Here is a 288,358-nt window from a genome sequence, read left to right as displayed (position 1 = left end):
ATCGGGTATCAATCAAGTAATCTACCTTACCCACTCTTCTGATCACTCTTTATGTGCCACTGAATCGTGCTTTTAATGGCTCTCCCTGTAACGGTAACAACACTAATACTCATCCACTGGTTGAAAATCGCGGGCTTTTGCATTCTTGTCTGCCCATTTTTTCATATTGGCTTTGGATGCTTTAGAATTAGAATTAGAATTAGAATATTACAGCGCAGTACAGGCCCTTCGGCCCTCGATGTTGCGCCGATCATCTGACCTACACTATTCCATTTCCATCCATATGTCTATCCAATGACCACTTAAATGCCCTTAAAGTTGGCGAGTCTACTACTGTTGCAGGCAGGGCGTTCCACGCCCCTACTACTCTCTGCGTAAAGAAACTACCTCTGACATCTGTCCTATATCTTTCACCCCTCAACTTAAAGCTATGTCCCTTCGTGTTTGCCATCCTCATCCGAGGAAAAAGACTCTCACTATCCACCCTATCTAACCGTCTGATTATCTTGTATGTCTCTATTAAGTCACCTCTCCTCCTCCTTCTCTCTAACGAAAACAACCCCAAGTCCCTCAGCCTTTCCTCGTAAGACCTTCCTTCCATACCAGGCAACATCCTAGTAAATCTCCTCTGCACCCTTTCCAAAGCTTCCACATCCTTCCTATAATGCGGTGACCAGAACTGCACGCAATACTCAGGGTGCGGCCTCACCAGAGTTTTGTTCAGCTGCATCATGACCTCGTGGCTCCGAAACTCGATCCCCCTACTAATAAAAGCTAACACACCATATGCCTTCTTAACAGCCCTATTAACCTGGGTAGCAACTTTCAGGGATTTATGTACCTGGATACCAAGATCTCTCTGCTCATCTACACTACCAAGAATCTTCCCATTAGCCCAGTATTCTGCATTGCTGTTACTCCTTCCAAAGTGAATCACCTCACACTTCTCCGCATTAAACTCCATTTGCCATCTCTCAGCCCAGCTCTGCAGCCTATCTATGTCCCTCTGTACCCTACAACACCCTTCGACACTATCCACAACTCCACCGACCTTCGTGTCATCCGCAAATTTACTAACCCACCCTTCTACACCCTCATCCAGGTCGTTTATAAAAATGACAAACAGCAGTGGCCCCAAAACAGAACCTTGCGGTACACCACTAGTAACTAAACTCCAGGATGAACATTTGCCATCAACCACCACCCTCTGTCTTCTTTCAGCTAGCCAATTTCTGATCCAAAGCTCTAAATCACCTTCAACCCCATACTTCCGTATTTTCTGCAATAGCCTACCGTGGGGAACCTTATCAAACGCCTTACTGAAATCCATATACACCACATCCACGGCTTTACCCTCATCCACCTGTTTGGTCACCTTCTCGAAAAACTCAATAAGGTTTGTGAGGCACGACCTACCTTTCACAAAACCGTGCTGACTATCGCAAATGAACTTATTCTTTTCAAGATGATTATAAATCCTGTCTCTTATAACCTTTTCCAACATTTTACCCACAACCGAAGTAAGGCTCACAGGTCTATAATTACCAGGGCTGTCTCTACTCCCCTTCTTGAACAAGGGGACAACATTTGCTATCCTCCAGTCCTCCGGCACTACTCCTGTCGACAATGACGACAGAAAGATCAACAACAACGGCTCTGCAATCTCCTCCCTGGCTTCCCAGAGAATCCTAGGATAAATCCCATCTGGCCCAGGGGACTTATCTATTTTCACTCTTTCCAAAATTGCTAACACCTCCTCCTTGTGAATCTCAATCCCATCTAGCCTAGTAGGCTGTATCTCAGTAATCTCCTCGGCAACATTTTCTTTTTCTACTGTAAATACTGACGAAAAATATTCATTTAACGCTTCCCCTATCTCCTCTGATTCCGCACACAACTTCCCACTACTATCCTTGATTGGCCCTGTTCTAACTCTTATCATTCTTTTATTCCTGATATACCTATAGAAAGCCTTAGGGTTTTCTTTGATCCTATCCGCCAATGACTTCTCGTGTCCTCTCCTTGCTCTTCTTAGCCCTCCCTTTAGATCCTTCCTGGCTAGCTTGTAACTCTCAAGCGCCCTAACTGAGCCTTCACGTCTCATCCTAACATAAGCCGCCCTCTTCCTCTTGACAAGCGCTTCAACTTCTTGAGTAAACCACGGCTCCCTCACGCGACAACTTCCTCCCTGCCTGACAGGTACATACTTATCAAGGACACGCATTAGCTGCTCCTTGAATAAGCTCCACATTTCGTTTGTGCCCATCCCCTGCAGTTTCCTTCCCCATCCTACACATCCTAAATCTTGCCTAATCGCGTCATAATTTCCTTTCCCCCAGCTATAATTCTTGCCCTGCGGTATATACCTGTCCCTGCCCATCGCTAAGGTAAACCTAACCGAATTGTGATCACTATCGCCAAAGTGCTCACCTACATCTAAATCGAACACCTGGCCGGGTTCATTACCCAGTACCAAATCCAATGTGGCCTCGCCCCTGGTTGGCCTGTCCACATACTGTGTCAGAAAACCCTCCTGCACACACTGGACAAAAACAGACCCATCTAAAGTACTCGAACTATAGTATTTCCAGTCAATATTTGGAAAGTTAAAGTTCCCCATAACCACTACCCTGTTACTCTCGCTCCTGTCGAGAATCATCTTCGCTATCCTTTCCTCTACATCTCTGGAACTATTCGGAGGTCTATAGAAAACTCCCAACAGGGTGACCTCTCCTCTCCTGTTTCTAACCTCGGCCCATACTACCTCAGTAGACGAGTCCTCAAACATCCTTTCTGCCGCTGTAATACTTTCCTTGATTAACAATGCCACACCCCCCCCTCTTTTACCCTCTTCTCTGTTCTTACTGAAACATCTAAATCCCGGAACCTGCAACATCCATTCCTGCCCCTGCTCTACCCATGTCTCTGAAATGGCCACAACATCAGGATCCCAGGTACCAACCCATGTTGCAAGCTCACCCACCTTATTCCGGATGCTCCTGGCATTGAAGTAGACACACTTTAAACCAAGTTCTTGCTTGCCAGTGCCCTCTTGCGTCCCTGTAACCTTATCCCCTACCTCACTACTCTCAACAGCCTGTACACTGGAACTACAATTTAGGTTCCCATTCCCCTGCTGATTTAGTTTAAACCCCCCCGAAGAGCACTAACAAATCTCCCCCCCAGGATATTGGTACCCCTCTGGTTCAGGTGAAGACCATCCTGTTTGTAGAGGTCCCACCTACCCCAGAAAGAGCCCCAATTATCCAGGAAACCAAAACCCTCCCTCCTACACCATCCCTGCAGCCACGTGTTCAACTCTTCTCTCTCCCTATTCCTCTCTTCGCTAGCACGTGGCACAGGCAACAACCCAGAGATAACAACTCTGGTTGTTCTCGCTCTAAGCTTCCACCCTAGCTCCCTGAATTTCTGCCTTAAATCCCCATCTCTCTTCCTACCTATGTCGTTGGTGCCTATGTGGACCACGACTTGGGGGTGCTCCCCCTCCCCCTTAAGGATCCCAAAAACACGATCGGAGACATCACGTACCCTGGCACCTGGGAGGCAACACACCAACCGTGAGTCTCTCTCGTTCCCACAGAACCTCCTATCTGTTCCCCTAACTATGGAGTCCCCAATGACTAATGCTCTGCTCCTCTTCCCCTTTCCCTTCTGAGCAACAGGGACAGACTCTGTGCCAGAGACCTGCACCCCATTGCTTACCCCTGGTAAGTCGTACCCCCCAACAGTATCCAAAACGGTATACCTGTTGTTGAGGGAAACGGCCACAGGGGATCCCTGCACTGCCTGCTGGTTCCCTTTCCTTCCCCTGACGGTAACCCATCTACCTACTTCTTTTATCTGAGGTGTGACTGCCTCCCTATAACTCCTGTCAATAATCCCCTCCGCCTCCCGAATGATCCGAAGTTCATCCAGCTCCAGCTCCAGTTCCCTAACGCGGTCTGCGAGGAGCTGGAGTTGGGTGCACTTCCCGCAGATGCAGTCAGCAGGGACACTCTTGGCGACCCCTACCTCCCACATTCTGCAGGAGGAACATACAACTGCCTTTACCTCCATTCCCACTATTCTAGATTCCCAATAAATCTACTGAAAAACCAAACTAAAAAAAAAAGTCAAAACTTGTTCGCTTAGCAATCCGACGGACTGAACTTTTTAAATAAAAAGCTTACCTTATTAACACACCAGAGTCCTTTTTTTTTGGTTAGAGGAGGAGGGTGGGTGGGAGACACTACACGTGTAGTGTCTCGGGTACTGCCACTGCCCAAATAAATAGTTTTCCCTTACCCAGCAGTCCCCTGGTCCTCCGAAACAAAAGGGGATTAACTTGTAACTTTTTGAAATTGACCGCTCAGCTGAAAGTCCGCTCCGCACTTCGTTCTGTCAAAGCTGCTCCTCGCAAAAGACAAAGATTTTAAAACTGCCCAAATAAATAGTTTTCCCTTACCCAGCAGTCCCCTGGTCCTCCGAAACAAAAGGGGATTAACTTGTAACTTTTTGAAATTGACCGCTCAGCTGAAAGTCCGCTCCGCACTTCGTTCTGTCAAAGCTGCTCCTCGCAAAAGACAAAGATTTTAAAACTGCCCAAATAAATAGATTTCCCTTACCCAGCAGTCCCCTGGTCCTCCAGTGCTCCTGAGCTACATCGCAAGCTTATGTGAGCCTTTCCCGGAACACAGATACATATTCTAGTATGGAAGATTCATTCTTTTGATCCAAGAATCTGTCCTTTATAAGTTTTAGAGGATCTCTTCCTTCATGTCCATAAACCAATTCGAAAGGACTGAAGCCTGTAGACTCATTTGATGAGTCTCTGGGCAAATAAAAGAAAGTCTAGTCCTTTATCCCAGTCATCAGATATTCATAAGAATATGTTCTAATCATTGTTTTGAGAGTTTGGTGAAATCTCTCTAAAGCTCCCTGTGACTGTGGATGATATGCTAAAGATTTCAACTATCTAATCCCCAAATTGCCCATGACTTCTTGAAATATCTTTGACATGAAATTAGAACCTTGGTCTGATTGAACTTCAAGTGGTAACCCATATCTCGTAAAGAATTGGGTTAACTTTTCTACTGCTATTCTAGCAATAATTGTCCTCAAAGGAATGGCCTCTGGGAATCGAGTAGCCATATCCATGATAGTAAGTATGTATTGATGTCCCGCTTTTTTTCTGGCAAGCGTTCTACACAGTCTACTAATACCCTGCTAAATGGTTCCTCAATCACTGATATGGGGACTAGTGGTGCCGGTTTTATGGTTGGTTGTGGTTTTTCCATCATTTGACATATATGGCATGTCCTACAAAATTGTCTCACATCCTTTGTAAGACCTGGCAAGTAATAATGTTGACTTATTTGCTCTTCCGAATTCCCTGATGTCCTGCAAAAGGAATGACATGTGCTAGCCTTAATAATCTTTGGCGATATTTAGGTGGTACCACTATCTGTTCAACAACTGTCCAATCTTCGTCTGCAGGTCAATGAGGCGGTCTCCATTTCCTCCTCAAACCCCGTTAGCCATATAATAGCCCTTCTTTCACCTCAGCTTCTGTCAGAGCTGTCTGTGCCATTTGGTATAGCTCTGGATCAGCTTGCTGTGCTGCAATGATAGACGATCTGTTAAACATCTCATTTGGATGACCTAAATTCCCAAATAAGGCTTCAGATACTTGGCTATCTGTTTGTGGTGCCCTTTTGACCTCCGACAATGAATCCTGTTTAGCCATTGCTCGGGTGACTACACAGGTAGGAAATATTCATGGAACTTGTTCCTGTAATTGCTCTGTTTCCTTAATTTCACTTGGTTCCTCTGTCATTATAGGAGAAACTGATACTTTTGATCCAGCCAAATTATTTCCTAGGAGTAGATCAATTCCCTCTGCTAACAAAGTGGACAACTCCTACAGTTACTATCCTAGATAGTAACTAGGCATACTTTATATAAAGGTATGTGTATATACTCCCCACCAATTCCATTAATGAAAACTTTAGCGTTCAAGGTGCTCTCTGGTGGAAGAAAAAGTGTTTGGGTTGCTCCTGTGTCCCTCGTACAATGATAGGTTTTCCTGCCTCACTTACAGGATATGGAGTTACTTTCCTCTTTGACTAAAGTTCATTATAACTTTCAGGTATTTTATTCTTAACCTCCTTTTAGTTTTACTATCTGGTTTTACAACTGTTGTTAAACATATAGCCTGGTCTGCTATACTCTCAGTCAGAGTCTTTTCCTCTGCATTAGCTTTGCCTACCCCAACAGGTCATCTGGGTTAACCTCGCAATTTCCAGCATTGTGAACGAAGACGACCCATAACACTTCAGCTTGCAAACCTCACTTCTACCCTCAGCATCTTCCTTTCTGACCTGAGGAGCTGATCCTGGGGCATACCCAGCTGTTCCTTCTTTTCTCCAGCTACTTGCCTTCCTTTCACTCTCCCACTTTCTATCCTTCTTGGGGTTATGGGGGTGATGGACAAAAGGTTTTGGCTTATTCACAAGCTGAAAATCATTGGTAATTTTTGCTGCTTGCCTAGCTTTCAAAACTTTCAGGTTATCTACATGAGTTCTCACTACTGAAGGAATGGAGTTTTTAAATTCTTCTCAGAGAATCAAGTCTCAAATGTTCTCATATATGGTTTCTATCTTTAATGCTCATATCCAATGGTCAAAATTAATTTGCTTCACCCTCTCAAATTCTACATATGTCTGCCCAGCCAATCTCCGTAAGTTCCGAAACTTTTAACAGTAAACTTCAGGGACTAACTCATATGCAGTGAGAATCGCCTTTATTGCCATCTTATAATCTGCAGAAGCCTCTTCAAGAAGCATGGCATAAACTTTATGAGCTCTGCCTACCAACCTGCTGTGCATAAGCAGTGTCCAGCTTTCCTTCGGCCATTTCATCTGTTTTGCTATTTTCTCAAAAGATATGAAAAATGCCTCTATGTCCCTTTCCTCGAACTTAGGAACAGACTGTATAAATTTAAACAGCTTTTCGCTGGGTCCTGAGTTAAATTCAGATTATTCCTGACCTGAATTTTGCCTGTCTTCAGTATTAACCCTCTACACTCTTTACTACACCTGCAATTTAAAATTGGACTGGGAGGCCAGTGGGTAAGCATTTCATTTTAACTGCCTCTGCCTCCCTGTTTTTGTCCACAGAGTCACCTAGAAAAGTGCACAGAACAAGGCATAATATAAAAGTACATAAGAAAAGTTTCAGAGATTCAGTGAGATGAAGATAAGAATAGGAAGAAATTATAATGTTTTCATGTTTATTTTAATTTCTACACAATATGTAATTTGATTCATGATGATTTGAAAGAATAAAAATCTCCCAGTGATTACCATCAAATCACAGTATGTGCCTGGAAGTGTTGATTTAACTGTGCAACATGTGCACTGGTATTGTTTTGGCTTAAGATTTAAGGAGAATTGCATTGGGTTCGTTATGCCAGTCTCCTACTTGGAACTGCAGCAAGGTCAAGAGAAGAGAGATTTTATTCCAATGCACAATCAAGGTAAATAGCTCCATACGATTTATGATCTGCTATTTACCTTCAATGCATCAATGACAAATTAGTTGTGATACAGATGGGATTATAGTCAAGGCACCTATGTCGCCATTAACCTCTCTCTTTAGTTGATCAATTGAACCAAACAAACATCACCTTTTCTGCCACTTTCATGTTATCACCTTTGTTATATGCAGTACTTTATGTAATCTGATTGCAACAACTGTGATGTATGTCACGAGTGTAATGTAAATCTGTTCAATGTTCAAGGTTGACATTGTGTCCTTTGTTTTAAAGGGACATTACCTTCATGAAATAAACTATAGCCATCAGCCTTTTTATGGTTTGAGCAAGGAAAAGATCCAGAAATCTGGACTTAATTGTCATCCCAAAATAATGTGCAAGTGATGCAAAGGTGTGTTTTGACATTATTTACATAATTATATTGTAACCAAAATTCCTCAGGGAATGACCGCAACAGTTATGTTGAGATTGTTTTTTTTATTCGTTCATGTGATGTGGGCATCACTGGAAAGGCCAGCATTTGTTGCCCATCCCTAATTACCCTTGAGAAGAAGGTGGTGAGCCTTTTTCTTGAACCACTGCAGTCCATCTGGTGCAGGTACACCTGCAATGCTGTTAGGGAGGGAGTTCCAGGATTTTGATCCAGCAACAGTTAAGGAACAGCAATATAGTTGCAAGTCAGGATGGTGTGTGGCTTGGAGGGGAACTTGAAAATGGTGGTCGTCCCATGCGTCTACTGCCCTTGCCCTTCTAGGTGGAAGAGATCACTGGTTTGAAAGGTGCTTTCGAAGGAGGAGTGGTGGGTTGCTGCACCGCATCTTGTATATGGTATTGTGCCCACATTGCCTCCCAATGATGACTCTGCCAGAATTTACAAGGTCAATGGGAGGATACCTAATTAACCTGAGGCAGTTGGGGCCAATAAGGGTGCATGTCTGGCACCTGTCTGCTGCATGTGACCAGAAACTCTGGCACCACCCGCTATCTTGGGAGGTTGCCCAGCTTTCCCTCCCCCAACCAGAATATGTCCAGCTTAACACATGCATTTCAGGGGCATCCTCTCTTTTAAAAAAAGCTTCATTTTTTCAGTGTCTAGGTAGCTTGTCCTGCTCAAACCCAGGTGGTGGGCCAAAATCAGCCTATGTGGAGAATGGTTTACATCAACTCACAGGGTTTATCAGCTTCCACTGATAAACTGGGTCCTGACAGAATCAATGGCATGAGAATTCCTGACAAATGGAGCTGCTGCTCCTTGAATAACACCCAAACAACATTTGACTTCATTGATGGAAATGACCACCACATAGTCTTTGTAAAGACATAGTCCCTTCGCCTCCATGAGGACATCCTCCATTATGCTAAATGGGACAGACTAAGAACAAGATCTAGCAGCCCAAAACCAAACATCCATGGGGCACTGGGTCCTCTGCTCTGCCACAACCCAAAGCTAGAAGTACATCTTCAACTTCCCAAATTAGTTACTCATTTTGAGATAGCCAATGTAGTAGTGTCACATAACAATTCAGTGAACCTATATCCACCATCAGTTGAGTTGACACTGTTCCAAATCATTTCACATAGGAACCCTGCAGTCACTCAGTCTCAGTATGTTCTATAATGTTCTCACCCATTGCAACAACTAGCTCCTCCCACTCCATCCCAACCCCACCAAAGTAAATCATATTGAGCAAGCTTCATTAAAAGTACTTGGACTTGAATATCTGGAGAGATCCTTCTAATTGGCTGCTAATTGTTGAAATCAAATTATATAAAGCTTGGGTGAAAGAGCAGCAGAATTCCCAGAAAAACGGCAACAATACAGCACTGACACTATTTTTCCAGGGTTACTGTGGTTCTTCTACTAAAATTACAGTAAACAATCTGGAGAAACTCCAGGGAAATTGATTCCCCTATGTTGATCCTAATTGGTAGAACATGACCTTCCAAGAACAATGTGCTCATTTTTTAGTTTTATCCCCTTTTCTTCTGAAAGTGGCTAATTATGCTAGATATGTTTCACTGGAATAAATACCTCTTCAGTATTGCACCATAGTGAGTGCTGGCAGATTATTTCACCACTGGACCATCAGAGCTGAATCTAGACTGCACCTGGAAGGTCACTTGACAGCAATGAAAAGCATTTGTTTATTTTGTGGGAGAAACTGAGACAGCTCACCTATGGCTGCTGAGATTAAACAATGCAACACAGGCAATAAATGAAACCAGGAATCTTTCTGGGCTGTATGGCTCAGTGAATGTAAGATCAGTGAAAACCCTTGAGAAATAGTAAATATGGCCATTTTTAGTAACTTGCATCATTTCTTTGGTTCAGTATGGTTATGGCAGTAGATCATGAAAACCCCCACCAGAATTACAGGTGAGTGCATTTACCCTTTGAACCAACAGGATGGCCTTTTCAGCCTATCACTGACAATGAATTATTTGATGTAATAAAAGTGAGTCAATTATGGCAACAGCAGGGGGTTACACAAGATTTACTTAAGCAATCATCCCAGACAAATTTTGTATATTTTATGAAGAAAATGAATTAACACTCATCACAAAAACTTGGAATGTTTAATTAACAACATGCAAATTGAATACCAGTCTTTTTTTTATGTTTCAACTACTTAAACCTCTAATCCAATAATATTTTAGATACAACACTGGCAAAGAACTGTGTCTATTAAAAAGCAACAGCAAATCGTTAATTTCCTAATTCTATGCGTGGGGTAAGGGTAGACTTTAATGTATATTGCGCACAACTAATTTCACCATTCATTGCCAGATTTGGCTGGGCCACATCAAGCACTATTAGGTCCTGCTCTCCTCTACCAAAACTGCTCACTATTCCAAGATCATCCTGGAATGCAAAGGTTATTCCGAACTTCTTTTCTCTAATACCAACCATTTCCTTACACTCCTCTCCCCAATTTTAAGGAGCTCATTCAGATTCTTTATCACTAAGATTCAGACCATCCATTCAGCTGTCTCTACCGCATTCCTCCCATCTTGTTGCCTAAACTTCCTCCAAAGTTTCCCCTGTGCTACAACAATAACAGCAGCAACTTATATTTACTTAGTGCCTTTAATGTAATAAAATGTCTCAAGCCTGCTTTGCCATTCTACCATGGCTGATCTTCTACCTCAGCACCATTTTCCCGCACTATCCCCATATCCCTTCATATCTTTAATATCGAGAAATCTATTGATCTCTGCCTTGAACATACTCCTGACTGAGCCTCCACAGCCCTCTGGGGTAAAACATAATATGACGCTGAGCCACATAAGGAGATATTAGGTCAGATGACCAAAAGTTTGGTCAAAAATGTCGGTTTTAAAGAGTATCTTAAAGGAGGAAAGCAAGATAGACAGGTGGAGAGGTGTAGGGAGGGTATTCCAGAGCTTAAGGCCTAGGGAACTGAAGGTGGGGCCACCAATGGTGGAGTAATTAAAATCGGGGATGCACAAGAGGCCAGAATTAAAGGAGCACAGATATCTCAGAGGGTTGTGAGGCTGGAGCAGATTACAGAGATAGTGGGGGGCAAGACCATGGAGGGATTTGAAAACAAGGATGAGACTTTTAAAACTGAGGTATTACCAAACCAGAAGCCAATAGAGCACAAAGGGGTGATGGGTGACTAGGTGCGAGTTAGAATACTAGCGGCAGGGTTATAGATGTGTTCAAGTTTATGGAGGGGTCAATATGGAAGGCCGTCCTGGTGAGCATTGGAATAGTCAAGTCTAGGGCAGGTTACAAGATGGGCGATATTACAGAAATGGAAGTAGTCAGTATTGGTGATGGATCAGATATTGGGTCAGAAGCTGATCTCACAGTCAAACAGGATGGCAAGATTGTGAACATTGTGGTTCAGCCACAAACAGTGGCCAGGGAGAGTGATGCAGTTGGTGGTTAGGGAAGCCAGTTTGTGGTGGGGATTGAAGGTAATGGGCCCATTTTAACTTTGTGCAAGTGGCTGGGTGTTGAACTGGAAGTTAAAATCTCGCCCATTGGTTTTGGTGTTCCCAATATTTAGTTGGAGGAAATTTCTACTCACCCGGTACTGGATGTCAGAAAAGCAGTGTGACAAATCAGAGACAGTGGAGGGGATTGGGACAAATGTAAAATGGAATTGGACTGGAATGACTTGAAGTCACTTAACTCAGCTGAACGAAAGGAGATCTTTCTTATTTTCTGCTTTTTTCATAAATTTGGTGATTCGCTTAAAGGAGAAGGTTTGTTGAGCTCACCCAATAGCATAGTAGTTAAAGACAGTGGGCGAGAAATTGGGCTCTTCAGCGCAAGCCTTTTTTTGCACGATAAATGCCCTTAGAGCCCTAAAATGGCACTTGCAGCGTGCGTGTACCTTTGTGAGGTGACTTGTCCCGGACACTATATTGGTTAGCAAGCGCACAGTGAATATCTGTGTGAAGTATGCAGAGCAGGAAAATCATGACAGCAATCAGCATGCAATGCTGATTTGATGCCAGAATTTCCATGCTTGAAAGGATGGACTCCAAGCTCTGCGCAAAACCCTGTGTCATGTTGGTACTGGACTCCTCCATGCTCCTTGACATTGACCACAGGCTTTCTGATGCCATTTTGGAACTCAACACTCCAGATAATACTTTCTCTTAATCACGCACAGCTAAACATGTGTTGAGCAGCAGGAAGGATCCCCACCAGTGTTATATAAAGAGATCATCAACTACTTATGGGTTAGTTGCTGGTTGATTTCTTTTGGCTGTTGATAAAATTTTAAGTATTTGGTACCTTTTAGAGTTGTTTCAAGTCACAAAAGTTTACAGGGAGTGGCTTGGTAGGTTCTGAAGTATCTTTGTTAACTTCAGACTTCTGCACAAATCAGTCGATCCTAGACATGGATGCACCACGGGGCATTCCCCTTAGCATAATTCGGAGAATGAGAATGAGTAGAGGCCACACAGAGTAGGAAAAGCTGCTGAAAGAGGGAGCAGGAGATGGAAGAGAAGGGCCCTCAGCAGGAGGCCATATCCACCCAGAGTGTACAAGGAGCAATTCACTTACCTGAATCTCAATGAAGAACTGTGTATGAGACATCTGTGCCTCCACAAGGACATCCTCACTGAAATATGCCACTTGCTGCAGCCACAACTGCAAGCTCAGAACAGAGCAAACACCGCATTGCCAGTGTCTGTGAAGATGGTCGTGATGCAGAGGTGCACAGTTGTGCAGCAATCGGGAATGTGTTGCACAGGGGTCAAACAGGTCACGCACAATCAATGATCCCTTTAAGATGTGCTCATGTGTGGCCAGGTGGTAACCTTAAAGGGACCACGCAGTGCAACAAATGGACCACATACAGCAAAGGGAAATTAGGCGGAACATTGGTCATGATGCCTTCATTCTGCAACAGTCCACAGTGCTAACTGCAAGCCAAAATGTAGCTACTGGGGCCAAGTACTATCACTGACCACACGGCTGATGACTCGAGTGCACAATCCAAGCTCACATGCGCAGAATGCATATAATGAAAGCCATGTTGCCACATAAAATGTGATAGAGTGAACCACTGGCACACTGAAACAATGTATCCTTTTCCTGGGCCACTCTGGAGGGGCCCTGCTGTACCTGGCAGAGCGGGTGTCAAGATTCATGGTGGTCTGCTGCATGCTGCACAAGCTCACCATCATGAGTGGACAGCCCATCCACAAGCTACAGGGCGAGCAGCTGAGGAGCAGGAGCATGAACAGGAGGAGGAGGAGGAGTAGGAGGCAGAAGAAGAGGAAGAGGAGGAAGAGAAAAGGAGGATGCAACCTAGACATCCCCTTTCTGGCCAGGCTATCCATGAAGAACTCCTTCTCTCTGTCATTGACCATCACAACTAGGCCATAATGCAAAACTAAAGCCACAACAAAATAAACATTCCAAACCAAATTTATAAATGAAATGCCATATTGCATACAAAAGCCAACCAATCATGCTTACACATTCCCTTAGTGCCTGTTCTGCAGGTGCCCTTGTCTGTTCTAGCGCTCCGACACAGTGCTACACCAGTGGCTGCAGCATGGCCAGTGGAAAGTTGCTAACTTTCAGTGGGAGAGACTGAAGATGGCCTTGGTAGATAACTTCAAGCAGCTCTGGGCCTAGAAGGGCTGGCTATGGATTGCAGTATCTTGGCACGGGCAATAGAAGTCTGGGATGGCTGGCTGACAGGCAAAAGTAAGAGCACTGGTCATGCGGCAGGGGTGGGAGAAGAAATGTTGTCTTTCTGAGAGGTTCATGCTCCATGGAGCTACTGGCACTCCATCGGCTCCTTGAGTAATTGAAAGTTATTGGAAGAGTGCTGGTGTCAATGGAATTGTACGCAGCAAGAGTCAGCACCCTCAGGAGATTAGTGAAGAAGATTGCAAAACAATTACAAAGCCCATTCCTCATGTCAGTTGCAGTAATATCTTGGACATATCTGTCAAATCTAGGGAAATGTTAGGCTAGTTATTTATGGTCAGTAAGAGCAACACATTGAAAACTTATTTACATGCAAGGAAGCAAATTTATTTTAAAGAATGCATCAAAGTGGGTCACATTTTGAAAGCAAAGTGAATGATAGTTCCTGCTAAATGCTGACACTTGACTTGCCTGTTTGGCTACAGATACACATTCTGAATCAACGTTTAAATGCATACTTTCAAAAATTTGGACAGAATTAATCCATCATTAATTTTAGAACGTTCAGAAGTTTAAACTCATGAATATCTGCCTACAGATTTATTGCCAAGTTTATGATGTTCCCCTTGTTCTCTATGGGCTGCTTTACTGATGATGAATCTTGAATGTAAACCAAGCTTTTTGAATTATCTCCTTGACCCATGACACCATTCAGCAGAATAGTCAATTTGAAAAGAGAAGAGTACCATAATTTAGGGAATGAAAATCGAAGGTACTTTTAATATTTCAACATAGGTTTTATTAAAGAACCTACCAACTTTGAGAAGCTGTGTCCTGCTTTATGAAATGATAATTTGTAATAATCTGGAAGGTTGTATCTGTATAGACGATAGAATGTATTTAGTAGTCCTGTGCTCCGAGCAGGATTAACAGGATTGAGGATTGGAGAATCGGTGCCACAATGTTATAGCCCTGTCTGTGACCTTTGCTCTTGTAAAATGAGAAGCACTGCTGGGAGTACAGGATTGTGGAATTTACCCTTCATTTTCCATAGCATTAGACAAACTGGGTGAACTTCGGATCATTCAGGCAGCTGAGGGGGTGATAGAGAGCAGTTATAGGGAAGTAGTGACACCGAAGTTACAGGATAAAGGTAGCTGGGTGACCGTCAGGGGAGGGAAAGAAAATAGGCGCACAGTGCAGGGATCCCTTGTGGCCGTTCCCCTCAATAATAAGTATACCGTTTTGGATACGGTTGGGGGGGGGGACCTACCAGGGGAAAGCCACAGCGGCCAGGTCTCTGGCACTGAGCCTGGCTCTGTGGCTCAGAAGGGAAGGGGGGAGAATAGGAGAGCGATAGTGATAGGAGATTCAATGGTTAGAGGAACAGACAGGAGATTCTGTGGTCGCGAACGAGACTCCCGGATGGTATGTTGCCTCCCGGGTGCCAGGGTCAGGGATGTCTCGGATCGAGTCTACGGGATTCTTAAGGGGGAGGGGGAGCAGCCAGAAGACGTGGTACACATCGGTACCAATGACATAGCTAGGAAAAGGGATGAGGACCTGAAAAGCGAATATAGGGAGTTAGGTTGGAAGCTAAAAGGCAGGACGAGCAGGATAGTAATCTCAGGATTGATACCGGTGCCACGTGCTAGTGAGGCTAGAAACAGAGAGCGAGTGCAGCTGAACACGTGGCTACAGAGCTGGTGTAGGAGGGAGGGCTTCAGATATGTGGATCATTGGGATACCTTCTGGGGAAGGTGGTACCTGTACAAGAAGGATGGGTCGCATCTGAACTGGAGGGGCATCAATATCCTGGGCGGGAGGTTTGCTAGCGCTCTTCGGGAGGGTTTAAACTAGTTTGGCAGGGGGATGGGAACCGGAGCCACGGATCAGTGGATGGGGTAGCTGTTGAATAGGCAGATACCGAGTGCAGAGAGTCTGTGAGAAAGGTCAGACAGTTGACAGGGCAAAGTTGCAGCCAGTATGATGGGTTGAAGTGTGTCTATTTTAACGCAAGAAGTGTCAGGAATAAGGGTGATGAACTAAGAGCATGGATCAGTACTTGGAGCTACGATGTTGTGGCCATTACGGAGACTTGGATATCACAGGGGCAGGAATGGATGTTGGATGTTCCGGGGTTTAGATGTTTCAAAAGGAATAGGGAGGGAGGTAAAAGAGGTGGGGGAGTGGCATTGCTAATCAGGGATAGTATCACAGCTGCAGAAAGGGAGGTCGTCGAGGAGGGTTTGTCTACTGAGTCATTATGGGTGGAAGTCAGAAACAGGAAAGGAGCAGTCACTTTGTTGGGAGTTTTCTATAGACCCCCCAATAGCAACAGAGACACGGAGGAACAGATTGGGAGGCAGATTTTGGAAAGGTGCAGAAGTAACAGGGTTGTTGTCATGGGTGACTTCAAATTCCCTAATATTGATTGGAACCTCCTTAGCGTAAATAGTTTGGATGGAGCAGTTTTTGTCAGGTGTGTCCAGGAAGGTTTCCTGACTCAATATGTAGATAGGCTGACTAGAGGGGAGGCTATGTTGGATTTGGTGCTTGGCAACGAACCAGGCCAGGTGGCAGATCTCTCGGTGGGAGAGCATTTCGGTGATAGTGATCACAACTCCCTGACCTTTACGATAGTCATGGAGAGGGGCAGGAGCAGACGGGATGGGAAAATATTTAATTGGGGGAGGGGAAATTACAATGCTATTAGGCAGGAACTGGGGCGCTTAAATTGGGAACAGATGTTCTCAGGGAAATGCACGACAGAAATGTGGAGGTTGTTTAGGGAGCACTTGCTGCGACTTAGAATTAGAACATTACAGCGCAGTACAGGCCCTTCGGCCCTCGATGTTGCGCCGACCTGTGAAACCATCTGACCTACACTATTCCATTTTCATCCATATGTCTATCCAATGACCACTTAAATGCCCTTAAAGTTGGCGAATCTACTACTGCTGCAGGCAGGGCGTTCCACGCCCCTGCTACTCTCTGAGTAAAGAAACTACCTCTCACATCTGTCCTATATCTATCACCCCTCAACTTGAAGCTATGTCCCCTCGTGTTTGCCATCAACATCCGAGGAAAAAGACGCTCACTATCCACCCTATCTAACCCTCTGATTATCTTATATGTCTCTATTAAGTCACCTCTCCTCCTCCTTCGCTCCAACGTAAACAACCTCAAGTCCCTCAGCCTTTCCTCGTAAGACCTTCCCTCCATACCAGGCAACATCCTAGTAAATCTCCTCTGCACCCTTTCCATAGCTTCCACATCCTTCCTATAATGCGGTGACCAGAACTGCACGCAATACTCCAGGTGCGGTCTCACCAGAGTTTTGTACAGCTGCAGCATGACCTCGTGGCTCCGAAACTCGATCCGCCTACTAATAAAAGCTAACACACCATATGCCTTCTTAACAGCCCTATTAACTTGGGTAGCAACCTTCAGGGATTTATGCACCTGGACACCAAGATCTCTCTGTTCATCTACACTACCAAGAATCTTCCCATTAGCCCAGTACTCTGCATTCCTGTTACTCCTTCCAAAGTGAATCACCTCGCACTTTTCCGCATTAAACTCCATTTGCCATCTCTCAGCCCAGCTCTGCAGCCTATCTATGTCCCTCTGTACCCTACAACATCCTTCGGCACTATCCACAACTCCACCGACCTTAGTGTCATCTGCAAATATACTAACCCACCCTTCTACACCTTCTTCCAGGTCATTTACAAAAATGACAAACAGCAGTGGCCCCAAAACAGATCCTTGTGGTACACCACTAGTAACTAAACTCCAGGATGAACATTTGCCATCAACCACCACCCTCTGTCTTCTTTCAGCTAGCCAATTTCTGATCCAAAGCTCTAAATCACCTTCAACCCCATACTTCCATATTTTCTGCAATAGCCTACCGTGGGGAACCTTATCAAACGCCTTACTGAAATCCATATACACCACATCCACTGCTTTACCCTCATCCACCTGTTTGGTCACCTTCTCGAAAAACTCAATAAGGTTTGTGAGGCACGACCTACCTTTCACAAAACCGTGCTGACTATCTCTAATGAACTTATTCTTTTCAAGATGATTATAAATCCTGTCTCTTATAACCTTTTCCAACATTTTACCCACAACCGAAGTAAGGCTCACAGGTCTATAATTACCAGGGCTGTCTCTACTCCCCTTCTTGAACAAGGGGACAACATTTGCTATCCTCCAGTCTTCCGGCACTATTCCTGTCGACAATGACGACATAAAGATCAAGGACAAAGGCTCTGCAATCTCCTCCCTAGCTTCCCAGAGAATCCTAGGGTAAATCCCATCTGGCCCAGGGGACTTATCTATTTTCACACTTTCCAAAATTGATAACACCTCCTCCTTGTGAACCTCAATCCCATCTAGCCTAGTAGCCTGAATCTCAGTATTCTCCTCAACAACATTTTCTTTCTCTACTGTAAATACTGATGCAAAATATTCATTTAACACTTCTCCTATCTCCTCTGATTCCACACACAACTTCCCACTACTATCCTTGATTGGCCCTAATCTAATTCTAGTCATTCTTTTATTCCTGATATACCTATAGAAAGCCTTAGGGTTTTCGCTGATCCTATCCGCCAATGACTTCTCGTGTCCTCTCATTGCTCTTCTTAGCTCTCCCTTTAGATCCTTCCTGGCTAGCTTGTAACTCTCAAGCGCCCTAACTGAGCCTTCACGTCTCATCCTAACATAAGCCTTCTTCTTCCTCTTGACAAGCGCTTCAACTTCTTTAGTAAACCACGGCTCCCTCGCTCGACAACTTCCTCCCTGCCTCACAGGTACATACTTATCAAGGACACGCAGTAGCTGCTCCTTGAATAAGCTCCACATTTCGATTGTGCCCATCCCCTGCAGTTTCCTTCCCCATCCTACGCATCCTAAATCTTGCCTAATCGCATCATAATTTCCTTTCCCCCAGCTATAATTTTTGCCCTGCGGTATATACCTGTCCCTGCCCATCGCTAAGGTAAACCTAACCGAATTGTGATCACTATCACCAAAGTGCTCACCTACATCTAAATCTAACACCTGGCCGGGTTCATTTCCCAGTACCAAATCCAATGTGGCATCACCCCTGGTTGGCCTGTCTACATACTGTGTCAGAAAACCCTCCTGCACACATTGGACAAAAACTGACCCATCTAAAGTACTCAAACTATAGTATTTCCAGTCGATATTTGGAAAGTTGAAGTCCCCCATAACAACTACCCTGTTACTCTCGCCCCTGTCGAGAATCATCTTCGCTGTCCTTTCCTCTACATCTCTGGAACTATTTGGAGGTCTATAAAAGACTCCCAACAGGGTAACCTCACCTCTCCTGTTTCTAACCTCGGCCCATACTACCTCAGTAGACGAGTCCTCAAACGTCCTTTCTGTCGCTGTAATACTCTCCTTTATTAACAATGCCACAACCCCCCCTCTTTTACCATCTTCTCTGTTCTTACTGAAACATCTAAATCCCAGAACCTGCAACATCCATTCCTGCCCCTGCTCTACCCATGTCTCTGAAATGGCCACTACATCGAGATCCCAGGTACCAACCCATGCTGCAAGCTCACCCACCTTATTCCGGATGCTCCTGGCGTTGAAGTAGACACACGTTAAACCAGGTTCTTGCTTGCCAGTGCCCTCTTGCGTCCTTGTAACCATATCCCTGACCTCACTACTCTCAAAATCCTGTACAATGGCACTACAATTTAGGTTCCCATTCCCCTGCTGAATTAGTTTAAACCCCCCCGAAGAGCACTAGCAAATCTCCCCCCCAGGATATTGGTACCCCTCTGGTTCAGGTGAAGACCATCCTGTTTGTAGAGGTCCCACCTAGCCCAGTAAGAGCCCCAATTATCCAGGAAACCAAAACCCTCCCTCCTGCACCATCCCTGCAGCCACGTGTTCAACTCCTCTCTCTCCCTATTCCTTGCTTCGCTATCACGTGGCACGGGCAACAACCCAGAGATAACAACTCTGGTTGTTCTCGCTCTAAGCTTCCACCCTAGCTCCCTGAATTTCTGTCTTAAATCCCCATCTCTCTTCCTACCTATGTCGTTGGTGCCTATGTGGAGCACAACTTGGGGCTGCTCCCCCTCCCCCTTAAGGATCCCAAAAACACGATCCGAGACATAACGAACCCTGGCACCTGGGAGGCAACATACCAACCGTGAATCTCTCTCGTTCCCACAGAACCTCCTATCTGTTCCCCTAACTATGGAGTCCCCAATGACTAATGTCCTGCTCCTCTTCCCCCTTCCCTTCTGAGCAACAGGGACAGACTCTGTGCCAGATACCTGTACCCCATTGCTTACCCCTGGTAAGTCGTCCCCCGCAACAGTATCCAAAACGGTATACCTGTTGTTGAGGGAAACGGCCACAGGGGATCCCTGCACTGCCTGCTGGTTCCCTCTCCTTCCCCTGACGGTAACCCATCTACCTACTTCTTTTACCTGAGGTGTGACTACCTCCCCATAACTCCTCTCAATAACCTCCTCCGCCTCCCGAATGATCCGAAGTTCATCCAGCTCCAGCTCCAGTTCCCTAAAGTGGTTCTCGAGGAGCTGGAGTTGGGTGCACTTCCCGCAGATGCAGTCAGCAGGGACACTCTTGTCGACCCTTACCTCCCACATTCTGCAGGAGGAACATACAACTGCCTTAACCTCCATTCCCACTATTCTAAATTCCCAACAAATCTGCTGAAAAACCAAAAACAAAAAGTCAAAACTTGTTAGGTTAGCAATCCAACGGACAGAACTTCTTAAATAAAAAGCTTACCTTATCAACACACCAGAGTCCTTTTTTTTGGTTAGAGGAGGAGTACTGCTGGATAGGTTTGTCCCGATGAGGCAAGGAAGGGATGGTCGGGTGAAGGAACCTTGGCTGACAAGAGATGTAGAACAGCTAGTCAAGAGGAAGAAGGAAGCTTACTTAAGGTTGAGGAAGCAAGGATCAGACAGGGCTCTAGGGGGTTACAAGGTAGCCAGGAAGGAACTGAAGAATGGACTTAGGAGAGCTAGAAGGGGACATGAAAAAGTCTTGGCGGGTAAGATTAAGGAAAATCCCAAGGCGTTCTGCACTTATGTGAGGAACAAGAGGATGGCCAGAGTGAGGGTAGGGCCGATCAGGGATAGTGGAGGGAACTTGTGCCTGGAGTCGGAGGAGGTAGGGGAGGTCCTAAATGAATACTTTGCTTCAGTATTCACTAGTGAGAGGGACCTGGTCGTTTGTGAGGACAGCGTGAAACAGGCTGATATGCTCGAACAGGTTGATGTTAAGAGGGAGGATGTGCTGGAAATTTTGAAAGACATGAGGACAGATAAGTCCCCGGGGCCAGACGGGATATACCCAAGGATATTACGGGAAGCGAGGGAAGAGATTGCCGCGCATTTGGCGATGATCTTTGCATCCTCACTGTCCACTGGAGTAGTACCAGATGATTGGAGGGTGGCAAATGTTATTCCCTTGTTCAAGAAAGGGAATAGGGATAACCCTGGGAATTATAGACCAGTCAGTCTTACGTCGGTAGTGGGCAAATTATTGGAGAGGATTCTGAGAGACAGGATTTATGATTATTTGGAAAAGCATGGTTTGATTAGAGACAGTCAGCATGGCTTTGTGAGGGGCAGGTCATGCCTCACAAGACTTATTGAATTCTTTGAAGATGTGACAAAACACGTTGATGAAGGATGTGGTGTATATGGATTTTAGCAAGGCGTTTGATAAGGTTCCCCATGGTAGGCTCATTCAGAAAGTAAGGAGGCATGGGATACAGGGAAAGTTGGCTGTCTGGATACAGAATTGGCTGGCCCATAGAAGACAGAGGGTGGTAGTAGATGGAAAGTTTTCAGCCTGGAGCTCGGTGACCAGTGGTGTTCCACAGGGATCTGTTCTGGGACCTCTGCTCTTTGTGATTTTTATAAATGACTTGGATGAGGAAGTGGAAGGTTGGGTTAGCAAGTTTGCCGATGACACGAAGGTTGCTGGAGTTGTGGATAGTGTGGAAGGCTGTTGTTGGTTGCAAAGGGACATTGACAGGATGCAGAGCTGGGCTGAGAAGTGGCAGATGGAGTTCAACCTGGAAAAGTGTGAAGTGATTCATTTTGGAAGGTCAAATTTGAATGCAGAATACAGGCTTAAAGACAGGGTTCTTGGTAGTGTGGAGGAACACGGGGATCTTGGGGTCCATGTCCATAGATCGCTCAAAGTTGCCACCCAATTGATAGGGTTGTTAAGAAAGCGTATGGTGTGTTGGCTTTCATTAACAGGGGAATTGAGTTTAAGAGCCGTGAGTTTACGCTGCAGCTCTATAAAGCCCTGGTTAGACCACACTTGGAATATTGTGTTCAGTTCTGGTCGCCTCATTATAGGAAGGATGTGGAAGCTTTAGAGAGGGTGCAGAGGAGATTTACCAGGATGCTGCCTGGACTGGAGGGCATGTCTTACGAAGAAAGGTTGAGGGGGCTAGGGCTTTTCTCATTGGAGCGAAGAAGGATGCGAGGTGACTTGATAGAGGGGTACAAGATGATGAGAGGCATAGATAGAGTGGATAGCCAGAGACTTTTTCCCAGGGTGGAAAGGGCTATCACCAGGGGGCATAATTTTAAGGTGATTGGAGGAAGTTTTCGGGGAGATGTCAGAGGTAGGTTCTTTACACAGAGCGTGGTGGGTGCGTGGAATGCACTGCCGGCGGTGGTAGTAGAAGCAGATACATTAGGGACATTTAAGCGACTCTTGGATAGGTACATGGATGATAGTAGTATGAAGGGTATGTAGGTAGTTTGATCCTAGAGTAGGTTAAAGGTTCGGCACAACATTGTGGGCCAAAGGGCCTGTACTGTGCTGTACTGTTCTATGTTCTATGTTCTATGTAACTACACCTCAAATAGTTCCCGTTTATCAAAAGAAACATGTAAGTTAGTCTTCCTTCAAACTTTGACATAGTCTGAAAATGTTATACTGTAGGTTTTATAAAACGTATCTTCCCTTATCATAAGGAGTACATACAATTATCACTTCAATGTAGCCTCCTTTAACAAATACCCTGAAGGTTCTCCTATTAACATCTTAATGGTAATAATAAAAGCAAAATACTGTAGATGCTGGAAATCTGAAATAAATACAAGAAATGCTGGAAATACTCAGTCGGTCTGGCAGCACCTGTGGAGAGAGAAGCAGAGTTAACATTTCAGGTCAGTGACCCTTCGTCAGAATTGGCAAAGGTTAGAAATGTAATAGGTTTTAAGCAAATAAAGCGGGGATAGGGCAAGAGATAACAAAAGGCAAGTTGTTGATAGGACTGGTTCACAGAGAATAACTGACCAGAAGTTCATGGAGCAAAGGCAAACGGTAGGTTAATGGTGTGGTGAAAGATGAAGCGTTAGTGCAGAGAGGGTGTTAATGAACAGAAAAATGAACAGCCCTGGCCCAAAACACAAGGATTAAAAAAAACAGTGGGCAGGCACATGGTAAGAAAAATGAATGATGAAACACACTGAAATGAAATAAAAGAATAAGAAAGAAGAAAAAATAAACAAATAACTGAAAATAAAAAGTGGGGCTCATCATGCTCTGAAATTATTGAACTTAATGTTGAGTCCAGCAGGCTGTAGTGTGCCGAATCGGTAAATGAGATGCCGTTCTTCAAGCCTGCATTGATGTTCACTGGAATACTGCAGCAAGCCCAGGACAGATATGTGGGCATGAGAGGAGGGTGGTGTGTTGAAATGGCAAGCAACCAGAAGCTCGGGGTCATGCTTTCGGACTGAGCGGAGGTGTTCCGCAAAGCGGTCACCCAGTCTGCGTTTGGTCTCCCCGATGTAGAGGAGACCACGTTGTGAGCAGCGAATACAGTACACTAAATTGAAAGAAGTACAAATAAATTGCTGCTTCACCTGAAAGGTGTGTTTGCGGCCTTGGATAGTGAGGAGAGAGGAGATAAAAGTGCAGGTATTACACGTCCTGCGGTTGCATGGGAAGGTGCCGTGGGAAGGGGACGAGTTGTTGGGGGTAATGGAGGAGTGGACCAGGGTGTCACCTGCTGACAGGGGAGGGGAGGGGAAGATGCGTTGGGTAGTGGCATCAACCTGGAGGTGGCGGAAATGGCGAAGGATGATCCTTTGGATATGGAGGCTGGTGGGATGGAAAGTTAGGATAAGGGGAACCCTGTCACGGTTCTGGGAGAGAGGGGAAGAGGTGAGGGTAGAGGTGTAGGAAATGGGCCGGACATAGTTGAGGGCTCTGTCAACCACAGTGACACTCTGGTCCACTCCTCCATTACCCCCAACACCTCGTCCCCTTCCCATGGCATTATTCAGTTCAATAATTTCAGAGCATGACGGGCCACCCCAATTTTTATTTTCTGTCATTTTTTTTTCTTTTATTTCATTTCAGTTTGTTTCATCATTCATGTTCCTTACCATCGGCTGAATTTTACTGGCCCCTCGATGCTGTGGGTCGCGGCGCGGGGGCCGGTAAAATATTGCGGGGAGAGGCCCGCCTCAACCCACAACGTCAAGAAGGGCCTGCTGCATGTTACTGGCAGCAGCAGGACCTTGGTGCAGCCCTCATGCCGCATTGTGGCGGCACCACAACTAGCATACGGTAAGGAGTATTTACCTTTGCTGATTATGCAGTCTGCCGCCTCTCCACCGCCATTGCCGGATTTTTCGCTGAACAGGTGGCCGTTACGTGCCGTCCCGTTCACGATCTGAAAAGCCAGCTGGTCTCCAGAGGCAGAAGTTGTCTCCAGCAAAGATAAATTCTGTTATTCATGGGTCCCACTTTGCATTACGGAAGGGAGGAGGGAGGGGGATATTCAGGGGTCTAACACTGCATTCTGGAAGGGAGGAGGAAGGGGGGCTATGGAGGGGCCCAACTCTGCACTTCGGAAGGGAGGAGGGAGGGGGGGGATATGCAGGGGTCTAACTGCATTCCTGAAGGGAGGAGGGAAGGGAGGATATGGAGGGGACTAACTCTGCATTCTGGAAGGGAGGAGGTAGGGGGGATGTGCAGGGGTCTAAATCTGCATTCTGGGAGGGGGGGTTACACAGGGGTTGCACTCTGCATTCTGAAAGGGAGGGGGTCTTGGATTACTGGAGGGAAAGCTGTGCTGGCATGAAGGGAGGTGCCATGTACGATCCCTCCGTTAACAGTGTACGCTCTGTGTTTGTGAGGGGGCAATGGCACACTAGACACGCTGTGTGTCGGGAGGGTGCCAGAAAGAGTTCAGTTTAGTTTAGAGATACAGCACTGAAACAGGCCCTTCGGCCCAACGAGTCTGTGCCGACCATCAACCACCCATTTATACTAATCCTACACTAATCCCATATTCCTACCACATCCCCACCTGTCCCTATATTTCCCTACCACCTACCTATACTAGGGGCAATTTATAATGGCCAATTTACCTATCAACCTGCAAGTCTTTAGCATGTGGGAGGAAACCGGAGCACCCGGAGGAAACCCACGCAGACACAGGGAGAACTTGCAAACTCCACACAGGCAGTACCCAGAATTGAACCCGGGTCGCTGGAGCTGTGAGGCTGCGGTGCTAACCACTGCGCCACTGTGCCGCCCTGAAGAGCTGAAGCATTAAAGTTTTATGGATGGTGGGGGAAATCGATTCAGCTGGTAGGATCTTGATGTGATCATGCTGTGCCACTCTGAGTGTTGGCCACATAGTTGATCCAGGAAAGCAGCAGATGTACCCGTCAACACCAATCCATGCCCACCTTCGAATACATGTAGGGTTCAACTTTGTTTATCACATGGAAATAGGTATGGCTCATCCTACATTGTGTGATCCTCTGCACATGAGGATCCGTATGCGCCAGAGGCAATATCAACAGATAGGTGCGATCGACATAGAGGCCCCCGGTCGTGAGCAGCAGCCCCCAAGGGGAGCTCGCCATTACATTTGCCGTGCACCTACAGGCCCCACATGACGTGCCATCGGATGTCAGAGCACCAGTGTCAGAGGAGATTGTGCATATAGAGAGGGTGGCGACATGTCTCTGTGCTCTGCTCAAGGATGACCTGCAGCCCATGGGCTCCGGTGGACATCCCATGCCTTTGTTCCTCATAGTGGCAGCAGTTCTCAAGCCCGATGCCTCTGCAGCCTTTTAGGGGCCCAACAGAGGTCTTTGTGGGGTCATACAGTCAGCAGTGCACCGCTGCATCAGAGAGCCAGTGAGGATGTCCACTTCAGGACGGACTCTCACAGCCAGGCCCAGAGGAATATTGGTTCTGGCACCATTGCCGGAGAACCATAGGTTGTAATGTCCATACATTGTACTCATGTGGCCATCAGGCCTACTGCCAGGCTACCACCTGTAGACGTCACTATTAAAGGAGCCCTCTCAATCTCAGGCAGCTGCCATGAAAACTGGGTCTTGTGCCAGTCCCAGCTGCCACCGCTTCTCACTGAACTGGCTCAGATGGTTGGGTGGCTTCTTGGAGATAAGGGTTATCCTTTGCAGACATGGCTCTCGACACCGGTGGGAGACTGCACCACTGCTGCAGAGGACAGATACAACGCCAGCCACTGAGCTACATGAGCCACCATTGAGCAGGAGATCGGCATGCTGAAAGAGCGTCTCCAATGCCTGTATGAATAGGGTGATGCCCTGTACTGTGGGCCTGAAAGTCCAGCTCCTTTCTTTGCTGCTCTGCACAACCACGCACTCAATAGGGGCCAGGCCTAGTATGGTGAGGAGAAATGTCAACAGGATTCTTCCTCGGACTATGAGGATGCTGAGGACCTACAACATGAAAGACTCAAGGGAGGGCAGATGGCACCCAGGCTCTGTACGCAGGGCTAGCTGTCAGGTAGGGATGTACGGAAGTGGCTTATCAGACAAAGGCTGCCTGCTCCATAGGAACTGACATGAGCTCTGCAAGCCATACATCACCCTCGCTCAACTGCTGTGCACCAGTCCTCATCTGCAGCATCCCTGTGTAAACCATTAGAGGCTGCAGCTGACTGAGCCAATGTCCATGTCACTGCATCTGTGGAGACGCTCGTGTGTAATGGTGGCATGGCAATGATGTTATTGCATATGTTGGCTCTTCTGAAGGGCCAACGGTGCAAAGGGATGTGACATTGGTGCTACGTGCTGGCACACATCATTCCCACAGAGAAAAGGACACACATGTTGGTGAAGAACATTTAGTGAAAGAAGTATTTACATTGCTGTGACACCCATGCATTCCCATTTGTTTCAGTGTGTTCTCTGTAAACCTCTGTAATACCTTTTATGGTCTATTTAAGTCCTGGAATGTGCAAATTTAAGATTATTCACCCAGGTGCGGCATGCCTACAAGAAGGAATGTTACACTTGAGTGGAAGAAGAGGATCGCAACTTCACAGGAAACTGGGACACAGCAGGGTAAGTATGTGGCAGCAAAGCAGAAAGTGCTGGGGTAACTCAGCAGGTCAGGCAGCATCTGTGGGGAGAGAAACAGAGTTAACTTTCAGGTCTGTGAACTTGGACAAGTTAACTCTGCTTCTCTCTCCACAGATGCTGCCTGACTTGTGGGATTTCTGCAGAACTTTCTGCTTTGCTGCCAGATTGACAGCAGCCTCACTTCAGAGGTAGTTTCTTTACTCAGAGAGTAGTAGGGGCGTGGAACGCCCTGCCTGCAACAGTAGTAGACTCGCCAACTTTAAGGGCATTTAAGTGGTCATTGGATAGACATATGGATGAAAATGGAATAGTGTAGGTCAGATGGCTGTACTGCGCTGTAATGTTCTATGTTCTGTTATGTTCTTCAGCAGTCAGGTAAGTATTCTTTGACAGCTGTCAGGAAGCAGGTGCTGGTGTGCTTAAAATAGGGCCCCAGCACCTGCTGCACAACTGTGAAAGGGTTCCTCACTGCGCCGAATGTCCCGCCTCTCCCCACGTAAGGGGGGGGTGGGGGGGGGGGGGGGCGGCTCGGCACAGTGATGCTAATGAGCCTCTGTGCATAATATGACGGGGGCTCTGTGGCGACCACTAAATGCGGATACTGCGCTGATTTAAAAGGGCAACGCCGCACAGCACAGCGCCCGAATAAAATTCAGCCCCATGTGCCTGCCCACTGTTTTTTTCCATGTATGTGCTTTGGGCCAGAGCTGTTCATTTTTCTGTCCATTAACACTCTCTCTGCACTAACACTTTGTCTTTCACCACACCATTAACATACCATTTGCCTTTGCTCCATGACCTTCTGGTCATTTATTCTCTGTGACCCTGGCCTATCAACACCTTGCCTTTTGTTATCTCTTGCCCTATCCCTGCTTTATTTGCTTAAAACCTATTACATTTCTAACCTTTGCAGGTTCTGATGAAGGGCCACTGACCTGAAATGTTAACTCTGCTTCTCTCTCCACAGATGCTGCCAGGCCTACTGATCATTTTCAGCATTTCTTGTTTTTATTAACGGTGATAATGCTGTGTCAACTGACGTCATATTTTCCATGAATGAACTAGCAAATTTAATCAAATTGCAGAAATAGAGCTACCACGTACATTATATTAACAGTGATTCATCACTATACACTGTAAATGTCTTCTCTTAGTCATTACTGCAGCCTTTATAGTGCCAAAGAATTTATAGCTCAAGATAGCATTTTACGTCATTTACAATCTTGATAATGGTGTAATTTATTCAAATGACAAGAGACTGAGGAAACTGATGTGACAGGTCTGTAGCCTTATCCTAAATAGGCAAGGCGACCGGAATGAATCCTGATAGAAAATTTGAAAATACAATTCAAAGACATAAAATTATAATTGTAATATAGTTTCTGTTTCATTTATAGCATGATAAGAAATAAACAGAGTGAGATAGGAAGTTACAATCCACTATGAATGCATTAAGTTGAAATTTGGGGGCAGCACAACACAGTAATCCTGCTCCAAATGTCGAAGGTAAATTTTGCTTCAGTAATTACATTTCATTATCTTCTCCATACTGCTGCTGCTTCCACACATTTCAATCCTTTAACATTACTAGCCGATTTCCCATGTTGTTGCTTATGATAAATCAATTGATAAGCTGTTTTATAATGACCAGAGTTTTATATAAAGTAATAATGAATGTACTTCTCTGCTGCAAAGGTGGAGCTGGATGTTGTTTAAGCTAGCCTTCCCTTTATTTCTGTTGGTAAGCACAACCCAAGTCATTGCAAGTTTACTTCTTTTTTGGGAACTTTGTAGATTAGAATGTGATTAGCAGTTTCAAGTTGCTGTTAAGAAGTGCCCAACATTTTAGGATTCTTTTGCATCTGTAAAGTGTGATTCCTGAAGTGCTAATACTGTACATGATGGGGGTTGGGAGATAGGGGTGGGGGGTGGAGGGGTGCGCTGTGGGAATCAAGTCCACAAAGGTCCAGAATAAAATAGTGGCTTCTGATTGCCAATGGAGGAATATTTATGATTATCGGATCAGTTGCACAAATAACATTATAAAAGTGAAGATTATTGGCACAGGATAAAAGAGTAATTGATTGCACCTACGTGATTAGGGAGGTGAGTCTATTGGGGGCCAGCATGGTACACATGATTACATATGCGCAATAAGTGTTATTCCACAAATATCTCAGAGTAAAATAGCAGTTCATAGTTGGTAGCTAAAAATAACAGTAAATATAAAAATGAATACAAGATGGTCTATTTCATAACAATTGGGGTGTCAGACATTTAAACTGTTGAATGGGAAGTGCAATGGGAAAAGTGCACTGGAATGACAGGAAAGAAAGCTACTGTTCTTACCTGGTCCCACTCCAACATTGTTAATAAAAGGGCAACAAAAATGTAAAAAGCAGAGAAATGAAAAGGATAATAAAGCACGCTTGAAATAACAATAAATGGCCTAATATAAAACACCTGAAAACATCAAGAAGGGTTCCTACTCCCAGGCAGCATCCAATGATTACAGCTAGACAGTGCCCAGGTGAGGATGGCATCAGACTTGCTGTGAAACACTCCAAAGTCAAACATCCTGCCAATATTTATTCTACATGCTTGTGCAGGATAAATAACCACTTGTGAAATGTACTGGAGGGCCAACTCTAAGTATGAGTCTCTGCCTTCGTAGGAGATCATATCAGGGGAGGCAGCTGGGGGAAAGAAACAATTATTTTAAATTAAATAATGTGCAGCGCCAGATGTAATCAGCAATTGGTTTCACAACTGGTCTGTAAATTGCACAATTGTCCCTGCTTCTGTGTGCAAACATAACAAAATGGCTTACAAGACTCATAATCATGACAATAAAATCCCTTTAAATATATGATTTGTAATAAGCTGGAATCCTGATCTAGGGACTTTTCAAATCCTTACCAAATTAAATAAAGTTACAAGCAATTTTTTTGAAGGACAATAAATGCATCAGGAAAAGAACTGTAAAATTGTCCAGCTGTTCCTTAATCAATTTTCCAAATGTGTATTCCAGGTGCAGAGCCTTGCTCGCCTGAGAGAGGGAGGAGGGGTGGGGGAAAGGGTCATATTAGTGCACATGTTTCCTGTGATTTTCCATTCATTTATTTAAAAATCAGCATTGAAACTCGTATTTATGTAGCCCTTTTAGCATAGGGAAACATCCCAAGACGCTTCAGAGACATAATCAAAAAAAGAGATGCTGAACCAAAGCAGGAGATCTTAGGAGGGGTGATCAAAAGCCTGTCAAGGAGATGGGTTTTAAAGAGAACCTTAAAGGAGGAGAGGAGGGTAGAGAAGTAGAAAAGTTTAGGGAGGAAATTCCAAAACTTAAGGCCTAGAGCTGACAGGTGGACAAGAGACCAGGGTTGGAAAAACACTGAATTTTTGGAAGGCTGTAAAACTGGAGTTGTTTACAGCAATAAAGGAGGAATGAAATCATGAAAGCATTTAAACACAAGGATGAAAATTTTGAATTTAATGTATTGGGGGACGAGGAGCCAATGTAGTTCAGCGACCACAGTGGTCAAGGGTGAACTGGACTTGGTGTGAGATAGAATGCATGAAGCAGAATTTTAGATAAGCTAATGAGCCAATGTTTATGAAGGATGAAGGATAGAAGGCTGGCCAAGAGAATATCACAATACTATAAAAGCAAAATACTGCAGATGCTGGAAATCTGACACAAAAACAAAAAGTGCTGGAAAAACTCAGTAGGTCTGGCAGCATCTGTGGAGAGAGAAGCAAAGTTAACATTTCAGGTCTGTGACCTTTCAACAGAACTGGCAAAGGTTAGAAAAGAATTAGGTTTTAAGCAAGTGAAGGGGAGAGGATGGGGGAGAGAACAAAGGTGAAGGTGTTTGATAGGGCAGAGGCTGATTAAATAACAAAGCTGTCCTGGGACAAAGGCAAAGTGTGTGTTAATGCTTGTGGTGAGAGACAAAGCATTGGTCCAGAGAGAGTGTTAATAGCAGAATAATGAGCAGCTACATGACTATATGAAAAGCAAGCACATGGTTAAAAAATAAAATATTAAAAAAAGGCCAGTCATGCTCTGAAGTTATTGAACTCAATGTTCAGTTCGCAAGGCTGTAGAGTGCCTAATCAAAAGATCTGGAGCTGCTCCTCGAGCTTGCGTTGATGTTCACTGGAACACTGGAGCAGACCAAAGACAGAAATGATGGAACACCTCCGCTCAGTCCGAAAGCACTCCCCCCTGCTCTCATGCCAACATTTCTGTCTTTGGCTTGCTCCAGTGTTCAGCCTCAGACAGTGTCAGCAATGGGGATGGTGTTGGTGACAAGAGTACGGATATTGAGAAGGGAGTCAAAGTCATAGGCAAGAACAATTGTGCAATGCATAGATTGCATCTGGTGCTACATTTAATTGAAGGAAATTATAGCTCATCCAGGACTGGATGTCCGACAAGCAGTGTGGCAAAACAGAATCAGGGGAGCAGTTGAGCAAGATAGCAGAGAGGTAAAGCTCAATGTTGCCAGCACACACGTGGAAGCTGACCCCATGTCTGTGGATGATGTCATCAAAGGGCAGCATATACAAGAGGGAGCCAAGGATAAATCCTTGAGAGATCCTGAAGGTATCAGTGCAGGGTGGTGTGAAGCAAGCCATTGGTAGAGATACTCTGACTATGATTTGATAGGCAAGAGTTGAATCTAGCAAGGCAAAACCATCAACCAGGACAATGGAGGAGAGGCTTTGGAGGAGGATGGTGTGGTTGACAATGTCAAAAGCTGCAGAGAAGTTGAGGAAGACATAAAGGGATAATGTATTCCAATCACAGTCACAGAGGAGGTCATTCATATTTTAATTAGGGTCACCAGTGCCGTGGTGGGTGGAAACCTGATTGAAGGGATTCAAACATGGAATTGTGAGACAGATGGGCATGAATCTGAGAGGCACTTTTGCAAAGAAAGGGAAGTTGGAGGTGCAAGGATAATGGTGTTGAGGTTAGTAGGGGTTGATAGCAACAGTTTTGAAAGTGAGGGAACAGTACCTAAGGAGAGGAAACCATTGGCAATCTTACCTAGCATAAGGGCCAGAAAGAAAAGTTGCATGGTTAGTAGTTTGTGGAAATGGGGTCAAAGGAATAAGGTGAACTTAGAGAGGGCACAGGATAGATTGGAGAGGAATTATAGCCAGGCAATTGTTCATCAATAGCGCAAGGGAGGCTACACAAGGTTTGGCTTGATGGGCAAGGAGAAGGTAGGAAGCAGCAAAGGCAGCTGAAGTTTCTAACTTGGTAACAAAGAAGTCCATGAACCCTTCACACTAGTTCGAGGTGAGGGCTAAGAGAGAAGGGAAATGGGGCTTATGGTGATGGTTGGAAGTGGAGAATAGAAGCTATGGGTTTCCTTTGCACCCGAGAATGATCATAAAGTAATGGGTGGTTTGGGTAGAGCAGAGTGGTGCTCAGTAGCACATGTTGTGATGATGCATCAAAAAGGAAAAGATATTTATTTTCAGAATACTTGTTATTCACATGAGAAATCAGTGTCAAACTTTGTAGTCAAGCCCAATTTTATTTAAAGAGATCAAAAATAACATTTTTTTATCTAGACTAAGACTAGATGATGAATTTCCTTGGAGCTACTCCCACTTTGCCACCATAAGTTGACTGGAGGTGCAGCAGTAACCCTGGTGGCATTTAAAAGATTCCCATCATTTTTGTTTTGTTTCTTGCAACACTGACTTTGGGTGGGTGGTATGGCCATTCTGCCAACCTTTTACATGTTTCGGATAGACGTCAAAGATAATCCCACTCCCTCACCTCCCTCCTCTTGCCTCCCAGCTGGGAGGCAACCTTTAAACTGAGGCTTGACATCATCTAACCACTAGATTAATCTCATCTCTCCTCCCCCTCTTCTCAATTTTGATGTTAGATTGGCTTGACCTTTCACTTAGATTTCTCAGCAATACAAAAATCATTAGGACCTGCAGGATATGATGTACTATTCTCTTGTGAACTGACCTGATAAATCATGAGTAACAAAGAGCCAATTAATTTATGGTCAGAATGACAAATGAGACGTAGATGATATCCTTCAGCTCTTTATCATGTAATCTGTTCATATCTCACATAGCAATAAACTTCAAATACAATCTATTTTAATGCAGACTACTAAGTGGCTCCAGTGGAATTTCTGTGAAATATTTGTTATTCCTCACACTCCTGGCTGTTCTTCATTATATTGTCTTTGTGAAAAAAAAATCTAATGGAGAGGATATCAGTGTAGGTTAGGAATTGCCATTGTTATTGATCCACTTAAATCAGTAACTCCACTCCTCGATGATACAGAATATGGGAATAACATACAAAGGGCCAAAAATATATTTGCCTCCAGTCATGAGTGAACCTCTTCAACATTTCCATTCAATTCATGTGACGAGCTAACAATGTCAGCTGATGGGGTCCTTTGAGACAGCAGTAAACAGATTTAATTCATGATTTTACTGGAACTAATAGATGTTTAACTATTGCTGTTAGCACAGGCAACAACCACTTGCATTTATACAGTACCTTTAGCAACAACAACTTACATTTATATAGCATCTTAAATTAATAAAACATTCCATGGCATTTCACAGGAGCATTATAAAGCAAAATTCGACATTGAGCCACTTAAAGAGATATTAGAACAGATGACCAAAAACTTGGTTGTGGGATTGCTTAGCCCTGTCTGTCACACGCTGATTCTGCTGTTTGGCATGCAAGTCACCCTGTGTTATAGCTTCACCAGGCTGACACCTCTTTTTTAGGTATGCCTGGTGCTGCTCCTGGCATGCCCTCCTGCACTTTTCATTGAACCAGGGATGGTCGCCCAGCTTGATGGTAATGGTAGAGTGGGGCATATGCAGAGCCACAAGGTTACAGATTGTGGTTGAATACAATTCTGCTTCTGCTGATGGCCCACAGCGCCTCATGGATGACCAGTTTTGAATTGCTAGATCTATTCAAAATCTATCCCACACAACGCGATGGTGGGTATCCTCAATGTGAAGACAGGGCTTTGTCTCCACAAGGACTGTGTGGTGGTCACTCCTACCAATGCTGTCATGAACAGATGCATCTGATGAGAACGAGGTCAAGTATATTTTTCCCTTTTGTTGGTTCCCCCACAACCTGTTACAGACCCAGTCTAGCAGCTATGTCCTTTCGGACTCGGCCAGTAGTGCTGCTACCAAACCACTCTTGATGATGGACATTGAAATCCCCTACCCAGAATACATTCTGTGCCCTTGCTACCCTCAGTGCTTCTTCCAACTGATGTTCAACATGGAGATACACTGATTCATCAGCCAAGGGGGGCAGTAGGTTGTAATCAGCAGGAGGTTTCCTTGCCCATGTTTAACCTGATGCCATGAGACTTAATGAGGTCCAGAGTTCATGTTGAGGATACCCAGGGCAACTCCCTTTCAACTGTATATCACTGTGCTACCAACTCTGATGGGACAGGACATACCCAGGGATGGTGATGGTGGTGTCTGGGACATTGTCTGTGATTCCGTGAGTATGATTATGTCAGGCTGTTGCTTGACTAGTCTGTGGGACAGCTCTCCCAATTTTGGCACAAGCTCCCAGATGTTAGCAAGGAGGACTTTGCAGGGTCAACCGGGCTGGGTTTGCCGTTGTCGTTTTCAGTGTCTAGATCAGTAGGCCATCCAGTTTCACTCTTTTTCCTTAGACTTCATAGCTGGACCATTTCAGAGGGCATAGAGAGGGAGATAAAAAAGGAGGGGGTGTAGCATTATTAGTTAAAGAATCAATAACAGCTGTGAGGAGTGAATCATCAAATGAGGTCATATGGGTGGAGCTCAGAAATAAAAAAGGGGCAGCCACACTACTAGGAGTGTACTATAGACCCCCAAATAGTGAGAGGGAGATAGAAGAACAAATATGTAGGCAAATTTCTGAGTGCAAAAACTATAGGGCAATAATAGTTGGAGATTTCAAATACCCCAATATCAACTGGGATACAAACAACACAGAGGGGATAAAATTCTTGAACTACATTCAAGAGAACTTTTTTAGCCAGCACGTAACTAGCCCAACAAGAGGGGGTGCAATTCTAGATTTAGTCTTCAGGTATGAAGCTGGGCAAGTGGAGGAAGTAACAGTGGGTGACCATTTTGGAGATAGTGACCATAATACAGTAAGTTTTAGCATAATCATGGAAAAGGTCAAAGATAAAACAGGAGTAAAAGTTCTAAATTGGGGGAAGGCAAATTTTAAGAAACTGAGAGGTGATCTGGCGAAAGTGGACTGAATACAGCTACTTGAAGGAAAATCAGTGGCAAACCTGTGGAGGCATTCAAAAGAGAGATACTACAGGCACAGTGTAGGCATGTCCCCACAAAGATAAAGGGTGGTACTGCCAAACCTACAGCCCCCTGGTTGTCTAGAAGCTTACAGGGTAAGTTAAAGCAGATAAAGAAAGCTTATGATCACAAAAATCTTCATAATTTAGAAAGCCTAGAGGAGTATAGAAAGTGCAGGAGTGAAGTAAAAAAGGAAATTAGAAAAGCAAAGAGAGGACATGAAAAATTATTGGCAGGTAAAATCAAGGAAAACCCAAAGATGTTTTATCAGCACATTAAGAGCAAGAGGATAACTAAGGAAAGGGTAGGGCCCATCAGAGATGTACAGGGGAACTTATGCATGGATGCAGAAGATGTGGGGAGGGTTCTTAATAAGTGTTTTGTCTCTGTCTTCACAAAGGAGGGGGTGAATGTAGACATTGTAGTTAAAGAGGAGGAGTGTGAAATATTGGATACGATAAGCATAATGAGAGAGGAAGTCCAAGAGGGTCTGACAGCCTAGAAAGCGGATAAGTTGCCAGGATTGGATGGATTGCATCCCAGGTTGTTAAAGGAAGCCAGGGAGGAAATAGCAGATGCGCTGAGGATCATCTTCAAATCCTCATTAGATGCAGGAGAGGTACCAGACGATTGGAGGTCTGTGAACATTGTACCAATGTTTAAAAAGGGTGCGAGGGATAGACCAAATAATTATCGGCCAGTCAGTCTGACCTTGGTGGTGGTTAAATTGGTAGAATCTATTCTGAGGGACAGGATAAACTGCCACTTAGAAAGGCACGGATTAATCAGGGATAGTCAGCGTGGATTTGTTAAGGGAAGGTCATGACTTTCTAACTTAATTGAGTTTTTGGAGAAAGTGACAAGAAGGATTGATGAGGGTAGTGCAGTGGATGTGGTCTACATAGACTTTAGTAAGGCATTTGACAAGGTCCCACATGGCAGATTGGTCAGTAAAATGAAAGCCCATGGGATACAGGGGAAGGTGGCAGGGTGGGTCCAGAATTGGCTCAGGGACAGGAAACAAAGGGTAGTAGACGACGGATGGTTTTGTGAGTGGAAAGCTGTTTCCAGTGGCGTTCCACAGGGCTCAGTGTTGGGTCCCTTGCTGTTTATGGTATATATTAATGATTTGGACTTAAATATTACAGGCATAATTGGAAAATTTGCTGATGACACAAAAATTGGTCATGTAGTTAATAGTGAAGAGGATAGCCATAGACTCCAGAAAGATATCAATGGTTTGGTTGAGTGGGCAGAAAAGTGGCAAATGGAATTCAATCCAGAATGAGGGCGGCACAGTGGCGCAGTGGTTAGCACCGCAGCCTCACAGCTCCAGGGACCCGGGTTCAATTCTGGGTACTGCCTGTGCGGAGTTTGCAAGTTCTCCCTGTGACCGCGTGGGTTTTCGCCGGGTGCTCTGGTTTCCTCCCACAGCCAAAAACTTGCAGGTGATAGGTAAATTGGCCATTGTAAATTGCCCCTAGTGTAGGTAGGTGGTAGGGAATATGGGATTACTGTAGGGTTAGTATAAATGGGTGGTTCTTGGTCGGCACAGACTCGGTGGACCGAAGGGCCTGTTTCAGTGCTGTATCAATAAATAAATAAATAAAAGTGTGAGGTAATGCATTTGGGGAGGGCAAATAAAGCAAGGGAATACACAATAAATGGGAAGATATTGAGAGGGGTAGAAGTGAGAGACCTTGGAATGCATGTCCACAGGTCCCTGAAGGTGGCAGGACCGGTAGATAGAGTGGTGAAGAAGACATATGGAATGCTTTCCTTTATTGGCCGAGGTATAGAATTCAAAAGTAGGGGTGTAATGCTGGAACTGTATTAAATGCTGCTTAGGCCACAGTTGGAGTATTGCATACAGTTCTGGTCACCACATTACAGGAAGGACATAACTGCTCTGGAGAGAGTACAGAGAAGATTTACAAGAATGTTGCCCGGGCTCGAAAGTTGCAGCTATGAGGAAAGATTGGATAGGCTGGGGTTGTTTTCCTTCGAACAGAGGAGGCTGAGAGGTGACTTAATAGAGGTGTACAAAATTATGAGGGGCCTAGACAGAGTACACAGGAAGGACCTGTTTCCCATAGTGGAGAGGTCAATTACCATTGGGCACAGATTTAAGGTGATTGTTGGAAGGATTAGAGGGGACATGAGGAAAAACCTTTTCACCCAGAGGGTGGTGGGCGTCTGGAATTCACTGCCAGGATGGTGGTGGAGGCAGAAATCCTCAATTCTTTTAAAAGCTACCTGGACATGCACCTGAAGTGCTGTAACCGGCAAGGTGCTGGAAGGTGGGATTAGATTGGGCGGCTAGTTTTTCTTTTTGGCTGGCACCGACATGATAGGCTGAATGACCTCTTTCTATGCTATCATTTTTCTATGGTTCTATTTAAGTGTCAACCACATTGCTGTGGGTCTGGAGTCACATATAGGCCAGACCAGGTAAGGACGGCAGATTTCCTTCTCTAAAGGACATTTATGAACTCGATGGGTTATTACAACAATTGACAATGGCTTCATGGATTTATTAATTGAATTCAAATTTCACCATCTGCTATGATGGGATTTGAAGCCATGCCCCAGAAGATTAGCCTGGACCTCTGGGTTACTAGTCCAGTGACATTGCCACTACGCCACCTCCACCCCATGTGTAGAGGGGGTATCCATTTGTCTTCGAACAGCCACCATCTTGTTCTTCTTGGTGCCCCAAAAACGGCAGGAACAGCAGACTGTCTCAGGATGAAGGCATGTGGCTCTTGCCAGGATAACGGGCATTCACCAACATATGATTTGTGAATGGTCGCACACCAACTGCACATTGATGGAACGGTAGCCCTTGTGGCTCCTGAACATCTCCCCATTGACATGTGAGGCCTGCAGAGCTACATGCATGCACCTGATGCTTGCCTGCTCTATTCGGAATCCTGCTATCCTGGCAAAGCCACATGCCCACTCATCTTGATTCTCTCTGCTTAGAGACAAAATGATAAAAAAATGTTCACTACGTCATCTTCTCCCACCTGGAACAATCCTGAGGTGTAGAAAGTGAGGGCCTCGGTGGCCTTGACAGCCACTGGCAGGGCCATTCTCACTCTGGTGCAGGGCTGTAAGTCCACTTAAAGGCCGCGGCACATTTCAGTGACCACGACCTTGTTGAATCCGAGTCAGCTCAGGTATTGCTCTTGGCTGAAGTGGAGGTAGGAGAAATGCTCCCTGAAGACACATGGTGGGTAGGGCCTTTTTTGGAGACTCCTCCTCCTCCTCCTCCCTCTGCGCTAGGCTTCCCCTCTCTGTAGCCTTTTGTCCATTTCTCATTCATGTTACAGACCTAGAGACACTGCAACTACAGCCTCCACATCTCTTGCAGACTTTGTGTGGCCAGTGGCCAAAATCCGCTCCCGTCCCTGTACAGATGCACCAACTGACCACAACCAATCCAAAAAAAATCCACAGTACATCCGCAAGGTTTACCACAGCAGAAGTAACTCAAAAGCACCTCACCTGCAAGTTGGATGGCTGGCCCTTCAAACAGCACTTGTGGCAGCCTGATGCAACTGTGAGTGATTAGTGCAATTTCAAAGTTTGTGGGTGATATAAAACTTGGAAACATTGTGAACTGTGAGGAGGATAGTGTAGAACTGCAAAAGGACGGAGACTAGTTGGTAGAATGGGCAGATAGATGGCAGATAAAGTTCAATGCAGAGAAATGTGAAGTGATTCATTTTGGTAGGAAAAACATGGAGAGACATTATAAAATAAAGGGTACAATTCTAAAGGGGGTGCATGAGCAGAGAGACCTAGGAGTATATATGCAGAAGTCATTGAAGGTTGCAGGACAGGTTGAGAGAGCAGTTAATAAAGCATACATTATCGAGGATTTATTAATAGGGGCATAGAGTACAAGAACAAGGAAGTTATGTTGAACTTATATAAAACATTAGCTGGAGTATTGCGTCCAGTTCTGGGTGCCGCACTTTAAGAAAGATGTGAGGGCTTTGGAAAGAGTAAAGAAATGATTCAAGAGAATGGCTCCAGGGATGAGGAACTTCAGTTATGAAGATAGATTGGAGAAGTTAGGACAGTTTTCCTTAGAGAAGAGAAGGCTGAGAGGAAATTTGATAGAGGTATTCAAACTCATGAAAGGCCTGGACAGAGTAGATAAGGAGAAACTGTTCCCACTCGTGAAAGGATCAAGAATGAGAGGGAACAGGTTTAAAGTAATGGGTAAGAGAAGCAAAAGTGACATGAGGAAAAACTTCACGCAGCGAGTGATTACGGTCTGGAATGCACTGCCTGAGAGTGTGGTGGAGGCAGGTTCAATTGAAGCATTCAAAAGGGAATTAGACAGTTATATGAATAGGAAGAATGTGCAGGGTTACGGGGAGAAGGCAGGGGAATGGCATTAGGTGAATTGTTCTTTCGAGAGCTGGTGCAATGGGCCTCCTTCTGCGCTGTAACAATTCTGTGATTCTGTGATTCTGTGAGTGCATGCATACATGGGACCTACACAGTCCAAGTTTCCAAAGTGTCCGTCAAATCAGCCGGAACGACTGATCAACAACTCCTAACGCTTCCGGCACACACACGGCATACCAGCGTTAGTGCCCTTCCCAGCACAGGGTGTTACATGGGCTATGCCGGAAGCGCATCACACGCCATTTTCTTGCTTTGGTGCCGGGGGCTACAGAACCCAATTTTGCAGCCTTTAAGTTTTGTTTTGGTGTGGAGTGAGTCATTTCCTTGATAAAACATGAACATGAGCATGAACATGTAATAAAGTAATGAACTTGCATTCAGGAAATCAATCTGTGACTAAGAAAATATTCCCTCAAACCGGCCATGTACCATAGCAGATAATCAGCAGATTCAGGGCTGTAGAGACAGGCTGGAAAATGGATGTGCTGGAGTTGGCCTTTAACTCCTTGATCTTCAATGTGTGACCCCATTTTGCAAAGGACAATCAAAACAACCTTTTCTTTCATCCTGCAAATTGTTTTTCAACCTGATGATTGTCACATACCAGGCTCATTGCAGCATTTGACTGTCATAGCCTCCAATAATGAGAATAATTCCTGTGTCATAAAACTTCACTGCAGCAGCTGGTATGAACAACTGAAAGAGAGTGGCATTTTTCTCACAGTGTTTATTGCACATTGGTCACAAATAGTCATTTTTGACATTACTTTGACGCCTTAACGCGTGGAGCATTCGCAATAAAGTGGATCGCACAAATAGATGTAAATGGGTATGATATCATCAGGATTACGGAGACATGGCTGCAAGGTGACCAGGATGGGAAATGAACATCCAGGGATATTCAGTGTTTAGGAAGGACAGACAAAAAGGAAAAGGCGGTGGAGTTGCATTGCTGGTTAAAGAGGAAATTAACGCAATAGTGAGGAAAGATATTAGCTCTGATGATGTGGAATCTGTATGGGTAGAACTGATAAACACTAAGGGGCAAAAAACGTTAGTGGGGGTTGTATATAGACCCCCAAACTGTCGTGGTAATGTTGGGAATGGCATTAAACAGGAAATTAGAGATGCATGCTATAAAGGAACATCTGTAATTATGGGTGAGTTTAATCTGCATATAGATTGGGCAAATCAAATTAGTCACAATACCGTAGAGGAGGAATTCTTGGAGTGTATACGGGATGGTTTTCTGGACCAATACGTTGAGGAATCAACTAGAGAAGAGGCCATCCTAGACTGGGTATTGTGTAATGAGAGAGGAATAATTGACAATCTAGTGGTGCGAGACCCCTTGGGGATGAGTGACCATAATATGGTAGAATTCTTCATCAAGATTAGATTAGATTAGATTAGAGATACAGCACTGAAACAGGCCCTTCGGCCCACCGAGTCTGTGCCGAACATCAACCACCCATTTATACTAACCCTACGCTAATCCCATATTCCTACCAAACATCCCCACCTGTCCCAATATTTCCCTACCACCTACCTACACTAGTGACAATTTATAATGGCCAATTTACCTATCAACCTGCAAGTCTTTTGGCTTGTGGGAGGAAACCGGAGCACCCGGAGAAAACCCACGCAGACACAGGGAGAACTTGCAAACTCCACACAGGCAGTACCTGGAATCGAACCCGGGTGCCTGGAGCTGTGAGGCTGCGGTGCTAACCACTGCGCCACTGTGCCGCCCTAAAGATGGAAAGTGACGTAGTTGATTCTGAGACAAGGGTCCTGAATCTTAGTAAAGGAAACTATGAAGGTATGAGGTGCGAGTTGGCCATGATGGATTGGAAAATGTTACTTAAAGGGATGATGGTGGTTAGGCAATGGCAAACATTGAAAGTGCGCATGGATGAACTGCAACAATTGTTTATCCCTGCCTGGCGCAAAAGTAAAACAGGAAAGGTAGCCAAACCATGGCTTACAAGGGAAATTAGACATAGCATTAGATCCAAGGAAGAGGCATGTAAATTTGCCAGGAAAAACAACAGACCAGAGGATTGGGAGCAGTTTAGAATTCAGCAAAGGAGGACCAACGGATTGATTAAGAAGGGAAAAATAGAGTACGAGAGCAAGCTTGCGGGGAACATAAAAACTGTAAAAGTTTCTATAGGTATGTGAAGAGAAAAAGATTAGTGAAGACAAATGTAGGTGCCTTACAGTCAGAAACAGGGGAATTTATTATGGGGAACAAAGAAATGGCTGACCAACTAAATGCATACTTTGGTTCAGTCTTCACAAAGGAGGACACAAATATCATACCAGAAATGTTGGGGAACACAGGGCTTAGTGAGAGAGAGGAACTGAAATAAATCAGTATTAGTAGAGAAAAGATGTTGGGGAAATTGATGGGATTGAAGGCCGATAAATCCCCAGGGTCTGATGGTATGCATCCCAGAGTACTTAAGGAAGTGGCCCTAGAAACAGTGGATGCATTGGTGGTCATCTTCCAAGATTCTATAGATTCTGAAACAGTTCCTACAGATTGGAGGGTAGCTAATGTAACCCCACTATTTAAAAAGGGAGGTAAAGAGAAAGCAGAGAATTATACACCAGTCAGCCTGACGTCGGTAGTGGGGAAAATTCTAGAGTCCATTATCAAAGATTTTATAGCAGAGACTTAGAGAACAGTGGTAGAATCGGACAGAGTCAGCATGGATTTATGAAAGGGAAATCATGCTTGACAAATCTACTAGAATTCTTCGAGGATGTAACAAGTAGAGTTGATGAGGGGGAGCCAGTGGATGTGGTTTATTTGGACTTTCAGAAGGCTTTCAACAGAGTCCCACATAAGAGATTAGCATGTAAAATTAAAGCGCATGGGATTGGGGGCAGTGTATTGCGATGGATAGAAAATTGGTTGGCAGACAGGAAACAAAGAGTAGGTCTTTTTCCGAATGGCAGGCAGTGACTAGTGGGGTACTGCAGGGATCGGTGCTAGGACTCCAGCTATTCACAATATACATTAATGATCTAGATGAGGGAACTAAATGTAATATCTCCAAATTTGCAGATGACACAAAACTGGGTGGGAGGGTAAGTTGTGAGGAGGATGCAGAGAGGCTTCAGGGTGATTTGGACAGGTTGAGTGGGTGGGCTAATGCATGGCAGATGCAGTATAATGTGGGGTTATCCACTTTGGTAGCAAAAACAGGAAGGCAGATTATTATCTGAACAGCTACAAACTGAGAGAGGGGAATATGCAGCGAGACCTGGGTGTTCTGTACACCAGTCGCTGAAGGTAAGCATGCAGGTGAAACAGGCGATAAAACAGACAAATGGTATGTTGGCCTTCATAGCAAGAGGATTCGAGTACAGGAGCAGGGATGTCTTGCTGCAATTATACAGGGCCTTGGTGAGGCCACAACTGGAATATTGTGTGCAGTTTTGGTCTCCTTATCTGAGGAAGGATGTTCTTCCTATAGAGGGAGTGCAGCGAAGGTTTACCAGACTGATTCCTGGGATGGTGGGACTGACGTATGAGAAGAGATTGAGTCGGTAAGGATTATATTCGCTGGAGTTCAGAAGAGTGAGGGGGGATGTCACAGAAACCTATAAAATTCTAACAGGACTTGACAGGGTAGATGCAGGAAGGATGTTCTCGATGGTGGGGGAGTCCAGAACCAGGGGTCATAGTCTAAGGATACGGGGTAAATCTTTCAGGACTGAGATGAGGAGAAATTTCTTCACCCAGAGAGTAGTGAGCCTGTGGAATTCGCTACCACAGAAAGCAGTTGAGGCCAAAATATTGTACGTTTTCGAGAAGGAGTTAGATATAGCTCTTGGGTCTAAAGGGATCAAAAGGTATGGGCGAAAGCGGGAAGAGGCTACTGTGTTGGATGATCAGCCATGATCATAATGAATGGCGGAGCAGGCTCGAAGGGCCGAATGGCCTACTCCTGCTCCTATTTTCTATGTTTCGATGTTTGACTTTCAGCCACTTACTCCTAAGGAATAGGGATACATATGAGAGTCACTTTCAGAAGAATGCACTATAGCCTATATTTCACTGGGCCTAAAACTATTCAGTTGTCTATAATTTTATCTCTCTGTGGGGTAATTTTAACCTACAATTATATACAATGGACAATATTGGGTCGGACATCCAAAGCATAGTCTGCCCATCAGGCCAGGTATCTAACAGATCAATCATCCAGTCTGTCCTTTATGCAATGCACAATGCCCTTTAAACTCAGCAGGGTGCCTGCATTTAGCGGCTGCCACAGAGCCCCTGCGATATTCCGCACGGAGCTCATTAGCATCATGGCGCCGAGTTGTCCTCCCCGTATTACTTGGGGAGAGGCGGGACATTCGGCACAGTGAGGAACCCTTTCACAGTTGTGCAGCAGGTGCTGGGCCCTATTTTAAGCGCCTCAGCACCTGCTTCCTGACAGCTGTCAAAGAATACTTACCTGACTGCTGAAGAATGGGGCTGCTGTCAATCTGGCAGCAAAGCAGAAAGTGCTGCAGAAATCCAGTAGGTCAGGCAGCATCTGTGGAGGGAGAAGCAGAGTTAACTTGTCCATGTTCACAGACCTGAAAGTTAACTCTGCTTCTCTCTCCACAGATGCTGCCTGACCTGCTGAGTTACCCCAGCACTTTCCGCTTTGCTGCCACATACTTACCCTGCTGTGTCCCAGTTTCCTGTGAAGTTGCGATCCTCTTCTTCCACTCAAGTGTAACATTCATTCTTGTAGGCGAGCCACACCTGGGTGAATAATCTTAAATTTACACATTCCAGGACGTGAGACTTAAATATACAATAAAAGGTATTATAGAGGTTTACAGAGAACACACTGAGACAAATGGGAATGCATGGGTGTCACAGCAATGTAAATATGTCTTTCACTAAATGTTCTTCACCAACATGTGTGTCCTTTTCTCTGTGGGAATGATGTGTGCCAGCATGTAGCACCAATGCCACATCTCTTTGCACCGTTGGCCCTTCAGGAGAGCCAACGTATGCAATAACATCATTGCCATGCCACCATTACTCATGAGCGTCTCCACAGATGCAGTGACATGCTGCTGCCTCTAATGGTTTACACAGGGATGCTGCAGATGTGGACTGGTGCACAGCAGGTGAGCGAGGGTGATGTGTGGCTTGCAGAGCTCATGTCGGTTCCTATGGAGCAGATAGCCTTTGTCTGACAAGCCACTGCCGTACATCCCTACCCTCACTGCTAGCCCTGCGTGCAGAGCCTGGGTGTCATCTGCCCTCCCGTGTGTCTTTCATGTTGTAGGTCCTCAGCGTCTTCATTGTCCGAAGAGGAATCCTGTCGACATCACTCCTCATCATACCAGGCCTGGCCCCTATTGGGTGCATGGTTGTGCAGAGCACAGCGAACAGCAATGAAAGGAGCTGGCCTTTTCGGCCCATAGTACAGGGCATCACCCTATCCATACAGGCTTTGGAAGCTCTCTTTCAGCATGCCAATCTCCTGCTCAATGGTGGCTCATGTAGCTCAGTGGCTGGCGTTGTATCTCTTCGCTTCAGCAGTGGTGGGGTCTGTCACTGGTGTCAGGAGCCATGTCTGCAAGGGATAGCCCTTATCTCCAAAAAGCCACCCTTCCATCTGAGCCAGTTCAGTGAGCAGCAGTAGCATCTGGGACTGACCGGAGAGGCGGCGGGCTATATAATTTCAGTGGTAAGTACCATTTAACATAATGCAATTGGGGTGTCACCGCCATGCGGCGGGTGGGGGGGCGGCGGGGGGGGACGCACCAAGGTCCCCCCCGGCAGGCCCTTCTCGACGTCGCGGGTCGAGGCAGGCCTCTCCTCATAGAATTGACTGGCCCCCACGCTGCAATCCGCAGCGTCGAGGGCTGGTAAAATTCAGCCCGAGGTGTGTAACCCACGTTGTCCAAAGTTATTGTTACTCCCTATTACATCGATGATTTAAAATATAAAAGTAACCTTCCTACATGATTGATAATCAGTACCGGAAAGAAAGGATGTAAATATACCTTGATCTTGAAATTACACTGTGGAGACATGTTTTCAAGAAAAGGCAAAGGTGAGTAGAGAGGTCATCTGGATAAAGTTGATGAATAACAAATAAAAAAAATTCATGATGCAAGATTCATTTATGAATCTCTATGGACGGAAAGTTATTATTACAGATATGTTGCATTATAAAAGTCAGATGACAGTGACTGAGATATAGGTTCCTAACTCCAAAAATCTTGACTGATTAATGAGCACTGATTTATGAGTACTGAATTAAAGCTGATAAAAATAAGACCTACTTGAGGGGTTGGTTTGATGTTGGAAACCACTTGAATAAATGCCAGCACTGACTGTTTTGAGATTTGTGCATTTCCCTGAGATACTTGGTACTTCTATACTGCATACACCTTTTCCTGTTTCAACATACCACACACTAAAAACCCTTACCTTTTAAAATAAAATAGTGATGAACTAATACTTGCTTTCACTTGATGCGCATAAAAGTTCCAATTCTACAGCCAGAGAAACCGGACGGACCACCCAGCATCGACCGAGGCACCGGAAACAACAACGGCAAACCCAGACCTGTCAACCTGCAAAGTCCTCCTTACTAACATCTGGAGGCTTGTGCCAAAGTTGGGAGAGCTGTCCCACAGACTAGTCAAGCAACAGCCTCACATAGTCATACTCACAGAATCATACCTGACAGACAATGTCCCAGACACTGCCATCACCATCCCCGGGTATGTCCTGTCCCACCGGCAGGACAGCAGAGGTGGCGACACAGTGGTATACCATAGGGAGGGAGTTGCCCTGGGAATCCTCAACATCGACTCTGGACCCCATGAAGTCTCATGGCATCAGATCAAACATGGACAAGGAAACCTCCTGGTGATTACCACCTACCGCCCTCCCTCAGCTGATGAGTCAGTACTCCTCCATGTTGAACAGCACTTGGAGGAAGCACTGAGGGTGGCAAGGGCACAGAATGTACTCTGGGTGGGGGACTTCAGTGTCCATCACCAAGAGTGGCTCGGTAGCACCACTACTGACAGAGCTGGCCGAGTCCTAAAGGATATATCTGCTAGACTGGGTATGCGGCAGGTGGTGAGGGAACCAACAAGAGGAGAAAACATACTTGACCTCGTCCTCACCAATCTGCCTGCCGCAGATGCATCTGTCCATGACAGTATTAGTAGGAGTGACCACCGCACAGTCATTGTGGAGACGAAGTCCCACCTTCACATTGAGGATACCCTCCTTCGTGTTGTGTGGCACTACCACCGTGCGAAATGGGATAGATTTCGAACAGATCCAGCAATGCAAAACTGGGCATCCATGAGGCGCTGTGGGCCATCAGCAGCAGCAGCAGAATTTTACTCAAACACAATCTCTAACCTCATGGCCCGGCATATCCCCCACTCTACAATTACCATCAAACCAGGAGACCAACCCTGGTTCAATGAAGAGTGCAGGAGGGCATGCCAGGAGCAGCACCAGGCATACTTCAAAATGAGGTGTCAACCTGGTGAAGCTACAACACAGGACTATCTGCATGCCAAACTGCATAAGCAGCATTCGATAGACAGAGCTAAGCGATCCCATAACCAATGGATCAGATCTAAACTCTGCAGTCCTGCCACATCCAGCCGTGAATGGTGGTGGACAATTAAACAACTAACTGGAGGAGGTGGCTCCACAAATATCCCCATCCTCAATGATGGGGGAGCCCAGCACATCAGTGCAAAAGATAAGGCTGAAGCATTGCAACAATCTTCAGCCAGAAGTGCCGAGTTGATGATCCATCTCGGCCTCCTCCTGAAGTCCCCAGCATCACAGATGCCAGACTTCAGCCAATTCGATTCACTCCGCGTAATATCAAGAAACAGCTGAAGACACTGGATACTGCAAAGGCTATGGGCCCTGACAATATTCCGGCAATAGTACTGAAGACTTGTGCTTCAGAACATGCCGCACCCCTAGCCAAGCTGTTCCAGTACAGCTACAACACTGACATCTGCCCAGCAATGTGGAAAATTGCCCAGGTATGTCCTGTACACAAAAAGCAGGACAAGTCCAACCCGGCCAATTATCACCCCATCAGCCTCCTCTCAATCATCAGTAAAGTGATGGAAGGTGCCACCAAGTGGCACTTGGTTGGCAATAACCTGCTCAGTGACGCTCAGTTTGGGTTCCGCCAGAGCCACTCAGCTCCTGACCTCATTACAGCCTTGGTTCAAACATGGACAAAAGAGCTGAACTCAAGAGGTGAGGTGAGAGTGACTGCCCTTGACATCAAGGCAGCATTTGACCGAGTATGGCATCAAGGAGCCCCAGCAAAACTGAGGTCAATGGGAATCAGGGGGAAAACCCTCCGCTGGCTGGAGTCATACCTGGCACAAAGGAAGATGGTTGTGGTTGTTGGAAGTCAATCATCTGATCTCCAGGACAACACTGCAGGAGTTCCTAGGCCCAAACATCTTCAGCTGCTTCATCAATGACCTTCCTTCAATCATAAGGTCAGAAGTGGAGATGTTCGCTGATGATTGCACAATATTCAGCACCATTCGTGACTCCTCAGATACTGAAGCAGTCCGTGTAGAAATGCAGCAAGACTTGGACAATATCCAGGCTTGGGCTGATAAGTGGCAAGTAACATTTGCGCCACACAAGTGCCAGGCAATGACCATCTCCAACAAGAGAGAATCTAGCCATCTCCTCTTGACATTCAATGGCATTACAATTGCTGAATCCCCCACTATCAACATCCTAGGGGCTACCATTGACCAGAAACTGAACTGGAGTAATCATATAAATACCGTGGCTACAAGAGCAGGTCAGAGGCTAGGAATCCTGCAGCGAGTAACTCACCTCCTGACTCCCCAATGCTTGTCCACCATCTACAAGGCACAAGTCAGGAGTGTGATGGAATACGCTCCACTTGCCTGGATGGGTGCAGCTCCAACAACACTCAAGAAGCTCGACAATATCCAGGACAAAGCAGCCCGCTTGATTGGCACCCCATCTACAAACATTCACTCCCTCCACCACCGACGCACAGTGGCAGCTGTGTGTACCATCTACAAGATGCACTGCAGGAATGCACCAAGGCTCCTTAGACAGCACCTTCCAAACCCACGACCTCTACCAACTAGAAGGACAAGGGCAGCAAATGCATGGGAACACCACCACCTGCAAGTTCCCCTCCAAGTCACACACCATCCTGACTTGGAACTATATCGCCGTTCCTTCACTGTCACTGGGTCAAAATCCTGGAACTCCCTTCCTAACAGTACTGTGGGTGTACCTACCCCACATGGACTGCGGTTCAAGAAGGCAACTCACCACCACCTTCTCAAGGGCAATTAGGGATGGGCAATAAATGCTGGCCTGGCCAGCGACGCCCACATCCCATGCATGAATACATAAAAGAACTGCCCACTAAGAGTCTGCAGGCCAATGGCACCATGCAGATTCAAATACAGAGACCAGGTGATGGCATAGTTATATTTAACCTTTTGTATCTATCTACATTTTATTCTATACACCATAGGCTATATTCCTGAGGCTAGTTTAAATTCCTTTTCATGAAGATTTATTGACACTCAATGTCTGCAGGGAATCTGGACACTCTTCCAGTCTAAATGCACTAGGAATGCAGTGGAGGGGCCAGAACATTGACCAGAACCTTGGCATACTGAAACTCAGCCTATGATTCCTGTATCTGGATGGGACCCCTTTGGAGCAGATCCTCCATCTGCTGTGAGTAGAATGTCTGTTCCAATGCAAGATTACAGGAAATACATTTCCATGGGTCATTTTCCAATGTCGTAACAATGGGCAAGATACCTTGCCACTGCTGCAGTCTTGAAAAAATTAGGTAAACATCCAGAGCATAGGCACCTAAATGCTGAATATGTTTATATAAGTGGTTGGAACTTATTGAATGTTTTCTCTTTTTGAAATATTCCAATGAAAATCCTGTTACACAAACTTAAAAAAAGATTTTTGCATGTGAGATTTAACACTATGCCTGAGGTTGCAGACACAGTTTAATAATACAACTGGAATATGGTGCTGGATCAGCACAAATCCTAACTACCAAAACAAACCTACTAACATAAGTCAGTTTAACTCAGCAGATACTACTTTGATCAGCATCTAAACCCTGCACTAATCTAGCAGGAATGCAGCAGGTAGCATGCGGTGGAATTTTGGGTGTTTAGATTTCTGTGGATGCTGCATTATTTAATCATAACTTGTTTGCTCATGACCTCTGAGATCATTCACTCATGAAATACTTTCTGTGTCCCACTCATCAGGATACAATTTAAAGGCTTTCCTTCATGCTTCAAAATGTATTGTAGCAGTTATTATGTAAATTGCAATAAAAGGACACAACCTTTCCCGAGTTAATGAAAAAGATTTAAGAATGGCTAAGAGGAAACAAAGCCAACGGTAGAAATGGAAACTGAATAAGAAAAACACTGTTAAACCTTAAAGGACTAATTATATAAATATGGAAATTTTGAACCTTTTGGCAAACCCTTGAGCAGAAGAAGAAAAACTTGGTCTGAATTTTAACAAATTTTGTGTGTGTGTGCATGTGAAAGGAGGAACAAAGGGCCATGTAGATTTTTAATGAGCAGTTTCATGCAAGCAACCTACTTCCATTTAATTAAATGGATCCTTTGTTTCACTCAAATGATTAAAATGGATTTCAATTCAACCACAGTAGCACAATCTGATAATCACTATTAGTGCTGCCATTAGTATTAATGCTGGTATTAGTCTGCTCAGTATACACTATTAAGTAGCAATGAATCAATGTGTAATTGTCAGTTTACATACATTTTTGGCAAGTTTACATACTGCCACCACCATTTTAGTATTGGAGAGTGATAGAAAAAAGTAACCATGCAATCTGATAGTACAAGCCAAAGAATCATTCCTTTTTACTTTGCTTTAAATATGGATTTTAAAAAGTAAAGAATCCCTTAGAAACCTCCTTCACAAAAATAAATTATCTGGCCATTATCACATTGCTGTTTGTGGGAGCTTGCTGTGTGCAAATTGACTGCCGCCTTTCCCACATTACAACAGTGACTACTTCAAAAGTACTTCATTGGCTGTAAAGTGCTTTGGGACATCCTGTGGTCATGCAAGGTGCTATATAAATGCAAGTCTTTCTTTTCCTATTCTGGATAAGGAGCTATATTTTTCTTATATCGCGCGCTTCAGCAAAAATGGAGTGATGTATTGTGGGTAAAAAGTGAAAATGGACTATTTTCTATTGGTATCATTGATTTAAAAGTTGCCCCAATCAGAAATGAGTTCAAGAAAATTACCAAAAATTTTCATCCAGAAGTGACCACACAGAGAGAGAGATAATTGGAGGGAAGAAAGAAAAGGTTTAGGGTAAAGCAAAGTTTCTCAAACCAGGAAAATGTGGTAAGTGGTGTTTCAGAGGAATTTATTTTTGGACCACTCCAGAGAGACTTGAGAAGTTTTTTTTTTAACACTGCAACTCAGAAGATTAAAGGGTAGCCTGATTGAGGTCTTCAAGTTATGAAGGGTTACAATAAGGTGAGGAGTGATAGTTTGCTTTCATTGGAACAGTGAGATGGTGAAAGAGGGCCAAAATTGAAAAATGTTGCATAAACTAAAGAGGAGGTTAGAAACAATCTTTTGACAAAGGGTGTTTAGAATGTGGAATTCTGTTGAAACACAGTCCAGAAGTATTTTAAAAGAGAACTGGATAGTTCCTTGAACAAGAGGAATATAAAAGGATAATGGGAGGAAGCAGAAGAGTGTAATTAGATTATGTGAATCAGGTGGAGTTAAAAAATAGCACAGACTTGCTGTACTATTCTAATATTCTATAACATGATTTCAACATCAAGCATGACAAAAATAGTAAATGACAGTATATTTGTAATAATGATTGTTTAACACTTTAGCAACTAAATAGCCATTTAACAGGTATAATTGGTGAAAAATTTGGTAATCCAGTTGTTGAGTGCAGAATACTTGGGCACGATGTGTCAATGAGAATGGAGAAAATCCTGATATACTCACAAGTCATTGCAGATAGGCTTAACATTGTAAAGTAGCACAACCGCACAAAATATGATGCACTGGGGCACAGGTCAGGAATGTTTGGTTTATTAAAATATATTGAATGGTAATACATTGCCTTCTCTTTAATCATTTACTTTCATGCCTCAATACAATAGCTGGCAGTGCTTACACAGAGTCCATAACATGGATGGGTTTTAATATTGCATTATGAATTGTTAAAAATATCACCACATTGAAAATATTCAGTACATTAAAACACTTACATTTCTCAGAGGACAAGAATATGCAAAAATATTATTGAAGAGAGACAAAGAGAAAGGCTTGCATTTATATAACACTTTTCATGACCACAGGATGTCTCAAAGCGCTTTACAGCCAATGTAGTCACTATTTCAATTTAGGAAATGTGGCAGCTAATTTGCACACAGTCATCTCCCACAAACAGAAATATGATAATGGCCAGATAATCTGCTTACGTAATGTTGATTGAGGGATAAATATTGGCCACAACACCCAGGGATAACTCCCCTGCTCTTCTTCAAAATAGCACCATGGGATCTTTTACATGCACCTGAGAGAGCTTAGAGGACTTCATTTTAATGTCTTATTTGAAAGACAGCATCTCCAGCAGTGCAGAGCTCCCGCCATACTGCACTGGAGTAGCAGCCTTGAGTTTTACGCTCAAATTTCTAGAGTGGGACTTGAAGCCAGAACTGTTTAACTCAGACACAAGAATGCTACCAACTGAACCGCAGCTGACTTTTAGCAGAGTTCAAAATAATTTGGAAAGTTAGCAGTATTTGTATGTAATAAAAGGTAAGCTTTTCGTTAAAACCTCCATGTTTTGAAAGATGCAGATTCGCGTTCTTAGTTATTGCTTCCACATTCGGCAGTTGTACTGCCCCTCAGAACTGTAACAATGCCAAAGCAAGTCTGGTGGGCAAAGGAATCCACACATGAACCAGCTTTGACTCCAAAATTAATTGTCACACCACTTTCAAGTTAATTATTTCCAACATTTGCATCTGATGTGTTTTACTAGGGTGACCGGGTGATTATTGTTAAGAATTTAGATACTGTCCCGATGCTATATGAGATTGCTTATTTGTTTTTGGAATAAGACTGCCAGGTGGAAACAACTCCAAATGTGAAGAGGAACTCGGTTCCAAGTGTTTTTTTACTTGTTAAGTCTCATTCAGTAATTTTATGCTTGAATTCCAAAGCCAATGGCAATTTCAGCTGGAACCAAAAGTGATGCCACCTCAAAATGTGAGCCTGCTTTAGATCTGCTGCTAAAAGGAGTTTCTGGCTCACAAAATTCTTTAGCTAAAGCTCTGGCAGCCTTTGTCCCTTCACCCAGATATCTAAGTAGTTCTTAATGTTAAAATTCATCAAACACCCTTCCATGTATTTATCCCAATATGAGACTTCATGCTTTCTTAGCGCAATCCACATAACTCCTCTGAAATAAAAAGTTACTGCTGTAGTGGAACTGGTTTCATTGTATTCCACATTGCATTTCCAGTTTCCTGTTGTCATGGCAATTGGTTAACTATGGAGGGAGATAAAACAAAGTAGATGATAAATTACTACAACCAAGTTAAAAAATTAAAAAATGGTCATCAGTTGACTGGCTACCTACTGTGAAAGCAGGAAACTGGAAATGATCATGCTGAATATGATGAAACTGGTTCTTAAAATAGCAAGTAGGAAACATACAACTGCTCAATATAGCACTACCTGGTTCTTATTTCAGATGTGTGGTGTGCATTGCTACAAGGAAATATGAAATACTATATTGTGATGAATGTGTAGAAGGTGGCTTGTACAATTTCAATTTTCCTTTGTTTGACCTCTGATCTGTGCTGAACTAGCTAATCTCAGGGAGGTGATTAGATATACAATTGCCCTCAATATCTGTGAGTTCTAATGAGAAAAACTCAACTCAGGTTTTCCTTCCTGATCATTATTCTCTGATACTGCTAGAAAGTGCATATGTGTGGATATTGGGTGAGAATAGGATTGAGCTGGGAGGGGATTTCCCCCTCCCAGAGTCAAAGAGCCTGCTGACACTCACTCCCTCAGGTTACACATAAAACACTGCCACTTATCAAAGATACCAGAGGGCTAACAGCACCCTAGAAATTATACCTCAGTAGGAGTCAACACATTCAAGACAGGAAGAGAGGAAAAGGGACAAAATAACAGGGGTATGGGGGGAGCAAGGATGTTTTCTGCATTTGGTACTTTTCCAACCTCATTCTTGAACTGGCTCCCAAAATGTATGTGGGTAACCTGGGTTTTAGTCCAAATGGGATTGAGAAATCCTAACCCAGAAGATGACCATTTGGACCATCTCACGTGACCAATGCTAGGCCTATTGTCACGCAAACTGCCCCTGCCAAGACTGAGGCACACATTATTTCACCACATGAACATTAAAACTATAAAAATTGCAATCTCTGACTGGAAGGACACTTGCATAGTACCAGACAATGTGGGAACAAAGGGAGCCAATCCCTGTTCCTCCAATACACAGAAGTGGTCAGAACAGTTTTGATCACATGACTGACTGGCTGTTGCAGAGTTTTTGAGCTCCCAAACAAAGGAATTGCCAGAGAGACAAAGCTGTGTGCTCATGGAGATGTTCCCCTGGGACCGAGAGCACCTTCTCTCCTGCCTGTCTGCCTGCCTTCATCTCTTCCCACGGAACTGAATCTTGTGAAAACATGTGAAACTAAAAGAGAGAAAGATTTCCCACATGTACAGGGTTTAAGACTGATACTGGGCCCCAACGAACCGCAAGACCATATCGTCAATCAAGGACTACAGCAAGATTGAGAAACAGAAACAAGATATTGCCTCAAACTGTTCCACTTATCTTGTCTTCTGTTCTTTTCTATTCCTATCTGCATGTTTATATTGCGTGTGCATGCTAGCATGAGCGCGTCGTATATCCGTAGGCGGGAATCGTATTAGAGTTTAAGTTTTAAGATTTTAGTAAATTTCCTCTTTCTACTTTAAACCAAAGAAAGCTTGTTTGTGCTCAGTTATTTGCCTGATAATTGGAAACTGTGAACAAGGATTCACAAAGGGGGAGCTCAAAACACAGTATGTTTAAAATTAAACCCTGTTACAATAAGGCCGGGTAAAGACAGCCAAAGACCCCGAGACACATTGTTCACCTGGTCATAACAGAAATTGGGTGCTAGCATCCGGATTGTTACCCACAGACAAATGAGTGAAATTTGAAGTGGGAAGCCAAATTGTTCTCAATCAAAAAGAGCAAATTAATACTGGTTTTCTTGTGGTTGTGTGTGATCGAATCCTAACATGTCTGTAACTGAAGCTAGTAGCTCTCCAAGCCAGGGTGAAGTAACTTGGGATAAGATAAAAGCACTGTCTATGGAGGAGTTAAGGAAAATGGCTGAGCAGTGTGGGATCGCTGTACGTGGCAAGGCTAGGAAGTCTGAACTCCTAAGGCTAGAGGCCAGCCATTTTTCCTTTGAATCTGAAGAAGCAGAAACAGTGTTAGAAGCAGACCCAGACAGGGTACTGCTAGCAAAAATACAATTGGAACAAAGGAAGCTTGAATTAGAAGAGAGGGAGAAAGAGAGAGCTTTCCAAACAGAACGTGAAGAGAACGAAAGACAGGAGAAGGAAAGAGGGAGAGAGGAGAGAGAGAGAAAGGATATTCCAGAAGGAATGCAAAGAATGAGAGTTACGGTGGCTTGAGTTAACTAGGGGGCGATAGAGTAACCCTAGTGAAAGCATGACCAATATGAAGGATCAGAATTCAGGCTTGGGTACAAGATTGCTAAAACTCACCCAATTGATTCCAAAATTCAATGAGGAAGATGTGGAAGAATTTTTCATGTCTTTCGAGAAACTGGCAAGGCAGCTAAAATGGCCAGCTGCGACCTGGTCTCTTTTACTGCAAAACAAACTAATTGGAAAAGCCCATGAGGTCTATTCCTCGCTGCCAGATGAGAGTTCATCAAACTATGAACTGACCAAAAATGCTATCCTTGGGGCATATGAATTAGTACTCGAAGCCTATCGCCAGAAGTTTAGAACCTTTAAAAAGCAAGCCAATCAAACCTGTCTGGAGTTTGAAAGAAGCAGGCAGCTGGCTTTTGACCAGTGACTGAGGGCTTTAAAAATACAGCTCAGCTATGAGACTCTCAGTGAAGTAATCCTGTTAGAGGAATTTGAAAACTCTCTCCCATTCTCAATAAAAACTCCTGTCGAGGAGCAGCAGGTTCAGGGAGCCCGGCAAGCAGTCGTTCTGGCTGATGAATTTTCTTTAATAAGTCGGTTTCCCAGCGGAGAACCTTTCCTAATCACCCCCACAAATCCGAAAAGGACAAAGGGTGGGAAGGTGATAGAAGCCCAGGAAGTCCTGGAAGAGAAAGAAAAACAGGAGACACAGGGGACCCTCCTCCAGTCAAAAAGGCGCTGTGAGCAAGAGTGAGACGTGGAGACCAGCGTGCTTCCACTGTAACAAAGCAGGGCATTTAATAGCTAACTGCTGGAAATTAAAGGGGAAACCGGTCGGGTTAATCAGGGCACACCCACTCAGTGAAGAAGTGGGCCTGATGGAAAACGAGGAACGGGCTGTGGCTTTGACTGCAGTAAGGGTGCAACCCAGGAAGCTTACTACGGTCAGTGCAGGAAAAATTAATAGAATTCCTGAAGGTTTCCAGGGTTTTGTATCTGAAGGGAAAGTAACCCCATATCCCTCGAGTGGGGCAAGCAAGCCCATAGTGATTCTTAGGGACACAGGGGCCACCAGATCCCTTTTACTGGGAAAAGGCCTGACCTTTCCCCCAGAGAGTGCAGTGAACACCAGAATGGTGAATGGTATTGGAGGGCAGTGTATGCCTGTACTTGTACAGCGGGTGCACCCTGGAGTGTGACCTAGATTCGGGACCGGTGACTAGAGGGATTGTCCCTAGTTTGCCTGTGTGTGGCAGGGGTGAAGGTGGTAGCCACCCCCCCAGTAGTGAAAGGAAGGCTGCAGGAGGTCTTAGAAAGACAGGGCAGTGGCAGGAGACAGTCTCCTGCAGAATCCCTGAATGTACAGTGGGTCAGGCCATGATCAAACTAGCTCCCCCAGAGGAGACTGCATTGACACTGCAGGAAAATGACCATGAGGTCTGCCTGGCCGACACTTTCTTTGGAAAGTTAGGAGACTCAGGGAATGAATTAAATGGATTTTTCCTAGCTGAGGCTCAGTGAGCCCACCCGGTATTGCAAGAGTTAGCACAGGCTGCCCAATCTGAAAGTGAAACAGAGGGAGTCCCTGACTGCTACTATTTAAAGAATGAGGTACTGATGAGGAAATGGAGTTCTCCTCACAGACCTGAGGGCCAGGAGTGGTCAGTATTTCACCAGTTAGTGGTGCCGCAGAGGTACCAGGGATAAATATTAAGAAGAGCCCCCGAGACTACAGTAGCTCTACATGCCGGTATATGAAAAACCAAAGCCCGCATAAGACAGCAGTTTGACTGGCCTAAACTCCACAAGCATGTGGTGGAGCACTGCAGGAGTTGCCACATGTGCCAGATTGAGGGGAAACCCCAACCTACAGTGAAACCTGCACCCCTAAATCCTGTACCGGTGTAAGGACGACCCTCCAACAGAGAGCTGGTGAGCTGTAAGGGACCCCCGTTGAGAACAAAAGAGGACGCGCAGGCACATGGCTGACAAAGGTTTAGAAAGAGAAGGGGAAAAAGTGACCCAGAGGGCAGGTTAAAGGAAGTCCAGGAAGAATCCCAGATGAAAACCCTTACTGTCCGGTCAACCAACCCCGAAAAATGTGAAAAGTTAGACCCCCTCATCCTCCTATGTAAATGCAGACTCTAGGAGCACCCACCAGAGTTGCTAACAGCATTTACAGGAATCCGCAGAGACAAAGAGAGACCTCTAGGGGGCAGAGAAACCGTGACGGTGATACCTCACCTAGTCGAAGTGCCACGGGGGAATGCAGTAGGGGACTTCTCCCATTACACAACCATAACTTTGCCAGAAACTTTGCCACATTTATACACTGCCAAAGCTATGGCAGTGAAGCCCCAAAGAGATACACCCCTAACTAATTCCCTTTTACTTTAGCCATCCCATACTTCCACTCTCAATTTGATCCCAGGCTCTAGAGATGAACAGCATTTTAACATCCGGCAGTGAAAGCTTGCATCAAGTGGTTTTGAGATGGCATGAAAAACAGAAGAGGGGAAATTTTAAATGTGGTAATATAGGCAATATCGATCAACTGCCATTGTACATCTCTCCTGATTTTTATTTCTATTGACTTTAATGGTACCATAAATGGGGAGAGGTGAATAACAGGTAGACAATACGCTTTTGCCTATTTTACACTATCACCAAAAGTCAAAATTACCCCCAGATAGCCCAGATAGCAACAATACAAATATTAACATAGAACCATTCTGATTGCACTGCTCATCCTGCAACAAGCAACTAGCAACTACACATTGTAGTGGCCTAACTCATATTTAGAAAAAAAAATCAATTATGTTCAAAGCCCATGAAAATAATTAAGAATAAGATAGACTATAAAAACAAAATACCTTCTGGCGAGCAAAGGACTTGAAATGAAGCGCAGATAGTTCCATATGAGACATTCACTTGGATACAATTCACAACGTTATTCAGACTGAGGCTCCAAAATGTAAATAAATCCAAGCTTTGCTAGGTAAAAGTTCTAATTTAAAGGTCAAACTAAAATCATTCTTTTTGAATTAAGATTAATCCTTAATGTACAATTGTGCAGAAAATTCCATTTTCATTCAACTGTAAAATCAGCTATCTGCATTTTACATACTAATGTGTTTTTTGCAGTTATAGAAATGGGACTAACAAGACCCCAGTCAAATTTCTAACTTAATAGAACCGTGAACAGATTCAGGTGAAGATGTGGGAATTACACAATAAAAACCGATTGACTTATATTAATATCAAACTAAATTACTTACTTATCTAGGGGAATTGAAATTCTACCCTGCCCAGAACAATATTATTTCCAATTTTGAGTGTAATAATCTATATTATTAAAAAACATGGAACCAAAATTCCTTTTGAAATGGCTGCAAACTCCACTGCGATCCAGATGCGCTGGGTCATGACCTTGGATAAGAGCTTGCCTAGGACCTAGTAAGTAGCAGAACCTGACTTGAGCAGCTGTGTCAAAGGAAGTGAAAATGATGGGGCAGCTCTTAACAATTGGAATTCGCATGATCTCACCCTAAAGTGGGCCCTGCCTAACATTAGAAACCAATATGTCAAGAAGTAGAAACATAGCAGCCAAAATTGTGCTGTACGTTAGCCCCACTGGTTGTGCATTTAGTGGGAGAGAGTGGTGTAGAAGACTGTCTTGGCGGAAATAGGGGCCTAGACCTCTGAAGATGAGAAGAATATTTTTTTCAAAAAGACGTAAAGGGGGCAACTAATAAAGGGAGCCATGGTGACTGGCTCACCTTTTCTACATATGCCGCAGTATGCAGCAAGTTCTGGTGGGAGGTACTACAGATTCACTTACATAAGAACATAAGAAATAGGAGCAGAAGTAGGCCATTAGGCCCCTCAAGCCTGCCCCGCCATTCAATAAGATCATGGCTGATCTGCCCAGACCTCAACTCCTCTTTCATGCCAGCTCCTCATAGTGCTCAACTCCCCAATATTTCAAAAATCTATCTCCCTCCTCTGCAAATACTTTCAGTGATCTAGCCTCCACAGCTCTCTGGGGTAGAGAATTCCAGACATTCACTACCCTCTGAGAGAAGAAATTACTTTGCATTGCACATTTTTGGGGCCCTGTGTCTATGTGTCTGAAATATTGTATGCTTGTGTCATGCAAGCCCCCACCTGCCAAGAATGAGGCATATTAATTTTGCTACATGGACGTTAAATTTCAAATTGCTGCTGGGAAGAAGAGAAGGTATGTGACAAGGACTGCCAGACCTTGGCTGGAAAAAAACATTTACATACTAACAGACATTGAAGACAGGGAAGCGCATTCCATTCCCTGCTGAGATGATACAATACACAGAGCCAAGATGTGGTCAGACCAGTTAGTCACATGACTGACCTGCTTGGCAACCTGGGGGTTTCTGAATTGTACAGTTTGAACTGAGAGCCAGACTACTGTTTGCTCCTGGACTGAGAAGATCTCTCCTGTCTGCTCCCATCGCTTTCTCACAAGCTTCTGAATCCACTGAAGACACATGAACCCCAAGAGAGAAAAGTCTCCTACAGTGAAGAAGGTTTAAGAAGAATGCTGGGCCCCAACGAAAAGCAAGATCTACCTACAATCAAGGGCTCTACAGTAAGCTCGAAAAACCATAACAAAAACTCTTCCTATATTGCCTCAAAGTTTTTCACTTTACTTTTCTTCTGCTCTTTGCATGTGTGTATCACATATGCATGCTAGCATGGGCGCATCTTGTTTCCGTAGGCATTAACCGAATTCGAGATTAAATTTAATCTTAATTAATTTCAACTTTTCTTCTTTAAACCTAAGAAAACCTGTTTGTGCTGGTTTCTTTGTCTTATAATTGGAAAGCGGTGAACAAGGATTCACCAAGGGGGAGCTATAAAAACACGGTGTGTTTAAAATTAAATTCTGCTACAGTTAAACCAAGTAAAGGCTGGGAGGGAACCCCTAGACCCCTTCTCACCTTGTCATAACAGAAATTTGGGGGCTAGCGTCCTGGATTTGACCCACAGACAAATGAGAGATGTTGGAAGTGGGAAGCCAAATTGTTCCCAATCAAAAAAAAAGCAATATTTCAATACAGGTTTTCTTGTGGTTGTGTGTGCTTGAATACCAACATGTCTGCAACTGAAGCTAGTAGCTGTCCAAGCCAGGGTGAAGTAACTTGGGATAAGTTAAAAGCACTGTCTATGGAAGAGTTAAGGAAAATGGCTGAGCAGTGTCACTGTACGTGGCAAGGCTAGGAAGTACCATTTTTTCCTAGAATCTGAAGAAGCAGAAACAGGGTTAGAAGCAGACCCAGACAGGGTATTGTTAGCAAAGATACAATTGGAACAGAGGAAACTTGAATTAGAAGACGGGGAAAGAGAAAGAGAAAGAGAGAGACAGGAGACGGAGAAAGAGAGAACCTTCCAGAAGGAATGTGAAGAGAAAGAAAGAGCCTTCCAGAAGGACGTGAAGAAAAAGAGGAGAGACAGAAAGAAAGACAGGACAAGGAATGGGAGAGAGAGGAGAGAGAGAGAGAAAAAATATTCAAGAAGGAATGCGAAGAAAGAGAGCTGAAGCGGCTTGAGTTAACTAGTGGGGGGCGACAGAGTAACCCCAGTGAAAGCATGGACAATATGGAACAGCATAGTTCAGGACTGGGTGCAGAATTGTTAAAACTATCTCAATTAATTCTAAAATCCAATGAGGAAGATGTAGAAGATTTTTGTGTCCTTTGTGAAACTGGCACGGCAGCTAAAATGGCTAGCTGAGACCTGGTCTCTTTTACTGCAAAGCAAGCTACCTGGAAAAGCCCATGCGGTTTATTCCCTATTGCCAGATGAGAGTTCATCAAATTATGAACTGACCAAAAATGCTATCCTCAGGGCATATGAATTAGTACCCGAAGCCTATCGCCAAAAGTATAGAACCCTCAAGAAGCAAGCTAATCAAACTTGTCTGGAGTTTGAAAGAAGTAAGCAGCTGGCTTTTGACCAGTGGCTGAGGGCTCTGAAAGTACAGCTTAGCTGTGAGAATCTCAGAGAAGTAATTCTGTTAGAAGAATTTAAACACTCTCTCCCACTCTCCATAAAGACCCATGTCAAGGAGCAAAGGGTTCAGAGAGCCCGGCAAGCAGCCGTGCTAGCAGATGAATTTGCTTTAATTTATAAGTCGGTTTCGAGGGGAGAGCCTTTCCTAGACATCCCCACAAATCCAAAAAGGACCAAGGATGAGAAGGTGATAGGAACCCAGGCAGTCCTGGGAGAGAAAGGAAAGCAGGAGACACAGGGGACCCTCTTCCAGCCAAAAAGGAAGGTGTTGTGAGCAAGAGTGAGACCTGGTGACCTGTGTGGTTCCATTGTAATAAATCAGGGCATTTAAAAGCTGACTGCTGGAAACTAAAGGGAAAACTGGTAGGGTTGATCAGAGCACACCCACTCAGTGAAGAAGGGACCCTGATGGAAAGCAGAGCAGAACAAGCTATGGCTTTAGCTGCAGTAAGTGTGAGACCCAGGAAGCTTACTACTGCAAATGCAGGAAAACGTAAAGGATTCCTGAAGGTTATCAGGGTTTTGTGTCTGAAGGGAAAGTAACCCATCGAGTGGGGCAAGCAACCCCATAGTAATTCTCAGGGATACAGGGGCCACTAGATCCTTTTTACTGGGAAAAGGCCTAACCTTTCCCCCAGAAAGTGCAGTGAACACCAGAATGGTGGTGAATGGTATTGGAGGGCAATATATACCTGTACCTGTACACCGGGTGCACCTGGAATGCGACCTTGTTTCGGGACCGGTGACCCTAGGGATTGTCCCTAGTTTGCCTGTGGATGAGGTTGATCTACTCCTAGGTAATGATCTGGTGGGGGTGAAGGTGGTAGCCCCCCAATGTAGTGAAAGAAAGAGCGCAGGAGGTCCGAGAGACAGGACAGTGGCAGGAGACAATTCCCTGCAGTTTCCCTGAATGTGTAGTGGGTCAGGCCATGATCAAACCAGCTTTCCCAGAGGAGACTGAATTAGCACTGCAGGCAGATGACCAAGTCTGTCTGTCTGAGACTTTCTTTGGAAAGTTAGGAGACCCTGGGAATGAATTAAATGGATTTTCCCTAGCTGAGGCTCAGCAAGCCGACCCAGTATTGCAAGAGTTAGCACAGGCTTCCCAGTCAGAAAGTGAAGCAGAGGGAGTCCCTGACTGCTACTATTTAAAGAATGAGGTACTGATGAGGAAATGGACTTCTCCTCACAAACCTGAGAGCAAGGAGTGGACAGTAGTTCACCAGTTAGTGGTGCCGCAGAGGTACCAGGGAGAAATATTAAGAAGGTCCCACGAGACTACAGTGACTGTACATGCCGGTATATGAAAGACCAAAACCCGCATAAGACAGCAGTTTGACTGGCCAAAACTCCACAAAGATGTGGTGGAGTACTGCAAGAGTTGCCACATGTGCCAGGTTGAGGGGAAACCCCAACCTACAGTGAAACCTGCACCCTTAAGTCCTGTACCAGTGTTAGGAGGATCCTACAGCAGAGGGGTGATGAGCTGTAAGGGACCCCCGCTGAGAACAAAAGAGGACAGGCAGGCTGGCAAAAGTTTAGAAAGGGAAGGGGAAAAAGTGATAAAGAGAGCAGGTTAAAGGAAGTCCGGAAGGAATCCTGGCTGAAAACCCCTACTGTGCAATCAGCCAACCCCGAAAAATGTAAAAGGTTAGACCCCACATCCTCCTACATAAATGCAGACACTAGAAGCACCCCACCAGAGTTGCTAACAGCATTTACAGGAACTGCAGAGACAAGGTCAGGCCTCTAGGAGGCATAGAAACTGTGATGGTGATACCTCACTTTGTCGAAGTGCCACAGGGAGTGCAGTAGAGTCTGTATAAATATCTGTAGGTAGGAGTGTCCCAGAGGACGAAGGGGAGATTAGCAACCAATCCCCCTAAAGTCAAAAGCCTTTGCATGACTCAGCAAAGCACAGAAAGAGAGTTCAGGATAGACCCGCCCACGACTGCCTCTCTTGGGGAAAAAACTCCAATTTAGGGCTAATTAAATCTAACCCATCCCCCCACCCCCGCCTTGGCAGACCTCAACAGGAACAAAGACCCTAGACAGTCATGGAAATAGGCGAACTGAAGAAAAACTTCCGCAAAGAACCACCTGTTTACTGGGATGCCAAAAAGGGGGCAATTAAAGCCGCAATTTTAATAGGATTTAGGATTTATGAGTGTATGGAAATGAATGAGAGAAATGCATGTTTTTTTCTGTATCAAATATTTTCTCTCAACCCTTTTAATGAAATGCGTTTTCTCACATCGCATTTCATTCCCCTGGGTGTGGAGGTGTCATGCAGGCCCCCGCCTGCCAAGAATGAGGCATTTTAATTTTGCTACATGGACATTAAATTTCAAATTGTTGTTGGAAAGAAGAAAAGCCCTGTTACAAGGACTGCCAGACCTTGGCTGGAAAAAAACATTTACATACTAATTGACATTGAAGGCAGGGGAGCACATTCCATTCCCTGCTGAGATGATACAATACACAGAGCCAAGATGTGGTCAGACCAGTTAGTCACATGACTGACCTGCTTGGCAACCTGGGATTTCTGAATTGTACAGTTTGAACTGAGAGCCAGACTACTGTTTGCTCCTGGACTGAGAAGATCTCTCCTGTCTGCTCCCATCTCTTTCTCACAAACCTCTGAATCCACTGAAGACATGTGAACCTCAAGAGAGAAAAGTCTCCTACAGTGAACAAGGTTTAAGAAGAATACTGGGCTCCAATGAAAAGCAAGATCTACCTACAATCAAGGACTCTACAGTGAGCTCCAAGAACCATGACAAAAACGCTTTAGATATTGCCTCAAAGTTTCCCACTTTATTTTTCTTCTGCTCTTTTCTGTCTCTATTTGCATGTGTGCATCGCGTATGCCTGCTAGCATGGGCACATCATGTATCTGTAGGTGTTAACTGAATTGGACTTTAAGTTCAAGTTTAATAAATTTAAACTTTTCTTCTTTAAACCTCACAAGGCCTGTTTGTGCTGGTTTCTTTGCCTTATAATTGGAAAGCAGTGAACAAGGATTCACCAAGGGGGGACTAAAAAAACACAGTGTGTTTAAAATTAAACCCTGTTACAGTTAAACCAGGCAAAGGCTGAGAGGGAACCCTTAGACCCCTTCTCACCTGGTTGTTACAGTTTGTAATATTGTATAATTGATCTAATGTTGCTGTTTGGTCCATGCTTGCTGTGTGTTAGCACAAAGCAATCAAATACCAACCTTGGTCCATGCTGACTAGGTGATCAATAAGATTGTTGGTGAGGAAGCAGGAAAGGGGAGAGAAATATCAAGCAGATTTTGTTTGGTGTCTTGGTTCATCCTCCATTTCAAGCATTTTACCCACTCTATCCAGTTTCTGCTCACTCTGTACATTATCTTCTCCTTCAAAGACCCACTGAGCCATGCTACCCTCCCTCCCGCCAAAGCACACATGTAATAGCCCATCTCCAGCATGGCCCCCACCCCTCCTCCCACCTGAACCCATCTTGATTGCAGCAGCAAATACCCCACCCAATGCTACCCTAAGTGCAGCAGGTAGTTCCCATAACTGTCAGCTTCCCACCTGTCCCTTCAATGAGTGCAGTGGCCACCTCCCCATCTGGTCTTACGCTGAATGCAGGAATCAATACATGCACTGGCCAGATCCTGAGTATAGCAGCCAGCTCCTCACATAATCTAAGTCGGAATGAAACACAGGGCAACTTTCTCCTTCTCTCAGGGCACTGGCTCATTGGTGGAGTACAGTTCCATAGGTTCAAGACTTTGGAGAGGTTGACTATGCATATTCCCATACCTATCCTTCATTGGAGGCAGAACAGGAGCAGGAAGAAAAGGAAATGATAGACACTGGTAGATTAAGATGACACCAAAGAGGAAGAGAACAAACTGAGAGGTACCTTTACATCAGAGTCTACAGACTACATCACTCTATCGATGATGTCTTAGAAGTAGGAAGAGTTTACTGGAGAAACATTGAAGACACTCTGTTTCATATTGCAAACTGACCTCCAAGCATCCTCTCAAACATGACAAAAGCAAAGAACAAACTTACTTCAGAGCCCTGAATGTCGTATCACAAAATCTTTAGACTCAGTGTTTCTATAATATCTATGTGTATAATAGTTGCTTTTTACTAACGTGCCTACCCCAAGTGACTCTCTATGTTGTTTATAAGCTTATCCTGGTGTTGCGACAAGGTGATACCTGACTATCAGGATGCCAGGATATCAATGTTTCCCTGCACCAGCCCCCCTCCCCACTCCCCCCCCCACCACCCCCAGATTTCAGGGCCTGAGTTACCTCAATCTTTCATAAGTTAAATGAATACCTCTCAGCTTCTGAAGTAGCAATCTGTGAGATTTTGATTTTGGGGCAGCTTCAACATCTTCTAAATACATGTAAGAAATGCAGAATTTGAAAACACCCAGGTATTCATTTAGAGCTTATTAAAGTTTTCCACTTCCCTTCATTTACATAATGATCCCTTTTCTCTCCTGGCTTGTCTTTTTTTTTACCAAAAACGAACTTGCATTTATATATCACCTTTCATGTCCTCAGAATGGCTCTAAGTGTTTCAAAGCCAATGAATTAATTTTGAAGTGCAGTCACTGTTGTTATGTTGGCAAGTGTAGTAGCCAATTTGAGATAGCAAGCCCCTACCAACAGCAAATCCAATGAATGGCCAGTTAATTTGTTTTGGGTGGTCTTGGTTGAGGGAGGATTGGACACTAGGGAGAATTCCCTGCTTCAAACAGTGCCATGGGATCTTTTCTGTCCATCTGAATGGTGAAGGATAGCAACTCTGACAATGCAGCACTCACTCAGTACTGCATTCCTGTTTCAGCCTAGTTTTTAAGTGGTCAGATCCTGGATCGGGTCTAGAAACCCCAGCTTTCTGACTCATTGGTAAGAATACGACTACTGAGCCAAGCTGACACATAGATGCCATGTGACAATATGTAACTTCCTATAACATGGACGTCAGCGGCAACTTTGAAAGTTCAATCAATCTGACATTACAAATCTAGCATAATATACAGTGCATCATGACAAATATACAGACCCTCACCTGCAGTAATCCACCATATTGCACATTTCTACTGGTAACAGATTTGGCAGCTCTAAGCTACCATAAACTCCTCATCTTCCTCAGTAAGACCCTCTATGCCAATTAAAGATTACTTCCACGCTTAGCATAAAAATGATGCTTTTTGAGCTGTGATGGTAAAGAATTACACAATGTTTAGTTCAAAATTGTTGACAAATAAATACATTGCAGCAACCATTATGTAGAAACACTTTTCATTTATTTGCGTGCTTGGCCTAATGAACATAAATTTTCAATGAAGTAATTCAAGAGTCAGTGTATAATGTTTATAGAGCTGTGCTGTGAGAGTTGATGACTCATTAAATGGATGTAACTGAGCTATCACCTCATTTTTAATGGCACAATACAATGATAGCTGAGCTGCCTTTCATGATGAGCAAAGAATTATTGTTTAATTGGTTCTGCCCTCTCCCTTCACATGGCACACGACGTACATTTTTGCATCTTCCACCCATAGGCACTCAGCAGTTTTTCCCTCCTTTTCTGCCTCTCATACAGGAGTGTCTGAACGACAGCCTGATTAAAATTCTGGGCCTGTTACTGCCTCTTTCCAGTACCCTGCTTCCTTCTTTTGAGGCCCCTGCCAATCCCCCACTGTAGACATGATTTAAAAGTATCGTAAAATCTTACATCAACCATAGACGCAATGCACCTGATGATTACCTCAATTTGGCAAAATGTTCACTCCTTGTTTATTATTCCCAAGACTGCTGCTGAAATCTTTTGCCATTCTAGGTTGCAATTTCCTTTATCCCAACACAGTACTCCTGTGATACATAGTAACTGAATGCAACAAATGCAAATGGCTCTGCAAATAACCTCATGATGTGTGGAGTCATGTCAGTGCTGGAGAAGATCGATGGGTGGAAGTGCCACTTCCAGGGATCAAATGGACTGGTAAATTTTCAGAGCCATGATGCTTACCTGAACTATGAAGAAACACACAACAGTACAAGTAAAGATTTTGAGAGCTAAAATGCTTCTTCCAAATGGTGCTTAACATGGAGGAGTACTGATTCATCAGCTGAGGTAGGGCTGTAGGTGGAATCCCTTTCAGTTCCAGCCAAAGGCAGAGTTGACATGCGCCTGACACAAAGTGATGTGTGTGCAGACAGTGGCACCTTGCAACATGGGGAAGCCTGCAATCCTCACTCTGCCTGCTTCTCTCTGGCTAGAGAGAATGAAATGTAGTTTGTGTTAATGAATACAGACAACAATGGACGGTGACTGCGAGATGTTGCAAATATCTCCAGCTCCATTCTGAAAGGAGCCTGGCACATAAAGGTTCAGTACCACAGTCACCTTGACAACCATTGGCAATGAGAGCCCTACTTTGAGATTCCAGTTGTGGCCACAGCCGGTGGCAAATTTCAATGAGGACATCCTTATGGGAGTGCCGATGTCTCACTATTGTTCCTTGCCAAGGTTCAGGTAGGAGAATTGCTCCCTGAACATCCTGGGCAGATATGGCCTCCTACTGAGATTTTTTTCTCCTCCTCCTCCTTCTTCCAGCAGCTTGTTCTGCTCTGTGCACTCTCTGTTCATTCTCCAAGTCGTGCTGTATTCCATGGGAGATGCCTACTAATGCATCCTTATCTGGGAGCAACTGGCTTGCGCAGAAGCCTGATGTCAACAAAGATACTTCGGCACCTACCAATCCACTCCCTGTTGACTTTTGCAATTTGAAACAACTCTAGAAAGCACAAAACACTTGTAGAATCATAACATTCAGAAGAAATCGACATGGATTTTGGCAAGGCTTTTGACAAGGTCCCACATGGCAGACTGGTTAAAAAAAAATCCCATGGGATCCAGCGAAATGCAGCAAGGTGGATACAAAATTGGCTCAGTGGCAGGAAACAAAGGGTAATTGTTGACGGCTGTTTTAGTAACTGGAGGGCTGTTTCCAGTGACGTTCCACAGGGCTCAGTACTGGGTCCCCTGCTTTTTCTGATATATATTAACAATTTGGACGTAAATGTATGGGGCATGATCAAGAAGTTTGCGGATAACACAAAGATTGGCTGTGTGGTCGATAGCGAGGAGGATAGCCGTAGGCTGCAGGATGATATTGATGGTCTGGTCAGATGGGCAAGAAAGTGGCAAATGGAATTCAAGCTGGAGAAGTGTGAGGTGATGCATTTGAGGAGGTCAAACAAGGCAAAAGAATACACGATTAATGGGAAAATACTGAGAAGTGTGTGCAGTTCTGGTCACCTCATTACTGAAAGGATATAATTGCCCTAGAGCGGGTACAGAGGAGATTTACAAGGATGTTGTCAGGACTGGAAAAATGCAGCTATGTGGGAAAATGCAGCTATGAGGAAAAATTGGATAGGCTGGGGTTGTTCCCCTTGGAACAGAGAAGGCTAATGGGAGATCTGATTGAAATGTATAAAATTTTGAGGGGCCTGATTAGAGTGGAGGTGAAAGGTCTATTTACCTTGGCAGACAGGCCAGTGACGAGGTGGCATGGATTTAACGTGATTGATAGAAAAATTAGAGGGGAGCTGAGGAAAAACTTTTTCACCCAGAGGGTGGTGATGGTCCGGAACTCACTGCCTGAAAGGGTAGTTGAGGCAGAGACCCTCAACTCATTCAAAAGGAGTCTGGATATGCACCTCAAGTGTCATAATCTGCAGGGCTCTGGACCAAATGCTGGAAGGTGGGATTAGAATAGGTGGATCTTTTTTCAACCAGCACAGACATGATGGGCCAAGTGGCCTCTTTCTGTGCCTTAAACGTTCTATGATTCTATGATTCTAAATCAGCCAGCAACTAACCTGTCAATAGTAGATGATCCCTTTAAATAGCTGGAGGGGCATTGCTACTGCTGAGCACAGTGTTCAGCTATGCATGATTAAGACATGGCGTTAGCTGAAGCATTGAGCTCCAAAATAGCATTGCTGGTACTGATTGACATCATGCCTACTCTCCATATCTCTGACATTCAGTGCAGCAGGTTAATCCCTTTGCCAATATGACATCTGGCAACTCACCCCAGAAGTCTGCATGTTCACCTCGCCCACCATTTTGGTCACATAAAATGGCACCCATAGCACCCAAGAAATGAGAAACCATACCACATTTCACGCTGTTTTTCTTTCCAAATTTATGTGGTCACTGGAAAATACATTTTGACCTATGTAACACGAGGGTGAAATATTGGTGGTTACAGATCTATCACTAATGGTTGCTGAGGTAGGACCAATGTGAGGTAATAAATTAAGATTGTCATACAGACAGCATATTGGCCCAGCATTGAAACATGTTTTATTACATGTTTTTGTTGTACAAATAATAACTTAGTGTGACGGAAACCATACCTGCCAAATAGAAACATATTAATTTTGTCAAATGGAACACTACTTGAACTTTTTACTGGACAGTGAACATAACTTGTTTAAAAGGACTACAGAGCTGAACAGCTAAAACATGGCTACACATTTGCATTGTGAGAGACAGTTGCATAGAGAGACAATGGGAGTGCTCCCTGATTCAATTATCAAGAGGGGTTTTGCCAATAGTGATGATCAAAGGACATTGAAAGCCATTGACTTTGTAAGAGACAGCACTCCACTTCCCCCACCGAATGTGTCTAGTAAGCTTTGAAGAATTAGCAATCCCCCCAGAAGATGCTGTTTCAAACAAAGAGCTGGTCACATGACTTAACTGCTGGCCAGACTGGGAACTGTTGAATTGTGCCTCACAGAAAGGTTTGGGGCAGACTGCAATTTGAAGACAAAAGAGTAGGAAGCTCTTTCTCTCTCTGTCTCTCTCTCTCAAGCAAAGCCCCAGGGACCCACAGAAGCAACTTAAGCCTCAAGACAGAGGACCTCTTCAGCCTTCTGGTACCAAAGAAGCAAGTTTGAAAGTGTGCATTGGGCCCCAGCAAGAACTACAAGACCACAATTCCAACCAAAGACTTTAGAGCAAAACTAAAGACAGTAACTGAATTCCATCTACTACTGCAAACCCTCCCCCTTGAATTCTTTTTCCTCCTCTGTATCTATTTGGTGTGTGTTTATTTTATATGCATGCTAGTGTGGCTGTGTCACGCATTTTCAGTGATTTTAACTGAGTTAGAGTAATACGGTTAATTAACTTACATCTTCTTTAAACCTAAGAAAGCCTGTCTGATTGGTTCATTTACAATTACAATTAGAGAGCAGTGAGTCAGGACTCACTGCGGTGAAGCTAAAAACACCGTGCTTTAAAAGTTAAACCCTGTTACGGCCAAACCAGGAAAGGGGCCTGGTGGGGAGCCCGAGACCCCTTCCTCACTCGGTCGTAGCACTAGTTACAGTGCTCTGGTAGTCATTTTCATCTGCAAGATGAATCCATTTCTGAAGCACCCACAGTTGTACAAATAAATAATACTCTTTACAACAACTACTTCTTTTAAGAGAATTTTGTCCATGTGATAACAACTTATAAAACCGACTATTGCAGTATATTACATACATTATACCACAAGGCAGATCAGACAGTATTGTGTCCAGATGTGAATTTTTTGGCAATCTGTCCCACATATCGAATTGCGTTAGCACAAGCAAAGAAAATCTATGTACCTACCACCATTGCTCCAACTCGAATAGCCAATTACAGAGCCTTATAAGAATTGTCTGCTTGCTCATGGCTCCACCTCAGTTTTTTACTCTTTTCTTCTGCCATTGAATTGCGTGACTCCTGCTGAAGTGTCACAGACCTCTGGCATTTTGGGAGCTCGGCAGCAAGTGTTGTCAGACAGGGATTCAATTACTAGGGGTCATGAGTTCAAAGTGAGAGGGGAAAAGTTTAGGGGGGATATGCGTGGAAAGTTCTTTACGCAGAGGGTGGTGGGTGCCTGGAACGCGTTGCCAGCGGAGGTGGTAGACGCGGGCACGATAGCGTCTTTTAAGATGTATCTAGACAGATACATGAATGGGCAGGAAGCAAAGAGATACAGACCCTGAGAAAATAGGCGACATGTTTAGATAGAGGATCTGGATCGGCGCAGGCTTGGAGGGCCGAAGGGCCTGTTCCTGTGCTGTAATTTTCTTTGTTCTTTGTTCTATATGACCTTATCTATTATCACAACTGAGCCGGATCTTGTGGTGTCCAGAGGTGATGATCAGGAGCAGGTACTCTGATTGGCTTTTCCATTCTTAGCCTGGGAACAGCAAGCTGAGATCATATAATTCAGCAAAGATCAGAGATGAAACTAGGAGCTTCCTCATCTCTGTGTTAGTTTCACATCTTAGAAAGATACAGCACTGAAACAGGCCCTTTGGCCCACTGAGTCTGTGCCGACCAACAACCACCCATTTATACTAATCCTACATTAATCCCATATTCCCTTACATCCCCACCTTCCCTCAATTGTCCCATCACCTATACTAGGGGCAATTTACAATGGCCAATTTACCTATCAACCTGCAAGTCTTTGGCTGTGGGAGGAAACCGGAGCACCTGGTGGAAACCCACGCGGTCACAGGGAGAACTTGCAAACTCCACACAGGCAGTACCCAGAACCAAACCCAGGTCACTGGAGCTGTGAGGCTGCGGTGCTAACCACTGTGCCACCACATCTTGTAATGCATTTCGCCAGAGTTCTTTTGCCTTCGACTTTTCCCCTGTTTAATCCTCTATTACCGTCACAGTCTTTCTTCAGCCAGGAGGGTGGTGTGACTTGTTTTGATTTTGGTCTGTTTTCTGTGAAACTGGTCTGGTCCTGTTTGCTGTCAGCTGACTCCACACCATGACTAATGGGGTACTGACTGACTCAAAGTGCTTCATCCCATAATAGGGTGCAATCACCTTTATTATATGACAATCTGATAGAAAAACCTTTACCACAAACTTCAATTTCACAGAAGCATGTATCTACAGCCATTATTTCTGAGGATGTTTTGCCAAAGTCTCTGCTAAGTGAACAACTGAAAATCTGGAACAGAAACAGAAAATGCTGGAAAGACACAGCAGCTCAGGCAGCATCTGTGGAGAAAGAAACAGAGTTAATGTTTCACATCCGTGATCTTTCAACAGAACTGGCAATTCAATGGCAGAAGAAAAGAGTAACAAACTGAGGTGGAGCCATCAGCAAGCAGACAATTAGTGATGTAAAATGTTCTGAACTCTCTAACGTCTTCCAGTTATGACAAGAGGTCATTGTCTTGAAACGTTGGGCTGGACTTTCCTACGAGCTTTAGGACCCCAGCGTTGGGACCAAATGGGGGACCCAAGCCCACAGTTCCTGGCAGCGTGCCAGCCTGCACAATCTTCCTGGAGACGGCCTCTTATTAAGGACGGTGGGCAGGCTCTCGATGCTGCAGGCCCAATCAGAAGGCTGGCAGCTCTGGAGCCTCAGTAGCCCCACTGGGATAGGTAGGCTCTGCTGAGCAAGTCAGGGACTGCGAGGTCGCCTCAACAAGGAGGCACCCTTGGAGACGTTCATGAAATTCCGAAGTGGTAAGGGCCAAAGCCTGTAGGCCCCTCAGAGTTGGGGGGAAACCCATCTGGAGAAATCATTTGGGCCTTTCATCACTGCAGCCCTGTTACTGGGGCATGGAGCCTCCGGCCCCAGTGGTCCCCAGCCTGCTGCCGGGAGGCCACCTCGATGGAGCTGGCAGCCTCCCCACATGGCCATTACAACATTGGTAAAATATCGGTGTGCCCACAAAATTGGATCTAATTGGAGCTTTAATCACCTTAGTTGGCTGCTCGCCTCCAGTTCCCCGCCTGACCTTGGGAAAGTTCCCCGGCAGCTGGAATGTGCCAGGGAGACATCCTGACGCAACTCCCCTCTAGTTTCCCAGTCCCCCGCCTTCAATTCTGTCTCCATGGAGCCAGGAAAATTCAGCTCGTTCACTCTGTTTCTGTCTTCACAGATACTGCCAGACGTGCATTTCCAGCATTTTCAGTATATATATCAGATTTCCAGCATCCAAAATATATTTCTTTTATATTAGGTGAAAATCTGGGCAGTGTTTAAAATGCATCCAGATTAATATGCCAATTACCTTGCCAGCTGTTGTTAATGACTTGCACATATTGGAAGGAGAGGATGTAGCCCTGCTTTCTACAGTAACAATGTTCAAGGAGATTCCAATCATAGCTGAGAACCTCTATCCACATCAAACCCACAGTGCAAACAAAAAAAAATGTTTACCAGCCATTCCCCTAATGATTTTCCTCTGATCATTTTCTGCTTTGAAGTACTTACCATTGAATGTCCTTTCAATAATCTAATTAATTATCTTCCTGCTTAAGAAAAGGTACTTAACAATCACTAGTTAATAGAATCTCAATTTATCAAGCTCACCATAATATAGGTAAGCAGAACCTTTGGGAATGGGATCTGCTGTGTTATCAATGCAATTTGGAACAGTCTTCTGTCGTTTTAGCATTTTGTGCTAAATGTCCTTTCTTCTTTATGGCTTTCAAAGCATATTTTGATGCCTGGTGATATAATTTTCTATCATTTGGCAGTCATGTACATCTCCTCTATGAAGGGGCTGGAGGATCACCACAGTTGAACTCAACACCCCTGGGTTAGGGAGTGAAAAGAAATCTCAGCCTTAAATGTATGGATATTGCTGGCCTGTTAGAGTCAGTCAGAGTCATGAGACGGATCTAAATCTCACCAGCAGCAGCTGGTTGTTTTTGCCACCTCTGGCATTCAGTGTTCAGAGGTAGCAGATCAAACCTTTCCCACTTTTAAGATACAAAAATATCACACAGGCAGTTCTCAATGAAAAGATCAAGAGAGGGTAAGAGGCCAGAGGGAGGGATCCAAGTGGGGGGAGAACACTGGAGATGAATAAAAGGAACCACTGAGCAGGGGAAGACTCCATGTCAAAGAAGTGGGCGTGGAGGCAAAGTTGATGGTGGAAGATCTCCGTGTTGTGCCAAGCTCGAAATTCATTGATGTGGGGGTGTAAGGGTGTAAGCTGAGGTTTTTGCTAAGGACAGATCATTCGGGGTCAGAGAGGGGAAGGTCGGAGGGTGTCTTGAATACACGGCAAGGGGGTAAGATTAGAAGAAGGGATGCAGTCAGAGGGAAGTGAAGGGGAAGAAAGATCGGGAGGGTTATTGGTACCCATTAGTTGTTGAAGCTTGTGATCCTTCACACCTGAAAGGAAGAAAATAGTTTTTTATTAAGGTGTCAGATGAGACGGAAAATGAAATGAAACTATGGAGCAGCATAGTTTTCAGATCTAGTGAGTCAGTGCTGCGAAGAGAGAGGTTGCATGTGTGCAAGGGTGGCGCTATTGTTATCTGGTGAATCAATCTCTATCTTGCAGAGGCTGAACGCCAACTCTCTGACACTTCCTCCTACCTCCCCTGAACCATGACCCCACTACCAAACATCAAGCCATCATCTTCAGGGCTGTCACTGACCTCATCTCCTCTGGAGATCATCCTTCCACAGCCTCCAAGCTCGTAGTTCCCCAGCCCCATACAGCCCATTTCTACCTCCTTCCCAAAATTCACAAATCCACAAACAGGACTGTGCCACTGTACTGATTTCTTCCTACCTCAACTCTATTTTTCCTCTCCTTGTCCAGTCTCTTCCCACCTACATCCGTGAATGTTCCAATGCTGTCCATCACTTCAACAGTTTCCAACTTCCTGGCCCTAACTGGCTCCTCTTCACCTCCTCTACACCTCCACATATCCTCATAAATATGGGGGCCATATTGCCATGATTTACACATGGAGCGTGTTCACTTTGCTGGAACCTACTGGCACATATGGAATTATATTCTGACATGAGTCAATACCTTCAGGAGAGAAGTGGATGAAATTTAAGGAAAAATACAATCAAATAAAATTTATTTTGCTAGACATTTTAATGTATTTTGGATACAGAATTGTTATTGCAGTCCTGATAGAGGACGAGCCCATAAGAAGTTTCTCTTCCAGTGCTCTGTGTTTGCTATATGCTCAGCATTGAGAAATAATCCCTTAGTATGAGCCAAAGTGTCCAGAATGTGACGAAAGCTGCTTTGCTCAAGCATGTTTACTTGTCCATTGTACTATAGAAAACACAAACTGGGTGTTTTGTGAAAAGTAATTAACTGTATTTCCTTTCATCTTGCATACTACAACTGATAATCATTGATTTGCCTTGCAGAGCAACCAATCTGATTTAAGCAGTGTTGCTTGTTCTCTTTTTATTCCTAATTCAGAATGTTTCACTGTGATAGTATGATGCATCCAAAAGACTAAAATATTGGTTAAAATCCCCTTGGTGTTGCTCATGCGTGCACCTGGTCTTGAGAGAGTGGAGCAGTCAAGTACAGCATGGAGCCCAGGTAGGGCAGTGGAGCAAATCAGTCAAAAGGGGACCTGGAACGGTATACAAGGTCCTGTCTGATGCCAGGAGGCTGTGTGGTCACTTCCCTGTTTTCTGGTAATTAGCAGCAAAAAGGCCATGGGTTTGAGATGAGCAAAAGCATCTTCAGCTCAGGAATAACTCCACTTCCATCCTCAGTGCAAAAACACTTCTCCTTCCAATCTCAGTACAGAAATGCCTCCATGCCTGCTCGTACTTGACTTTGAAGGGTTTGACCTCAATAGTCCTTTTGTGAGACATTAATCTGCCCATGGCCAGAGCCAAAATAGCAGATCAAATGTAAGTGCCACTGGCAACAACAGTTCATACTTGTCAGTGGTCAGAAACACCAGATAAAATCTTTCCCAATGGATGTTTGGTGACTTTAATTAGCATTGTTTTGTTTGGTTTCCAGTGTTACCACAGATGCTGCTTTTGCTGTTGGACATAAACCTGAAAAGTAACTCTGGTATGACTATTTTAACAAGTAGGATAAAGACTACTGTTCAGCCTAAAAGTCTTCTAATACTCTTGAACCTAGAGAGAAATCCGGTCCATAGGAATCTGCAACAAAATCCCAAAGGAATTGGATAGAGGGGAAATTAAATCTAAGTAAAGGTAGTAACTCTTTTAGTAAAAAAGATAACCTTCATTGCCAATGTCACCTAGATATAAAAAAAACACGTCACAGGACCAATCTTTGCCTCGAAACCTATTTTTAACTGTTCAAACAGTGAGGTACAGGAAAGCAAAATCCTTAAAATGAAACTGTTTCTAAGATATTGACATACACCTCTGTTACAATGTATAATTGTTTTTCAAACAATAAGTTCATTAATAATGCTGCTTAACAGGTTTGGTACACAGTACACTGCTTACCATAACTGCTTCTCACCATTTCTAAATTGAGAACTCTTGACCAATTTGGGAAACTGTTACATGCAGAGCTGATCCTAATCATTGTTCCGCAGGATGGGAGATCCCTTCCTGCTGCCAATCCCATGCTTCCTTTTCCAGGATGGCTGATTTCAGCTGATAGCTCCCAATTTTCCTTTTATAATGCATGGAATATGTGCAAAATCCTGTAGAACCATTGGTCATGTGGAGAGTCCTCCCCATGTCACCCATCTTGTGCGTATTTCCTTTGGAGCATGTGGTTGACCAGAGCTATCTTTCATTAGTAAGTCAACGGGTTACTATCAGGAATTGTAGACTACTGCATAGTTGAGCTGGGTTCAACATAAGGTTTGCAGGACAAGAAAATAAGGTATGTTATTTTCTGTAATACTTATCAGAAGCAAATCATGTTTTTAAAAAAATCAAACTTATGTATGTAAATATGAAATAAAAAGTAAAGTGAGGTAAAGGAACATAAAGATGTCGAGCAATGGTGTAACCAAACTGAAAATGAACATTGTTTTGGAGGAATTGGAATTTTAAAAGTTTAAAATAGGATAGAAATTATTTCAAATCACTTGTTCTGGGTAAGTTAAGCTATATGTCCAGTATTTAACAGAAAGCATTGTGAGTTATGGAGACTTGGGTATTTTAAGCTGTTTCTGATCACCGATAATTGCTGTGTTTTTTAAAGAATACAGTTCAACTAATTGCTGTATGACGAATTTTAGGAATACTAAAATAACTGGTAGGATCTCCAGTGGGATAATCTGGCTGTTTTCAAAGAAGTCCCAAATAATTATTATGGACCCATTGTAAATCGTGCAGTGCAATAGCTGTGTCAAAGGTTCTGATACAGTCTTACAGAAAGCAAACAGTACTTCAAGATTTCTTAGTAAAGATTTCATTCCATTTCTCTTTGGTGCATTTTCATCATTTATTCTGTTTTGCATGAAAATTCTCACATGCTATAACAGGGTTCATGTTGTATTCAGTCTAAAAATAAATTGGACTTCAAAATGAAATGACAGGGGAAAGAAAACATTATCTGGGAAGGCCAGATCTTTCCTATGCCTCACTTGTACAGTTTCACAAAGGGGTTGTACTTGGTTTGGGCCAGATGAGCAGAGCTGAATGCAGACTCTCAGCATTTAGACTGGGACCTGATATTGAGCCACCAGAATGTGCTCCAGGAGATATTAAATTAACAGCGAGCTGCATGCTGTGACATATTTGGTTAAAACCAGTAGAAATTCTCAGCATGCCGACTTATGAAAGTTCCGATTCACAACCTGAATCTGCACAAGAGTCAGAAGTGGAAGCTTTACTTCAAAGGTATGATTGTAAAGAATCCCGCACCATTTATACCAGATGATGTGAGGTGCACCAACTGTAAATTCACAAAGGGCCTTTCCTCCCCTGTGGCAAAACTAGCTGCATGTGTGACTTCAGCTCAATTTTCATCAATATCAAGCAGCAATGTATTGACTCAATATTAGAAATAAGAGTTAAAGTTTTTGTTTATCTTGTAGTTTCTGAAGATACTTGAGCACTGCATTCTGTCATTAATCATCTGAGAGACACACAGCATGCGCAAGGTGGATCTGCTGTGCAAACGCTAGTAGAATTTTTTAATTTACCATATCCTGGTGGGATGATAATTTCTATCCTGAAATTGAGGCCATCAACTTGGCTGATGGGCAGCCCTGCTGTGCGTGACTAACAGGTGCAGGCACAGATAGATTTCAGTGGAGATGTTTAAGTTGTCATTACACACAGCTCTCTCATTGTAATGAGTCATGCAGATTTCTCATTCTGAATGAATTGCATTATGTACGGTGCAAAATGACATGGGATGACCTGGCTTACAGTGCAACAATGACAAGTAGGAAAAACTTTTATGCCAGTATGCTCTTGAGTTGAATATTGCGATAAGTAAAATGGCTGCTAAGATATTAAATCATTGGTGTTTTTTGGAATAAGTACTTTGGAATGATGTGGTCATTTGATGGGAGCAATTGACAGGTAAAAGGACTACACAACAAAAGTAAAAAAAGTTCATGGCTTTGCTCACCAGGACACAGGAGAAATATTCCAACCCTGGGGGTGATACATAGAAGAGCCGCAAGGTGATTTCTAGTGTTGGAGATTTGAAGTATGAGGGAAGACAGGAGAAATTTAGGCTCTTCAGTCTTGTGAGCAGGTGGCTGATGGGGGAGATTATAAAGCTGTACAATATATCCGATAGTATGGAAAAAGTAAATCCAGAGGGATAATTTGTGGTGTGTTATGAAAGTAGAACAAGGGACACAGGTTCAAAGTGATGAAAAGCAAACTTAAGACTTCTGTCAGCTCACTATCTACATATAGTGTTTAAAACGAACATCATGGGACAGGACGTCAGAAATGCCCCATCCATCAATATCGGCGACCACACTCTGGAAGTGGTTCAAGAGTTCACCTACCTAAGCTCAACTATCACCAGTAACCTGTCTCTCAATGCAGAATTAAACAAGCGCATGGGAAAGGCTTCCTCTGCTATGTCCAGACTGGCCAACAGAGTGTGGGAAAATGGCACACTGACACAGAACACAAAAGTCCAAGTGTATCAAGCCTGTGTCTTCAGTACCTTGCTCTACAGCAGCGAGGCCTGGACAACGTACATCAGCCAAGAGCAACATCTCAATTCATTCCATCTTCACTGCCTCCAGAGAATCCTTGGCATCAGGTGGCAGGACCGTATCTCCAACACAGAAGTCCTCGAGGTGGCCAACATCCCCAGCATATACACCCTACTAAGCCAGCAGCGCCTGAAATGGCTTGGCCATGTGAGCTGCATGGAAGATGGCAAGATCCCCAAGGACATATTGTTCAGCGAGCTCGTCACTGGTACCAGACCCACCGGCCGTCCATGTCTCTGCTTTAAAGACATCTGCAAACGCGACATGAAGTCCTGTGACATTGATCACAAGTCGTGGGAGTCAGTTGCCAGCGATCGCCAGAGCTGGCGGGCAGCCATAAAGGCGGGGCTAAAGCGTGGCGAGTCGAAGAGACTTAGCAGTTGGCAGGAAAAAAGACAGAAGCGCAAGGAGAGAGCCAACTGTGTACCAGCCCCAACAACCAATTTTATCTGCAGCACCTGTGGAAGAGTCTGTCACTCTAGAATTGGCCTTTATAGCCACTCCAGGCGCTGCTTCACAAACCATTGACCACCTCCAGGCGCTTACCCATTATCTCTCGAGACAAGGAGGCCAAAGAGAAGAGGGAAGAGTGTTTAAAACTTAGGATGGACTGCTGGCTAGGATTGTGGAAGAAAACCTTAAAGTCTTTTAAGGGACAATTGGATGGATGGTTGATGGTGGGGGGGGAGGGTGGGGGGTGCTAAAATTTTCCCGAGAGCTTACCTAAGACAATTTGTAAGACCTTTCTGCTCTATTTTGTGTGCATTGATTATTCTGTTGTGTTTAGTACATTTAATGCTTTCACTGGAGTAACAGTGTTTCCTGAAAGTGGAGTCATAAGGTTTGAGACAAGAACAGAACAATTAGCTTTACACATTGAATATGTTACAAAGAACAAAGAACAGTACAGCACAGGAACAGGCCATTCGGCCCTCCAAGCCTGCGCCGATCTTGATGCCTGCCTAAACTAACACCTTCTGCACTTCCGGGGTCCATATCCCTCTATTCCCTTCCTATTCATATATTTGTCAAGATGTCTCTTAAACGTCGCTATCGTATCTGCTTCCACCACCTCCCCTGGCAGCAAGTTCCAGGCACTCATCACCCTCTGTGCAAAAAACTTGCCTCGCACATCCCCTCTAAACTTTGCCCCTCGCACCTTAAACCTATGTCCCCCTAGTAACTGACTTTTCCACCCTGGGAAAAAGCTTCTGACTATCCACTCTGTCCATGCCACTCATAACTTTGTAAACCTCTATCATGTCGCCCCTCCACCTCCGTCGTTCCAGTGAAAACAATCTGAGTTTTTCCAACCTCTCCTCATAGCTAATGCCCTCCAGACCAGGCAACATCCTGGTAAACCTCCTCTGTACCCTCTCCAAAGCCTCCACGTCCTTCTGGTAGCGTTGCGACCAGAATTGCACGCAGTATTCTAAGTTATATTATTATATTATATTATATTATATTCAATATTACTTTTTTGATTAATTGACAGTATTTGGGTGATTGTTCCACTGAACTTGATATGAATATTGTAATTCAAAAGACTAAGCTAAGAAAAAGTTTAGCCTGTTCAAACAATCACTTACTAGTTTATTAGAATATGTTCAAACATTTTCGCTAACACTTATGCGGCAAAGAATTTGTTGGTTGTCTACACAGCAAAAACTCTAGTGAAGGTAACAATATTTATGTGTTTTCTTGCTGAGTGGTTTCATTGGGGAAACTACTGTTTGTAAACAGAAAGCACAGAGTTGAGTCTTGGTTATATCTTTACTGCACTGCTTTGTTGCAGTTACAGTCCTTTTTGATTATTAATGGGGTGGCTGACAACACTTTGCCAATGCATTCAATTGGGCAGGTGGGAAAAATGCAGGAAAGACCATCTCTAGGAACAATGAGCTCTGTTTGTGGGTTCTCCAACAAAGTTTGCAAAATGGATTTTCTTTGTTAGGAAATTTCATTTTCAGGTCCCAGTCACCTTGAAAGCATCAAAAAATGATCCACAGAAATGTTATCCTCAAAATTCAGCTCCATAGCATCAATAATTTCAGCGCCACAAGTGTCAATTCAGGCGCAAAATCGAGTCCACGTTACATGCACACATTTCCGGTATAAACCCCCACACTTCCTAATAGCACTGTGGGTGTACCTACATCCCAGGGACTGCAGCGGTTTAAGAAGGCAGCTCACCACGACATTCTCAAGGGCAATTAGGGATGGCCAATAAATGCTGGCCTAGCCAGTGCCGCCCATATCTCATGTATGAATTTTAAAAACTTTAATTTTGATGAGAGCTTTAGCGCAAGCATTAGAAGCGTGCACCAGAAGTATTCAGAGTATGCAGATTTTGACATCAGTCAGTGTGTAATGCTGATTTCACACCAACTGAATCATTTCCAACCTCAACACTCCAGCTAACTCCCTCTCTTAAAATGCATTCAGCAGCAGGAAGGACCGCCTCCCCACTCCCACTGTGCTATTTAAAGCAATTGATTTTTATTGGCTCTGTCTGAGCTTGTCAAAGTGCTGTGAGTTTTCTACTGCAGAAGTCTACAGGGAATGGTTTTGCATTTGGTGAAGGCCTTGGTTCTGACTTCAAAGGTTCTGCTCAGACCACTACTCCCAGTCATAGGTACGTGCTGCAGTTACCACTGCCCTTAGCCTGCAGCATGTCAAGGAAATTGATCAGAGGCAACACAGGGGAGGATGGGCAGAAAAAAGAGGGAGGTGGGGGAGCGGGTGAAGAGCTTTCAGCATCCAGGGTCTTCAGAAAGCATTTCTCTTACCTCAACCTAAGCCAGGAATAGTGTGTATAAGGACTCCATTTTACAAAGGAAATGCTCACGGAATTCTGCCACCTCTTGCAGACAGACCTGCAGCCTCAGAATAGGCGAGGTCAGTGCTGCCAGTGGCTGTAAAGGTGACCGTGGCCATGACCTTCTTCACATCAGGATCCTCCTAGGCTGGACTGACATCTCTTAAAATTCCCCAGTTTGCTATTCACTGTTGTATAAGGCAGGTGACAGACGTTCTGTATGCCAGGAGAGAGAAATCCACTGCATTTTCACTGACCAGAGGGAAGCTGGTGGAGGGTGCACATCCCTTCCCCAGGATGACATGCTTCCCCATGGAGATGGATGCCATCGACTTCACACATGTGGCTTTGCAGGCACCACATCTAAACACTAAAATGTCCCACAACCACAAAGGGATGCATGCCCTGAGGACTGAATTTAATGCGGCTGTTTGGAGCAGGAATGGAGGTGTGGGAGGCCAAAGAATTGTGTCGGACACGTCCGCCCAGAAATCTGACATCATGACATCAGTTCCAAATTTAGTCAGTGGCTGGAAAGCACCAAGGCAATGCACCGACCCGACACGATGGGAATGTAACTAAGTTGTAGAACATTTACTTTTAATACATTATCAGGTAATTCAATGAGGGGCTTGGAATTAAGTGGATGATGGGCGGCCCTCACATGCCTTCAGATCCCCGGTCATTGAAAGCTGGTGGCATCGCGGCGACGCCTCAGTGCCGCGACATGTGGGCAGCCATGACCAGCACTGGATAGGGGAAGAGGAGGGAGCAGAGGCCATTGTCGGCCTGCTGTGCTGTGTACTCTGCACGACTGAGCTGGGTCTTGGATGTTCTGCAAGGTGGGGGGGGGGGGGTGGAGGGGGGGCTTGATCTCAGGTAGGAGTGCCAGGTGAGCAGGCACTCGGGTGTAAGTACCAGGTGAGCAGGGTCTCGGGTGCGAGTACCAGGTGAGCAGGGTCTCGGGTGTGAGTACCAGGTGAGCAGGGTCTCGGGTGCGAGTACCAGGTGAGCAGGGTCTCGGGTGTGAGTACCAGGTGAGCAGGGTCTCGGGTGTGAGTACCAGGTGAGCAGGGTCTCGGGTGTGAGTACCAGGTGAGCAGGGTCTCGGGTGTGAGTACCAGGTGAGCAGGGTCTCGGGTGCGAGTACCAGGTGAGCAGGGTCTCGGGTGCGAGTACCAGGTGAGCAGTGTCTCGGGTGCGAGTACCAGGTGAGCAGGGTCTCGGGTGCGAGTACCAGGTGAGCAGGGTCTCGGATGCGAGTACCAGGTGAGCAGTGTCTCGGGTGCGAGTACCAGGTGAGCAGGGTCTCGGGTGCGAGTACCAGGTGAGCAGGGTCTCGGGTGCGAGTACCAGGTGAGCAGGGTCTCGGGTGCGAGTACCAGGTGAGCATCTGTTCTGATGATGCAACCTTCCACGACTGCACTTCTGACATGTTGTCCTTTATCCACAACCGAGGATACCCCCCCACTGTGGTTGTCAGGGCCGTCAACCGTGTCCGGCCCATTTCCTGCACCTCTGCCCTCACCCCTTCCCCTCCCTCCCAGAACTGCGATAGGGTTCCCCTTGTCCTCACTTTCCACCACGCCCGTCTCCACATCTAAAGGATCATCCTCTGCCATCTCCAGTGTGACGCCACCACCAAACACATCTTCCCCTCCCCTGTCAGCATTTCAAAGGGATCATTCCCTATGCGACACTCTGGTCCACTCCTCCATCACTGCTCACCTGGTACTCACACACCTCGTCTCTTTCCTACGTCACCTTCTCATGCAATTGCAGGAGGTGTAATGCCAACCCTTTTACTTCCTCTCTCCTCACCATCCCCAGGTCCCAAACACTCCTTCCAGGTGAAGCAGCAATTTACTTGTTCTTCCTTTAATTTAGTATACTGTATTCGCTGCCCACAATGCGGTCGCCTCTACATTGGGAAGACCAAACTCAATTGGGTGACCACTTTGCGGAAAACCTCCACTCAATCCAAAAGCATGACCCCGAGCTTCTGGTTGCTTGCCATTTCAACACTCCCCCTGCTTTCATGCCCACATTTCTGTCCTTGGCCTGCTGCAGTGTTCCAGTGAACATCAATGCAAGTTCGAGGAGCAGCACCTGATTTTTTGATTAGGCACACTACAGCCTTGCAGACTCAACCTTGAGTTCAACAATTTCAGAGCAGGACTGGCCTTTTTTTATATTTTTCAATGTTTTTATTGTTTTATTTTATTTTAATTTTTAACCATGTGCTGGTTTTTCATGTAGACAGAACTGCTCATTATTCTGCCATTAACACTCGCTTTGGACTAATGCTTTGTCTTTCACCACAAGCATTAATACGTCCTTTGCCTTTGTCCCATGACAGCTTTGTTAAATAATCTCTCCTGCCCTCTGCCTGATCACACACATTCTCTTTTGTTCTCTTCACCACCCCCACCACCACCACCCCCCCCCCCCCCCCCACCCCCGCTTCACTTGCTTAAAACTTATTACATTTCTAACTTTTGCCAGTTCTGATGAAAGGTCACAGACCTGAAACGTTAACTCTGTTTCTCTCTCCACAAATGCTGCCAGACCTGCTGTCTGTGATCGCCTCATCAGACTGCAGTACCATTGAACACAACCTCAATTCCCCATTTAACACCTTCCCTCTGTCACTGACCATCACAGCATCCTCTTGATCACAATGTTCAAATCAAAGCCACCACAGAACAACCATTTCAAACCAACTTTATCAAATAAACCATCTAATATTCCATACAAAGTCAACAAATCATCCTTATGCATTCCTTTAGTGCCTGTCTTTCGGGTGCCTTTGCCTGGCCTACACAGTGCCAAACCATTGGCTACAGCCTGGCTGGTGGAAGACCACCTACTTTCAATGAGGAAGACTGCAGATGGCCTTGCAGGATAACCTAAACCAGCCTTGAAGCTTTGGAATGCACCAACCTCGGCATGGGCAATAGCAGTCTGGGCTGACTGTCTGACAGGCAAGAGCAAGGGAACTGAGGGAGAACCAGAGGTGTGAGGATGAATGGTGTCATACCAAGCATGGACAGCAGACTCGTGCTCCATGGAGCCACTGTCACTCCCTGGGGAGTGCCTCAACAATCCTTGTAATCTGACAGATTGCTGGACTGCTGTTAAATCCTGGAAGCTCCTTAAAGCACTGGTATCTGCAGCCATGATGGCAGCAATCTGAGTCTGCATGGTATCAAGCTGGGCTTGCATGGCAAAAGCTGAGATTGCCTGGTTTCAACCTCAGCGCTCAGGGTGGCTTCTGTTTGTGCTGCAATGGAAGCTGGGATATCAGTCATCAGCTGCTGCATCATGGTTGGGTCTGCAGTGTTCTCGTGGAATTGGCCACCACTTCCAGGCTGGAAAGGATGCGCTCCAAGCTCTGCACAAAGCCTTGTGTCAAGTTGTTGCCGGACTCCTTCATGCTCCATAACCATGACAGCAGGCTTTCTGGCAGGCCTGCCAATGTACCAAGCATTTTGTTGCGCATATCCATCAGCCTTTTTCTATATGCTGCCCTGCAGGAGGATCAGAGGAGGGGGGCACAGAGTATCGCGACAGGTGCCAGGAGGAGCAGCGTGGCACGTTGCATCCCAGTCTCCCAGCGATCTTCCCGGGGCGGGATAGGCCAACATCTGCCTTCCTGCCAGAGGCCAATTCAGGCCCTCAACTGGCCTATTAACAGCCAATTAAGGGCCTCTTCCCGCCATCACTGGGATCTTACCAGTGGCAGGGAGGGGCCTCCGCCACATGGGAAGGTCACCTAGTAACATGAGGTGCCCTATTTCTTATGTTCTTATGTTCTTCCTGTGGGCTTGCAGGGGTGAGGGGGGTCCTTCCTTCATGGGCAATTTGTGGCCCATGGAGGAACCCCACCAGGAACAATTTTACCCTCTAGGACCCCCATCCCCAGGACTGAACGACTCATCGGGCATTCCACACTAGCTCTGGCGACTCCGCCTCACCTACCTGTGTTCCGGGGGTTCCAGCACAGGGCGTAGGGCTGAGGCCTCTGCAGTACCAGCAATGGCCACTACTCCCAGTGGCGCTGCTAACACTGCTGAGCAGCCGAACCTCTGATTGGCTTTAAAGGGACGGGATCCTGCCTCCTAATTCTTTGCTTTACAAAGACCGTAGTATTGCTCCAGGGGTGGGGTGGTGGGGGGCGGGGGTGCGTGGTGGGGCACAAAAAGGCAGAGGCAGAATTCTACTTGCCTTTTCGACCCAGCGCTGGGAGCCCCGCTTCAGGCACAAAATCCAGCCCACCATGTGCAGTTCCCACCTCTTTGCTACCCTCTAAATTATGCACAGTGTCAGTATCTGAGCAGGTGGCAGTGACTGTGAGATCGATTGACACTGTTTCAGTTTGTTCTACTCCTTGCAATTCATGCTGCTGCACCACTTCCTGGCCAGGTGCCAGTTCTTGGGTATCTGAAAGGATAAAGGCACAAGGGTAAATTTTAATTGAGGGAAGGGGGAGAAAGCAAGAGATGCATGCTTACACCATCTGCAGCTGGGAATCAGAAGCGATTGTGAGAGGAGGGGAATGTGAGATGTGAGAAGGAGGATTAGGTAGGAGCATACCGTTATCCTCAATTCTCTCAGCCTCAGTCATGGTCGCTCCCATGATGGCAAGCATTGTCTCCTCCACCAGGATAAGGACAGACAGCCAGGTCTGTCCCTTGCCGGTTAGCTGCTGCTGCCTTTGATTGTGCAAAACCTTATCCTGCAAGTGAGACAAAAGTGTGTCAGTGAGTGTGGTGCAGTGTGTTTGGGTGATGTATTTGTTATGATTGAATAGCTGACTTCAATGGGATAAAATCAAGTGCGATGTAAACAGGCATCTGATATAAACCTGTCTGTACCCGCCAGGCAGCTAGGTTATAATTACTCCCAAACACTTTCCTGCAAGAATCAATGGATATGAATCAGACCCCTCCCAGAAGTGTCCACGTGTGCACATGGATGAGCGCTGAATACATTCAGTTGTGATATCTCTTTCACTTCTGGTTTAAATAACATATTGAGATTTATTGCTAAAGCTCACACATTAATAGTGGATAGTAGGATAAAGTTCTGGAGGGTATCAGGAACTTATGGAACTATATTACAGCAAAAAAAATCAACCTCTTCAGTAGAGAAAAGGGGAACAAAATTTACAACAGAAAAAAATTCTTCCACACTTGAAACTATTCCTTGATGAAATTGTGATTTGCTTATAGTGCAAACCAGCTTTTCTAAAGCAGAGCCACAAGACATATTCAACACTTTTGTGGTTGATTGTGACAGATGCTTGTGATTAAAGTATAAAGCACTCAAATCTATGAATTTTTTAAACAATTACTTCAAAATTAGAAATAATTAAAGCCACCAGTCAGGTGGTTTAGTTGGGAATTCTGTTATTTTTGTTCTAACAAAGGCTTAGTCAGTAATGATTATAGCATATTTTTGAATGAAATCAATAACCAAAAGAAGTTGACAATACCTTTAGGCTGAGAGTACTGTACAGTAACAGTACAACAGATGTGGCTTTTCTGTCCACTAGAATGGGGATTGACTGGGGACCTTTTTTTGCATTTCCTCCACTGTTTCTCTCAGCTGGACGGGGGTAAGTACATCGACCAAAGCCTTTAGCGAGAATACTGAATACAACCTGAAGGACAATGGGATTGAAGAGTTCAGGACATATGGCAATTACGGTCACTATTGTCTTGATATGAAAGATGGCTCAGCATGATGACATGCAATGCTCATGGAAAGTGTGTGTGGGGGGAGGGGGGTTGGGCAGGGAGGGGAGGAGAGGAAAGGTTCAACTCATCTCAGTGATGGCATGTGGGGGATAATATGGGAGGAAAAGTTAAGGCCACCTGGAACTTATGAGAAACTATGAGCTAATCTTTTAACTCTTAAAGGTGCAACTCAAGCCTAAACCAACAAATCTAGCACAGTTTTATTTTTTCTCTTCCCCTGTAATCATTGCTTTGTATACTATTAATGCAAAGATTATATTGGCAAAGTTGTGCAGCAGAAAATATTTAATACTATAAATGAGACACTCAGGATGTATATTAAAATGCACCCTAAATTAATTCAGTAGTTTATAAAAACAACTGCACAAGAGGAAAAGAATTATCCAAAAATGGATGTTCCATACAATATGTGGTGAACAAATATATATATCAAAGCATTTTCTGAATAATTCTGCTGACTGGAGTAAAATAGGTTCTCAACTGAGCACATCAAAAGAGAAAAGATTGAAACTCAAGCATTCTGGTCAACATTAAGCATTTTACTGTTGAGTGAGATCAAGCAGGAGAAATTTACCTGATGGCATTTACTAGCATAAAATAGGTGATGCAATTCTAATGTACTCCCGAAGAAATTGGTGAAATACCCATATTGCCTTATATGAACAAAACAGATGAGGTGCAGATGCCAATTAAGTATCTTGATGTGCTTCACCAGTTGAGGTTTTGAGAATTGTGGGGGACATTGACACCAGTGCCAAGGTGTCACACGGGTAGCTCCTAGAGGGGAGAAACAAAGCAGAAGAGGCTGATTTTTGACCAGCCTCCAATGAATAAGGACCACTGGTTCTGCTGCTCAAGTTCAGGAACAACTACAGATGATGCACAAAGGCAGGTTCTGCCCATTCACAGAGTAATTTCAATTGAGAGCCTGCAACTGATGTTAGAACCCAATTTGAAAACGCAAGGTGCCTAGTTGCTGTTTCAGAAGGGCATGCTGCAAACCTAGAAGTGGCAAGCTTCCAATCTGGCAACCAACACACTTCCAAGGAAGATCAGGCATGGGAGATCGTCACCCAAAATTGGTTTTCCCCAAACCCAATTGCACATTCTAAAACCAGACACAATTATGTTGAAACTCTGTCCCAAAATGTCCTAGGTCATTTGGATTTTTAAAAGCATTTGTTCTGCACCTGCTTTAATTTCTGCACAATATGCCACTGCTCCTTCCAACTGCAATTGGGGATATGAAGTTGAAAGTGTAAAACAACTCAGTTCCTGGAATGTACAAGTTCTATGCAGTTATATCTTCAGATGTTATTCAATGACAATTCTTGAAGTATATTCTCCAAAGAACAATTCCGTCTGATTTTTTTTTCCTTCCCTAATCCATTGGCGCTGAGGTCAGTAGCTGTCACCACATTTGAGATCAGCTAACTCAGTACCACAATCAAAACTGTGACCTCCTGGACTGGATACCTTAGATCACAATGAGCAGTGACTTTATCCATAAGCTAATTGGGGAGGTACACTTTAATTCTTCAACTTAACTAAAAATGTCAGGTTCGGGTTCACATGGGGTATAGTGGATTATAAATCATTCAAGTTGGCTCTACTTCCTCTACAATTGAATGGTTTAGGTCAGTAATATATTGATACATTCTAAAATATTGGAACTAAACCTTGTTGGCACTGCTTTCTGACATAAATATTTGCAAGTTGTAATTATATGGTTGTGGGTCAAAATTGTAAGAAATTCAATAAATTTTTACACAGTGCTTGGAATCTGATTTAAAGGTTTCAAAACCCAATTATTTACTGAATCTGAATTCTACCTCACCAGAAACTCTGACGTTTTTGCAACAGTGGGCTTTCTGCTGCACCCTACTAGTGGGGATTTGTGATCATGCAGTATTTTTTGGAGATTAGGAAGTCTGTCTTCTGATGCATTGGAAAGAGTATGCTGTTGGAATAGAATGATAGCTTCAGGTAGGGGAGAAGTCAAAATGTCAGTGAGGATTCATTAGGGAGGCAGAGCTAAAGCTAGAGATCTGGGAACATCAGCCAGGTGGCAGGAAGAAACACTATGGGAAAAAGGAGTGTGCTGTGGGAGCAACGCAGCATGGATGAGCACCTGAGGAGGAATTGATAGTACCTATGGGAACAGAGTAGCAGCCAGACGCACCTTATGAGGAGAGAGCAGAATGGCAGGGTAGGGCACCTATAGGGGATTGGAGAGTGCCTCAGGGAGCAGGGTGACTTTTTTAAATTATTTAGTTAGTCACAGATATATTTCAGTTATGAGGAAAGCAAGTCAAGAATATTTCTTGTTTTACAACAGGGTTTTGAGAACTACAGTACTATGCAATTCAAAGTAATGCAATATAGAGAGTCACTGATGCTAAAGATTCCAATTCCATTCACACACAATATGCCAGGACCAAGAATATCTCCAGGTTATAATTCATACTTTGTCTAACTAAAACAGAAAGTTCCTCTTTGCAGGAAGGAAATTGTAATCATTTTCAGCAAGTGCTGGCGGAAAGGTTAAAAGACCCTTCTTTGGCCTGCTCTGTGTGATTGGTTCAATGACACTTAGTACCACAGTGTTCGAGTACCAAAGGAATATGCCACTGTAACATGGGTGCTTTTAAGATTAACATAAGCATTTAAATAAATCTCAATCAATTGCCGGTGAGGAGAGAGGAGCTTCTAAATCTTGTCGATTATAACAATGTGGCAAATGTGCAGGTTTTTTGCTGCTGGAATTCGTATAATATTTTGTTTTTCTAATCTGGTTACACACAGTTACACCCGTTCTGTGTTATATGTACCGAAAGGCTTAAAAACAAGTGTCTGCAAATCCTCAAACAGATCATCCTCTGAGAATCTGCGAGCAGACCAGGTGTTACACTTAGCTTTTGCACCCTCTTCCACTATTTAATTGAAGATGTCTGTCTCTGCTCCCCTTGGAGTTTATTCAGTGACAAGCTAAACCAGGCAGACCAATAGGTCCTCGATTTAAATCCTGCTATCTCTGCTGAGGAACTGGAAGTAGTGCTACAATTGGTCTCAACGTCATTAGAGTAGATTTTCATCTGTACTGCCTGGGCAGTAATCTAATGGTGTAGACTGCATGATCAATGAAGTGAAAGTCAGACAAATTCTGTAAAGGCTGTGCGATCCCAGCCATTGAAGATGAAAATCCACGTCATGGGTTAGGGAGAGGAAATTTGGCCAATTATTCAATGACTCCTGCTGGAAGTATATTTATTCATCACATGAGGACAGCTGTGATGCTTTCCTGCTAGTCTGTACAGTCAAAGCTCGCACATAAATATTTAGCCATGATACTGGAGCATCACTATGGAAAAGGAACCTAACAAAGTGGCAATGCCTCCAGCAGAGGTGCTGAGAGGAGAAAATTGGTTAAAAAAGAAGATATGTCAGCTTCCTTTTGGAGACAACCAGAAATACTTTTAATTCTACTGAAAAGTGAAAGCTTTAAGCAACAAGATGTACAAAAATAAAGAAACATAGGGCAGGATTTTATCCTGCCCTTGGAGATGGAAATGGAGGTTGGAGGCATGGGGGTGCGAGCACACAAAATGGCAAGGGATGGCGTCAGGCAGCATGCCCAAAGTTGTTCTGGCCCCGTGCTATTTTGTCCAGGATGGGGAAGGCCAATTAATGGCCACTTAAGGGCAGCTTCCCACCTCCGCTCTGACTTTACTAAAGTTGGAGGGGCCTACCACCAGGTGGCTGATCCCGGTGATCGGAGATGTAAATCCTCCAGCGACAGCGTCGAGGCTATGGGAGCAACCATTGCTGTTAGGGGCCCCCTCTTTGGGGCATAGAGCCTCAGGAAAGCAAGGGCCCACCACCTCCTCCCCTGGGAAGCTGCTGGATGCCACCTCGATGCAGCTGGCGACATCTCCATGCAGCGGAGGGCCATTCTGATGCCAGTAAAATACTGTTAGTCTGGTAAAATAGCTGTCCATAGGCCAGTTGATTGACTTAATTGGCCGCTTGCCTCCAGTCGGCAGGTGGCCGTACCGCTCCCATTCCCACCGCTGGGAATATCCCCTGGTGGCGGGAACACATCAGGCTTCCTCCCTGACCCCTTTCACCACCATTCACCACTCAATCCACCTCCCAACCTGTCTCCAAAGCCCTGAGAAAATCCTAGCCCATGTTATTGAAAAATTCTGCAGCCTCCAACATGGAACATTAGTCCACTTATACTACATGGTAGCCATCAGTTGTGCTGTTGCTAAGTGAGACAACCCTGTAATATAAAGGTGGCGTAAGTAATTTGGCAGTTCAATCAATAGTTGAACTTTGAAAGAGTGTTGTCCTGTTCCTTGTACATAAAATGACCTGCAAATTATATTTTCATCTCAGCCAGTGTAACAACAGGGCCACTAAAATCTGTGAGGTAATGGAACTGTATCCCAGCAACAATCAGCAATATCAGGAGATGAAAAAATAAGGAAATAATATACTTATTCATTTGCTGGGTTTCAAATTTTTGCTCTGAAGATTTATATTTTAAAGGGTACTCCTTTTATTTCCTTTGAGGACTGCAGTACCATTTGTCCTCAGATGCACAGTATATACTCTAGAACAGTGGCAAATTTCATGTCATTCAGGGCTAGCCTGCCATCTTCAAAAGAATAAAAACCAGCTTTGAATCTCAGTCTCTGAAGTGGCTCAGAATATTGTGAGTGAAACGTCAGACAAAACAAACACAGATGGTGGCGTGCTAAAAGAAAAAAAGGCTTCTAATCGAAGCCTTGCTGCCAAAATCTCTTAAATCTTAGATTTCTAAAGCGTCAACCCCCCTGAATTACTGCTGTTGAAGCCCCACTTTCACCACAGCTGCTCATTTGTATCTGGTACAAATTTCCTGCTCATTAGCAGCAGAATTATTAATGTCAAGAAACATGAATTTATTAATGTAAATAATACAGTTACAAATGGAAATGATGGAATGTTGTTAATATAAATGGTGAACGCTTATTAGTGTAAATAATAGTTATTTATGCAAATACAGGGAGCTATTAATGTAAACAAATGAATATGCTGTGATGTTGCTCTCAGTTAAAAAAAAATACGTAAACAAATAGTTTGCTTCTCCCCTATTTCAGGTACATAAAGAAAGAAATGTATTGTGTATTGCATTCCAGAGTTAGAAAAATGGATAGGTAAATCAATAAATGGATATCATTTATGTGTTAAAGTTACATAAGTGTACCATTTGCACTTTGTACAGTTACACTTTCCACCTCCCCTCATTGCAAAATTATGCTCAGTATTTAACAATTTGTGATTAAATATTATACTTGGACAATCACAGTAGCTCTTTGATGAAGTAACAAAGAGGATTTATTAAGGTAGTGAGGTTGATATTGTGGATACGGACTTTCAAAAGGCATTTGACAAAGTACAACATGGTAGGCTTGTCAGCAAAAGTAAACCCCATGGGATTAAAGGGCCAGTGGCAATGTGAATATGAAATTGGCTAAGGGACAGAGAGCAAAGAGTAGGGTTGAATTGTTTTTCAGAAGTATACTTTGGTGTTCCCCCAGGAGCAGTATTAGGGCCACTGCACTTGTTGATGTGTTTTAATAACCTGGACATGAGTATATAAAGCATAGTTTCAAAGTTTGCAAATGACACGAAACTCAGAACTGTAGTGAACAGTGTGGAGGATAGTTACAGACTTCAGGGGGACATAGACAGTCTGGTGAAATGGGCAGACACATGACAGACAAAATTTAATGCAGAGAAGTATGAAGTGGTGAATTTTAGTAGAAAGAATCGGGAGAGGCAATGTAAACTAATTATAAAATGTTAATGTGGGTGCAACCTGAGGCTGTATGTACACAAATCTTTGAAGGGGGCAGGACAAGTTGAGAACACTGTTAGAAAAACTTATGGATTATTGGCTTCATAAATAAAGGCATAGAGTACAAAAGCAAGGAAGTTATGTTAAACCTTTATGAAATACTGGTTAGGCCCCAGCTGGAGTGCTGTGTCCAATTCTAGGCACCACACTTTAGGAAGGATGTGAAGGCCTTAGAGATGGTGCAGAAGAGATTTACTGGAATGGTACCAGGGATGAGAGACTTCAGCTACGTGGACAGCCTGGAGAAATTGGTGTTGTTCTCCTTAGAGCAGAGAAGATTAAGAGGATGTTTGATAGAGGTGTTCAAAATCATGAATGGTTTTGATAGAGTGAATAAAGAAAAACTGTTTCTAATGGAAGAAGGCTTGGTAACCAGAGAACACAGATTTAAGGTGATTGGCAAAAGAACCAGAGGCGACATGAGGAAACAGTTTTTTTTAAGCAGCAAACAATTGTGATCTGGAATGCACTGTCTGAAAGGGCGATGGAAGCAGATTCAATAATAACTTTCAGAAGGGATAAGCACTTGAAGGAAAATAAAATTACAGGGCTATGGGGAAAAAGTGGGAGTGTGGGATTAATTGCAGAGCTCTTTCATAGATCCGGCATAAGCACAATGGGCTGAATGGCCTCTTTCCGTGCTGTATCATTCTATGATTCTATAACTTAATGTTACCAAACTAAATATTGTATACATTGTGCATTGTAAAATCATGATAAAATCAGAACCATTAAATCCATGGAATAGATTCATTGTTCCCATAGATGACATTACTCTTCGGTATCAAATCCCCCACATAAATGTGAACCTTCCAATACTTTATACTTTTCTTGAGATTGGCCTCATTGAATCAATCATCAAATAATTGGTTTCATTTTAAAGCTTCTAATAAGAATCAATATATGGAAGACCAGAGAAGTGGAACTATCAGCTTGTTAGCATCTTCCTGCTGCCTATGTTCTCTGGTGACAAGTATCAAAGAATGCGATGGGAGTACTTGCAATAGAACTCAGTGGGAGGAAAGGGCAATTCTAGAATTGGAGCATTCAGGATTGGCCTGGCACAAAAGCAAAGAGCTGGGTCTGGAAGACAGTGGAAACATAGCTGGAACAGTGAGCCCAGATTTGGAAAGGAGGAGCCGGGCTATCCCTGGCTTAGCCAGGGCTAAAGGATTAACAAAGGGGAAACTGAGAACTATCATGGCAACCAAAAACAAGGTGACATTTTTAAGCCAGCAATTTTATTGTTCTGTGGTGTCATATGGTTAGCATGAGCTAAGTGATATGATTGGTTCATAATGTTACATGGTTATTCTGGACAAAACATGAAAGTTATTATTGAATCTGCTTCCATCGCCCTTTCAGACAGTGCATTCCAGATCACAATTGTTTGCTGCTTAAAAAAAACTGTTTCCTCATGTCGCCTATGGTTCTTTTGCCAATCACCTTAAATCTGTGTTTTCTGGTTACTAAGCCTGCCACTGGAAACAGTTTCTCCTTATTTGCTCTATCAAAACCATTCATGATTTTGAACACCTCTATCAAATTTCCTCTTAATCTTCTCTGTTCTAAGGATGACAACACCAACTTCTCCAGGCTGTCCACATAACTAAAGTCCCTCATCCCGAGTACCATTCTAGTAAATCTCTTCTGCACTATCTCTAAGGCCTTCACATCCTTCCTAAAGTGTGGTGCCCAGAATTGGACACAATTGGACTGAAGGCACCAGATATTGCAAAAGCTAAGAGCCCTGACAACATTCCGGTAATAATACTGAATCTGTGCTCCAGAACTTGCCGCGCCCCTAGCCAAGCTGTTCCAGTACAGCTACAACACTGGCATCTACCCGGCAATGTGAAAAATTGCCCAGGAATGTCCTGTACAGAAAAAGCAGGACAAATCCAACCCCGGCAATTACTGCCCCATCAGCCTACTCTCAATCATCAGTAAAGTGATGGAAGGTGTCGTCGACAGTGCTATCAAGCGACAATTGCTTAGCAATAACCTGCTCACTGACCCTTGGTTTGATTCCACCCGGGCCACTCAGCTCCTGACCTCATTACAGCCTTGGTTCAAACATGGACAAAAGAGCTGAACTCAAGAGGTGAAGTGAGAGTGACTGCTCTTGAGGTCAAGGCAGCATTTGACCGAGTATGGCATTAAGGACCCCCAGCAAAACTGGAGTCAATGGGAATCGGGGAAAACTCTCCGCGAGTTGGAGTCATACCTAGCATAAAGGAAGATGGTTGTGGTTGTTGGAGATCAATCATCTCAGCTCCAGGAAATCACTGCAGGAGTTCCTCAGGGTAGTGTCCTCGGCCCAACCAGCTTCAGCTGCTTCATCAATGGCCTTCCCTCCATCCTAAGGTCAGAAGTGGGGATGTTCGTTGATGATTGCACAATGTTCAGCACCATTCATGACTCCTCAGATGCTGAAGCAGTCCATGTAGAAATGCAGCAAGACCTGGACAATATCCAGGCTTGGGCTGGTAAGTGGCAAGTAACATTCGAGCCACACAAGTGCCAGGCAATGACTATCTCAAACAAGAGAGAAGCTAACTGTCTCCTCTTGACATTCAATGGCATTACAATCACTGAATCCCCCACTATCAACGTCCTGGGGTTACCATTGACCAGCAATTGAACTGGAGTAGCCATATAAATACCATGGCTACAAGAGCAGGTCAGAGGCTAGGAATACTGTGGCAAATAACTCCCATCCTGACTCCCCAAAGCCTGTCCACCATCTACAAGGCACAAGTCAAAGGTGTGATGGAATACACTCCACTTGCCTGGATGGGTGCAGCTCCAACAATACTCAAGAAGCTTGACACCATCCAAGATAAAGCAGCCCATTCATCACCTTCAACATTCACTCCCTCCACCACCAACGCACAGTCGCAGCAGTGTGTACCATCCACAAGATGCACTGCAGTAACGCACCAAGGCTCCTTAGACAGAACCTTCCAAACTCGCGACCTCTACCACCTAGAAGAACAAGGGCAGCAGATGCATGGGAACGCCACTGCCTGTAGGTTCCCCTCCAAGCCACACACCATCCTGCCTTGGAACTATCTCATCGTTCCTTCACTGTCACTGGGTCAAAATCCTGGAACTCCCTTCCTAACAGCACTGTGGGTATACCTACCCCACACAGACTTCAGCTATTCAAGAAGGCAGCTCACCATCACCTTCTCAAGAGCAATTAGGGATGGGCAATAAATGCTGGCCTAGCCAGTGCCGCCCACATCCTGTGAACGAATAAAAAAAAACAGGAACATTAGAAACACATTACAATCCTACAATCCAATTTTACAGATGCACGAATGCAGGTTTTTAGTAATCCCCAGATAATACAGGTATGTAGATTGCGAATAATGTAAATGTTGCCGAGCCATTAATGTAAATAATGTGAAGCCAGAATTCTAGCCCAGAAGGGAAGTGGAGCACTTAGTGCCTAACACAGTTATGGACACAACAGTGATATAATGAATAGCAGCACATTTATTTTACTTAGAGATACAGCACTGAAACAGGCCTTTTGGCCCACCGAGTCTGTGCCAACCATCAACCACCCATTTATACTAATCCTACATTCCTACCTATACTAGGGGAAATTTATAATGGCCAATTTACCTTTGGCTGTGGGAGGAAACCGGAGCGCCCAGCAAAAACCCACACAGTCACAGGGAGAACTTGCAAACTCCGCACAGGCAGTACCCAGAATTGAACCCGGGTTGCTGGAGCTGTGAGGCTGCAGTGCTAACCACTGCACCACTGTGCTGCCCAAATAGATCACTGATAATTGACAGGATAGTGATATAGGGAATGACAGGACTGGGCTATAGGGTCTGAAAGGATATTGCTAAAGGGAATGAAGGGATGAAGGGATAGTGATATAGGAAATGGCGGAATAGAGATAAAGGGAATGACAGGATAGAGGTGTGGGGAATGAGGGGATAGAGATAAAGGGAATGACAATATAGGGATATAAGGAATAACAGATAGTGAAAAAGGGAATGGCAGGGTAGGGATAAAGGGAATGAGAGGATAGTGATAAAGGGAATGATGGTATAGGAATAAAGGGAATAATGAGATTAGGATATAGGAACTGACAGGATAGTGATATAGGGAATGACAGGATAGAGATATTGGAACGGACAGGATAGTGATAAAGGGAATGACAAGATAGCAATAACAGGAATGACAAGATAGGAATAAAGGGAATGATGAGATTGGGATATAGGAATTGACAGGATAGTGATTAAGGAAATGACAGGATAGTGATAAAGGGAATGACTGGATAGTGATAAAGGGAATGATGAAATTAGGATATAGGAACTGACAGGATAGAGATATAGGAAATGGCAGGATAGCGGCTATCGGTGATTGACAAGACAGTGAAACAATGTATGATAGGATAGTGAAGTGAAGTAGGGAATGATGGGATAGTAAAACAGAGAATGAAAGAATAGTGACTACCAGTGAACAACTGCACGGTAAAATGATATAGAATGCATTTCTACTGAAGTAGCCTTTGGACATTAAAGCATCATTCTTTGGTACATGCTAGCTCACATCCTTATCTCTAAACATTTCCTGGCATCAATCACCTGGCTGGCTGCATCTATCACGAAACATAGAATGGAATGTAACCAACTACACTACAGTTATCACTAGAGCAGGAGTATAATTACTACCAAGGGAAAGCAGCAGTTAATGCCAGTGAAGAGCAATGGAGTTGCCAGCAGTGAAGAAAGCATTACTTTTCATTGCTGAAAAACTAACTGGTGTGCTATCCTGATTTTCACAGTTGTCATTGATGGGTGTGTGGCATCAACAATCACAAATCAGATAAGTGAAAGAGCAAGCATTGGACTTACACTGCATTAAAAACTTTAACATTCATGGGATTAAATGTGCATTCATTACAAACAGATTTGCACCAACATAACACTGTCTGACCAATTAGTGCTTTGTAGCTACATAAATACAATTTGAATTATCGGATACATGACCCTTGCTGTGATGGGATGAATATCAAAAATTGATGTTCATTGTAATAAGAAAAAATTAATTTTATAGTCAGTAGACAGTTTGTGATTTCTTATTAGTTACAATAACAAAATACCCTGTCAGACGAGCTAGGAATGAAGATAAAGTCACTACAATTTTTTTAAAATCTAAATTTAGCATTTTTATAGACAACTTTAGCTGTGCTTGCAATAACTGTGTGTGAAATGTATGATTGAATGAGTATTGGCAATATGAGTCAGGGCAGCAGTTATTATCTCTGCATTCCTCCAATTCTGGCCTCTTCCGCATCACTGATTTTAATCGCTTTACCATTGGTGGCTGTACCTTCAGGTGCCTAGGCCCTAAGCACTGGAATTCCCTCTATAAACCTCTCCGCCTCTACCTCTACCTCTCCTTTAAAATACTTCTTAAAACCTAGCTCTTTGACCAAACTTTTGGTCACCAGCTCTAATATCTCCTGATGTGGCTTGGTGACAAAATTTGATTGATGAGCTCCTGTGAAGTGCCTTGGGATGTCTTACTATGCGAAAGGTGCTATATAAATGCAAGTTGTTGTTATTGCCTGTCAGATAAGGAGATAGCTCCATGTAAATTCAGTAGGCATGTTCCTTTTGTTGTACTCAGGTGAAGTGCTTAGTGGTGTAAAACTATTTAGTATCATTGGGATTTCCAGCAATCACTTACTTTTCAATAGTTACTTGTCTACAGTTGTTAATGTTTATGTGGTGAATTAAGTGGTTTTAAATATTATTTGGTATTAAGTGCTAAATACAACATTGTCCTATGAGAATCCTGCTTTGTGGGAGGTATCAAATGATGGTATTTAGATTAATGTACATTTCCACTTTCTAATAAACTTTAAAACAGAGCATCTATGTACCTATTAAAAGTTTTACATAAACAACAGCTTTGTTGTTTATAGCCAGTCATCATAGATTCAATGAAATAACATTAAAATGAGGAAAGTATGTCTTGTAATTGAATCCAATTTTTGAATTTGCAGTGTTGTTTTATAATGTGTATTAAATTATGATGCTTCTGCTAAGAGCTAATGATGGAATACACTTGACATGAATTAATTGAAGTCATATACAAAAGCTTGACTGGAAAAATAAATGCAATTCAGTCAAAATTGCCTTTATTTTAGAGCTAGAAAATAGTATTTAAAAAGAAAACTGTCTACATTAAAATTGTTTGGCAAGGCTCCCAGGATGGCTTAGTTGGAGTAGGCTGATCTCACCCACAGTGCTGCACACTACAATCGACTTCAATGCCCCCTGGCTTAGGACAGGAAAAACCAGTTTAGGTTCTTGCTTCTAATTGTTGTAAATTGTCACCTGCAAGGAAGAACAACATTTATGAGGATAGGATCAGAGTTGGGTATGATGCCCCACAGTCAAATAGTCTGCCAACATTTGTTATCTAAGGTCATAAAGGAAGATTGGCCATTTGGATAAGATGCTGAAGGGCAGCCAGTATCCTTGGAGTCAATACCTTCAGAAGACAAAGGGAGAAAATGGGTGTGGGGGGAGGGGAGGAAGAAAACCGGCACCATTTATTTTGCATTTATTGAGAAACACAAACAAATGTAAATAAGACCAAAATGTATCATTGTCTCATGTCATCAAGACAGATATGACAAATGATGATTCTTCTTCCCCAAACTAAAAAATAATTTTATTCTGGAAATGGGGTACCCAGCGGCGGGCTGGAAGCTGGATGGGGGAGTGGGGGGGACCATGCCTTGGCCCTCCATCAGATCCCTACTGCATTTCTACGGTGCTCAGGCAATTAACTGCCCACCATCAGGGATGCCGTCCTTTTAAGAGACCAGCTTCAGACTCCAGAGCTGTCAACCAATCTAAAGGTCGGCAGCTCTGGAGTACTGCCATGCAACTGGGAGCAGTGACCATTACTGGTACTGCAGGAGGTCCTGCAGTACCAAAGACGTCAGAGACTCCGGGGAGGTGAGTGAGGATGGGATTGCTGGGGCCATTCAGGCAAGCCCCGGTGATGGAGTTGTGTGGAGGGGCTGGTGAGAGTGGGGGTGGTCTTGCCGTGGGGAGGCTACCACTGCCGGGTTGCCCTCCAGAGGCCATAGATTGTCCCCAGGAGGGAAACCCCCCCCCCCCCTCCATCCCCCCTGCCCATTCGGAGTTCGTTAGGTCTCACCTGGCGGTGTCTCTATATGGCAGTAGGCCCCTCTGACTTTAGTAAAATTGGAGCAGAGGTAGGAAGCTGTAAGGGCCTCCATTGGCCTGAGGTGAGAAGATTGTCCTCGGCCTTTTCTGCCGCAGACAAAATGGCATTGGCCAGAACAAAGTCAGGCATGCCACCCCTTGCCATTTTGTGTGTTCGCCCCACTTCCCCCCGCCTCTGTTCCCATCTCCAAAGGCAGGATAAAATCCTGCCCAATGTCACTTTTACATGCAATTCAGCTCAACAGAGTAAACATGGCTCTTGCATTTGTAAGTCTTAGAGGCCCTTAAATGACTGACTTTAATCACTTGGAAAGGTTCCTTTGTGTTTCATTTACATTCATGCTTTGTGTTTTATATCTGCTGCAGGGCTGATGAAACACTTTTTTAGAAGCATACCCTCCCTACCCTTTTGCCCTCTACCCTTGCAAATGCAACAAAATGATGCTGAATTGCCACCGGTCTTAAACCACGAAATCTGCGGTAGAACAGTTACTGACTGTTGATGAGAGATCCAAATAAATTTACTTTGCCCTTCTCAGGAAGTATGAAAAATCTGCCAGACATTCAGCATTGAAAATAACGTGGCAGTAACAAGTGATTGGAGACAATATCGTTTTTCAAGTCACTCTGTTGATGCTCCTGTACTGAGACACATACTTCTCACATTTATCTTCAGTGCCTTTATTGTGCTTGTTTCCTGTTACAAATCAGCCAGCAATGGCTTGTCTCTGAGAATGTATCAAACTGCTGAAACAGAGAAAAAGAGAGTTGTGCAGTACCAGGCAGGTCACAAAATGAATTGAAGTTTTCTCTTAAAGAAAGCTGCTGATTACCCTAATCTGTCCAAGTATTAAATGCAGTGTTAGCATATATTGTCAATTCTGAGTACTCCTAGGCTGACATTTCAGAGATCTGAATAATTTGGACATAATACTGTCAATGATCAAAAATACAACTGTTCATGTAGCAAGCTCAAATAATTTTACAAATTCTGGTGCCAGATGAAATTTGCAATATAGATGTGAAAAGGAGTCAAGTGATATGCTGAAAGATAGAAGTGATGTAAATAACAGTGAATATCTGAGAGAGATTAAATGCGTCAATTTCAACAGAGTTCAGATTACGCTATTACCCACAGGAGTGAAGTTGAATGAATTACAACCATCATCCAAACTCCAGAAAGGCATTTCTTCTTTCCCACCAATTTTCTTCCTTTCTCCTCCCCTGATTGCATTGACTCTTTGCTGGAGTTGTTTTTACCAGTGGTAGGCATCATAGAACACTCCTCACAATTAATGAACGATGATATCTCACTGGACGTAGGGAAAGAGAAACCAGGTAATTACAGTTGAATATCCGTTGTGGGGAAATGACATGAATCTAACATCAGAGAAAGAGTAACTGAGCACTTGGATAAGTATGGGCTGATCAGAGAGAGTCAGCATGGATTTGTGATGGGTAGGTCATGTCCCTTTAATCTAGTTGAATTATTTGAGGAGCACACTAACATGGTGGACCGAGGATTGTCTATGGATAAATAAAAGCAAAATACTGCGGATGCTGGAAATCTGAAATAAAAACAAGAAACGCTGGAAATACTCAGCAGGTCTGGCAGCATCTGTGGAGAGAGAAGCAGAGTTAACGCTTCAGGTCAGTGACCCTTCTTCAGAACTGTCAATGACCTGAAACGTTAACTCAGCTTCTCTCTCCACAGATGCTGCCAGACCTGCTGGTTGTCTACGGATGTTGTTTATATGGACTTCCAGGTGGTATTTGATAAAGCTCCACACAAGCGATTGTTAGCAAAATTTAAAGTGTCCAAAATTGGAGATAACCTTGTAACATGGGTCTGTAATTGTTTGGGAAGTAAGAGGTGGGGAGTAGTGATAAAGGGAGTGTACACTGATTGGTAGGATGTTCCCCAGGGATCTGTACTGGGGTCTTTTATTTATATATTATATATATATATATATATATATATAAATGATTGGATGAAGGAATAGAGTTGTCTGTGTTGGTGAATGACACTCAGTTAGGAAGTACAGTAAGTTGTGTTGACAGCAGCAGGAAGTTGCAAAGGGATATAGATAAGTGAGTGGACAAAGCTGTGGCCAATGAAGTTCATTAAGGGAAAATATGAGGTTATCCAGTTTAAATTTGAATGTTTTCTTAAATGTGAGAGACTAAGAGCTGTGGAAGAGCCAAAGGATTTATGTATCCCTGTACACAAATTACTAAAATCACTAGTGTGCAGGTACAAAAAGTAATCAAAAAGGCTCAAGGAATGTTGGCCTTTAACTCATGGGGTTAGAATAGAAAAGTGAGTAAGTGATGGCTCTGATAATTACTGGGGTGGGGTTTTGGAGTGGGGCAGGAGTTATGGTTGGGAAATCCAGAATTGTGGATTTCCCTGAATGCCATAGTTTTTAACTCCAGGACAGAATGATTGTCCTTCCCAGGTTCCCTGCCTGGCAGCCAGACTGATTGACGTGCTTGGCTGTTTGCCAAATGTGGAATTGCTGAGACCTGAGGAACAGTAGATTTAGTGGTAGCGGGGAGGAGAGGGGAGGGGTAGAGTGATGGTTAGACTGTGGTTGGGGATGGGGGGTGTCAGTAATCAGGTGGAGGAATCTGAGAGATCGCGGGGGATTTGGGAAGAGGACAAATTGTGGGTGAGAAATTACAGTGAGGAGAGATGGGGGAACTGGGGAGAGATTGGGGTGTGATCAGGATTTCGGGGTGAATCATGAAGGTAGGGGGAGGTTTACAGAGACACTCCTGCTCCCCCTGACCCACAAGCAGTGCTTTTTAAAATTGTTCATGAGATATGAGAGTTGTTGGCAAGGCTAGCATTTATTGTTCATCTCTAATTGTCTTTGGGATGGTGGTGGTGAGCAACCTTCTTGAACAACTGCAGTCTATGTGGGTTAGATACACCCACAGTGCTGTTAGGAAGGGAGTTCCAGGATTTTGACCCAGGGACACTGAAGGAAAGGTAATATAGTTCCAAGTCAGGATGGTGTGAGGCTTGGAGGGGAACCTGCAGGTGGTGGTGTCCCCATACTTCTGCTACCCTTGTCCTTCTAGGAGGTAGAGGTCGCTGGTTTGGAAGATGCTGTCGAAGGGGCCTTGGTGGGTTGCTGCATTGCATATTGTAGATAGTATACATGGCAGACAATGTGCGCCAATGGTGGAGGGAGCGAATGTTTAAGGTGGTGAATGAGGCTTCTTTGTCCTGGGTGGTGTTGAGTTTCTTGAGTGTCATCGGGGCTTCAGGAGGTGAGTTACTTGCATGTTCTGTAAAGCCACATACCTGATGGACACAGCCTTTTTCAGCTCCTTTTACCTGCTGGGTTTCTCTAGGCCAGGAAAACCCGGCCAACACAAGTTAAATATAGGAATCTTGCTAAGATAGAAGCTCACAGCCACCTTAAAAGGTTTCAAAAACAAACCCACCTCCTGAGAGCGAATTGGTCACCTGTTCCTCATCCTGTCTCTTTTAAAAACTGAAGTGGGTGGGTTCGAGGCAGTTTGGGCACGCATTTGAAATTTTTAGCATTTTGCCTTCCCACTCGACCCAAACCTAGCCATTCGAGGGGTAGTGTTTCAGGTGCACAGCTCCTTGGTCAGACTCTATCTGGAATACTGCGTTTGGTTTGGTATCTAAACTCAGGAAATATATATTGGCCTTGGAAGGGGTACAGTACAGATTCACCAGAATCATATACAGCTTAAACGGTTCATTTTTGAGGACAATGTTATCTAACCTTGGTTTGCATTCCCTTGAGTGTAGACAGTTGATGTGTGATTTCATTACAGGGCTGAACTTATAGGCTCCATTGGGGGTGGGCACAGAGGCAGGTGAGCATGTAAATTTGTGCCACTGGTCAGTGTGCCTTGCATGCCATTTTCCCAGAGGCGGGATGGTGGGAGGCTGGGGGTACAATTGACCCCGCTAAAGGCTTATTAAGGCCTATTGCCAGATTTCCAGTCGGTCTCCAGGTCCCCGGAGGTGGAGGCATTGGGAACAGGGCAACTGCATGGAGGCAGCCTCTCAGCAGCAGACCAGAATGCCAGCACTCCAGGCAGGCTTACAGACCCTCCCCACCTGCCTGGCTACAGCTGTAGCCACAAGCCACCCTGTGGAGGGGGCTCCACACCCAGCCCTGCCCAATAATGATGTTCCGGCTGCTAAGGGAATATTTTACTTTAAAGTTAAAAAAGTTGGTGAGAGGGCATCTCCATCTTGGGGCGCCCTCCCTTTCACATACCTTTAAAGGCAGCTTCTTCAGTGCTTCAGGGACGAATATTGGCCCTCCAGCTTCGAGAGCCTGCCCACTGTCCTTAATTGGATGCGAGCCCACCCTCTGGCCACTGATTGGGCCAATTCAGGGAAAATCACAGCTAATTGACTGTTTCCTATACAGTGCGGGCTTCTGACTTCCATTTTACCATGACGACGGGATTCTGCCCAAGGTATTTAAAATGTTAAAGGACTCGATAGGGTAGGTATGGACAAACTAATTCCTCCAATAAGGGAATCCAAAATAAGGCGACATATTTTAAATTTTAGACCTCGACCATACAGGAGTGAAATCAGGAAGCATTTTTGCACAAATTCAGGTAGTGCAAATCTGGAATTCTCTCCCCCAAAAGTCTATAGCTGCTCAGTCAATAGAAATTAGTCAAGTAAGAGTATCAAGGAATAGAGAGAAGAGACAAGTAAATGGAGATGAGGTACAGATTGAGTATGATCTAACTGAATGGCAGAACACGCTTAAGAGGCTGAATGGTGTACTGCTGATGGTATGTTCCTAGGCCTTAATAACTGGTTTCAGAATTAACCCAGCAATAATTTCTAAACACATCATCACATTATACTGCATTGGAAAGCCCATAACAGCACGAACATTAGCTTTTCATGATGAACATCTCCCCTAATGTTGATAACCCATAACTTAAATAATTAGACAATTGTACCTAGCTTTTTCTTACCTCAGTTCAAAATTAAGAAACCACAAGATTTGTTTTAATGTAACTTTAATTTCAATGTGTAAATATGGATGCAAAATCCCATTTCACCCGGTGTGAGAGAGACAAAGGATACACTATTAAAGCCTAAGGTATAGGTTAAATATCTCAGTGTGTTTTGCAATGGTACAACTAATATGAGCAAATTTAATAGCAAGCAGTGGGGGATGGGCATTTAGCCATCCATTTTTGGAGCTGAATACAATAGAATTTTTGCTGAACTAACAAACTGAACCTGAGCCAATTCATTATTCCTTACCTGCAACAATAATTAAATTGATGTCAGAACTCTATGGTTGATTGATGGAAAGCTGAAGCAGGGATTGATGTATTTTTGTGATGTTGTTTGTTCAGCACACGTTAACTTGAAACAGAGTTTGGCAACTCTTTCCACATCTGTTTACAAACACATGATAGAAAGAAAGAAAGAATTTGCATTTATATAATGCCTTTCACAGAGTTCCCAAAGTGCTTTACAGACAACTATTACTTTTGAAGTGTAGTCACTGTCCTAATGTGAGAAATGCAAAGAGCTAATTTGCACAGAACAAGCTCCCACAAACTGCAATGAAATAAATGACCAGATTACTTGTTTTTATTAAGTGCTGTTGAAAGATTAATATTGGAAAGATGCCCAGAAAGCTCCTGTGCTCTTCTTCAAGTAGTGCCCAAGAGGGTGGATAGGGGCTTAGTTTAATGTCTCATCAGGAATGCAGCACCTGCAGAAGTGTAGCACTCCTTCCACACCGCATTGAAGTGCCAGCCTAGATTATATGCTCAAATTTCTACTGTGGGGATTGAACTCATATCTTGGTGGCTCAGAGGTGAGAGTGCTACCACTGAGCCAAGGATGGCATATAATGCAGTGTGTTTAAGGAATCACTGAAGAAAAGAAATTCCAACTATTACTATGATAATTAACCCAAAGATTAACTTTATATACTATTCCCACTGAATACTAATGGGACCATAATATTACCTAATATTTTTACAGTTATCCTGAAGAATCTGCAACATACAATTAGTCAAGTTTTATGATTGCCTATGTTTTATTTTTCTTATCTCTAACATTGGTGACCATATGATTTCCTGGATGGCTATAAAGGCTTGACTTTAATACTCGTCTAGAATGAAGGGAAAGATAATGTTTTATAAATAATCATTATCTAACTCCTACATTACCAAATAAAATAAAAATTCGGAAAAGAATTTTCAGGAACCCGACACCTGGAGCATTTCTGGATCCCGACCCCATGCTGCATCAGTGCCAGACACGACACAATTTTCAGTGTAAAACATGTAAGTGGCCCCGGGGCGAGTTCAGCACCCTATAGAGGTGCCAGAAGTGCCCTGGAAGTGGAACCAGGTTTCAGAGGGCTATTTTATAAGGCAAGCAGCAGCCATGACCTGGCTTGCCATTACCTTCAGGAATGCAGCAGCAGTGAGATCAGAGGGATAATGTTGGCATAGGCAAGCGTTCCCGGGAGGCACCATTTTTTCTGATGCTTCCCTGGAGGCACTGCCTGATGCAGTGTCAGAGAGGAGAGAGCTGTTCTTCCCGACTTCAGGAAGGAAAAATCTGCCGAGAGACCAAGAGGGCATGAGTGGAGGTGATCATGGAGGTCAACATCCGGGGACCCATGAGAAGGACGTGGTTCATTGGTTCATTGGGCACTAACTCTAAGCACCAGAAAGCACGCAAGCTGACCTACAGAATGTCCATAGTTCTCCCTAGCATTGTCAGATCAAGGGTATGGTCACTACACTGAGACGGCAGCCAGCCTCACATATGGGCCGACATTCAGACGGGGACATCACTGAGGGGAACACCAGCTCACCTGTTTGTCATGCTGGAAGAGATGAGGGAGGGCAACCTACTCATGAATCATTCTCCTCTCATCCTGGAGGGGAAGAGATGCCATAATACTGGGCAGTGGTGTGACACAACTGCACACCTTGACCCCAAAGGAGGAAGTGGCACTGGAGGGTGCCCTCAAGGCATTCTGGATCTTAGACAGCTGTCATCTGGGGGGATGGTTGTGCTGGGGCACATGTTGAGTAGGACAAGTCCTCTTTTGCATTTTCTTGTGCTACCCACAGGGCCAGTTGCAAAGGGGAGAAAAAAGCACATGCCCAACTGCTGCCATCGACGGCAGGGGGATCCCCCATGGAACCTGTACCTCGGCACCTTCCACCAGCTCAGACACACACACCTCAGTTCGGCCCCAGAGTAGCTTCAAAGGGGGAAGCACTGGGTGAACCTTCCATCACGTGTGAGCAGGAGGAGGAATGTGAGGCAGTGTCAGTTGTGGGAAGTGCACCTTGGAGGACGGAGAATAGACACGCCATTCCTTGCTGGGCGAAGATACTGGGCCTAAGGTGTTAAAAAAATGGAGGGCCTTTCTCAAGAACAAGAGGCAGATAAGGCTCTGTTTGGTGGAGTTCCCTAAGGCCTTGAGGAGCCATGGGCAGGTAATGGAGGAGTCCATGAAGTGCATGTGCTCTGTCATGACCCAGGAATTCGATCGCATGAGGTCCTCCATTGAGAGATTGGACGACCTCTTGGAGAGCCATATGCAGAACCACTCTGTGTGGGTGCAGGAGCAATGCACTGATATGCACAGGAAGAGTAAATTTCAGAGAAGGTTCACTCAACCAATTCCTGGGATGAGAGGGTTATCTTATGAGGAAAAGTTGGACAAGTTGTGTCTGTATCCATTGGCGTTTAGAAGAATGAGAGGTGATCTTATAGAAACATATAAGATCTTGAGGGAACTTGACAGGGTGGATGTTAAGAGGATGCTTCCTGTTATGAGTGGTTCAGTGGTTAGCACCACCACCTCACAGTTCCAGCAACCTGGGTTCAGTTCTGGGTGCTGCCTGTGTGGAGTTTGCAAGTTCTCCCTGTGTCTGTGTGGGTTTCTGCCGGGTGCTCTGGTTTCCTCCCACGGCCAAAGACTTGCAGGTTGATAGGTAAATTGGCCATTATAAATTGCCCATAGTGTAGGTAGGAGAATGGTGGGGATGTGGTAGGGAATATGGGATTAATGTAGGATTAGTATAATGGGTGGTTGTTGGTCAGCACAGACTTGGTGGGCCGAAGGGCCTGTTTCAGTGCTGTATCTCTAAATAAATAAAATAAATGGAACCAGGGGACACATTTTAAAAATAAAGGATTCTCCACTTAAGACAGAGGTAAGGCGAAATATTTTCTCTCAGGCTGTGGAATTCTCTTCCTCAGAGAGCAATGGAGGCAGGGTCATTGAATTCAAGGCAGAGGTAGATAGATTCTTAATTGACAAGGGAATCAAAGGGTATAAGGGATAGACAGGAAGTAAAGTTGAGGCTGCAATCAGATCAGCCATGATCTTATCTTATCAAATGGCGGAGCAGGCTCAAGGGCAGAATGGCCTAATGCTGCTGTTAATTCATATGTTCGTATGTATGTATAAGTGAAACTCTCGGTAGCACACGCTGCTTAGTGTCGCTGATGGCGCAGAGTGGATGCCAGCCGCATCCCAGTCGGTGCCTGATACAGCATCCAACGGTGTCAGGAAAGGGCTGAGACAGTCGAAGTGCCAGATGAAGGGGTCACTCCTCAGAGGCCACCAGCATCAACCTTTGGCTCCTCACCCACTTTGATTCAAGAACCATCTGTGTGCCAAGGCCCTGTGACAGAGGCAGCCCCTGCAATGACACAGACGAGGCAGACTGTGGAGGACCCCCCATGGGCACCTCCAAGACGAGGATGGAAGCCACGGGCTGGTGGCAGACAGCAGGAAGCAGGCTGCACCAGTGTTATCCTCTGGCACAGGGGAAGCACCCTTTGGAAGTGTAATGGAAAGCAAGATGCCAAGGTGTTGATTTCACTTAATAGGTCTCCTGGGTGCTGTTCCACACATTTGTCTGTTCTTTTGTTATCATCACAATATAATGTGTTTATATTATTACCGTGATATGTGTGATATTGATGTTTCATCTCAGAAGGGGGATTTTTTTTTTCTATTCTATCATGGGATGTGGGCGTCACTGGCTATGCCAGCATTTATTGCCCATCCCTAATTGCCCTTGAGAAGGTGGTGGTGAGCTGTGGGGTGGGTGGGGGAGACGTGGGGCCCTGGGAATGTTATGTGCCCATGCCTTGTGAAAATGTTGGCAGAGCAATCCTCCATCTGCATGCTCATGGTTGCCAATGGGATCTCGCAATTATGGATCATAGCGGTATGAAAGCTCTCTATCCTGGAAGGTGAGTTTTAATGTCATCAGCTTCGAGGGCTCGGGGGCAATCAGGTGAAGTGTTGCTGAATCAGTGTGGCCCTTGCTGCCATGTCAGCCTGGAGTTCACCCTAAGGTTTAGGACAGTGTTGACAGGCATCCACCACTTCCTGGTCACCAGCCTCCTCCTCTTCGCCTCCTCTTCCTCCTCTTCTTCCTCTTCTCAGTGCTCCTCCGGAGTGGAGTGGCATTTTAGCTTCTCCTCCTCATCCATCTACAGTCCTATTTCCAGTGTAATTTGTGCAGGGTGTAACAAGCAACGACAATACAGGAGACTGTAGCTGGCTCATACTGGAGGGTACCACCCAACCTGTCAAGGAAACAAAAGCGCTTCTTCAAGAGGCCAAAGGTCTGTCCAGTGCAGGTCCCCGTTAGGCGATGGCTCTGGATGTAGCGCCTCTCTCCGTCCATATCTGGGTTTCGGACAGATGTCAGGAGACAGCTCTTTAGGGGATAACCCTTATCTCCCAGATGCCACCCCCGGAATCTGTATGTGGGCCTGAAGAGTTGCGGCACGTTGGACTCTCACAAGATAAAGGCGTTATGACAGCTGCCCAGGAACCAGGCACAGACCTGCCAGACTTGCTTTCTGTGGTCACAGACCAGCTGGACATTCCATGAGTGGTAGCCCTTTCTATTGAGGAATCTGGCTGGCTGGTCTGTTCCTGTCTTGATGGGTACCTGGGTGCAATCGATGACCCCATGGACCTGAGGGAATCTATCAATGGCAGCAAAGCCCAAAGTCCTCTGTGCCTGCATGGGCCCATCTGTGTCAAAGTGGATGTAGTCCCCGCCCTCCAGAATGTGGCATCTGTGACCTGCCTGATGGCACAATGAACTGCCGACTGCACGATGCCACCTAAGTCTGCAGCTGATCCCTGGAACAACCCATTTGCATAGAAATTCAGGGTGATGGTGACCTTGATGGTTGCAGGTAAGGAACTGCCGTGGGGGCCGTGAGGCCTCAGGTCATTGTGGATCAGAACACAAATGTCTGAGACAAACTGCCTGGAAAGACGCAGCCTCCTACAGCACTGCAGATAGCTAACTTTTGTGCAGTAGACTCAGTGTCTTGGGTAGTGCCTTCTTGCCCATGCAGCCCCCGCTGAGCTCCTCTGGTCTCCTGCTGACAGGAGGTTGCATCTGCTGCAGCTCTTTCTGTCTGCTTTGTCCAATGTCAGAGTAGCCTATCCCCAACTGACCCTCCTCAGCTGGGGTTCATGCACTCACCAGGCCTTCTCCTGCCAACCCCAGCTGCCCAAGTGATGCCAGTGGGCTTGCGTCCTCTCCAGATTCCCACCACTCACCAGTGACAAATACATCTTACAGCTCCAGCAGTGGCAACTCTGGCACTTTTGGAGCAGCTAAGCTTTATTTTGGGCCTCTGTATTATGTTACTCAGCCTTCCATAGCCTTCATTGACCTCCACATTGTTCACATGTTCTACACCCTGCCATGCTCCAGCTAGGGCATTTTCCCCGTGCCCTTCCATTGAAACTCACAAACTGCTCCTGACAAGCCTTTTAATGAGCTCCACAATGAGCTCAACAGGCGAATAATTGGAGGCATGCAAGCTGGCATTCCCTTCCTCCCGGCATCCTTTTAAAAATAGCTTCGCGTTCCGGAGGTGGCAGGAGCCAGTGCCAACCTCTGAGAATGTGATCTTCAAATCGCGTTGAACCTACTTCTGCTTCCAACGGGCTTAAAAATTCTGGCCCCTGAATACTATTTGCACCAGCGATTCAGTGACTAGCTTTCCGAGGATTATAAAGTGGAACACATCTAATATGTTGATTCAAAATGACTGATACTTTCCCCAGTGATGGAGTGTATAAATACTGAAGATACAGACCTGCAGATTCCCAAATTTGATGAACAGTCTCTGTTGTGTTAGCTGCTGTCAGCCAAAGTGGCAGTCAGAATGTGACACTTGGCCTCAATTCCCTGGCTAGCGAAAGGCGTTGGTGAGCGGGGTGTTGGGGGGAGTGGGAAGCAATCAGGAATAATGATTCCAATTGCTCTACAGTGATTCCTGCTGGAAAATGCATGGATATGGACATGGGTGAGGACAGCATTGGGCTTGGGAACGATTCCCAGGTTAGAGAAGGAAAATTAGAAACCAGTAACTACTGTTGCATGTTCGTGTCTGTGGATATTGGGAGAAGACAGGATTAGCTTTGGCTCTATTGTCCTTCACAGTTAGGTAGCCTGCTGGCACTCAATATCAAGGCCATTGAGGGACATATTGTTTCTCACCTTCATCAGTTTGGTTGTCTGAAATGTATCCAAATCTGAATTTGCCCGAATCTGGTGGAACTCTCTTCTAGAGACATCATACTCCAACCAAGTCAGGCTAATTGAGATTAGTTCTGTAAATATTACACTTGTTCTTAGTACCAAGGTACTTAAAAAAAGGAAAAAGCGTGTGTTTGGGGTGGGGGGCGGGGGAGGGTGGGTGGTGGTGGCGGGGGTTGAGGGGGTGCGGTGGGGTGGGAAACGGTCATATTCGGGGGAAGGCAGTGTAGTCATGATGTTTATAAACTACATTCAGTTCCTGTGGGGTTGTGTCTCAGCATTTTATGTGGTTACAGGAAAAGGACAATCAAGGAGACGATTTCACTTGTGTGGCAAACTGTAATTTCCTTTCCACATGAACGGGTTTTGTAAATAAGTGCAGATGAGAGCTGTTTCAGGATGTTTGCTCTCAGTCTCCTCTTTCCTGGTGCTCTAATTGGTACAGTTCCTCAACTAAAAAGAACTACACCTAATCTTCTTAAATAGAACAAGGCAGACCAGTAATCCTTCCGTGTTATTACATGGAGATAGTGAAGCAATCACTGAGGGATAGAAGCATGGAGGTACTGAGAAGCCAGCATTAAAGGAATTTTAAGTGGACTTTGTTGCCTATTAATTAGTTGAATTGAATACAGTTTTACACAAGAAAATAAATCGCTGTGTGATTTTTGCAAACAATGCAAACAGTATTTATTTGTGTCACAGAAATCTAAGTAAGACATTGGAGGCTCACAAGTGCCCTGGAAGACCCTGAGAGTGGGGCATTATCATTCTCTTTGTTTGCCCATTATATCTTTGGGTTGATAGTTTGAGGGATTAGAGCAGGAAAGTTTGATAAGAAACTGTCTCACTTAATCTTTGACTATAGAATTTACAAGGAGAACAAAACTTCTTTTAATTTCCCAGCATATGTAAAGTTCTGTGCTCTTTTCCTCAAGCTTATATTTTATTAAAATCTTGTAGATTTAAGTAATGACCAGTCACAGCATTCCCCGGTTTGGCTTTTGTCTGGTACATTTGTATTCAATAGTCAGTAATTGAATCTAAAATTCCGTAACCTGCACAGGTAGTGCAAAGAAAGAGGGAATTCAGGCACCTTATGAAAAGATTTTATACACATTTTTTTCTGTGTCTAACAGGGCTATCTTTGAAGGGGTACAATTAAAGATTCAGCAACAGAGCTTTTGTGCACCCAAAAGGCACCTGCATGACTTTACCTTCATTAATGGATTGAAAATCATGTGTCTGCAAATTAGGGCACTGACCTCAATGCTCAAATTCTTGATATATTCTCCCCTTTCGTAAAACTCTGCCCTGGGAGTATTAAATCATCACATTATCCTAATGTATATTATATAGCAATTGTTGAATATCAGATAGTGTTACTTTTTCCAGTTGAGGGATTTCAGTGATGTCATGCAGTGTCACCAACAAGCACATTCAAATCAGCTATAGTATGGTCAGATGCAGAGTAAAGTTCCCTTTAATCTGCTCAATAACAAAATAGAATGTATCTAGCAATAGAACCAATAGCAATGCAAGGGCAGATAGCAATTACTGTGAAATTGTAATAAACAATTTTTTAAGGACTCAGGATTTGGAAGAGATTTGTTTCTTTTTCAATTTTCTCTCCTTACCTCAGGATAGTGTTCCACAAGCACTGGCAGTTCTTGATCATTTAACTATATAATCATTCTTCAATGTGGAAGCACAGGCAGTTGGTGTAGGATTTGACTATGACTGTGGGAGGGGAGGCATCACAACCAAGCCTAATCATGTCCTCATTTGGCAGACACAGACAGATTTCTGGAAAAAGATCATTGGATAGTGACCATTACAGAAATGGGGTTGCTTTTCTCCAGTTCCAGTATCGTCCATTACTCGCTTAACTTAAGACCAGCTGACTCAATAAAGACTAAGGACTGGACCTGAGCCCTGCCTGGTTAATGTTACAGCATGTGATGCATGTAGCTAAGGAGAGCTAGAAATTTAGTAGGTTTATCTTACAAAGCATGTTGAGAATTTTTGAAAAAAGTAAAAATTATTCTTTCTTGTGGATGTTTGTGATGTTCAATTTGGAGCTAAAAAACATACCGTTTATTCTGTAATTATTGTTATTTTCAGAATATGTCATGTTATTTCACTACATGCTGGTATCACACTGTGAATCAACACCCAATCAAACACAGCCACAATTGTACAATGATAACCAAACCAAGCTGCATTCCATGCTTCTAGCCTCCTATGAAACAATAATACAGGCCAGTTTCACTTCATACTTTAAACAGAATCTGTTAAACAAGTCCCCAACCTGGAAAGCACACCAAAAACAAGACCACAGAATAAAGAGAAGGCCGTTTGCTTGATGGTGCAAACACAGGCAATCTCCTGTTTTAATTTAGGGAGGTTTGTGGGTGGATCCTTTGGTGGTCGAAAACTTCAAAAGATAAATCATTATCGTCATTACCACCAGGAATGGGAAATTGGAGATAGTGCAGTGTGGGCTGGTGATGTCATCATTTTAAAGCTTTTAATGGCTGACTCAGTGGTCTTTGAAGAACATTGGTTCAGATGTAGAGATTTATCCCGCCTCAAACTTTGTCAATAATATCCAGCTCAACCGTGAGAATCACAGCAAATTCAAGTGAGTAGTGGGAAGTTTTTCCTCTTTTACAGGAATGCAGTATCACTACGGCTCCGTTGAGGATATCTTCCAGTTTGACTAGTCATTTTTAACTTTATCACAGTCTCTCCCGGAACTGATGAGAAGTGTCACCCGCAGACTCGGAAACTGTTAACTATTAACTAAATGGTTTATCATTTTCACAGGGTCATGGCGCCCTGCAATCTTATGCAGCAGTGAACAAAGGACCATTATTCCACCAATAATTCCAAGTCTATTTCTACCCATTATTACTTGTTGATACTTCTGCTTAATCTGATGTGAAAAGATTCCTTAGAGTACAATTGGATGTTTTGGTTAAAAAGGTGAAAGAAGATGTTTAGAGTTTTTAATGGTATGTTTAATTTAAAGAAGATATAGGGTTTGCTATTTTTGTGCTTATTATTCCAATTTAATCAGCCAAAGAATGTATTTTAAAATTATTTTAGAACTTTTAAAAATCCTATCAATTGTTTCTCATCCTGTCCTGATAGTATCCCTTTCTGAGATATAATTGTATGTGTCGGCCTAAACTGCAAATGTTGATCATGGCAAGGATTGGAATGTCATAGCCATGCCTAATCTTGCCACATAAGATTGACATACAAACATACCCTCAGTTAGGGTCACTGAGTAACAATCAGCAGAGGAACCCTGGACAACTTTTATCAATTCTAGATGTATGATGGTGAGGTCAACCATACCCACTGAGATAAGAACATAAAAACATAACAGAAGTAGGAGCAGGAGAAGGCCATTCAGCCCTTCGATCCAGCTGTGACATTCAATGAGATCATGGCTGATATTTTACTGCAACACCATTTTCCTGCACTAACCCCGTAACCCTTGATGTTTTTAATATGTAGAAGTCTATTGATCTCAGTCTTGAACATACTCAACGACTGAGCTTCCACAGCCCTCTGCGGTTGAGAATTCCAAAGATTTACCACCCTCTGAGTAAAGAGATTCCTCCTCATCTCAGTTCTAAATGGCCTGCTCCTTATTCTGAGACTGTGTCCCCTAGTACTGGACTCCCCAGCCAGGGAAAACATCCTTCCTGCATCAAGCTTGTTGAAAACAGTAAGAATTCTATGTTTGAATGAGATCACCTCTCATTCTTCTGAACCCCAGAGAATAAAGGCCCAATCTTTTTAATCTTTCCTCATAGGACCATCTTTCCATCCCAGGAATTAGTTTGGTGAACCTTTGTTGCACTCCCTCTATGGCAAGCATATCTTTCCTTAGGTAAGGAGACCAAAACTGCACACAATACTCCGGGTGCGGTCTCACCAAGGTTCTATATAATTGCAGTGAGACGTCTTTACACCTACACTCAAATTCTCTTGTAATAAAGGCCAACATACCATTTGCCTTCTTAATTACTTGCTGTACTTGGATGTTAGCTTTCAGTGACTCATGAACAAGGACACCCAAGGCCCTGCAATTGGCCACTGCCAGGGTCAGTGTCTGGTCCATTGAGCAGGTGTAGGTCCTTGCCCAACAACACTTCTGGCAGCAGATCATGAGATTTGAAATTTCTGGGCCCAAACATTTACCAAATGAACCACCAGTGCACAGTCAGCGCAAAATGTCCCATTGTTAAAGACTGGATTTTGGCTGCATCCCTCAAAGGGCTGAAGTATTGAGAACAAACATTTTTTTTCTCACAGTGTGCTTATACAATTAAATAGCTTTTTCCTAGATTTCAGCAGGTTTAAAAGCAGCTGTTGTAAAATGTTGCAATTTGTATTTGTCAGGGAGAAACATCAATCTAGATCAAAGAGTAATGTGCATTCAGGATGAAAGAGAAACACTGGTTTTAACATTTCAAAATATTTTTCAAGGTATCTGTTGCTCAGTCCCATGTTTAGTGCTGTTTGAAAGTCTGATGGGGCATTTATATTATTGCACTGCTGGTGACTTCAACAGTAATGCTGTAATATAAATGAGGTAAAGCCTGTTTCTGGCAGCACAAAGTGACCACTTCAAGAGGTGTTTTTTTCTCAGACTGCTGGAAGCACAGCACTCCTAATAGAAAACATAAAAGGCACTGGATATTATTAGGAACATAGAAACAAGGTTAGTCCATTCAGCCCCTTGAGCCTGCTCTGCCATTCAATTAGATCATGGCCGATCTATGCCTCAATTCCATTGATCCATATCCATGGTACCCTTACCTAACAAATAACTGTCAATCTCAGTCTTGAAAATTTCAATTGACCCAGCATCCATGGCCTTTTGGGGGAGAGTGTTGCCCATTACCACTGCACTTTGTATGAAAATGTGTTTAAATAGTCATTTGGTAGTACAGAACTTGAGAATTGCTGAAAATAGAGACATGTTGTCAAAGCTTTTCATCTTGCACTCATCAGGACAATACACAAGAATACCAATGTAAGGGAAAACAACACCTTATACTGCATGAGAAGAGAATGCTGATTGGTTGGCAAGTGAACTCTGATTGGTCGAGGCATTGCCATGGAGAATGCACCAGTTTACGATTACTGACAGTTAACTGCCAAGCTTTGTTTGAAATTTAAACAGACGGCTCGACTCTGATTGGTCAAGGCATTGCCCTGAGGAATGAACCAGTGAAAGGCTGTCACTTATTTTGTATGCCACTAACAGGATGCTGCCGTCAAGCCAAAAAGACGTCCTATCTATCACACAAATGAGTAATGTGATATATGAATTTCAATGCCAGTGTGATGCCAGGTATATAGGCCATACGTCCCAAAGACTGGCAGATCGTATCAAACAACATGTCCCTTCCGCTGTTCGAAACATAGAAACATAGAAAATAGGAGCAGGAGTAGGTCATTTGGCCCTTTGCGCCTGCTCCGCCATTCAAAAAAGATCGTGGCTGATCGTCTAATTCAGTACCCTGTTCCCGCTTTCTCCCCATATCCCTTGATTCCTTTGGCATTAAGAAATATATCTATCTGGGCGGCACAGTGGCGCAGTGGTTAGCACCGCAGCCTCACAGCTCCAGCGACCCGGGTTCAATTCTGGGTACTGCCTGTGTGGAGTTTGCAAGTTCTCCCTGTGTCTGCATGGGTTTCCTCCGGGTGCTCCGGTTTCCTCCCACATGCCAAAGACTTGCTGGTTGATAGGTTAATTGGCCATTATAAATTGCCCCTAGTATAGGTAGGTGGTAGGGAAATATAGGGACAGGTGGGGATGTGGTAGGAATATGGAATTAGTGTAGGATTAGTATAAATGGGTGGTTGATGGTCGGCACAGACTCGGTGGGCCAAAGAGCCTGTTTCAGTGCTGTATCTCTAAACTAAACTAAACATCTCCTTCTTGAATATATTTAATGACTTAGCCTCCACTGCCTTCTGCAGTAGAGAATTCCATAGGTTCACCACCCTCTGAGTGAAGGCCGTACCCAACCAGCCCGTGCTTGCAAAACTCAAAACACAGTGTCCAACGTTAGATGTGATTCCATGATTGGACAACATTTGCTAAATAATCCGCAGTGTGCTAAGAATTACACTGACAACCAATTTAAGATTGTCAGTAGGGCTCGCAGTGTGGTGCATTTGCGCGTACTGCAAGCTACATATATTAATACACAGGGCCCTGTTCTTTGCAAACAGAAAGAACATGTACACACATTACACCTGTTTCAGCTGAACAAAATAAGTGACAGCCATTCGCTGGTTCATTCCTCAGGACAATGTTTTGACCAATCAGAGTCAAGCGGCCTGTTTAACTTTCAAACAAAGCTTAACAGTTAACTGTCAGTCACTGTAAATTGGTGCTTCTCCATGGCAACGCCTCTACCAATCAAAGTTCACTTGCCAACCAATCAGCACTCTCTTCTCAAGTAGTATAAGTTGTTGTTTTCTCTTACATTGGTTATTCTTGAATATTGTCCTGATAAGTGCAAGATGAAAAGCTTTGACAACATGTCTCTATTTTCAGCATTTCTCAAAATGTGTTTACTGACATCGCTTCTCAATGGCTTAGTTCTAATTTTAATTGTGGACTCTTGTTCTTGATTCCTCCAGCAAAGGAAATAGCTTATCTCCATCTGCTCTATCAAATCCTTTTATCATTTTAAACACAATAATTAGATCACCCTACAAACATCTAAATTCAAAGAAATATAAGCAACTTTATGCAACCTGTCCCTAACCCTTTCTGGTGAATCTGCACTATACCGTCTCCAAGGCTACTATATTATTCTTGAGGTTTTGTCCCCAGAACTGAACGTAATACTCCAGATGGGGTCTGACCAAGACTCTGTACAACTGAAGCATCACTTCCTCTCCCTTGTATTCCAGCCACATTGAGATAAGCCTGGAAGCCAATAGCCTTTTGGATTACTTTTTGCACCTGCACACTAGCTTCTAGTGATTTGTGTATTTAGACAGCCAAATCCCTTTGCTCCTTCACAATTTCTCATCTCTGGCATTAAGAAAGTATTCCGATTTATCTTTCTTGCATCCAAAGTGGATGACTTCACACTCCCCAAATTGACCTCCATCTGCCACAGTTTGGATCACTCAGTTAAACTGTCTTTGACCCTTTGTAACTTCCTGCTCCCATCTACATAACTTACTGTTCTTGCTACCTGATGTTTGTGCCCTCAAAGGTTTGAGCCTAGGCTTTCACATTGCTGAGCTAGGTGAACCTTTGAAGAACTGTGACTTTGAAGAAGATGCTTGGTCAGAAAATGAATGTCATGATTATGTCTTTGTAAGAGCTCTACGTGCACATACACCCTTATTTTTGTAGTTTGATCAGTACTTCAGAATCTACTGCACAATGTAAACAGTGTAATTTCCAGATTACAAGTAGTGAAGATAAACAGAAATACTTCTATATGATATAAACAGACATGAGTCTTTTTGTACTTTTTTCTTCATCCTTTGAATATGATAAGCTCTCTAAGATCCTTCTTTACTTTGTACAATGTCAAATCTATACTCTGCTGTTTACTTATTATTTCAAACACATCTGAATCCTTGGCAGAGTTCTATGATTTGCTTATTAAACTGTAATTATTTTAGTCAGATTCCTTTATTCAAATTCTATTTCCTGAAGTTTCACATGACACTATGAAACATTACAAGCCGTACTTTTACACTGAAGCCTGTATAATTTTCTAAATGTGGCATGTTTTTTAAAGTCTCTTATGTAAATTGTCATTGCTAAACTATATTGATGCTAACACTGTATTAAAAACCATGGTTTTACTGTGCTTTGGAGATCCATCAGATATAAAATTACATGCAATCTGACCTTCAAAATATGGTACATTCAATCTCATTTATGCACTGAAATAGGTGCCAGTGCAAACTACACCTACCTCACCAGAGAGTTTATGGCAGGTCTGGTTTGAACAAATGCCATTATACCATGGGAGCAGAGTTAACGGCACCAATCAAATCCCACCCCCTCCCCCCCTTTCTCCCTTATGATCTCTTCTGATAGTGTGCTGTCAACTCACATTGAGAGTTGCCCTGCTTCAATTTCACCTTTGCAAAAATAGTGAATGAGTAAATAGTGAGTAGATTGATCCTTTTGTCATAACTGGGGCATTCCCTACCTCTGATTCTACTGAAGACATTGAACAGGGAGCAATAAGAAGAATCATTTAGACCAGACAAATTCCTGCTCTTTGCTGAGTTAGCTGTTTTTAGCCAAGCTGGCAATAGGGACACTACAATCACTGCAGAATTCTTAGGCGAGGGAGGGGAAAGTCACCCAGGTTTCCCATGTCTGATTGGCCAAGCCTGCTGCCACTCACCATCTATGATCACACATTAAAGCTACTTTTATACAGCCACTGTTTCATTCATATTCTGGGAGGCCATTGTCCTTGAACAGCTCTCAGTACTTACATTACTAAATCCAACTTGTTTATCGACCAATTAGGCAAACTCATAGGCCCAGCTTCTTATGAGTCTGTGATTCTGCAGCTGAGTTGAGGGAGCCAGATTTAACAGTGTAAATAAAAGCATAATACTGCAGATGCTGGAAATCTCAGATCTGGCAGCATCTGTGGAGAGGGAAGCAGAGTTAATGTTTCAGGTCCGTGACCTTTCATCAGAACACCACCTTAACAGTGTAAATGTTGGGCATCAGCTCACAGATGCCAGCCGCTAAGAATTCAAATTAAACAGTACCAGTGAAAAAGCAGTTTAAGGTTGGTCACTTGGGTGTGGCAGCTATCGAACTATATTCCAGTGTGAACCTTCAGGAATGAAAGAGAGAAAATTGGAGGAAAATGTCTAAAGTTACAGCTCCACATGTTATAAGACCATATAGATTTAATATATCATGTCACTGATGTTTTTTTTATTTCCAAAATATACTTTATTCATAAAAATCTGTAAAAATTACATTGCCAAACAGTTTCAAACAGCACCAAAAAACACAAACATTGCAAGGGAGATCAGTTTCCTTCAATACAATCATGAGTTGCCTCACAATCATTCCATTTCATTTGTCATGCCATTAACATTTTTACATTTTACAGCATATGAAAATGTTTCCGATACAGTTTGAGGGGTTTCCCATGGATCCAGCCCCTCAGTTCAGCTTGGTGGGGGGACCTTATACAGTGGTCTTTCCCCATTGAGCCTTTGCTGCGGCTGCCCCAAGCTTTAGTGCGTCCCTCAGCACGTAGTCCTGGACCTTGGAATGTGCCAGTCTGCAAAATTCGGTCGTGGACAACTCTTTACGCTGGAAGACCAGCAAGTTTCGGGCAGACCAAAGGGCGTCTTTCACCGAATTGATAGTCCTCCAGCAGCAGTTGATGTTTGTCTCGGTGTGTGTCCCTGGGAACAGCCCGTACAGCACAGACTCCTGTGTTACAGAGCTGCTTGGGATGAACCTTGACAAAAACCACTGCATCTCTTTCCACACCTGCTTTGCAAAGACACATTCCAGGAGTAGGTGGGTGACCGTCTCTTCCCCACCACAGCCACCGCGGGGGCATTGTGCAGAGGGGGCGAGACTTCGGGCGTGCATGAAGGATCTGACGGGGAGGGCTCTTCTCACCACCAGCCAAGCTACATCTTGGTGCTTGTTTAAAAGTTCTCGTGATGAAGCATTCCGCCAGATGACTTTGGCGGTCTGGTCGGGGAACCATCCGACCAGATCCACCGTCTCCTTTTCCCGTAGGGCCTTGAGGACATTCCGTGCAGACCACTGCCTTGTGGATGGGTGGTCAAAGGTGTTTTTCCGCAGAAACTGCTCCATGAAGGATAGGTGGTACGGCATGGTCCAACTGCATGGAGCATTCCGCGGCAATGTGACCAGGCCCATCCTTCGCAACACCGGGGACAGATAGAACCTCAGCACGTAGTGACAATTGGAATTTGCGTACTGGGGATCTACACACAGCTTGATGCAGCCGCACACGAAGGTGGTCATCAGGATGAGGGCCACGTTGGGTACATTTTTCCCGCCCTTATCCAGAGGTTTGAACATCATGTCCACTGATGTAACCAAAGTAAAAAACAAAGGCTCAGTCCACAAGGATCTTAGTCCATTGCCAGTTTAAAACAAGTATTTCTTCAATGTCATCCACATGCAGGTCAACCTACAAAACTAGCAAAAGGTGACCAATAACTTCAAAATGTTAATACAACCTCTAAAAAGCCAACAATTCAACAAAGGCCCTGATAACAAGCCATGTAGAAATAAATAATTTACATGGGCTTTGTAAGATAAACTAGAAGTTTAAAGACCATTCCTTCATTTACTGGAGGTAAACAAACATAAGGACATGAAAGTCTGAAAGGGAAATTCAAATATTGAAGTTACAAAATCAGTGGTAATTTTTTAGCTGAGTCCATAGGCATGCTCCAACAGTAAATTGTGAACTTTACTTTCTAGTTCATTTCAAACACTTGTATTTTTCAAAATTTATGAAATTATTAAATTAAAAAAGGAAAATGGAAGTGACATTTAGACACAACTGACCGACCGAAACATAACTTCCCCCAAATGACCTGAACAATCATTCTTGATATCCAATCCCCTACCCTCGTTCACAAAGGTGCTCAATCCCCACATGTAGCCCTCTCTCCTCTGAATCAGAAGGTCATGAGTTCAAGTCCCACTCTGGAGATTTGATCAAATAATCCAGGCTGGCATTGCAGTGTAGTGCTGAGTAAGCGCTCCCAGGTTCTACCCCTTCTTTGTACCTTTCATTACCATCCGTATCCCTCCCTCATTGACATCCATCCTCCCCTTCCATCTTCCTCTCATTGCTATTCATTTTAATTTTCCTCTCCCCTCTCCTTTCTGTGCCACTCCTGCCTGAGTTTGAGAACTGATTCCAGACACTCTTTTGCTCCCTAATACATGCTGTAAGTGAGAATTTCTGCTGGCAGTTTACAATGGACCGAATCATTAGCAGCAAGACTTGGGGCCAGAGAGGGTCTGATCTGTGTTAAGATTTTGTCAGCAAACACTGATGCATATCAAATGCATGCATGCATTCTTCATTATGTAGCTACCCACATAAATGCATAATTGAATGTCTTCCATGCAAATATATATTAATTATTGCATATATATGTAATGACTGTGTCATTCCTACTCAAAGCAAACAAAAAGGGTTGTGGAATTGCATTGAAAGTATTAGAAATCCCTGAATTCTTTTGCAAGAAAGCCGAATTGCATTGTTTTAGTATCTGTACATGGATAGGGTTTATTTGAATTGCTGACGTTTTTAAACTGCCCCAATTTAAATATCAATCACAGAATTGTTACATCCCAAAAGGAGGCTATTTGGCCCATCAAGTCTGCACCAGCTCTCCGAATGAGCAATTCACCTAATGTCATTCCCCTGTCTTCTCCCCGTAACCCTGCACATTCTAATTCCCTTTGAATGCCTCTATTTAACCTGCCTCCACCACACTCTCAGGCAGTGCATTCTAGATCCTAAACACTCGCTGCATGAAGAAGTTTTTCCTCATGTCACTTTTGCTTCTTTTGCCAATCACATTAAATCTGTGCCCTCTCGTTCTCGATCCTTTCATGAGTGGGAACAGTTTCTGCCTATTTACTCTGTCCAGTCCCCTCATGATTTTGAATATCTCCATCAAATCTCCTCTCAGCCTTCTCCTCTCCAAGGAAAACAGTACCAACTTCTCCAGTCTATCTTCATAACTGAAGTTCCTCATCCCTGGAACCATTCTTGTAAATCTTTTCTGCATCCTCTCTACTACCTTCACATCCTTCCTAAAGTGCGGCTCCCAGAACTGGACACAATACTCCAGCTGAGGCCTACCTAGTGTCTTATACAAGTTCAACATAACCTCCATGCTCTTGTATGCTATGCCCCTATTAATAAAGCATACGATACCGTATGCTTTATTACCTGCTTTCTCAACCTGTCCTGCAACCTTCAATGACTTATGCACATATACCCCCAGGTCCCTCTGCTTTTGCACTCACTTTAGAATTGTACCCATTATGTTATCTTGTCTCTCTATGTTCTTCCTACACTTGTACACCAAGGTCTAGGTCATTTATATATATATATCAGGAAGAGCAAGGGTCCCAACACTGACCCCTGGGGAACTCCACTACAAACCTTCCTCCAGCCCAAAAAACATCCATTAACCACTTCTCTCTATTTCCTGTCACTCAGCCAATTTCATATTTGTGTTGCTACTGTTCCTTTTATTCGATGAGCTATAATTTTGCTCACAAGTCTGTTTGATGGCATTGTATCATTTGCATTGGCATTGGAAGTCCATGTACACCACATCAACCATATTGCCCTCATCAACCCTCTCGGTTACCTCTTCAAAAAACTCCACCAATTTAGTTAAACATGATTTTCCCTTAGGAAATCCATGCTGGCTTTCCTTAATTAACCCCCATTTGTCCATGTAACGATTAATTTTGTCCCAAATTATTGTTTCTAGAAGTTTCCCCACCACCAAAGTTAAACTGACTGGCCTGTAGTTGCTGAGCTTATCTTTACATCCTTTTTTGAACAAAGGTGTAACATTTGCAATTCTCCAGTCCTCTGGCACCACCCCTGAAACTAAGGAAAACTGGAAAATTATGGCTGGTGCCTCCGCAATTTCCATTCCCACTTCCCTCAGTATCCTTGGATGCATCTCATCCGGCCCTGGTGTTTTATCAGCTTTAAGTATAGACAGCCCCTATCTAATACGTCCTCCTTATCAATTTTAAATCCTTCTAGTGTATTAATTACCTCCTCTTTTACTGTGGCCTGGGTACCATCTTCTTCCTTGGTAAAGCCAGATGCAAAGCATTAATTTAATGCAAAATAAAAGCAAAACACTGCAGATGCTGGAAATCTGAAATAAAAACAAGAAATGCTGGAAATACTCAGCAGGTCTGGCAGCATCTGTGGAGAGATCAGTTTCAGGTCAGTGACCCTTCATCAGTTCATCACTGACCTGAAACATTAACTTTGTTTCTCTCTCCACAGATGCTGCCAGACCTGCTGAGTATTTCTAGCACTTTTCTGGTTTTATTTCAGATTTGCAGCATCTGCAGTATTTTGCTCTTACCCCATTGAAGTTGGCTTTCCCGCAGTTAATTATTCTTACAATAGATTGTTCTTTGTCCTTTTCCAAAACCAGCCTAAACCTTATCCTACAAAGATCCCCTAAATGTTCTACTGACACTTGATCCACTTGGCCCACCTCATTCCCAAGAACCAGTTCCAGTCGTGCCTCCCCTCGAGTTGGACTGCAAACATACTGCTGCAGAAAATCGCATGGCAATGAGATCCAGGGAGGTCATCGATCAGAAACGTTCGCTTCTGTTTCTCTCTCCACAGATGCTGCCAGACCTGGTGAGTATTTCAGTATTTTCTGTTTTATTTTAGATTTCCAGCATCCGCAGTATTTTGCTTTTGCCTTTTAAGTGATTAGCAGTGATTTTGAACATATAGCGGTGTATTTCTGCAGCCATTAACTTTGCCAGTTACCCTGCTGTGTGCTGCAATCGGGAAAACGGGTAAGTACTTGCAGAAATTTGAAAGAGAATAGCAGCACGTACCAGTATAATTGGTTTGTAGAGAAAGGAGGAAGGCGAAGCTGTTACAAACCATTGTTTCTTTTAAACAGAAACGATCCTCTGTTGTAAATGGTGTCAAAGTAAAACTTTACACAAGAATGTAATTTCGGTTCTGTTGAATTTGCAGTTTACCGGTTTTTGCTTTTTCTCTATTTTCCCCAATTTTATTGTCTTTTGTTTGTGCCTTCCCCTCGTCTTTGCACTATTTCCACATTCTTTTGTGTATCACCTCAGTCTTTTATGAAGCAGTTCGCAGGTCATTCACTCATCTTCGCCTGTTTTTGTTGATAGTCCCATCCCCCTCTTTTTAAAACCTTATTGGAATGCTTATTTACGTTTTAGTGTGATGAACTGTTATACACCCAAAATGTCAATTAAAACAAAAACAGACAGGAATAAGTTAATAACATATCGTCTATTTACAGCTGTTGACTGAGCCACTGTGTGTTTTCAGCTTTTTTGTTTTTATTTCGGATTTCCAACATTTGCAGGTCTTTTTTTTTTCTTTTTCAGTTTTCAGAAGATTTGTTCTGTCTGGATCCCAGTAAAATTTGCTACTGTTAATTCAGCAATTGTAAAAAGCTCAGGTAGCACAATATGCAAATCAAATTGAAGGAAGGAGAGTGGAACTGGGAGCAGGAATGAAAAGTTTTTTCTATTCCTCGGAGAGGATGAAAAGACAAAAACTTTGTTTTTAATAAAGCAAAATATAAAAGATTTTTACAATTATGAGATAATGTGGCCCATATATTGAAATTGTTAACAGAAAATTAATAGAATATAACCGTGCGTTCCAGACTATTCAAAACGGATTGGCTCTTGAACTTAAGCCCAAGCAGGGAGTCATTTCCAAAGTGTCAGCGCACGATCAAGGATCTCTGTTTATTCGCTTGGCACGAAGTGAGCATTTAATTCTCAAAACGTATGCATAAATGTTTAAAAGATTATCTTAAAGCTGATTTGGGTGCGAGCGGCGAGCAGACTGCCGAATGCAAAATCGCCAATCCCGTTCAACGAAAACAAATCCAGTTCTGGTTTTGAGTTCCGTCTTCTTCCAAATCGGATAGCCAGCGACAGCTGGAGTTTGAAGGCAAGGATAGGGGTAGGACTGGGGCACTCGCTCGTCAGACAGGCTGCCTGCCCCGCAGAGCTTCAAATATGATGACTCGGAGCTAGTGTATCCAGCCCTGTGTTTGCCTGTTGTGACAGGACACCGGACAAGGAGCTAGAGGCTTATAACCTTACCCGGCCGCTTGTAGGAGAAAGAGAGCGGCTGGAACTTGACCCAAGTCTCCCCCTTGGTAGCCGGGTCGGATCGCCGAAGCTTTCCTGAGTGGATTTCTGTGGCATTCTCGTGAAAAAAAGGTTTTTTTTGAGCAGCAAAAGTTCCACATGCTGCTGGGCTGGTTGGGGGAACAGCCGTGTTACTCTCTCCCCTTGTCAAGCCAAGGCACATGTATCCTCACAGCGGCTGACAAGCACTGTGTGTGGATCAAGTTGGCCAGAGATAGCCTTAAATGGATTACTAATGAGACACCAGTGCCGCTGGTTCGACTCCCTCGCTTGCCTTTGCAAACCAAAAAGGTAGAGTGCTGTTCTGTTTGTTGCCATGAACAAGGGTTTGCAGCTTTTTGTTTCTGTATGTGGTGAGCACCAGGTCTTTTTTATTATGCGTGTGTCTTTCCTTGAGATTTGTTCTGTAATTGTTCACCCTCGACCGTGAGCTTATCTACAGGGAGCCGCGTGTATGTAGCTGGGGCTGTGTGTTTGGATTCTGTTTCTCAGCTCATGACAGTAAGCTCCTGAGGATTGGTGCGAATTGTCTGCTGGTGTTAAATATCGCTTCTGGATTTCCTTTATTCTAGTTAAATGCTGAGTCTGGTTTTAATGTTCGACCCTAAAAGAATAATTCAATTTTCTAACTCACACATAACGATCGTGCACAAACCATAGCTACACATTTAAAAAAAAATGTTCCGATGGGCGGCTTTTGTTAAAGTTGTCATCAAAATTCTTGCATCCTCGTTCTTTTTATATATAAAATACTGCATTTTAACAGCTGCTTTGGACGCTTGGGGTGTACAAAGACGTTTTCCTTTTCGCAAAGACTGGGTAACACTAGTTAGCAGACCGAGTATGTTTACAAAGGGCTTTGGACGGACGTTAATTGCTGAAGATTCAGGGTTTCAGTAGAGCAAGCGTCCAGATTTGTGTTGTGTGTGGATTACTGCCTTTACTCTGCTCGGAGAGTGCGGGGTGGACAAGGGGCTGCAGCGTATGTCTTTGCTACACTGTACCGAGAAAAGATATTTCTCTGGCCAGCATTAAAAAGAAATGAGAGCGTAAGTCTGCAAATTCCCCACGTGCAGTTTTTTTGTCTAGTTTGGCAGTAGTCTCGTTGGTACGTTAAACACCTGGAAACAGAGGAGGGTCCCCTGTGTGAAGGGAGAGGGAAAAAGAGGGAGAGAAGTTTGGTTGTCCAGCTGCTATGCGCTGTGTAGGACTTGATCTGCTTTCTCTGCATGACAAGAGTTCGGGAGTGTCCTTCTCGGAGCTGGGGGTGGGTGATCTGAAGCGTGGAGCATGGGGTCAGGCCAGGGGTTAGTGTCCAACAGCTGCTTTAGTAGGCAAAATGCTGTGTGGAATAACATCACAAGCAGCGAGCAAATTTAATGCAGTGGGGGGGGGGGGGGGGGGGGGAGGGGGGAAGGATGTTCCTTTGGCTTTTATCGTCCATCAGTTGTGAAGGGGGAGATAAACCACATTTTAAGAGATGCTCAATATGCAGTAGGTTGGTGAAATCTACATTTTAAGTGTGTGTGGCAGGCGGGATACCTAGATTGCAGTGGAAGTAGTCTCCAGAGACCAGCTCCCATGCTTCACAGAATTGGTGTCAGAATTAAATTGACCTGAGCTGGTATATATTTCTGATTGTTGTTTGTATAGTCGAGCACATCTTTATCATTTTGCGTCGAGGAAGGTTAAATGGATGTAGTGGTTAGGGCTGTCGAACCACAAAAAGCATTCAATCACTGAGTGAGGAAAATCTGCACTTTAAAATTGGCTTTGTGTGTGTGTGTGTGTCCTACAGTCTTGAGTTATGGCTCAGCTAGAGATCTTCATCTATTAATCATGGAAGCTACTTACTTATTCAGTTTCCATAGTTTCAAAGCCTCTGATAGTGTTTTAGTGTCTTGGGAATGGCTGGAAATACAGTAGGGCCACATGCTCACAGCCTTTCTGGCAGCAATATGGACCTTTTTTAAATAAAAACTTCAGTGTTTCAGGAAGTCTAGCTCCTTCTGTTCCAGCCTCTGGTGTGAACTTTGGGTACAGAGACTTGATTCTCGTTTGCTAAATGTTACGGGTAGTGGTTAGTTTGGGCAGCAGAAGCTTTATCAAATGACATATGTAGAGTAAAATGATGGCCTCTCCAATCAGCATTGAGTATTTGCAAATGCCAGTCATGATTTCATGATTATTCATCAGCAGATGCTGTGTTTTCTCATTGCAACCTTATGCCGGAAACAGATATTCCATATGGATGTGTCTGGCACTTAGGAGTGTTAACTCAGCTTTTTGATCAAACTGCTCTGTGGCTTTCCCATAGGCCACTACTGAGAGAGACACTGCCTAATTTTGCTAAGCAGAGCAACGTAGGTGTCTATGAGTATGTTGATGTTTGTGTACATGAGAGGGTGTTTATATTTTCTACATTTTTAAGTTTTTGTTACAATGCTGATTCAGGAATCATGATCCCTCTGTCAGAAAAGGATTGTGTGACAGTGTGTGCTGCTGTCAGCATCCAGTACCCTCCCCATGCTGTACCGAAAGGATGGGGCTCGCTGGTCGTTGCAGTTTTCTCTCCCTCGCCCACTTTTTGTTCAGTGCTCCATCTGGTGGCCTGACCGAGAATTGACGCAACCAGTAAGACCGGCTGAGTTCAAATCACAGTCGAGGCGAGGATTCAAAGGTGGTACCCGCTGATAGTGGGACTCATGCATTGCGCTGTTTTGAGATATCACGTGACCCTAGAGAGAAATGTGTTAACCAACCCTAGCGTTGTGCTGATGTATTGGTCTGCAGTGCTGTAATAAAATGTGCCCTTATAATCCTTTCATTGTGATCTGCTTGGAGAAAAACTGTAATGTTGTGATCTGATATGAGTGAAACATTGCTGGATCAAAGGCTGGTCATGCTCAAAGGGGTTGCTTACACAATCTGATTGTCTAATGCTTCGTGAGCCTGCACTGCAAGTACTTGGGCTCGTGTTGGAATGTAGCGGGGCATACAAAACGTTACTGCTGTATCATCAAAAAGTAAGTTTGTGTAGCTGTTAATTGTATTGAATGCTTTCTTCATTTGAAGCTTACAACTGTTTGCTAAGCTTAATTAATGATTGCTGGATGCTTCTTTGTTTTACTTTGGGCTTGACTGTAAGTTCTGTGTTCTGATCCTTACAGCAACATTTTGCTGCAGTGAATGAGCCTTCTGAAACTGTCAGGTTTACTTTCAGAATGCATTGACTTCCTTATTGTTTGTTAAAATACAGGTCATAGAGAGTTTTGAAATTCAGCTGTGTTTCATGGGTACTTCTTTACGAAGAACTTGAGGTCTGATATTTAAGTAACTTTCCTTCACGGTCCCCTGTCGTATTCTTCCCTGTCCCCACCCACCCCATATTATCATCTTCAGTGGAAAATGCATTTCTTTTTAATTATAGTTTTGTTTGCTTGTTACATAACATTGAAGAGTACTGCTAGTGTCAGTATTGCATGCACTCCGGCAGACAGTACTGGGGAAAGTACCATCTGTAAAATTTCAGCAAAGCTGCTAAAACTGCTTCTTCAGCCTCGACATGGAAAGAAAGTCTTATGGCATTACCTCTGAAAACCAGAATGTATGTGTGAAAATGAATGGCTAATGTCAACATATGTTCTGTTTTGTTGGGTTTTTTTCTTGACGCTTTATTTACTAGTAATAATGAAATTGTAGCATACAGTCTAATATTAGAACCATGTTTATTTGACAAGCAGCAGTGTGATTAATTTACCTTATTGTGTATCTTGTCTTTGAATAAGTCTGCATTTGGCTTCTCTTCCACGCAGCACAAGGAGGATGCGATTTAGTCAAAGCTCTGCACTTTGTTTATTTGTTAAATGCTAAATTTTGGCACCAGATAACTTTTAATCAAATGCAAGCATCACTAAATCAAATTTACCAAACATCAACAGGCAGAATCCTTAGCAGCAGAGCAAAGCTTTTTAACATCCCACTGAGTGAGAATTTTAATCACATAATGAACTAGAACCAATTCACTGGCAAGATGAAAGAATTCACCCCATCTGTGTGCGAGATGCTGCAAAGTCATTGCACAAGAAATCTTAAACACATTTTAAAAAGTGCAATTGCTGTAACTAATATAGTTCCCATCCAACACAGTAGGCATAAAATATAGGTCACAAAAAGATGGTAGAACAGAAAGAAAAATCAATAATTTTCCAATAAATTATAAAGTCAACCTTGTAGGCTTTTTAAAAAACAAAGTAAGGTAACAAAATGCAGCCATTGACAACACTAACAAGGAAACAGCAGATAAATGGAAGGCCACTAAGTACAGTTATGAGCAGCATTTTTACTTCTGTGTTGTCTTCCTTAAACTAATCAGCCAAATAAATGAATCCATTAATAAAATTGCATTACATAGGTTCTTGTTCAGATTTTGTTGAAGAATGGTGAAGCCCACCTTGTCTCGGCTACTCAAAATGAAAGACACTCAAGTAACAATCCAATAATAGAGGCATAAATTTATTTTTCAAGTTAGGATTTTCATGGCAAGTTAAAAGGTATAGTTCAGAAGATATAATTTAGTTCCAACAGTGCAAAGCACAAATAGCTTTCTTAGTAAATTAAATCATACATCCATTGAAGATGTAAAGATTAATTGTCTAGTTGAAGCTGAGTTAATTGATGTCAGATGAAGGGGTTGTAGGGTTCCTACAATTGGCCTCAATGTCTGAGTTAAGAAGAGGAAATTCTGGAAGGGTTCAGTGTGTATGATCATAGGGTGGGGACTGGATTAGGCTGAGTTGTGATGTCTCCCATGGCCAAATACCATGACAATGCTTGCTGTCAGGATGTGAATTTGATTCATGGTCAGAGGGCAACTGGCACTTGTGAATCTGTACCGGTGCAAGTATCTAATGTTTTTTGGCATGGGGAAATGAGAGGAAAGGAATCTTTTGTAGTTTTCTCTGTCTGATATGTCTACATAACCAGTATAGTTCTGAATGAAAATTGCAAACTTTACAGAATGGTATGCGGTGTAAATGCTATATCATAGTCTTTGTTAATCATAAAGACAACGTTTTGTAGCTTTCTGCAAAAACACAGTTCCCCTGCTTGTTGTGAAGAATATACCTGTCAAAGATGTGTTTCAATGGTTTGCAGGTTACTAGTGAAACAGGAAATTCCCTCAATTGGTGCTGTTCGCAATAAAGATGTCAGGCAAATGTTAGTTACACTTGTAGTTGTTAATCAAAAGTATATAGACCTTGAGAATTGGAAGCAGTAAATGAAAAGAAATGGGAAGGAATTTAGAACACTTCGGTTAGACTCTGCTAGTGGGCACACTGCCCTCTAATGTTTGAATGTCTGTACTGCAGCTGGTTGCAGGAACTCGGCACTGAATCGCAGTGTTATAAAAGGTTGAAGATATTGATTCTATCCTAACTTCTTACTTCAATAAAATAAGTTACGTTATAACAATAATGAGGGATTCATTGTTCACCAGCTGCAGAATGGCTGTCCTGTTTATCTACATAAATCACTACAATTCAGAAAAGCAATTTGTTGGCGTGCTTTGAGATATTTCACTGTGAAAGGAGTTATAAAAAGTCATTACAGTGTTGTGAATGAACACTTGATACTTTGGAAGGACTGACATGAACTCCGATTTCAATCACGAAAAGTACTTGTCACAATTTCTCTAAATATTCCCTATTACTAAGTTGCACATTTCCTGAAAATGGTGATGGTACAAGTCGACCCAGTTTGATTTTTAATATTTCCATTCTTGCCCTAACCTACCAATATTTTCCCATTTTATAGTGGGGGTTCCTTGCGGGCAACAATTCCACAGGCATCACCAGCCCTCTGATACTTTGCCCAAAGGGTTGTTGATATGGGATCCCAGGCAATGAATGTTGGGGGTGGAGAAACTTTCGCAGCTAAGGCCAATCATAGTCTCACCTGATGGCCACACATGAGGCCTTTTCCAGCAGAGGTCACTGGATGATGATCATGTCTGGAACTTGGCTGACTTCCCCCCTGCCACCCAACCCACCACTGCCACACCCCACTCCCCACCCCAACCCCCTTCCTCGCTGCAGCCAGCAGACTGATGCCAATTGCAACACTACAATCACCACACTGACTAAGTCATTTAATTGAATGCATATCAGGTTCTGAACATGGGCCAGTCCTGATCTGTATGGCTCAGTTGCACACCATACAGTGAATCTATCCACAAAACCATCAGGGAAGTTCTTTTTAAAACAATTTGTTATCACCAGTTTTGTGCTACCACCGAAGACTAATTACACCCCCATTGGGGTCCTGATGCAGCAGTGGCTAAAATCATGCTGCCCCAGCTGCAAGCAAGGTAGGTGTGGGATGGGTTGTGATCGCAGAGTGGGGTTCCAGGCCAACAGCAGCCCAGATTTATTTTGTGGCGCTTGGAGAAAGACTTGTGCTCCTCTGGATCCCACAAAAATAATTTAATAAGTAACTTTTCTAGACCTCTGCAGCTTGATTGCTATGGAACAGATCAACATGTGCATGGCGCCCCTTCAATTTTAACCTAAAATGGCAGTCATTGTGTTTGGACCCAGCATTGCATATTAAAAAGGGCCTGTCAGTTGAAACAGGCAGGTGCTTTGGCAGCTCAGCCATGTTAATGCCAGGCAAAACAAATTGAAATTGGCCTCACTGAGTTTTAAGTAATGAAAGAGCTTGCAGGGAACTGAAAAATAAACAATTACCTTTTGAAAGTATGAGGAAGTCCAGCATTGAAATCATATTGGATTTATTGTGGTTCTTTCAAGATGTGCTTATGTTGGCACATCGGCATTCCAGTTGGTCCTGATTTTTTTTTTGTTTAATTTTTTTTTTAAAGTTCAGATTTAGTCCATCTAACTCAGCTAGGCTTCAGATCACTTCCAATTTGTAACATCCACAACGCTATGATAAGCAGTTTGATTGCTTCATTCAGGCACTGGACCCTAGATCTTCTGATCAGTGATATTTCAAGCACAGTGCTAACCCTCTTTAAAATAGATTGGTTAACACCAATCAGAAAATCCAGCCCTCGGTGTCGGTATCTAATACTACAGATAAGTACCCTGTGTGCATTAAAATTATTCTAGTTTATGTATTGGAGAAGGTACTAATTCTCTCTCTGCCTGGTCTCTGAAAGTATATTAGATCCAAGATATAAGTAAGTTCATCCAGACAGTTGGTGCAGCCTCTGAAGTGTGGCAATTATAGAGTTAAAAGCTTGTTATGGTTGCTAGGAGCCAGAATTGCCGCTCCATCATAAATCCACCAATTACTGAGTGACACAAAAGTTAGTGAAGAGGAGAGCAAAGCCTGCAATTAATAATTCAATCTACACATAATCTATGGTTTCTGAGGTGATGTTTTATCCCTGCAATAGTTTACACCGGGTTTGGGGATTAAATGCTGATCTGAATTTTGATTTGTAATTAATCTGAATTGGATGTACTCAGAAAAATTCAAACATTAGAGGATTTAAATTAAGATAAATGTGTCCCTTAGTCCATTGATAGCAGCTCCTCGTGCATGTACACTGGGCAGTTAGCAATTTTTATTTATTGCTCACATAAATGATACCCTCCATATTGGCAGTAAAGCACCAAATGCTTACTTGTATACTTCCATATTTCTGAGGCTACTAATGTGGGAAGCTGGCAAGTCTCTTTTTCAAGGAAGATTTGTATTGCAGATGGTCATCTAATTTCAGTGGTTGCGTAGTGTCTGGGGAAGAATTCTTCATCCACTAGTTCATCCTTTGTAGTCTTGAAGCTGATGCTGCTCTGTGATTTTCTCTTTAAAAAGGCTCTTCTCACTAACCCTTTGTGCACTGGCTGTGTTTTTATTGGGTGGGGTGTCAGGATTTGAACATCAGGTAATCTAAATTTCTGAGAAGTGAGCCTGAGTATGATTTGAATTTTAAATGAATCAACACTTCAAACTTTCATTCCTATTAACCTGAAGGCATCCTGAGAGCTTGCTCAAAAATCATACTGTAATTGCCGTGGCTAAACACAGGTTTTTATGAGTGGGTAAAGTGTAGAGATAGTCCAAATATCAGCACTTTAAGAAGGTATGAAACATGAAGTAACTGCTTGAAGTCTGCTTTACCTTATACTTGATAAGGTCTGCATTGGTTGTCAAAGCTTTATTTATGTTTCGTGCAAAACTTCACATGTTGATGCAGCCATATGAAGATGGATATTAGGTGAAAAAAGGAAATCTCCTTTTGTGCACTAGCTGTAGTGAAATTATGTGTTCTTTGTAAATGCTTTTGATTTTGCTACAGTTGATGAACAGAGGAAGCCTCCCCCTACTGTAACTAGACAAATGCTTGTAGAACTGCTTTATGTTCATGTACTAGTACATGCACAAAGTGTTACTGCAGTATTTTTAAAAATCTTTTTTTTCCTCACATGTAGGTGTTAAGCTCTTGCTGGAATATTGTAACAGAGGCATTAGTTGACCTCTGATACCTTGCTGAAGTGTCCATTACTCATGTCTAAGCTTTGATTTTTTTAAATTTCAGTTTATTTATTTGTTCATGGGATGTGGACATTGCTGCCAAGGCCAGTATTTATTGCCTATCCCCAAATGCCCTTGGTGGTGGTGAGCCATCGCCTTCAGCTGCTGCAGTCCATGTGGTGAAGGTGCTCCTATAGTACTCTTATAGAGGGAGTTCCAGGATTTTGACACAGTGACAGTGAAGGAATGGCAATGTATTTCCAAATTGAATGGTGCATTACTTGGAGGGGAACTTGCAGGTGGTGTTCCCATGTGCCTGCTTTCCCTATTCAGGTGGTAGAAGTCGTGAGTTTGGGAGGTGCTGTTGAAAAATCCTTGGCAACTTGCTGCAGTGCATCTTGTATATGGTGCATTCTGCAGCCACAGTGCACCAGTGGTGGAGGGAGTGAATGAGTAAATGTTTCAGGTGGTGGATGGGGTGCTGATAAAATGGGCTGCTTTGTCCTGGATGGTGTTGAGCTTCTTGAGTGTTGTTGGAGCTGCACTCATCAAAGCAAGTGGAGAGTATTCCATCACACTCTTGACTTGTGCCTTGTAGATGGTGGACAAGCTTTGGGGTGTCAGGAAGTGAGCTACTCACCACAGAATACCCAGCTTCTGATCTGCTCTCGTAGCTATAGAATTTATGTGACTACTGCAGTTAAGATTCTGGTCAATGGTGACCACCCTCCCCCCCACCCCCTGCCGGATGTTGATGATGGAAATGCCATTGAATGGCTCTTGTTCGGTTTGATCATTGCCTGTCACTTGTGTGATGCAAATATTACTTGATACTTATCAGCCCAAGCCTGAATGTTATCCTGATCTTTCTGTATGCGAGCAAGAACTGTCTCATTATCTGAGGAGTTTGTGCATCCAGTGTGCTCAACTGTTTCATGGTATTGCATGGAGTGAATCAGATTGGCTGCAGACTGCCTTCTGCGATAATGGGAACCATGAGCGTAGGCTAAGATGGATCACCCACTCGGCCCATCTGGCTGAAGATGGTTGCAAACATTTCAACCTTGTCTTTTGCACTCATGCGCAGGCTCTGTCATCATTGAGGATGATGTTCATGGAGCCTCCTTCTTGTGATTCCATTGGTTGTTTAACTGGTCACTACCATTCGTGACTGAATGTGGCAAGAGTGCAGAGTTTTGATCTGACCTGTTGATTGTGGGATCGCTTATCTTTGTCTATAGCATGTTACTTCTGTTGTTTAGCATGCACGTTGTCCTCTGCTGTAGCTTCACCAGACTGGCACCTCATTTTTCGGTATACCTGGTGCTGCTCCTGGTGTGTTTTTCTACAGTCCTCAATGAACCAGAGTTGGCCCACTGTTTTGATGGTAATGGTAGAGTGAGGGAGGTTATGGATTGTTTTGGTATATTGTTCTGCTGCTGCTGATGGCCCACAGCCCCTTATGGATGGCCAGGTTTGAATTGCTAGATTTGTTCTGAATCTATTCCATTTATCACGATGGTAGTCCCACACAATATGATAGAGGGTGTCCTCAGTGTGAAGACAGGACGTTATTTCCAAAAGGGCTGTGTGGTGGTCATCCCTACCAATATTGTCAAGGACAGACTTATCTGTGGCAAGTAGAGTTGTGAGGATGAGGTAAGGTATATTTTCCATAAGAACATAAGATGCAGGAGCAGGAGTGGGCTATTAATTCCCTTAGTACCCAAAAATCTGTCAACATCTGTCCTGAATATACCCAATGACTGAGCATCCATACTTCTCTGGGTTAGAGAATTCCAAAGATTCACAGCTCTTTGAGTGGAGAAATTTCTCTTCATCTCATTCCTAAATGCCTGACTGCCTATTCTAAGACTGTGCCCCCGTGTTCTAGATTCCCCAGCCAGCAGAAACATTTTCTCAGCATCTACCCTGTCAAGCCCTTTAAGAATTTTTAATGTTTCAATTAGATCACCTCTCATTCTTCTTAACTCCAGGGAATATAGGCCTAGTCTATTCAATCTCTCCTCATTGGACAACCCCTCATCCCAGGAACCAGTCTAATTAAGCTTTGTTGCACTCCCTCTAGGGCAAGTATGTCCTTCCTTAGGTAAGGAGACCAAATCTGCACCCTGTACTCCAGGTGTGGCCTCACCAATGCCCTGTATAATTGTACTAAGACTTCTTTATTCTTACACTCCAATCCCTTTGTAACAAAAGCTAACATACCATTTGTTGCCTTAATTGCTTGCTTTAACCTGCAAGCTAACTTTCTGTAATTCATGTACAAGGACACCCAGGTCCCTCTGAATGCAAACATTTACCAGTGTCTCACCATTCAAGAAATAGTCTGCTTTTTATTTTTCCCAGCAAAGTGGATCAGAGCCCTTTCCTATCCTGAGTGGTGTGAAACAGGGCTGTGTTCTCGCACCCACACTTTTTGGGATTTTCTTCTCCCTGCTGCTTTCACATGCGTTCAAATCCTCTGAAGAAGGAATTTTCCTCCACACAAGATCAGGGGGCAGGTTGTTCAACCTTGCCCGTCTAAGAGCGAAGTCCAAAGTACGGAAAGTCCTCATCAGAGAACTCCTCTTTGCTGACGATGCTGCTTTAACATCTCACACTGAAGAATGCCTGCAGAGTCTCATCGACAGGTTTGCGTCTGCCTGCAATGAATTTGGCCTAACCATCAGCCTCAAGAAAACGAACATCATGGGGCAGGATGTCAGAAATGCTCCATCCATCAATATTGGCGACCACGCTCTGGAAGTGGTTCAAGAGTTCACCTACCTAGGCTCAACTATCACCAGTAACCTGTCTCTAGATGCAGAAATCAACAAGCGCATGGGTAAGGCTTCCACTGCTATGTCCAGACTGGCCAAGAGAGTGTGGGAAAATGGCGCACTGACACGGAACACAAAAGTCCGAGTGTATCAGGCCTGTGTCCTCAGTACCTTGCTCTACGGCAGCGAGGCCTGGACAACGTATGCCAGCCAAGAGCGACGTCTCAATTCATTCCATCTTCGCTGCCTTCGGAGAATACTTGGCATCAGGTGGCAGGACTATATCTCCAACACAGAAGTCCTTGAAGCGGCCAACACCCCCAGCTTATACACACTACTGAGTCAGCGGCGCTTGAGATGGCTTGGCCATGTGAGCCGCATGGAAGATGGCAGGATCCCCAAAGACACATTGTACAGCGAGCTCGCCACTGGTATCAGACCCACCGGCCGTCCATGTCTCCGTTATAAAGACGTCTGCAAACGCGACATGAAATCGTGTGACATTGATCACAAGTCGTGGGAGTCAGTTGCCAGCATTCGCCAGAGCTGGCGGGCAGCCATAAAGACAGGGCTAAATTGTGGCGAGTCGAAGAGACTTAGTAGTTGGCAGGAAAAAAGACAGAGGCGCAAGGGGAGAGCCAACTGTGCAACAGCCCCAACAAACAAATTTCTCTGCAGCACCTGTGGGAGAGTCTGTCACTCTAGAATTGGCCTTTATAGCCACTCCAGGCGCTGCTTCACAAACCATTGACCACCTCAAGGCGCTTACCCATTGTCTCTCGAGATAAGGAGGCCCAAAAGAAAAGTGGATAGCTTCACACTTTGCCACATTGTATTCCATCAGCCATGTTCTTGCCCATTCACCCAACCTGTCTGTATCTCTCAGCAGCCTCTTTGCATCCTTCTCACTGTTTACTTTCTCACCTAACTTTGCATCATCAGCAAACTTGGATATGTTACACGCAGTCTCATCTAAGTCATTAATATGAATTATAAATAGCTGAGGCCCAAGTACTGATCCTTGCCGTACACCCCTAGTTACAGCCTGCCAATCTACAAATGTCGCATTTATTCCTATTGTGTTTTCTGTCCATTAACCAATCCTCAATCCATGTTAATATATAATCCCAATCCCATGAGTCCTAATTTTGTGTAATAAACTCTTGTGTGGAACCTTTATCAAATGCTTTTTGAAAATCCAAATACAATACATCCACCCGTTCCCCCTTATCCGTCCTACGAGTTACATCCTCAAAAAACTCTAACTTTTTCCCTTGTGTATATTCTCTCACTCCTGCCGCAAGCCGAATCTAGCAGCTATGTCCTTCAGGACTCGGCTAGCTGAGTCAGCAGTGGTGCTACCGATCCACTCTTGGTGACCGTCGTTAAAGCCAACCCCCACCTCCCCCCAATTCTAGAGTATCGTCAGTGCCCTTAGTGCTTCTTCCAAGTAGTGTTTAACATGGAGGAATACTGATTCATCAGCTAAGGGAGGGCGGTCGGTGGTAATCAGCAGGAGATTTCTTTGCCCATATTTCACCTGATGCCATGAGACTTCACGGTGACCAGAGTCAATGTTGAGGACTCCCAGGATCACTCCCACACAATTGTATATCACCTCGGGTGGGTCTATACTGCCAGTGGAACAGGACACAGCTAGGGATGGTGATGGAGACATCTGGGACATTGGCTGTAAGGTATGATTCGGTGAGTACGGCTATGTCAGGCTGTTGATTGCAACATATCTCCCAATTTTGCCACCAGTCCCCAAATGTTAGTCAGGAGGACTTTGCAGTGTCAACTGGGCTGGGTGTACCTTTGTTGTGTCTGAATTCGATGCCTCAGTCAATGTCAGGTGGTCTGTCGGGTTTTATTCTTATCATACTTTTATTTAGCCATTTGGTAGAACTGAGTGGCCTGCTAGGCCTCTTAAGAGGGCAGTTAAGAGTAGCTGTACATCTGAAGTCACTCATAGAGACCAGGTCAGGTAAGGACAGAAAATTTTCTTTACTAAAGGACACTAATGGGTTTTTAACGACAATCCAATAGTTAAATGGTCACCTTTCCTGATATTGGTATTTATTCCAGATTTATTTAGTGAACTGAATTTGAATTCCCCAGGTGTCATGGTAAGATTTGAGCTCATGTCCATGTCCAGGTCTCTGGTATACTAGTCCAGTTACATGACCACTATGTTACTGCTACCATTGAATGGTGAGTGTCAGCAAGCTGTTTGACTACAGTGGCATGGCCAGTCGTGCCTGACCCCATCCACTTGATGTCCAGATGGACTTTCAGTAGATGTTACTGGATTGTTCTCTGGAGTGGGAATGCTAGCTGACTACTTCACCCAGAGTCACACAGAGGCCAACTATAGCATCCTGCTCACCTCACTGGCTGAGATCAGCTGTCACTTAGAGCAGGCATTGAACCTGGGGCCTATACAGCTTGGTTACTCACTGGATTAATTGGTTATATGGGTTAAAGTGTCCACATTTACCAATGTAATGTGTAATAAGACATTTTTGGTCTGTCAGCTGGCTGCATAGATGATCCTTATACTTCCATTCTGTAGTGCCTTTTGGCATCCTAATTGGATATTACAGTTATGTAAACAGACATTAAGCAAAGTATAAACTGGGGTTGTCATTGCTTAATCAATTATTTATCAGACAGTGTACTTTGCATAAAAGCATGGTTAACATGTAAATATGTTTGAGATAATCTGTGTATATGAAGCCACATGCACAGGACAGGAAGTAGCTGAAAGCTAATAAAATGTTTGCCGTGGTATGTTTCTTTTCTTGAAGGATTTCAGCTTTTATATCTGCCTTGTTTGAATTTAGTTTCCAGGGACTGAATTTTTGTTCTGGGGTCGGGACCCCGATGTTGGGTGCATTTCTGAGATCCTACGCCTGATGCCCACGCAATTTTTGACAAGCAGGCCAATTCGTGGCCAGGATGCATGTTCACTGTCCAATTAAGGATGGAGGACAGAATCCCGAGGCTGGAGGGCAAATAGGAGGCCCTCCAGCACTAACAGATCAGCAGTCCCACCATCAGAGGTGGGAGCTACTGATGTAGGTAAGAGAGAGAAAAAAAGAGAGACATGCCTCAAGATGGAGGAACCCTCTGAAGAGCTTTTAAATTTTTAACAGCAAAAAGGCCACAGCTGCCAGGCTGTTGTCATCGAGGGGCAACCTCTCCACTGGACAGCCAGCTGTGGCCCGCTGTCTATGGCAGGTACTGGGGTGGGCAGGTTCTGTAAGTGGATGAAGCACTGCCATCCCCACCCTGGCCTTGGCAGTGGGGGTGGGGGTGGGGTGTGGCCTGCATGCCCATGTGGAGAGTGGCCTTAATAGGCCCCTTAATTGGCCTAATGGCTTGTGGGTGGGTAGCAATCAACCCCCTCCCCCCACCGTGACTGAGGCAGGACCATGGCGGAGACCAGCACACCGGCCAGTGGCGGGAAATTTCAGGCCCGTCCGCCTCCGGTACAACCTCTCCGGCTGTTTTAAAATTCGGCCAAGGAGTCAGCATCAACACTGGCTACCAGCAACCATCAGGATGAAGCCAGGTCCTAACCATATGTTTGGATTTGCCAGTGTAGAAACTGGACCGGTATCAGGATCCAAATTAAAAGCATGACCTACATCAAAAGCAGCTTTACTTGCCTTTATATAGTATCTTTACCAGAGTAAAATATCCCAAGGCACTTTGCAACGTGTCATCAAAATAAATTTGACACTGAGCCACTTAACGGGATATGAGAACAGGTGACCAAAGGCTTGATGGAAGAGAGGGAGTTTAAGGGGTGTTTTAAAGGAGGGGAGAAGGGTGGAGAGGTTTAAGGAGGGAATTCCAGAGTTTAGGGCCTAGACAGCTGGAGGCACGGCCACCAATGGTAGAGCATTTACCATTGGTGGTGAGTAAGAGGCAGAAATGAAAGAGCACAGAGATGGGTGGGGCTTGGTTCTAGGGCTGGAAGAGGCTGTGGAAGGAATTGAAAATGAAATTGAGGCATTGTTGGACCAAAATCACCCATGCAGTTTTTGTTGCCACCAGTCCTGCGGAAGCTACCCCACAGCATAAATGGGCAAATTACAGCACAATGCGAGCTCCACCTCCCCCAGCCCACTTCCCAGATTTATTAACACAGATGGAAGCAATTCCAGTGTACAACAAGAACATTAGTTCTAGATGAACTGGCGTTGAGGAGAGAATCCATCTAAAACAGAACCCCCAACCCCAGCCTCAAAGGCTGGCAGAACCCACTCAGTGCCATGTCCTGTTCTGGCTGTTTATCCCACTTCAGCTTTGTGGACTGTTCCTGTGTGGGGGGTATTTCTGAGCCGCTCACACCCTGACTGGGCAATCCACAGGCGTGGAGTGCGACCGCAAATCATAACGGGTAAAGTGTTTAATTTATAATAATGAAAGGGTCTTATTCTGCCGTCAGCGTGAGCTTCGGACGCATCGCTGAAGCCCAGTCGTTGTTTTCTCAAGACGCCTGTGTGCTGAGCAGAATTTATTTGAGGAGGAAATGTTTTTGAAGGCCCTTTTCATATGTTAATTTCTGATCGTTTACAAACCAGCAGCATCTTCCAATACGTTTCATCTGCTCCAAGTTGTCACTCTGGGCGCAGTGCTGGACCTCCCTGGGAAGAGAGCACTTGTTGGAGGCAATAAACGTGCTTGGTTTGCAGCACCGGGCGCTGCCGCTTCCTTTGTTTGCTGCTTTGCTCGGAGGCTTTCTCTGAACGTGAATAGCACCAAAGTCCCAAACCTGCCAAGACTGAAAGCAGCGGTGGAAGGTCACGGATAGGCACCAAGAACAAAAAAAAAAGATGGTGTGATTGGTTCACTCATTAGTTATTGAGAAAGGAGGGGATTAAGAAACAACCCTGTGTATTTTAGGACCTGCTTGTTAGACATAAGAAAGACAGTACATCACCTTAATCCTGTTTACACAATGTTTTTTGCACAATAAGAAAACTAAATAAATAATCATGTTTCGTAAACCTTGACGCTCTTCATTCATCAGTTTGGTCCAAACAGTAAAACAACGAGTAATACCCATTGCACGCTTCGGATACACTGCGTCCTCTCGACCCCATCCTTTTCACTACCCGCAAAAAAAGCATCCTTCACAGAATTGCCTCATTGGGATGGTGTCAACAGTTAAACCGACTCGGTGACCTAAGCTTTGTCTCTTTTTCGCAAATATTATTCATATTAATTTGAATCGGCTTCATCTGATGAAGCTGCAAAGAGCTGGCTGAGGGAAAATTGATACCTGTACGATCCCTTTCTTTAAAAAAATGTTTCTCTCACAGATTTCTGGTTTTATCTCGTCAGCCAATTTATTTTCCAAGTGCTTCATAACGGATTGTTCAAAACATTTCCAATTCTCAGTACTATGAAAACTCCTTGGAGCACTATTTGAATTTGGAAAATGATTTGAAATTGACAAGTGTCGGCGGGGGTCGGGGAGGGGGGGAGAGGGGGGAGAGAACTGTGATAAATCTATCAAAAGTCTTAGCTACAAATCCCAGTTTAACACCGTTGCAATAATTTAGTGTCTTGCTCTGGACTAAACTAAACTAAACAGGGACAGGTGGGGATGTTTGGTAGGTATATGGGATTAGTGTAGGATTAGTATAAATGGGTGGCTGATGGTCGGCACAGACTCGGTGGGCCGAAGGGCCTGTTTCAGTGCTGTATCTCTAATCTAATCTAAACTTGTACCGATGGATAATGAATGTCAACACACTACTCAATCTGGTAGAAGTACTAAGCGAACATTTTGCCAGTTCCTTGCATCTGTCAGGTGCGTGATGGCCGCCACAGATACGGTGGGCCCAAGGGCCTATTTCTATTTTTTTTAAAACTCTATGATTCTATGACAGTTTGTTTAGTACTGCACTGTTTAATACTGTAACAAACAAACCGAATCGGGGAAAATCAATGTAAACCTTAAACATAAGCCAACTCCACCTGCTTTTGGGGAAATGCAGCCTATAACAGGATTCTACCCTTCTGGGTCAAACGAGATTAACTTCTTGTATCTGCTGTTAATACAAAATTTTATATCGCTGTATAACAGTCTGAGTTGCTCGTGGCAATGACAGGTTTAGAGGCTCATATGCTTTCAGTTGATGAAAGATGTTTCGAAAATATCTAATCACATTTGTAACTGATTTGGATCCCTAAATCATTAAAGACAGCCTGCAATGAGAGACTGAATTGCGTTATAGCAATGTTCATTATCGCTGCAGGTTCAAGGTCTCTTTATTAATTCCTAGATTTGGAAAGGGATTTGGATATGCAGTATTTTTGTGATTGCACATTAAAACAAAGCAACCCTAGAAAAAAGAGAATGCAAGGACTTTCTACGGGCTTTTTAAAAATAACTGGTGTTCTTGCATTTTCTTTGAGCCCCGATCACTCGTTTGTAACGAACAGGATGAACTAAATGAGATACAGTTGCCTCGATCGATTTATGATGGGAACAACACGAAACATCTGCATGGCAGTACCTCTGTCATTCACATTAACTTATTATGCGTCTTTGCAGGGCTCCTCTTGACTCTATCATTAATAATTAGTACCTCTGCCTGACAGCTAAGTGGATTTTGTAAGTTTAAGTTTGTTACATGATGTGGAAGACCAGGGCCGGAAAGAATAATCCAATGTGCTGGTAGTTTATATTCAAGTGTATCTATGATAACCCTCCCCCACCTATGAGAGGCCTCCAACTGAGTACTGTGGAGGCTTTAATTCCGAAGCGTTAGATATTCGTGACCTAGATACTCATTCATGTGTAAGTTGTACCTGACTTTATTTATAGCTCTGTACTTAATGTAGTTACTGGGTGGTGATGAATGCGGTAGATACAAGTATTGCGTCAGTTTGATTTAAAAAAAAATGTTGCACATTAAGTATTAGTTTTTGTTTTCTCTTCGGGTTTCTCGCTCCATTCATAAGATTGACATAATAATTGAAATTTTAATTACGGGAGCTCCTGTACAAAATATCAGTTAAAAAGATGCCATCATGAAAAAGATTGACTGTCCTTTTTCCAATCATTTTCAAGCATGTGATCTGATTCTTTTGGGCCTCCTTATCTCGAGAGACAATGGATACGCGCCTGGAGGTGGTCAGTGGTTTGTGAAGCAGCGCCTGGAGTGGCTATAAAGGCCAATTCTGGAGTAACAGGCTCTTCCACAGGTGCTGCAGAGAAATTTGTTTGTTGGGGCTGTTGCACAGTTGGCTCTCCCCTTGCGCCTCTGTCTTTTTTCCTGCCAACTACTAAGTCTCTTCGACTCGCCACAATTTAGCCCTGTCTTTATGGCTGCCCGCCAGCTCTGGCGAATGCTGGCAACTGACTCCCACGACTTGTGATCAATGTCACACGATTTCATGTCACGTTTGCAGACGTCTTTATAACGGAGACATGGACGGCCGGTGGGTCTGATACCAGTGGCGAGCTCGCTGTACAATGTGTCTTTGGGGATCCTGCCATCTTCCATGCGGCTCACATGGCCAAGCCATCTCAAGCGCCGCTGACTCAGTAGTGTGTATAAGCTGGGGGTGTTGGCCGCTTCAAGGACTTCTGTGTTGGAGATATAGTCCTGCCACCTGATGCCAAGTATTCTCCGAAGGCAGCGAAGATGGAATGAATTGAGGCGTCGCTCTTGGCTGGCATACGTTGTCCAGGCCTCGCTGCCGTAGAGCAAGGTACTGAGGACACAGGCCTGATACACTCGGACTTTTGTGTTCCGTGTCAGTGCGCCATTTTCCCACACTCTCTTGGCCAGTCTGGACATAGCATTGGAAGCCTTACCCATGCGCTTGTTGATTTCTGCATCTAGAGACAGGTTACTGGTGATAGTTGAGCCTAGGTAGGTGAACTCTTGAACCACTTCCAGAGCGTGGTCGCCAATATTGATGGATGGAGCATTTCTGACATCCTGCCCCATGATGTTCGTTTTCTTGAGGCTGATGGTTAGGCCAAATTCATTGCAGGCAGACGCAAACCTGTCGATGAGACTCTGCAGGCATTCTTCAGTGTGAGATGTTAAAGCAGCATCGTCAGCAAAGAGGAGTTCTCTGATGAGGACTTTCCGTACTTTGGACTTCGCTCTTAGACGGGCAAGGTTGAACAACCTGCCCCCTGATCTTGTGTGGAGGAAAATTCCTTCTTCAGAGGATTTGAACGCATGTGAAAGCAGCAGGGAGAAGAAAATCCCAAAAAGTGTGGGTGCGAGAACACAGCCCTGTTTCACACCACTCAGGATAGGAAAGGGCTCTGATGAGGAGCCACCATGTTGAATTGTGCCTTTCATATTGTCATGGAATGAGGTGATGATACTTAGTAGCTTTGGTGGACATCCGATCTTTTCTAGTAGTCTGAAGAGACCACGTCTGCTGACGAGGTCAAAGGCTTTGGTGAGATCAATGAAAGCAATGTAGAGGGGCATCTGTTGTTCACGGCATTTCTCCTGTATCTGACGAAGGGAGAACAGCATGTCAATAGTCGATCTCTCTGCACGAAAGCCACACTGTGCCTCAGGGTAGACGCGCTCGGCCAGCTTCTGGAGCCTGTTCAGAGCGACTCGAGCAAAGACTTTCCCCACTATGCTGAGCAGGGAGATTCCACGGTAGTTGTTGCAGTCACCGCGGTCACCTTTGTTTTTATAGAGGGTGATGATGTTGGCATCGCGCATGTCCTGGGGTACTGCTCCCTCGTCCCAGCACAGGCATAGCAGTGATCTGATAAAGCACTATTTATTACCCCCAGGACATTGTAAAAGTGCTTCACAACCAGCAACCATTTATTGAAATGCAGCCACTTAGGTAGATAAATGCAACAGTGAGGTAAATAACTAGTTACTTTTTTTTTCAATGGTGTTGAGCATGAGAGCAAAGCCAATCAGCACACTGGGACAACAGTCTGTTTTTTGAACAGTGATGTGGGATCTTTTGAGGCCACCTGAACAGAACTTGAGTTTAACATTTCATCTAAAGGATGATGCCTCCAGTAGTCCAACACTCCCTCATTACTGTGCTAGTGCTAGCCGAGATTCTGTGCTCATATTTTGGAGTAGATTCTGAACCCACAGCCCACTGAGCCATGGAAATGTCAATGAATGTATTGTTGTGGGGCTCCCTCAATGGCTCAGGGGTAAAAGTCACAAACTGTGTGATCCATACAGAGGTCAGGGTGATAGTAAGGGTGCACACAGTAGAACATAATTTGAGTCTAATTGCATGATTTGTGCAAAAAAAATGTATGGCTTTTGTGAGACCCAGACCCGCACACCCAAAGTTGCCAAGCACTTTGCTATTTTGTTCAATGCAAACTGTTCATTTTCTCAAACTTTTGAATTTGAATTGCTCCATGTGAAGTTTGGAAACCTGTCTTTGAACCTTTGAGAAATTTGATTGATAAGGTGGGGAAAGGTGTTTGTTTCTTCCACATTTACCATGATAATTTCATACTATTTCTGTGTTTACTTACATTAGAAGGCCTCACATTTGTGTCTCATGTAACCTCATTATATTAACCAAACTTTTCTGCAATGGCATTTGTGAATGCAAATAGTTTTGGTAGCCTGATCTATTCATTGAGTAGTGTTGTGGCTATAAACTGGATCAGTTACAATGCTTGTCCTCGTGCCAGCGCGTGAAATAAAACGTTATTCAGTATTTTATTACGGTTTCAGCAACAGTACATTGGCACACTCTCACTCTCTCACTCCGCTGTCTTCAATGAGATCATGATGAATTTTGGGTGCAGTCCATACAAGTTGCACGATGTCATCATTTTGAATAAGTTCCCATCATAGAGGTTTGCATGATCTGAAGCCAGGGATAAGAAGGCTTATGTTCTTTGTGCCTTCAGGACTGGAAATACATGGAGAATTTACAGTCATGATAGGGCTCGTAGACTGGCCAAAGCTGTTAACTTCTGTTAATGTTTGGTAACAGTGCTATTGGAAGATTGGTAATTCTGGTAATGGCTTGAGGGATGTATTTCTAACCAGAGAACTGTGCAAAGAGCTGCTGTCGCACTATCTACAACCCTACATTCAACAGCTGTTAAGCATTGCTATTGCTATTAACCAAGTAGATACTTGAATCCAATAACTAGAGAGAAGCCATGAAAGAAACCCTCTTTTTCCAGTTAGTTACTTTGAATGGCCAGAGTAAGACATGACTGACATTCTCATGTAAGTGTAGTTAATTGCTTTAATGGTTAAGAATTATTGGTTGATTCTTGTCATGTTCTTTGCTGGATTCAGTGCTATCTGTTTCTTTTTACAGCTGGTGTTTGCTTGAATATATTGTCATTAATGTTAGAGGCTTGTTATACTAAACTGAATTTTATGTGATCATGCCAGTCTGGTGTGGAGCAGGTCATATAGAAGCAGCTGAATCATGCTGAGCACCCTTGGCTTATTTGATGGCACCATCTGGCTTGTCAGTTTCAGCCTGGATTATCTCCCTCTGATATTCCCATTTAATGTCACAGTTTATCTGGATAGGCACTGCAATGTAATGATACACCTCAGTCAATATTATACATATGATGGTTTGCAAATAGTTTTATATGTGTAACATTATAATAGACCGATATTCACTTTTGAAAACATATAGACTTGTATAGCTTATTTTAGAGATGTTGAAGACTCCCAACCAATGCTCTTTAATAAGAGAAAATGACTGGTGAAAGTGGTCAACTTGATTTTTATTTGAAAACTGGTCTCGAGTATTGAGTTGGCCAAACTATTAATGTCTGATGCAATCTAACAAATTTCTGGAATTAAAACTCTGATCTGTAATTGACATCTTCAAAGTTGATTTTTTTTGCTCCCATTTGGGATTCAAAGTTTCTTTTCCTATACAGTCTTTTGGGAGAAAGGTGGCTTTGTCCAGACAATGGACTCTCCCTCCCCCACTACTCCCAACTGCTACCAGTTCTGTTCAATCATCCTCTTAACAACAACCACATTTTTGGTGAGACTATTCGTCTCTGTCTGTTCTTCATCTGCTGGTGTGGCCAACAGCTGCCAATGCTTGTCCCAACTACAGGAAGCCAATTGGAGTGACAGGCTATCCTAGGGTTTGACCCACAGCCATCTGCTTGGGGGAAAGAGAATTTTGCTGCTAACACTAACTTGTCTTTTTCTGGAAAGTGTGCGTTCAAGACTTAGTCCACAACCAATTCATGATATTGTCTTAAATAAATTCTCTTGCACTTCAAAAAAAAAGAAAATCTACAAGAACCAGAAGCAAGTCCCATGGACTAAGTAAAGCAATTTGACAGAACAGTGTAAAACTATAAAGAGAAAGGTTACGACCAGGTGAGAAAGGGATCTAGGGTTCCCTCTTAGCCTTCACCTGGTCTTACCGTAACAGGGTTAAATTTTAAACATTGTTTTTAGCTCCCCCTTGGTGAATCCTTGTTCACCATTTTCCAATTATAAGGCAAAGAAACCAGCCAGACAGGTTTTCTTAGGTTTAAAGAAAAAAAGTTGAACTTTATACTCTAATTCGGTTAACGCCTACAGATACACGATGCGCCCAGGCTAGCATGCGTACGTGATACACACATGCAGATAGAGACAGAAAAGAGCAGAAGAAATAAAGTGGAAAAGTTTGAGGCAATATCTGAAGATGGTTTTGGTTACTGTTGTTCGAGCTCGCTGTAAAGTCCTTTGACTGTAGGTAGGTCTTGCTTTTCATTGGGGACCATTTATTCTTCTTAAACCTTGTTTGATGTAAGAGACTTCTCTCTTGAAGTTCATGTGTCCTCAGTGCATCTGGAGGCTTGTGAGAAAGAGATGGGAGCAGACAGGAGAGGACTTCTCACTCCAGGAACAAACAGTCTTTCTCAGTTCAAACTCTTTGTACAATTCAGAAAAAACCCAGGTTGCCAAGCAGGTTAGTCACATGACTAACTGGTCTGACCACATCTGTTTGTGGATTCTCTTGTCTTAGCCGACCCTGGAATGTCTCTTCTTGCACACAATATCTGGTGCTCAAAGTCCATTGTGGGTTACATTGGAGCAGGTAATAGCCCTTTTGTCTCCCCAAGCACTGTCTGTTAGTAGGCAAATGTTTTTTTCCAGCCATGGCTGATCTGTTTAACAAGTCATTTCCTCGCTCCAGGAACAGTTTAAAATCAATATTCATATGACAAAATTAATATGCCTCATTCTTGGCAGGTAGGGCAGGGGGGTCTGCATGACAGAAAAAAAACTTGAAATACCTAGCAGATCAGACAGCATCTGTGGAGAAAGTCGGTCTAAAATCTTGTTCCTCAGAGGGTTTTAGACATGAAACTTTGACAGACTGACTTTTGTTTCTCCACTGATGTGGCATAACCCTGAATATATCCAGACTTTTCTTGTTTCTTTTGCTTTTAGCTGCTTATTTTTACAAAAAATTTCTATTGCAATTCTTGCTTTCAGATTTCCAGCATCTGCAGTATTTTGCTTTCTGTTCAAAACTATGGTAGGTTATCAAGGATTCTGAATTTTAGAAGTCAGCTTTTTCTCAAGTAGAAGACATTAACATTCAGGTCTGTAAGCGATGTACGTCAAGGGTTCTTTGTATTTGACTATTTATGGAAATTTAAAGCAGTGCAGTGTTAGAAGGGAACAGTTTCAGCTTCTGTGACTGACCTGATCTATAATTCAAGATCGCCTCAATCCTCAAAATACTTCATCTTTAACTTTTTAAATACTTGGGATGGAGAGCGTAACAAAGTTCAAGTAAACTAAGATAGCATAAATGATTCATTCCATAAATCTCTTTCTAATTGTAGTAAGTATGGTTAATGCTTACAATTGTTATAAAATATTTAATTTGTTAGAAACTGACAATAAATATTAGTGTCGAGGCAGATCATAAACACTGATCAAACAAGTTGGGCAGATTTTTAGGGACTACGGGGTGGATATTTGTCTCAGATGGTATCAGATTAGCTGCCCATTCTATGCAGCTCCTGATATTTAATGTAATTAACAGCAGTGGAATTGAATATCAGGCATTGTGTCTAACAGCCGACCAATCCAATGTTACTGTTTTGCGTTACTGCCCAAGAATAATTTCTATCCCCACCTTTCAAATAAAAGCTAATTTTTCAGCACTTGTGTAACTATTTTTGTAATAGTTGCAATGGATGTGAATTAAATATATATGTCTAATTCCTGATCTTTAAACAATTATTTGATACTTAAAGATGCTGAAATTGCTGTAGTGACAATCCTCAGTTTAAAAAAAATCACACAATGCAATTAATTGTGATAAAGCAATTTTGTTCAAGGAACACTATGACGGATTAGAAATTTTACGTGATTAGAGGGACTAGGAGGTAGATTGGTGCACTTTGATTCTGTGCATGGATCAGGTGTATGTTTATATGAAATTACTGTGATGTGTTTTCCCAGTGCACTCCAACAATGCAGTTTCATGGAGATCATAGTGATAATGCTGAGTGAGTGCAGGATAGAAGATTAGATCAAAAATCCTGTCTTCCATGGGTGGCATTATTTCACTCCTCAGTGCAGTAGAAACCAGGTCATTTGCAATTATGTTAATAAATTGCAGACAGTCCAGAAATGCCATGTTTCAGTAATGAGGACATAATGTCAGCACTGTTTCCTACAGACTGCTGAGGCTTTTATTGTGGATACACAGTGATGTGTGTTGGCATATCCCTGATTCACTCTTAAAAGGAGTGCTTTAGGAATATAGCATATATTGTGGATTAGGGGAATGTGCCTGATTTTGGACAGCATTATAGTAAAGCTAGTGTTGTTTAGAGGTTGTCTTATATTTCTGCATCTTATCCCACAGCTAGCACAGTTTGCTTAATTGGTTATTCTGCTCTTGCACAGTGCAATGCTACAACAGTACAGGAGTATGGATGCAAGGGTCTCTTTCTGGTAGATCAACTCTGTGACGTAAATGAGCTCAGGTTCCAGGAAGCAGTGTCCTTGAAGATCTGGTAAAATATGGATGCCAATTTCTGTAGGAAGCTAGTCCTGTGTGTTTGCTTTCTGTATTAACAGCAGAGCCCAACACACCTTAGGAGACTTGCTCCCCACTCAAAATAAAAAGGCTGAAGAGCTATGATGTATGCAGCTTGTTTTCTCGAAATGGGATGCAATGAGAAAACACCTTACAACAAGTTATTCTTCTGGTAGCTTTGGTCCTTTATATGAGGACTTAAATCTGTAAAACTTGCATAATCCTGTTAAATGACTGAAGCAGAGTTGAACTATTTTACAAATTTGTTCTACAGGTCCCCCATTATAGATTTCTATAGTGCCATAGCAGGATTAATACTTCTTTCAACTCCTATTAGAATCTTGCTCTTAATGTTCAACCTACTTAGAAATTAAATGAAAAATTCATCTCAATGAGAACATTGCCTTTGTGCTTTCTTTGTTTTAAAGAAGCTTTCTTCAAGAATGGGTCTTGGCAATTTTTAATTACAAACACAGAATGGAATAGCAATGAAATGCATGTGTGGTGTTGTCATGATGAAAGAATGTACACCTCCCTCCCCCAAATCAAAGAATTGCCAAGCATGTTTTGTTGAAGGCCATGCTTCTTTTAAGTTTTATTACTTTTTATTTTCCTTGGCCTATAGATCCGAATAATTTGTCCTCTTATGGCTGTAATAGTGCTAATTGTTCAATTGCCGAATTAAAAGAGAAAAAAAGAAATTTATATAGTGCTTTACTTAAACACAGAATGTTCCAAAGTGCTTTACAGCCAATGAAGTACTTTTTAAGTTGTAATGTGGGAAACGTAGGAACCAATTTGTGCACAGGAAGCTCCCACAAACAGCAAAGTGATAATGACCAGATTTTTTTTGTGGTGTTGATTGAGAGATAAATATTGGCTCGGACATCGGGGATATCTTCCCTGCTCTTCTTCAAAATAGTGCCATGGGATTTGATTTGATTTGATTTAGAGATACAGCAATGAAACAGGCCCTTCGGCCCACCGAGTCTGTGCCGACCATTAACCACCCATTTATACTAATCCTACACTAATCCCATATTCCTACCACATCCTCACCTGTCCCTATATTCCCCTACCACCTACCTATATATATGTCCACCTGAAAGGGCAGATGGGGGGGTCTCAGTTTAACGCCTCATCCAAAAGATGGCACCTCCAAAAGTGCAGCACTCCCTCAGTACTGTACTTGAACCCACAAACTTCTGATTCAGAGGCAAGAATGCAACTAGCTGAGCCATGGCTGACACCTTAAATCATTTCCTAATTCCATTTTCTTGCCCATTTCCCATATCCTTTTTATATTCTTCCTTTTCAAATACTGATCCAGTTCCCTTTTGCAATGATATATTTGCCTCAATAGCCACCTGTGACAAAAGATTCCATGGGATAATAATTCTGCTTAGGAAGAAAGAATTCGAACTTTTCCATTCATTCTTCTTGGTATTGAGTCCATGATACCTTTCTTCTAATTTTCCAGTCAGCATTTAAGTTTTATTGCTCCAATGAAAAGGCTCCAATTTTTTAACAATGTTTTCATAACTAAAACTTTTAATTCCTTGTGTAATTCTAGTGAATTTTTGTATCCTTTCCATAACTCTAATACCATTCCTATAGTTGAGTGTCCAGAACTGCACAAAATCATCCCGAACAGCCCTAACTAGTGTCTTTTGTAAATGTAACATACTTTCCTTTCTTTTATATTCAGTGCCCTTGGGTATAAAACTCAGAATCCCCTTTTTGTGGCCTCTTTTACTTGCACTCCCATCTTTTAAGGATTACTGTATCGATACCTTTAGATTATTTTTCAAGTCTCATGTCAGGCCATTCAGCCATTGAAGCTGTATTGGTGCTAGTTCTTTAACAGGAACTATCTACCCATATCTAAGATCTCCTACTTTATTATTTACTGTGGACCGTGCTGCTTAATTTGGTAATCTCAGAAACTTCAATATCATTCTTCTTTGTACCTATGTGAAAATCATTTATATATAAACAGGAAATGAAAGTAGTCCAACAGATTTCCAGGAGACTGTTGATACCTGTATTCTGAGGGCATTTGAAGCGAGCAGAGCAGGTGCACCTTCCACTGCAGCAGGACTGATTTAAAAAAAAAACTAATCTCATGCTTGTTTGCATTTAGAGAGTTCTTTGTGTACGTATTGACCATAAAGTAAAGCTCAGAATAAAATTTGCTGGAATGCAAGCAAACAAAACTAGAAGGAATCCTGTTACTATGTTTCTTAGTGGCTGTCTGTCTGCCTTAGCCTGTTTACTAATGCAGCAGACTGAACTGAACAGGTGCCCTGTGAGACCCCAGGGGGCAATTTGCAGTACAGGTTACAAATAGAATTGATTGGCTCTCTAAGCTTCTCTGGTACAGCATGGATATTGGACTTCAATCTAACAGACCATGCCATAACAGACAGTTTCCTATTTAGGGTGTAGTTATTAAAAGTGTTGCGTAGGTCAGGAGAGGGTTGGTTCAATTTAAACATTCATTTGTGCTTCAAAGTTGAGCTAACCCCTGGAGCAATGTTGGCCCGTGCAGTTGGATGATGTTGATGTGTGTGACAGGTTTACAGTATTGTATTGTAATACCTTTACCCTCCAGATACGACATTAGACCCTGTCAGATTTCCCTCTCAGCTGCACCAGCTCATCATTTGCAGCAAAAGATCTCTTTGAAGCTTCCTGTTATCTGTATGTTAAGATGAAAATATATTTGCGCCACTGATAGTGTCATTCAAAAGTGCCAAAGATCAAACTATAAAAGATTGTTTTTTTAATTCTTTAAAGATCCACTTTCTAAAAACACTTTGATAATTGCCAAAGTGCATCTGTCATCTGTTTTGACTTAATTTGTTTCAAATTCTTTGAACTTTCTGGAAAGATTGAGATAAGAGCAAAATGTATAGAAAGCCGAGTGCTGCCAAAAGATAGTGACAAAGGAGGCATTGTCTGTTTACTATACTTCTTGTGTGGATTAACCCTTGTGTGATTGATTTTGTTTTTCTTGCTTCTTTTGAATGGTTTGTGTGGTGACAAATTGGTATAATGCTTACATTGATAGAAAAGGTGTTGGCTCTGCTTGCACATATGCAAACATTGAGAATTGGCAAAGCTAGTGTAAAAGCCCAACACTCTGGACTCTCCTGCTTCACTGCCAGTGGATCTTCAGTATAAAGTGAATCATTGGAAGCAACGTAAAGTTATTCTGCCTGGTACTTGCAGTAGCTTGAAGTGGAACTGCTATAAATATTGATGTAAACTGTCTTAAGCACTGGTTTAGAACTGTGTCACTGAATGCTCATTTTTTAAATGAGAACTGAACCAAATAGAAAAGGTAGATCCTAGCTTCTGTTGGTTTATGTTGATCACTGTACTGGAACTTCAGTTGGCTTCTCTGTCCCTGGATCTGAGTATCTGTTCTTAATCATTATTCAGTAGCTCCTGCTGAGGAGGACATGTGTGTGTGGTTGTGTGTGGCTATTAGATTAGAACAACATTGGGTTTGTATGTGATGCCTCCATAGTTCAATTGCCCATCATTTGTAATGCAGGGCTGGTGGCACCTGCAGAACTTAACCTTTGCACAAGTCAAATGTAAATTAAGGGGGAGGGGAGAGAAGTAATAGAATCAATGAGATTTTTGGAGGACTGTTAAAACCATAATCACACTGTAGGCTAAAGATTTAAAATACCACATATGACAGTGGAATTTTAATGGGAGTAATTCTTAACTGTGAAGTCTAGACAGTGACCTCTGCTTCTGTTGTGTAACTTATTCTGTGGCTTCTCCTTTGAGGTTTGTTTCAGTCCTATTCCCTCCATTAGCTTCAGCTGCGCTTGCACAAGTGATCGGCTCTTAAGCTGCTTCTGCAGATTGCTTTCCCCCCTCAATTTTATCAAGCTGCTAACTTGTATTTCCTACAGTCATTGCAATGAAAGCCATGTTTTAACTTCTTTTTTTGCCAATGTAAAGTTGGAGTTGCAACACAGGAGGAGGACCAGCGACAGCCTTTCCATCCATTTCCCTTTAAATATAAGCATGGGTTTTACTTGCTAAGAAAGTTTGAAGGAAGATGCATTTTGTGGAAATAGAATGAGGAGAGGAATTACTAGGAGCTGCAAAGATACTTTAAAAGAGTCTATGGGGTTGTTAAAATAATTGGACAGGATGAAGGTGGGTTGTGTGTGAAAGTAGAGAGTAATAATAATCAGTTTTAACTTCTGAATGATTTATGATGATTGTTCGTTTTGATGCTTAGAAAGTTGAAGAAGATGTTATTTATTTAGAGATACCGCACTGAAACAGGCCCTTTGGCCCACTGAGTCTGTGCTGATCAACAACCATCCATTTATACTAATCCTACATTAACCCCATATTCCCTACCACCTACCTACACTAGGGGCAATTTACAATGGCCAATTTACCTATCAACCTGCAAGTCTTTGGCTGTGGGAGGAAACCAGAACACCTGGCAGAAACCCACACAGTCACAGGGAGAACTTACAAACTTCACACAGGCAGTACCCAGAACTGAACCTGGGTCGCTGGAGCTGTGAGGCTGCGGTGCTTACCACTGCGCCACTCATAAATATATCTGATGAAATGAAAGGAGAAACTGGGTGTAAGGTTTACTTCCGTTAGCTCTCATAATGTAATTATTGCTGTTTGAGTGTATAATGAAAACTTTAATATACTAAATGTTCCAAGGTATTTTAGAGAGGAGAAACACTGAGTAGAGAGGTGACAAAGTACAGTTGAAAAGAAGCAACAAGGCAGGCCTAAACCCCCAAGTTTAGGGAGAAAACAAGAGTATGGTTGATATGACTGAATTCAATATTTTGGATTATGGGTGGGAATAGAAGTAATTTGCAAGCAGGACTTAGTGCAGGAATAGGTATTTTTTTATTTGGTCACGGGTCGTGATGCAGGCAGAAAAGTTCTGGACGAGATACTGTTTGTTTCTGCTGGAGCTCAGAAGGCTGGTGAGGATGGCATTGGAAAAGTCGAATCTGTAGAAAACAAAAAGATGGACAAAGGTTTCTGATAGTGGGGGCGGGGGGGGAACGGGTATGGCGCTGGAAACAAACAGTTCCATTGACAGACAGAATATGGAGTTTCAAGGTCAGCCCCAAAACGAGCAGAACATTGAAGTTTTTTAACCATTTGCTGCAGCAAATTAGAAAGAAAAATGGCATCAGGCAAAGGTACAGAATTTTTGGCAGAAAACCAATGAGATGGGTTCAATATTCCCAATGTTCATTTGTAGGAATTTCTGGCTGTTTCACAACTTGGTTAGGCAAGTAACTTGATAACAGGAGATGGTCATGGAGTCAAAGTTGGACATGTAGTAGAAAAGTCAATGTTGTGGCATACATGTGGAAACTCACTGACTGCCTCCAGATTATGATGCTGATAATGTCAAAGTGTGCAACTTCAAATCTTTAAAAAAAACAGTGGGAAAATTGAGACAATGTGAGGTAGAAATAATTTATTTTGATGCCAAAATCTATCCAATAGTAGAAATATTATTAATTAAGAGTTTAGAATTTATTTTTAATTTTCTAACCATGATTCTATACTCAAGCACAGATTAAAAAAATTTGGCCGAGGGATCAAGCAAGATTCATCTGAGGAAAGCAAATACTATGTTGGCCATCAAACACTGACCGAAGTCTTAGATTTTCACGAATTACATGAACAAAAAAAGTTTCTGACACTGGAATAAAATATATTAAGGTTGACAATTAAGTTTTTGAGCAGAACTCATCTGTAATTAATAAAATGCGCTATTAAATAAGAATGATTACAAAATTGAATAAGATAATCATTTATGTATCCAAACTGAGGCAACCTCTACTTCAATTTTAGCACTGAAGGAAGTAATTCAGCCCATCATGCTATATGATGATGGCATCCATCCATCTCGGGAGACTATTGACTGCACCTGGCACTTCTGGATTGAACATAGTCTGTTGTGGCTATAGAGGCCGATTCATCAGTGGCAATCCCTTCCACAGCTGGCACAGACAAATAACATTGGCCAGAGGTAGACTGATGTTTTTTCCTTCCATTGGGCTCTCTTATCCGCCATCTGGTCATTTCTTTTGTCCTTTGCTTTTTCCATGCCCTTCCTAACTGCCATTCTCCAGCAACTTCCCATGCATTGACTCCGACCCCGGTCAACTTGAGATCTTGCTTGCAGACATCCTTGTACTGCAGATGTGGGACTTGTGCCAATAGCAAGCTTGCCATAGAGCATGTCTTTGGGGATGCGGCCATCATCCATCCAGCTCACAAAACCCAGCCAACCGAGTCGCTGCTGACTCGAGGGCAAACATGTTGGGGATTCCTGCATGCTGGTGTACTTCCGTACTTACCTATCTGTCCTGCCAAGAGATGCTCAATATCTGTCTGAGGCAGTGGTGGTGGGATCTTGGGTTGCTTAAGTTGTCCATGCTTCACTGCTGTAAAAGAGGGTGCTGAGAACACAAGCCTGGTACATGCGGAGCTTTGTATTTCCAGTTAGTTTGCTGTTGGTCCACACTCGCCTTCTCAGCTTTGACATAACAGGTGCGGCTTTGGCAATCCTAGTGCTGTTCGCCTACAAGGGACAGGTTGCTGGTGATTGTTGGTCCAAGGTATGTGAAGCTGCCGTTGACCTCCAGAGTGAAGTTGTTGATGTTGACGGAAGGTGGAGTCTCTACGTCCTGACCCATAACTTTGGTCTTCTTGATTCTGATTCTCAGTCCAAACTCCTTGCAGGCCCAGGAGAACCAATCTATAAGCTATTGCAAGTGAACTTCATTATGGGATGTCAGCACAGCATCATCAGCAAACAGCAACTCACAGGCTAGGACTTTACGCACTTTGATCTTGGCATACAGTCTTGCTAAGTTGAACAGCTTGCTCTTAGCTCTGGTATGCAGGTAGACACCCTCATTTGAGTCTCCAAAAGCGTACAACAGCAGCATGGAGAAAAATTTGCCAAAGAGAGTTGGCAGAACACAGCCCTGCTTTACCCCACTGCTGATCTTGAAAGTGTCTGATGTTGCTCCATTGTAACTGAAGGAACTGTGCATGTTCTCGTAGAAAAAAGAAGTGACATCCAGGAGCGCAGCCGATTTTACACAGCAGTTTGAAGAGCCATCTCTGCTGTCAAGATCAGAGGCCTTGGTGAGATTTTTGAAGGCAATGTAGAGTGGTCTGTGGTGTTCGCAGGACTTCTCCTGTTACTGCCAAAGTGAGAGAATCATGCCCACTGTTGATCTGCCAACTCTGAAGCCTCACTGACCCTCAGGATAGATGTGTGATCCCAGGGTCTGCAATTCGGTCAGAGCGACATGAGCAGAGACCTTCCCCACAATACATAACAAGGAGATGCCTCAGTAATTGTTGCAGTCACTGTGATCCCCCTTGTTTATGTACAAGGTGACTATGTTTGCATCACACATGTCTTGAGGCACAGATCTTTCCTTCCAACAGAGACACATAAAACAGTACTGTTTGGTACCTGCTCTGCTGAAGGAGTTGCCGGAAAGCTGCCTGATTAAATGATAGATAACTGCCTGCAGGACTCCACTCTGGATTTTCTGTCAGGGTTTACTCTCTTAGCCTTCTTCTCTCCTGAGACACCCACAAGGCAGTGAGGCTATTTACCCATAGCTGGCTGTCTGGTTCATGGGCACCAGTGCAGAAACACATGCTGATAGGCTTGCATGCGGCATGTCTGGGGACTAGGCCTCCTCCAAGTTCCCTGTAGTTTAGCCTGGCGTTCGTTTACATATGTCGCCACAGGGAGGTACCACATAGGGCTTGCTGATGGAGAGGCTATGTACTGGCAGGGAGAGGCCTACACACAGCTCTCTTTTTCACTCGCTAGTGGTGAAAGCTAAAAGCAAGAGGTGACAAGCAGACTAACCATTATGCATCACCCACTACGCTAACACATTTGAAACACATTTGACGTATCACACCAACTGGAGATTGAATTCAGCCCATTGTGCTATACTAGTGCGAGCTTTACAATGAAGCTATCTAACCTAATCCCATTTCTCACCTCTTCCCTTGGACTTTTTTCCTCTTCATGCCCAATTTTCCCTGAAACACCACACTTGACACAATTCCAGTAGTTGTTTATGTTGTGGCATATCCTAATAATTCTTTGTGAGTTGTGTGTAGGTTACACACAGGAGTCATTAGGAATGTCATCAGCGGATAGGCCTTGTTGCCCTGTAGCCACCCTTGGGTTTTCTGTATAGGCTCAAATGCAGCTGCCATAGCAAACTGAGGCAGGATAAAGGCATCGTGACTGCTGACAGGATAATGGGCATTGTCTTGCACAATATGTTGCTTATGGCCACGCCAGCTGGATGTTGAGGGAATGAAACCCCTTTTGATTCCAGTATATGACAGTGGTGCCAATAAAGCAATGTGTGCGCAGTTAATGATACCCTGCAGCATGGGAAAGCCTACAGACCTAGTGAAGCTACATGTTCACTTCACCTGTCTCGTAAAAGACAGAAAGAAGCATAGTTAGCTCTCAATGAATAGAGAGCCTCAATGATCTCCTGTATGCAACAGTGGACAGCAAGCTGTGAGATGTTTCAAATATCTCCAGCTCCAGTCTGAAAGGAGCCAGACACAACAAAGCTCATCATCACTGTTATCTTCCCAGCCATTGGCATTACGGACCTCACCCTGCATTGAGGTTGCAGTTGTAGCTGCAGCACCTGACAGACTTTCTTACGGAACCACAGACGTCTCTCACATTAACTGGAATTTTAGGCGCACCCCCTCCACCCCCGGGAGCACGTTGGCAGGTGGGGGGCGTAAACTCGGGTGGGATGACATGCGGTGCTGTGCCTGTCGCCTACCCATCTCCACTGTATTTTACCAGCGGTGTGGAGGTGGCAGGTGGCCCCCTGCCCTTAGGCCAATTGAGGCCCTTACATGGCCAATGGCCACTTAAGGACCTCTTCCCGCCGTTGCTGTTATCTTATCAGTGGCGGATGGACAGTTCGCTGCCAAGTCAAACCTGGCGGCCTCCTTGCGGGCCAGGATGGGGGGTCCCTCCTGATCAGGCACCCTGTGCCCCACGGAGGGCTCCCGCCCCGCACTCCCTGCCCAGCGGCATGGGGCCACCCCCATTGGAAGGCCCACCCCCTTGCCATTGACCCCACCCCCCCTCTCACCCTTGCCGGGACCTGGCTGATTGGCTTCTGCAATCACCGACCCCACTTACCTGATTTGCTAGCTGCAGTTCCAGCAGTGGCCACTGCTCCCAGTGGTGATGCTGGGACTGAAGAGCTGCCAACCCTCTGATTGGTCGGCAGATCTTGAAGGCGGGGCATCCTGCCTCAGGGGGGACAGAATCCATGACCTCAGCCAATTAATTGCCTGAGGCACACAAAATGTCGCCATGGCTTCCAGGCCTGGTGGAAGTGGGCTCACCCCTGGCTTTCCAGCCAATGGGTGGGGACACCACCTCCTCATTAAATCCCGGCCATTGTTCCTCACTGAGATTTAGGTAGGAGAATTGCTCACGGGACACCCTGAATGGGCATCTTTTGCTGAGGGCTGTTCTTCCCCTCCTCCTCCCTACTCTTCCAGCAGCTTATCCCAAGACATGCTGTACTGCAAGGGGAAAGCTTATTAGTCCATCCATGTTTGGGAGCAACTGATTTGTGCAGAGGCCTTGAAATCAGCAAAAGATCCTTCAGCACCTGTCAGACCATTCCCCGTAGACTTTTGCAACTTGAAACAACTATAGAAAATACCAAGCACTTATAGAATTGTAGCAACCATCAGAAGAAATCAACCTAATCTGTAAGTAGTAGATGATCTCTTTAAATAGTGTCAGTGGGAGGCCCTTTCTGCTGCTGAATATGTGTTTAGCAGTGCGAGGTTAAGAGAGAGTGTTGGCTGGAGCGTTGAGCTCCAAAATGGCACCGCTGGCATCAAATCGCCATTGCATGACTTCTGGTGGACATTCACTTTGTGCACACTAACACATGCTCCAATATGGCATCCAGCACAACTTGCCCCACAACTTTGCACATGTGCCATGGATGCCATTTTGGAGCTCCAAAGGCACTCCTAGCACCCAAAAAAATGGGTGCTCACAAGCCCAATTTCTCAACCAACATACTCTGAAATGTGTCAAATAGTACAATCTTCTAGATTGATTTTCATCCTGTCAAACTTTGGGCCTGAAAAGGAAATCGCCCTCTAAAACTTTAAGATGTATTACTGATGTTACAGGACTACCACTGGTAATAAGTGATGTGAGTAATTTGAGATGATTAATTTAGAGTATCACACAATGTTAAAAACTATTGGCTTAAAGGTTCTTATTGTAAACCATCTGCTACACAAGCCGAGTGACAACACTGAGAAGCGTATTAGTATGACAATAAAGAACCTTTTTTTCCCATTATGCATTGCTATCATTATGTTGAATAAACCTAGTGACAGTAATGCATCACAATTTGAATCTCAACAAACTGTGAATAGTAAAAGTAGAAATCTTGAATGTCTTTCATTCTTTTTTCCTATTCCAATATATGGTATGATGGAATGTTTGTTATTTACCGGATTACTGCCTAAAACCAAGTGGTACTATGTACTGTCATGTAATAGCAGATCTGAGGATATGAATTCTTTTACCCAACCTGATTCAGTGCAATGCTTGCAAAAGACAGCTATACTGCTTCAGTCATCAAGTTCCCATAACCAAGGTGAACATAAAACTACCAGATTTTGTTAGAGAGGTGAGGAGGAGCCATATCTTCACTGGCTCTCAACAACAACTACTTGTATTTCTCTAACACCTTTTAAACGTAGTAAAATGAACAAAAGCGCTTCACAGGAGCATTATCAAACAAAATTTGACTGAGCCACATAAGGAGATATTAGGTCAAAAGCTAGTCAAAGGTGTAAGTTTTAAGGTGTATCTTAAAGGAGGAAAGAGAGGAAGCAAGGTGGAGAGGTTTAGGAAGGGATATTATAGAGTTTAGGACCTTGGCAGCTGAAGCCATGTCCACCAAAATCAGAAATATTCAAGACACCAGAACTGGAGAACACATATTTCAGAGGGTTGTAGGGCTGGAGGAGGTCACTCAGTGTCTCCGGCCACTAAACTAGCAGCAATATAATTTTCAGCAATTTTCAAAAAGCAGCTTGTGATGTTATGGGTGTCTCGTGTCTCAGTGGTAGTACTCACCTTTGAGTCAGAAGGTCATGGATTCAAGCCCTCTCCAGACACTCATGAATTTATGAAAGTGACAAACGAGAAAGGATGCACTTGAACACATAATCTCAATGTAGTGCATTATTGAAAGAGTGCTGCACTGTTGGAGTTATCATCTTTCAAATGAGATGTTAAATCAAGATACTGTCTGCCTGCTGAACTGGATATAAAAAGTTCCATGGGACTATTCCAAGAGCAGGGGAGCTCTCCAGGTCTCCAAACCAATATTCATCCCATAACCAACATAAATGAAACACATTATTTGGTCATTGATTTTGTTTCTGTTTGTGGGTCCTTGCTTTTGGCTGCTACATTTCCTACATTACAACTGTGATTTTATTGTATTTCAGTAAGAACCTAATTGGTTGTAAAATGCATAAGATCATGAAAAGCACTATATAGATGCAAGTTCTTTCTTTCTATCTTCCCTCATGATGACAAGTTGAAGAACACGTGGAATTTTAGTGCATCATTATCATAACTCAATAATTTTTTATCTTAATTTAGGTTTGGCATGAAAATGATTTGTGCTGAAATACTGAAAACCAATTAATATGTAAATCCATAGTGGGTTCAGAGGAATTTGCATAAGAATCTGATATTTGTGTACTTACCAACTGTGGGACATTGCTGGGTTGTTGAAGCCAGCTGGTGGTAATAAATGGCCATCATTTTCCTGACTCTTTCTGCTAACAGCTCCCACGTAATGGTAATTTCCGTACTTCAATTGCTTTCAGAAAAATAAATATAGAATTAAAAATACAGTATTTTAATAACATGGTCTCACACACATGCATCTACTATTTTGTCCTGTTTATTTCTTTTATGAAGACATATTTCCTCCAGTGCTTCCTGTAAATGGACATGGTAGGAAGGAAAAAACAGCAGTAAACAGAGGACAAGCCATCTCTGAGGACAGGAGCAGTCATTTGGAGGCAGAGTGTGTTTTCATATTTGTGGGATTTGAGAGCAGAGTTCATGCACCTTTTTGGGAGCGAGAATTAGGAGAAGATTTGGGTGTGAGAGTAGGGGCTGAGGTGTGTCTGTGCCAACTTGGGAGTCTCTGTAGGGACACAGAGTTTAGAACATGTAATATTCCAAGTCAAGGTCAGATTTGTGCAAATTGGCTTGCGAATTCTGATGTCCTTTTGCAACTCTAAATGGGTTATTTAATGAATTCAGAAAGGCCTCGTTTACATTATTAATCACTGACTTTGCTGGACTGCTCTGGGTGTCTACTCTGGGTGTCATTTACAATAAGTATCAGATCTGCCCTCTTTACAATTGTCCTTGCAATGCAGGAGGTCATATGACAGGTCTTGAGCTGTACTTGCATATCTTGCTTTAAGATAATAGAGTTGCAGTGACATCAGCCATCACTGCCTTGTTAGCACCTTTTATTATCAAACCATGGAAATTACAATCTGTGTCAGAGTAGCATTTGATTCAATAGTCATCCAAGGCAGATAGGTGAGTTTGTGCAGACATCATTCTGGACTGCGCAGTTCACATCGTTGCTCAAGATTTCAATACATAATGAATTAATTGTTGAATATGCTGCAGTGTTGGTTTCAAGTATACAACTGTACAGGCCCATAAGAATGTAAATGAATACCATTTCTGAATTGAAAGTTAGCACAAAAGAGCATTTGAATTAGATTTCTTCTGGGCTAGTTGGTGCCAGCTAAACAGTGGCACTAGGTTTGAAATCTCTAGTCCATTTTACTCCATCCTTCTTGTTTCTTACTCCTTCCTGTTTGATTTATTTTTCAGTAGTGTGAATTGTCTGATATAAAAACAACTGCGTAATTCTCAAAAGCAGTTGGAATTCGAGGACAAGAATTTTCCTAATTTCTGTCCTTTTACAGCAATTGGGAATGATTTGCCGAGCCATCTAGGTGAATTTTTGAATTCAGGATAAGCATTATCTCTTTTTCCCTCACTTTTTCTCTTTTAGGCTTGTCTCACTCATTCTTTCTCTCTCTCACACACAATCTTAACTATGGACGTATGTATGTAAAGTGCACAATAATACTATTTTTGTTACTTGTCTTTCACAGCCACAGTTAGAACTCACTAATGGATACAAAGCTGACTTCTGCTTTGTTTTTCCTTTTTCTTCAGGCTTAAGTGAAAATAAAAGACGTGAGCTAGCTGTGCTACTATGAAGTCTGAGGCCTTGCTGCTATATTTTTCGCTACTACATTTTGCTGGGGCTGGTTTCCCTGAAGACTCTGAGCCTATCAGTATTGCACATGGCAACTGTAAGTTTTCAAATAAAATTTGCTATTTGACGACTTGAGTGTAGACCCAAAAATAAATGAGAGAACGTTGAAAAATCATGCATCTGGCTAAAGCTAGTTAAATGTCTCTAACACAGCACCGTGGAAAAAAGAAATGTAATTTCCTCCCAAGCAAGAACTTTTAGCTTGTGATGGAATTAGTGTCCCTGCTGACTTGTAACAAGGATTACAGGAATGAATGCTTGTGAAATCTGCTGTGATATTACTCCACTGCCTTGGGGTACATGGAGTGATGGGCTAAATGTGGGAATTGTAATTCAGGCTGATTGGGTTAATGTGGTTACATTCTTTCTCCCTTAACAGATACAAAACAATATCCGGTATTTTTGGGTCACAAACCAGGACGAAATAACACGCAAAGACACAAGCTGGACATTCAGCTGATAGTGAAAATGAATCGAACTCTCTACATTGCTGCTAGGTCAGTATTACTCCACTAACTTATTGGGCACTTAGCTCAATTTACTGACCAATATTCTGAAATTTCCCAATTCAAGGCAAGTGGCTCCAGCTGCTTATGTCATAAAGAGATCAATTAAATGCAACTCTTGGTTGGCAGCATGAGGCAGTGGGCTTGTACTAGGACTATGCATGCAGCACAATGCATACAGCAGTGTTGTGTCTGTTGTACCTTACAGGGTGCATCTCTGATCTCTGCAGAGATATTTTACAGTGTTGTTTCATTTATTTTCACACAAATGCATAGGAACAAGAGTAGGCCATTCAGTCCCTCGAGCCTGTTCTGCCATTCAGTTAGAGTGATCTGTACCACAACTCCGTGCAGATTAGTATTGGCAGACATCTGACACAAGGTCACCTGGACACTCTTTGGATTATAGAGGATGTCAAAGCTGGTTTTGTTGTCAGGATTTTGTAGCTTTGAATTGCTGCTTGTTATTCCTACATTTGTAATAAGGGACAGTGGGGATAATTTTGACAGTGTAAAACAGGTGATAGTGAATCAGTAGCCCATGTAAATCTGTCCTAATCTTTCTTTCTGTTGAAGTCAACATAACTAAAAATTGGAAAAGAGATAATAAATAGGCAAACGATTCGCTAACACCTGTTTTACACTATTTCACTGTCAAAATTAACCCTGTGAGTGTTGATTGTTTTGATTCCTGTGTCTGTGATCTAAAATATTAATAAATTAATCAGTGGACTTGCATCTTTACAAATCCGATCACAACAAGCATGTCTAGACAGATTTTTTAGTTTGCAGCAAGATTGCAATCTGACATAAAATCAGTATTTTCATGGAAGTTTTTTGGTGAAAGGTTTTCTCTCCCTGTTGTTCATAACCCAGATGATGGTGTGAAACATGTCATCGTTTCATTTGAATGGGATGTCATCATGCCAAAAATAACTGTGTACTCCTTCCTCCCTGAACATCAATTCAAGTTACGTGAGGACACAATGCTGTTTGTAAACTTACACAGATGTAGGGGGATCATGGACAGGAAGTAGAAGGTCATTTTTGCACAATGGCATTAATTTACTGCCTGAGATAAAATTATGGAAGCTAAATTCAATTTTGAAGCTGGAGACTGGAAAAGAAAAGATATGTGGACTGTGGGAGATCCCATAACTCAATTAGTGTTTGAAAGCTAAAAAGAATATCAAAAAGAAAATGGAGGGAAGGAAGACAAATAATTCATCTTACTGTCAGCGGGATCATAACCAGGTTTATGCACTGGGCTGTGACAGTTTGAAAGGTGTTTCTTTTTATATTACAGTTCGTACCTGTTTGGCTTTATTAAACTTTATTAACGGTACGTTCAAGGGAAACCATTTTAGGGCAAAGATGACCTGTTCAGTGTTTTCTAACCTGAAAAAAGGAGCAAGCTACCATATTGTTCTAAGAGGAAGGAAGCCATTTCATTTTCATTGCAATGATGACACCCGCAAGTTGATGCTGTTCAACATAATTTACAGCATTGCATTGTGTTTGCAAACCATGCTTTCCAAACAAACATTTGTGAAGATAGTGTTTTTAAGTTATATAGTATTAGTTGTCTGACAATACCAGTGGCAGGTGAATACTAGCAGAACACAAATGAAAGGAAATCAAATTTGCCTTAATCTCCAGTGGACTGTGTATTGGAACATATTATTAAAAGAAGCAGGTTAATTTTCAATTATCAGTTTTAAAGGCACAGAAAGGCCTGGAGTTATCTTTTGAAGTCGCTTGTGTTTCATCTACAAAGGTTTTGATGAGAAAAGTGTTTTTCAATAGCCTTTTTGAGGGAAGAGCCATCTGTCATTTTATTCTAAGGTGAAATCACAAACTAGAGACATGCTACACTCTACCCATTTTCCCTTCCCTCCTCCTCTGAAGAGTTTGCTGAGGTACCATTCCATGGATACTGGTTCCCTTCCAGTATCTCATCCATGTGGCAATTCGTCATTTGTGAGCAGTATAGGAACCCGAGAAATTTCCTCTTTTTCACCTTCCCCAACCCCTCACTAAGCTAGCCCAGGGATGCTGACATCAATTTTAGCAACTCTGCTGCTGCTTTGGCTGAACCAGGACTTTTTGATCTCATTTATATCATCATGTATATCACAAACCTTTACATTGCTTTGTAAGAAAAAAAACTCGTTGCATGAAGATGGTGCCTCTTTAAGCATTTTCCATTATATAGTTTCATATAAAAATATTATTGTTGAGACTACACATTTAATTAATTGCTTGTGCTATATAGAACTGACCATTTCATTAATTGGCCATACTAATTAGATCTGTCTAGGTACTGTACAGAGTGGATGATGTAAAAGTAACATACTAGCGTACCTTAAACCAACTGCATTTCTACATTGTAACCATTGAAATACATTTATCAGTCAAGAGTTTACACAGACATCCATTTAATGGCACCCAAAGAGAATGTAAGGAAATGGGTTTAGCAGCTCCAGATAACTACACTCTCCACTCCCAGGCAGCATTTCTGCCTATTTGCTGTCACAGTGGGAATGCGTGCAGAAGAATTTAAAAATAGCCCTGCACCTGGTGTGCTAATGGTTTTCCCCTATTGGAAGATTGGTGGGTATTTGCAAAGAAAATGCGGTTCTCAGCAATATGTAAGCAATTTGACATTTCGCAAAGGAAAATTAGCAAACACAATGGACTACTTGTCTGTGTATGGTTTTGAGTGAATGGATGAAATGCATTAGGCTCAAAGCATGATTTAAAATGCCTTGCAACTGTAGATGTTGCAATTTAATATTAACATTTAAAATAAAAATGTGCCATTTTGAACATTTCCATGTCAAGTATCAACAGTGTTTTGTTTATTGCTTAAAGTCAGATGATATCACTTCGAGAAAGGTTTCAAGTTAAGGATATATGCAAGGGTGAATTTTAAAAATGTACAGACAAGGGTTTCAAATTCGCTGTTTGTCTTTCTTTCAGGTTGGTGTCCTATGCCCATCTCTCCGTATACAATTACATTAAGGAGATCTAATTGTACTTGTCAGTGTTCTGTAATGGAAAGACTTGGTGTCCTGTAGGTGCGAGAAATTGCATCTCTGGCCATTCTATATATGATGTACAGCTGTATGCTGGCTGTCCCTTTCTACTATTACATTGGTAGAAATGATCTTATCAGCAGAGGCTGTGTTCAACCTTCAGAGGTTAATACCAAAACCTTCAGGAACTTTCCACCTGTATTTAGAATTTCTAAGGTACCTGATAAGAACAAATAGATCGCCTGATTCCATTTATGTAGGCTGGAAATGATGGCTGGTAAAAGGTGTGGAACATATTGTAAATGTGATGTTAATGAGAGAGAAGATACACAGTTTGTATTAAACCATTTATGGCCACAAAGATCTTTTACTTGTTGTTTTATCTATAAAAATGGGAGCATAGAAAATTGCATACTTTAGGGTTCACAATTGATGTACTTATAATAAGTATGAAATTGTTTTAACGTATGATATTGTTTTCAAAAGAACATTTTCTGTTCAATGTTTATTTAACCCTCCTCTTCTGAAGGTAGTATAGTATCCTTGCTATGATAGCTTTCTACACATTATGGGTGCCCTTAACTAGCTTGGCCCACATGTTCATTGTTCATTAGTGAACCTGAATGGTGAGCATTGGCAGCTGCTTTGACACGGGAAGAGAGGAGGAATTTGGGTGGGTGGGGTGAGGAGGTATCACAGCAGAAACTGATCCTATATGACTGATATCCATGCATGTACACTGCTAATAGGGATTGTTGGCCTGCGAGCAGGACCAGGAACCCCAGCACAGATCAGGGATCAAATCTGGGCTCCCTCCTGTTTTGTATGGCTCAGCTACTAACTGGGTAAACTGAGCTATTGAGAAACCAATTTGCTTTTTTATGAATAATCCATTGACCAAAGTCTTTTCTGATGTATTTGTAATAGTTGTATTATTATGTGGTGAAGCATTTCAAAATTGAATTATTTGCTCCTCTTGGCTTGCGGTCTGTTTAGTGTGATAAGATTCTGCAGACTCTGGTTAAAGCCTGAAATGAACATGTATATTTTTTGTTCTATTTATAGAGACCATATTTACACTGTTGAAATGGATACATCTTTCACAGAGCAGATTAATTTTAACAAAGTAAGTAGCGTGTGTTTTCTTTGTTTATGTGAATATGCTGTCTCAGTTTAAACATAAGGCCCCACATGCAGAACCCAGATAAGACTCAACTACTGTAAATTGAAACAAACTGGCAGTAAAGTGTGGGCTAGACGGAGACAACCAAAATCTTTGGTATAAGCAAGTTTTAGATAAATCCTGACATTAAATTTCAAAGCACCATTCCCATTAGCTGCCATTATGGGAAGGTTTTATTCAAGTGGAACACATTTTGGCAAACAAACAATGTATTTGCAAAAGTCTAAGATGGACTAATCCTGTGTATCCCAATGCTTAATGGTCTATTTATAAGGCATAGGCATATGTATTTCAAAGATTATTTATTCAGTTAAGTAAACTCTTAGTTTGCACAAAATTAAAATCTCTAACTTTTAGATTATTTTACATTGTTTGTAAAGCAAATAATCTAGTGGAAATGAAATCTCACTAAAATAGAATATTATGCAGTAATTTAGTCACCTACAGCAATGCCAAGGCATATTGTCAAACATGATTCAACACCGACTGTCAGTTAGTACTCAACAAAGTGGATGTTTTCATATTGCTGGATGTTGAAACTACTCTGTTACTTTCCTAACACAGCAGCTATAAAGCTGAATATGTTGGTATGTATTCTGTAGTGATAACTAATAAGATTAGAAATGCAGTTGTTATTGGAGATTCCATTGTTAGAGTTACAGGCAGGCATTTCTACAACTGTTATCATAGGCAACTGTTATCATGGTGTGTTGCCTCCCTGGTGCCAGGGTAAAGGACATCATGGAGAGGGTGCAGAATATTCCGTAGTGGGGAGGGAATGAGCTAGACGTTGTGCACGTCGGTACCAAAGTCATAGAGAGAGCAGGTATTGAGGTCCTATGGTCAGATTTTCAAGAAAAAGTAGGACTTCGAAGGTGGTAATCTCTGGATTACTCCCAGTGCTACACGCTAACGAGAATAGAAATTGGAAGATAGGGAGCATGGATGTGTGGCTTGGGGCATGGTGCAGGAGGGAGGGCTTTAGATTCTTGGGACATTGAGATCAGTTCTACGGTGACTCAAAAGGGATGGGTTACACCTCAACGGGATTGGGACCAATGTGCTTATGGGGAGATTCCCTAATGTTGTTGGGGAGGGTTTAAACTAAATTCACAGGGGGATGGACACCAGCATATAGAAGGAGAAAAGAGGAATACAGTGCATAAAGGAGTGAGAGTGTTGGATAGTAGTGCCATATTAGCCAACTAAGAAGGACTATGAGGAATACAAAGACAGGTATAGAATGCATGTATGTAAACAGACAAAGTGTGGTGAATAAGGTTGCTGAGCTACAAGGACAAACAGCCATTTGGGAATATGATGTAGTGGCAATAGCAGAAACACAGCTTAAAATTGGTGAGGACTGGGTACTTAATATTCACATATAAAGGGCTGGATTTTACCAGCCCCTCGACGTCACGGATCGTAGCGGGGAGGCCCGTAAAATGCTTGCGGGATCGACCCGCCACGATGCCGAGAAGGCCCCACTGCATATTGGCAGCGGCGAGGCCTCGGTGTGGGCGGTGGGGCCTTCATTCAATGTTAAAATTAGCAGAATATATATTGAAATGAACTTACCTGGTCCCAGCAGCCTTCCCATGGCAATTTTACGGTCGCCGGTCGCAACTCGCGCGCCTTCGGAACGCCATATGGAGTTCTGATGTGAGACACTGGTGGGGAGAGGGGAGGACTGAAATAATCAGGGCGGGAGGGGGGAAGCGGGGCAAATATTTTTTTATTGGCTGTGGGGATGGTGGGAAGGGGTTGAAGAGCAAAAGTCAGAAGGTTGGTGGGAATAAAATTAATGTCTGTTATATTGGCGTATAAAGCCACCATTGGGGGGGTTGGGAAAGGGCCACCTGCTTTTGATATTTATTTTTTTTAAATTAGCAAAGTACTTTCTCTTTGAACATTCAGACTTTTGTTAAGGGCTTGAAGCCCTTTAAAAATGGCGCTAGCGCCTGTGCAGTGGCGCTGGACACTATGCCGGGGACAGAGCAGCCGCTCACTCTACGTCATTAGGGGCGGCTGCTCCGCCCCCTCCATTTAAATGAGCCCCCGCGCAAAATATCATGGGGGCTCAGCAGCGGCACTTCCATGTTGGAAGGCCGTCGGCTTTAAAGCAGCTGCTGTGAAGTGCGGCGCATGAATAAAATTCAGTCCAAAGTATTCAGAAAAGATAGGGAAGGAAAAAAGGGAGGTGGTGTGGCAGTACTGAATATGGAAGACATTGTAGTGTTGGAAAGAGAGGATGTTCTTGAGGAGGCAAAGACAGAATCCATTTCATTAGAGTTGAGAACCAAAAAGGGTATGATCATGCTAGTGGGGGTATTTTATAGGCCTCCAATAGCGAGAGAGAAATAGAGGAGCAAAACTGCAGGGAAATCACAGAGATGTGCAAGAACGAAAGAGTGGTGGTATTGGGGCGGCTTTAATTACCCAAATATCGATTGGGATAATGTTAGAGTAATGGGTAAGGAGGGGGAGGAATTTCTGAAATGTGTTCAGGAGCACTTCCTTGTCCAGCATGTTCTCAGTTCAACTAGGAAGGAGGCATTACTAGACCTGATGCTGGGGAATAAGGCAGACCAAGTGGACAAAGAGTCTATGGGGGAACATTTGGGTAAGAGTGATCATCTTAAAAGGTTTAGATTAGCAATGGAGAAGAGCAAGGAACAATCTAAAGTAGAACCTCTAAATTGGAAGAGGGCTAACTTCAATAGGATGAGAGGGGATCCAGATAGGGTAAAATGGAACCAAAGATTGACAGGAAGAACTTTAACGGAACAAGGGATGAACTTTAAGGAAGAAATGTTTCAGCTACAGGTTAGTTACATTCCAACAAGGGTGAAAGGTAGAGGAACCAAAGCCAGGGCTCCTTGTATGAAGAGAGAGATAGAAAATATGATGAAACAAAAAAAGAGGGTGTATGGTGAATGTCAGTTGAATTCTTCAAGTGAGAACCAGGCCAAATACAATAAGTTGAAAGGGGAAGTGAAGAGGAAAAGAGAAAAAATGAGAATCGAATGGCAACTAATATAAAAGGGAACCCAAAAATCTTCTACTGGCATTTTTTGCTTTATTCATTCATGGGATGTGGGCATCGCTGGCTGTGCCAGCATTTATTGCCCATCCCTAATTGCCCTTGAGAAGGTGGTGGTGTGCTGCTTTCTTGAACTGCTGCAGTCCATATGGGATAGGTACACCCACAGTACTGTTAGGAAGGGAGTTCCAGGATTTTGACCCAGTGACAGTGAAGGAATAGCAGTATAGTTCCAAGTCAGGATGGTGTGTGGTGTGGAGGGGAACTTGCAGGTGGTGGTGTTCCATGCAACTGCTGCCTGGTCCTTCTAGTTGGTAGAGGTCGCAGGTTTGGAAGGGGCTGTCTAAGGAGCATCCTGTGGATGGTACACACTGCTGCCACTTTGCGTCAGTGGTGGAAGGAGTGAATGGTGAAGGTGGTGGATGGGGTGCCAATCAAGCGGGTGCTTTGTCCTGGATGGTGTTGAGCTTCTTGAGTGTTATTGGAGCTGCACCCATCCAGACAAGTGGAGAGTATTCCATCACACTCCTGACTTGTGCCTTGTAGATGGTGGACAGGCTTTGGGGAGTCAGGAGGTGAGTTACTCACCGCAGGATTCCTAGCCTCTGACCTGCTCTTGTAGCCATGTTATTTTTGTGGCTACTCCAGTTCAGTTTCTGGTCAATGGTAACCCCCAGGATTTTGATAGTGGGGGATTCAGCGATCGTAATGCCATTGAATGTCAAGGGGAGATGGTTAGATTTTCTCTTGTTGGAGATGGTCATTGCCTGGCACTTGTGTGGCGCGAATGTTACTTGCCACTTATCAGCCCAAGCTTGGATGTTGTTCAGGTCTTGCCGCATTTCTACACAGACTGTTTCAATATCTGAGGAGTCGCGAATGGTGCTGAATATTGTGCAATCATCAGTGAACATTCCCATTTCTGACCTTATGATGGAGGGAAGGTCATTGAAGAAGCAGCTGAACATGGTTGGCCTAGGCCACTACCCGGAGGAACTCCTGCACTGATGTCCTGGAGCTGAGATGATTGACCTCTAACAATCACAACCATCTTCCTTTGCACTAGGTTTGACTCTAACCAGTGAGTGTTTCCCCCCTGATTCCCATTGACTCCAGTTTTGCTGGGGCTCCTTGATGCCATACTTGGTCAAATGCTGCCTTGATGTCAAGGGCAGTCACTCTCACCTCACCTCCTTGAGTTCTGCTCTTTTGTCCATGTTTGAGCCAAGGCTGTAATGAGCTCAGGAGCTGACTGGCCATGGCGGAACCCAAACTGAGCATCAGTGAGCAGGTTATTGCAAAGCAACTGCCGCTTGATAGCATTCTCAACAACACCTTTCATCACTTTACTGATGATCAAGAGTAGATTGACAGGGCGGTAATTGGCTGGGTTGGATTTGTCCTGCTTTTTGTGTACAGGACATACCTGGACAATTTTCCACATTGTCTGGTAGATGCCAGTGTTGTAGCTGTACCAGAACAGCTTGACTAGGGGCACGGCAAGTTCTGGAGCACAGGTCTTCAGTACTATTGCCGGAATATTGTCAGGGCCCATAGCCTTTGCAGTATCCAGTGCCTTCAGTCATTTCTTGATATCACATGGAGTGAATCGTATTGGCTGATGACTGGCATCTGTGATGCTGGAGACTTCAGAAGGAGGCCAAGATGGATCATCACCTCTGCACTTCTGACTGAAGATTGTTGCAAATGCTTCAGCCTCATTTTGAGGTATGCCTGGTGCTGCTCCTGGCATGCCCCCCTGCACTCTTCATTGAACCAGGGTTGGTCTCCTGGCTTGATGGTAATGCTATAATGGGGGATATGCCAGGCCATGAGGTTAGAGATCGTGGTTGAGTACAATTCTGCTGCTGCTGCTGATGGCCCACAGAGCCTCATGGATCCCCAGTTTTGAGTTGCTAGATCTGTTCGAAGTCTATTCTATTTAGCATGGTGGTAGTGCCACACAACACGCTGGAGGGTATCCTCAATGTGAAGAGAGGACGTCGTCTCCACAAGGACTGTGCGGTGGTCACTCCTACCAATACTGTCATGGACAGATGCATCTGCGACAGGTAGATTGGTGAGGACAAGGTCAAGTATGTTTTTCCCTCTTGTTGGTTCCCTCACCACCTGCCGCAGACCCAGTCTAGCAGCTATGTCCTTTAGGACTCGGCCAGCTCAGTCAGTAATGGTCTGACCGAGCCACTGTTGGCGATGGACATTGAAGTCCCCCACCCAGAGTACATTGTGCACCCTTACCACCCTCATTGCTTCCTCCAAGTGGTGTTCAACATGGAGGCCTACTGATTCATCAGCTGAGCGCGGTGGCGGATGGGGGGGCAGTAGGTGGTAATCAGCTGGAGGTTTCCTTGCCCATGTTTGACCTGATGCCATGAGACTTCGTGGGGTCCAGAGTCGATGTTGACTCCCAGCATGATCCGTCCTGACTGTATACCACTGTGCCGCCACCTCTGCTGGGTCTGTCCTGCCAGTAGTACAGGACATACCAGGGGATGAGAATAGTAAGCAGGTAGTAAGAGATGGGGTGGGACTTAATAGGGGGATAAAATGGGTGATCTCTGATTAGAAGCGCGGGGCACGTCTGGAATACTTAATGACTACTTTATATCAGCGTTTACTGAGGAAAAGGATGTTGTCAAAATATCAGTAGAAGCAGAGATGGCAGAGGCAAGGCATGGGATGAAAATTGATTGGAATGATGTACTGGAAAGGCTGGAAAGAATGGATACATTGCCTGGTCTGAATGGCTTACATCCCAAGTTGCGAAAGGAAGTGGGAGTGGAGATAACAGAAGGGCTTACCATAATCTTCCAATCTTCTCTAGTTAAAGGGGGCAGTGCCAGAAGATTGGAGAGTGGCAAATGTGACAACCTTATTCAAGAAAGGGTGTAACGACATTCCTAGTAGCTATAGACTGGTCAGTTTAATATCAGTGGTGGGTAAAGTTTTAAAAACAATAATCAGGGGAAAAATATCAACAGGCATTTGGTGAGGTTTGAGTTAATTAGGGAGAGTCAGCCCAGATTTTTAAAAAGCAGATTGTGCTTGACTAATCTAATTGAATTTTTTGATGAAGTAACAGGGAAGGTTGATGAAGGGAAGGATGTTGTCTATATGGATTTTAAGAAAGCCTTTGATCAAGTGCCACATAAAAGGCTGGTTAACAAATTTGAGGCTCATGGAAAAGGAGGGTCAGTGTCAGATAAAAATTTGACTTAAGGACAAAAACAGCGAGTCATGATAAATAAAAGCAAAATACTGCAGATGCTGGAAATCTGAAATAACAACAAGAAATGCTGGAAATACTCAGCAGGTCTGGCAGCATCTGTGCAGAGAGAAGCAGAGTTAATGTTTCAGGTCAGAGACCCTTCTTCAGAACTGACAAATATTAGAAATGTAAAAGGTTTTAAGCAAGTAAAGCGGGGGTGGGTCAAGAGATAACAAAGGTAAAGGTGTTGATAGGACAGGGTCACAGAAAATAACTGACCAGAAGGTCATGGAACAAAGGCGAACGGTATGTTAATGGTGTGGTGAAAGACAAAGCATTAGTGCAGATAGGGTGTGAATTGACTGTAAAGCACAGAGCACTCCGGGCACAAACATTAAAAAAAAATAAAAAAATCAACAGTGGGTAAGCACAGTGGAAACAAAGTTCTTTTTTTTTTCTTTCTTTTGGGCCTCCTTATCTCGAGAGACAATGGATACGCGCCTGGAGGTGGTCAGTGGTTTGTGAAGCAGCGCCTGGAGTGGCTATAAAGGCCAATTCTGGAGTAACAGGCTCTTCCACAGGTGCTGCAGAGAAATTTGTTTGTTGGGGCTGTTGGACAGTTGGCTCTCCCCTTGCGCCTCTGTCTTTTTTCCTGCCAACTACTAAGTCTCTTCGACTCGCCACAATTTAGCCCTGTCTTTATGGTTGCCCGCCAGCTCTGGCGAATGCTGGCAACTGACTCCCACGACTTGTGATCAATGTCACACGATTTCATGTCGCGTTTGCAGACGTCTTTATAACGGAGACATGGACGGCCGGTGGGTCTGATACCAGTGGCGAGCTCGCTGTACAATGTGTCTTTGGGGATCCTGCCATCTTCCATGCGGCACAAAGTAAACAAACTGAAAAACCTAAAATAAAATAACCAAATAAAAAAGGAAAACGAAAAAATAACTAAGCATAAAAAGGGAGGATCCGTCATGCTCTGAAATCATTGAACTCAATGTTCAGTCCGGCAGGCTGTAGTGTACCTAATCGGTAAATGAGGTGCTGTTCCTCGAGCTTGCGTTGTTGTTCGTTGGAACACTGCAGCAATCCCAGGACAGAGATGTGAGCATGAGAGCAGGGGGGGTGTGTTGCAATGGCCAGCAACCGGAAGCTCGAGGTCATGCTTACGGACTGAGCGGAGATGTTCCGCAAAGCGGTCACTCAGTCTGCGTTTGGTCTCCCCAATGTAGGGGAGACCGCATTGTGAGCAGCGAATACAGTATACTACATTGAAAGAAGTACAAGTAAATCGCTGCTTCCCCTGAAAGGAGTGTTTGGGGCCTTGGATAGTGAGGAGAGAGGAGGTAAATGGGCAGGTATTACACCTCCTGCGATTGGAGGGGAAGGTGCCATAGGAAGGGGACGAGGTGGTGGGGGTAATGAAGGAGTGGACTAGGGTGTCGCGGAGGGAACGATCCCTTCGGAATGCTGACGGGAAGGGAGGGGACGATGTGTTTGGTAGTGGCATCATGCTGGAAGTGGCAGAAGTGGCGGAGGATAATCCTTTGGATGTGGAGGCTGGTGGGGTGGAAAGTGAGGACAAGGGGACCCCTGTTGCGGTTCTGGGAAGGGGGGAAGGGGTGAGGGTAGAGGTGCGGGAAATGGGCCGGACTCGGTTGAGGGCCCTGTCAACCACAGTGGGGGGGAAATCCTCGGTTGAGGAAAAAGGAAGACATATCAGAAGCACTGTTATGGAAGGTAGCATCATCAGAGCAGATACATCGGAGACGGAGAAACTGAGAGAATGGAATGGAGTCCTTACAGGAGGCAGGGTGCATGATAAATGGTTGTTTTTCAGACAGGAGGTTGATAGACAGTTGTGTTCCCAAAGGTTCAGTGCTAGAACCACTGCTTGAATTCCAAAATTTGCCATTGATATCAAACTTGGAGGTGTGCAGAGAGTGAGGATGATAGCAGTCGATTGCAGCAGGACATAGGTTGGCAGAATGGGCAGACAAGTGGCAGATGTAATTTAATACAGAGAAGTGTGAGGTGATGCATTTTGGCAGAAGGGATAAGGAGAGGCAAAATAAACTAAACGGTACAGTTCTAAAGAATGTCCAGAGACAGAGGGTCCTGGGGGTTCATGTGCATAGATCTTTGAAGGTGGCAGGACATAGTGAGAGAATGATTAGCAAAGCATATGGCATCTTGGGCTTCATAAATTGAAATATTGAATACAAAAGCAGGGAAGATATGCTGAACCTGTATAAAGCTCTGGTTAGGCCACATCTAGAGTATTGAATCTAGTTCTGGTCACTGCACTTTAGGAAGGATGTGAGGGTCCTTGAGAGGGTGCAGAGGAGATTTACCAGAATGGTTCCATGGATGAGGGATTTTAGCTACAAGGTTAGGTTGGAGAAGGTGGGGTTGTTCTCCTTGGAGCAAAGGAGATTGAGGTGAGATTTGATAGAGATGTACAAGGTTATGACAGGTTTAGATAAGGTAAACAGAGAAAAGCTGTTCCCATTAGCTGATGGTACAAGAACTATGGGACACAGATTTAAAGTTTTGGGCAAGAGATGCAGGGGCGATGTGAGGAAGAATATTTTTACACGAGTGGTAATTACCTTGAACTCACTGCCTACGAGAATGATTTGAAAAGGAACTTGGATGAGCACTTGAGGGAAATAAACTTGCAGGGCTACAGAGATAGAGTGGGTAAATAGGACTGGTTGGATTGCTCTAGAGAGAGCTGACATGACTGATGGGCCAAATGGCCTCCTTCTGTGCCATAATGATTCAATGACTCGTAAGATGTGTAAGACGCCAACTGGTTCTAATGAGCTGTTTTTTTTTCATCATCACAGAAGTTAACTTGGCGATCGAAACAAGCTGACATAGACATATGCAGAATGAAGGGAAAACATAAGGTAAGCGGATGTTATTTCCCTAATGAATGCCACTTCAGTGTATATTCACTGTGTCTATTATTATCTCACATGATTTCTGTTGACTTCTGATTAATGTGATTCATTGGTTTTATCGATGTCTCCTAATGAGTTCCCCTGTTGGTGGCTTTATTTGTTACAATTGTGAATCCTTAGCAGAAGAAAATACAATTTTCCTGTTCAGCTGTGCATAAAGTTTTAGAGGCACAGTTCATAATAGTACTTGTGTAATGAAACATTCCTGTATTGTAAGCTGACTATAACATAGTCATTTTGTTTTGTTGGTTTAGGATGAATGTCACAATTTCATTAAATTGCTTCTGAAAAGAAATGAGGACACCTTATTTGTCTGTGGGACAAATGCTTTCAACCCATCATGCAGAAACTATAAGGTATGTTCCTTGAAATGCCTTTCTAAGTAAGATGATTTAGCATTCTCAGTACTATTTGGGAGGCAGCTTCAGGTAATCATAACCTTAATGCAGTTCATTGTTTGAATTTCACTTTTTAAAATCAATATGTTACCTTAATAACGTTTTTCAAAGAAAACTACATACTGTACACAAAAGTCACGATCATATAAAACACGACAGTGATACGGATACAAATCAAGCTGACCTCATATGCTATCCAAGATAGCCTTGATTGGTGTTTTGTTTAAAAGGGAAATATATTGGCTGAAATTGTCAGCAGTGTCACAAAATACTGATAGTCTTTAATACGGATCCCTCTGGGTAGCATATGATAGATGTAGTATTTACACTGTTCCATCCAGACCCTGGGTCATGAGTGACTGGATGGCAGTGATGAAGGGATGTTTGCAACCATGTCTTTAGTCCAAACCCACTCCAAGAATTGCCCAAAATGAGAGTACTGTCAAGCACAATATTAATAATGACATAAAGAGATGGAGGAGGTATGAAAGTGATTTCATACTCGATTTGAAGGTTGTATTTACATTAGAGCAAGATCATCAGTTGGTCAATTTGTTCCTGTACTATTCTTGATTGCTATGATAAAGAGTTACATGGTGCTTCCTGGAGTTTTGAATGGGTAGCCACTCAAATTCAAAAAGGAATAGTCAAATATGAACAGAATCAGTCACAAATTCTATATATATTTGAAAATTTTGTTTGTCAGGAGAGGAAGTCTAGTGCTCACTGGAATCTTCCACATGGGTTCTCCCAACTGGCCACTGTAGCTTCAGCAGAAGATCAGTGTAAACCCTATTTATGCATCTATCCGGGCTTTTCATTGAAATTATGGCAGCTGATAGAGGATCCATGAGGAAATTTGCTGCGTCTATTTAAAAATGAGCCATGAGGCAGTCTGGTACTTAAAAGTAATTACCAAACAAGGCTTGCTGTTTATTCTGCCAGGCAGACCATCAAAAGCTCATCTCGATCTTAAGGTAAGGGGTAAATGCTGTCAAATGTTTAATGAGTTAACAGTTGTCCATGAGAGGGGTCTAAAAAATAACTTAGTGCAAGAAGGTTTAAAAATACCTCAGAATGTTCTCTGTAGAATGTGAGCTGATGCCAATAAGATTGACTGCACCTTATATTTGACTATACCTGCTAGAAACAAGATTTTGCATTAAGTGGCCTTGAATAATATTTTCTGGTTAGTATCTAGTTTAAGAATTCATATGACCTTCACCACATTTTGATCCCTGTATTATTTTTGGCTGATTCATTTCCCAAAGGAATAAGGACATACTGGAGAAAGTAAAGGGCTAGCATCAGGTGAAATCAGAAGGATCTCCTTTGACGTGATATCTGGAGACACAAATTACTTAAGTGCATGTGCAGCTGCTATCATTTAGTATTATGGACACTGGAGAGAGAACACATTCTGAACAGTTGATTCATCCATGTGAATTCAGTGCTTTCCTTCACACTTTTTAAAAAAAACTTTCTTTTCCAAACATCAACTTTGTGATGGAAATGTATATAAGAACATGGATCCACATCAGAGTTCTGGAAATTTTTGTAAGGATTGTTTTCAGAGAGAATCCCAATGATAAGACAAACAAACGTGAGGTGTAGGCCAATGAATGTAGCCACGAGTGATGCTAACTGGATACGACAATCGTTAACAAAGAGAACTGATAGAAAAAAATGGAACAAACAGTGACATTCGTTTGTTAACCAAAAGACCGTTGATGCAGAAATAATTATAATGGCAAGCTTTCCTTTAAAATCTTCTCCACACAATGTACAACAGGATCCATGCTTTTTGAGTTCAATTAGCATATGATGGGTAATGGAACAAGCTAACTTGGTAATGGCTGATCAATGATCCTGATAAAGATAATGGGTAATGTTAAGCGCCTTGTTTACTTATTCTAGTGTAACATGAGATTCTTCTTCAAGTTTCTTGGGAGCAAGTTAAAATTGAACTAATTAAGCATGTGATTAGACCCCTGGTTGTCTTAAAGGAACAGTCCTTTACTTTAGGGTAGGTTTTCAATGAAAAGATCAAGAACAGGTAAGAGGCCAGAGGGAGGGGTCCAGGTTCTGAAGAAGGGTCTCTGACCTGAAACGTTAACTCTGCTTCTCTCTGCACAGATGCTGCCAGACCTGCTGAGTATTACCAGCATTTCTTGTTTTTAAGTCCTTCACTTTAGCTCTTTAACAGTTTACATTTATTTCTTTCCCTGCCAGAAATAATGTAAGCAGGAATCCATGCACTAATTATTGTGAAGCTAGTTTATGATGAGACTGATAGGGTAATCCTACACATTGAATCATGAACAAAAAAAAGTCAGTGCAAGTACAAAAGAATTTTCACCAATTTTTCCTCTTACATTAACAACCTAGTAAAAAAATGGGATGTGGTGTTCCACAGGAATTGGTGCTGATACCATTGTTGTTCGCCATTTACGTAAAGGATTTGCACTCGGTAATTGGAAGTACAATTTCAAAATTTGCAGACAACACCAAACTGAGAGGTATAGTTAATACAGAGGAGAACTATGATAAAATACAGGAAGACGTTATTAAACTTGCAGATTGGACATATAATTGGCAAATTAATAGAGATAAATATAGATAATATAGATAAGTGTGAGATGGTACATTTTGGAAGGAAGATTAAGGAGACCACACATTCCTTGGAAAATAAGTGTCCAAATGGGGTGGAGGAGCAAAGCCATATGGGTGTACAGATATACAAATCAGTAAAAGTAGTGGCACAGATTAATTAATAAGGCCATTCTTTTAAAAAGCAAATAAAGCACTGGGGTTCACTTCTACAGGAATAGAATTTGAAAGCAGAAAAGTTATGTTGAACTTCTTTAGAAGCTTGGTAAGGCTACACTTGGTGTAATATGAACAATTCTGGTCTCCAGATTATGAAAAGGATGTAGGGGCACTGGAGAAAGTGCAAAAAAGATATACATGGATGTTACCTGAACTGAAAGGTTATACCTAGGGCCCTACCAAATTCATAGTTGTGAAAAATGCGTCATGGACTGTGACATCTCGGGACCTCCGTGAAATCAGCCATTTTGCAAACTTCACGCATATTATTCATTAACACAAGGCTCACCTCGCTGATCACTGGGCATGTTACAAACATGGTGCATTTTATTGATTGATACAAAGCTCAGCTTGCTGACTGGTAGATGAGTGAGGGCTTCCGGTGCAGTTTTGAAAGAAGTAGTCTCAAATATTAGCAGACATATGAGAATGGCAGAATGAGCAAATCAAAAACAGCTACAACCATTGCTGCTGTACATCGAGTGAAGGAATTTGGAAGCCAAATTTTGCATGCCGATGGTGGAATACTGTTTTGTACAAGCTACAATGTTTCACTAGACCATACACAGTAGACAACAGTCCAGCACCTCTTAATGTCCGAAAGCCACCACAGCAGAAAGAGAGCATTGAACACTGCACTGCTGAAAAATGAACACACAAAAACAAGCAACGATTTCATCTCTTTTTAAGAAGTCGACAGAGAGCTCAGAAAATCATCAGTTGGTTACAATGGAAGTTGTGGATGCTTTTGCAAGGGCCAACATACCACTGGAAAATCTTGATCATCCAAAGCTGTGGGTTTTCATTCAACTTAATGTGCAAAATGGTGGTTGCTTGCCAAGTGCAAATAAACTATGACAGGACTACCTACCGAAGGTTTTTGCTACATGTTGTGGGGAGATGAAGTCTCAGATTAACGCATGTTAGTCTTTATAATTATTTGTGAGGAGTCCACTGATGAGCAAGACAATTATGTGCTGCATGCTTTGTTTGATTTTATGTCTGGTCAGGCCGAAGATATACAGTCAGGAAAGCTAACAACAGTGCCCGCAGACTGCATCGACTTAGAAGCTGTTACCACAGTTTCTCGAGCAATAATCAAAGCCATTTCAAAATGCGGTGTAGAGTTCAACAAAGTGTCTGTTTTCACTAGTGACAATGCAACTTGCATGACAAAATCTTTCAAATCTGTGCTCCAAGGTGAAATGCCTAATGCTGTCCATATGACATGTAATGCACATATTATTTCTCTTGTCAGTGAGCTGTGGAAAAGCAAGTTTGGTAATGTCAACAAACTGGTCAGCTACATTAGAAAGATCGTCAAACGCTGCCCTAGCCACAAGCTTTGATACAGGCAACACATTGCAAATGTGGCTGAAGTGGCTGAAATTGGGGAACAAAACATCACCCTTCTTCCAGAACCAGTAATTAGACGTTGGAATTCTTGGTTTTGGGCAGTACATTTCATGCAGCTCACCTGAAATACTACTCTGACTTCATCTCAGAAGAGCTCACACTGACACCAAAAACAGAGATTTTAACAGACATTGTAACCCTTCTAAAAGGGGCTCAGCTTAATGAGGAGGTTCAGTTTGTTGCCAAGAATGTTGCATGAATGATGAATTTAAACACTTTGTTTGAATCTTGACACTTCACAATCCACAAAGTTTACAATAAAGTAATGGTTGTACTGTTCTGGGCTGAAGCACAGTCAAATGAACAACACTCTGATGACACTAAGTTAAATGCCAGTGCTCAACAGGGGTTTACTTGCATAGCAAAGAAGCTGAAATGATATTACTGCTACGGGGAAGAGTCAAGCAGTGAAGAAAAAGTGGCTCAGAGGTTTCAACAACCTTCTGCGGTGTTCCTGAAAGTTGTTTGTATTTTTGACCCTGCACAAGTGCACCTGTTGGTGGATTTAAACTCACATAATACAATTTCTGCTTTGACAAGAACTGTAGGCTGGAGATTCCTGTTTATAAAAGCATTGCAAAAGAAGCTGATTGTACTTGGCCTGTGCTGCAGTTTTGGAATTCTGTGGAATGCAGAATTCCTCACCTTGCAAGGCTAGCACGGGGCTGTCTGACAAAACCAACAAAGCCTGTGGACGTGGAGAGCAGTATTTAAACACAGGCAGATGTTCACAACGCAGAGGCAGGGAATGAAGAAAGAGGCAGTTGCAGGTTGCTCCATGCTCACATTCAACCACTGACTTCAGTGAATAAAGAATGTGACCTGTTTATAGTCAGCTTTTTACAATAGTTTTTGAATATACAATAAATGCCATCTAAAATCAGAAACCTCGCGTCTTTTTTTTGTTTTAAATAGACCATTTTCATGGTTTGTTGCGACACTGTGAAATTTACGATTTAAATACGTGAAATTGTGAAATTCACAATTCTTCAAATGCTGTGACCATGAAATTTGTTAAGTTTGACCGTGAATTTGGTAGGACTCTAGTTATACCTATCAAGAAAGATTAAACAGTCCAGGGATTTTTTTCTCTAGAAATTAGAAAACTGAAGGGTGACCCAGTCGAGATCTTTAAGATTATGAAAAGGTTTGATAGAGTAGATGTAGAGAAGATGTTTTCACGAGCAGGGGAGACCAGAACAAGGGGCCATGAATATAAGATATTCACTAATGAATCCACTCTGAAATTCAGGAGTAACTTCTTTACCTAAGGAGTGGTTAGAATGTGGAACTCACTACCACAAGGAGTAGTTGAGGCGACTGGCATAGATGCATTTAAAGGGAACCTAGATAAGCACATGAGGGAAAAAGGAATAGAAGGATATATTTATGGGTAGATGAAGAAGGGTGGGAGGAGGCTCATATGGAGGATAAACACTGACATGGGTTGATGCAGTGAAAGCAATGGAAGTTGTCTATATAGATTTTAAGAAAGCCTTTAACAAAATACCACATACAAGGCTAGTTAAGAACACTGAGGCTCATGGAATAGGAGGGGCAGTGTAAGCTTGGATAAAAAATTGGCGTAAGGACAGAAAACAGTGAGTTGTAGTAAATCGTTGTTTTTCAGACTGGAGGATGGTAGACAGTGGTGTACCCCAAGATTCAGTGCTAGGACCACTGCTTTTTTGATATATATTTGAAGGGAGGCAATGGTGTAGTGGTAATGTCACTGGATTAGCAATCCAGAGGCCCAGGCTAATATGAATACGGGTTCAAATCCCACCATTGCAAGTGTTGCAATTTAAATTCAATTAATAAATCTGGAATTAACAAAGCTAGTCTGAATAATCATGACCATTGTGTCATGCAGGCGTCCACCTGTCAAGAATGAGGCATATTAATTTTGTCATATGAACATTGATTTTAAACTTGCTGGGAAGAAGAGAAGGCCTATTACAAGGGTTGCCAGATACTTAGCTGAAAAATGTTTGCATACTAACAGACAGTGCTTGTGGAGGCAAAAAAGGACCATTCCCCGACACATTCAATGCACAACAGATTTTGATCACCAGACATTGAAGGTGTAAGGAAAAGCATTCCAGAAATGGCTAAGGTGATACAATCCACAAAAGCCAGGACTGGTTAAACCAGCTGGTCACATGACTAACTGGCTGGTCCAGGGTTTTTTGAACTAGCCACAGAGTTTTTGAACTCAGAGAAAGACTGTTTGCTCCTGGACTGAGAAGACCTCTCCTGTCTGCCCCCATCTCTTTCTCACAAGCCTCTGGACCCACTGGGGACACATGAACTTCAAGAGAGAAATGTCTTCTATATCGAACAAGGTTTAAGAAGAAAAAGCACGACCCACCTACAATCAAGGACTTTACAGCGAGCGTGAAGAACTGTAACCAAAAACATCTTCAGATATTGCCTCAAACTTTTCCACTTTATTTCTTCTGCTCTTTTCTGTCTCTATCTGCATGTGTGTATCGTAAATGCATGCTGGCGTGGACGCATCGTTAACTGAATTAGCTTTTAAGTTTAATAAAGTTCAACCTTTTTTCTTTAAACCTAAGAAAACCTGTTGTGCTAGTTTCTTTGCCTTATAATTGGAAGTTAGTGAACAAAGATTCACTAAGGGGGAACTAAAAAAACGTTGTGTTTAAAATTAAACCCTGTTACGGTAAGACCAAGTGAAGACTGAGAGGGAACCCTAGACGCCTTTCTCACCTGGTCGTAACAATTGTTAATTGTCGTAAAAACCCATCTGGTTCACTAATGTGCTTTAGGAAAGCAAATCTGCCGTCCTTACCTGGTCTGACCAACATATGACTCCAGATCCACAACAATGTAGTTGACTCTTAATTGCCCTCTGAAATAGCCTAGCAAGCCACTCAGTTGAACCAAATCGCTGGAGAAAAGTCTAAAAGCAGTGAAACCGGACGGACCACCCAGCATCGACCCAGGCACCAGAAACGACAATGGCAAACCCAGCCCTGTTGACCCTGCAAAGTCCTCCTTACTAACATCTGGAGGCTTGTGCCTAAATTGGGAGAGCTGTCCCACAGACTAATCAAGTAACGGCCTGACATAGTCATGCTCATACCTTACATTGTCCCAGACACCACCATCACCATCCCTGAGTATGTCCTGTCTCAAAGGCAGGAAAAACCCACCAGAAGCGATGGCACAGTGGTATACAGTGGGAGGGAGTTGCCCTGGGAATCCATCAACATTGAGTCCGGACACCATGATGTCTCATGGCATCAAGTCAAACATGGGGAAGGAAATCTCCTGCTGATTACCACCTACCGCCTCCCCTCGGCTGATGAGTCAGTGCTTCTCCAGGTTGAACACCAATTGGAAGAAGCACTGAGGGTGGCAAGGGCACAGAATGTAGTCTGGGTGGAGGACTTTGATGTCCATCACCAAGAATGGCTCGGTCGAACCACTACTGACAGGGCTGTCCAAGTGCTAAAGGACATAGCTGCTAGACTGAGTCTGCAGCAAGTGGTGAGGGAGCAAATAAGAGGGAAAAACCTACTTGCCCTTGTCCTCACCAATTCACCTGTCGCAGATACATCTGTCCATGACCGTATTGGTAGGAGTGACCACTGTACAGACCTTGTGAAGTCACATTGAGGATACCCTCCATTGTGTCATGTGGCACTTAGTTTGTTTATTGGTGTCATCATCATCATCAATAGGTGAACTGAAGGTTGACTGTCATGAATCTCCACCTCCATCTGTCCTGTGCTGCCCTTACACATTTTGCATATGTCAACTGCATCTAGTCCATTATATCTGTTGTCCATTTTCTTCTCTACTTCCCTCTCCTACGTTTTCCATTGATCTTTCCTTCCAATAATTGTCTCTGTCTACCTTCTGCGCTAGAGATGTGACTGAAGTATTGTATCTTTCTCTCTTTGATGTTATATTCTAATTTCCTCTACCACTGCGCTAAATGGGATAGATTTCGAACGGATCCAGCAACTGAAATCTGGTCATCAGCAGAATTCTATTCAACCACAATCTGTAACCTCCTGGCCTGGCATATCCCCCACTCTACAATTACCATCAAGCCGGGGGCCCAATCCTGGTTCAATGAAGAGAGCAGGAGAGCATGCCAGGAGCAGCACCAGGCATACCTAAAATGAGGTTGTCAGACTGCTGAAGTTACAACCCAGGATAAATTGCATGCTAAACAGCAGAAACAGCATGCAATAAACAGAGCTAAGCGATTCCACAACCAACGGAACAGATCTAAGCTCTGCAGTCCTGCCACATCCAATTGTGAATGCTGGTGGACAATTAAACAACTAACAGGAGGAGGAGGAGGCACCACAAATATCCTCATCCTCAATGATGGGGGGGCCCAGCACATCAGTGCAGAAGACAAGACATTTGCAACATTCTTTAGCCAGAACTGCCGAGTGGATGATCCATCTCGGCCTCCTCCTGAGGTCCCCAGCATCATAGATGCCAGTCTTCAGCCAACTTGATTCATCTGCGTGATATCAAGTAACAGCACAGGCTATGGGCCCTGACAAAATTCTGGCAATAGTACTGAAGACTTGACTTCAGAACTAGCCACGCCCCTAGCCAAGCTGTTCCAATACAGCTACAACAATGGCATCTACCTGATAATGTGGAAAATTGCCTAGGTATATCCTGTCCACAAAAAGCAGGACAAATTCAACGCGGCCAGTTACTGCCCCATCAGTCTATTCTCGATCATCAGCAAGTGATGGAAGGTGTCGTCAACACTGCTATCAAGTGGCACTTAGTCAGCAATAATCTGCTCATTGATGCTCAGTTTGGGTTCTGCCAGGGCCACTCAACTCCTGATCACATGACAGCCTTGGTCCAAAAATGGACAAAAGAGCTGAACTTGAGCTAAGGTGAAAGTGACTGCCCTTGACAACAAGGCAGCATTTGACAGAGTCTGGCATCAAGGAGACCAAGCAAAATTGTAGTCAATGGGAATCAGGGGGAAAACCCTTCACTTGTTGGAGTCTTAACTAGCACAAAGGAAGATGGTTGTGGTTGTTGGAGGTCAATCATCTCAGACCCAGGACATCACTGCAGGAGTTCCTCAGGGTGGTGTCCTATGCCCAAACATCTTCAGCTGCTTTGTTAATGATTGTCCCTGCATCATCAGGTCAAAAGTGGGGATGTTTGCTGATGATTGCATAATGTTCAGCACCATTCGTGAGTCCTCAGATACTGACGCAGTCCGTGTCCATATGCAGCAAGACCTGGACAACATTCAGCCTTGGGCTGATAAGTGGCAAGTTACATTTGCGTCACACAAGTGCCAGACAATGACCATCTCCAACAAGAGAGAATCTAACCATCTCACCTTAATGGCATTATAATCGCTTAATCCCCCACAAGCAACATCCTAGGGGTTACCATTGACCAGAAACAGAACTGGAGCAACCATATAAGTACTGTGGCTACAAGAGTAGGTCAGAGGCCGGGAATTCTGTAGGGAGTAACCTGCCTCCTGACTCCCCAAAGCCTGTCCACCATCTACAAGGCACAAGTCAGGAGTGTGATGGAATACTCTCCACTTGCCTGGATGAGTGCAGCTCCAACAACACTCAAGAAGCTCGACACGATCCAGGACAAAGCAGCCCGCTTGATTGGCACCCCATCCACCACCTTCAACATTCAATCCCTCCACCACCGACGCACAGTGTGTACCATCTGTTACAACTGAGGCAAGAAGAGTGCACAGTCTTTCACTAGTTCCACTTCTCTACAGGTCACAAGATATATTTAAATGTTTACCCAGTTACCAATATGGCCAATTATATACTCTATTTTTATTTCAGAATAAAATCCACCACCCAGGTTTCTTTAATAAAAATGACAAAATTATCAACTTATTATAGAACAAGACGAATTCAGCAAAGATGAAAAGCATTAACACACAGATTGAAATATGAAAGTTCCCCTCTCTCTCTCTCTCTCTCTCTCTCTCTCTCTCTCTCTCTCTCTCTCTCTCTCTCTCTCTCTCTCATCTCTCTCTCTCTCTCTCTCTCTCTCTCTCTCTCTCTCTCTCTCTCTCTCTCTCTCTCTCTCTCTCTCTCTCTCTCTCTCTCTCTCTCTCTCTCTCTCTCTCTCTCTCACACACACACACACACACACTGGTTAAAGAAAAAATAAAGAGGTTTTCTCTGCAGAGATCCCTTTACAAAAAAGGACAAAAAATACTTTGGCCAAATACTTGTTAATTCTTGAAGGAAAAGGCGAAGACATGGAATGATGTCAGTTCTCCCTTTATTGTGGCCCCCAAATACACTTAGACGACTGTCACTGGGATCTTTTTGGAGCAGTTCTCTTCAAACAACTTTGAGACTTAGTCTGGCAGGCTTTCCAGGAGAAATGCGGCCTTAAGGATTTCAGCTATCATACACTAGATTCTCAGGGTTCCTCAGAGAGGTGGGAAAGGATGAGATTCTTCTCTCTTGGCAGGCTTACCCCCAAATAACTCAAAACAATCCAAAACGAAATCAACTCTTGACCACCATTCATCTTGATATATCACTTCTGTGTAAACAACTCCCCCCGCCGCCCCCCCCCCAGTCACTAAGGCTCCTGTTGTTTATTTAGCTTAAGACATGTGACATCCAGTAAGTGATTTTAAATGGAGTCCCAAAGTCATTCCAGTGGACTTTTTTTTTTAAACAATAAAAGTCCAGCATCTGTGTAATCTCTTCCGTTTTCCAAAGGAATCCATATCAAAATTTTAAAACACAAATCCTCACAAAATATTAAAAATGGAAATACTTCCGTAACACATCTACAACATACACTGCAGCAACTCACCAAGGCTCTTTCGACAGCACCTTCCAAACCTGCGACTCTACACCTTAGAAGGACCTGGGCAGCAGATGCATGGGAACACCACCATCTGTAAGTTCCCCTCAAAGCCACATGCCATCCTGACTTGGAACGATAACACTTCCTTCACTGGGAGAAAATCCTGGTACTCCCTTCCTAACAGCACTGTGGGTGTACCTACACCACATGGACTGCAGCGGTCCAAGAAAGCGGCTCACCACTACCTTCTCAAGGGCAATTAGGGATGGGTAATAAATGATGACCTTGCCAGCAATGCCTACATCTTTTGAAAGAGTCTTGGATATTGGAATACAGAGTAAAATTCCAAAATTTGGCGATGATACCCAACTTGTCGGTGTGGCAGAAAATGAGAATGATACCAGTCGACTGCAATAGGATACAGATAGGCTAGCAGAATGGGCAGTCAAGTGGCAGATGGAATTTAATACAGAGAAGTGTGAGGTGATGCATTTTGGCAGAAGGGATAAGGAGAAGCCATATGGACAAAATGGCACCGTTTTCAAGAGTTAACCGGGACAGAGGGACCTGGGGGTTCATGTTCATAGAGCTTTGAAGGTGGCAGGACATATTGATAGAGTAGTTTGCAAAGCATATGGGATCTTGACTTTCATAAATAGAGGGATTGAGTACAAAAGCAAGGAGGTTATGCTGCTCTGTTTAGGCCACAATGAGAGTATTGTGTTTAGTTCTGGTCACTGCACTTCAGGAAGGATATGAGGGTTCTTGAAAGGATGCAGAGGAGCTTTACCAGAATGGTTCCAGGGATAAGGGAGATTAGCCGCCCTGTTAGGTTGGAGAAGCTGGGGTTGTTCTCCTTGGAGCAAAGGAGATTGAAGGAGATTTGAAAGAGGTGTACAAGGTTATGACAGGTTTAGATAAGGTAGACAAAAAAAGATGTTCCCATTAGCTGATGATGCAAGGACTGTGGGACACAGATTTAAAGTTTTGGGCAAGAGATGTAGTGGGGATATGCAGAAGAACATTTTTATGCAGCGAGTGGTAATGACCTCGAATTTATGATCTATGAGTATGGTGGAAGCGGAGGCAATGAATGATTTTCAAAAGGAAATTGGATGGCCACTTGAGGGGATTAAACTTGCAGGGCTACAGAGATAAAGCGGAGGAATAGGACTGTCATGGATTCAACGGGCCAATTGGCCACCTCCTGTGCTGTTATGACTCTATGTTGGGCCGAATGGCCTGTTTCTGTGCACATTGCTCCAGAGTTCATTAGGTGAGAGTGACTGCCCTTGACATCAAAGCAGCATTTGACCGAGTATGGCATCAAGGAGCCCCAGCAAACCTGGAGTCAATGGGAATCGGGGAAAACTCTCCGCTGGTTGGAATCATACCTAGCGCAAAGTACGATGTTTGTGGTTGTTCGAGGTCAATCATCTCAGCTCCAGGACATTACTGCAGGAGTTCCTCAGGGTAGTGTCCTTGGCCCAACCATCTTCAGCTGCTTCATCAATGACCTTCCTTCAATCATAAGGTCAGAAGTAGAGATGTTCGCTGATGATTGCACAATGTTCAGCACCATTCGCGATTCCTCAGATACTGAAGCAGTCTGTGTAGAAATGCAGCAAGACCTGGACAATAGTTTTAGTTTTAGAGATACAGCACTGAAACAGGCCCTTCGGCCCACCGAGTCTGTGCCGACCATCAACCACCCATTTATACTAATCCTACACTAATCCCATATTCTTACCACATCCCCACCTGTCCCTATATTTCCCTACCACCTACCTATACTAGGGGCAATCTATAATGGCCAATTTACCTACCAACCTGCAAGTCTTTTGGCTTGTGGGAGGAAACCGGAGCACCCGGAGAAAACCCACGCAGACACAGGGAGAACTTGCAAACTCCACACAATGTAACAATAGCCAGGCTTGGGCTGTTAAGTGGCAAGTAACATTCACGCCACTCAAGTGCCAGGCAATGACCATCTCCAACAAGTGAGAATCTAACCATCTCCCCTTGACATTCAATGGCATTACGATCGCTGAATCCCCACTATCAACATCCTGGTGGTTACTATTGACCAGAGACTGAACTGGAGTAGCCATATAAATAACGTGGCGACAAGAGCAGGTCAGAGGCTAGGAATCCTGCGGCGAGTAACTCACCTCCTGACTCCCCAAAGCCATCTACAAGGCACAAGTCAGGAGTGTGATGGAATACTCTCCACTTGTCTGGATGGGTGCAGCTCCAACAACACACAAGAAGCTTGACACCATCCATGACGAAGAAGCCCAGTTGATTGGCACCCAATCCACTAACATTCACTCCCTCCACCACCGATGTACAGTGGCAGCAGTGTGTACCACCTACAAGATGCACTGCAGCAATGCGCCAAGGCCCCTTCGACAGCACCTTCCAAACCCGCGAGCTCTACCACCTAGAAGGACAAGGGCAGTAGATGCATGGGAACACAACCACCTGCAAGTTCACCTCCAAGCCACACACCATCCTGACTTGGAACTATATCGCCTTTCATTCACTGTCACTGGGTCAAAATCCTGGAACTCCCTTCCTAGCAGCACTGTGGGTGTATCTACCCTACATGGACTGCACCAGTTCAAGAAGACAGCTCACCACCACCTTCTGGAAGGTAATTAGGGATGGGCAATAAATGCTGGCCTGGCCAGCGATGTCCACATCCTCGGAATGAATAAAAAAATACAATGTAACAATTGGAGTAAAATACATCATGTATTAAGCTGAAGCTAGCCCATGGATATCTAAAATGCTAGAGTGCTGGGTTCCAGATGAGAAAGCCTAAAATCAAACCTCAATCTATAATAATAATAATGCTTGTTTTTTATCTGTCTGACCTGTTCTGATTGGTTGGTTTAAGGGCCCCATCTGTTGATTTATTTGGTGGGCGGTGCCAGGCCCAGGCAGAGGCATGCGGGGCAAGTGGAGAACTGGAGCACGTGATGCACATGCAGCTGCCAGCGGTTGGTGGTGGTGGTAGGGTTGTGGGGTGGGGTTGATGGACCACAAAATCAGCAGAAGGGAAGGGGAGTCTAACAACAAAGTTACCCTGGCTGGAAAGATTGTTTTCAGTAAGGATGGAATGGGATTGATGAGAGGGATGGAGATGGTAAGAGCAGGATGGGGATGGTATGAAAAGGATGGAAGTAATGGGATGGGGATGGAATGAGAGGGTTTGTATGGGAAAGATTGAATGGCATGCTATGGGGATGGTAAGGGAGGAACAGATGAGATGATGGAATTGGTTGTGACAAAATGGAGGGAACAATTATTTGATGCAACTTATTATTCGAAAGCTGTTCTTTGTGCTAAAAATGAAGATTCACTAGATTTAAATGGAAATGGTTTTAGAGTAGCTGTCAGGTGAATTAAAAGAATACATCAGCGTTGATTCTATAGACGAAGATGATGCCTCCAGAATTTCTACACATTCTAACTCCAATAGGCATGCCACCGCACAAACTTAGACTCAAGGAAGGAGCAGTTATAATGTTGCTCTGAAACTAAAATCCTAAGCAATGACTTTGTCATGGAACAAGATTGGTCATTAGGAAGCTTTTTTTTTGATGATTGATGCTGAAATCATAACAGGCAGTTTTCAAGGAAATAGAGTGTTTATTTCTCAAATAACGTTGAGCACATCAGATGTAAACCTGCCTTTTCAACTCAGGAGAAAATAGTTCCTAATTCGACTTTCATATTCTATGACTAGAAAAAAGTTACAAGGCCAGAATCTTGACAACATTTTTATTTATATTCTCAGACCTGTTTTTGCACATGGGCAGCTTTATGTAGCTTTTTGCTGAGTGAGACATTTTTAAAGTCTTTGATGAAAGAATAGCTAGAAATCCTGTATTTAAAGAAGTACTGTTGCAATAAAGATACTGGCCGAAAATTTACCTTGTGGCAGAGACCCTGCGCACCGGCACAAAAATCGGGGGTGAGCCTCCCTCTGCTGGGCCTGGAAGCCACACAGCGATTTAATTGGAAGAGGTCGGGCCTTCTGCCCCTCTGAGGCAGCAAGTCCTGCCTCCAATCAGCGTGCCAGCAGCTGCTGAGTTCCAGTAGCGCCATCGGGAGCGGGACCACTGCTAGGACTGCACCCAGCCGGGACTGCAAGATGGAAGAGGCCCCAGAATAGAGGTAAGCATGTGGGGCTGTGCCAGGAACAATTGGCTGGGTCTCAGTGATGGGAGTGATGGTCGCTCGAGAGGGCAGGGGTAGGTGTTCCAGCAGGGGTGGCTTGTGCCGCATGGGGGGCCCTCTGTGGGGCATAGGGTGCCTGATCAGGACGGTCTCCCCCCAGCCTGGCAAAGTGGCCATCTGCTGCTGATAATATACCAGTGGTGGCGGGGGGTATGTGGCAATTAATTGGTTACTTAAGAGCCTTAATTGGCCTGGGGCAGGCGGGCCGTTTGTCACCTCTCGCCTCCCACTCAATTACACTCCCCACCTCCAGCCCACTCCCAGAGGGAGTTTGGGGCAGGGGGGCGTGGGGAGCATAAAATTCTGGCCACTAATTTGACTGCAGCTGTTTCTGCTGGTCTCAAATAATAACTGATTCAGACGTTAGTGAGAGGAGATTTTGCCAGGTCGCCGGGGGGGGAGAATAAACTGTCCGATATGCCCCTATTCTTCCAGCATTGCTTGAGAATGACACCTGGTATAACATCTGTCTTTCATGATGAGGCTAGCATGGGTATAAGAAGCTAATGGGCTGGTGGAGGGATGGAGTAATGGTGCAGAGCTTCTCTTGGTGCATTTCTGACCCATTGTGACGCTTAGCTCAGCCTTGACTTGGATCACTCCAAGCAACACAAAATGTCAGCATGCAGACTTGACATTTCTACACTCTGGCATTCAAACTGCCGAATCTAACCTTACAGAAGCATAGCAATATTACAGAGTTATCAGGAGTGAAGCCATGGCAATTCAATTACCATTGTTGGTTTAGTTTTCCAAAATTACTTCTGGAAAAGAGACATCTACAGTCAATGTCATCTTCATATCAAGAGAGCAGCAGACAATTTTTTTCAACCTCATTGGTTGCCAACTGATGAGTCTTAATACCTGGACGCAGCTTCAGCACATGGTCTCTTCAGCTTGGCTTGAATTTTGTTTTCCTACTCCTATGCAGTATACCCAAATGGGGTTTTCTGTTTCACAGACAGTCTGATTTCGCATTAACCAGAGTTACCTGATCTAGTGGAATGAAAGTCAGTACAACAGCTCTTCAGGTAAGCCTCCCACACTATCTACCCTGTTCCTGATGATTCTGATCCAGTTTCATCCCAACATTTACCGTTTAATCACAGCTTTTACTGTCATGTCCAGTAAAGGCATGTCCTATTCATGACTTTAAACATGGACTACATTCAGCATAGCATCTTCTGAAACTGAATTTTCCTTTTGTTTTAAATGAACCACAGTGGACATTAAAAGTGGACATGAGCTGCAAAGATGGCTGCCGAAGGTCAGCTGACCTTCAGCCGGTATATCCAAAAACTGATTCACTGTCTCAAAAGGACAAAAGAAAACCTTCCAGACTTAGAGATGTCATCAACAGACATCCTGAGACCATCAGGAGACATTCCTGAATTGAATGGTTTTCTCCTCCTCAGGATGAATGTCTTACAGCAATAAACCAGGATGGAGCTAATAAACCTAGACCCCCACCATATTTAGAAAAGGAACTGTAAGAAGTCACATAGTGGGGCAGCCATGTTGGTCTCCTATTAAAAATCTTTAAAACACAGACTGCAGAAAAAAGCGGCAAGCAGACCAGGCAGTACCATCATGTCTTAAAAGAACTGGAGACTGTAACACCTTAAGGTCTCCAAAGCTGTTCGTTTTTCAAGTCTACCAGTACAGAAAACTGACTTCCTGTCTACAAACAACTATCTTCATGACCTGCCTGAAGTTCACCTCTTCGAGAGAATACTGCAGCAATTTTGATATACGACTCCAAATTTCAAACTCAACTAACTAAACTTCAGGAGTGAAAACATCTTCTTCACCAGGCCCGCAATGCATTCCTTTTCCCCAAGACGAGCCAAATCACATGACTTATGAACTATTCCTTTGCTTGCAATTTGTAAAAATGCACTATCCTTTTAACAGCTCTCTTTCTCGAGTGTGTGTGCGTGTGTGAGTGAGAGAGAGTGGTGAGTGAGTAACGTAGTGTTAAACTTTCAGGATGGACGTGTGAACAAAAATAATCCTCTTCATTTAAACCCACGTAAACTGTGCTGCTGGTTATTCAAATTGGCCGTACACTTCTTCCTTGTCACAAACACACTGATCACGTACAGTAAAGGGAAAAGAAATGGGGTTTCAGTTCTGCCTCCATTCTGTCCATAGCATTGTATTTAACAGTATGGGCTGAATTTTACCAGCCCGTTGGAGCCATCTTTACTTCGTGACCAATTATTATTACCAAAGGCGGCCATACTGGCCGGTTAAACAGGCAGTTAACAGTGATTTTACCAGGTTTTTCTAATTTTACAACAGGTGCACGGGAACATCAGGGCTTCAGAGCTTCACCGTAATAATGAGGCAGTGGATTAGCGGGATGTCAGAGTGTTGGCTGCAGTCAGCAGCCATTGCGAGCAGTAGCGTGGCTTGGCAGGGAGGGTGGAGCTGGGTGAACAGTGGAAGTATCAATAGGGAGCAGAGGCAAACATGCCGAGCACAGCAAGGACATTCCACTTGAGTGCCCTCTTGGACCTGGCACCTGTATCTATGGAGCAAGATGGAGTGAGGGGCTCAGAGAATTGAGTGTAGCTATTTGCCATGGGCCTCATTCACTCATGCTTCAAGACGTGCATTGAGGAGGAGCATCAGCGAGGGAGAGAGCAGCAGTCACAGGTTGCGAGCCAGCAGCAACCAGAGGGGCACCAATATCATGAGCCTGGAAGGGGCAGGGAGGAGGAGGGTGTAGAGGGGAATGAAACCAGCCACTTGCATGAAAAATAAAATATCTCCGGAGATGATATACTGTCGGAGACACAACCTCCTGCAAATGTCAGAGCAGCAGTGTCACTGAAGACTGCACCTTTCCAGGGAGAAGCTCTGAACAATAAGAGCAACCTGGAGCGTGATACCTCCTCCAAGGATAAGGATATGGAGGGAGATAGTGATCAAGTGCAATCGGATGAAGACCACGAGAGACAGCGGGCAAGGTGCAATAAGAGACGAGCAAGGGAGGCTCGCACCTTTCACATGAGCCTTGGTTACACTCCCAGTCAATCCGATAAATCTTCCATCTTCTGCAGACTTGTTGTCATGTTCTTGATTGCACGTACCATTTCCTGGAGCCGTCATCACATGAGGCAACAGCATGGGAAATGCCATGACCTCACTTAATGTGCTCCTTCCCATCACTCCCTTTGTTGGAGCCAGCAAACTGTTAATGGCCTAGTAGCGTTTAAAAAAGTAAAGAATTCTTTTAGTGGTGCACAATTTTACAACTCATTTAAGACAAGTACACATCCCATGAAACCCACGTACAGCTAGGTGGACTTTTTTACGCACTTGCGGGTGCTCCTACATGGTTCATTCCCTGTGCTGTCAGCTGAGGTGGAGGCAGGCTGCTGACCTTTCTGCTCCATGGCTTTCATTGACCGTGGTGGTCATCTTCTAGTTGTTGAGGGCTTCCTGCAAAGGTGCAGGAGCCCCTCTGTCTCTGCGGCTTCGTGAGGTGTTGGTGTCACCGTCAGAGGGGCTGAGGTATCTGCTCTCAACACCAAGAGTGCCCTGAGAGGAGCCCTCAGCAGTTGCAGATGTCTGCTCCTCTTCCCTTTCAGGGCACACTCGGCCCTCCTGGCTCACCTGGGGAGTCTGAGGACCTAGCGATGGCTCCAGGCATCTCGTCCCCATCTTGCCCAGCCATTGCTACACAGAGCTCATGGAGGTGTGGTATCCAGGTCCAGGTGCATCTCTGGCATCTACTGGGTAGTTTTTGCTGGATGTTGCTCTGTTCATGAGGGTCGCCAATCTCTCGATGAAGGAAGCCATGCACAGACACGCCAGAGTCAGGGCTGCACTCATGGCCTGGATGGACTCCTCTTTCATCCACATGTGTGTGCGCGTTGCCTCTGGAAGCTCTGCCAGATGTTCCCACACCTCACACTGCATCTCCAGCATCTGCTGCTTTGTTGATGACACCAGAGACATCTCATCAGCCTGAAGCTGAGCATCGCATGGTGGGCCCTCACACAGTTCCCTGGGAGTGAGTGGTCTCAACAGTCACTGCCTCCATCAGCTGCTTGGACATTCTGTGGTGTGCTCACCAGGTTATGACCCCTTTCATAACCACATGCAACTACCCATCACGTGAGAGTATCTGCACTGGTGGAGAGTATGGGGGAGTGATGTGACGGTGCACCCTGTGAGGTCTCCTCTTCCTCCTCAGAGGTGGAGGGCTGTTGTTCAGGCTTGGTGGCTGGCTGCTCTTGTCTTGACCTACAAGAGAGAGGACTGATGAGAGGGCAATGCACTTTACAACACATCCTTCTGAATACTCATCATCTGGAGCCGTATGCGAGCAGTGGTACACACGTGAGCAAAATGTTTTGTGCTTGTCAGAGGGTCTCTTGTTCACATCCATTAGGCCACTGTGTCTCTTGGGGCTCCACACCCATCTTACCATCCGCAATTTCCTTCTCTGACTCCATTCCACCTAGCTGCAGCACCTCCATGAGAATGAGGATGGCCATGTAGGGCATGCCACAGATGTGAGCTCTCCTCCTGCAAGCACATACTCACCCATCAAAGATACGCACAATTCCTATGTTGGTGACGGCCTGACTGTCCAATATGGTACCAGAGGCCTGCCTCCTGCATAGGGCCAGTCAGTACTGGTTGTGCAGGAGTCACTTCTGCCTGACCAGTGTCCTGCACAGAGAGACTGACATGCATCTGTCAGTCAATGCTGATGCCTGGGCATCTCCACTGACAAGGTGGGCACCAGCACCCCCTTCTCCTATCTCTTATTCACGTTCAGTCACATTTAAGGCTGCCAGCTTAATGTTATGTGCTGCGCTCACCTTGCCAGAATGCATCAGGTCATTGACACTTTCTCAGCACTGCAGCCAAGTACAAGGGACAACCCCACAGCTGCCGACCTCCTCTGCATGCTCCGTCCAGGCCTGCTTGGTCTGCTGTGCCAGTCTCCTCCTGCTGTCCTGGGGGAACAGGACTTCCCTCTGTTCCCTTGCTTCCTGGAGGAGGACCTGCAGGGAGACATCATTGAATCTTGGGGCAACCCTTAATCAAGCTTCAGCCATGCCTTCACTTTGTACTGCTGCCAGGGCTCTCACTGCTCCCTCCGGGGCTGCTGCATTATCAGTTGCTGCTGGCTGGCTTTTAGAGATGGCACCAGTGTTTCAGGATTCAGAACTTCCCTCGCCCGCACAGTCTCACTCGCCCTCCTGCCAGCCCTTAATTGGTCGGACTGGATTATATCACGCACGCAACTCGGCGCCTCCTGTCTGTGTGGTCACAACACCTGCGTTCGGTCTCGGCAGCAGGACTTGCTTCCTTCAGGTAAAATTTGGAATTTGGAAACTTGTCACAAAAATGACTCCAGTCGAGTACACACTTTCAATGTCACAACTTTTTGGAACCTGTTTGCTACTGACAATTATAAATATTTTTAATGTTTTCTCCATCTGCTTCATGTCTGCTGTGTAAAGGATATTAGTTACTGCACCTGTTGAGTTGCCATGCCACAGACGGGAATAGTGCAGACTCTGCAAAAGCCCATTGGTCAATAATGCACCTGTAATGAATGTTCTAATACTTATTTTTGTTTTGCACCATTACTAATATCTTAGAAATGTCTCAGACTGGCCAGCAGACTGTAATTGTATCTGCCTGCTCTTTCGTAACTTGTCTGTGTTCTCACTTACATAAGTGCAGCATGATACATAACCAAGTTTATAGTCGGCCATGAGGGACATTATGGAGATAAAAATACTTTTCATGTGTTATAACTGTACAAGTGTTGGAATATTTAAACACTTTGGTTTGCTAACTAACTTAATTCCGTATTAACCTTCCGTATTTTCAAAATGAAATTAAAAGAAAAGAGTTGCATTTTATACAGCAACTTATATAACTATAACACGTTGTTACAACCGGGTGAAGAAGGGGTTTCAGGCTCCCCTTTGACCGCTTTCCTGGTTTGGCCATAACAGTGTTTTTAAAAATAAAGTGTTTTAGCTTCACCTCAGTGAGTCCTTACTCACTGCTCTCTAATTGTAAATGAACCAATCAGAAAGGCTTTCTTAGGTTTAAACAAGAAAGGTGTATGTTTATTAAGCTTATCACTCTAATTCGGGTAACATTACTAAAAATACACGACGCAGCCACACTAGTATACGAGATAAACACACACACAAATAGATACAGAGGAGCAAAAAGAATTAAAGGGGGAGGGTTTGAGTAGTAGATGGAATTCAGTTACTGTCTTTAGTTTTGCTGTAAAGTCTTTGATTGGAATTGTGGTCTTGTAGTTCTCGCTGGGGCCCAATGCACACTTCCAGAAGGCTGAAGCGGTCCTCTTGAGAGAGAGACAGGGAGAGAGGGGTGCTTTCTCCTTTGAATTCAGTTGCAGTCTGCCCCAAACCTATCTGTGAAGCAATTCCCAGTCTGGCCAGCAGGTAAATCGTGTGACCAGCTCTTTGTTTGAAACAACATTGTCTACAAGGATTGTTGATTTCAAAAATTCTCCGTCACACTCAGTGGGGAGGTGGAGGTTTGTTTCTTACAAAGTCAGTGGCTCTCAATGTCTTTTGATCACCACCAATGACAAAACCCCTCTTGCTAATTGAATCAGTGAGCACTCCCATTGTCTATGCAACTGTCTCGCAGAATGCAAATGTGCAACCATGTTTTAGCTGTTCAGTTTTGTGGTCTTTTAAACAAGTTATGTTCAATGTCCAGTAAAAGTTCAAATTGTGTTCCATATGATGAAATTAATATGTTTCTATTTGGCCGCTGTGGTTTCCTTCACAACGTCCAAAACAGTTCACAACTAATTAAGTACTTTTAAAGGGTTGTCACTATTGCAATCTAGTGAAAAGTGGCAGCCAATTTGTGCACAGCAAGGTCCCACTAACAGCAATGAGATAAATGACTAGATCTTTTTTTTTGGTTGTGGTGGATAAATGTTGATCAGGACACTGGCAAAACTTCCCTGCTCTTCTGTGAATATTACCATGTGATCTTTTAAGACCACCTGAGGGGGCAGATGAGGCATTCATTTAACATATTACCCAAAAGATGGCAAATCTCACATATCGCACTCACTCAGTACTGCACTGAAGCATCAGCCTATATTATGTGCTTGAGTCCCTGGAGTGGGGCTTGAACCCACAACTTACTAAGGTAAAGGCGAGAGTGCTACCCACTGAACAAAGGCTAACACAAATTAAAAGGTTTCTTTTTTCTTTAGCCGATGCAGCTTCAGCAGTTTTATTTTTTGTTTCAATTGCTCCTTCTCCACTTCTGAACATACATCTTGTTGGGACAGGGTTCCACAGAGATTGGCCAGGATTTAACGTGGAGGCGGAGGCCCCGCTCACCAGCTGGAAAGTCAGGGGCCAGCCCGCCTCCGCTGGCCCTAGAGGTCACAACCAGATTTTGCGTTCTGCAGGCAATTAGTTCCACGCTACTGAGGCAAGATGTCCCACCTCCACTGGGAGTGATGGCCACTGCTGGGACTGCAGTATGTCTGGGACTAGGAGTAGCGCTGGAGGCCCAGAGTAAAGTTAAGTGGGGTGGGCTCGCCGGGGCCAGTCACCAGTCAGGCAGACCCCAGGGAGGTGGGGGGGGCGTGGGTACAATTGAGAGGCCGGGGGGTGGAGGCATCCGTGGAGGCACAGGGTGCCTGAACAGGAGGTACAACCCCCACCCCCACCCCACCACCCAAGCCTACAGTATACCAGGCAGCCTCGCCAAGTGGTGTGGGCCCCCACCCGGCACTGGTAAAACACCAGCAGTAGGGGGAAGAGGCCCTTAAGTGGCCATTAATTAACCACATAAGGGCCTCAATTAAACCAAGGGCAGGCACCTACCCCGCTGCTGGTGAAATAAAGGTTGGAGACAGGCACGGCACCCCCTGCCATCCCACTCGATTTTACACATCCCAGACTGTGCCCGGGGTGGGAGCCGTAAAATTCCGGCCATTGCCAACTCTCCAGTACCTCACCCCAAGTGACTATTCTTTGTGTGAGCTGGTTATTTTGGCCGGAGAAAACATGGCAGATCAGGGCTCACAATGTATTAAATGTATGCACTGTCCAGTTTGAGATCACTGGATATAATTAGAAGCAAAAACCGTGGCTGATTTTTCTCCCCTGGTCTGACATCAATTGTAGGAGTTATACTGTTGCACCAACTGAGGTAACCTAACTCACCACAGCTCAGGCATCAAACATGGAACCTTCCTGGTTTGTATGGTTTTTACAACAGGAACAGTTCATTTATTCTTAAACCATTGGGTAATTGTAGTCACCATTCATTTTTGGGAAGTTAAAGCAAATTTCTAAAGCTACAAGCAGTGAAATGGTGGTTAGAATATTTCAGCTACATGGGGAAGAACAGTTGAAATAGAAGCATTTTTTTGGATGTTGGCCACACTTCCAGATAACATTCTTTCCTACCAACTGTTAAAGCAATAAAAGCACAAATTTGCAGGCTGCTTTAAAGAGACATCTATGCAATATATTAGGACAAATTACTAATTTTTTAAGTAATTTAACTTAAACCTTCACTCACCTTGTAGTTTGCAAAATTGTCTTCAAAAACAGAGTAGTCGCCAAGTAGTCTCAAGCCTTTTATTATCTGTTTGTAGTTGGATCACTCTCTAAAGTACTCACTCCTTTGTGAACTTATTTAGGAAAACATATTTCCGTAAAAATTCATATATTACTATTATTCTAATCCAAAATGTTGCACTTTTAATACGTATTTATTCATTCACTCATGCTACAAATATCTTAATTTCATGTTTTCTTCCATTGTTGTTGTGTTTACTCTAAAGTGCTCTGTTGTTAAATGCACCTGTCATGCAGACCCCCACCTGCCAAGAGTGAGGCATATTCATTTTGTCATGTGAACATTGATTTTAAATTGTTGCTGCAGTGAAGAAATGACTTGTTTGAAGATCACCAGACATTTCGGCTGGAAGGACATTTTTTTTTGGAAGGTCTAATGCAGGTGGGAAGTATACAGTAAATGGCAGAACCCTTAGGAGTATTGACAGGCAGAGAGATCTGGGCGTACAGGTCCACAGGTCACTGAAAGTGGCAACGCAGGTGGATAAGGTAGTCAAGAAGGCATACGTCATGCTTGCCTTCATCGGTCGGGGCATAGAGTATAAAAATTGACAAGTCATGCTGCAGCTGTACAGAACTTTAGTTAGGCCACACTTAGAATATTGCGTGCAATTCTGGTCGCCACACTACCAGAAGGACGCGGAGGCTTTGGAGAGGGTACAGAAGAGCTTTACCAGGATGTTGCCTGGTCTGGAGGGCATTAGCTATGAGGAGAGGTTGGTTAAACTCAGATTGTTTTCACTGGAACGACGGAGGTGGAGGGGCAACATGATAGAGGTTTACAAAGTTATGAGCGGCATGGACAGAGTGGATAGTCAGAAGCCTTTTCCCAGGGTGGAAGAGTCAGTTACTATGGGACATAGCTTTAAGGTGAGAGGAGCAAAGTTTAGAGGGGATGTGCGAGGCAAGTTTTTTACACAGAGGGTGGTGAGTGCCTGGAACTTGTTGCCAGGGGAGGTGGTGGAAGCAGGTACCATAGAGACATTTAAGAGGCATCTTGACAAATACATGAATAGGATGGGAATAGAGGGATACGGACCCCAGAAGTGCAGAAGGTTTTAGTTTAAGCAGGCATCAAGATCGGCGCAGGCTTGGAGGGCCGAATGGCCTGTTCCTGTGCTGTATTGTTCTTTGTTCTTTTGTTCTTTGTTCTTTATTCATTCATGGGATGTGGGCGTCGCTGGCCAGGCCAGCATTTATTGCCCATCCCTAATTGCCCTTGTGAAGGTGGTGGTGAGCTGCCTTCTTGAACCGCTGCAGTCCATTTGGGTATACCCACAGTGCTGTTAGGAAGGGAGTTCCAGATTTTGACCCAGCGACAGTGAAGGAACGGCAATATAGTTCCAAGTCAGGATGGTGTGTGACTTGGAGGGGAACTTGCAGGTGGTGGTGTTCCCATGCATTTGCTGCCCTTGTCCTTTCTAGTTGGTAGAGGTCGCGGGTTTGGAAGGTGCTGTCTAAGGAGTCTTGGTGCATTGCTGCAGTGCATCTTATAGATGGTACACACTGCTGCCACTGTGCGTCGGTGGTGAAGGAAGTGAATCTTTGTAGGTGGGGCGCCAATCAAGCGGGCTGCTTTGTCCTGGATGGTGTAGAGCTTCTTGTGAGTTGTTGGAGCTGCACCCATCCAGGCAAGTGGAGAGTATTCCATCACACTCCTGACTTGTGCCTTGTAGATGGTGGACAGGCTTTGGGCAGTCAGGAGGTGAGTTACTCGCCACAGGATTCCTAGCCTCTGACCTGCTCTTGTAGCCACGGTATTTATATGGCTACTCCAGTTCAGTTTCTGGTCAGTGGTAGCCCCTAGGATGTTGCATACTAAGAGACACTGCTTGTGGACACAAAGGACTATTCCCTGATCCAATTAACCCAAATGGATTTTGATCACCAGACAGTGAAGATGTGAGGAAGCGCATTCCAGGGCCTGCTAAGATAATACAATCCACAAACCTCGCAGGAGGGACTGTTCCAGATAAGGAACTAGTCACATGACTAACCTGCTGGGCAACCTGGGGTTTGTTGAATTGTGCCACACAGAACGATTCAGAAGGCAATTTTGCGGAGCAACGGGAAGGTGACAGGCCCTCCATCCCGGCCTCCTATCTCAATTCTATGGGTACCTCCCTACCTCCTAGCATGTCTCCAGAGGGCACATTAAGTTCAGCCTTCAGAGTGAGTGACCTCCTCTGAGGAAATGTCATCATCCTCCTGCACCGCCTCTGCTGGATGCTTGAAGGCCCTGTGGGAGATTAAAGTCTTGAATTAGAACTGGCATATGTTTTAAGAGATCAGTATCAGTGGCTGTTGACATCAAGTCAGCATGTGTGAGTGCTGTCTGCCATGTGACTGATACTTAATTTTGTTACCAGGTAGCTGAGAGGCCCCCATCTTCCCATCTCCAATGTCTAAGCATGCTGAGACTCCACTGATGTCCAGTGCCTCCTCCTGTGTAGCTATCAGTTGTGAGATGGTTGGAGGGCCACCTTCAGTTCTCTGCTTTTCCCTCATGTTCTGTGCTCTCTTCTCCTTTGCAAGAGGTAATAAAATAGACCCATGAATGAGAATAATTTACAGATGGATGGACAGCATTTTTAAGGGTGACTTTGAGGACGAGGTATGACATTGCAGAATGATGAGAGTGAGTGCCAGTGGTGGTGGATGAATGGGGATGAGGAAGTGCATAGACAGAGAAGGATGGGTGAATCTCCAAGGTGAGGGAGGCATCACTACAGAGAGGCACAGCTTTTGAGCATGTGCAGTCCATTCTGTCACTTTCTTGTGTTCTGCTCCCAACTCCAGAATCCATTAAATATCATGTTTGCAATGTCCCTTTAAATACTGGAGTTGAAATCTTCATCACACCGACTCAACCAAATTGGTTGGGAAACCCAGAAATAATATGGTGAACAAGCTTTGAACTGACACTGACACTGAAAAGCTAATTTAATGCTTTCCAGTGCATACAGGGCAGGAGTCAGCAATGTGTCTGTACACCGACATGAGCGTCTGTGGTAAAAACTTTGAGGTCTGTGGTAACTTAAATGTCCTACTCCAAGCCTTTAAACTTATGTTTCAAAATAAAATTAAATTTTAAAACACAAGTTTAAAGGCTTGGAGCCATTGAAATTATCAGGAGCGAAAGTAATTACAAAGGATTAGGATCCTCGGGGCATTAAGCTAGGTCCTACAGCCCGGCAAAGTCTTGTATCCAACAAGCCAATCAAAAGTGCAAATTGTTTGCCTGTTGGCGAACCTCCATCGACTAGGAGCACGGGGGAGACAGAACTCGCTGGGAAGACTGTTGCCGTCAATCAAGTGCTCACTGTCCATGTCCAGCCTGCAGATTCAGCCATGTAGAGAATTGATGTTGGTAGAACAGATAGGATAGTGCACAGGAAAGCAATGGTAGAACTGGAAAGGCAAGACTTCTTTGAGCCAGAGCAAGCTGTTTTTTTTTAGGCAGGCAGTCCATGTTCTCAGCTCTCCAAAGGACCTATTTTCTCTCAGAGTGCAGGGCCGGCACTGAGCAGCAATGTATTTCTGCTCCTGGTGCATGGTGAGGGGGATGGAAAGAGAGGGGGGAGAGAGAAAGGGAAGAGAGAGAATGGGGGTGGGAGGGGGACAGAGGGGGCGGGGAGAGAGAGAGGGGGAGACAGAGAGGGAGGAGAGCAAAGAGGGAGAGTGAGGGGGGAGAGCAAGCAGGGAACGAGGGAAGAGGAAAGGGGAAAGATGGAAGGGGGACAGAGGGAGGAGAGGCGGACAGAGGGTTGGGGCTGGGGGAAAGAGGGAGGGGAGAGGAGGGTGGGAGGGAGGGACACGGGGGGAGTCACAGAAAGAGGGTGGAGAGAGAGAGGGGGACACAGAGGAGGGAGGGATGGACACAGAGTGGGAGAGAGGGATGAGAGAGATGGTGATGAATAATGATGAAGCTGGAACAAGGATGCCTCTCTCCTGGCTATCGCTCTCGCTTTCTCCCGAGCCAACAGACCCACGGAAGACAGGTATACCTCGGGAGAAAAGATTCTGACATTGAAACAATTTGAAGTGTGAACTGGGCCCCAACATATAGCAGGACTTACCAGCAACCAATCACTCCACATTGAACTCAAAGGACAGTAAATAACTAACAGATATTGACTCAAACTTTTCCCCTTTATTATTTTCTACTTTTTCTGTCTCTATCTGCATGTGTGTTTATCGCGTATGCATGCTAGCATGGTCACATCGCATATTCATAGTCATTAACCAGATTAGAGTTTAAGATGAATAAACTTCTACCTTTCTTGTTTAAATCTAAGAAAACCTGTCTTGATTGAATTCTTTGCCTTACAATTAGAAAGTGGTGAACAAGGATTCACTGAAGGGGGAGCTAAAAACAAGGTGTTTTGTAAAATTAAACGTTACAGTTAAACCAGGCAAAGGCTGAGAGGGAACTCCTAGACCCATTCTCACCTGGTCGTAACAGCACCCCTTTCTTCAAATGTGTAAAGGAGGTGTTATGAGAAGTCTATAAAGGTCATTCAAAGGTTCACAATTTTCCTATTGGGGAACAATGCTTGTAGGGAATAACTGTTGGGATCATTGTGGATGCACAGTCTCAAATTTTCTCTGTTAATTTCAATGAAGGGAAAATTATAGTGTGTGCAGCCCTGGGAGTAGTTCACTTGCCACCGAGAGCACTGAATAGCGGAATCACTCCTTTACATGTTGTTTTGACTGAGATGGAGGCCATGGCAGTGGCCTTCATTGAGTACAGTGCATTGTGAAATGACACTGTTCTTAAATAATATTACTGGCTACTTGCCCAAGAATTTAAACATAAATTCTTCTTATCTGTTTCAGTTGGACACCCTGGACGTTCTTGGAGATGACAACATTAGTGGAATGGCAAGGTGTCCTTATGATCCAAAACATGCAAATGTTGCACTTTTTGCTGGTAAGCATTTGTCTAGACTTTGTGATGTGTCAATTGTCTCAATATAATACATTTAAATATTCAGTCAGAAAGGATTTATTCTTTTGACTTCCACCCTCCATCTCACAGAAAAAGTAACGTCATTTCTGAATCTGAAGCAGTATTGTGCCCCAGTAACACACTTCCACCACTACAACAGCATATGATTTAGTAGATTTGAAATGGGGAATACCAATTGTTGGTCATCCTATCAACCACTAAGGTGGGGGAGAGGGAGGTCAAAGGGGAAGACACTTCCAGATGTAGACAGAATAGTGTAGCCTTTCGGATACAGCAAAATGTCAACTCATTACCAATAAGTTTTATTATTCCAGCTCTATCATTACTGACTTGCATTCTCTTACACCACTGCACCAGCTGCCAGCTAGTACCTCACCCACCCCCACCCCCAACATTCTGTTTCTCTGACTCTGGCCTCTTGTGCATCTCTCTTTGTTTTACCATTAGTAGCAGCACTTTAAGTTTCAAGGCTGCTATTTGCCAAAATTCCTTCCCTAAATCCCCTCATCTCTCCACCTGTCTTTTCTTTAAAACCTTCTCAAATCCTATCTCTTCAGCCAAGTATTTGGTCATCCCTCCTAATGAGTCTTTTTCTGGCTCAGTTCCTGTTTTCCATATGCCCATCTGTGAAATGCCTTTAGAAATTATTTATATTCAGAGTGCTATATAAAAGCAAGTTGTTTACCTTCGTGGATTGAAGGGAAATTGCAGACAAATTCCTGTTTTCGTTTTAGTCACTATTTTGCATTACTGTTTTAACATTGTTTTTCTTGTGACCTTTTAGGAGTGTTAAGATTTTGGGATTTATAACTTTGCTACCACGGGGGAACCATAGTGTAATTTAGATTCAGTTAAATGTAGCTCTCATTTACATAACAGCAAAGCTAGAAAATCTAAATTTGGATTCAGACAAGTTCTTTTAACCAGAAGGCTCTAGGCTTTGTAAATTAGAAATGCCAGTGAATATCTACACCTAAGGGGAGGAGGGCAGGAGTTGGGTAGAGATGTTTCTCATTTATGTCAGCCCAATATGAGTAACTGGATTCTCAAATCGGGGTTGGGAACCTGCGCTCGGACAATTTCCAGGTCCTGACCCCATGCCACAACGGTGTCACTCACACACTAGTTGGGCTGGAGGCAAGCTCAGCCCCCATTAGTGGCACCAAGCATCACCAGGAGGTGGGAGATGCCTGTAGAGCGTGAGCAGCAAAGGCAGATGGCAGCCACGGTAGGGCCTGCTGCTGCCTTGCAGAAGAAAGCAGGCAGCACCTTGGAGGGCCAGCAGCCTCACTGAGCACAAATGGAAAGTAAATCGCACGATCCAGCGCAAGATCCCCCAGCTCCCAAAAGTTTTCAACGTCAATAAAAGAAACTTTAACCTCTGCCTGCTTTGAATCCAACAGCTGTACACTGACATGCACCAGACTGTTTGTTTGGGTGTGGTAATCTCCACCAAATTGCTAACTCGCCCTCCCTGGCCCATTAACAAGCTCCTCAAGGTGCTGAATGGGCTGTTAATTGGAGGCGAGCGAGTTCCCCTTTCACCCTCCCACCCTCCCTTTGAAAATTGCTTTGCGTTCCAGAAGCGGCAGAATCCAATGCCGCCCTCCAGGAACGTGATTTTTAAATCTCGCCCACACCCCTTCCTGACCCCACCCACAATTGAAAATCGCTGCCAAGGTGTCTGCTGTTGGAAGAAATGTTATTCAGTTTAATCTACTGCTGAATCCCTGAATGGGGAAAGAGTCCAATGCCCCACCCTTTTGTTTTGTGTAAATACTGAAGAGTGTAGAAAAAAGATACATGGGACATGCAACAGCCAGATAGGTCTGGGGAGGAAGTCTAACCCAATGTGGGTAAACTTGCTCCTCTAGTCCAGAGCTGGTCAGAAACAGAAAGCTGACCACAACAAGTTAAGTTTTGACACCTTTCTTGTTTTTGGGAAAGGTTCTGTTATTAATTGAATCAAGGTGAAATTTGATTAGACCTGTGATTCATACAATATAAGGTTCAGAATGGAAGGGGGTCCAATTGTCACACACCTGGATTATGCTGGCACACACCTGAACGTAAGAAGTTTAGGCTGCTTATAGAAGTACAGCTGTACCTGAGAAAATATTGAAAACAGGTTTAAAAGTTGTAACAGTTACCTTATATCCTAGCATTGTTGGGATAGCTGTATGGTAATAGTATTGATGATTGTTTTGAGACTGATTTTTTAGTCGTCACTATTGGTTTGGAACTATTGGTTAGTAGTGTGACTGCCAACTTAGAAGAATAATTTAGAGTTTATCTCAACCTGTTGACCAAAGTTGACTATTGCCTGGACAACATACTTAAGATGTACCTGAAACAACTGCAGTAACTGGTGTCTTTTTCCAGTTTTATCATTCATGGTTTGATTTGAGTGAATTCTAAAGTTCTTACAGCGTATTTCCCATCAAAATTAAACCGGTTAACTATACATGATTAAAATGTCTATTTTAATTGTGTTTCTTCCAGAAGGCAAGCTTTATTCAGCAACTGTAACAGACTTCCTTGCAATTGATGCTGTTATTTATCGGAGCCTTGGAGAAAGTCCAACACTACGGACAGTAAAACATGACTCAAAATGGTTAAAAGGTGAGTAAACAGATGGCGTTTGATGACTCTGTTGTCAAGATTCCAAAAAATCATTATCTCTAACATCTTAAAGATCCTGTGGTTTTTATTGTCTTTGAATGAGACAGGATTTTATCTTTTGTGGTTTCATTTGAGTGAACTCCAAGTGGCGTCACTGAATACGAGTAAGGCACACCTCAGGATATCATGGGATCTGGAAATACTCCACAGGCTCCTTATGGAATGTTTTTCATATGCTCATCTTACATCTTTGAATTTAAAAAATCTATTCTTTAGCACAAAAGGACTTGTAGAAGGTGGTGATGGGATTGTGCACATGGGCTGGATTTTAAAAGCCAGCCAGAGGCAGGAACGGAAGCAGGCAGGTCAGGAATTTCCCGGCACTGAATGTTGTGCCGGCGTCTTCCAACCTTCAGGCCATTTTCAAGGAGGCAAGTTGAGTGGAGTGTCGTAATATTAACTTGATCCATTTGCTGTGTGATCTATTGTAAGACTGAAGGACTACAAGTAATAGCCAAAGTAAACATGAGTTTTATTATACTTTGGAACATATAAATACAAATAGTTGCTGCAAGAGCTACATCTAAATGCATCTTGCTCTGTTGGGCTCCATCCATAACTAACTGCTCATGTGTGACACGATATCACTTCCTCCAGTGATCTTCACTTCCAGCTCCTTAAGGTGGTTCGCTGTTAAGGTTGCCCCACAACATCCCCTTCATTTTCCAAAGATAAAAACGTATGTACAATAAGCAATGATGTTGCGGTTCAGATTAACTATACATGATTAAAACAAAACGTTATTTACAGGTAAGCAAATTTAACACTCCCTAAACATCGAGGAGGTTTACTTATTTGTCCCAATCCGGTTATCATAAACCTCTTTCCTTGTTTGAAAAGCTAGAAATATGATGACTGGCAACACCACCAATCACCAGCAATTCCTGTGGATTCCGGGTACCTGCCACAACGAACTGAAACCGGAGGACAGACTCTGGGTCATATAACCGCTTCATGTCAAGACTTGCAGCCTTTGTGTTGTCCTTTACATGGACCAACCAGATATGCTTGACCTGGATATTTTGTACCATCTTCTGTACATTACTGACTTTATGTATCGTGATGATTCGTAAATGTTTGCATACTGGAAGTCCTGCGACAGCTGGTCCAGTTGTGTCCACAATATAAAAAATTTGTGGTAGCCATTCGGAGCTCTCATTGCTGCACTGCAAGGTTATCATTCCAATGCACTTGACTGGAGAATTATTGTAGGCAGTCAGCCTGGCCATGGTGGGTTCCACCATAGATTTCCATTTCTTTAAGTACATGTCCTTCTGTATATGGATGGGCAAAATATTTGCACTTGCTCCAGTGTCAGTTTTTACTCTGAGCTTGTGGCTGCCACTCTTCTGCAGAAATGTAAACCCTATCATGGTGAATGCCTCAGATTGCATAATAGCATTGACATTTTGATCCAAATTGACTGTGTGAAATGTTCGCACAAGTGCACTCTTCATCTGTGTCTTCCTGGAAATCTGTCCCTTTACCAACCTGATGTAGCTGTTTGCACTTTTGTTTTGTGTTGGCATTCCTTTTGTTGCATTTGTTATCCTGTCTCGCAGATGTTCTCTCTCAGGTGATCTGCCATCATTCCAATGTGCAGTATCTTAGCTCGACCACTGCCTTGCCCAATGTCCTCGCATGCCACAAGCTTTGCACTGATCCTGGTACGCCAGACAACTGTGATTAGGATGTGTCAGGCCACATTTGCCACAGCGCTTAGCAGATTTCTGAGCCTTCGTTACCATACCAATTGTCGTAGCCACCCCCAACACTTGTAGCTGTTGGCACCCAATATGGCTTCATATTTCCTTCCATCATTGAGTAGTGCATCTATGGTGTGCCCTTTCTTTTTTTCTAGCAGGTCTTTTTGAACATTCTCTCGTGGGGTAGATGCAATTACTAGTTCTGTAACCCCTTCCGATAATTCAGTATCTGTGAAGTCACCATATTGAGCTTTGTGTTGGCGCCTTGCAACAAACTGGTCAATGGATTCATCTTGCCTTTGCCAGTCGGTCATAAGCTCAAGTCTATGTACTGGAAAATTTATCTCACTTTGAGTTGCTGCTCCAGGAATGCCCATATCTTGTAAGGGTCCTTTAGTTCCTCAGCTGACATCAATAGGATAACTACCAAGATAACTCCAGCCCACGTTGCCCAGTGCGATCTTAATTTTGGTAGCTTGTTTCTCTGGTTCACTCACTTCTTGATTGGGGAAACACAGCTCCATTCACTGTCGTAACAGTTTAAATTCAGACACTATGTCTGACAGCTTCCAGTCTATAATCAGATATCTGAAAGCCATTGTCTTGATGGTCCTGCTTTTTTATAAATACAAGCGTTTTCACAGGCACAGTTCCTTTTGTTTCCTTTTTAAGACAGATTCGTTTTGACAGGCTTGCCCCTTTTAAGAGTGAGACAACACAGGCTGGGTTTTTTTTAATTGTGAGCTGCCTTTTCTTTTAAACAGAGCATTTTTAAAGGGCATGAGCTTGCAGTACTGATAGCTGCCACAACCAGGCTTTCTTACTGTGCTGGACCTCCAGTGGTGCTATTGAGCTCTTCCTGCACTTTTTGGCTTAGGCCCCGCCCACAAAGCCAAAAAAGGGAAAACTAAAACAGCAATGCTTCAGCTACTGCTTTTCAAATTTTTCGAACCACTGTATGGTAGGTGAAAGCTCCAATCTCCTGGCAAATTGCCTGCTGTACTCAGTTTCAACAACCCCTGGGGTCATGTCTGTAGTCTAGCTCGCTGCAGTGTTGTGGGGTCTCCTGTTGACTACTGTCCAGTCTCTTCAGCCACTCCAAGTTGGCAGCCTGCAGTTCTTTGTTAGCTCTTTGTTGGTTTGTTCTTCAGAAAAAAATCCGATGTTGCCACCGTGTAATCTTTGATGGTCTTCAGAAAAAATATATCCCAAGCGTTGCCACTGTGATTGTTTTGGTGTTTGATTTATTGTAAGACTCACAGGACTACAAGTAATATCCAAAGTAAATGTGGGTTTTATTATACTTTAACTGGAACATATATATGCAAACAGTTACTGCACGTTCTACATCTAAGCACATTTTGCTCTGTCGGGCTCCACACACAATGTACTGGTCATGTGACAAGACATCACTTCCTCCGGTGATCTTCGCTTTCAGCTCCTTAAGGTGGTCCACTCTTAATGTCGTCCGACAACAGGTGACAGCTGCCTGCCCACAAGCAGGCCAGTGATCAGAGGCCAACTGGAGTTTTCCAGTTGGCCTGCGGGCCCTCAGCAGCATCCGGAGGCCAGCAGATGTTTCCCCCTCAACAATGGTGATCTGACAGCTGTGGCCATTTCTTTTTTAAAAGTTTGTAAAAAGTGCTGAGAAGGTGCCTCCATCTTGCGGCCCTCTGTCTCCCTTACCTACATCGTCAGGTTGCAGCTCCTTCCGGAGCCTGCATGCTGTCTTTAATTGTATGGCGAGTGCGCCCTTTGGCCATTAGTTGGCCATTCCTTTGAAAATTGTGTCGGGTGACTATTTCCAAAACAGTGCGAGATTGGGACCTGGATTTCCTGACTCCAAAACAAAAATCCAGCCCACTGTGTCAGCTGACATTAGCCTCACATGTGGGAATCCCACACCAATACCATCGAGAACTAATTCTGGTAGTTATCCTATTGATGTCATCCCACAGTCTGTGTATCACATGTACAGTTTAACAGGACTGTGCACGACTATTAAAGCGAAACATTTGGTTGTGCCGCTTAACTTGTGACACTCTTGAGTGTTTGAACTATGTTTACAGCTGAACTATTTAATGTATCCTTCCTTACTCTGTTACAGAACCTTATTTTGTCCAGGCTGTGGATTATGATGATTATATCTACTTCTTCTTTCGGGAAATAGCTGTAGAATACAACACCATGGGAAAGGTAGGGGTCAAACTTTTCTTGAATAACATGAGATTATGGCCAGTAAGAGGTATAGATCAGGGTTGTCTAACCTGCCGCCTCCGGCCCAGGATCCAGCCCGCAGATGTAAACTGTATCCAGCTGTTCCTCATCCTCGCCTGGGGTCTGTGACTGGTAATTTCAGAGATGAGAAATTCTCCATTGGCGGCTTCTTCCAGGCTGGATTTAAAAGAAAAAAATTGCAAGTTAATTTCACAGCTGACAGGTGCTGGGAGCGGGAAAAGCGGTTTCCCAACTTCAGACAGATTCGGGGTTTTCTGGTGGGCTTTTGGAAAAAAAAGTCGGAACCTGCCAGAAAACCCCAAAGTTGGGAAACCGCTTTTCCCGCTCCCAGCACCTGTCAGCTGTGAAATTGACTTGCAATTTAAAAAAAAAATGACCAACCATAAAGCTGCTCTTCTGAGCTTTCCCACCAGGGGTCAGTAATGTGCCCGTACATGGACACCAGTGTCCGTGGTAAAGGTTTTGAGGTCCGTGACTGATAATTTCACGGATGAGAAATTTCCCATTGGTTCCAGTCCAGCTTTTAAAAAAATCACGGCCTTCAGTTTCATAGCTGACAGATGTTTAGAGCGGGAGCAACACTTCCAATTTGGACAAGTTTGTGGTTTTCCGGCGGGTTCCAATTTTATTTTTTTTAAAGTCCACCGAAAACCACAAACTTGACCGAATCAGAAGTGCTGTTCCTGCTCTAAATGCCTGTCAGCTGTGAAACCGATGGCTGCGACTTTTTAAAAAAAGTTTACCTATCACAAAGCTGAGAGTTCTGACCTCTGAAACTGTGAGAGAGAGAGAGGGGTGGGAGACAGGGAGAGAGAGGGGTGGGAGACAGGGAGAGAGAGGGGTGGGAGACAGGGAGAGAGGGGAGTACAGGGAGAGAGAGAGGGGGTACAGGGAGAGGGGGACAGAGAGAGAGAGAGGGGGGGACAGAGGGAGAGAGAGGGGGGGACAGAGGGAGAGAAGGGGACAGAGGGAGGGAAAGAGAGAGGGGGACAGAGGGAGAGAGAGGGGGACAGAGGAAGAGAGAGAGGGGAGCAAGGGGAAGAGGGATGGGGGAAGGGATAAGGGGGGGCAGAGGGGGAGGGAAGACATGGAAAGAGAGGGGCAGCGAGAAAGTGGGGAACGGGTAGAGATGGGGGGGAACAGGGAGGGAAAGAGAGAGAGAGGTGGAGACTAGGGACGGAGAGAGGGAGGTCGAAGGAGAGAGAGGGATAGGGAGAGAAAGGGGGGGATGAGGGAGAGAGGGGTGGAAGGGAGAGGGGGGCAGAGGGAGAGAGAGAGAGATGGGGAGACAAGGAAAGGGGGGGAGACGGAGGAGAGAGAGTGAGGAGGGAAAGGAAAGAGGGAGATGGGGGTCAGGGAGAGAGAGATGGGGGGACAGGGAGAGAGAGGGTCGACAGGGAGAGAGAGATAGAGGGGGGGACAGGGGGAGAGAGAGTGGAGGGACAGGGGGAGAGAGAGAGAGAGAGAGTGGGGGGGACAGGGAGAGAGAGCAAGGAGGTAGGGAGAGAGCGAGAGAGGGGGGACAAGGAGAGAGAGGGCACAGAGAGAGATTGGGCAGAGGGGGCAGAGAGGGAGAGGAGGCAGAGATAAAGGGGGCAGAAAGAGGGGATAGTGGGGGAGGGGGGCAGAGAGAGAGAGAGGTGGGGAGACAGGGAGAGAGCGGGGGGTACAGGGGGAGAGAGAGAGAGAGGGACGGGGGGAGAGAGAGAGGGAGAGAGAGAGAGAAGGGGACAGAGGGAGGGAAAGAGAGAGGGGGACAGAGGGAGAGAAAGAGGGGGGAAAGAGGAAGGGGGGAAGGGATAAGAGAGGGGGCAGAGGGGGAATACTCTGCATTGCTACAAGAAGAATGTGGGCAAACATTGACTACTTGTGCAAGCAACAAAATGCCAGGTATCTCACTAAATCAGTGTCCAACATAGTGAAGAATAAGTCTATAAATTAATCTTCTTATTTAAATCTTCTTTACAAAAAAGTACTTTTTTTCTTGATTAATAGTAAGATAAATTTTTAATGCCTTTATCTTTCCGAATTTGTCTCACCGATCCCCTGTGTAAGACAAAAATTGTAATGTGGCCCCCCATGCAAAAAAGTTGGACAACCCTGGTATAGATCTTTAGTAGTCTTATTCATTGTAAGACACTCTTGATGTACCATGAACACTTTTGGTGGGTTTTTTAAGCAATGGAGAAGTATATAAAATATCCTTTTTATCAGCCGCCAGTTAACCTGTCATAGTAATGGTACAGGTAACAAAGATCCATCCCTAAAAGGAAAGGTTACTATACGTCAATTGATTTGGCAGTCTACCCCTCCCTTCCATCTCCCCATCTCTCCTGAAGACGCTGACTCTTGTTAGGATATAGTTCCATGGGCTAAGTGACCATCGTGGTGTGTGTACTTGAATAGTGTCAGCAGCAAGGGTCGAGACCAGAGGACACCAATTTAAGGTGAATACCATAAGAACCAATGACCATATGAAGAAAAGCTTTTTTATGCAAGATGTGGTTAGGATCTGAATCGCACTGCCTGAGAATATGGTGGAAGCAGATTCAATTGTGCCTTTCAAAAGGGAATTGGATAAGACCCTGAAGAGTAAAAATTTTCAGGGCTACACAGAAAGGGCAAGGGAGTGGAACAAGCGAGTTGCTCTTGCAGAGAGCTGGCATGGGCAAAATGGGCCGAACAGCCTGCTTCTGTGCTGTTGAATGATCCTAGATGATGTAGCCATGGCAAGTCTCACAGCAGAACCCAATCTGACCTCACCCTACATCCAGTAGGAGTCACTTAACAATGATCAGGAGCAGAAACTGTGGCTATCATTTTTTCTTCTTTCTCAATCCAATTGTAGCCCCCTGATTGCTGTCTCACTCAGCAGACTGGCAATTAAATCTGTATGTAATCTGATATCACAATGCGAAGTATCTTGCACTCACTTTATAATTTCTTTGTTGGGATGCTTTGTAAAATTCTCAAATAAGCTACATGCTCATCCTTTAAAAGAACTTTGTGAAAACATCCCTTATGGAAAATGGTGCATTCCTGTTGCTGCTTAAAATGCTATTGTTTAACATTTTAAATATTTTAGAGAAAGAACTTACATTTATATATTGTCTTTCATGCTGTCAGGGCATCCCAAAATACTTCACAACTGATAATTGCATTAAAATGCAGTCACTGATTTGTAGGCAAATTTAGTAGGCTATTTTCACACAGCAAGGTGCCACAAACAGCAGCGAGGTAAATATCCAGTTGATCTGTTTTCAGTGGTGCCTGTTGGGGGATAAGTGGTGGCCATGGCATTGGGAGATCTCCCCTGCTATTCTTCAGATCGTGTCTTGAGATATTTTACATCCAGTTGAACAGGCAGATGGGGACTCAATTTAATGTCTCATTGGAAAGATGGCATTTCCAGCAAAGCAACACTCGCTCAGTGCTGCGCTGAAATTTTGGCCTAGAATATATGCTGCAAACTCTGTAGCAGGACCTAAACACACAACCTTCTGACTTGAGAGGCGAGAGTGCTACCACTGAGCAAAGCTTAGTTCATTTTTAACTAACCAAAATACTTGTTGCCAAAAAGGAGCTTCTAACAAAGGTGACAGTAAAACAATTGATGGTTTGTACAGTGGAAGAGTGTCACAGGCTAATAAGTAATAGCTATACACTAGTGCAGATAACTGAGGGAAAGACCTTATTTATTCCCAAGAATTCTAATAGTATTATTACCTTATCACAGAAGAATATTGTAATGAAATATGCTGACAAATGTGCAAAGTTTCTGAATAAACAGGAAGAACATTGACGGTGGGCAGAGAGCAAAGTACAAGAACAAAAAATTGGAATGGCTCATGTATTTATTTAAGAAATGATGGTAATAACAAAAATCCAGCATCAGCCAAAGAGGGTCACTGAGACTGTGGATGTGATATTGCTTTTGTTGCTCAGTGTGTTTATTTGTCAAAGTCAATCCTACCTGGTGGGCCGGGTTTGAGTTGGGCTGGATACATACTGAAAGCTAAGCAATCTACATGAAATGAGTTTTCAACATTTGAAACTAGGCAATTACTATTTATGGAGCTCCAAAGAGATTTATATGGTTGTACTTAAATGTCAACTTGAGAAGTTGCAAAATCCTCATGGGCCTCCATAATGAAGAGGAAGAAGGCTCCAACCTCGATTGAAACTGTTCATTTTTGTCAACTTTCAAAAAAAATGTGTGGAATTAACTTGAAGACTTGGTTTCCATTCTATGTAAATACAAAACTCAAAGAAACAGATTTGTAATATGATTAATGGGCAAATGAAAGCATGATGATGTACAACTTCTATGCTTATTAAAGCATGGGATGACATTACAAAACATTGATACATCATTTGTTTTTGCCCAGCCATATGGTATTAAGAACTTCCAATTCATTAGAAACACCTCAAGATGCCATGTTTAGGACACTTTGTCTGATGCTTATTTCTACATCAGTATATTTTGTTGTATGTTAACCCTGTGCTACCCATAGCATGAAAATATCTTTGAGTTCACATACAAAGTTAGAAATTTGTAGGCGGAAAATAGTTATTATAGTATTGCATTAATGTTATTTGTAGCAATGTTATTTACAATCCTTTTTTAAAAAAAATGTTGCATCACTATGTTGATTCTGCAGTGTGTATAGACCCAAACTGGAGAAGACTGCCCCACCCTATCCCAGTTTTCTTCCTTTCTTGAAGGCACTGACTCCAGGGCAATATTTGATAGATAGTAGTTACCAATACCTCACCTAAGTAGCATATTTCAGGGAACTGGAACCAACACCCTGAACAAGAACAATACCCCAACCACTGCCCTAATGTAGATTAGCTTACACCAGGCAGAAAAGAAATGTACCCTTGTCTGTACAACTCATTACCATGCCACTGGCCCATCAGTGGGGATTTCTCCATTTCACCACCTTCATAGTAAACCTATTAAAACTGAGATATCCAAATGAGTTGCTGACACTGGGACAATCTATGTGATCTCCTGAACAAGTTTTGATTGCCAAGTTGGGTCAGATAGGAATTTCCCCCCCCCCCCCCCCCTGAATTGGCCTGGATTTTTATCCGGTTTTTCGACTTTCCCAGGAGATCACATGGTTTCAGATGGGGTGGAGTGCAAATATTGACTGGATAGACCTTCTTTACCTATCAATCATTGTTTGCATGTTATGTTTTCATGGACAAGGCTGAGTTGGCAAGGCCAGAATGGCCTTTAATAACCAAGGAAAGAATTCAAAATTTTATTCTGTCATCCAGAGACTTTTTTGTACTGTCCACTACAACTCATTTTAAAATATAACCAGGGCCTGAAAGAACAAATTATTAGATGCCATGTGAAGGACTTGCATTTACTTCAAAGTTACCCTGCCGGGGTAGGGGAGTGTAAACTATGGAAAAATAGAAAATAAGCCACTATGGGAAAAGAAATCTTATGTTTTTGTTCTATGTTAAGACTGAAACACCAGTAGAATAAATGTCCAAGATTTTTATTGTGATGATAAAAAGCAAAACCTGCCTTTATATGGCACAAAAGCAAAATACTATGGATGCTGGAAATCTGAAATAAAAACAGAAAATCCTATAAATAATCAACAGGTCGGGCAGCATCTGTGGAGAGAGAAACAGAGTTAATGTTTTAGTTCAGAGACCTGCTAAGTATTTCCAACATTTTCCGTTTTTATGCCTTTATATAGCGCCTGTCACAATTTCAAGATGCTCAGATCGCCTTACATCCAATGAAGTACGTTTGAGATGTAGGGAAATTGTTGTAGGGAAACAAAAATACAAATGGAAAAAGGACTTTTAATCGTGTAGGTTTCCAACCTGTAACATGTTTCTGACTAGGTGGGTCCATAGTAGCTTTCAGGCTGTTTTGAAATTGTCTCTCTGTGCTGTTTGTACATGAGTTATTGAAAGATTTTTCCTATTAATAATGTCACTGGAGCAGTCTGGTTGGGGGAGAGAGAGCGCATGAGAGAGAAAGACACCACTCCAGGGTTGGTGGAAAAATATGACATTTTCAACAGAAAAGGTCAAACTTCAGATGAGTTTGTCATTTTCTTCTATTAAAGCCAGGCATATTTGTAATATAAAAAGTGTTCCCTCTTCCTTCGCAGTATCACTATCCTGATTGAAATATTGGATAATCTCCACTGTCTCTGTTAATGAATGGTCAGCAGCACTGCTCCTGTGAGCTTTATAATTGGTCAGAGTGGTAACTCAAAACAGACAGAGCGATGGAAAAGTGACACAAAAATCCACATTTTGCTCTTTTGAACAAAGTAGTAACCTAAAGTTAAATCCATTTTCAATGTGATATTGCAGTATTACCATACATGTGGGAGTGGATCTGCATTTTTCATTTAGTGACTAACCTGAATATTGTTTGATGTTGTAGTGAAGCCACAGAATCTGGCACAGTCCATTAGTCACTTGGTATTAATGACAGGGATTTTAATTTCAATTGGCATATTACTTCCCATCTGATTTTAAAACTCAGTCCTTTTTAATGACTAATTTTCTCCATATAATGTGTATAGTTACTCAATTTCCTAACTGTGAAAGGAGCAACCTACCAATTCCCAGGCCTCTGTCAGCAGATTGAAATTAGATTGGTGGAGGGGAGCCCACATGCATATGTGTTAAATAAAATTTTCCAGGAGAAGTAACTAACTTTCAGTTAGCACAGTGGCGCAGTGGTTAGCACCGCAGCCTCATAGCTCCAGCGACCCGGGTTCAATTCTGGGTACTGCCTGTGTGGAGTTTGCAAGTTCTCCCTGTGTCTGCGTGGGTTTCCTCCGGGTGCTCCGGTTTCCTCCCACAAGCCAAAAAGACTTGCTGGTTGGTAGGTAAATTGGCCATTATAAATTGCCACGAGGATAGGTAGGTGGTAGGGAAATATAGGGACAGGTGGGGATGTGGTAGGAATATGGGATTAGTGTAGGATTAGTATAAATGGGTGGTTGATGGTCGGCACAGACTCGGTGGGCCGAAGGGCCTGTTTCAGTGCTGTATCTCTAAACCAAACCTAAACCTTTCAGATAGCATTAACAGAAATTGTTGATTCAATTTGCAGGAGTCCTCTGAGGCTGAACTCATATAAAACTCAATTCTGATGAAAGGTCACTGACCTGAAACGTTAACTTTTGTTAACTTCTTGTTTTTATTTCAGATTTCCAGCATCTGCAGTATTTTGCTTTTATTATTTGTGTACTCATATGTTGTTCCACTGGAGACTTGTGGAATATTTTTTATTGAATAGACCTCAGTTTTAATTTTGGGGGCAGTGTATTGAAGTTTTAAAGTGGTTGTTTAAGAGCTAAAGGGAGTTTCAAAACTGTTGCCTATATTTTTTTCAGGTGCTTTTCCCGAGAGTTGCCCGGGTTTGTAAAAATGACATGGGAGGTTCTCAAAGAGTACTGGAGAAACAGTGGACGTCCTTCGTGAAGGCTCGTCTCAACTGTTCTGTGCCTGGGGACTCTCACTTTTACTTCAACATCCTGCAGTCAGTAACAGATGTTGTCCATATTAATGGCCGTGATGTCATTCTAGCAACATTTTCTACCCCTTATAACAGGTAAATGTGTTGTAAAGAGCCTTTGAGATGCAAGACTAAAGCTATTAGAATGAATATCTTGCAATTACATTGCTTGTTTAAACTACGAGTGCAGAGCACTTTAAGCTGAAGGCTGCTATTAAGTGTAGGTCAAATGTAATTTTACTGAGGTCCCATAATAAAATTTCCAGAACACACAAGATAATTATGTGCAATTTCCTTCCTTTTAGGGACTTGTTATTTTAAATAATAATTTAATTGTATGCACTTGCATTTTCAATCCACAAAATGACTAATACTAATGAATATATGTGACTCGGTACCATATTTAGTTTTATAATGCTCCTGTGAAGTGCCATGGGACATTTTATTACGTTAAAGGTGTTATACAAATATAAGTTGTTGTTGTCATATGTTACTAGTGTTATATATCTGAGGATTTTTCTTGGGTTTGTGTTAATTCCTACAATGAACAAAAGCACAGCATCTCTTTCCAAGCGTGACTAGAATCTAAAATGTTTAGTCTTTTTATTGCTGTTTTGTTCTATTCTGTTTATAAAACTAGCAGCAGTTTATTTTGTTGTTTTTTTTTTCTATTGCTTAATTGGCCATCATTTTCTGACTGAGGCAAAGATAAACTAAAAGCCAGAAAGGCTGGAAAAGTTTGTGGGACATGCATAGTCTTCCACAACATATGCACTAGTACAGTAATCCAATGCCCTTTGCATGGGGCTGTGTTAACAGGGGTAGGGGGGAAGGGTGGGTTGTGGTTGTGGTGGTGGGGGGGGGGGGGGGGGGTTGGGGGAGGGGTTGGGGTTTCAAAAGAAAACCCTCAAGCTGTGTGAGAGCTCATTATGAAGTAGTTTGTTAGTAGGAGAACAGGAAGCCAACTTTAGAGAATATGTTAAGGATTGATTTGCTGCATGGCTCTTGAATGAACAGTGCTTTTCTGGTAAATGTCACATTGCAGCATCCCTGGCTCAGCAGTCTGTGCGTATGATATGGAGGACGTTGCCACGGTTTTTACTGGTCGATTCAAAGAGCAGAAATCCTCTGATTCCACGTGGACGCCAGTCCCTGAAGACCGAGTTCCTAAGCCAAGGTATACCAGCTGTCTTTAAAAAATATTTTTCACAGAAAATGCTTTAAAAAGCATTTAGAAATATTCAAACAGTATAAAAACCTCTTGGCAGTGACATTGATGGTTTTCTCATTTCCACTAAAATGAATAGATGAGATGAGAGTAAGTATTTAATTTACAAGATTTTGTCCTTAGTTCAGTAAGCAACCTATTCGCAATTCCCCCCGCCCCAGCAAATTTTGAATGAGCGTGACACCACCTTCAGCCTAAAGTATTTGAAGGGACAACGTTTTATCACACAAAAGACACTGCGTACAAGTTAAAGAAAGGGACTGCGTATTTGTTGACTGCTTTGTCACTTAAACCAAGGTTTACAGTTAGTTAATTTTATCTCAGTTCTTTTTCCATTAGACTCCTGTATCAGTCAGAGGACAAATGATCTATTTTCATAGTCTTTCATGCACTTTGTTTAAATGCTGCTCTTGTGACTTGAGTTTGTTTATTCCATTACAGATTGGCCACATTGGTCAGATTGATTTGATTTTCAGAGTTAAATTTGAGAGCATTCTTGCACAGCACAAAACACTCATCTTTTTTATTCATTCATGGGATGTGGGCGTCGCTGGCTAGGCCAGCATTTATTGCACATCCCTAATTGCCCTCGGGAAGTGGTTGGTGAGCTGCCTTCCTGAACCGCTGCAGTCCATGTGGGGTCGGGACACCCACAGAGCTGTTACAAAGGGAGTTCCAGGATTTGACCCAGCGACAGTGAAGGAACGGCGATATAGTTCCAAGTTAGGATGGTGTGTGACTTGGAGGGGAACTTGCAGGTGGTGGTGTTCCCAACCATTTGCTGCCCTTGTCCTTCTAGGTGGTAGAGCTTGTGGGTTTGGAAGGTGCTGTCTAAGGGGCCTTGGCACATTGCTGCAGTGCATCTTGTAGATGGTACACATTGCTGCCAGTGTGTGTCAGTGATGGGGGGAGTAAATGTTGAAGACGATGGATGGGCGCCAGTCAAGCAGGCTGCTTTGTCCTGGATAGTGTCGAGTTTCTTGAGTGTTGTTGGAGCTGCACCCATCCAGGCAAGTGGAGCGTATTCCATCACACTCCTGACTTGTGCCTTGCAGATGGTGGACAGGCTTTGGGGAGTCAGGAGGTGATTTACTCGCCGCAGGATTCCTAGCCTCTGACCTGCTCTTGTAGCCATGGTATTTATATGAATATTCCAGTTCCGTTTCTGTTCAATGGTAAACCCTAGGATGTTGATAGAGGGGGATTCAGTGATCGTAACGATGTTGAATGTCAAGGGGAGATGGTTAGATTCTGTCTTGTTGGAGATGGTCATTGCCTGACACTTGTGTGGCACGAATGTTACTTTCCACTTATCAGCCCAAGCCTGGATATTGTCCAGGTCTTGCTGCATTTCTACACAGACTGCTTCAGCATCTGAGGAGTCGCAAATGGTGCTGAACATTGTGCAATCGTCAGCGAATATCCCCACTTCTGACTTTATGATTGAAGGAAGGTCATTGATGAAGCAGCTGAAGCTGGTTGGGCTGAGGACACTACCCTGAAGAACTCCTGCAGTGATGTCCTAGAGCTCAGATGATTGACCTCCGACAATCACAACCATCTTCCTTTGCGCTAGATATGACTCCAACCAGCAGAGAGTTTTCCCCCTGATTCCCATTGACTTCAGTTTTGCTAGGGCTCCTTGATGCCATATTCAGTCAAATGCTGCCTTGATGTCAAAGGCAGTCACTCTCATCTCATCTCTTGAGTTCAGCTCTTTTATCCATGTTTGAACCAAGGCTGTAATGAGGTCAGGAGCTGTTGATCATGGCGGAACCCAAACTGAGCATCACTGAGCAGATTATTGCTAAGCAAGTGCCGCTTGATAGTACTGTCGACGAGATCTTCCATCACTTTACTGATGATTGAGAGTAGACTGATGGGGCGGTAATTGGCTGGGTTGGACTTGTCCTGCTTTTTGTGTACAGGACATACCTGGGCAATTTTCCACATTGCCGGGAAGATGCCAGTGTTGTAGCTGTACTGGAACAGCTTGGTTAGGGGTGTGGCAAGTTCTGGAGCACAGGTCTTCAGTACTGTTGCCGGAATGTTGTCAGGGCCCATACCCTTTGCAGTATCCAGTGCCTTCAGTTATTTCTTGATATCACGTGGAGTGAATCCAATTGGCTGAAGACTAGCATCTGTGATGCTGGAAACTTCAAAAGGAGGCCGAGATGGATCATCAACTCGGCACTTCTGACTGAAGATTGTTGCAAATGCTTCTGCCTTATCTTTCGCATTGATGTGCTGGGCTCCCCCATCATTGAGGATGAGGATATTTGTGGAGCCACCTCCTCCAGTAAGTTGTTTCATTGTCCACCATCATTCACAACTGGATGTGGCAGGACTGCAGAGCTTAGATCTGATCCGTTGGTTATGGGATCACTTAGCTCTGTCTATCGCATGCTGCTTATGCAGTTTGGCACACAAGTAGTCCTGGCTTGTAGCTTCATTTTGAAGTATGCCCTCCTGCACTCTTCATTGAACCAGGGTTGGTCTCCCGCCTTGATGGTAATGCTGGAGTGGAGAACATGCTGGGCCATGAGGTTACAGATTGTGGTTGAGTACAATTCTGCTGCTGCTGATGGCCCAAAGCACCTCATGGATGCCCAGTTTTGCATTGCTAGATCTGTTCGAAATCTATCCCATTTGGCACAGTGGTAGTGCCACACAACACGATGGAGGGTATCCTCAATGTGAAGGCGGGACTTCGGCTCCACAAGGACTGTGCAGTGGTCACTCCTACCAATACTGTCACGGATGGATGCATCTGCGGCAGGCAGATTGGTGAGGACGAGGTCAAGTATGTTTTCCCCTCACCACCTGCTGCAGAAGCAGTCTAGCAGCTATGTCCTTTAGGACTCGGCCAGCAATGGTGTTACTGAGCCACTCTTGGTGATGGACATTGAAGTCCCCAACCAGAATGCAGTCTGCACCCTTGCCACCCTCAGTGCTTCCTCCAAGTAGTGTTCAATATGGAGAAGTTTCCTTGCCCATGTTTGGCCTGATGCTATGAGACTTCATGGGGTCTGGAGTCAATGTTGAGGACTCCCAGGTCAACTCCCTCCCTACTATATACCGCTGTGCCACCACCTCTGCTGAGTCTGTACTGCTGATGGGACAGGACATACCCGGGGATTGTGATGGCAGTGTCTGTAAGGTATGATTCCATGACTATGACTATGTCTGTGGGACAGCTCTCCCAACTTTGGCACAAGCCCCCCAGATGTTAGTAAGGAGGACTTTGCAGGGTTGACCGGGCTGGGTTTGTCATTGTTGTTTCCAGTGCCTAGGTTGATGATGGGTGGTCTGTCCAATTCATTCTTTATTGACTTTGTAGTGGTTAGATAGAACTAAATGGCTTGTTAGACCATTTCAGAGGTCATTTAAGAGTCAACCACATTGCTGTGGGTCTGGAATCACATGTAGGCCAGACCAGGTAAGGACAGCAGATTTCCTTTCCTAAAGGACATTAGTGAACCAAATGGGTTTTTACAACAATCGACAATGGTTTCATGGCCATCATTAGACTAGGTTTTAATTCCAGATTTATTAATTGAATTCTACCTTCTGCTGTGGTAGAATTCAAACCCATGTCCCTAGATCAATACTCTAGGTTATGAGTCCAGTGACAATACCACTACATCACTGCCACCCTTTACATTTGATAAGCACATTGCTGCATATACATGACAAAGATTTTTCTCCATACTTTTTTCCAGCATAAAAGAAAACCAAGCATGCAAAGAGATTGCATTTCACTGGATATCTGAGCTAATATGAATTCAAATTGTGCATAAAAAGTTTTGTTACTTCCACTTGATGCTGCTACTTTTTAGCTGATGTAGGCCAGACTGTGGGCTCAATGACCACTGATGATACCGCTCCATAGACTATCAGTGGGAATTGTGTTGCTTTGGGGCAAAACTGTGTTCTACCAATTTGACTTCTTGCTTGAAATAAGGTTCTTGGCTGTTGTGCAGCATAGTATGCGCTGAAGATGGAAAATTGTAGAACCCTGTCCACACAACAGAATGAGCGTTCTTTCCATGTTCACTGCACTCCACTGGACAGCAAGTAACCCCTACTGTTATATTTGTAACAGTATAAGGAAAAAAAAGAACATGCATTTAGATTGTGCCATTCACAAACTCAGGCTGTCCAATAAAGTATTTTTGAGTTATAGTTGCTGTTGTAGGAAATGCAGCAGACAATTTGTGCACAACACGATCCCACAAACAGTCATGAGAAAAATGACCAGGTAATCTGTTTTTTGGTGATATTGATTGAAAGACAAATATTGACCAGGGCACCACTGAGTTAATATTAGACTCATATTTTCAGGATTTTAATAGCAATTTGACTGTATAAAATATATTAGCCAATATATCAGACTTGGAGCAACACCTAACTAGCTAAACCCCTAAATCAGGCTGCAAAAATACACTGTGGGAAATGTATGTGCAAATGCTCAGTGCATGTCTGAAATTCCTCTCTCTACTGTTTTAACAGACATTTTAACCTATTTAACTTAAAACAGGTTAATGCCTCCAGTTAATAACAGAGAAAAGAATTGATACAATGGCATGAAGTGGGAACTGGTGTCCCACAGTATTTTTCATGCAGTCTCTTCCTTTTCAGCTTTACATATAAAAATAGGATATCAATTATAATTCACAATGGGAATAATCCAGTTTATTTGATAAATAATTCACAGTCGAAGTGGATAAATATTTAAAAATGAACATGGTGTATATAGTGGATGGAAGTTCAGTAGTTGTTCAGGAGAAAATCCCTGGGCTGTACGTTTTCTTTTTGCAGCACAGCCACCCCAGTGTGAATTAGCTGAGCAATTGGTATGTATCCAAGCGCTATCGAAGAAAGCAATCTTCAAGTCCCTTTGAAAAATTAAAACACCCAAAGGAAGCGCATGAATAGTTTAATGGGCAAGATACGCTGTTAATTTCCTTTACCACCTCATCTTAGAATGCTATCATACTGGTCAAAATGTTTTCCAAGCACCAATTTTACAAAGCTGGTGCTTCTGGCTGCTTTTTCACTCTCTAACAATCCTTGTCTTTGTTCTCTTGCACAGGCCTGGCTCTTGTGCAGGTTCAGTATTACTGGAAAGATTTGGGACCTCCAACGGATTCCCAGATGATACACTCAACTTCATTAAAACGCATCCTCTCCTGGACGAAGCTGTACCTTCAATTGACAATAGACCATGGTTTCTGAGGACGATGGTCAGGTTTGTGGGCGCTTATATTCAGTCTTAACTTGAAAGTACTACCATCCCTTTTTTTGGGCCTGTTCTGGCATGATTCCCAATGGGAAAAAAACGCTTCAGTGCATGAAAAGAGTTTATATTGTCTGCAGCTTTAAACATTTTTTTAAAAATAGGCATTACACATGAGAAACCACTAAGATTGCTGAAGTGTTGCCCTGGGGGTGTGGCAGTAGCTCCATGGAGCGTGAACTTGTTGCCCTCTCTCAGGCTGACAGCATTCATCCTCCCAACCCTGTCACTCTGCCAGTGCCCTGGTTGTTGCCTGTCATCCAGCCAGCCCAGACTGCTGCTGCCCTTGCTTAGCTGATGCAGTCCACAAACAGGCCTTCTAGGCCCAGAGCTGTGCGAAATCATCCTCCAAGACCACTATAGTCTCCTGTACTGAAAGTCAGCAGTCTTCCACCAGCCAAGCTGCAGCCACTGTGGTAGAACTGGGTAGGAGAACTGGGACAGGCAAAGGCACCTACAAGACAGGCACTAAGGGATTGCATAAGGGTTATTGGTTGACATTTGTATGCAATATGACATGGTTTGATTTATAAATTTGGCTTGGAATGTTTATTTTGTGTTGTCTTTTATTATTGCTTTGTGGCCAGGTGTACAGTGTGTTAGTCAATAACAGATGGAAGGTGAGATGTGGAACTGTGGGTGAATGGGGGATTGAGGTTGCGATTAATGGTATTGCAGTTGAATGAGATTTTCATGGACAGTCCAGTCAGAAAGGGGCTGTCTAGACTGTATCTTCCCTTCCTCTGTCTCCTCCTCATGCTGCTGCTTCTTATCTGCTCGACATATAGCTGATGGCAAGGCCTGTGCCCTCATGATGATGAGGGAGTGCAGTATGCAGCAGACCACAACAAATCTTGCTACCGAGTATGGCAGGGCTCCTCCAGAGTGGTCCAGGCAGCAGAAGTGTTGTTTCAGCACACCAGTGGTCTGCTCTATTACATTTCTTGTGACAACATGGCTTTCATTGTATATATGCTGTGCATGTCATAGGATCATAGGAAATACGAACAGAAGGAGGCTATTCAGCCCATCGAGTCTGCTCCACCATTCAAACAGATCATGGCTGATCATCTACCTCTGCACCATTTTTCCCCACTATCCCCTTGATGTGGTTAGTATCCAGAAACCTATCGATTTCTGTCTTGAACATGCTCAACGATTGAGCTTCTACAGCCCTCTGGAGTAGAGAATTCCACAGATTCACCACCCTCTCAGTAAAGAAATTCCTCCTCATCTCAGTCTTAAAGGGCCTGCCCCTTATTCCGAGACTGTGTCCCCCTTGTTCTAGATTCACCAGCCAGAGGAAACATCCTATCCACATCCACCCTGTTATGCCCTGTAAGAATTTTGTAAGTTTCAGTGAGATCACCTCTCATTCTTCGAAACGCTAGAGAATACAGGCCCAGTTTCTGCAGTCTCTTGTCATAAGACAATCCCGCCATCCCAGGGATTAGTCTGGTGAAACTCCGTTGCACTCCCTCTATGGCAAATATATGCTTCCTTAGATAAAGAGACCAAAACTGGACACAATACTTCAGGTGCAGTCTCACCAATGCTTTATACAATTGAAGCAATACATCTTTAGTCCTGTACTCAAATCTCCTTGCAGTGTAGGCCAACATACCATTTGTCTTCTTAATTGCTTGCTCACCTGCATACTAGCTTTTCATGACTCATGTGAAAGGAGACACAGGTCTTTTTGGACATCAACACTTCCCAACCTCTCACCATTTAAGAAATACTCTGCCTGTCTGTTTTTTCTGCCAAAGTGGATCACTTCACATTTATTCACATTATATTCCATCAGCCATGTTCTTGCCCATTCACTTAGCCTTTCTAAATCCCCTTTAAGCCTCCTTGTATCCTCCTCACAACTTACATTTCCACCTAGTTTGTGTCATCTGCAAATTTGGAAATATTATGATTGGTCCCCATATCCAAATCATTTATATAGATTGTAAACAGCTGTGGCCCAAGCACTGATCCTTGCGGTACCCCACTAGTAGCAGCCTGCTATCCTAAGAATTACCCATTTATTCTTAATCTCCGCTTTCTGTCTGTTGACCAATTCTTAACCCATTGCAGTATATTACCCCCAATCCCATGTGCTCTAATTTGTCTGCATGGTATTGCACACTAGAGTCATCAGCCATATGGTCAGCGGCTAGCCCTTGTCCGCCTGTAACCAGTTTGCCATGGTTGATCAAAAGGAGCTGGAAGCGTGGATTGCCACAGATGAAGGCATCATGACTGCTGCCAAGATACCGGGCATTCACCTGCATGATTCGCTGTGTATGGTCACCCACCAGCTGGACATTGAGAGTGTGGAATCTCTTTCCATTACTGTTTATGGGAGAGTTAATATGCTGCACTTGCAAAGCTAATTGTTTGCTATCAATGGCACCCTGCACCATGGGGAAGCATGCTATCGCTGCGTGCTCATTCCGCCAGTCTCTCTAGCAGGACAGAATAAAATGTAGTTAGCTCTCAATGAATAGAAAGCGTCAGTGATGTCCATTATGTAACAGTAGATGGCAAACTGTGAGATGTTGCAAATAACTCCAGCTCCAGCCTGGAAGGAGCCAGGTACATAAACGTTCATTACCACGGTCACCTTTACAGCCATTGGCAATGTGGTCCTCTGCTCTGAGGTTGTAGTTGTGGCTGCAGCAGGTGGCAGATTTTAGTGAGGATGTACTAATGGAAGTGCAAGCGTCCCACACAGTACCCCTTGCCAAAGTTCAGGTAGGAGAATTGCACACTGAACACCTTGGGTGGATATGACCTCCTGCTGAGAGCCCTTCTCTTCTTCCTCCTCCCTTGTCCTCTTCCTCCTCCCTCTTCCAGCAGCTTTTCCTGCTCTGCGTGACCTCTGTTCATTCTTCAGGTTATGCTGTATTTCAAGGGGAATGCCTACTAGTTCACCCATGTTTGTGCAGAAGCCTGAAGTCAGCAAATAGTCCTTCAGCACTTGCCACGTCACTCTTTGTAGACTTTTGCAACTTGAAACAACTATGGAAAACACCAAACACTTATAGAATTATAGCAACATCCAGAAGATATAAACCAGCAACTAACCTGTCAATAGTTGATGATGCCTTTCAAAAAGCGCTAGTGGGGGTGCCTTCTTGCTGCTGAACCTGTGTTTAGCATTAGCTGGAGCAAATTGGCAGCGCTGGTGTCAAATCAGTGTCAGATCTGCCTGCTCTGCAGACTCACAGTGGGTGCTCACTACACACATGCTAAGACCCTCACCAAGACTCACCATGAGTTGAAAAGAAAAGTGAGTGAACGTGCCTCATACGCCATTTTAGACCCCAAACAGCAACCACAGAACCCAAACAACCGGTGCTACTGATTCAAATTTCACACCAATTGTCTTTCCCTTTTCAGAATCTGATTGACCTGCTATACATTTCTGACTTTTTCATTTTAATTTTGTTTTAAAGGGTTTCTGTTGTTCTGGCTGTGAGCACAGATACTGGTTTCAATTGACTTGTGTGAGCTACTGTTCATTGGTAGCAGTGTGGTTGCTGGGGAAATGTTTGTTTAGTGCGTGACTTTCTGTAGAGTTTGGTTGAAGGCAGCACAGCTGTTAAGAGTTTAAACAGTGAGTGCACTGTTATGCCCATATATAGAGAAAGAGCCGTTCTATAAAAATCATATTTCATGGGTTGAACAATGCTGCCCTTGATATAGATGTATTCAGAAATTTTAAAGAAAAGCTTTCTTTTAAGTTCTGTCGGTCTGCCAGTGTAGGTGAACAAAAGGGAGCTTGTCTGTTTCTTGCAGCAGTCTGCATATTACTGTTAAATGGGAACTAACTCTGGTTAAAAGAGTGAACTTGATAGTTTACATATAAGCAAAAGCCCTCTATTATATTGTGAAGAAACCCAGTACATTTTGGTTTCACCATCGGGAGCTTGCCATCACTTGTGCTTTTTCCAGTGCCTTCTGGGTTTAGTTGGCTTTTGCTCCTTTGCCATGCAATGAACAAAGATCAAATTTGAGATGATGCTAAAATGTACTTTTTGAAAAATTGTTCGTTCTTAATGTCCCATACAATTAGATTCACAATACAGCCAGCTGTCATAATAAACTAAATGAAACCTGCTCATTTTTTAAACAGATATCGATTGACCAAAATTGCTGTGGATAATACTGCTGGTCCCTACCAGAACTACACTGTGGTGTTTCTAGGGTCAGAAAAAGGAATCATCTTGAAGTTTCTGGCTAAAGCAAACATGGGCTCCATCAATGACAGCATCTTCCTGGAGGAGATTAATATCTACAATGTAGAAAAGTAGGTCCATCGTAAGTTCACAGTCACAATTTAAGCAGAAAGATAATTAAGGTTCAATTTTAAAACCCCGCGCCTGACAAGAACAGGGTGCACGGGACATTTAAAATCAGGGTAACATGGTACCTAGCTTGTTCACACTGCACTCATGTTCCACACAATTTTAAGGTGTTTTGGGAGTCCTGGTGAGGGGCTCATAAATATGCAAAGGTCAGGGATCAATTATGTTACTTGGACTATTTTAAGATTTTAACAAGTGTTTAAGACTCGCCAGCAAACATTGCTAAGCAGGAGTGGGCTGAGTTTATGTTTCCTTGTGAGCTGGGAGGAGCCTGGGCTTCCCATGTCTCCAATTGTCACCAGATGCTCTCACAACTCCCATCACCTGAGTGCTGGAGATAGTTCCCACTGGTTCCCGGAAGCGCCCTGACAACTCATTCCTCCCCACTGGCCAAGGACTAATTCCTGCCAGCATCATGCAGGGAATTCACCACCGAGATGGGGGATGACACTTGGGGGTAAAATTGTTCAGGCGTCACTACAGCAGGGCCTTACAAACTTGGTGCTCACCCTACCACCCACTTTGCTGAAGTCGTGTCCTAAGTTAAAATCTTTGAATCAAAATAGGACTGATAATCACTGGTACTAAATTGCATTAGACAGAGATTAGCTTTTATAATCGAAACAGGATATCAAACACTAAATTGAGTGAAATTTCTTGAAGATTTACATATAATTTCTGAAATGGCATAGTGGGTGAATGTACTGCCTGGTGGTACTGAGCCATACAAATGAGTAAGATCCCAAGTTGATCTTTGTTAAGGTAACTGATCCCGTCAGGACAATGGATTACAGTTAACCTCAGCAATCTTTGGACTTGGTAGATGAACATCAGCCAAGAGTCCTGTTTCTGGTGGACAATGTATGAGTATGGGTGTGGATATTGAGTGAAGATAGGATTAGGATTAGCTGTAATTTCCTCCTGAGACTGAGTAGGCAATGATGCTCATTGTTCAGGAAAATACACGAATGAATAGTCCCTAGGGGCAGAGAACTGTAGAGCTGCTCACACCCAGTGAAATGTAACCAAGCACAGCTGAGTGCCTTCAGGAGAGGAGGTGAAAATTGTGGCAAACCATGTTTTAAAGCCTGAAATACTTCTACAGATAAACGTAACTGTTTGTGCCGAGTGCTGCATGAATTCTTGTAACACTTTGCCATCATTAGAGCAAAGCTACTTCAGAGATATTTTATGAAAGATTAGATTGGTGAATGACACATTAAATTGCACTCTCTGTGTGGAGGGTATAACTCTCCAAATGTAAACGTTGCCCTTTTGTGTTAGGTGCAGTGTTGATGGTGTGGAAGACAGAAGAATTGTGGATATGCAGCTCGATAAACCCAGCAACTCTCTCTTTGTGGCGTTCTCCTCTTGTGTTGTGAGGGTGCCTCTTGCTCGCTGTGAACGACACAGCAAGTGCAAAAAGTAAGTTGAGGGTGTTCTACTGGCATGTGTGTTTATAAAAATTTGCTTTCCAAAAGCATTTGCAGGCAATTAACTTTTGAAGCAGCAAGAAGGCCAGGTAAAATAAATTGTAGTGAAGTTATTTGGGTGAGGGGGAGGAGGGGAAGTATTTCTCTTCTTTGATTTATATGTATGATGTTCAGGATATGCATTAGAAGTTTTTTTTGGTCCTTTCCCCAGGACATGTGTTGCTTCTCGAGACCCCTACTGTGGTTGGCTGAAGGAGGGATTGTGTTCACAGCTGTCATCTGCAATTAAGTAAGTGGCCCTTGTTAAATAAAGAGATGAATGGACAAAACTCTTTGACCAGAAAAGTTAAGCGAGTAACAGCGAGGGTGACCAAACAAGCACAAGGCTGAGCCTTTTTGGCAGGTGTTCACTGTCGAAGTGAATACTGCAAAATTGTTTGTTGCATGTTCCCCAGAGTTCTCTTGGAGTGCTGAATGATATCTGCAAATAGCAGACACATTGGCTGGTTGCCCTCTTTTATTCTAATTGATCACTCACTTCTTGGTGGTTTTGAGGTTAGAACTCAAAATGAAGAGGCAGTGATTTTGCCAAAATTATCGAATACATTTGTTCATAGAGAGCAATAAAAAAACTATGGCTGGGTAGAAGCCTGCTACCCAACCCGAACCCGACGACATGTGTCAGGTTCGGGTCAGGTCGAGCCCATCTTCCAGGGCCGGCTTTTGGGCTCGGGTCGGGTCGGACCAAGTCCAGATCAGGTCGGGTCGGGTCGGGCCAGACACACACGGTAAGCGCTCTGATGGTAAGTATGAAAAATAAAAAAACTTACCTGAGCTGGGAGTCGGGGACGAAACTGAGTCTGCGCATAGAGCAAGTGATGTCACTATGACATCTCGCACAGGCGCTGCAGCTTCTTGCAGGTTCAGTGTCAGGAAGGTAAGTAAGCGGATGGTCGGGTCGAGTAGTGGCGGGTTCGGGTCAGCTCGGGCTCGGGCAAAATCGGAGGAACTCAGGCCAGGTCGGGCTCGGGCCCACTGTGGTTCGGTCGGGTTCGGGTCGGGTTCTTTTCCCCGACCTAAAGCAGGCCTCTATGGCTGAGATTGTATGCTGGTGACGGGGGTCTCAACATCCGGAAAAGTAACACCAAGAACCTTGCATCGCCTCTTCTCCGGCAGGCCCACCGAATCTAGTGCCAATCAGACACTTAAGTGGACAGCGGTGGGCCTTCCACCGGATCAAGGACCCCGGCGCCAGAAGTCTCACTCTCGGAGAGGTGGCGGCCAATCAGACTTCGGCAACACCTCCACTGAGCAGCGCCACTGTGGAGGTGGTGGCTGCTGCCAGAGGAGCACCTGCCCGAGGCCCAGGACCGTTGCTGGACCCAAGCCACAGGTAGGTCAGGGCAGGAGGGGTCTTGCAGGGTAGCGGGTGCGGGGGAGGGGGTGTAGGGGGTCGGCAGCAGGGACAGGGGGATGGCTCTCAGCAGGCATTCCCTTCCCAATACCAGGTCCCTCGTTCAGGCACTAAGTGCCTTTTAACGAGAGACCACCCCACCCCTCACCCCTGGAGCAGGGAAGCAGCCCACATGGGTTTTTGTGGCCTGCTTCCTGTGCTCCGACAGGGCAGGCCACTGCACAGCTAATTGCGGCAGTGGTGGGAAGGCCCTTAATTGGGCATTAATTTCCCAGTTAAGGGCCTCAGTTGGCGGCGGGGAGGGAAGGCTGTTCACAGGCCTTCCTTCCCCAGACTGCATTTTGGCGGCAGAGGGAAGGGGATGGGAACTATCCCAACTATGCACAATTAAATGACAGGCAAATGTTTGTGTGTTGATAAGTAACTGTTCTAAATGTCAGAGTATCTTGAAACAGTGAGGTATAGCAGCAACCAAACATTCCTTATTCTTTCAAATCAATACGATGATAAAGTTCTCAATCATTTATTATCAATGAATTGTATTCCTTAACACCATATTAGAAGGGAACAAGTATAACATATAAGCCTAGAAATTTGGGCATGCTCTTTTTTGGGAGCACAACTGGTGCAGGAACCGGTGACTAGTGCCCGTTGTGTTTCTCTTCCTTTAACACAAACACACCAACTACACAAGGAGGATTGGTAACTAAAATAAGTGGATTCTTTCTTTGAAGATATGAAACTATGTACAGCAATAACTGGGAGGTTCACTAACATGTCTGGTCACTCTGACTGCTCCTAACTGCTGCCCGATAATTACATGAGTATATACATCATATCTTGTCTGGTGATTGACAGCAGTTTTAGATACGCCCCTTAAAGGTATACCACAACAGTGCCTAAATGGTATGACCCAACATTGGGCTTCGGGACTCATTTACATTGAGCTGGCAAGTTGCCAAAAGCAACAGGCACTTAGAATATACAAAGGGCTTAACATCTATTTCAGATGGGCACTGCATACTGATTTAGTGCTCTACCTATATAGCAGCTGGTGCACTTTCTGTTCGTAATGAGTGTGCACTTCCTGCCTGCCCTATTGGAGGCTAAGGAGGCTCTTTAGCATCCTAAAAACAAGTGCTGCACAGCCAAATTTTAGACCATATGAGTCAAATTTCATTTTTATGACATGGGATTCCAGGATTTTTCTGGGGTTCTTGTCATGTTATCCAATTCTATCCATTTTCCCATGAAAACTTCAAATCAGTGGCTTAGTTGTAACCTTGACCATAAGCCAATTCTTTGATGGGTCATCCTGGTTGAATACTTTTCCTGTTCTATGTGAAATTAGTGTATGTTCCATTTATGGAAGGTTCTAGTATTTAAGGTGTGGAATTTGTTGTGCATACTGTACTCTGGAGATAAGCCAGTGCTCAACAAACTCTAGTGACATGGCCTCGCACACTCTGTCTAGCCAGTGATGCTGCGTGTTTTATTTAAGGACTGTATGAGTCAGAAATATGGTAGAAATCTATAATGCAGAGTTGTTTCCATGCATCCCCTTCTGACCCTACTTTGGAGCTCGGAAGTAGGAAGTCTTTAAGGTCCAATCAAAAGCAAGGATCCTAGCTGTTGCCCCCTGCCCTCTCCCCACAACCCCCTCTCTAGCCTAGAAGTTTGGAGAAGAATTGTGCTCTTACCACTGCCTCAGCTGAGATCACCTAACCAGCAACGATCAGAAGTCACCCGTGGGATTTTTTGGTAAGTAGGTGCTCCATGCTGGACAGTGTCAACCCCAACCAACCCATCAACTGAGCTCTACATTTCAGAGTTTCATGTGCTAATATGTATCATTTTACTGTTTGTAACCATTGAATGTTTCTCCCTGTTTTATGCAGATCATCATTTGAGCAAGACATTGAGCATGGCAACACAGATGGTCTGGGAGACTGCCAAAGTAAGCAAACCTGTATTTTTGTTGCATTAATATACGTTTTTGATGTTCCAGCAGCAATATTATTTCAAAAGGATAATGTTTATGCTACAGATCATTTCTAAAGGTGTGAAAATAAATTAAAGGAAGTATCGTGATGTGCAAGTTGCAATATTTGAAGATCTATGGCTCACTCATTTACACAAGCCTAGTACTTGGCACTTACCAGATTATTATAGGGTGCCAAGTACAAATTTAACTGTTGGCTTTGAAATCCAGTGCTCTCACATGCGTTAAAGTCTTCAGAAGAAGGAATTTTCCTCCACACAAGATCAGAGGGCAGGTTGTTCAACCTTGCCCGTCTAAGAGCGAAGGCTAAAGGACGGAAGATCCTCATCAGGGAACTCCTCTTTGCTGACGATGTTGCGTTAACATCCCACACAGAAGAGTGGCTGCAGAGACTCATCGACAGGATTGCGGCTGCCTGCAACGAATTTGGCCTAACCATCAGCCTCAAGAAAACGAACATCATGGGACAGGACGTCAGAAATGCTCCATCCATCAATATCGGCGATCACGCTCTGGAAGTGGTTCAAGAGTTCACCTACCTAGACTCAACTATCATCAGTAACCTGTGTCTCGATGCAGAAATCAACAAGCGCATGGGAAAAGCGTCCGCTGCTATGTCCAGACTGACCAAGAGGGTGTGGGAAAATGACGCACTGACACGGAACTCAAAAGTCCGAGTGTATCAAGCCTGTGTCCTCAGTACCTTGCACTACGGCAGCGAGGCCTGGACAACGTATGTCAGCCAAGAGCGCTGTCTCAATTCATTCCATCTTCGCTGCCTCCGGAGAATCCTTGGCATCAGGTGGCAGGACCATATCTCCAATGCAGACGTCCTCGAGACAGCCAACATCCCCAGCATATACACCCTACTGAGCCAGCGGCGCCTGAGATGGCTTGGCCATGTGAGCCACATGGAAGATGGTTGGATCCCCAAGGATGCATTGTACAGCAAGAGCTCGTCACTGGTATCAGACCCACCAGCCGCCTATGTCTCCGCTTTAAAGACGTCTGCAAACGCAACATGAAGTCCTGGGAAATTGACCACAAGTCGTGGGAGTCAGTTGCCAGTGATTGCCAGAGCTGGCGGACAGCCATAAAGGCGGGGCTAAACAGTGGCGAGACGAAGAGACTTAGCTGTTGGCAGGAAAAAAGACAGAAGCGCAAGGGGAGAGCCAACTGTGTAACAGCCCCAACAACCAATTTTATCTACAGCACCTGTGGAAGAGTCTGTCACTCTAGAATTGGCCTTTATAGCCACTCCAGGCGCTGCTTCACAAACCACTGACCACCTCTAGGCGCTTATGCATTGTCTCTCGAGACAGGGAGGCCAAAGATAGGGTGCCAAGTACAAATTTAACTGCTGGCTTTGAAATCCAGTGGACAACACAGGAAAGTGTATTGTTAATTCTGACTAAGAACACTCCCTCAAAGGAATAGCCCATTTTCTGCAATTTATTAAATATTTGTCAAGGGGAGATGAAGGCATAAGGGTAATGCCACTGGCTTAGTAATCCAGAGGCCCAGGCTAATGCCTTGGAGACATGGGTTCAAATCCCACCATGGCAGCTGGTGGAATTTAAATTCAATGAATTAATAAAAAATCTGGAATTGAAAGCTAGGCCGGAATTTTATACACTCCCAAAGAGCGGGATGGTGGCCGGAATTTTACCCTCGTCAGATGGGAGCCGCTCAGTGACTGAAAAGTCAGTGGCGAACCCACCTCCGCCTGGCCTGGGGATCTGGAATGCATTTTCCGTTCCCCGGGCTTTAATTGGTCTGAGGTGGGACTTCCACCTCATTGAGGCAGGAAGTCCCACCTAATGGAGCAGGTTGGCAGCTCTTAGTCCCAGCAGCGCCACCAGGAGCGGTGGCCACTTCTGGGACTGCAGCTTCAAGAAGAAGAGGATGGACGGCCCTGGGAAAAGGTAAACTTTTGGGGCCTCGCTGGGGGTGAGTGGTCAGGCCTCGGTGAGGCAAGGGTGGTCAATTGGGGGGACTGGTGGGGGATGTTGGGTGTTGGGGGTGGTTGGGGCATCAGGGGCGGCTCTCTGTAAGGCAGAGGGTGCCTGATCATGAGGGCGCCCCCCCAACCCCAGGCCATCAGAAAGCTCAGTGGCTGTTAACTGGCCACTTCAGGGCCTTGATTGGCCTAGGGCGGGCGGGCTGATTTGCACCGTTGCCACCCAGCATAAAATGACAGTGGAGGCGGGAGCGGGTCGGGAAAGGGCCCCCGAGCCTCCCACTCCATTTTACGCCTTCCCCCCACCCCTGCCACCAGTTCACTCTTTGGTGGGGGGGGGCACAAAATTCCAACCTATATGTTATTCATTTAGCAAAATGGCTCTTGATGAAATGATTGGTGTTAGTGCAGTTTCTGAAAGGCATGTTATGGAGTAGACTGTACAGGCAATGCTTCCCATATAATGGTGTCGCCTCTTCCTTTTGCTCGATCCGAATTGTTATATTCCTTGTTACATTGAAATGTGTCATGTTACATAATACTATTTCTCAATTGCATTGAAAATCCTAATTATTCCATAGCTTTTTATTTGTAAAAGAATCCTCACAACTATTAGCAAATATTTTGTAACCTGAACAATCTTATTGTTGTAGACGTTAGCATTTTGACACCTTTTTCTCCTCGTTTTTTGCAGACTCCTTTGTGGCACTGAATGGTAAGCCTGGCTTGATTCTGTTGTTTGCGTATTGGTGACATAAGCATTCAGTCAATACTGCACCTTTCCCAACTCCTAACTATGTTCTATCATTGGTAGTCACATTCAAGATGTTTTATTACTGTTACCTTTTATTCCCCTTCCTCCTTTTGAGGCATCTTTTTTTCATTTCCACCACTGTTTTCTTCTTAGACCTTCCAACCACTCCACAAGGTCATGAAATGTCTCGTGATACAATACATGGTCAGTGTTTTTTTTAAACCCAATTTTATTGACTTATTCTAGTATACATTTATTTTAACCTTGAATCAATCCATCTACTAATGTAGATCATTTAGCTGTTTGTAACTTTTTTTTGTTGTCTTTTGTATTTCATATTCAACATTTCTAATTAGCCTTTTGTAGACAATAACATGATATAAGGCCCAAGGTTTTACTGATTAGAGCAGTAGTAATGCCCAATCATAATGACTGCCCTTGATTGAAGATAAACAGGACTATTTTGTCTAACCCATTGCATACATATATGGACCTGCTGATTATATGATATCCTGTATCCTACCATACTGGATTCTTCCTTGTGTGTGACTCCATTCTCAAATTTTGGAAAAGATTTAAAGCTCAGAGATTTCTCAAAGTAAAAACTTAATACAAATAGAGTCCTGGGAAAGGATTGATCCAGAAATTAATGGAAGAATAAGAAGTGAAGCCATGAGTTTTGTTTCGCTCTGCAGTGGCGATTGAAATCTACTAAGGGACTAAGTTTAATTATTCCTCCTCCGTCCAATCGTTTTCTTCCTTTATCCCCTCCTGCCTCTCCTGAAAGCCGATTCTTGCTCAGCTATAATTCCAGCTCAAGTGCCCATTCTTCATGTGCGAGTCTAGACGGTTGACAGACTATTTATTCATGGTGAACACCAAAGACAGTTCAATGCTGTCCTCACACACATTGTACTGTCTAGGAGGGGCTGATGAATAATTATCATGAGCAGGAATCTTTTTCATTCATCTTCTGCCCTCCCCAACCCAATGGCAATAAGGCAAATTGTAGCATTCTAACTGATAAATATTAACTCAACAAAGGACTAAGACCGTCCCTGATCTGTAGGGCTCAATACCGCATCATATGGTGCGGAGGTTAAGAACTGAACAATTTCAATATATCACAGTTTTCTTACGTATTCTATTGTGTTTTTTGGAGCATCCTTTAGATTCCATACAGGTTTCTGTGTAGATGCAAATGAGCATGTTATATTTCTTAAGTCTTTCTTTCTGAATCTTGTACTTTGTATAATTGGAGGGGGTAAAAATGGATCTAGAGGAGTCAACTATGGACAGATTTTCCTATATAATGTTGGAAAATTAAACATGAAAAGGGGGAAATATTAACCAACAGTATTAAAAACAGATTAACTGTAATAGATAAACATATGGCCCTTGACCTCAAGTAATAGTCTTTGCTGTGACAAAGTAGGATTTATGCATGCTTAAATGTTTTAATGTGCAATATATCATTACAGAAAATTATAGCGTACTCGTATAAAGACAACATTTCAAACAATTGTCTTTTAACCAGGATGTGCAGTTTTCCTAGTCATTTATTTCCCTAAGAACAGTTTTCCTCGTAAAATGAGGCATTAACAATGCAAGCTGTTCCGCCCACCCCCGATTCTTTTTCCTGCAATATAAATGCACCCTCGGGTTACACTAATAATGTTGGCTGCTAAAGCAATACATCCTGTCACAGTTGATAGTGAGTAATGAAATGCTCCTGTCAGAGTGATCTTTCAGCCTGTAGCGTCAAGCAAAATAAATCCCTTTTAATGATTAGGTCCTGCAGACTGAAGGACAATCCTGTGGCAAAATCATAGTTCACAATGCTTAAAGTAACTAGTCCTCAGTCTGTCAAAGAGGACTTTTATTGCTGTCATAGTTTCTCAGAGCTCTGTCACACAGATGCGATGTGCTGCAGGCTGGGTATAAGTTGTCACTGTTGCCTACGTATCTCATTGCAAATTCAATGTGAAAGAGGAAAAGAAGATTGAGTTTATTTAATGTAATATAAAAAGACAATTGAGTTGTAGTAGAGCAGATGTTTCTTTTTTTCCTGCCTTAACGAAAAGTTCAGATTCTGAATCTGAGTGGAATAGAATGACCTTGACTGTGTTTACAATAATGACAGGCCACTTCAGTTCTGCCTTTTCCACTACCACCCCTCCCTCAGCAATTAAGGAGGGTTATGATGCCCGTGGGCGGATGCTGGATCGGAAGAATGTTGTTGCATCCTCAGAAAGCATAGACCCGTATATGGCCAGCCCTCCACACAATCACCATAAAACCAACGGTAAGGCCTTGGAAGCACTTATTTCCTCTGGTGGGGGTAAACAGCAGTGTAGCTGCTTCCAGCTGGATGTAACCAATAGGCATTTCATTAAAAAAAAGGAATTTGATTGGTTCTTGGTGTCACTCCCAAGTATTTATAACAACCAGGCAGTTATAGAATCATAGAATGGTTACAGCACAGAAGGAGACCATGCCAGATCGCTGTTAGAGCAACTCACACTCCTGCCTTTCCCCATAGCCCTGCAGTTTTTTCTCTTCGGATAATTATACAGTTCTCTTTTGAGGTCCTCGATTGAATCTGCCTCCACTGCACTCTCAGGCATTCCAGGTCCTAACTACTAGTTGCGTAAAAAAGTTTTTCCTCATTCACTGTTGCTTCTTTTGTCAGTCACCTTAAATCGGTGTCCTCTGGTTCTGGATCCTTCCACCAATGGGAACAGTTTCTCCTAACTACTCTGTCCAGACCCTTCATGATTTTGAACACCTCCATCAAATCTCCTCTTAATCTTCCTTTTCTCCAAGCAGAACAGCTCCAGCTTCTCAAACCTATCCCATGTAACTCATTAGAACCATTCTTGTGAAATCCTTTCTGCACTCTCTCTAATGCCTTAGCATCCTCCTAAAGTATTATGGCCAGAACTGGATTCAATACTCCAGTAGAGGCCGAACCAGTGTTTTTACAGGTTTATCATAACTTCCTTGTTTTTGCATAAGATAGATTCTTTTCAAGAACAGTTTTTTTGTACATCGTTTTCATATATCCTGGAATTCTTATGAACAAAACTTTCGCACCCTGTTTCAAAAAGGAAATGGAAGTTTATTGAACATTTTTTAAATGCTTTTTTAAATTTAGTTTCCCTCTTCATCCCCACCGCGAAACATACCATTTTACAACTGAGCACAAGTGCTCTTGGTTACAATCCAGTGCCCACTGCTGCAAAGTGGCGGTGTGTGGACTAAAAACAGAAAATGCTGGAAATACTCAGCAGGTCAGGCAGCATCTATGGCGAGAGAAACAGAGTTAACGTTTCAGGTCTGTGACCTTTCATCAGATCCTTGCATTTGGACATTGGGTAAGAACACCTGAGGGCTGCTCTGTGTTGCCCTATGTGGATTATTATCTTATTGACATTTGGTGCCTGAACTTATGTGGTCACTTGGGCTGTACCCCTCAGTGGGATGGAAACGAAACAAAATTTGCACAAAAAAGTGACTTCATTATGAATGAAGACAAAGTTGACCCACAGACAGGCTTTACTAGTAACTGGACTGAGTCCAACTCAATTTCCTTTCAAAGCTTTGTGTTCACTTAGCTTTAATTCTCTTTATGCTCAGTTATGATTATTGTAGAGAATGGCAGTGACCCAAGAGCCTTATTAGCACCTAACAAGGTCAATTTAATTTTTGGTGCTCTGTGGGGCATCATTATGATTAGTACTGACAGAGCTGGAAGCAGTTAACCTTCTTGTGAACAACAATGGTAGCAGAGGTGACTGCATGGATCTGACATTCTGGTCTGTAGGTGTGCTTTTAATACACTAAATTATCTATAAAGCTTGGTATTGACTGCATTTGATGGTTTTCTTGGCAAATGGGGTGATTTATTTGTTTATTTCTTAGTTTATTTTTTATTATTATTGTGGTGTGATTTTTCTGTTGGCACTTGAGAATTCTGTTCTATTTATTTTGCACAACGCCGCATGGAGTTCTTCACTGGTAGAACTTCACGTTTCTTACTTTGCTGACTTGCTTCCTGTCACTTTTCTTTTTACAAAATAAGCACGTGCAGTGCATCTGATGAATCTGTGCCTCTGCTGTTTCACTAAACATTGCTCTTTTTAATCACCTGCTTTCTGTGTTCCACCCTGGCTCCTTGGAGATGTCGCACCCACATGACCAGCCTCCTTTGAATGGTGCTTTTAAAATAAATTTCTCTTTTTGCAGAATTTATGGAATGACCAGACAGGCCAATTCATGTGGGTGAGACATGACGTGTGTGCAGCAGCTTTTGATATTGAATATACTCTGGAACATTTTCAAAGTAGCTGCAAAAACAGCAATAACCTTCATTTCTTCAAATACTACCACATTGGCTGGATATTTTTATTTCTATTTAAAAAAATCTTTCAGAGTATGCTACTTTCTGCTCTATTCTTGTGTGCTAAACTAACAGTATGACTCCCCTTAGCGGAAAATGAATTTAACCCTCCAGTCTAACCTTCCCTTCTGCTGCCATTGTTTTGAAGACCTTTCTCCCACTGAACATTTCATCTTCTTGTATGAAATGTTCCAAGGCCTTACAGTATGTAGTATGATTCATTACTAACAACAGAAATAGAGGGGAAAACAATCACTCAACAGTACTGTAGAATGTAAAACCAGCTCTCCTTGTATTTCTCTTTAGGACGTGACCCTTCCCTCTTTTCTCTCCTCGTGTTTTTTGTCTGCATGTCCTTGTGACCCTTGTTTAGTAGTTTATATCTTTCAATTGCCTGAGTCAAGGATAGCCCCTCTTTTCTGTTCCCCTTATCTCAGCTGCCAGATGTCTGGAGCCGGTGCAGTCTCTGTCTAGGTGATACGAATATTAGAGTTCATACAAGGGCTCACAATTGCTGGTTTACCAGATTAACTCGAGAGAATTTCTTACACACTTGCAATTTTTAACTATGTGTCTCTTCATAACCATAAAGTACTGAACATGTAGGTTTCCAGATATAGTTCCCAACTGCAAAGTAGCACAATATTTTCATCTTATTTCAGCTTGAATTCTGTCATATCTGCATTCTGAATTGCGTTGCTAAGCCATCTGTACTTTATTATTCAGACAGACATGAGAAACCGCTTCTTGCCACAGACGTTGCTTCATCTTGTGCTTGATGTTAATATCTCCTCACTGATTAGGAGGCTGGAGGAAGGAGGGACTGAAGTGTGGGCAAAGTTTAAAACCTCTCTGGCCTCAATACTGTGTTCTTCCAAACAAAAATCTGCATACATTTCGCAGTCTGCCCTGTTGATGTATGACAGAAATGATTTTTTGCAGGACACTTTGCCAAACTTTGTTTGTCCTTTCTTATGTTATATTCAGCAAACTAAAATAAGAGGCCTTTTTTTCTATTTGGGCTTTTTGTCTTACAACTGTCAAATTTAATACATTTCTATTCACTGGATTTGTGCATTAAGACACATACTCGGTCATTTTGTGTCCAACTTAAGGTGACAAATATTATTCAAGGCTGTCAGCCTCGATGAATATGACTAAGATTAACAAAAGTGCTTTATTGTTTTATAGTCTTGGATTATTCATTACAATTATTACAGGTTGTCACCAGAGCACTGTTTCATGAGTCAGTGTGTTTATGATCTATGATTCAAATATAATTTGCTCGGAGAGACTAGAGTGACAACTCTGCTTACCTGCTTTGATTTATTTTATTTGAAACATGAAGTAAATGAAAACTATGCGGATGTATATAGGATGCCTCCCCAGGAAGTAATTATTCCACTATGTGCCTTTTCTTACATTGTGTTGTTTTAAAAGTTGTGACTTAATGCCTGACAAATAATCTCTGCGTGGCGGCTGACACCAAGATGGAGTGGGGCCATATTTCTTCAGATCTCTTGACCTTCCCTCAGTAAAATCAAGCCTGTTCATCATCCTACAAATTGGTGTTTAATGGATTGCAGGTTTTGGTTAAATAAAAGTAGCAGTGATTAGATGATGTTTCAGCAAACTGTAAATTAGAGATGAATTCATTACGCAAGTTGGAATTTTAGCTATTAGGATGGGGGAAAGAAACCTTTGACTTCAAGGCAGGGAAGAAATTGAACATCGTCGGGTCCATTTTTTGGGCAAAAGATCAGCTTTGGGGGTGGGGGGGGGGGGGCAAACTTCGGTTTACAACCAACCCGACTCGAAATTCTCCTGTAGTATGTCAGCTACCAAACTGGAAGCCATCAACGAATTACTGTGTACAACACCTGCCTGAAACAGGCACTAGAAACATTGCTTGTGTGAATTCAGGCCTTAACGGCAATTGTAGGATCCCCATGCAAATTTGGTCATCACATGGGCTGAACTTGCACTGCACCTGCTCCACCCAATTATTCTGGGTTTTCAGTAGTCTTTAAAGGGACCGCTGATGGCCGCCCACAAAAAGGCTCTGTGATATACTGCAGGCTGTTGCAAGCCCAGGCTCACCCATCCCCCACCTTCGCCATCTCTCCTTGACCCCCACGCCCATCCCACAGAACTGTCTGAGGGCCAGCTGAACGTAGAAACCAACATTCCTAAGTTCCCAACTGGCAAGCTGCATCGGGATGCCCAATTGGTGTCCACATATCAGTATTTGCCATGTTAAAGGCACTGTATGTATAGGTGATTGTTGTACTTTCATCCCTATTATCCCAGTAACTGGCTGCAAAGATGGACAATGACTTCCCGTCACGCCTCTTCCAAAGCTGTATGGAATTGCAAGCTGGGAAGTGACAGAGCAACCCAAGGATTGCTCTTATTTCCACCCCACTCCCACACTATAATTCTTGGGGAAGTGCCTAGCATCTACATTCCTACATCAACATGGCTGAGCATTTTTTTTTCATGGGATGTGAGCATCACTGGCAAGGCCATCGTTTATTGCCCATCCCTAATCGCCCTTGAGAAGGCGGTGGTGAGTTGCCTTCTAGAACCGCTGCATTCTGTGGAGTGTAGGTAGGCCTACAGTGCTGTTAGTGAGGGAGTTCCAGGAATTTGACCCAATGACAGTGAAGGATCAGCGATATAGTTCCACGTCAGGATGGTGTGTGACTTGGAGGAGAACTTGAAGGTGGTTATGTTCCCATACGTCTGCTGCCCTTGTTCTTCTAGGGGTAGAGGTCGTGGGTTTGGAAGGGGCTGTCAAAGGAGCCTTGACGAGTTGCTGCAGTACATCTTGTAAATGGTACCCACTCCTGCCACAGTGCGTCGATGATGAAAGGAGTGAATGTTTAAGGTGTTGGATGGGGTGCCAATCAAGTGAGCTGCTTTGTCTCGAATGATGTCGAGCTTCTTGGGTGTTGTTGGAGCTGCACTCATTCAGACAAGTGGAGAGTATTCCATCGGACTCCTGACTTGTGGGAGATGAGTTACTCGCAACAGAATTCCAAGCCTCTGGCCTGCTCTTTTAGCCACAGTATTTATATGGCTGGTCCATTTAAGGTTCTGGTCAATGGTAACACCCAGGATGTTGATGGTAGGGGGTTGAGCGATGGTAATGCCTTTGAACATCAAAGGGGAGATGGTTATATTCTCTCTTGTTGGAGATGGTCATTGCCTGGCACTTGTGTGGTGTGAATGTTACTTGCCACTTAGCACCCCAAGCCTGAATGTTATCCAGGTCTTGCTGCATATGGACATGGACTGCTTCATTATCTGAGGAGTCGCAAATGGTGTTGAACATTGTGCAATCATCAGCAAACATCCCCACTTCTGACCTCCTGATGGAGGAAAGGTCATTGTTGAAGCAGCTGAAGATGGTTCGGCCTAGGACACTACCCTGAGGAACTCCTGCAGTGATGTCCTGGGGCTGAAATGATTGACCTCCAACAACCACAACCTTCTTCCTTTGTGCTAGGTATGACTCCAACCAGTAGGGAGAGTTTTCTCCGTTTCCCATTGTCTTCAATTTTATAGGGCTCCTTGATGCCACACGCAATCAAAGACTGGGAATTCTGCGGTGAGTAACCCACCTCCTGACTCCACAAAGCCTGTCCGCCATCTACAAGGCACAAGTCAGGAGTGTGATGGAATATTCTCCACTTGCCTGGATGGGTGCAGCTCCAACAACACTCAAGAAGCTTGACACCATCCAGTACAAAGCAGCGCGCTTGATCGGCACCCCATCCACCACCTTCAACGTTCACTTCCTTTACCACCAACACACTGTGGCAGCACTGTGAACTATATACAAGATGCACTGCAGCAGCTCACCAAGCCTCCTTTGACAGCATCTTCCAAACCCGCGACCTCTTCCACGTAAAAGGACAAGGGCAGCAGACGCGTGGGAACATCACCACCTGCAAGTTCTTCTCCAAGCCACGCACCATCCTGACTTGGAAATATATTACCAATCCTTCACTGTCGCTGGGTCAAAATCATGAAACTCCTTCCCTAACAGCATTGTGTGTGTACCCGCACCAGGTGAACTGCAATAGTTCAAGAAGTCGGTTCACTGCCAACTTCTCAAGGGCAAATTGGGATGGACAACAAATGCTGGCCTAGCCAGTGATGCCCACATCCCATGAAATGGAAAAAAACACAAACTAGATTGCAGGTAACAGAAGGGAGATGAGAACCTCGCACTGAATATTCTTTTCTCTTTTAAAAATTTGGGGCAATTAATTACTGGCGTCTAAATTGAAACACATTCAATGTTTTTCTTATAATGGCAATTCCATTTTGTGTCAGTCAGCATTCATTACAGAATCACAGAGTTGTTACAGTGCAGAAAGAGGCCATTCATCCCATCGTGTCTACACCAGTTCTCCGAATGCGAAATTCACCTCGTGCCATTCCCCCGCCTTCTTCTCGTGACTCTGCACATTCTTCCTTTTCAGATAAAAATATGCTTGTTGTGAAAATCCTCAAGACATCTAGTTTTCCCAAATCCAATTGTGGTGTTGCTTAAAGAAAGGATAAGTTATTCACTTAACAGCATTGTTATAACATTCTTATGACTCCTTTATTCAACAGCAGTATTCAACAGTTTGGAACCATGAAACTACAATTAAATTGAAAAAAAAAATTGTTATTATTCACATAAATTATTGACAGGATATGTTGCACAAATGACCTGAACAGGAATCAGTGCAATAACATTCATGGTACATTCCTTTGCCAACAGTATGCATTTGGATTTTAAACATTTTGAATTGACTATGTCACTGAAGTGTCCATTGTTGATTCAGTTGCCCTGCTGTGACAAGCAACTTTGTTGCTTTGTTCAGAGATCTTTAATCTTTTGGTCCTTGGGGCCAGATATTCATGCCAATTCCAATGAACGAGCAGCGTGATTTCACAGAAATGCAAGTCCTGGTGCATACAAAATTTCAAATTCCCATAAACTGAGCTCTCCAATATCTAGGAGCAGTCAGACTCCCCCATATACAGAAAAAACCCCAGATCTCCAGTACACACAAAAAGCCAGACACCCCCAACATAAAAAGTAGGAGTTCAAAATGTTCAACGCCTTTCCTTTGCTACTAGCCTCTCCCCTCCTCTCTTTCCTTACTGCCAGTGTTCTCTTGCTCTTTTCCCCCTCCCTGGCCTCATTTTCCCCCAATACATTTCCTCTCTGAAAGCAGTGAAGATTTGGCTCTTTAAATATCCTGGAGAAGTAATTGGTGCAAAAAGACTGCACTTCTTCCTAATGGTGGAACAATTTTTTTGAGTCCTCCAGCCCCAGGAACTTTGAAGGACTACAGTTAAGCAGTTCACCCAATCCCATGCCTTCTCATGTTAAGTGCATCAAGCCAATTTGAGCTTCCAGTGAGACTAACTATAGTTAAAACCAGCTTTGTGTGCTTATCGTGAGAAGTGTGGGCTGGATTTGGCTGACAGGGTTGTGAATCTTTGGAATTGTCTACCCCAGAGGGCTGTGGAAGCTCAGTCATTGAGTATGTTTAAAGCAGAGATTGACAGATTTCTAAATACAATGACATAAGGGGATATGAGGATAGTGTGAGAAAAAGGCATTGAAGTGGATGATCAGCCATGATCATATTGAATGGCTCGATGGGCTGAATGGCCTACTCCTGCTCCTATGACAAGCTGCTTGTTGGACACTGCCAGATTAAATGATTGAATTTGTCCCCCACCAACACAATCCTGATTGTGATATACCTACATGTTTGTTGATTTTTTTTAAAAACTACACACCGACTATCACTATTCTCGTTTTCGATTATCATTCACTTTGCACATCCAAAATATTGCAGCAGCTTATTGTCACTAATATCTTGTCCTACGGAAAGCATTGCCAACTAATTACACCAAGACAATTTACTTGGTGAGTGGTCGACTTTACTTAATAGGGGAGAAGTGAGGGACAGGACACGAGACATGGGCTCATTGTACCTTTTCAGGCTTTTAAAAGTACCGACTGAGGCAGTAAGGCAAAGCGGTTTAGGAAGAGGTTTGCACTGTGGTGTGCTACTGAAGGATGTGCCACTAACAGAGGCAAGAGGAATGTACAGTTGATAAGAGTTGGAGTGAAGGTTACATACAGCAACATGGGGCAAGAGGAAATTGTAGGGTTAGGATGGGACAGGGTCACAGAGAGATGAAAAGATTTTGAAATTGATATATGGAAGAGCAGGGAATCATTGGGGATTAAGGAGGACAGGTATGTGAAATCGAGTATGGATGACATAAATCTGAATGAGTTGGGAATTTATGTATCTTAGAGCTTCGGAGGCTAGCAATTAGAATGTTGGAGACATTATGAAGTAACAATAATTTGGATGACTGAAGTGAGGTAAATGGTGAGCAGGCAGTACTCCAGAATTGTAAGTTGCCAGATGTGAGATCAGAACCTCTGGTTGCCACTGAATGACCTTTTCCCTGCAGACTGTCAAATTGCAATGTTGTAAGCGGAGTCTCTTGTTATGACCAGGTGAGAAAGGTGTCTAGGGATCTTTCTCAGCCTTTATCTGGTCTTATTGTAACAGGGTTTAATTTTTAAACATGCTGTGTTTTGAGCTCCCCCTTTGATGAATCCTTGTTCACTACTTTCCAATTATAAGGCAAACAAATGAGCATAAACAGGTTTTCTTAGGTTTAGAGAAGAAAAGTGAAATTTATTAAAACTTAAACTCTAATTCGGTTAACGCCTACAGATGCACGCCGCGCCCCACGCTAACATGCATATGCGATACACACATGCAAATAGAGACAGAAAAGAGCAGAAGAAAAATAGAGAGGTTTGAGGCAATCTTTGAAGAGGGTTTTTTTTAAACTGTGTTTCGAGCTCACTGTAGAGTCCTTGATTGTAGGTAGTCTTGCTTTTCGTTGGGGCCCAGTATTCTTTTTTAAACCTTGTTCACTGTAGGATGCTTTTCTCTCTTGGGGTTCATGTGTCTTCAGTGGTTTCCGTAGCTGGTGAGAGCGAGATGAGAGCAGACAGGAGAGCGGTCTTTTCAGTGCAGGAGCAAACAGGTTTCCTGAGTTTTTAAAACTCAGTGGCAAGTGCAAATTCAAAAAACTCCAACCGCCAGTTAGTCATATGACTAATATAAAAACAGGAAATGCTGGAACCACTCAGCAGGTCTGGCAGCATCTGTGGAAGGAGAAGCAGAGTTAACGTTTCGGGTCAGTGACCCTTCTTCGGAACTGGCAAATATTAGAAATGTTAGAGGTTAGAAGCAAGTGAGGCGGGGGTGGGGCAAGAGCTAATAAAGGAGAAGGTGTAGATTGGACAAGGCTACATAGTCATATGACTAAACTGCTTTGACCAGGTCTTCTATGTATTGGGGAAGCAAGGACTGGTTCCTTTGTTCCAACACTGTCTGCTAGTATGTTTAGTTTAGAGATACAGCACTGAAACAGGCCCTTTGGCCCACTGAGTCTGTGCCGACCATCAACCACCCATTTATACTAATCCTACACTAATCCCATATTTCTACCACATCCCCAACTGTCCCTATATTTCCCTACCACTTACCTATACTAGGGGCAATTTATAATGGCCAATTTACCTACCAACCAGCAAGTCTTTTTGGCTTGTGGGAGGAAACCGGAGCACCCGGAGGAAACCCACGCAGACACAGGGAGAACTTGCAAACTCCACACAGGCAGTACCCAGAATTGAACCCGGGTCGCTGGAGCTGTGAGGCTGCGGTGCTAACCACTGCACCACTGTGCCGCCCTGCAAAAAAGGTCTTTCTGGCGAGGGGCCTGGCAATTCCTTGTGATAGGCCCTCTTCTTCCCAGCGGCAATTTTAAGTTTTAATGTTCATGTGGCAAAATAATGTGTGTCTGATTCTTGACAAGTGGGGGACTGCATGACACATCCACACCCAGGGGAATGAAATGCAATTGAAAAAAAAAGTCGCATTTCATTACAAGGTTTGAGAGAAATATAAGATGCAGAAATAAAAACCATGCATTTCTCTCATTCATTTCCATTCATTCATCAATCTTAAAGTTTATTAAAATTGTCTTCTGAGTGCCTGTGCTGTTTTAATTTCCCCTTTTTTGGCATCCCAGTAGCCATGTGGTTCTTTGGAAAAGTTTTCTTCAGTTTGCCCATTGCCATGACTGCCTAGGCATTTTGTTCCTATTGAGGTTGTGCTTTTTTTTTCAGGAGAGTTAGTAGTGGGCGGGTCTATCCAGAACTCTCTAAGTCATGCAAAGCCATTTGACTTCAGGGGATGGGTGGTTCCTGTTTCCTCTGACTGTGGGGGAAAATTCTTTGTTAATCTCCCCTTTGTTCTCTGGGACACTCATACCTGCAGGTATTTGTGCAGACTTGACTGCACTCTCCTGTGGCACTTCGACTAGGTGAGGCATCAACTTCATGGTTTCTGTGCCCCATAGAGGTCTCTCTTTGTCTCTGCAGGTTCCTATAAATGCTGTTAGCAGCTCTGGTGGGGTGCTTCTAGGGTCTGCATTTACGTAGGAGGATGTGGGGTCTAACTCTTCACATTTTTCGGGGTTGGCTGACCAGACAGTAGGAGTTTTCATCCAGAATTCCTCCCGGACTTCCTTTAACCTGCCGTCTTGGTCACATTTTCCCCTTGTCTTTCTGAACTTTTGCCAGCCGTGTGCCAGCCTGTCCCGTTTTGTTCTCGGCAGGGGTCCCTTACAGTTCTCCAGCCTTTGGCTGGAGGGTCCTCCTTACACTGGTACAGGACGTAGGGGTGCAGGTTTCATTGTAGGTTGGGGTTTCCCCTCGACCTGGCACATGTGGCAACTTCTACAGTACTCCACCACATCTTTGTGGAATTTTAGCCAGTCAAACTGCTGTCTTGTGCGGGCTTTGGTCTTTCATATACTGGCATGTACAGCCACTGTAGTCTCATGGGCCCTTCTTAATATTTCTTCCCAGTACCTCTGTGGCACCACTAACTGGTGAATTGCTGTCCACTCATTGCCCTCAGGTCCGTGAGGAGAACTCCATTTCCTCATCAGTACCTCATTCTTTAAAAAGTAGCAGTCAGGGACTCCCTCTGCTTCACTTTCAGACTGGGCAGCCTGTGCTAACTCTTGCAATACTGAAATAAAAACAAGAAATGCTGGAACCACTCAGCAGGTCCGGCAGCATCTGTGGAAAGAGAAGCAGAGTTAACGTTTCGGGTCACTGACCCTTCATCGGTTCCGAAGAAGGGTCACTGACCCGAAACGTTAACTCTGCTTCTCTTTCCACAGATGCTGCCGGACCTGCTGAGTGGTTCCAGCAATTCTTGTTTTTATTTCAGATTTCCAGCATCTGCAGTATTTTGCTTTTATTTCTTGCAATACTGGGTCGGCTCACTGAGCCTCAGCTAGGGAAAATCCATTTAATTCATTCCCTGAGTCTCCTAACTTTCCAAAGAAAGCCGCGGACAGGCAGACCTCATGGTCATTTTCCTGCAGTGCCAATGCAGTCTTCTCTGAAGAAGCTGGTTTGATCATGGCCTGATCAACTACACATTCATGGAAACTGCAGGGAATTGTCTCCTGCGACGGCCCTTTCTCTCTGACCTCCTGCGGTCTTTCTTTCACTACTGGGGGGGGGCCACCATCTTCACCCCGCCAGATCATTACCTAGGAGCAGGTCAACCCCATCCACAGGCAAACTAGGGACAATGCTTACAGTCACCGGTCCCGAAACTAGGTCACACTCCAGGTGCACCCGGTGTACATACACTGCCCTCCAATACTATTCACCACCATTCTGGTGTTCACTGTACTCTCTGGGGGAAAGGTCAGGCCTTTTCCCAGTAAAAGGGATCAAATGGCCCCTGTGTCCCTGAGAATCACTATGGGCTTGCTTGCCCCACTCGAGGGGTATGGGGTTACTTTCCCATCAGACACAAAACCCTAATAACCTTCAGGAATCCTATTAACCTTTCCTGCATTGGCCATAGTAAGCTTACTGGGTTGCACTCTTACTGCAGTTAAAGCCATAGCTTGTTCTGCTGTGCTTTGCATCAGGTCCCCGTCTACACTGAGCGGGTGTGCCCTGATTTCCACTTTAGTTTCCAGCAGACAGCTTTTAAATGCCCTGCTTTATTACAATGGAAGCACACAGGTCTCCGGGTCTCACTCTTGCTGACAGCACCTTCTTTTTTGGCTGGAGGAGGCTCCCCTGTGTCTCCTGCTTTCCTTTCTCTTCCTGGACTGCCTGGGCAAAGATCACCTTCCCACCCTTTGTCCTTTTCGGATTTGTGGGGGTGATTAGGAACGCTTCTCCCCTGGGAAACCGACTTATAAATTAAAGCAAACTCATCGGCCAGAATGGCTGCTTGCCGGGCTCCCAGAACCTGCTGCTTCTCTACATGGGTCTTTATTGAGAATGGGAGAGAGTTTTTAAATTCCTCTCACAGAATTATATCTCTGAGAGTCCCACAGCTGAGCTGTATTTTTAAAGCCCTCGGCCACTGGTCAAAAGCCAGCTGCTTACTTCTCTCAAACTCCAGTTAAGTTTGATTAGCTTGCTTTTTGAGGGTTCTAAACTTTTGCCGATAGACTACGGGTACTGAATTCATATGCCCCGAGGATAGCATTTTTAGTCAGTTCATAATTTGATGAACTCTCATCTGGCAACAAGGAATAAACCTCATGGGTTTTTCCGGTTAGTTTGCTTTGCAGTAAAAGAGACCAAGTCTCAGCTGGCCATTTTGGCTGCCTTGCCAGTTTCTCAAAAGACGCAAAAAAAACACTTCCGCATCTTCCTCATTGAATTATTAAATTAATTGTGTGAGTTTTAGCAATTTTGTATCCAGCCCTGAATTCTGCTCCTCCATATTGACCATGCTTTCGCTGGGGTTATTCTGGCGCCCCCTAGTTAACTCAAGCAGCCTCAACTCTCATTCTTCGCATTCTTTCTGGAATATTCTTTCTCCCTCTCTCTCCTGCCTTTCATTCTATTCAGGTTCCTTTTGGAAGGCTCTCTCTTTCACCCTCTCCTCCCTCTCTCTTTTTCTCTTTCGTCTAATTCAAGTTTCCTCAGTTCCAATTGTATCTTTGCTAACAATACCCTGTCTGGGTCTACTTCTAACCCTGCTTCTGCTTCTTCAGTTTCAAGGGAAAAATGGTTGGCCACTAGCCTTAGGAGTTCAGACTTCCTAGCTTCGCCATGTACAGTGATCCCACACTACTCAGCCATTTTTCTTAACTGCTCCATAGACAGTGCTTTTAACTTATCCCAAGTTACTTCACTCTGGCTTGGAGTGCTACCAGCTTCAATTGCAGACACGTTAGTATTCAATCACACACAACTACATGAAAACCTGTATTAATCTTGCTCTTTTGATTGGGAACAATTTGGCTTCCCCCTTCCAATTTCTGCCGTTTGTCTGTGGGTAAAATTCCAGACGTTAGAACCCAAATTTCTGTTACGACCAGGTGAGAAAGGTGTCTACGGGTTTCTTTCAGCCTTTACTTGGCCTTATTGTAACAGGGTCTAATTTTTAAACACACTGTGTTTTGAGCTGCCCCCTTTGATGAACGTTAGAACCCAAATTTCTGTTACGACCAGGTGAGAAAGGTGTCTACGGGTTTCTTTCAGCCTTTACTTGGCCTTATTGTAACAGGGTCTAATTTTTAAACACACTGTGTTTTGAGCTGCCCCCTTTGATGAATCCTTGGTCACCACTTTCCAATTATAAGACAAAGAAATGATCATAATCAGGTTTTCTTAGGTTTAAAGAAGAAAAGTGAAATTTATTAAAACTTAAACTCTAATTCGGTTAATGCCTGCGGATACATGCTGTGCCCCACGCTAACATGCATATGCGATACACACATGCAAATAGAGACAGTATAGGGCAGAAGAAAAATAGTGGAGAGGTTTGAGGCAATCTCTGAAGGGAGGCCTTTTTTTTACTGTGTTTCGAGCTCACTGTAGAGTCCTTGACTGTAGGTAGTCTTGCTTTTCGATGGGGCCGAGAATTCTTTTTAAACCTTGTTCACTGTAGGAGACCTTTCTCTCTTGGCGTTCATGTGTCTTCAATGGTTTCCGAAGCTGGTGAGAGCAGACAGGAGAGAGGTCTTTTCAGTCCAGGAGCAAACAGCTTTCCTGAGTTTTTAAAACTCTGTGGCAAGTTCAAATTAAAAAAACTCCAACCACCAGTTAGTCATGTGACTAAACTGGTCTGACCGGGTCTTCTGTGTATTGGTGACTGGTTCCTTTGTTTCAACACTGTCTGCTGGACAGTATGCACAAAAGGTCTTTCCAGCGAGGGGCATGGCAATTCCTTGTGATAAGCCCTCTTTTTGTCCCAGCAACAATTTTAAGTTTTAATGTTCATGTGGCGAAATAATGTGTGCCTGATTCTTGACAGGTGGGGGCCTGCATGACACTCTGCACAACAAAACAGAGGCTGGAAATTTACCAGCCCTCTGGAGGCGGGCTGGGAGGTGGCAGGGCACGTAAAATAGCAGCGCAAGGTGTCGGGAGGAAAGCCTGACATCTGCTGTGGGATATTCGTAGAAGCGGGAACGGAAGCTGACTAGAGGCAGGTGGCCAATTAATTCAATTAGCTGGCCAATTAAAGGCCACTTTATGCCTCCACTGGCATTTTACTGGTGTTGCGACAGCCCCCTGGGTCTTCTTTTCTGGCTACTCCATGGCCCACAGAGAGGCCTCTGAAGGCAATTGCCTTCCCGGTGCCTCCGATGCCACCTCTGGAAGCTTCACCCCTTCTATCGCCAGGGCCTGCATGTCTGGCCACAGCACATTTGAAACAATTCTTACCCGCCCTTTAAGGGCACCTTATCATGGAGGCACCCTCTCCTCCCTGAAGCCTCCGCAGCAGCCACATCTATCGGCCGTGCTGGCAAGCTGCCGGCTCTATGATTGATCCGGCAGCACTGAAAGGCTGACCGCCATCCTTAATTGGACAGTGGTCCCGGTGTCGGCCTCTTAATTGACCGTTGCCAGTAAAATCGCCCCATAGTCCCACCGTCTGCCCGTGTGAGCTCAGGGCCCTCTTTTGATCCCAGTGGTGGGACTTGCTTCAAGTAAAATTCAGCCCAGAGCTTCTGCCTTACCCTTCTTCTCCTGAAAAGATGACTCATACTAAACTATAGTTTCACAGATACAAATGGTTATCCGACTCCTTACCCAATTTACCAATCTTCAGCTGTGAGCCAATACAGTGAGTAGCACAGCAGTGAAGCCCATCCTATTCAGGTCCACACACACTTTTCTGCATAAGGCATTAAATAGCTATCAGTGATGAAACCCTAGCTGATATGTTTCTGATCCCTCACTAGTCTAGAAGCAGCAAATCCAATTGTAGCATTTCCACTGTTGCCCAGTTGAGAGCTGCTAACTCAGCACATACTAGGAGTTCGATCTGGGCCTTCCTGGTGTCTAAGACAACACCAGTTCTGCTTTACTATAGTACCTTGGATCATGCATTTACTCATTAGTCCAGCAGGGAGCTGGTTACTAACTATTTAGATTTTTTTTTTGAATCCTGTTACTTTTCTCAATTGAATAAAAAGCTTTCCAGGACACTGGAGGCTTTGCATTGCCCGACATGATCCTTGATTTTGATGGACTGGAAAACAAAGTAGTCATTCAGTATGGTATGTATGTCTGTCAGATTAAAACTTATCAATTTACAGTCAGCAATTATCCCCGAAGGTGAAGACAGTGCATTGTTTTATAGTTTACAACGTCATGTTTCATATATTGAAATTAATAATGGCCTTTATGTTATAAGAGAATAGAAATGGTTTTCCTGTTAACTAAATTCTGTCTACTATCTAATGTTTCAGGAGTAATCCGTGAAAGTTACCTCAAAGGTCATGATCAGCTTGTTCCAGTTACCCTTTTGGCTATTGCAGTTATTCTCGCCTTTGTCATGGGAGCAGTTTTCTCAGGAATAATCGTTTACTGCATATGTGATCACCGGCGCAGAGACATTAACGTAGGCCAAAGCAAAGAGAAAGACTTGCCTCATTCTCGCAGGGGGTCCATGGCCAGTGTCACAAAACTCGGCGGGCTGTTTGATGCTCAGACAAAGGAACCAAAACCAGAAGCGTTGCTGACTCCTCTGATGCATAACGGTAAAATAGTAACACCAAATGGCACAACTAAGATGCTGATAAAAGCTGACCAGCATCATCTGGACCTGACAGCTCTTCCCACTCCAGAGTCAACACCAACTTTGCAGCAGAAACGAAAGCTCAGCCATAGCAGCAGCCAATGGGAAAGGAACCAGAATCTAATCAATGCCTGTACGAAAGATCTGGTATCTATGGGATCACCAGTGATCCCCATGGATCTTCCTCTCCATGCTTCTCCCAATCACATTCCAAGTGTTGTGGTCCTCCCAACCACGCAACAGAGTTTCCAGCATGAATACGGAGATCAAGGACACCGATCAGAAATGGCACAAATTACTATTGAAGATCAGAATGCCACACTGGAATATAGAAGTATCAAAAGTCCCTGTCACGGATTAGTTGCAAACCTAGATCATGTGCCGCCTAAAGTTCCTCAGAGAGAAGCCTCACTTGGATCCTCTAATTCTGGGCTGCCTCAGAATGCTCTGGGCAAGCGACTGGATGTTCCTTCTCCTTCATATGCAATGGAATATAAGAGAAACTATCCCAGCAATTCATTGCAAAGAAATCCTCAAACATCTGCATTCAAAAGAAACCACAATACTAACTCTTCAAATTCCTCTCACCTTTCTAGGAACCAGAGTTTTAACAGAGGAGAAAATCCCCCTCCAGCACCACAAAGAGTAGACTCTATGCTAGTGAATGCAGGTCAGTCTCAGACACAGGCTGTAACCGTATCCAGGAGATCTAGCATCACTGCACCATACAACTCTCTGCCAAGATCTGGGGTCAAACGCACACCTTCCATAAAACCCGATGTTCCACCAAAACCCACGTTTGTTCCCCTTTCAGCTTCCATCAAGCCAAATGACACATGTACATAATCACAGTGGCAGGTAGAAAATGATATGGACCCTGCTTCCTGAGTCAGTGCTTTGCAGCTGCAACACTAGTTTTTGTGTTTTTTTTAAAAGCTGTTGTCAAGCTGAGGATATTTATCCCTTCTCCTTGGGAAAAGTGGAATATTTTCTTACGACTGCTGCAGCTACTGAACTCAGCATTTGAAAGGCGGGGTTAGCAGCTATTGGACTTCTGTCTGAGGGGGTTATGATTGATGCACATCAGCAGGATGGTGGAATGATGAGCCAAAAGCACAAAACTGGCAAACATTTAATGTCTCCTTGACTCTACAGCATATTACTCTCTAAGGAGATGAGTTTTAAAAACAAAGCACTGAAGAAGGTGACTCAGACTTAACAATAGCTGAAGTTTACTGTTTGCAAATGCTGTGAAATGCCTCTCAGTGTTACATCCGCTTAAGGAGCAGATATTGCCTTTTAGGCAAGGCTTTGTCCTACATCTCTGCTATTGTCCTTGTAATGATTAATGTGACTATTAACACTAATAGCTCCTGGTATTTATTATTTAAGTGCTGTTTCAAAACATGACTGACTCCTCAAATGAATTTATGGATATCTCTTTAAAAAGAATCAGAAAGAAGTCTAAAATGTAATGTTTGTAATTATTTAAGTCAAGTCAATTAACTGGAGACATTCAATGCTTTTTTAAAGTAACTGTCCACTAACAATATGGAGGTGGAAAACTGAGCTCAGTGTTTCTACTCAGCTGCTGACAGGGTAATCAAAGTGCTTGGGAAGGGGAGAGGAAAAGAAAAGGAAAGAGATATTTATTTTGTGAAAGGTTCATTTCATGATCCATGGTGAACTGAAAGGAGGGAGTGCATCAATGAAAATGTATAGGCTTGTTCCCCTGAAGACTAGGAAAGTGAGGGAAAGAAACTCTGATATCATGCACACAGGTGGAGTCACCATCTATTATGAAGAGGATGTATGAGGATTAAACAGTCCTGTTGGTTTTGTCAGTAATTGATACTTGTAATGCAGGCACTGGCACATCATTTGCCAGCCAACTCAATTTTGCACGTGGCACAGCAATTGATAGCAATGGATGGAGCATGCTGAAAGGCAAGCTGTTACCATGCATAAATCGTACTCCTATCATGCTGGTTCTAACTGGGAATACATCTGTGTGACAAGCCTCTTTTCTTCCATGTGTAAGTTTGTGCCTTACAACATCAGTTGTGTACATTTCTAGCTAGTAATCTGCAAATGTTCTCCTCCATTTAAAAAAAAAATCTATTTCTACTAAATATTTTCTGCCTATTTGGACTAAATGCTGTCTGAAAGAATATATAAGTTTGACGCCTCAATCCCCAGAGAAATCATATTCGATTGATCATCCCTTAGTCATGCCAATCTTGCCCTCCCAACACCCTATAATTGCAGAAATTTTGAAACTCATCCACATTTCTCTGGGTGTGTTTGCCTTCATTTTTACTTTATTTTAGCACTGTAATATGATGTATTCCCATTGGTTAATTCAGAAAGACAGATGTGCTTTAATAATGTTTTTACTTGTGACAGGTGGGCAATTGCTGTGATGTGATAAATTATCCAATTGGCTTGTGTCTCAGTTGCAGGCACCAAAAAACCTACATTGTAAATGTTAGTGAATTGGCAAGGCAGTCTTAAAGCAGGCTGGTTCCTGCTGGAGTAACACTGCTATAATAAGTGTAGCCAGAAGGATAGTGAAAACCTTTTGGCACAACTGTTACTAATTATTGTTTTCCTTCTACATTTTTCAGTTTATCATGCACGCTGAATAGAGTGTTTTTACCTGTTATAATTTTCGACATATTGTAGAAATAAGGTTTTTATCTATTGAGCTGTATGAATTTTTTTTCATTTTTGTACTTATTTGTTTTTGCAGTTTTCTTTTCCTCAATTGTACACTTACTTGCAAGTTGGCTAGTGTTTAGAATGGTAGCTAGGTAATTCCAGAAGGAACTAGACCAAAGTTTGTAACAAGGGTGCATACACATTCTACTTCTGTGTCCTCCATTTGCATTACTTCATTATGTTGACTAGCGTTGATGCATTCCTTCAAGACAGTTTTTTTTAAGTTAACTGTGTATGTTACAGGCAAATATGTTTTCTGTTTTCATGCCTTTTTTATGTTCATGCTGTGTGATTGTTTATAAGTTAACTGAGTGCAATTTTAATATGTTCTTGGGATTTTAACTTGAGAAATTCACCATAATACTTCTTATGCAAAAAGAGTCCTGATATGTTCATATTGAAAGGCCAATATAGTATTCAGAAGAATTGATTTGATTCAACATGTAATGCCCTAAGAGAAATGGTTAGTAGTATGCTGTTTGCTGCCTTTTCTTTTCTGATAGTTTCTTTGTGGACCCCTCTGCCCTTTTGCGTGCCTTTGAAGCTCACCCTTGATATACACACTTAGATACAACAGTCAGATACTGGTTGTGTAATATGTAAAATATTGTGATGTTGACACAATCTCTATCCCTCAGCTCCACATCCCTAACATCCAATTCACAACTCCAATGTATGTTGTAAAAAAAACTCTTTAATTATTACATAAAGTAATAAAACAGACTGTTCTGCTGTAGTTTTATTGGTTTGAGTGTTGTGATTTTTCCAGAGCCCTGAAGGTTACCAGGGTGTTACATTAACTTCTGAAATGCTTTGGAGTGCACTTAATCTGTTACAACACATCTGTATCCCATTTACATTGAATGACTGTGTTGGGTGATGGAACAATGCTCCATTCTGCACCATTTTGTCTCTCAACTTTGGCTACTCTGGTCCAGATGCAGAGTAAAATCTTTTAAGCAGGAATATCGATATACCTTAAACACAACCTCAAAAGATCACATAGTACCGCAATACTGTGAAATTTTCCATTTCTTACAACTGTTCCTTTATCTCTGTGACTTTTAAGTAAAATTACCAATTTGTGTTGAATTGTGGGGAGTTTTATATTGTGGACTTGTATCGTCCCTTTCAGCTATTCTGAGAGTCTGAGCTGGAATCAAACCTAACTCCAAGGTAAACAGAAAAAGTTTTCACTTTCTGGTCCTCTTTTTTCAACAATATTGACTTTTCCTATCATCAGAGTTCATTCAAGTGGCTTCAGTACCAGGTTTGTTAAATTTATAAACAAGACTATATGTTCACTGCAGCCTGTGGTCATCTTGTTTTCCATCGATAAAATATACACTGCCTTTAAAGGAGTGGCAAGCATCAATTGGAGTTGGAGGTGGAATTATTAATTTTGTGTTTCTGCCATCAGTAGAATCATAGGAAATAGGAGCAGGAGTAGGCCATTCGGCCCATCAAGCTTGCTCCACCATTCAAAGAGATCATGGCTGATCATCTACCTCTATGCCATTTTTCCCCACTATCCCTATATCTCTTGATGTCGTTAATATTCAGAAATCTATCGATTTCTGTCTTGAACATGCTCAATGATTGAGCTTCCACAGTCCTCTGGGGTACAGAATTCCACAGATTCACCACCCTCTGAGTAAAGAAATTCCTCCCCATCTCAGTCTTAAATGGTCTGTCCCTTATTCTGAGACTGTGTCCCTTTGTTCTAGACTCAACAGCGAGAGGAAACATCCTATCCACTTCCACCCTGTTATGCTGTAAGAATTTTGTGAAGTTTCAATGAGATCACCTCTCATTCTTTGAAACTCTACAGAATACAGGCCCAGTTTCTGCAATCTCTCCTCATAAGACAATCCTGCCATCCCAGGGATTAGTCTGGTGAACCTCCGTTGCATTCCCTCTATGGCAAATATATCCTTCCTTTGATAAGGAGACCAAAACTGTACACAATACTGCAGCTACAGTCTCACCAATGCTTTATACAATTGAAGCAATACATTTTTACTCCTGTACTCAAATCTCCTTGCAGTGAAGGCCAACATACCATTTGTCTTCTTAATTGCTTGCTGGGCCTGCATACTAGCTCACAAACAAGGACACCCAGGTCTCTTTGGCCATCAACACTTCCCAACCTTCACCATTTAAGAATTACTCTGCCTTTCTGTTTTTTTCTGCCAAAGTGGATCACTTCACATTTACTCACATTATATTCCATCTGCAATGTTCTTGCCCATTTACCTAGCCTGTCCAAATCCCCTTGAAGCCTCCTTGTATCCTCCTCACAACTTACATTTCCTCCTAGTTTTGTGTCATCAGCAAATTTGGAAATATTACAATCGGTCCCCATATCCAAATCATTTATATAGATTGTGAACAGCTGTGGCCCAAGCACTGATTCTTGCGTTACCTCAGCCTGCCATCCTGAGAATTACCCATTTATTCCTACTCTCTGCTTTGTGTCTCTTTACCAATTCTCATATTGCAGTTTATTACCCCCAATCCCATGTGCTCTAATTTTGTTTACTAACCTGTGTGGGACCTTATCAAAAGCCTTCTGAAAATCCAAATACACCACATCCACTAGTTCTCCTTTATGCTACAAGAAACATCCTCAAAAAACTCTAACAGATTTGTCAAACATGATTTCCCTTTCATAAATCCATGTTGACTCTGCTCAATCATATCATTATTTTCCAAGTGTCCAGTTATCTCATCCTTTATAATAGATTCTGACATTTTCCCTACTACTGCTATCAAACTAACAGGTCTATAGTTCTCTGTTTTCTCTCTCCCTCCCTTCTTAAATAGTGGGGTTGTATTTGCTACTTTCCAGTCTGCAGGAATCCTTCCAGAATCAATAGAATTTTGAAAGATAACCACCAATGCATCCACTATTTCCTTAGCTACCTCCTTTAATACTCTGGGATGTAGCTCATCTGGTCCAGGGGATTTATCAACTTTCAATCCACTTAATTTTTCGAGTACTACCTCTTTATTGATGCTATTTACTTGCAGTTCCTCATTTTTACAATAATCTAGACGTAAAGAACACAACTAGTACAAGGGATGCCATGTGGAATGCCAATGTGCTGATCAGACTCAGAACCTTGTTCCTGCTCCAGTGCACCCAGACCATTCAATTGTAGACCTGATCACTGTGGCTCTGTCACTTAAGATTATCCGGAAGACCAATGGGTAATGTAAAACATTGAAATACAATATAAGGTTTGTATAAAAACACTTAAGGTCATAAGAATTTGGATGAAGGAGGCTTAATTGATCTCTTCCTTCCAGAATACCCACTCTAACTAAGTTTCTTAACTTAGTCTAGTGCCCTGTCTTCAACCATCCTTCCTGAAAATCAGTTCCACCTGCAGCTCACTATAAAGGAAAGGGAAAGGAGACCATGGCTGGAATTTTACCCCCCAACACCCACCCCCCCCCCGACAAAAAGCAGCATGGTGGGGGGGGTGGGGTGGGGAGGGTGGTGGTGCGTAAAATGGAGCAGGAGGCTTGGGGGCCCCTTCCCGAACCGCTTCCGCCGCCACTTTATGCAGGGCGGCGGCAACAAAAAGCAGCCCAGCCACCCCAGGCCAATCAAGGCACTTAAATGGCCAGTTAACGGGAATTTTACCCTTGGCTGGCGGACGGCCCAAGCCCGAGAAAAGCTGCCTGTTAAAAGTAGGTGGCTTTCCGACGGCCTGCGGGAGGGCCCTTATGATCAGGCACCCTGTGTCTGACAGAGGGCTGCCCCCAATGCCCCAATCTCCCCCAACACACCCCCTGTCCCCCACAACCGACCATGCTTGCCTCGCCAGAGCCCAACCAATTGCCCCCGACGAGGCCCCAAAAACCTACCCATTCTTCGGGGCTCCCCAACATCTTCCATCTTCAACTGGGTTACAGTCCCAGCAGTGGCTACTGCTCTCGGTGGCGCTGTTGGGACAGAGAGCTGCCAGCCTGTTGATTGGCCAGCAGCTCCATTAGGTGGGACTTCCTGCCTCAATAAGGTGGAAGTCCCACCTCAGACCAATAAAAGGCCTGCGTACCACAAAATGCAGTCCGGATCTCCAGGCCAGGCGGAGGCGGGTTCGCCACCAACTTTTCGGTTGGTGGATGGCTCCCGTCCGCTGAGGGTAAAATTCCAGCCCATATTAGGGATATCTTAAACCAATCATAATCTTGTACACTCCTATCAGATCTCCCCTCAACCTCCTTTGCACTAAGGAGAACAATCCCAGCTTCTCCAACCTAACCCTATAGCTAAATTCCTTCATCCATGGAACCATTCTGGTAAATCGTCTCTGCACCGTCTTAAGGCCCTTCACATCCTTCCTGAAGTGTGGTGACCAGAACTTAATGCAATACTCTAGTTGTGGCCTCACCATTGCTTTTTAAAGGTTCAGCATATCCTCCCTGCTTTTGTACTCAATACCTCTATTTATGAAGCACAAAGGGATTAAGGGTTACAGAACTAAGGAGGAAGGTAGATGGAATTAAGCATGATCTAATTGAATGGCGGAACAGGATTAAGCAGCGAAATGGCATATTCATGTGAAAGTAGCATGCTTTTGAAGATGTTATCAGATCTCCTGTAACATTGCTCATGGTGAGTGAAGATTTTATAAGACTAGGATTGCTATGTCAAGCAGTATTACTAGGGACTATGACTTATCAGTATTGGGAGGTGTGGAAAGAGTGTCCAATGTCTGACTATATTGAAATGGGGTCTCAGGATCTAACAGTATTTTAAGGAGGGCCTAGGGGTGCTGGCAGGAGGCCATGGAGTTCAGAGAACACTGGAGTTATTCCTGAGATTTGGGGTCTAAGGGGATTTAGAAAAGGAGGTCTTGGTGTCTGTGAACATTAATATTGGAATGGGAGCTCTGGAAATGAGGTTTAGAGGTTTGTGAGCATGGAGTTAGGATCAATTTTCCTGATTGGAAATATTTCTGGGGAGGTGCTCTGGGATTCCACAAGACTAAGGAAGGGTTTGGAGCATGAGGACATCTTGGCAGTATAAGGTGCTGCTTGGATTTAGAAATATTCCAAAATTAGTATTCTTGTGGGAACAGGAGGGTGGATTAGAAGAATGAGATCCAAGCTATCATTGCTCCTTTTTGAATCATTAGGCTCCAATTCCTCTGTCCTCCTCTATAGGCTACTTTTACATCCTCTAGATACCCCCTTCTAGTTTTTATACTCTTGCCTTCAAGCATTTCATTGTACATTTCCTGCTTAAAATTTTAATGGGCAGAAAATAAAAAGCTGTATGCACAATTTCCTGATCAGCAGAAAATAGATTGCGCTGAGTTTTCCAATTTGTACTGCCTTTAATAAATATACATTTCCATAAACAAAACTGACCTCATAAAATGCACAAAGATTTGACATTTATACAGATTTAGTAATCCTTAAGCCTCAAAAATAGTTCAGAAGAGTTTTGTTACTTGAATTTTCAACTGTGATGCATAACAATCCATTCTCGATAAATAATTGCCTTGTTTTCTGTCAACAAAGAAACCATGATTACACATCCTGCTATTTACTGTTGTCTGTTAAATTTAAATGAATGTTCAATGCCTGTCATAAAGCTTTGACATTCAAAACTTTGCTTTTTCTGGAAGACTTCGAGAAACCTTTGAAATCCTGACAGGATATACTCCTCTCTGCTTCCTCGGAGCTCATTGATACACATATTACATGCTGGGAAATTAGAGAGACTTAAGACTTGAAGTAAAACCTTGAATGAAAGTATTTCAGTGTTAAGAGTTGACATAAAAATGTGACAAAATTGTGATAACAAGTGAAGGCTGTGAACAGGAAGTGCGTGCCTACTCAATATTTTAGCATATATTTAAAGATATGTTGAAAAGGGTACTGATAGCATGTATGTGTCCTATTTAACAGCCATAAACTTAACAATAAAACATAAAGCAGAAAAGGAAAATTAAAATATTCCAAATACAAAATGCAAATATGATAGAGGAAAATAAGGAGATGGAAATGTTTGAAATTTTAAACTTCAAACCAAAATTAAAAAGGCATAATCCAGAATTAGAAAAGGCATAATGTATTTTGCTATCTTTTTAGTAAGCAAAATATGAAATAAGTGAGGCTTCTCAATGATCAGAAAATGGTGGAATTAGCTTTGCAGTAGTAAGAAGGACTGGTGATACCTCTGAGTTCATAAAATTGAGATTACTAACCAAACAGCCATTTAAAAGGCATTAATATTCACAGAGCAACAGGAGTAAATGGAATGAACCCAGGATATAAGAGAGAAACATTTTTGAAGTTTGTTAAAATTAAACATAGATATATTACCAGAAAGCTGGAAATATTCCAATAAAAAATCCGATGCACAGCCCTGGGAGTTATGGGGCTTTTAGCCTAACATCTACAGATGCAAAGATATTAGTCTATTATAAAGGGATAGGAAAGCTAGTCTGTTATAAAAGAGCAGTTCAAGAGCAATGCCAATAATTCTAAGTCAATATGGATTCATGAAAGGCAGCTCATTCCTGATGAATGTATTGAAATTCTTTGAGGATGTAACATAATTAGAATTAATGTCAGTGCTGTATACCTTTGACTTTCAGAAGCAACTTGTTAATGAGCCTCGTAAGTCTTGTGGGAAACCAAAAGCTCTCAATAAAAAGGAAAGCACTAAATTGGAAGCACGAATAGAAAATGGTGATGATCAATGGTGCTATTTCTAATTGAGCAGCATATAGAATACCTTGGAATCAGTCCTAGGACCTTATAGCATTTGCAAGTAATATTGATGAATCTATTAAAAGTAGACTTTCCAATGCTAATAAATTGTGTGGGAATTTCAGAGTTGGCATCCTTTCATCAATGAAAGCCAATGGACACACAGCAAACAATGCATTCAGGTGGGGTGTCTTCTCTTGGTGCACCTTTGTTGTTGGCTGTGAAGGCCAATCTTTGAGAGGCAGGTTCTGCCACTGTTCTGCACATGAAGCTGCCAAGTGAGGCTGTGAGCTGTTTTTGACGTTGGCTCCTGTTGCCAAGCTGCTATAGCAACTGGTCGTCTTGGTAGTGCACACCAGTCCACAGGATGTGTCACCATTTCCTTCTTTCGCCAGCTCATGACTCCCAGGTGTGATAGTTGACATTTAAGGCCTTCATGTCACGCTTGCAAGCATCCTTGAATCGGAGCTTTGGGCACCCTACAGGTCATCTGGCCCCAGCTACCTCACCATACAGAAGGTCCTTGGATATGCGACCGTCTTCCATCCTGCGGATGTGCCAGATCCACCGAAGCCACCTCTTTGATTAGTGTCAACACACTTGGGAGCTCTGCCGCATTTGTGATTTTGTCCTATACCCATAATGCACTGCAGACAGCGACAATCGAAATTATTGAGCTTCTTTTCCTGTTAGCTGTAAGTCATACATGTTTCACAGCCATACAGCAAGCTGCTGAGAACATAGGCTTTATAAACCATCAGCTTGGTCCTAAGGGTCAGCTTGGTGTTATCCCATGCACATTTCGCAAGTTGGCCAAAGGTGGTAGCTGCTATCCCTATGTGTGTATCGAACTCTGCATCAAGGGACAGATTGTCTATCACTGTGGACCCAAGGTAGCAGAATTTGCTAACCACTTCCAACGGGATGTTATTTAGTGCAATCGGGGGCAGAGATGCAACACCTTGTCCAATGACCAGTTTTGTTGACACTTATAGTTAAGGAAACAAACAAAGAAAAGTAACCTTTCGGCTTGGAAGCCGGAATGTGATGACTATGTGTCCTGGAATGAACAACGACCCATATCCCACAGCTAGTGTACGCAAAGACAGCCCTGATTGACTGTGAGATACGCAAGCTGGTGTCAACTTTGCTGCTCTACAAGAAACCAAATTAACCACACATGCCAAGGACTTGCAGGTTGATAGGTTAATTGGCCATTGTAAATTGCCCTTGGTATGGGTAGGTGGTGGGGAGTATAGGGACGGGTGGGGGTGTGGTGGGAATATGGAGTTAGTGTAGGATTGGTATGGGTGGGTGGTTGGTGGTCGGCGCGGACTTGGTGGGCCGGAGGGCCTGTTTCAGTGCTGTATCTCTAAACTAAACTAAAACTAAACACACAGGCTTTATTCGAGTGGCTAATTACACCTTCTACTGGCTTGGAAAGAGTGCTAAAGATCACCATAAGCATGGCGTAGGCTTCACAGTGAGCAACCCACTGATACAGTCAATTGAGCCACCAGTAGAAACCTTGGAGCATGTCAGCCCCCTGCAACTATCATCCGATAAAGGCACAGTCAACATCATATGCATCTACGCACCAACTCCGAATGCCAACATCTCTGATAAAGAGCATTTCTATAACTCCCTAGGTGACATTCTAAGGACCATCCCAAATATCGAGAGGCTATTCATCCTGGGTGAGTTCAATGCATGTATTGGGGCAGCCAGTGATTCATGGCCAACGTGCCTCAGTCGTCATGGGGTGGGCAAGATCAATGACAATGGGAATTGCAGGATGTGCACAGGAAAGGGATAACATTTAGATTTCTACCAAACTTAGTAACTAGACTCTAATATTGACAAACATATGATAGTAAATTCATACTTCAGATTAGAAAATATTGCTATAAATGACAAATAATTGTAAGAGGAGTCAAGAAAAATATTGGGCTATAATAGTGGATTAAACAGTAAACGTTTATAGTGCAAAAAGCTGCGGAAAAACTGACAAAATACTTAAAGGGATAGACAGGGTTGATGCAGCTAAGATGTTTCCCCTGGTTGGGGAGTCTAGAACCAGGGGACACAATTTCAAAATAAGGGGGAAGCCACTTAGGACAGGGATGAGGAGAAATTTCTTTACTCAGCGGGTTGTGAATCTTTGAAATTCTCTACCCCAGAGGGCTGTGGAAGCTCAGTCATTGAGTATGTTTAGAGATTGACAGATTTCTAAATACCAATGACCTAAAGGGATATGGGGGTAGCAAGGCATTGAAGTGGGTGATCAGCCATGATCGTATTGAATGGCAGAGCAGACCCAATGGGCTGAATAGCCCACTCCTGTTCCAATGTTCCTAAAATTGGATATTCTGCTGCCCAATATAGACTGCACACTCTCACCCATTCACCCAATTCAAGAGAGTTTAGACACAGTTGGCAGAGCCTAGGCTTAATGACCTCAGTGAAACTGCTGGAATTTAAAATCATACAACCTACCAGCATACCTGTAAGCTTTCAGTTGCTTATCTAGCCAAGTCCAGTGCAGTTATATATATATTTGTGCAGTTCTACATAGTGGCTTCCTGACCTCAGTTGGGCAGTAAGCAGTTTGATATGAAGAAGTCTAGCCCCTGGTCTCTATCCAAAAGTTGCACCAAGCAAACTCATAGGCCAGGACTTTGGACTCCATGGTGGTGGGGAGGGGCAGGAAGATTGTTCCGGCATCAGCCCGCCACAGAGCCTGACACCGGGAGTACTGGGCCTGATCTTCCCGGTGGTGGTGAGGCTCCATGATGGCCCCCTCCCCACCGCTGGGTGACAGGACCCAGATTAACATATTTAAATTTAAATTCATGAAATGAATACATTTAAATAAAATCAACAACGATCTTACCTTCGGGCTGCGATCATCCGAACAGTGGCCGGCACTCACGTGCATTCACATTCCCGTCCAGGAAAAGCAGGCGCCACCACAGTGGGGAAGGGGTGAACTTATGATTTTTAGTGCAGTGGTGGGGAGGGGTGGAGCGGGCTCTACTGCAAATTACTAGTGTAGGGGAAGGTGAGAAGGGGAGATCTCTGCACTTTGATCGGTTGGGGGTGGGGGGAATGTCAAGTGTTGAAGGTAAGTGTCTTGGCGGGGCGGGGGGGGGGTGGAGAGAGAGAGGGCAAAAGTTGAATTTAATTGTTATTGGGGAGAATGGGCGATAGATTTATCGGCGGTACATTGTGGGGGAGTAGCCCTTTAAAAATGTAAATGACCCAGCAGGGCTCACTGACCTTTAAAAATGGTGCCAGCGCCTGCATACAGGCAGCTGACACCATTGCCAGTGTCAGAGAGCCCACCCCCTCCACATGATTAGGGTGGTGGTGGTGGGGGCAGCCTGAGCGGCTCATTATCCTGGGCCGCTGTGAGGAAGATCGCGGTGGCATGGCGGCATGCGCGTTTGGGCTGCCACTTTTGCAGAAGAAAATCCAGCCCATTGTGTGGAATATGTACCCAAAGCAGTGTGTTATCAATCCATACTACAATGTGTATGTAACTTAAATATTTTCACACTTGAGGTTTTTAAGTCAATGACAGGAATAATCCCTTTAAGTGTATATAGTTTCAAAATAAGAATTATGAACAGGATAAAAACAGGCCATCTAGCCCCTGGCTGACTGATATGCAAGCACTAAACTATTCCAAATCCATATCACTCTATTATTCCCTGCAGAATCCACAATGATTACATTTCTTTTCAAATACTTCAACTGAGCTAGCATACGCTCTATGGGTAATGCAGGAGGAAAGGAAGAAAAGAAAATCTTTTTAAAATGGACACGTTTAACAAAAATTCTGAAAGATAAGAAACCAATAAAATTACCGACTGTGAAAATGCACATGATGAAGCATACTTTTGCAGTGCACAAGTTAGACATTTTAAGCAGCTTACAAGTCTTTGATTAAACATCTTCATTGAACATTTTTTCTATGAACCAAAACCTGGATACATGAACCAACCACAGATGAGGAGATGCATCTGGCAGAAATGATGCACAATGTACACTGCTAATTTTCTCCATTAAATTACTTCCTCTTAAACAAATTGAGCCCAACTTATCAGCCTTAATGGTACAAGTCCCTTCATCTTGAGAGTTATGATTTAAATCCCCAAAGACCTTAGGTTCAAAGTAAAGATTGTAGCAATTCTGAATAGAACTGACACCAGAATTTATCATTCTGAAACTTGGAACTGTGTTTAAATCATTTTGCTAACTATTTATAATGTTCATTACAAATTTACTTTATGAAGACTGAAGAAATTTAGGGTATGAAGTTGGGCTCCATAGCACTGCTGGAGCCAGCGCCACAGAAACTGGAGGTCCTCCGAGTGGGGCATGCAGCTCCTCTGGCTGCTTCCGGTCTGGCCTGCACAGTGCCCCATGTTGGGAAGGGTGCTTACGCGAGTGTGCCATGTGGGAATGCTGGAAGCTTCCGGGAAGGGTGCTTTCGTGAGCGTGCCATGTGGGAATGCTTCCCAACTTGGGCAGATTGTGATGTCAAACAGTCGTACTGGCTGATTTGATGCACAATTTATAAACGTGGGCCACACAGGTCCACTTAATATACTTACTTGTCACTCACCAAAGAACATTTGTATAGCTTCAAGAGGGAACCATCACTAGCATTATTTAAAGGGCCTGGAACCCAACTTGAAGGTGAGGTAATTTAGACTACCTTAGGGCTATTGTAAAGTTTCTGGGAGTACTGGGGAACGTTTTTGGAGGTGATTTGATAAATTCTCACTGAGTTCAATTTTGTTAGGGTCCGTTAATGCCACACTCTGTCAAATGCTGCCTTGATGTCAAGGACAGTCACTCTCACCTCACCTCTTGACTTCAGCTTTTTTGTCAATGGGCCAAGGCTTACAGTCTGCAGCAGAATGGCCCTGGCAGAAGACAAATAGAGCATTAGTGAGCAGGTTATTGCTGTGTAATTGTCACTTGTTAGCACCGTAGATGACACCTTCCATCATTTTGCTGATGATCGGGAGTAGACTGATAGGGCAATACTTGGCTGGATTGAATTTGTCCTACTTTTTGTGGACAGGGCATACCTGGGCAATTTTCCACATTGCCGGGTAGATGCCAGTGTTGTAGCTGTACTGGAACAGTACTGGGGCGTGGCTAGTTCTGGAGCACAAGTCTTCAGTGCTACAGCTGGGATATTGTCAGGGCCCATTGCCTCTGCTGTATCCAGTGCCTTTGGCTGTTCATGATACCATGTAGAGTGAATCGAATTGGTTGAAGACTGGCACCTGTCATGCTGGGACCTCAGGAGGAGGCCAAGATGGATCATTGACTCAGCAGTCATGGCTGAAGATGGATGCAAATGCTCAGTTTTGCTGGGCTAGGCTCCCCCATCATTGAGAATGGGGATATTTGTGGAGCCTCCAGCTCTAGTTAGTTGTTTAGTTGTCCACCACCATTCACGATGGATGTGGCAGGACTGCAGAGCTTTGGTCTGATCCATTGGTTGTGGGATCGCTTAGCTCTGTCTTTCGCATGATGCTTCAGCCTTGAAGCAAGAAGGAGAATTTCAATTCCTGACACAGCCAGGAGGAACTGGGCAGAAGAGCAGTTAAAATGCATTTGCCAGTCTGTGACTATTTTAACACCATTATTTACTTAGGTGGGAATATATGTCAATTAGGATCATCACTTAGATAAGGCCTTGTTGCTATTTTAATTGCCTACTGAGTGGGTGCCTGCTGAAGACGCCACACTCAGTAAAACTCAGCAGGCCCCCAACGGAAGTCATACATGTTAAGTCTAAAATTCATCTTTTGTGGGGTGCAGAGAAGCAGGAGTACTCCTCCAGGCTGCACAAAGAAATTTTGGGATACAGCTGACCTGGACTTGTCCTCCTTCCTACCCGTGAAGCCCTCCCAAACTCATCCGTGATCTGGCGACCTCAGGGCCAACCAATCTTTATAGGCTCAAAGTTGGTGAGCTCGTCCTGGCTGCTTGTTTTGGGCAGGCAGCTGGCCAGTAGGAGGTTACTATGAACTAAGTCTCCTGAGTTTCTTTACAAAGGATATTGGGAAGCCAGGTAGGTTTTATGTCAATCAGACAACTTCATGGTCATTTGAACTCATTCTCTGGTTAATTAGTCCAGATGATAACCACAACACTACCTAACCCCCTATCCCAGCAGCAGAATCCATAAACCCCAGTATCATTTTCTGGATGGATGAGCTAAGATGGGCTGTACAGCCTTCTTCATGTATACTTATCTTGTAATCTAATTAATAACAACAACAACATTTATTTGAATAGCACCTTTTCTTTAATGTAATAAAACATCCCAAGGCGCTTTACAGGAGCATTATAAAACAAAATCTGGCATCGAGTCACATTAGGAGAAATTGGGCCGGCTTTTTAAAGATCGCTGGGTGCGGGGGCGGATGCGAGCGCAATTTGAAGATTGTATTCTCTGAGGTCGTCACTGGGTCCCACCGCCTCCGAAACAAAAAGCCATTTTTAAAGGGATGCCGGGGGGCGGGCGGGGGCAGCGGGGGGAATGGCAACCCCGCACACCTCCAATTAAGTGCCTGTTGAGTTCATTGTGGAGCTCATTAACAGGCTTGTCAGCAGCAGGCTTCAATTTTTAAAGGAAGGGAACGTGGAAAACACCATGTCTGGATCACAGCAGGGTGTACAAGTTGTAACAATACGGGACGCCATCAGGGCTATGGGAAGAGCAGATTAAAATAATGCAGAGGCACAAAATAAAGTTCAGCTGCTTCAAAAGAGTAGCCATTGCTGGAACTGTACGACTTGCTTTTCTCAGTGGTGAGTGGTAGGAATCTGGAGAGGGATGTGAGCCTGCTGGCATCGCTGGGGCAGCTGAGGTAGGCAGGGGAAGGCCGGGGGGAACACACAAAGCCCAGCTGAGGGAGTTCAAATGGGAACAGGCTACTCTGACATTGGATAGAGCAGCCAGGATGAGCTTCAGCAGATGCAACCTCCTGGACAGGAGGAGGCCAGAGGAGCACAGCAGGGGGGCTGCAAGGGGAAGAAGGCACTACGCAAGAGGTCGGGTCTACTGCCTAAGAGTCAGCTATCTGCAAATGACTGAGTGCCAGTGCTGTAGGAGGCCGCACCTATCCAGACAGATGGTCTTGGACATTTGTGCTCTGACCCACAATGACCTGATTCCTCACAGCCTTCATGGCAGTCCCTTACCTGTTAGTCGTCAAGGTCACTGTTGCCCTGAATTTCTATGCAACCGGCTTATTCCAGAGATTAGTTGCAAACCTAGGTGGCACCTCACAGTCAACAGCTCACTGCACCATCTGACAGGTCACGAATGCCATATTCTGGAGTGTGGGAGAATACATCCACTTTGACACAGATGCGCAGGCACAGAGGGCATTGGGCTTTGCCGCCATCAATGCATTTCCTCAGGTCCAAGGGGTCATTGATTGCACCCAGGTAGCCATCAAGGCACCGACAGACCAGCCAGTGAGAAAAATGGTAATTAATCGAATGTTCCGCTGGTCTGTGATCACAGAAAGCGAATCTTGTAGGTCTGTGTCTGGTTCCCGGGCAACTGTCATTACTCCATTATCCTGCGAGAGTCCTAGGTGCCACACCTCTTCAGGCCCACATCCAGACTCTGTGGGTGGCTGCTGAGAAATAAGGATTATCCCTTAAGGAGGTGGCTCCTGATACCTGGTTGAAACGCAGTCACGAATGGAGAGAGGCACTACAACCAGAGCCATCTCCTCACAGGGACCTGCATTGAACAGACACGCTTCCATTGCCTTGACTGGTCAGTGGTGCCCTCCAGTATGAGAGAGCCAGGGAGTCCCGTATTGTGGTCATCTGCTGTGCCCTACACAACACAATACTGGAAAGAGGGGTGAAGAGGAGGAACTGGAATGCCACTCCACCTCAGAGGAGGGCTGGGAGGAGAAAGAGGAGGAGGAAGAGCTCACTCCAGAGGTGGAGGGTCATGCAGCAAGAACGGAGGAGGAGGAGGCGAGGGGCCAAAGGGTGGTGTTGGTGCTCCCTGAAGAGTTGCCCCTTCGTCTGCTGCTAGGATTATCTCAGCTCTTTCCTTGAGCCAGTGGATGCTGGGAGCAGCCATCGACTGGAGCACAGCTGGCATCCACTTCATGTTTTAGTGCCACCAGTGACACTGAGCGGTCAATGCTATAGAGTCTCATTCTTGCTGTACATATCAGCGCACTGTTCCTACACCCACTCACACTGGTGCTCCATTTGGCTTTCCAAGAGGTAGCCCAATCTCTCAATGGAGGAGCTCATGCGATCAAATCGCTAGGCCATGACAGAGCACATGCGCTGCATGGACTCCTCCATTGCCTGCCCATGGCTCCTCAAAGCCTCAGGGAACTCCGACAAACAGGAATTTATCTGCCTCTGGTTCTCGAGGAAGGCAATCCCTGTTTGTAACACCCAAAGCCCAGCATCTTCGGCCAGCAAAGCATCGCTGCGTCTGTCCTCCATCCTCTGAGGGGAATTGCCCACAGCTTACTCTGCCTCACCCTCCTTTTGCTCGCTGTGCTGTGAGATTCACCCAGTGCTCCCCTTTCTATACTAATCTGTGGCCCAACAGAGGTGAGTATCTCTGCGCTGTTGGAACTTGTCGACGTTTGATGTGACATTGCAGGTTCTGTAAACTCTCCCCCGCCACTCCTCACCCAGGATATTGGTGCTGATATAGCAGGTCATCTTTGGTGCCACTTTGCAACTGGCCCTGTGGGAGACACAAGAAAATGGTAATGAGCACTGGTCCTACTCAACAAGTGCCCCAGCACAACCAACCTCTCAGTTGACAGCGGTCTAAGATCCAGAGCTCGCATTGGGCAGGAGTCTCCTCCATGCCCTTCGCCTCAAGAAAGAACTATCCAATGACCCTGTTGCTCACAGCCTCCTGTCTCACCATCCCCCACTGAATGCCTCGATGGCGCCTTGGCAATCTCCAGTGCCATTTCCTCTACTGCAGTCAGAGTATGGAGCTGGGCCACTCCACATCACATTCCAGCCATCTCCCACGTATTGTAGGCTCTCTTCTGCTGCAGGATGAGAGGAAAACGATTCATGAGTAGGCTGCCCTGCCTCATCTCTTCAGCATGACATACATATGAGCTGATGTTCCCCTCAGTGATGCCCCCATTGAATGTTGGTCCATATGTGAGGGTGGCTGTGTCTCAGTGTAACAACTGTTGACATACTCTGACAATGTTAGGGAGAACTATGGACATTCTGTGAGGTCAGTTCGCATGCATTTTGGCGCTCAGAGAATTGGTGCCACTGGCCACTCACCTTACCAGACTGCAAGAATTCATGGAATCTTTTCCTAAACGGGACCCAGGTCCTTCTCATAGGTCCCTGGCTGCTGACCTCTGTGACCACCTCCATCCACGCCCTTTTGGTCTCGCTAGGCGGATTTCTCCTTTCTGAGGGAAAAAAGGACACTCCTCTGTGACGCTGCATCATTGAGCAATGAATGCTTCCAGGGAGACATCAGTGAAACAGGATGCCATTGGGGATGCCTGCCTATACTCACCCAGGCCCTTCAATCTCCCTGGTGCTGCATTACTGAAGGCAACAGCAAACCCAGTCATGGCTACCACTTGCCATTTAAAATTGTTCTTAATGATATGCTTCCACCTCCAGAATGCTTCCAGCGCCGCTAATCAAGTGCTGGATTCACACTCAAGCCAATTAATAACTTCTGATTTTGACACAGCGTGGGGTCGGGACCTGCAAATGTTATCGACCCTCTAACGAAAATTCAGATGACCAAAAGCTTGGTCAAAACGGTAGGTTTTAATGAGTGTCTTAAAGGAAGAAATTGAGGTGGAGGGGTGTAGGGAGGATATTCCAGTGCTTAGGGCCTAGGTAACTGAAGGCATGGCCTTAGCACTTAAAATCTGGGATGCTCAAGAGGCCAGGATTAGAGGAGCACAGATACCTCAGAGAGTTGTGGGGCTGAAGGAAATTACGGCGATAGAGAGGCACGAGGCTGTTGTGGGATGACCTTAAGACCGGACCACCTTAAGGAATGTTAATGAACATCATCAGAGGAAGTGATGTTGAGTCACATGTGACCAGTTAGTTATGGGTGGAGCCTGACATGTTCAAGATTAGCTCCTGCAGTTACTTTTTTAAAATTGTTTGTGGGATGTGGGCGTTGCTGACTAGGCCAGAATTTATTGCCCATCCCTAATTGCCCTTGAACTGAGTGGCTTGCTAGGTCATTTCAGAGGGCATCTAAGAGTCAACCACATTACTGCTATTACTATATGTTCCAGTTCTGCTATAATAAAACCCCACATTTATTTTGAATATTATTTGTATTCCTATGACTCTTAGCAATAGATCACACTCAAGGACAAGTAATATTACAGAGGCCATGGAGGGATTTGAAAATAAGGATGAGAAATTTAAAATCAAGATGTTGCTTGACCGGGAGCCCATGTAGGTCAGCGAGCACAGGGGTGATAAAGGAACAGGACTTGGTGCAAGTTAAGATATGGGCAGCAGAGTTTTGGATGACCTCAAGTTTACAGAAGCTAGAATGTGGGAGACCAGCCAGGAGTGCATTGGAATAATGTCGGAGAAGCAGTCTGATGATTTAGGAGGAGTCGAGAGAGCTGGTGGTGAGGAAGAGCTGAGTGTCAGCGTACATGTGAAAACTATTACTGTGCTTTTGAATGATGTCGCTGAGGGGCAGCATGTAGATGAGGAATAGGAGGGGGCCAAGGATAGATTCCTGGGAAACAGCAGAGGTAATGGTGTGGGAGCAGGAAGAGTAGCCATTGCAAATGATAGTCTGGCTATGATTAGATAGATAAGAATGGAACCAGGTAAGTGCAGTCCCACCCAGCTGGACAACAGTGGAGAGACATTGTAGTAGGATGGTGTGGCCAACTGTGTCAAAGATGGCAGACAGGAGTGCAAGGAAGGAAAGTTTACCTTTGTCACAGTCACATAAGATGTCATTTGTGACTTTGTTAAGAGCTGTTTCGGTTCTGTGGCAGGGGCGGAAACCTGATTGGAGGGATAAAACATGGAGTGCTGGGAAAGATGGGAATGGATTTGGAAGGCATCAACATGTTCAAGGACTTTGCAGAGTGGAGAGGAAAAGAAGGTTGGAGATGGGGTGGTAATTTTCAAGGACACTGGGCTCAAGGGTTGTTTTTGTGAGGAGCGGCGTGATGACACAGATTTAAAGGATAGAGGGACAACACCTGAAGAGAGAGAACTGTTTACAACATCGGCTAACATGGGGACCAGGAGAGGAAGTTGGGTGGTCAGCAGTTTATTGGGAATAGGGTCGAGGGAACAGGAGGTGGGTCACATGGACAAGATAAGCTTGGAGAGGGCATGAGGGGAGATAGGAGACAAACTAGAGAATGATGTGAATTCAGGGCTAGGGCATGGTGGAGCGTTAGGATGTTTGGCCAGGTGGGCTAGTGGAAGGGAGAGACGTGGCAGAGGCAGCTGATCGGATGATCTCAATCTTTGTGACAAAAATATCCATGAGCTCCTTGTACTTATTTTTGGAGGTGAGGGTGGAGGAGACAGGGGAGAAGGGTTTAAGAAGCCGGGGTTAGGTTATCTTTACATTCCAGGATGATCCTGAAATAGTAAATAGTTTTAGCAAATGACAGCAGGACCCAATAGCGTTTAGTTTTCCACCATATCTTTTCGAGTTTGTGTACCTTGGACTGAAGGGAACGGAGCTGAGGGCCAAACTAGGGGAATGGCCAGGGTAAGCGAGAGTAACAGTTTTATTGGGGATTAGGGCATTAAAGGCAGAGATGAGGATGCGGTTGAGAAAATCAGTAGCTGCAGAAATGTTGTGGCGAATAGAGGGTGAAAGGCTAGACTTCAATTGATATGATGGGACCAGTAAGACCATGTGAGATAGCAAGGTCAAGGTCAAGTGAAGATGGGTTGGAGAATTTACATGGAGGAGAAATTTATGGAGGATAAGAGCAGCGAGCTCAAAGGAGAGAAAACATGATGGCCGGGATTTTACAGGCACTCCCAAGGCAGGATCAGAAGCGAGGGCCACAGAGAATCATGGCGGGTGGCACAGGAGGCAGCAGGACGGAGTGCCCATTGCCACCCCTTCACCCAGCAATCTTCCTGGGGGTGGGATAGGCCAGCGTCAGCCTTCCAGCTCAGAGGCAATGTGAGGCTCTTAAGTGGACTATTAATAGCCAATTAAGGGGCTCTTCCTGCCGCCACTGGGATCTTACCACTGGTGAGGGGGGGGGCTCTGCCAGGTGGGGAGGACGCCTTGTTAAATGAGGCAATCTCCCCGTGGACTGGGGGTAGCCCTCCTTTGTGGGCAATTTGTGGCCCACTGAGGATCCCCACCAGGAACAAATTCATCCCTGGGATGCCCGTCCGCCTGGACCGCAAGACCACCCCCCAACCCCCTCACCAGGGCCTGCCAGACTGGCCCCGGTGACTCCTCCTCACCTACCTCTTTTCTGGGGTTTCAGTGCTAGGCGTGGGTCTGAGGCCTCTGCAGTACTGGCAATGGCCACCACTCCCGGTAGCGTTGCCGACACTGCTGAGCTACCATAGAACGATAGAAAAGTTATGACACAGAAAGAGGCCATTCAACCCATCGTGTCTGCACCGGCTGAAAAATCAAGCCACTCAATCTAATCCCACCTTCCAGCACCTGGTCCATAGTCTTGCAGGTTACAGCATTTCAGGTGTATGTCCAGGTACCTTTTAAATGAATTGAGGGTTTCTGCCTGCACCACCAATCCGGGCAGTGAATTCCAGACACCCACCAACCTCTAGGTGAAAAAGTTTTTCCTCATGTCCCCTCTAATCCTTCTGCCAATCACCTTAAATCTGTGCCCCCTGGTAATTGACCTCTCCATTAGGAGAAACAGGTCCTTCCTGTCTACTCTATCTAGGCCCCTCATATTTTTGCACACCTCAATTAAGTCACCCCTCAGCCACCTCTGTTTGAAGGAAAACAACCCTAGCCTATCCAATCTTTCCTCATAGCTGCAATTTTTCAAGCCCTGGCAACATTCTTGTAAATCTCCTCTGTACTCCCTCCAGAGTAAATATGTTCTTTCTGTAATGTGGTTACCAAAACTGTATGCAATACTCTAGTTGTGGCCTAAGCATCATTTTATACAGTTCCAGCATTACATCCCTGCTTTTGTATTCTATACCTCAGCCAATAAAGGAAAGCAATCCAAATGCCTTCTTCACCACTTTATCTACCTGTCCTGCCACCTTCAGGGACCTGTGGACATGCACTCCAGGGTTTTCTCACTTCCTCTACCCCTCTCAATATCCTCCCATTTATTGTATATTCCCTCTCTTTGTTTGGCCTCCCCAAATGCATTACCTCACACTTCTCCGGATTGAATTCCATTTGCCACTTTTCCACCCACTCAACCAAACCATTGATATCATTCTGAAGTCTACACTATCCTCTTCACTATCAACTACACGGCCAATTTTCATGTCATCAGCAAATTTCCCTATCATGCCTCCCACATTTAAGTCCAAATCATTAATATATACTACAAACAGCAAGGGACCCAACATTGAGCCCTGTGGAACGCCACTGGAAACCGCCTTGTATTCGCTTAAACATCCCTGTGATTTGCCGGCAGCTTTTGAAGGCGGGATCCTTGCCCCTTTAAAGTCTTTAAAGGGATGGGGATCCTGCCTCCTAAAACTTTGACAAAAAAAACTGGAGGATCGCTCCAGAGGGGAAAGAAAGGCAGAGGCAGGGCTCCCCTTGCTTTTTCGGCCCGGCACCGGGAGCCCCACCTCCAGCACAAAATCCAGCCTGATTAGTTGAGATGGAGGTTGAAATCACTGAGGATGAGAAGTCATTTGGTGCAGAGGCTGAGGGCGGAAAGCAATGACGATATCTCAGTGAGAAAATTTTTATCGTACTGAAGAATTTTTCACAAGTTGCAATGACTTCACATACAAGAAAGCTCAGTAGGGATAACATTCAGGTATCCACAATCTACTAAATGCAATAAAAGATTTAACATCTGCTTGGGTTTGTACATCGAGAGCCCCCTGTGAATTGAATGTAAACCTATATACTTCTGCAAATTAAGGAATTCTGTCCACTAAGCTATCATTCTAAAGCCGTTAGTACTTTCTCCTGATGACTTTAACATACATAAATTCATGCTGCCTGAATTTAGTACCATATCTACCTGCTGTGCAGAGGATTTACATCAGTACAATAGTTTCACTATAAAGGCCCACATGCTGCACAGCATTTTTAACAGATTTAAAGTAGTACCATAAAACCATGTGAAACATGGTGTGCCCTAATGATTACATCTGGTACTCAAAAACCTTCTGCATAGCTTTAGTGAAACCCAATTAAATGTGCAGTAATTTGCTACAAATAAACATTACACACATCTTCCCCTGGGAGTTTGTTTAAATAAATCAATAGGCGTCATCATAAACCAGCTTCTGGAGCTCAGCAAAACAATTATGCAGACACTGGTTTAAAAATATTTTGCACTGCTAGTCAGAGACCAGGCAGACCTGTTAGGACTCTCATTGATTGGCCATCACTAAATCTTGGGATGCTATTCAGTAAGCCTAGTGTAGTAACATTAATATCATGGAGATTCTATATCATTGACTCAATATCTGATCCTTATTAATAATTTGGGGACAAAATTGGATAGTCCCTGAAAACGGGTACAGAGATAGCGATGCATGATTAACCGACGCCTGTTCATTCTGATGTGGGCAACACGCAAACTTCAAATTGCCTGCTCATTAACATGATTTTAGCATGTAGCCAGCGCTAAATGCGCTGTTGAGTGGCTGCACGTTTCAGCAGGGGACCCAAGTTCGTGTAAGGCTAGCAGCATTTAAAGCTAGCCTGCACTATTTAAAAGCAGCCTCCTGCACCTCTTGCAGGGGAATTGTATTGTGGCTGCAGCAGGTGCCAGAAGTATCTGGGGAAGAATCTCAGCAGGAAGAACACGCAATAATGGCGTAACAGGGCAGAGAGAATGCTCCAAGGTTCTCTGATGCAGCACTAGAGGCCTTGGTGCAGGTGGTGGACAGGAGGAGAAAGGTCCTCCATCCACAGAGAACAAGGAGGTCCTCCAGACAGACGCTGCAAACGCAGTGGGAGCAGATAGCCATGACAGTCAATGCCAGCAGTATAGCCCCTGTGCCACAAGAAGTTCAATGAACTCACAGAAGTTGTCAAGGTCTATGAATGCATTTTCAAATGCCATATCTTTACAACAGAACAACTAGCCTCACACACTGCTCAATTCACCACCATCCCCTTCACTCAATGAAGAGCAAACTCTATCAACATGACGCATACCTCACTTTCATTTCGCACTGCTGCAAGCCTCACACCCACATCTCAATTAAAACATGACTGCCACATCATAGAATCACAGAAATGTTATAGCATAGAAGGTGGCCATTCAGCCCATACTGTCTTAACCAGTTCTCCAAATCAGCAATTCACTTCATGCCATTCCCCCATCTTCTCCCTGTAGCCCTGCACATTCTTCCTTTTCAGATAACTATTTAATTCCCTTTTGAATGTCTCGATTGAACCTACCTCCACCACACTCTCAGGCAGTGCATTCCAGGTTTTAACCACTCGCTGCGTGAAAAAGTTTTTCCTTGTGTCGCCATTGCTTCTTTTGCCAATTACTTAAATCTGTGCCCCCTCGTCCTTGATCCTTTCATGTGATAGAACAGTTTTTCCCTATCTACTCTGTCCGGTCCCCTCATGATTTTGAATACTCTATTAAATCTCCTCTCAGCCTTCCCTTATCCAAGGAAAACAGTCCCAACTTCTCCAAGGAGGAGTTGCAAATGGTACTGAACATCGTACAATCATCAGTGAACTTTCCCATTTCTGACCTTATGCTGGAAGGAAAGTCATTGATGACACAGCTGAAGATGGTTGGGCCTAGGACACTACCTTGAGGAACTCCTGCAGTGATGTCCTGGGGCTTAGATGATTAGCCTTCAACAACCACAACCATCTTCCTTTGTGCTAGGTATGACTCCAACCGGTGGAGAGGTTTCCTTCTGATTCCCATTGACTTCAATTTGGCTAGGGCTCCTTGATGCTACATTCAGTCAAATGCTGCCTTGATATCAAGGGCAATCACTCTCACCTCACCTCTTTAATTCAGCTCTTTTGTCCATGTTTAGACCAAGGCTGTAGTAAGGTCAGGAGCTGAGTTATCCTGGCAGAACCCAAACTGAACGTCAGTGAGTGGGTTGTTGCTGTATTAGTGCTGCTTAGTACTGCTGATGACCCCTTCCATCACTTTGCTGATGATCAAGAGTAGGCTGATGGGGTGGTAATTGGACGGATTGGATTTGTCCTGCTTTTTGTGGTGTGAACATCACTTTACTACTGAAATGATACCCATAGCATCGAAAATACAGGTGCAACATAACCGAATTTTGTGACTACAATCTTTAAGACGCTTTTGAAGGTGTGTCAATTCATATTGATGTATCAATGCAGCTGTCAGATCACCCACTAGCTGGTTTCTTAAGTCAGGGGGGTTTGTGCTCAAAATGGAAGAAAATGCTTACATTTGGACAAACATGTTCGCTGTTCTGATAAGCTTCTGAAGCAAATGCAGAACAAAATTTACCTCCTGTGGCATCATGTTCCAGACGTTACAAGATCCAGAGCAGCAGAGACAGATGGAAATTAAGTGCTTCAGCAAAGAAATGATGGAGCTTGTGAAATCTATACTGCAGTGAGGATATTATCCAGACAGGCCTGAGATCCTGACCTCTCTTGAGAACAGAGGCTACTGGTCTAACAGAGTTTCTTAACATGTTCGCTGCTGATGTCAAATGTCAGACTTTACAAAAACAAACAATTGCCTGTAATATTTCTTCGAGTAAAACCAGTTTCTCAAGTGTTGCATATTGGATTAGTCTATTCTGTCCATGAGGTATTTTAAACTGCAATATAGACTCCATAAGAAGTCAACTCCAATATTCTAAGAGGAAAGGCTGGAACAATTTGAACAAAAGGGGCCCAGAACTTGGAAAGAGTGGGATAGCTATTAAAAAAAGTTATTTTTATCAGATTGAGACAGATAGACTAGCTGTTAACACATTCAGAGGATTCCAGTCTGTATTCGCACACGAACATTGAAATCTTTGCTTTGCTGCAAGTTCGATGGGAATTGTCTAGCAGAGGTCACTGGTGTTGCTGCAACCGGCAGCTCTACTAACCAACTTCTGGACAAAGGAACATTCAGAAGCCAAGCTGTCTCACTTCCTGAACAATATAAAGCAAAAACCATATGGGATAAGCCAGTCCAATTATGTCTGGGAAGGAAGATTGGCTTCGTGAGGTTGGCTTGAGTTCAGAGCTGATCAGAACCAGTAAGCTAATCAAGAAAATTAAGGTAGTCACTAACAT

General features: G+C 43.8%; 1 protein-coding gene across 7 annotated transcripts; it reads left to right on the top strand.

Moving 5' to 3' along the window:
• Window positions 1-77,350: 77,350 nt before the first annotated feature.
• On the top strand, window positions 77,351-264,857 carry sema6a (sema domain, transmembrane domain (TM), and cytoplasmic domain, (semaphorin) 6A). Of its 7 annotated transcripts, XM_068029876.1 has the most exons (21): window positions 77,351-77,478; window positions 126,371-126,585; window positions 166,818-166,957; window positions 167,300-167,417; window positions 171,530-171,590; window positions 180,778-180,840; window positions 181,149-181,250; window positions 210,098-210,191; window positions 212,733-212,852; window positions 216,726-216,814; window positions 224,248-224,465; window positions 225,415-225,546; window positions 230,693-230,848; window positions 235,026-235,199; window positions 236,542-236,682; window positions 236,902-236,979; window positions 240,003-240,061; window positions 242,761-242,781; window positions 242,974-243,024; window positions 244,964-245,125; window positions 261,089-264,857. In XM_068029876.1, exons 3-21 carry the CDS (start codon window positions 166,858-166,860, stop codon window positions 262,261-262,263), a joined length of 3,114 nt encoding a protein of 1,037 aa, XP_067885977.1. In that variant the 5' UTR covers window positions 77,351-77,478; window positions 126,371-126,585; window positions 166,818-166,857; the 3' UTR covers window positions 262,264-264,857. The 7 variants fall into 7 exon arrangements, with proteins under 7 accessions (XP_067885977.1, XP_067885979.1, XP_067885981.1 ...); XM_068029878.1 differs by lacking the exon at window positions 126,371-126,585; XM_068029880.1 differs by lacking the exon at window positions 242,974-243,024.
• Window positions 264,858-288,358: the final 23,501 nt, after the last annotated feature.

The sequence above is a fragment of the Heterodontus francisci genome, chromosome 4 (genome assembly GCF_036365525.1).
Source record: "Heterodontus francisci isolate sHetFra1 chromosome 4, sHetFra1.hap1, whole genome shotgun sequence".
Taxonomy (NCBI): Eukaryota; Metazoa; Chordata; class Chondrichthyes; order Heterodontiformes; family Heterodontidae; genus Heterodontus; species Heterodontus francisci.
Note: the sequence above shows the minus strand (reverse complement) of the source record. Positions and strands in the feature narration are given on the sequence as shown.

Coding starts and splice junctions, on each gene's coding strand:
- sema6a (XM_068029878.1), top strand. CDS start 166,858: ATGAAGTCTGAGGCCTTGCTGCTATATTTTTCGCTACTACATTTTGCT. Junction 212,853..216,725: donor TGACTCAAAATGGTTAAAAG/GTGAGTAAACAG, acceptor ACTCTGTTACAG/AACCTTATTTTGTCCAGGCT. Junction 236,980..240,002: donor CAGCTGTCATCTGCAATTAA/GTAAGTGGCCCT, acceptor TGTTTTATGCAG/ATCATCATTTGAGCAAGACA.